At 44.2% G+C, this 288,358-nt stretch overlaps 2 protein-coding genes across 2 annotated transcripts; one reads left to right on the top strand and one right to left on the bottom strand.

Annotated features, from left to right (window-relative positions):
- Window positions 1-91,477: 91,477 nt before the first annotated feature.
- PIGA (phosphatidylinositol glycan anchor biosynthesis class A) lies at window positions 91,478-246,496 on the bottom strand. Its single transcript, XM_078657703.1, has 6 exons — window positions 246,373-246,496; window positions 219,546-220,318; window positions 170,009-170,141; window positions 140,757-140,889; window positions 134,785-134,991; window positions 91,478-94,284 (listed from the first exon to the last, which is right to left on the bottom strand). The coding sequence occupies exons 2-6, from the start codon at window positions 220,252-220,254 to the stop codon at window positions 94,033-94,035; spliced, it is 1,434 nt and encodes a 477-aa protein (XP_078513829.1). The 5' UTR covers window positions 220,255-220,318; window positions 246,373-246,496; the 3' UTR covers window positions 91,478-94,032.
- A 27-nt stretch (window positions 246,497-246,523) lies between these two features.
- LOC144772979 (uncharacterized) lies at window positions 246,524-258,028 on the top strand. Its single transcript, XM_078657702.1, has 3 exons — window positions 246,524-246,641; window positions 253,067-253,268; window positions 253,754-258,028. Exons 2-3 carry the CDS (start codon window positions 253,079-253,081, stop codon window positions 254,062-254,064), a joined length of 501 nt encoding a protein of 166 aa, XP_078513828.1. The 5' UTR covers window positions 246,524-246,641; window positions 253,067-253,078; the 3' UTR covers window positions 254,065-258,028.
- Window positions 258,029-288,358: the final 30,330 nt, after the last annotated feature.

Here is a 288,358-nt window from a genome sequence, read left to right as displayed (position 1 = left end):
TAAGGAGTGGTGTTTAACAGTGCTGAAGGTTACTGATGAATTGAGCATTACCAAGGGACGTGTCATAACTAAATAGTTTTTTTTGCACTGCATTGCTTGTGAAAACCTGACATGTAGGCTTGTTGAAGAGAATAGCCATCAATGCAGTTTTTTTAGTTTTATCACCACTGCTTTTTCCAGATCCTCACTGAGAAACAGCGGATGGACAATGGGATAGTCAATAAGCTTGGTCAGGTCTATATTTTTGCTTTCGCTTTGCTCAACATTCACCTTGGGGGATCTTGTCACTAACGAGAATGACCACGTCTTCTATTACTTTGGAAAAAGCCATGTTGTCACTGCCTTCCCAAATTTCAACACACTTGCTCTCTCTAAATCTCTCAGAAGTGTATACGACAGAAGTGCTGCTGCCATCCAGAAGGTCTCCTTCCTAGGTGTGTTTTCTAGTAAGCAGGGACCTTTCGGGTGTCAGATGTACTAGATCGCAGCCAGCACATATGTTGGTAATATGTAAAACTATTAGCCAGGTCATATGATCTATTCTCAAAGACTGATTTATAGGCAAGTCACAGGGATTTAAGTTGTATGTGCTAAGGTATTGGTAATCAATTGAAAGGAGATGCTGCTGGAGAAATGTGGTCCCCCCAAAAAATCCGTTTTAAAGCTATTCTGGCTGTCATATTTTGGGTTTAAAGGAGGATGGGAATGTGCTATCGCAGGAAATGGTTTTGACAATCTCTTACTTGGCAGCAACACCACTGGGAGAGAATGCATTGATGAGCAAGTAATGCAGCGTATGTCTGTCCTGGGAGCTTGTATTGATGGATTGTAGGATGTTGACTAGATCATTGATGATGACGGTTTTGAAGGTGTACCACACCAGAACCTGGGCTGCTATGGGAATTCACAAGGACATATTATCAAGCCCATTATCGCCGTTTTAGCGGCAGTTTCCTGCCACTAAAGCGCCGTTCTTGATAATATGCTCCCCATACTTAAAAAAACATTATCAATACAAATCTCAGCTCATGACAATATGTAACACAGTCATGTAACATCAGTTGTCAAAAAAGCTGCCAGAGTGCTCAGACAAAAGCCAGAGGAACAAAAACATCGAAAAAAGTCTTTAGGAGTGGGCTCCTTAAGGGTCCCCCATGTCACTCGTGTTATCTGAGTTAAATATCAAATATATAGAAAACAATCATTACATAGGTAAAAAGCATAACAACCAATATACAAAAATCCCTTAAATATCCACCTAAAATTCATAAACATCACACAAGAACTGTAAACCTCTGCTTAATAGTGCGTTCAATATATATGACAGCAGAAAAGCAGATCTTGATCGTAGGCAAGGTTAACAGGTAGATGAAAGCAGCTCTGCAATAACGAATATTGGTCACCCTGAGGATGGGCAGAAAATAGCGTTTCCTCAGCAATTAATACAATTTACAGAATAACATAAAATGTAGGGTAGTTTGGGGTGATTGGTCGTCCCAAGGACACAAGGGAAGTTGTAAAAAATACAGGTCCTATGATGGAAAAGCAGCAAGAAAGTGCACTGTGCATAGCCTGAGTCTAGTCAATAAGAATTTATGATGCATATTTCCCACCCATACTAAGTATGGCACAGAACTAACAATCAGACAAATCCCCACTGAGGTCTGGACCGTTGGCATATCCACAGCGCTCCACATTCTATCCTTCAAGCATCCCTCTAGAAACGCATTCTTCAGGGTCCTAATAGATCTGGCAAGTCAATTGCTAGGAGAGGTAAACAAGTCCTCCGGTTCCATACTACGACAAGTATTCTGAATATACTTCAACCAGGGAATAGTCAAACAGTGGTCAAGTTTTAAGCAGTCCGCAAGCACAGCCCTGTTAAAGAAAGATATTACTTGTCCTATTTCGTGGAACTCATCATTACAATTTCACAACGAGCTGTAGGAACACCTAGAACTCACGATTGGAAGAATATGAACATTTTCATTTTCTTTTGTGTATTCACAAAAATTCAGATTGCCTGGGTTTTTATGAAGGTTTTTTTTCCAAGCATTTCTATGGTGTATTCCTGGGTTTTAGAGCATTTATACGGGAACATCAATTGGAGCATTCACATGCTTAGAATCTTGGGAGTTCGTGCACAGCACATTCAACTGTGTTGAATGTCGTAATTGCCTTATTTTGAAGGTACTTGAGCATTTCTTTGCTGTGGCACTCAGAGAGTCATTCCAAGGATTTCCAGCTTCACTGGTGACGTTTCACTTCTGGGATGTATGGGACTTTTACAAACTATTGTGAGCAAGCACACGTCCATTCGGAGGTCGTGGAACACATCGCTCCTCACGTATCTCATGTTCATGTTCACAAAACGTAGGATGTGCTGCCATCTTTGTTTTGCAGGAAGCCTACAGAAGAGCTTATCATTTGCTGATAAGCAGCAGTTAAACAGCAATTACCCCTTAGTTTTCTGTTTTTCTACGAGCTTCAGTGTCTGTGCCTGCAGGGAGCTACATTTGGGAACTGGTTGAAGTACAAGTTTTGTTGTTTATTTTGGAACGTTGAGCACAAGCTGGTTAAATGCTTATACATTGAATTTGAGGAAAAGTGAACTAGTCTCTCTAGAGTTAAGTGAGGACACTTGTCAAGGAATGTTATTCCTTCAGATTTTACCCCACAACGTTTCAGCATCCTATTTATGGGAGAAGAAAGGATGCTGAATTTCCTTTGTAATCTTCGCCATGGCTAGATAGAGTTTTTCTTTTTAACCACTGCAAGCTTTTTGGCTGGCAGGGGGAAGCCCATGCATGAAATGGGTGGAGTGGAAGGCTTACGTCCTAAACTACCTTGATACTAAAGATGATAATGAACAAATTGCTTCAGCTCAGAAAAAGAAAATATTTTTACATACAGTTGGGCCAGAGGGTTTGAAAGTTTATGAAGAAATGTCTAAAACATCAGGTAGTGGGGATGTAAATCTGTTTGAAGAAACGCTTAAGGATTTTGATAAGCATTTTGCACCTAAAGTATGTATAGGTATTATGAGATATATGTATTTTTAGAAGGAAGCGCGATAAGAATGAAAATGTGGACGAGTTTGAGGCTGCATTAAGAAAATTAGTCCGTGATTGTAAGTTTGATCATTTGCAGGAGCAGCTCATTAAGGATCAAGTATTTATGCATGCCAAAAATCCAGCAATACAGGGAAAGCTATGGATAAATGTAGATGCCGAGCATAAGGATATTTTAGTCAATGTATAGAAGGAAGAATTATCAAGTCGTAGCACCTGGGCATTAAAGCTGAATCACCTGAGGAGACTGTAACCAAGATTAGAGCCAAGCCATTAAACAGACCTAAGGAAGAGATCACGAAAGGTCAAGAGTATCCTAAAAATAAAGTGATTTTTAGGTTCTATCATTGTGATAGCAGTTCACATCTTGCGTCCAGTATTTCTGCCCAGCACTTAAACAAAAGTGTGCAGTATGTGGTGTAGTAGGTGAAGCAGGGTCTAGTTTTACCATATAGTGCCCCAGGCCCATTCTGTCCACATACAAAGCATAAGAGTCTCCAATGTCCCTGCCAGCCCATAGACAGGTTTGTGCTAAAATTGTCCAAACTGCCTTGAGTGTCCACAGAGGCACTGATGAACAAGTCTCCGAGCCCCTGTTCCATATGTCATCTAGAAGATCAATATGGGCTAAGAGTAGGGGTGGGGGCCAACTAGGACTTCCTGAAGCTTCTCAACTGATGTTTTGCTATCTTTGGAAACTAAAACAGCGATATGGCTTAAAATAAACAATAGCCTTTTTAAGGAGCTTCCGCTTTAGAGCTTCAGAGAAGTGACGGAAAATTGTTTTCTATAAAATGTTCAATTATTTGGTATGTTCTGCGGTCAAGCACCTGTTAAAGTTAGACTTTACGGTCAATGCTTCCTCATTAAAAGTGTACAAAAGGGTCACTTACCGGCAATTTGTTGATCACCGCACACAGTGGTTTCCACGATGACGTGCTCCCAGTTAACTGATTTATTTAGCATTCTTGATTGAGGTTATGATGCTTCATTGTACTTTCATATTCAATTTCTCTCACTCTCTCTTTTTCTTTTCATTGTCACGATTTTAAACTTACTAGAATGCATTTTTTTGCTCATGATCTGCGATGTGTCTTTGACACATGTTACCTGCTAGATTGCATGGTGTTATTTTCGATTCATGATGTGTCTTGGACATTTACTGTCTAATTGTTCGAATAAATAGTGTCACTCCTGAGTCAATTCCTGCATTTTCAGACGTTACCATGCTAATTTATGTGGCAAAAACCACACTCCAACATAGGGCATTATGCTAAAGTATATAGTAAAAAGAAGGGTAACAAAGTTAGGTGTGTGGCTGACGGGAGCTCTACTGATGAGGAAGGAAAAGTAAAAAGACTTACTATTTATAATTCCAATGAAAAAAAGGAAGCTTTTGAGTCCAAAGAGTTGTTCATTTTGAATGTTAATGAGAGAAACATAGGGGGAAGGAAAAAACTGCTATGTTTGATGATGATTGCAGGTGTGGAAGTATAATGAAGATATATGGAGGACAAAGCTTGTCAAGCTGTTAGGAGATATAATGCTACAAACAGATATTCACCAAGAAGGATTTCCAGGGAAAAAATAGGACATTGTTGGGTACAGCCCTTTGGTTTTCAGGTTTAAGAATAGAGAGTCTTGCAGGAAACTATACATTTCAAGGAAGAGTCCCTCAATTCTGGTTTGGAGAGATCAAGGAGAGCCAGACATTATTTTGAACCCTAATAATCCTGAACCTGTCATGATAATAAGTGAGGGTGAAACTATTGGTACAGAAGTGTTAAAGTATTTCCCAATAGTGTTCTGTGGCGCCAAAGGTAAACTAAGAACTTTGAGCATCGTATCATTTTGAAAAACAGATATATGTCCCAAGTTACACAAAGTGGACGCAGTGGAAAAGGAATTAGAAAAGTTAGTTTAAACTGACATAATTGAACCTATTGAGTTCTCAGAGAGAATGGTGAGAAGCACCGTTCCATCTAGGGCGCGCGCACCTCTCCTGAAGTCCGCGCGCACCACCTCGTGTGGAGCGCACACACAACCAGGACGTCGCGTGAGAGAGTCGCGTGAACATCAGGCACTTTTAAATGCAGTGGTGGCGGAGCGGTCGTGACGAGTGCAGATAAGGTGGCCAGGGGGGCTGGTGGGGCTTATGGTGAGGTGTCTATGTGGGAGCGCGGGCAGATTGTGGCCTTTTGTTTAAGTATTGCTGTTAATCAGAGCCCCTTCACGGGCTCAGATTAACAGCAATACTTAAACAAAAGGCCACAGTCTGCCCCGCGATTTACTAACAAAAGCGTAGTCAGTTTTAAAACACAGCGTGTGCTAAAGTACACGCTGTTTTTAGAAACTGTCTCTAAGCGTTTGTTAGTAAAGCGCGGGGCAGAATGTGGCCTTTTGTTTAAGTATTGCTGTTAATTGGAGCCCATGAAGGGGCTCTGATTAACAGCAATACTTAAACAAATGGCCACAATCCTCCCCGCACCGCAGTGGGAGTTGTGGCCTCTAATTGTGTCCGTGGCCGCTCGGCGAGGCTGCAGTTGTATGAATAAATGTTTTTGGCCCGCACTGCTGCTAATGGGGGACAGAGGCACAGAGCCTTCCTGGACCAATGCGGCCGAGACTCGCACCGGCAGTGCCCCCATCGTTACCCGGCTCGCTCAGCGTGGTATCAGCCGGGGCTTCCTTTCAGTTATACATTAGCCCCTCCGCCTCTGTAGTGAAGTCACGTCTCCTAGTTCCCCAAATCCCCGCGTGACTAACTCATCACAGCCAGGGGGGGCGCGCCCTCACCAAAATGGAAGCTCTTCATTTAGTGTGATTTCAGTGTTTACAGTGGTATTCATTTACCATTAAAACGTAGTATTCATTTAGTATGCATGAAGACTAAGTAGTATGCCCACAAGCCGAAATATGCTAATGAGGGAATACTAGTTCTACTCAACTACCCTTCAGATACATGATGAACACTTCAATTGATTGCTAAAAGAAGACTAGTAGTATTCTAGAAGAATAGTATTTGAAGCTTAGTAGTATTCTGTTAGTGTTTATTTGCAGCTCTTGTGCTATTTCAAGAGCAAAATGAAGGCTAGTCTCATTGATTGCGACCACTATTTGAAGACTGGTGGTATTCTTTGTGAGCAATATATGAATACTAACGGACCACTATTTGAAGACTAGTGGTATTCTTTGTGAGCAATATCTGAATACTAATGGACCACTATTTGAAGACTAGTGGTATTTTTTGTGAGCAATATCTGAATACTAACGGCAATGATTGTGAAGACTCAAGTAAGACTAGTAGAATTTAAAGTGAATGTTAATTGAACACTAGCCACATTCGCTCTGATTAATTTATAGTAATGCGATTGATTTGATTGCTTGCACAGGGCTTCTCTTAATGATGCCTTATGGGCCTTTCAGACTAAATTTTATTTGTTACATGTTTTCGGAGTGAATGATTATAATCTGCCTGTTACAAACTCAGTCATACATTCAGCAAACATTTTATGATGTGTACCTGGAACATGTGTTTGTTTTCACACTCCCCAGAAGGAACAATTGTGCAAAATTGAATTAGTCGCCAGATAAAAACTTAACTTTTCTAACTCCTCCTGTGTTGATTTTCACACCTGCTTGGGTCTGTACTCTGCCATTAGGCAGGAATTTTGTCTTTGTGGACACCCTTTCCAACGCCCGTTTTCCTCGGGTCTGTAGTCTGCCTTTAGGCAGTTTGTTTTTGCACACCAGGGGGGTCAATAATAGGCCGTTTTGTTATATGCTCCTGGGGAGTCTGTTATGTTGGAATTTTAGAATTCCAAGGGCCCACTTCTATTAGGCAGACTGCCCATTAATATTTTTCCTGCACCTGGGCTGTTGGGTCCTGGGCTGTAGCCCTATTTAAAACGCAGGCTCTGCTTGCCCAAAGTGTAGGCTGACACCCAGCCCCCCATATCTGACCTCCGAATTACCCACTTAACCTTTTGAAGGGTTTTTATGCCTGGTGTCATGGATTCCTATCAGGAGACTTACCAGACTTACCATTGATTACCCCATTAGAAGGTGAAGGGATATAACGTTGTCATAAGAATGTACTATATGAGGGGGTAATACACTAATAAGAGGCACATACCGTAAATAGCTGAGCTATCCCTCAAAGTGCACAGATGCACCAGCGTCATTTCAACCACACCTGCAAGTAAAGGTTTATCTCAGTTCCTCAGAAGGAAGGTTCGCTCGCAGTGAGCAGATGTAAAACGACTCGCCCGTCACCAAGGAAGGTTCCCCGATGCTGCCAGCCTGCCATGAAAGCATGCAAGAAAATGAAAGCGGACTTCTGATTGAGCGCTTTTGAAATGATTACACTTACTTCCCTTCATCATTGGAGGACGAGCCGGGCAACCTTAATCCTTAACCCGCCCCCCTGATACCGCTGATTGGAGGAATTCCTTTTGAATCTAACTCTATCTGTTCAATGTGTTGACAGCGTGTCCCGGGGCTCTTCAATGCTGCATTTGTGTGTGTGTGTTTGGCGTAAGAACGAGTCTGCCACCGGCTACCTACCCGTATATTTACATTGAAACTGACCATGTTATTTCATGAAAAATGTATATTGATATTACAAAATTAAATGGAGAATCGTAAATAATTAAACATATTGTGCTATTGCTTTGATTAATTCAAAAGATCACATCACATGACGATACATAAATGTCTAATTGTATTACCCAGCTGCCTTGCACTACCATAATATAATATATAAAATGTGGTTTATTCATAACAACAATGCTAACAAGTGCAAACTCAGTGTGTGCCTGGTGGAAGCGTGCACTGACGTCTGGTGGTGTGTGTGCCTGGTGCAAGCATGCACTGACGGCTGGTGGTGTGTGCGCCTGGTGGAAGCGTGCACTGACAGCTGGTGGTGTGTGTGCCTGGTGGCAGCGGGCACTGACGGCTAGTGGTGTGTGTGCCTGGTGGCAGCGGGCACTGACGGCTGGTGGTGTGTGTGCCTGGTGGCAGCGGGCACTGACGGCTGGTGGTGTGTGTGCGCCTGGTGGCAGCGGGCACTGACGGCTGGTGGTGTGTGTGCCTGGTGGAAGCGTGCACTGACGGCTGGTGGTGTGTGTGCCTGGTGGAAGCGTGCACTGACGGCTGGTGGTGTGTGTGCCTGATGGAAGCGTGCACTGACGGCTGGTGGTGTGTGTGCCTGGTGGAAGCGTGCACTGATGGCTGGTGGTGTGTGAGCCTGGTGGAAGCGTGCACTGGATACTGGTAGTGTGTGTGCCTGGTGGAAGTGTGCACTGATGGCTGGTTGTGTGTGTGCCTGGTGGAAGCGTGCACTGACGGCTGGCAGTGTGGGTGCCTGGTGGAAGCGTGCACTGACGGCTGGTGGTGTGTGTGCGCCTGGTGGCACCGAGGATTCATTTAGGGCTGGGATGTGGGCGCTATTTGCCCCCATGTCAACTGTTCCGCAATTCTGGTTAGTTTCATCGCGAATCTTTCAAAAGCACGAAACTCAGCTTTTGGAAATTTTTACAGTAAGCCTTTTGTCAATCGCTGTTCGTTTCCCATATCACTGCTTGAGTAGCTCATTTTAGGCCTAGTTTTTCCTTTGCATTCTGGGACTTGTAGTTCTAATTTTTATTGTGATAAACAAGACTACAGGCCCGAGAGTGTAAAACATATCTGGGGTGGATGACCTACTCGTGTTTGGACCTTGGAAATTTGAGAGCTCTGGGGTGAGGGTAGAGATGTGATGTGCTGGCATCGAGGGCAAGTCCTACCTTCAGCAAGAGTTTTATCAGATACAAAGAGATTGAATTTGCAAGTTCGTACCTCTGCTGGATTTCCTGTAATATAAAATAAAAATGTTTAATTTAGGCAGAGAAAAATGAGCACCTGCCCACATGGCAGCACACACAATCAAAATTTACAATGGCAAAATGCAACATGGATTTCAGGTTCTTAGCACTCAAGTGGAATGGTCTGCGGGTTAGGAGGAGCCTTTGTTGAAGGGGAAATGTCACTCAACCGCACTTCTCCCTTGAGGCTAAAGTACCCTCGTCAAGTCCAGGTTTTTCTTGTCTTCTGGTACTCATAGAACTTAATTTATAATGGAAAGAACAAAACATGCTGTCTTAGAGCAAGACAGCCGATGGATGGAGTGGGCTGACCCACTGCACTATCCTGTATACTCCTGTGGTGGGCAGAAGGAAAACATGAATGACACTTAAACAGGTCATGGAATGAAGATGGGTGACTGATAACCCCTTCATGTATGTGTACACTACTGACCATGATCTCAGCCATTTTTTATTCCTTGGCTCACATGAGGTTTGGTAACTAATAAAGTGCTACAAATCTCCTGTTTAGAATGAACAGTGATGCTTAGCAGTGGGACTGCAAACACAGAGATGCCAAGTTCCCAGGTTTATGCATGATGAGCTGCTCCAGTCTAGGTTTTTTATTTGAATTCTCCGACTTGTATTGCTGGTTTTCTAATGGAATAAACACGACTACAAGTACAGATAGAAACACACGGACCTAGGAAACGTCGCAGGGTTGAAAACAATATTTTCAAAAATCCTTTCATATGAAAAGAAAATGGTCTAAACCTACCTACTTTCTCTAAACTAACAAATCAGTTCTGCCTAAGGTCTCAGTGACACTGAAAATCTAATATTTGGAAGCTGTTGCACATGGTTTCCTTTTAAATGACAATAGTAAACAAGCTCAGTGGGTTGATCTAACCTGCTGTTGAGATGTTTGTGCAACCAGAAACCTCGGGTTAAGACTTAATTTGTCCTAGTCAGTTCTCTGAAGTTTTATTAAACAAGTACAACTGAATAGCGATTTTAGGAGTGGTCTGTAGTCCTTTGGAATCACAGGTCTGTAACCCAAAGCCCCATTTAAATACTAAATTAATATTAGGCCTCCATAGAGGCAGTTAAGGTATGGTTTTGCCAATATTATCAACAAGAATTGGCAAAGCCTTTGGGACCTATTGGCTTTGCCAATGTTATTTAGCGATGCTGTGCAGTTAAATTAAAGTGGCAAAAAAAAAAAAATCAAAGGTGCTATGATGCGGCTGCTACAGCTGTGTTTTTTTGAGGCACCTGCACTACGCATGCATGCGCCTACCAAATGCGCTTGTGCTTTTTTAACATTTCTATTTACTGCTCAAGTTGGATTGGTAATTGAACAAAAGCTAGTGCAAAAGCATTCTTTTTCAAAAAGTGGATGGGAGGAAGGAACAAGGAGAACAGGGGTGGAAGCAACACCAGGGCCGTTTCTAGGTGTTTCGCCGCCCTAGGCGAGAATTGAAAAATGCCGCCCGCTCACTTGCTCTCATTAGTTCCACCTTATTATACCCACTGCCCAAACCTGCCCCCTGTTTATGTACCTTTTGATCTTCACTTCTTTCTCTCCTCTTCTTCCTCCCGCTTTCTGCAAGTTTGGATATTTTCACGCATCTCTTACCGCAGGTAACTGGTTTAATTTAGTTCTCTTAAGTCCTGGCATTTCAAATTCTGCTGTTGTGTAAGAGCACAGACACCTTAGCTGGGTAGAGTTGTGCTATAAATGTGAAATAAGTGCCATTTCAGGCACAGCTGCCTCCCCCAGTCCTCAGACCAGGTTTTACTCACTTCATGTGCTCCTTGCTGGCACCTTTTATCATTCAAAGTCCCAGTTTTACTATTCATGACAATTTCAATTTTCACCTGGAAAACTCCCAGGAACCAGTAGCTACTAACCTTCTAGGCTCCAACAGGCTTCCCACATCTTTTTAAAGATGCCACAGACCGGCTGCACACACTCTCAAACCCATCGCTACCAAGCATAATTTGATTAATGTCGAAAGGCCTTTTCCTCCTGTATGGTCACATCACGCAGCTCTCCCTGTCTTTTAAAACCCTTATCACTCAAAATACATTTAAAAATACTATTCCCCTGTCTCTAACCCGCTCATGGGCTAAAATTAACCGAGATAGCTTTACTGGGGCGTCGGACCTAGGTATCTTGTTTTACTCTGTTATCGCTAAATGCAAAGGCATTTAATAATTGGATATCAAATACCCATGACATCATAGCGCCCAAAGACGTGGCCCTCTCTGTTCTCTTATTTACTGAAAAACTCAGAACCACCAAAAGAATCTTTTGGTGAATCTGAGTTTTTCAGTAAATAACGTTAATGTATTTTTATTTAATTTTAATTTTTTATTTTATTTAATGCTATTTTCTAAAGCGCAAACTTTACCTGAAGGTGTCAGAGCGCTTTACATAAGAACCAGTTGCAAAACATAAGGACTTAGGATTACATGCGTTACATAAAAGATACAAACAGAAAAATTTGCAAATGTACAAGATGTAAAGTCACACAAGGAAGAGATACAAACAGAAAGAAAAATTGCAAATGTACAAGTAGTAAAGTCACTCAAGGAAGAGATACAAATGGATATACTCTAAGAGTCACATAGGAAAGGTAGAGAGTACAAAGGTCTACTGCATATACTAGTGATTAGAGTTATCTCTATACACATATATAAACACATAGTAGATTTTCTCAGGTCAAGACCCCAAAAAATAAAACAGGAGACCAGAGTTCCATTAAGTGGGGTTGGAGGGGGCACGCAGTCACAGAACCAAGGGAGGGTGGGAGGTATACAAGGGTATGGGGAAAAAGCAAAACAGAAAAGGGAAGAAACATTTGAGGATCGTCAAGGGGAAACGAGGGAAAAGGGTAAAGGACGAGGGAATGACAAGATGGCGGGTCAGGGTCCAGAGAAGAGCGGCCGAGAAAAGCAACAAAATGGCGGCCAGGACAAAAGAAAAAGTAAAGAAGTCCATGAGAGTCCGTGGTGGGACAGGCCGCTCCGATGAAGAGTGTTCTCTGAGGGCCTGGGGTGGGTATGTTCCGGAAGGGGCTGTGTTGTGCAAAGCAATATAGGTCGGGACTGGAGGTACTGGTGTGCGTAGCTTAAGCCTGCTCTGGAGGTGCCCCCTTCTTCACAGTTACACGCAGCAGGCCCCTCTCTTTGCTGTCACGTTAGAGTGTTGCAAGGGTCCTCTGCTCTCTTCCTTGAGGCTACTTCACGTTGTCTCCCGCTCCGATACATACTGACTTTGCTTTCCTGCCTCAGTGCCATGACGGTCACTGTCTCAAAACCGTTTAGCTCTGCAGCACGCTCTACTCTGTGTTCTTCAGCACTCACAGGCACGCACACTGCTTTCGTCTCGTTGGTGCAGCACTCCCATTCCATTCCATGAGCCTCACTTTCCTGGCCCTTGGCTATCTCGTCAGGTCCCCTCTGTTACTCGGACCCCGCGGGAAGCATCTGCTGATGCGTTAATCGCATGCGGCAAAGATGCTGCTTGAAATGTTCCAACCATTGAAAAGTAAAGAGTGGTAGAAGGAAGAGTCATAGTGTGGGCCTAATATGTGCAAAATAGAAAGGCGGTCAATATATCAAATTGCAAAATTCAAGGCAAAGTAATGGGGAATAACTGAGTAGCTTGAACCTCCATCCTATTTTCTTCTTCCCGCCACCTCTCGTGCCCCTCCCCTTAAACCATGGCCTGCGCACTTGTGCCTGCACTGCGAACTTCTCTTTTGCAAGCTCAGCTTTTTATTTTATAGATCATGACATGCCACTTTCCCCACAGCTGCCTCACTAGCGATTGCTACTGAAACAACCTAAGTAAACGTCATTTTTCGCGGCCAAAACACTTTTCACATTGTGGGCCGAACCCAGTTCCAGGCAAAAAATCTGAGTGCATTTATGAGGCATAATCGCCGAGGACGGATTGGCCATTTATTTCAGCAGGTATTTTCCGGCAGGCGGGGTGGAGTCTGGGTCACGGGAGGCCAGTTTTTGAAGGTAGATGACCGGTGGAAATGACATAGGAAGAGAGAAAAAAAGACAGGAACAGAGCGAAAGACAGGAACAAAGTTAGAAAGACAGGAACAGAGAGAGAGAGAGCGAGAGAGAAAGGCAGGAACAGAGAGAGAAAGACTGGAACAGAGAGAGAGAGATAGGAACAGAGAGAGAGACATGAACAGAGAGAGAAAGGCAGGACAGAAACAAAGACGACCGGTGCATCTGTCCACAGCTCCCCGGGGATTATGGCAGCTGGCAAAAAGAGAAAGCGTGGAAAAGACACAGGAAGAGAGAAAAAGACAGGAACAGAGAGAGAAAAAGTCAGGAGCAGAGAGAAAAATACAGGAATAGAGAGAGAAAAATGCAGGAACAGAGAGAAAGACAGGACAGGAACAGAGAGAGCAGGACAGGAACAGAGAGAGAAAGACAGGAACACAGAGAGAAAGACAGGAACACAGAGAGAAAGACAGGAACACAGAGAGAAAGACAGGAACACAGAGAGAAAGACAGGAACACAGAGAGAAAGACAAATGGAAGTGTGTGCTTGCATTGGGAACATCGCATTCAAAGACATAGGGAATCCAATCCCAGGGCCTTATTTATGAAAAGTGACGCAACGCTGCGTGAAAACAGCGATGCGTCAATTTTCACTGCGCACTCCTTGCGACACCAATGATGCGCCATATTTAATGTATGCCGCTGTAGGAAGGTTGATCCCTGACTATGGTTGCCCCCAACTTTTTGCCTGGTGTTTTGCTGGTTTTCTGACTTAGTTGACCTGGGACCCTGCTATTCAGGGCCCCAGGCCTACTGCTCTCTCTGTAAAATGGATTCCATGTACCTTAGGTACATATCTAAATTGGATACTGAGTCACCTTATCAGTCCCTGTACAGTGTACCTTAGGTACCCAGGGCATAGGTGTACCCAGGGCCTACCAGGGGCTGCAGCATGTATTATGCCACCCCTGGCTGGCCATCCAAATCTGACACAACTGGCTGCTTGACAGCTGGGGCAAGGTGGTGTAATCACCCTTTGCTTTAGATATAGTATTCCTATATCTAACCCTAAAATGGACACACAGATCTCCTATCAGTCACTCCTATGGCAGGCCTTAACCATCCTGAAGGCAGAGTGCTTGGAATCGTGTGAGATGGTGCTCTGGCATGAGCTGAGCCTGTCTGCGGCTTTCGGGATCCATCCCTTAGCCGTTTCCATGATATCGCATACCATATACTCTTAAGTGCATTATAATCCTCGCGGTTATGTGCCAACTCTGGTATCGCTTTATCAAAACATGTCGAGTAAGGTGTCATACGAATTGGAATACTAACCCCTCGCCAATTCTGGCGACGGGGTTAGCATTCCACCCTTCTAGAGGGACACGACATGTATGTAACCCCTAACCCCGGTTAAAGTCAGACAGAGCCTTAGCATCCACAAAATGGATGCTGCCACCGAGACACAAGTCTGCCCTCCTGCTGCTGGGAGTCCTCCCAGAGCAGGAGATAAGGACAAAGGGTTTCCTGCCAGGGGCGGTGCCAGCACCGTCCCAGACAGGGTTTTGTGTATTGTAGGTAGGCAGGGCTTTAGAGGAAGGTGACTGCACGTGGCACCCCGGTGCTCACTGTGCATAGGCTGGCTGGAACCAGTTCCAGGGTAACTCCAGACCCTGTGCTGGGGAAAAGCCCGCCAAGGAAGTGGGTGTAACCACCCCCCTCCTAGTCCCACCCATAGGGCAGGACTTAGTCGCGTGCCAGCCCCTTTTTACAGGATAAAGGTAGAGACTGGCCCCCTTCCAAATCAGATCATCTTTGAATCCTGAAACTACTTTCCACGACAGGAACTCAAGACTTCTTCCTAAGATTTCTCCCTTGTGACTAAGGAGTAGTCACCCTGCATCCGCAGGCACCATCTACAGAACACTGCGGTCTGCTGCAAGTCCTTCCTCCGGAATCCGACTGTCCAGCTCGACGAGAACCGACTTCCCTGGCACCTCTGACCTCTACCTGCATCATCAGTCACGCTGAGATTCGTGGGTGTGACGAGACCTCGAGGGACCGGCCATCTTCAAGACTGCACGACTTCTGAACAACAAGCCCGCCGAGTGAATTCCTGGTGAGTGCTTTGGGGTCCGAGAAGCCCCCACCCTGAGCAGCTCCAGCACCGAAGAGCAGCCCCCCAGCATCTCCACGATCTGCGTGGGGCCCTTCTGCTTTTTGCTGCCCACCGCGTTGTTTGGCTACTAGCCCGCTGGCTTGTGGCCTTCCTGACGACGCCCGACGACATTTCTGCTGCTGGTCTGGTTGCTCCAGACTGGCCCTTGCTTCCCTCCATCGGAGAAGTACCCTGGACCCTCCTGGTCCACTCAAGACGCCATTTTAGGTCCACCGCGTGGGCCTTGCATTTGCCAAGACTTGTTGCCCAATCCTGGGTCCAGCGACGTCGACAGCAAGAACCTTCGTGGGACAGCTCGCACCTCCATCCTGGTCGCCGACAACGCCTCCTGGTCCGAGAGACTGCAGAGCCCAGCAGCGCCCACTCACCTGACTGCGGTGACTTCGCCCGGTGCCATCCTGGTGCCCACTTAATCACTGGCTAGTGATTCAAGAACTTGGTCCCCTCTGCTTTCAGGTTTTCTTCTTCCTTGATCCAGGCTTGGATCCATCGAACTTTTCTTCACTGGTCGCCTGCCAGCAACTTCTTCCTTCCAGGCTCCTGGTCCGGCAACGAGATCCCCGACGTCTTTTCAGACCTATGCAGCTGCAGCCCCTGGGCTAGGTAACTTCGGCACTTCGGTGTCCCAGCATAGCCTCACTATCCTAGGGTCAGGATCCACTGTCGTTTTCTTCCTACCAGGTCGGGTTCGCCCGTGAACACTAACTTTGCCTTTACTAGCCTCCATAGACTTTGTCCCGCATCCCGCGTGAGAGTGCACACTCTGCACCCGAGTCCCCTGGGCCTCCTAGTAGTAATCTAACGATTCCCTAGTCAAGTCCTAGCGATTCCAAAGCCTATTAGAACTGTTACTTACCTGCTAGTAATTCGCATTCCACTTTTAAAGTATATGGTTTTTCGTGCCCCTCGGGCATTTGTGTATAACATGCTAACTTAAGTATTTTCGTAAGAGTTTTGTTGTGTGCCTAGCACCCTGTCCTCATAAAGAGTACAGGGTTGTTGTGATTCTAATAAATACACTGTTTATTTTCATAACACTTGTGTGGTGTCCTTTCACTGGGTGTTCAAGGGGTAATGTGATGGTAAAACAGCTGGCTTAACACGCCCTCTAGAGTCTTAGCCTTAGACTGCTCGTATCCATGCTACTAGGATAGCTGGTCTATGAGGTTGACTTACAACCAATCATCAATAAGGGTTGTTTGGACTGATATATAGTGATCACTAGAATAGTGAGCACTGCACATCAGGCCAACTTCTCACATTGGTGAGCAGCGGTTGGGATTTGAGCTTGCTGTTGTTTTACCACACATGCCCTAAGAATATCTTGTGAAAGATCACATAAGTACTAAAGGTACATATAACTTAGCTTAGAATACTCTGAGTTCTACTGAACCAGCTGTTGTAGCTCCTAGGGCTTAGCACACCCTAAACTACAACTCTAGCAAGGGATCAGTAGGCAAACATATAGTGTAGGTAAGTGCACCACTTACACCTCACTAGAAAAGCATGTCTACCCAGGGAGATTCTACTGAGACTCCCCTGGTCAGTGTTGACCCTCCACAGGTCACTTCAAGATATGCAGCTCTCAGTTTCCAGGAGATGAGACAAATCTGTGTCTCCAGGAAACTGAAGCAGGGGTCTAACCCCACCATTCCATTTCTGATAGGTCTCTTAGAGACCTATGATGCCAGAAAGATTTCTCAGTTACATGAGAACATGCCAGCCTTAGAGGGAACCTCTGGTGATCCAGACCTCCCCAACACTGCTACAGCAGTTGAGGAGGAGGATCAAGAGGAACTCTCTGGGGATGAGGTAGACAAAGGTCTTGAGGTAGTCAGAAGGCTAACCAGGGCCAACTTAGACTTGCTTGGGCTAGGATCTGGGGGACCCCCAGTACTGACCCTAAGTAGGCCTAACCTTGGAGTTAGGAGAGATAGATCTCTTTCTAGGGACTCCATTAGATCTCTGCACTCTAATGCCTCTTCTCAGGGGAGAAGGAACTCTCCCCAGAGGAGATTGACTTCCCCTCAGAGAAGAGAGCATGAAGCAAGGATGAGACAAGCTAAACTGAGGATTGAAAGGGAAGAACTTGCCCTGGCCAAAGAGAAGCTTGCCTTTGCTAGAGAGCAGCAGATGTGTGGGTTAGCTCCCACTGGTGGCAGCAATCTCCCAAGAGATAGAGAGAAGGGTTTAGATACTAAACACCTGACTAAGATAGTGCCCCCCTTTAAGCAAGGGGATGACATCCAGAAATGGATGGCTGCTTTGGAGAGGGCCTGCACTGTGCAGTGCATTCCCCAAAGTCAGTGGGCAGCTATACTATGGCTCTCCTTTGATGGTAAAGGTAGAGATAAGCTCCTCACTACTAGAGTTGAGGAGGCTAACAATTACCAGGTCCTGAAAAATGCACTGGTTGATGGGTTTGGCTTAACCACTGAGCAGTACAGGTTGCTGTTCAGGGATACCCAGAAAACTCAGTCTCAGGACTGGTCTGACTTTGTTGATTGTGCCACTAAGGCTTTGGAAGGCTGGCTACTGGGTAGCAAGGTTACTGACTTCACAGGATTATATAATCTTATTATGAGAGAGCAAGTCTTAAATAATTGTCAGAACCAGTTATTACACCAGCACCTGGTAGACTCTGATCTGACCTCTCCACAAGAATTGGGTAAGAGGGCAGACAAATGGGTCAGAACCAGGATTAGGCCCAAGAACCAAGGTGGTGACCAGAAAAAGGAATCAACCAAGCCTCAAGAGAAGGGTGGGAATAAATCTCCAGATCAAACCACATCAGGGCCCCAAAAATCCTCTGAGGGGGGTGGGTCCCAGAATCCTTCCAACAACCAGAAGAAACCTTATTGTTATCCCTGTAAACAGGTGGGTCACTTAAAAACTGACAGCAGTTGCCCAAAGAATAACAATAAGGAAAACATACCCCCAAGTAACATTCCCAAACCTCCTGTTACTACTAGTAGTAATCCCCCAGGTGGTGGGAGTGCCCCCAAGAATTTGGGTGCATTTACTTTGGGAGTTCCTGGGGACTCTGGCCTAACCAGGTCCCCAAACTTAGATACTCTTGTCTGTGAGACTGGCATGGGGTTTGCCAACTTCACAACTTGTCCCAACACTTTGGGCAAGTACAGACAGGAGCCCCTCATCAATGGTATAAAAGTTGAGGCCTATAGAGACACAGGGGCTAGCATCACTATGGTGACTGAGAGTCTAGTCCCCTCAAGGCAACTTTTACCTGGTGCCACATACCAGGTGACCAATATTGATGGAGTACAGAGAGATCATCCCATGGCAGTAGTCAATCTCAGCTGGGGAGGTGTCACTGGCCACAAGAGAGTGGCAGTGTCACCAAACTTGCCTGTAGATTGCCTACTGGGGAATGATTTAGAGCTCTCAGCCTGGGCTGAAGTTGAGCAAGAAACCCATTCTAAAATGGTAAACACCCATGGTAAGGTTAGTGGGGCAGTGATAGCCACAGCCCCAGTCCAAGATGTCCTCCCTGAACAGGTCAGGAGGGTTGTGCCAGTCACAACCCAATCTCAGACAACTTCCTTCCCAGAACAGGTTGTCAAGGCTGTCAAGGTAACAGCCCACACCCAAACTGAGCCCCCTCCTGAAAAGGTTGGGAGAGTTGTGATGGCCACAGCTCAAACTCAGACAGATGATAGTGTTGTGAAGCCTGAAACTATGGATCACTCCACTCAGACAGAGAGTATTGAGGAGGAAGAGAAATCTCCCTCCCACCAGACTTTAGGAAAGGGTCAGCCTCCTCAGGGAACTGATCTGACCCCTTGTGAAGAAACTGCCACAGAGGTAGTCAGGCCTAGCCTGGCAGAACCCCTGATGCCAGTGGACCCTTCTAAGGTGGGACCCAGTCTGGAGCAGGTAACCTGCCCCTCTCTACCCTGCCTCAGTCAGCCCAGGGCTGTAGAGGTCAGGGAGGCCAGTGGTGGACCCCCAAGGGCCCCCTGTCCAAAAGAATTTCCCAATCAGCAGATTAAGGGCACTGAAGCTAGTAGTCCTAGCCAAGTGAAAATAAAACATACTCCTGAGGGACCCCCCTTAAAATTAGTTAGGGACCTCCCACAGATGGACACTGTGGGGCACAGCCAAACTTGGGACCTGAGGGCCCCAGACCTGACCTGTCCCTCCAGTAAGCCAAACAGAGGGACCCAATCTCCAGCTGTAGGTAGCCAGAGGTTGACCCTGAGAGCCCAAAACAACTCAGTCTTGGAAAGAAAGGCCTCTATGGTGGAAAATGATTGGAGGAAGTTGAGCCAAAAATTAGTGGAGCCTCACTTCAGTACTCCATTTCAGCACCAGCCTTTTTCTTTGACAAAACACACCACAGGTAGAGATTCCCTATGGTGGAGACCCTCAGACACCCTTAGGGTGAGGGATTGCTTAGTGGACCATGACATAGGGGGTAACCATGCCAGTGCTGGTACTTCCTTAAATGGCCACTTAGGCAATATAGGCTTACCTGGACAAGGATAGCCTTATCTCCTTTCGTTTGGGGGGGGGTTATGTAGGAAGGTTGATCCCTGACTATGGTTGCCCCCAACTTTTTGCCTGGTGTTTTGCTGGTTTTCTGACTTAGTTGACCTGGGACCCTGCTATTCAGGGCCCCAGGCCTACTGCTCTCTCTGTAAAATGGATTCCATGTACCTTAGGTACATATCTAAATTGGATACTGAGTCACCTTATCAGTCCCTGTACAGTGTACCTTAGGTACCCAGGGCATAGGTGTACCCAGGGCCTACCAGGGGCTGCAGCATGTATTATGCCACCCCTGGCTGGCCATCCAAATCTGACACAACTGGCTGCTTGACAGCTGGGGCAAGGTGGTGTAATCACCCTTTGCTTTAGATATAGTATTCCTATATCTAACCCTAAAATGGACACACAGATCTCCTATCAGTCACTCCTATGGCAGGCCTTAACCATCCTGAAGGCAGAGTGCTTGGAATCGTGTGAGATGGTGCTCTGGCATGAGCTGAGCCTGTCTGCGGCTTTCGGGATCCATCCCTTAGCCGTTTCCATGATATCGCATACCATATACTCTTAAGTGCATTATAATCCTCGCGGTTATGTGCCAACTCTGGTATCGCTTTATCAAAACATGTCGAGTAAGGTGTCATACGAATTGGAATACTAACCCCTCGCCAATTCTGGCGACGGGGTTAGCATTCCACCCTTCTAGAGGGACACGACATGTATGTAACCCCTAACCCCGGTTAAAGTCAGACAGAGCCTTAGCATCCACAAAATGGATGCTGCCACCGAGACACAAGTCTGCCCTCCTGCTGCTGGGAGTCCTCCCAGAGCAGGAGATAAGGACAAAGGGTTTCCTGCCAGGGGCGGTGCCAGCACCGTCCCAGACAGGGTTTTGTGTATTGTAGGTAGGCAGGGCTTTAGAGGAAGGTGACTGCACGTGGCACCCCGGTGCTCACTGTGCATAGGCTGGCTGGAACCAGTTCCAGGGTCACTCCAGACCCTGTGCTGGGGAAAAGCCCGCCAAGGAAGTGGGTGTAACCACCCCCCTCCTAGTCCCACCCATAGGGCAGGACTTAGTCGCGTGCCAGCCCCTTTTTACAGGATAAAGGTAGAGACTGGCCCCCTTCCAAATCAGATCATCTTTGAATCCTGAAACTACTTTCCACGACAGGAACTCAAGACTTCTTCCTAAGATTTCTCCCTTGTGACTAAGGAGTAGTCACCCTGCATCCGCAGGCACCATCTACAGAACACTGCGGTCTGCTGCAAGTCCTTCCTCCGGAATCCGACTGTCCAGCTCGACGAGAACCGGCTTCCCTGGCACCTCTGACCTCTACCTGCATCATCAGTCACGCTGAGATTCGTGGGTGTGACGAGACCTCGAGGGACCGGCCATCTTCAAGACTGCACGACTTCTGAACAACAAGCCCGCCGAGTGAATTCCTGGTGAGTGCTTTGGGGTCCGAGAAGCCCCCACCCTGAGCAGCTCCAGCACCGAAGAGCAGCCCCCCAGCATCTCCACGATCTGCGTGGGGCCCTTCTGCTTTTTGCTGCCCACCGCGTTGTTTGGCTACTAGCCCGCTGGCTTGTGGCCTTCCTGACGACGCCCGACGACATTTCTGCTGCTGGTCTGGTTGCTCCAGACTGGCCCTTGCTTCCCTCCATCGGAGAAGTACCCTGGACCCTCCTGGTCCACTCAAGACGCCATTTTAGGTCCACCGCGTGGGCCTTGCATTTGCCAAGACTTGTTGCCCAATCCTGGGTCCAGCGACGTCGACAGCAAGAACCTTCGTGGGACAGCTCGCACCTCCATCCTGGTCGCCGACAACGCCTCCTGGTCCGAGAGACTGCAGAGCCCAGCAGCGCCCACTCACCTGACTGCGGTGACTTCGCCCGGTGCCATCCTGGTGCCCACTTAATCACTGGCTAGTGATTCAAGAACTTGGTCCCCTCTGCTTTCAGGTTTTCTTCTTCCTTGATCCAGGCTTGGATCCATCGAACTTTTCTTCACTGGTCGCCTGCCAGCAACTTCTTCCTTCCAGGCTCCTGGTCCGGCAACGAGATCCCCGACGTCTTTTCAGACCTATGCAGCTGCAGCCCCTGGGCTAGGTAACTTCGGCACTTCGGTGTCCCAGCATAGCCTCACTATCCTAGGGTCAGGATCCACTGTCGTTTTCTTCCTACCAGGTCGGGTTCGCCCGTGAACACTAACTTTGCCTTTACTAGCCTCCATAGACTTTGTCCCGCATCCCGCGTGAGAGTGCACACTCTGCACCCGAGTCCCCTGGGCCTCCTAGTAGTAATCTAACGATTCCCTAGTCAAGTCCTAGCGATTCCAAAGCCTATTAGAACTGTTACTTACCTGCTAGTAATTCGCATTCCACTTTTAAAGTATATGGTTTTTCGTGCCCCTCGGGCATTTGTGTATAACATGCTAACTTAAGTATTTTCGTAAGAGTTTTGTTGTGTGCCTAGCACCCTGTCCTCATAAAGAGTACAGGGTTGTTGTGATTCTAATAAATACACTGTTTATTTTCATAACACTTGTGTGGTGTCCTTTCACTGGGTGTTCAAGGGGTAATGTGATGGTAAAACAGCTGGCTTAACACGCCCTCTAGAGTCTTAGCCTTAGACTGCTCGTATCCATGCTACTAGGATAGCTGGTCTATGAGGTTGACTTACAACCAATCATCAATAAGGGTTGTTTGGACTGATATATAGTGATCACTAGAATAGTGAGCACTGCACATCAGGCCAACTTCTCACAGCCGCATCATGTCGCAAGGAGTTACAGATACGTCAGTATTTCTGACGTATCTGTAAGCGCAAAAGTGACGCATTGCTGGAGTGTGTCACAAAAGTGACGCAACTCCAGCAATGCGTCATTTCACATGGGGAAAGCCCCATGTGAAAGGGCTTGCGTCAGTCTTACGCCTGCTGTGAGGCAGGCGCAAGATTTTGACGCAACAGCGTCCTAAAAGTGATGCAGTGAAATCTCATAGATTTCACTGCGTCACTATTACGAGGCTTTTTGCGGAGGAACGCCCCCTCTGCATACATTATACCCGACGCAGGTATAATGTGGAGCAGGGGTTTAAAAAGTGACGTATCTACCTAGATGCGTCACTTTTTAAATATGGCGCAACAAGGTGCATGTTTTACGCCGCCGATGCGTCACAAAAAGTGACGCATCAGCAGCGCAAAACTGACGCAAGGCCTCATAAATGAGGCCCCCAGTCTATGCCTGGCGCCCCCAGCTGAGAGCACTTTACCGTCCAGAGTGGAACATTGCACACTATCCATAATATCTCCCTGGTGGTATATGGGAATATTCATACAGTTAAAGTTAAAACCTTTATTTACTAGAGCCTAGATACGTAGAAGCGCACTGTGAAATTCTACATAAAAACAAATTATTTCCAATAATACAGAAAAGGCTGTACTGTCACGCTATAATGCTATATTCCATGGAAGAAAGCTTAATCTTTTATATGCCTGGAACGCTGCACCTACAGAAGCCTAATGCCACGTCACAGCAAAAACGTAAACACTATGAAATAGGCAGGTTACAAGCAATGTCTTTTCAGACTTTGTCTATACCCTTCCTCCCTAAAGCGCACAAAAGCAGTAATGTGTGATGAGGAACACACCGCCTCGATATTGTTGCGAGTGTGCGGAGAATGTTGATTTGTGCATTTTCTACCAGCCTCTGTAAATGTTCTGTCAAATGCTTGTTTAAATACTTGGATATGCAGCACATGCCAAATGTGATAAATAATGTCCATTATATGATCCATAGACGTACCCTGACAAAGGTTCATATTAAAATCACTGGGTAAAAGAATTTGGGTCACTGGTTAAACCAAACCTTTATCGCCCGTACAGTGGCATGTTTTTTGCCGCCCTCCCACTTTTGCCGCCCTAGGCGGCCGCCTAGTCTGGCCTAATGGTAGAAACGGCCCTGAGCAACACAGAGGGCGGGGTCGAAAGCAACACAGCGGACTGTGGGAGAAGTACCTAACATGGACGAAAGACTGCAAGGTGGAGTGCAGGGCAATAGCAGCACATGGGCAAGAGAGGATGCAATGTGAATCGGGGAGTAGCACACAGGCATAAAAGCAATGCAGGTGGAGAAGAACACAAGGGCAAACAACACAGGGTGTGGAGGAGAAGCACACTGACAAGAGCAACATGGAGCGGTGGAGGGGGAAGAGAAGCACATGAGACTGCTGGAAAACACATGCACTACTATGGAGTGCTTGCTTAACCATAAAGAAAACAAGCACTGAAAATGAAATAGGTCTCACCTTTGATTAAGTTAAAGCCATTTGCATTGGTAATGGTATTGTATAGCAAAGCAAATGGCTTTAACTTAATGAAAGGCGAGACCTATTGCATTTTTAATGCTGGTTTGTAAAGCACCTGGTGCCTTGCCTCTTAGTATTAGGTCTCTTTTTTCCTGCGCACTATTTCACACCCTTGGTTATGTCTTGAATATTACTTTTCCCCCATGACGAATGACGATGATTTCTTTATCTCAGGCATTTTTTCCCCATGGCCTCCGGCACAGTCCCGCATATCTTGACTAACTCTACACACCTTCAGGTGTCTTCTCTTTTAATTATGTCGCCTTATCCATGTGCACAACCCATTACTTATAGCACTTGTTTATCATGTTACAATCTTCATTCATGCCGAATTTTTACCACCCTTTTTTGTGTCAGCTAATATCCCTATGTCCTCTGGCACATCATGCCTTACTCCACCCAATTTCTATCACTACCATAGCCACGAGACGCCAGCCATTCTGTCTACAGTTGATCCGAGCAGATCGGTTCGTCAGCTTGACTATGTCATTTCACAGCAATGTGCAGTCACCGGTATCACACAGCAGGTTATATAACTCTGTGAGCATTGATGTTTCTATATAAACAATCCCACAGTAAACATGTTTATGGAGGAAAACATGAGTTGACCTGCCTGACGTGCTGGTCCTTTTACAGACTGAGCAGAGTTAACATACCAGGCACTGTAAGCGCGTTTGAAAGTCTGTCCTGTCGAGGTCTAGACCGGTTAAGTGTGTAATCTAGGAAGGAGATGTTTGTGTAATACTGTCCAGGAATGCGAAAATTATCTCTCTCAGCTCCCTTCCTCACAAGAAACCAAATATTCGAAATTAATGTAAAACAGGGTCTTTAAAATGCAATAAGACCGCGAGAACCAAAAGGTCAAAAGAAAACCTTTCCTGCCTGCTGCTTTCAGTTAGATGAAAACAGCTTGAAAAAAACAAAAAAGGCGTTTTTCACGGTTAAGATACTGCAACATGCACACTGTTTCATACATCAGCACCTCAATTTGGCAGTGAATTAAAGAATAAAATGGACGCTGGCCGGCCCAGCAGAGCTTACCTGTTGCATGCAAGTGATGAGGAGAGCAGAGGCGAAGAGTTGAGCCCAACGAGTCACTGGGAGATAGTGAGCTCTCGGAGGCAACGGAAGGGACTAAAAGCTCTCCTCTGTCTCCACTGAACCTACCTTTCCTCCTTAGCGTGCAGCACTCGCACACAGACACATACATTCAAATCCCATATCCTTCTTTTGCTTTTTGTAGCCAGCTTCACGCTGAGGCTTTTAACCCAGATTTCACGTTGCATTTTTGGTGCTTATACTTACGGTACATTTTGGCTAATGCTCAGGCAGACGCTCGCTTTATAGCGCTAAATGCCGAGTGGTGGGTGATTCATTTGACTAAAATGTTGTAAAACTTGTATAGAGAAACCCCACAGATTTCCGTTCGTTTGGAACTAGCGTGTAGTTGCTTTCCGGCTTTATGTCTATTTTGTGCGGTCATCCTAGCTGCTGCACCCTCAATCCGACCTCACTGAAAACTCCACGCATACCGCTCGGGGATGTCCCTTCAAGCACATTATTTTTTTCAGTGAATTTTGCGAACATGTTTCTGCGACTTAGGGTCTTGCAAGAAACTCGTCTCTACCACTGACTGTTACTGGCGCTGCACATGTGGAGAGCAAGGAAATCAAACTCAGTCTGCTCGCTATACTAGGGGGTGGGGGGGGGGAGGGGGTTAAAAATAAAAGAAAACGTACTTGCCGGTGACCAGGTCTGTGCCACCTCTGCTCCAAGAGCTAGGTTCCACGTTGGCGCTCTTAATTTCAATTGAAAATACTGCGCAGGCGCAGCAGAAGAAAGGAAACTTAACAGCCCAAGTCGGACTAAATGGAGCCCAAAAAGAGCCCAATTCAACTCTGCTCAGCAGAACAAGCCCACCGCCAATCAACAGAAGACCAAAAGAAGAAAGAGGAAAGCCTGAAAGAACTGGAGTGACACATAATGATAAAAACAGGTTACAAAAATGAATGAGCACATCTAGGAGAAACATTTATTTTCTGTTGTAAAGCAAACAGCTTTATATGTAGTTCAATTAATAACGTATTGCAGCATGAAAATAAATATATGAATGTAAAATATTTAAATTAAATTGTCTGAAAAACGCAGAAACAACTTTTAAACCTCAAACCATTTGCAGTAGTAATATCAAAAGGTGACTACGTTTCACAAGTTAGTTTACATTTTTTTAGCTCCTAATTAAAATTGAAGTGCATTTTGGGGGTTGTAGTTCTAATTCACTAAACCAATTATTAAGCTAACAGTCTTATCCATGTCACTGTCATAGCCGCCAAGGTTTTAAGATAGCTATTTGTGACATTCTCATAATTTTAGTGTGATTATGAGTGACATTCAACGATTATGAGTGACACTTTCGCACAAGCAAAATCAAGCAATGAAGACAAGGGTAACATATACATATCACAAATTACCCCTTTTCCAGCAACAAGAAACTCTAAGAAGACCTTAAAACTGCTGAAAAGTACCAGAAATAGAAGGGTGGTAACGTCGTAGAAGGGCGGTAACGTCACAGAAGGGCCTCATAGTGATAATATTGAAGAAAAAAAGAGCTTGTGAGGAAGTTTACCACAGCTGCATACCCCTGATGGCTGCACACTGACACTGCAGGGAGGGGCCTTGCAGCTGAGCAATAACTCTCACCCTCTTAGGCCAGCTCTTCTCTCTGAAGTTCTTTCAGGGCTGCTGGTGCCATGACAGCCAGCCTCTTTGCTGTGTTGTCTCTCTCCCAATTCAGGTTAGGGTTGCGGTCACAGCCCACCTCTTCTCCAGACAGGGACAAACGATGTGGCTGGAGGGCTTCACTGGTAAGGGTGAAATTCAAATCCCTCCGCCCCTGCTGGTCGATTAAGTCCAGATGGGCTGAAGGGGGCAGGTGCAGGTAGGGAAAACATCCTGCGCCAAGCCAGTGCCCCCAGCACAAACTCTCAGTACAGACCAACATAAATATTGTGCACGGCGGGCCTATGGGCAGGTGACATGGGGAAAATGCAAAGTATAGGTTTTGTATAATTTATTTATTTATTTATTTGAGTTTTATATAGCGCTTGCTACACCCGGAGGTATCAGAGCACTTTACATAAGGTTCCACAAAATTACATCTGTTACAAGTTACATCAGTTACTAGAAAAATATTTCAAGGGCGTAGAAGACAAAATAAATGGACCTTAGAAGGGTAAGGGGGTGGGGTAAAGGGGAAGGAGGGAGATAGGCTGGCGAGACGAAGGAGAGTCTGCCCAAAATCCGACTGGTTAGGTGACGGCCGAGGGGAAGACCACAGCCCATCTCCTCTATAGCGATCAGGTAGCTCCACCAGGCATCAGCCACACAGCTAGGTCTCAACGGGAAAACAATTAAAGAGCAGAGAGGAAGGATAAATGGATTGTAAAGGAGAAAGTGGGTGGAGTAAAGGGGTAGGAGGGAGAATACAACAGAGAGACGAAGTGAGGTCAGCCCAAAGTCCGGCTGGGTAGGTGACGGCCGAAGGGGTAGTCCACAGCCCATCTCCTCTTTAGCTATCTAGTAGCTCCACCGTGCATCAGCCAAAAAGCTAGGTCTCTACGGTCAGGGGCCTCCCTTATGGCTATTGTTTTTGTCCCCTGGCGACGATCTTCTGCAGGTGCCATTTTGTTGCACAACTTTGGGGTCAGGCGCGTTTCACAAAAAAGGCTCATGGAGAGTATTGATTTCAATTACCCTAAGAGTCTAAAGGAGGACAGTTCATTGATATTTAGCTTAATGTCAGTTCACCCTTGAGAGAGGATTGATCTGCCCTTATTGTCCCTTCTGGGCCCCAGTCTTGTGGTTGCTCCTTCCCTCCTGCATATTATTTACCTTTTACGCCGTCTCTGGCCCTCGCGTTGGTATTGATGCCTGTATTTGTGCTAGCTGCCGCCATTTTGAAGTCAGGCAGGCCGCTGGGGGCCTTTCTTACTCATTCAGGTACCGCTGGGGAGCCCCGGTCCTGTTGTCTCCAATGCCCCAAGTGCCGATGCTAGCTGTAGTGTTTGAAAAGGGAGTCTTAGGTAGTCTGACCAGTAGTTTCTCAATTCACCCCTTCAGTCCATTGTACAATAGTACTTGCGGCGCTCCTCACCTAAATCTGCTTCAAGCTGTGTGGTTTATTACTGCCTGTTGCTGTATGCATTGCATCGCTCCTATTAACTGCATCTTCACTTGTGATGCAACGCTGTGTGTCCCGCCTGCACGTATTCTCCACGAACCCCATAGCTTTTTGCTAACTCGCTCAGGCGCTGCTGGTCAGAGGCTCTTCCCTTTCCTTTGTGCCCCCTGCGCCAACTCCGTTCATGACAATGAGAAATCACTATTCTTGATGTGCAGTTAGTTTGGGTCGGATGCACGGTCTGCTTTCTCTTCGCACCTCTCTGTTCGTTCGCTTCAGCCTGCAGCCTTAGGTCACGTATGTGGCCGTAGCTCGCCCTCGTACCTGTTATGCACACAATCTCCTACGCCATCGGGGATCGAGCAATTTCGCCGGCAGGGTCCCTGCTTTGACTGCTCACTGTGGTTTAGCCTTCTTCGTCCCACCTCGCTGGCTGCCGTTATTCTCCTTCGTGCTATTCTGAGCCGTTCACCACTTACGGCCCCAGGGCCTTTTTTTCCAGCCGCCAAGATCCCGGGACGTGACCTCTCAGCTCTCCATGCGCCATCTTAGCATCTTCGTGTGCGGGGACATCACAGCTCATTTCTCCGCAATGCTAGATCGGAGATGGGCGATGTAGATCTTCAGTTTATCTGCCAGCATTTCGGCTGCAGAATCGTTGTTCTGGATGCAAATACAATTCGGCGGGGTACCGCTCGGGAAGCTCGAAAAAGGGTTCAGCACGGAGCATCAGCTCTGTGCTGCCAGGCTGAACTGTAGCATTAGAGGTACTGCTAGAACCACTCAGCAAATACTGGGAAAAGGTACTATCAACTACACTAACTGATAAACAATGGGAACAGAGCATTGGCTGCCCTAAGATAATATCCACAAATGCTGAAATCAAAGAAACTTAATTCAATTACCATCACCATACGTATCATGAGGATAAGGCAGTCTTTAATCGTCAATCAGTGCTCCCTAAGGTAATGGCCCAGATTGGAAACGTGGCTAAACTGAATTTTGTGCATAGTGCAGTGTGACTGCTGCGGATCACTCAGGTGTAACTTTTACTCTAAGGGGCTGAAATAAATTTGGAAGCCAAGGAGAAGATTAATACAGTGACACTTACTTTGTGTTAGCGAGCGCCTTGATGGTACGGGAGAGGACAGCCGCGACGACTCCCCCTGGCACTGTCCCTCCCGGTCTGGGGCAGGCAGCGCTGCGGTCCAGGACACTGACCACCTCATCCAGCATTGCTCTTCATCACATCTGCACTGGTACAGTGCAGGATGACCAGGCTGCTGAATACTGCACCACCACTCTCCTGCAGCCGCCACAGTCCAGATCAGTGTGCAGCATGATTGCGCCTAAGTGTGCAGGGCATGCTGCAGCGGGCGGTTACTCTCTCAAACTGCACAACCAAAGAACTTAAACTGGGGTCCTCTCGCACCACGGTCAGTCAGGCCTGCCTATTATTGACTAGGAGAGCAAAATCCACACTGAAGACTCATGAGGTGACGTAATTACTGAAATTTAAAATGCTGTGGCATTGGGTGAAAAATTGTAGCCACTGCTGCTAGCCAAGAGCTGAGCCATCCCCAATTCTGCCTCAAGCGGTGCGCAGAGCGCATTCTGTCAGCTAAAGCATTGCCTACTGGTGGAAGTGCAACAAAGCAGCACCCAAGAAGGCAGCTGAGATGCTATAAATGCCTGACAATGCATTTCAGTGCGGAGATGCGGAGCACCACACTGAAATGCGTTAGTCTAACACCTAATAAGTGGTACTTGGCAGTACTGCACTGTACGAAACTTGACATCCCAATACTGAGTTTAAGCCACTGCTGAGTTTTTGTCAAGTGTTCTGTGGCAGTGGTGCCTATGTGTCTGATATGAGCGCTCTGTATATTTCCCAGTTAGCTTCAATACATTTAACTACTACTGAGCCAAGATGGAGCTCAATCTGTCAGTGGTACTTGCCCTGTTTTAGCACGCCACAATCACATTGCCACCATTGCTCCCCCTTTTAGCTGTATTAATGAACTAGACTTTCCCTTATCGTGTTGTTTTTCCTTAGAAACCATGTTTGTCACCTGCTGTACACGAAAGGCTGAACAGCCAAAATTCTTTGAATAAACTACGCTAAAATATAAACGCTGTGAGCACTGTACAACGGTTATCAGAAGCTTAGAGCAGCCATACAAATAGGCCGACTGCACTGTTTGGATGGTCTACCTATAGCTCAACTAAACACACACACTGTACATATTACACCTTTCAGATCATGTATTTAATGCATAGAGATACACAGAAATACAGGAAATATTGTTTGGGTTACTATACATTATGCATACTTAAATACATTATACTCCAGTACCTAATCTACATGTAAATGCTTACAAATCATTTGAATATCATCAGAAACAATGCTATTTTATTGATGATAGTGAAGTCATCAGATACTCATTTTCAAATCATCCTCAAGTCATCAGAAATAGTCACACCTTGTGAAGTAACCAGATACTTTCAAATCTTCCTTGAGTCATCAGGAATATTCACATTTTGTGAAGTCATCAGATGCTCATTTTCAAGTCATCCTCCAATCATCATCTCCCAAGTTTCTAAACTTTGCTGATGACTTCGAGAGGTTGATGATGTCTGATGACATGAACATTACTGCTACAGTAGTTCGATGGTCATTCAATGATTCTAGGATGGCTTCTAAAGTAATCATGTTTGACATGGGAAATAAAACAATCAATGTCTCCATTTAAGTCACGTGCTCCCGCCTTTCACACAAATCGCAGCTCTAACTTCCTGCCTCTCCCTCCTTTCCAGTCCCCTCAAAAAAATACAGAACTAAATGAAAGAATGTTTTCTCCCTCCCCTCTCCATTGAGTAGAGCACCGGATCCACAACCTACTTGGCACAACAGCTCTATCCCCCTTGATCTCTGTCACACTGGCACTTACTTCCACTTCCTCCCCGATACAATGCAAGTAGATAAAAGAAACAGAAAAGGGACTGCACCAGGTGCACAGTGCAAGAATTAACTTGGCAGCCATCAAACATTTGCAAAGACAACCTGTCCCCAACATATACTTACAACCTCTCTGCCGATGTGCACACCATCTTTAGAAGCCTTTATTCTTGTTTGTTTGAGCCAACTATTGTAGAGGCAGGTGAGACACAGACCGCATTTTAATTTGTGTTGAGAGTAAAACATTTTAGTGGAGTTTTATATAGCGCAAACTTGGCCGAAAGACATCAGAGCGCGTTTTATGTGAGAACAAGATATTTTTCCCTTGAGAGTCAGTTGTTGCAAATTTTTATTTTTAGGAACAAGGATGGAAAGTGAACTAATAAGAGGATGTTGAACAGAGTTCAGGATTCAAAACACAAAGTTGTTTCAACACTTCACTTATTCTTTTACTATAACTGTCACAATATTATTGTGGAACTGTGTATTCCTTTACTATAACAGCCACATATATTAGGGTTTTTTAAGAGTACCTAAAATGATTAGAGAAAAAAACCCACAATCAGTTTGTAAACTTTATAACCACTTAGATGTTACATCTTTTTCAGAATAGCACTACATTTAAGGCTCTAATAATTTAAATTGATCCTAATAATAATGAAAATATATACACACACATGCATGTTTGTTTGTTGGTATTGTGATAGAATATTATTAACCTAGCCATACCATTCAGTTAAGCTTTCAAAGTTTGGACAAAAATGCTTTGCACATACATCTTTTTAATATGTTAGTAGTAAGCACATAATAGGTCATATTCATACAAATCTTCGCATAAAAAATCATTCAATTCTGCATGCAACACTTGAATAGAAGAATGTGATCAGTAGTCTGGTAATATTCATTACAGTCCTGTAGTATTCATATTCACTGATTTTTCTGCATTGTAAATGAAGACTATTTGATTAGCAAAAATAGTATGTGAGAAGTATTCTGTTAGTGTTCAAGAAGTATCACTCACATTCAGTAGTCTTCATACACTAGGCTTCACAAAAAGAATACTACTGAATACTAAAATTGACATAAAATAGTCTTCAAATGCTATAAAAAGACAGGTTAACCACTAAATGTAGTATTCCACTTCGGTAAGGGGGGTTCTGTGCATTCTGACTGACAGACTGACTCGTCTGATGGTGTAAATCTTCCAGAATTGAAAGCATGGCCCAAATGAGAGGCAGTGAGGTGATCACCCTATGAGGAATCTAGTGACTTGAGCCTATTAATCCAAAGGTATAGAGTCATGTAGCCTTGGGGATGAAAGATTCAGCTTTGCAGACTTTCCTTATGTAAATGTAAATGTAAATGTACAGGAATTTATATAGCGCAAATCACCAAGCGGTTTCTAAGCGCTTGCTTAGGGAACCCGTCCTGGTATTCCCCTGTGAGATAACCCCGGCAGGGTATCCGCAAGGTGAAAGCCAGGCATCCCGCCGCGAGGGGCCGTTGCGGAGATTAAGCAAGCTATTGCCCAGAGTCGCAGAGTGTGAACCCGTGAATCGAGTAGGCACCGGAGCGAGAATTGTCGAGTCCATGGACACTTTTTTTTTTTTTTTAGGACTCAAGACCCCGCCGAGCCGGGAATTGAACCCTGGTCCCGGGCTGACCTCTGCTTCCAGGTCTGCCTCCTCTAACCAGTGAGCCACACTTCTCCACTCTATGAGCTCTATGAGCAGTCAGCCTTTCATTAAACCACGCCCTTATGGCGGCATGTATTGAGGTCTACCCCGCCACACCTTCATAGGTGTCCACCCGATGTGTTCATTTGTGTGAGCAAGGGGTGCTTTGTGCAGGTTCCCCTAACCTCTAGAAAGAGGGAACTGTATGGGTAGTCTTGAAACCCATAAATGTTCGAGGGCTATCAGATTAGAGAACCGGTTTCTGAGATTTCTGGGTTCTGACTTAAAACGTGACAAAAACAGGCCTTATAATGGTGATTTAGACTGAAGTGAGATACCTGTGTAGAGTAGTGATTTAATGTTCTAGGACATCTTTGCACTCTTTTTGTTGGCCTGATACAATGAGCACTGGCAAAGCAAGCTGCTTTGGTTTGCATTTTGAGTCCAGACTAAAACATTAAAACTCGTTGCAGTGAAAAAAAATAAAACACAATTATGTTTTAATATGGTGCTTTTTATTACATAAATAATTTAGGTGTGGTATTATTCAGCATACTTTAGGGATATATAAAAGACCTTTGTGCATTTCAGGGCAATCACTCCATAGGAGGCTGAATGATACAGCAGACAGAATGCGGTGAGCGAGAATATTACTCTGGGTGGTGCCAAAGCCCTGTGTATGTATATTTTAAAACATTGTTTTTTATAGGTGTCGCAGGCCACTCCCACTGTGAAGTCTGCCAAAAATGCCATTTTCAATATTGTAAATCATTAAAAAAACATTTTTTAACTAAAATCAAAAATATGTTATTGGCTCCAGAAATAACACATTTCCATAGTAGTCCCTTACACTTAAGGAAGCAATTTTGTGGTGGGTGTGCTCCCTGTTAAACAGCTGAATGCAGTCACTCAGTGAAGTTAGCCAGTAGCTTAAGTGGGCTGACTAATTGGTCCCCGTTGTATTTCGCAGTGAGCAGAAAGAAACAAGTGAAAGACACAACAGCAGACCAATTGTTGAATAGGTTGACTGACAGCCTCTATAAGTATATCACGTGCATAATAATTTGTAAAACCTGGTGGTCTATTATACATAGGTTTATTATGCATACAATTTTAGTAAATTCAGACTTAAAAAGACGACGAGCCCAGCAAATCAGAATAAATGGACGGGCATGCAACATAGTAGTATGCGCCTGGGTAACACCAAAATGATCAGGCAGTGTTCCTCTCAGTAGAATGCCTATATTTTAGACTGTTTCTGACAAAACCTTGCTTGTTTTACTCCTATTTCATATGCCTGTTTTGTTATCTAGCCTTTGCGATGTCATGTTGAGCCTCGAGTGCAAGATTCCAGTGTACGAGATATGTTCGGGAGCAGATGTGTTTTCGCCATCCACATATTTCTGTGTGCATGCAAAATAGGCTGTGGGTGTCTCCCTTTCTTTGGGCATAGGTACTATTTGAATACATGTAAATCTGACCATTTATACTGCGAACATTCTGCACGACATGAGCGGCGAGTTTGCATTTTCTTTTGCATTACGAGTTAGAGGTACTCCTTGGAGCATAAAATTAAAACAAGTGGGGAAAGAGTGAAACAAAATAAATGCAATTACAATACAATACAATATAGTGCTATCCATTTGAAGGGCTTTGTGTCAGAAAGGACAGGGGGTGCAAAGGTTCAGGATAGGATAATCAAATCAGGTAATCTCAAGTTCTCAGAATGGCTGAAGACACAGCAACTGTCAATATAGGCGTGAACCACAGGCCTGGTAGTAAGTTTGCTTTGCGTTTATAGGGATTGCCGAAAATTAAAGAAGTCACTTTCATGGCATATGAAAAGATGGAGCAAGCTGCAGCTGAAGTAACTTTTAATCAGTTTCTCTCGCTCTCTCTTTCTCGCGCGCTCTCTCGCTCTTTCTCTCGTTCTTTCTCTCGCTCTTTCTCTCTTGCTCTCTCTTTCTCTCTCGCTCTCTCTTTCTTTCTCGCTCTCGCTTTCTTTCTCTCTCTCACTTTCTTTCACTCTCGCTCTCTCTTTCTTTCTCCCTAAACCTTTAGAACTTCACTATAAGTTTTATCGAGGGAGTGCGCATAGCAAAGTTTCTGAAACATTTACACGTGATGTAGCATCCAGACTCCAGCGGACTCATTATTCTCCTGACACCCCAGACCATCTATCATTGGTTGTCAACACAAATGTCACAGAACTCCTAATTGCACAAGCATGTGCCTCAGGTTGCACCAAGGTTTCAGATTGCTTTTGTGACATTTTCATAATTTTAATGTACTTATGGTTAGCATTCGATTGCTAAGGGTGACATTTTCTTGTGAACACAATCAAAGCAATGAAGATGTGGGACATATGTAAAAATCTCTGCAAGTAAAACAAGATTGAAGTTTATTCCTCTTGATGCAGATTTTTAAATTTAAGGCTGTGTTTTAAACAAAATTGTATTTACTGTTCAAAACACCCTTAAGTTACTACAATCAAAAGCTGTTACTCTTCCGCTCGGGTGGTCTGTCGCAGGTTTTCTGCCATTGCAATGAATGGAAATGCAGCTGTTTGGTAGTTAATAGGTCACTGTTCTATATTAGGATTTAAAGTTATAAACTGCAAGTAACAAAATGAGCTTTCTGACAGAAGCAGTAATGCACTGACCTAGTTACATTGCATGTGATTTTTGATCTGCATGGTTCACCAGCTTTTCATCAGGCATTTTAACCTCCTCGGCTACTTAATGATTCAACTTCTAGTAGACAAAACTTAGATCTCTCTGCAGCAGGTCCATCATTCTTCAGTTATCTTGACATATTTATGGTTGCCTGAAAATTGCTTGAGCGTAGTTATCATATTTTTTGCACGCCACTGCATCATCTTCAGGTGGGATCTTTTGACGGATTGTGTGCATCTCAGTCTTCCTGTGTATTACCTTTTTCACCCACCTCAACCATTTGCACAGTTTGTATTTTGTGTTACACCTTCTGTGATGCTGCTTTTCCCTGGGATTCAGATTTATAGACCAGTTTAAGATAATGGATGCTAATAATGGAACACATGGGCACACCCCTGTTTGTCCTAGGCTGGAATCCCAGGTAATTATTTGGTCATTTTTCCTATTGGGCCTCTTGACCGGTCCCATGCATAGTTTGTAATTCTTCGAGCGTTTGCTGACTTACTTGTCTTCAACTGTAGGTTTCCAGTCTGTAAGGTATTTTGATTTGAGTGGTCAGGTGCGAGTACCCACCCAGACAAGGTAATTCTGTTTATGTTCCTAGTTGGGTTGGGGGTTGCTGGGTAAATAGATTCACAATCTGCACCCCTTTTTCTTTTGCAGGTTCGTGAGACCGTACTACGAATACAATTGCACAGGCAGACGTGAGTACAGGCAGAACAAACAGGTAATTGTTTGGTAGAGTTAAACTAGTGCATCTTCTGTTGCAGGTTTCGCACCCAGAACCCCATACATTTAAACAGGCGTATGCAGTGCTTAATTTGTAAAAAATTAAGTGCAGGTGCTCAAATGTTTGGGGGAGGACACACCCACTTCCCTGCCCGCCCACTTCCTTTATTGACCCTACCCACTTCCTTTATTGGCTCCATCCACATCCACAAGTCTAACACATCAGAGCCACCACTTCACTTCTCGAGTTCCACAAGAAGCTGAAGACCTGGCTCTTCACATAAGCACCTCAGGGACGAAGAAACACAAAGCAAGACAGAAAGGTCAGATCAGGATGTACTTTTGTGCATATACCAGATATCCTTGCTCTCAATGCAGTCCCTTAACACTTTAAACACACTTTTACCCAGTGGTACCCTGCAGCACAAGGGAGATCTTTTATAAAATGAACATTTATCACATGAAAGGAGGAACCACCATTCACACAATACATTTTTAATACACTGTACTCAGCTGTTTAACACACAATCACAATGCAGAATCATGTTAACCCAGTGACTTACTTTACCACACAGACATTTGCCACACGTCAGTCTCTTTACCACACGTACAATACTGAATCCTTCCACTGGGAACTTTATCACACTGGCATTTGTCAGCTTTTCCCACATATGTGTCTTACCACAAGATCTTTACCAGAAGAATTAAGCACACAGTCCTTGGCCCTGTGGGACTTTGATCATACACACCATGTAACATTCCTAAAGCTTCTTTTAGATAGAAACAAGACCTCATATATTCAAAACAGGAAATGGTCACAGAGATTATTTACAATACTTTTAGTCAGCTGCTGTACTACAATATTGAAAACACACTTCACTATCCCTGAATGTTTGATGAAAACACATTTATAATTTGGAGAGTATACCTGTGCACTGTATGTGACGTGGCCAAGGAGGGCATGAAAGAGCTGAAACTGGATCAAACTCAAACCTGTTCTGAACAGTGTCCCACAAAATACCTTTGTCCCGGGGATAACAAAATCCTTATAATGTCCCTGTTCTATCCTCCCTAAAACTCAAGCCTTCTCCCATCATTTGTATAAGTATTAAGGGTGAGTGTCAAGTTCAATGCAGCAGGGAAGCTCAGTGTTTTGTCTGACACAAGTTTCTGTATCATTGACCCTGAAAAATAACATTGTGTGTGGTGGTTTCGTCATTAGCGATCCGATAAAATAGTGACATGACGGCAAAAGATTGTCTTTAAAAATAAGAAAGACTGGCAGTGCAGTTTCTGTTTGTTTGAACTGCCAAGTGTTAAGAGTAAAACAGTGCTATGTTTTGCGCTAGTGTTTCTCAGCATTATTTTTGACCTTATTGCATTAGCAACCGATTATGCCTGTGACTGAGTTATGCAATAAGGTAAAAAATAATGGTGAGAAACACCAGCGCAAAACATAGCACTGTTTTACTCTTAACACTTGGCAGTTCAAACAAACACAAATTGCACTGCCAGTTTTTCTTAGTTTTAAAGACAATCTTTTGCCGTCATGTCACCCACAATGTTATTATACAGGGTCAATGATGCAGAAACTTGAGAGACAATAGGGTTATCGCGCACTTTGAGGCTTACCACGAAACCCCAGGTATTTGCATCTCTGTGGGCCTAATCTTATAGCACTACCAACATGACGACTTCGTGCCCCTTCCCCGTTTGCATGTGTAACATAGACTCCCATTCAAACATGGCCCCGGACCACAGCCAATAAAATGCAGAGCCATCTGATTTCAGCAGTTTGTAATCCGATAGATGGAGTGGGAACTGTCTAGAGTAGACTAATCTTTCCTTGCCCAAACTACGTCTACAAGTAAGCAGCGGAAGTCCACGACTGCATTAAGCTGGCAGGAAGTCAATTGTATTAAAAATTAGCACTCAGAAAACAAACGGCTGACAATCCAGGTGCAGTACTTCCCATTCAACATTATCACCATAACGTAGTAAAATGAAAGCGGATAAAATTCAATCTTATGGTTGAATTATGTGCATATATAATATATCACTCACGTATCCAAATTTAGATGGGATCCGTCCTCTAGTAATAAACTGTCCTCACTTCTGGCGGCTGCTGCAAACAGGATTACTGACTCCTTCACCATCGGCTGCGTCAATAACTGAATTCGGCAGGGTGCAGCACAGCTGACAGCACGCTGCGGCCCGGGCCGGTGTCCATAGCTGCCAAGGTTTCAGATTGCTATGTGTGACATTTTTCATAATTTCTGTGCAATGAGTGATATTTCCACATATATGAGTGATACTTTTCTGCGAGCAAAATCAGGTAATGAAGATGAGGGAAACACATAATATCAAAATGTATGGAAATGTCACACATAGCAATCAGAAACCTTGGCAGCTATGCTGTCAGTGTCCAGATGCCTTACCGTTCTCGTCTCGTCCGTTTTCTGAGGCTTTGAGTGCCTGTCACTCACTCTCCATATAAACAAGCTCTGGGGTTAGGATATATATGACTAATACCCAGGGCTAGCTTAGTCAAGAATTTAAACATCGCCCTGTCGTCAGAGAAAACTCTGAAACTGACTGCACAATAGATAGCAGGCCCCGCGGGAGCTCGCGAAACAAGCATTGGCATAGCCAATAGTTCTCGCTTTTGGGACCTTATAAATATTTAGTCAAGGCAAGAGCTGCGTTTTAAATGTACGTTATTATGGCTTTTGTAAACAAAGATTTATTAGTAGAGCGGGAATTATTTTTTAAGAGAGATGTCGGCAAAGCAGTGACGCTAATAAATTAGCAACATGAAATAGTGTTTTTTTTAATTTACTTTCACCGGACAATACTGAACCGCGTTGTTTTACGTTAACACTAGCAATAACAATCAACTGCAACAAATGTGTATGTTTAATTGAGCCAAATGAAAATGTGTTTCAGGTATATGCTATCTTTCCGGCTAACGCCGCTAAATAACATTTAGTGGCAGGCACATACCATAGGCGCTTGAAAACAGAAACGTTGAGCATGCCGACAATTCAGTGAAAAAAGCCGCATACACGCCGCATTTCCTCAACAATGCCATTTTACTGTGTGATTTTTGAGAAATTCAGTGCGATTATTAAATGTATACAGTTACACCTTGAAATTTAAACATCTAATGATATTAAATTGTAGCTGAGTCTTTTTGAAGAGGAAGGGTATCATAGTATCCACCAATAAGGCTGTAGCACTTCACGGACTGCAAGGGTCAGATTTGTAAAAGTTTTATGCCGAGCGCTACAATTTGTTTCAAAACACACACAGAGTGATAACCGCCCCATAACGCTGGCAGGGATAAAGCTTTGAAGACAATGGCAGAATAACTCAAAAATCAAAATGAACTGTATATTTGCAGCCATGAGACGTGCTCTGTGGCGGGGGAGGGGCTGTTAACTGAGAGGGGGAGCAGGAAGTGAGTCTGCGAGTGGTGCGCGCGACAAAAGTGAAAGTGATCGCGAGCGATGTGCGGGGAGACGTGCTCTGTGGCGGGGGAGGGGCTGTTAACTGAGAGGGGGAGCAGGAAGTGAGTCTGCGAGTGGTGCGCGCGGTGAAAGTGATCGCGAGCAATGTGCGTGCATGAGAGGAAAGCCAGATGGTGCCTCTGCTCGGGGGAGGAGGGACGGAACTGAAGTGCTGGTGGGCAGAAAGGACGGCCGTGGGAGGCGGATTAGGGAGATGCGCGTGCTTGTGTGGTCACGTGACCCGCTTTTGTGGCCACGTGACCTCACATGCACTGTGAAGAAACGCCAGTGGTTTCACGAGTCGGATCAAGCACTTGAATTCGATCCTATCCATTCCTGCGGAATGGGACAGGCTCGACCTAAAAAGGCTGCAGAGCTGACTTTGAAATAAAGCCCGACCGACTTCTCAGACCGAGAGCCCTATGTAGACATACGCAGATGAGTGTTGTACACTGAGAGTTCCTAGGAACATGAATTAATATGACTTTATTTACAGCAGGAAATTCTCAAAAGAAAGTATAACAGGTTGGTGGGAGACTGGCCATTTTATCTCCTAGGCTTGTCACACACTCGCAATACATAGCCCACACACGAAACTGTAGAAGGCAAAATGCAGTGAATATGTTTCTCATAGTAGGTGTACGTATGTGACCGTGTGTGTGTGTGTGTGTGTGTTTGTTGGGCGTGTTTCATGCTTTCGGTGCGTCTGAAAATGTGACTGTGTTTGTTCGTTTTAACAGCGTGTGAGTAAAACTGTGTGTTTGGCAGCTTTCGTGTGTGTTTTTGGAGGTGTAGTTGTTATGAACGAGTGTGTAGTTGAGCGAAAGATTAATGGCAAACCTGTATTTGTATGATTTTCTCAGTGATAGTCCGTCAAAATTGTCCTGCCAGCAGCTGCAGTGGGACTCTGCGAGCGCCATGGATTGGTTTTGGGGCGCGCAAATTCAACCTCCTGCCTCCCACACTAGCACGCCACGCAGGATGTGACGTCCCCCGCGCGCGCCAGCGTGTAATACAGCCTGACTGGGCCCGGTGACGTCAGGCTGACAACGATCTTGCCCACTAGATGTTCCGAGTCGGAAAGAGCAATCTCTAACAGTAAACAATCTCCGCTGGAGCGGCTGATTTCACCAAGTGTGGCAGAGGGTCATCACATACCGGAGCATATGTCAATAGCCCCGGCCCTGTCAAATAAGTGCCGGTGCTAAGCACCGGAAAGCACCGGCACAAATTAAGCACTGGGCGTATGTGAGTTCAAGCAGAAGAGGTAATTGTTTGGTTGCGTTAAACTGTGATGCATCTTGAACATTGTAGTATCATATATACTTACCCATGTTTTCTTCTGTTGCAGGTTTCGCAGCCAGAACCCCATACATTTAAACAGGCGTACGTGAGTTCAAGCAGAAGAGGTAATTGTTTGGTTGAGTTAAACTGTGGTGCATCTTGTACATTGTAGTATAACAGATTGCATTCATGAGCTAGGCGTCAACGTAAGCCATGTTCCCTTATTTTTCAGGCTTTGTGGCACAGCAGGTTCAAACCGGCGGGTACGGAAATGTTCAAGCGCAATGCTGTAACTTTGGGAGAGTGCAGTGCTTCACCACAAAGGAAGAAATGTTGCCTTGTATTCAAGGAAGAGTGGATGAAGGAAATTGTGGAGGATGAGACACAGAAGTCACGAAGCAAGGTTTGCATGCAACTTGGGGAACTATTTCAATACAGTCCAGACGTGGGCTTGATTTGCAAAGCATGTGCCAAAGCCAAGATTGGTGGGGATTTTTCCACAGGGAAGAAATGGAGTGATGGCTGGAAACTGGACTACATGAGACGCCATCTACTTAGCAAAGTACACTAGTCTGCCATGGTGATATTGAGAAACAGAAGTGCTGCTGCCAGGTTTGGTTTTGGAGTGCGGGCAATGCGGACAGAAACTGCCACTGACAAAGCAAATAGAATGGAAGTAGTTGAATGCCAAAGATCTATGCCTGAGGAGATAAAGATTCTCATCAACAACGTGTTGCTGGCAGTCAAGATGAACACTTTAATGTTATCTGTACAAGACATCCATGACCACCTAGCTTTGTATGTGAAGATACCAGACAGCTGGAGGAGCAAGAACTATGCATTTGAGTTCCTTGAGGCCATCAATAGCATGATACACTGTGAAGCTATGACAGAACTTCGGCAAGCTTTGTATCATACCTTGATAATTGATGAGAGCATAGATATTTCTGTTACAAAAATCCTCATCATGTGCTTCAAGTTCCGACTTGTAACATCAACAGAGCACAAAACGCAGTTTAGGGGCATAGTGAAGCTGACTAGTTGTAATGCTGAGGCTATCACTACTGCCGTGAAAGAATTCTACACTGCCAATGAACTGGACTTCATGAAAATGGTCATGTTCACATCCGATGGTGCGTCTGTGATGCTGGGTAAGAATAATGGTGTTGCTACTCGCCTTAAACAGTCCATTCCTCATCTAGTTGAGCAGCATTGTGTCGCCCATCGAGAAGATTTGGGAGTTGATGATGCCTGGAAGAGGGTTCCAATGATTAAAGAGATGGAGACATTATTTAGGACTGTCTACACTGTATTCTCCAGATCGCCTGCAAGGAAGTCCAAGCTGGATGAAATTGCATCGGTCACTAAATGTGAAGTTGTCTCTTTTCGACCACTGAATGAAGTCCGGTGGCTTTCAAGGCATTTTGCTGTTGGTGCACTAATTCGTAATTATGAGACTGTTCTTAAGTACTTTGATTATGAGAAAGTTGAGGAGAATGATCCAATTGCTAAATATTGGTATAAAAAGCTATCAGACTCCAACTACCATATTTCCCTTGCAGTACTTAATGACATTCTGGGTCAATTTGCATCTGTGTGCAAACTATTCCAAAACAGTTCTTTGACTACTGTGGAAGCTGTACAGTATGTAAGAGCAAAGATTGGCCAAATTAAGCAACAGTATTTGGGGGACACTGTCTTTTGGAGCAGCAATGTAAGAGATGTGATGGTGTTGTACAAGGAAAGGCAAGAGTTTGACAGTGGGCCTATTTTGTCTTTTGTTTCCCTTCTTTGTGAGCACATGCAAAAAAGGTTCCCTGAAGATGAGCTGAAAGAATGGGCAATTTTTGAGATCCAGGCAATAGCAACACAATCACATTTTGATTTTAGAACTGAGAATATTCAAAGACTTGTTGAAAAGTATCAAAATGGCTTGGCCCAGGGTGATGGTGAAACACCAGAAGTTGTTGTTCGACAGTACAGAGACTATAAATATGTGGTGGCAGAACATGTAAAGGGCGGGCTATTTACCACCTTGAATTTCACTGTACGCAATGCTGCTCAGTATAGTGTGGTGTCTCAGCTTGTTGATGTCTGCGCAACATTTCAATCATCCAGTGCAGACTGTGACCAAGGATTCAGCCTCATGAATACTATCAAGAGTAAATTGAGAAATAGACTAGAGCAGAAGCATTTGGATATGCTGATGAGGACAAAGGCCTACCTCCTGAATGGGAAAGTTGACCTAGACCGAGTTTATCAGCACAGGAAAAATGGCAAGGATCGTCGTGAGAAGCAACCCTGTTGCCCATCTAGTGATGCCACTTAACGTGTCTGAACACCCCTCTCCCTTCTTGTGTATATGTGATATTGTATAGGCTCGCAACATTTCCCCACCAAATGAAGTGTGCTCCAGTTAAGAATATTTATTAAAATCTTATGATGGTACCACCATTGAAGTCTTGTGCTTTTCTAAACTTGAAGAGTACTTGCAAGTGTAACCAATTCATGTCATGGCGTGCTTATCCAATTTGCACACTACACTTAAGACCCTTATTGTGGCGTTGTTTGTGTGAAAATGCACAATCTTTTCACTTTTTAAAGTAAACGTTATGAGTGCCATTTGGCGCTGCAGACACACGCGGTTTGGTTCCTGGCACACATAGCCATGGTTGCAGCGCACAGAGACCCTCCACTGCTGCACACAGAGGAAAGAAATGAGAGGGGACATTGGTGAGAAGTTGTGGTTGTGTGTGGTGTGTAAACTCAGACAGGTCTCTTAAAACTTTGAGACCGAACATGTGTGAACCTATAATTCAAAAAACCCTGGCACACAGTGGCTAGTGACATCATGGGCCCCATTGGTTATCCGGCTAAGTACATTATTGCACTTATTGATGTGTTTTCCAGGGAGCCTATAGTCAAAGTGGTAGAAAAGGTAGGTTATGAGGAAGTACTTACCTTTCTTGACAGAGTCTTTGTGGATTAAGGGTTACCTGTGCAGATAATTAGCGATAATGAGGTACAGTTTGTATCTAAAGTGGCTAAAGAATATTTAAGTAAAATTGGTGTCAAGTATGAGACCAGGGGCCATATGTAGGTAATCCTTTTTTACTGATTCTAAAATACCGAATTTTACTGATTTGGTATTTTAGAATCGGTAAATGGGATGTAGATGATAATTCGGTAATTTTTACTGAATCTGTAAGATTCGGTATATTAGAATCGGTATTTACCAATTCGGTAATTCCCATTTATTCCTATGGGCCTGGAGGCCCATAGGAATGAATGGGAAACCATTCACTATTACCGATTTGGTAAATACCGAATCAGTAAGAGGGTGCACATATTCAAGGGTGGCAGGGTGTCACATTGACACCCTGTTGCACCCCTGAATCTTGCATGTGTGCATATGTGGCACACATACATGGCCTAAGGGCATGTATGTCTGCCACATGGCACTTTTGAAAAAGCACTAATTTGCTTTTTAACAGGTTTTCGATATTTACCACCAACTTGTAGTTGGTGGTAAATAACGAATCCTTAACTCAGAGATGCACTCACTTGAGTGCTCCCTACATTACGGATTCGGTAATTTACCAAATCGGTATTTTAAGAATTCGGTAATTTACAGATTCCTTAAATTACCGATACGGTAAATTACCGAATCCTTCAATCCTGCCACCTACATCTCAAATGCCAAATACCGGTCAGTAGCGGCCGAAATTCTGTAATTTCGGCCGTTACCGACCGGTATTGGGCCTCCTACATATGGCCCCAGATATTTGTACAATCCTAGTGGGAATGGCATGATCAAGAGGTTCAACATCGTACTTAAGAATGCCATTCAGCTTACTACCAAGAATGGAGGTTATTGGGGGATGCAGATTTTTAAGACCCTGTGGACGCATAGGCCCTCTAACCATGAAGCATTGGAAGCTTCTCCTTTTAAAGCTGTGAGGGGGAAGAGGAGTCAGGACTAAATGTAATCCTGAATGGTTAAGTCAGGCTAAATATTCCACCACATTGGTGGAGAAAGTAAGAGAAAACATTGTGGCTAAACGTAGTAAGTACTAACCGATGCTCGATCTCAAGAGAGGATCTGTAAATGGTGGCATTATAGAGGCTTATGTTGGTCAAAGTCAAGAACCTTGGAAAGTTGAAAAAGGTGAAAGTCATTTTTCTGATCCTTTGCAAGTTACCAAGGGTTTGAGGAATGCAGTGTTATTAATTGACGGTAAAGTATGGAACCTCAGGAGGATTTCAGTTTTAAATAGTTATTGCAATTCCTGGATTACTGCCAGTAGCAGTGGTAGGGCAAGATTTGAGTTGGATGAGGAATTAGTTCAAGAAAACAAAACTGATTCTGAGTTAAGTTATAGGAATGATTACTGAGTGGAGGATGTGCACTTGGAGGAAGAAGGCGTTACTGAGGAGGAAGTACAGAGAAGTGGAGAAGTTGTAGAATCTACTCAGGGAAGTGAAGAGGCCGTCAACACCACAGTGGTTGGTGAAGTCTCCGATAATGGCAAATCATGCATCTGGGCTTACATGCTGTACTAGAGAGTTTTTTTGGCCAGCCAGGTTGAATCTTCAGACTGCTCTTTTATGGCCCATGAAAAGATGTGAGTCACAGAGAACACCTTAAAACTGCCTCAGTTTCTGTTCACAATTAAGAACAGCATTCTAGGGCACCCCCTCAGCAGACCTCCTCATCCACATCCAACACCATTTGAAAGGCTATGTAGGATTGGACCAGCTGACAGCTGACTAGTGCTCGGATGATAATCTGTGGGCCAGGCTACTGTACGACTCAAAGACTGCAGCGCAAGAATTTGGCGCACAATAAACAGCTTAGAAAACCTGAGCGTACAACGAGTTAACTCACATCTAACGGAAGAAGCCTGGGCAACTCACCTCCTGCTACATTTTAATTCAGAAGAGGACGGTCTTCGGACTGGGAAGCAAAGCCCTAGCTACATCCATAAGGCAACTCCCCCCAACCAAACCATCCTAGTAGCAAATGATGTTCTTTCATTTACAACCCATCAGATCAAGAACAGGATTGCTAAAGGAAAGCAGGAGGACGGGACCCTTCCGATCCTATTAAAAAAAGACCTGGATTATTGGGAGACCGCACTACTACCGCTGTTTGAAATCATAGGAGGAGATATACCTGACTCCTGGATGGGTCTATTATATCCATAATATACAAGAAGGGAGACCAGAACAAAGCAAATAGCTACAGGCTTCTAGCATTAATCGACATTGAGGTCAAACACTATGCTGGCCTCCTCCTGGATGACCTTACAGGTTGGGCAAATGAAAAAGTGATTCTCCCCATCCACCAGATGGGCTTCTGCAAGGGCATGGGAACCGCAACGAACGTACTCGCCCTGTCGCTATTAATAGGCGGCGCCAAAGCAGCAAAACTCCCTCTCTTTTTGTGTTTTATTGACAACTCATCAGCTTTCAATAAGATTGACAGAAACAAACTCTGGGCCGAACTTGAGAAAATGAAAATACTATCTGCTCTTTTAAACCAGGTAACACTCTTACACACTAACACGTTGGTGCAAGTAAAGCTAGGAGACGGCAATTTCCTGACCAGAAAAATTCCAACAACAAAGGGGCTGAAACAGGTGCGTGTGTTGGCCCCAATGCTCTTCAATTTATATATTGCGGATCTATTGATGGAACTGAACAGCGATAAATCACATGGCTGTACGCAGACGACCTTGTGTTGATCAGCCGAACCCCTATCAGTCTCCAACACCTGCTAGTCACAACTCTGCTACCAACGGTCTATCAATCTGTACAAATCGAAGGTCTTGCAACTAAATCCAAAAAAGATAACATACAGTTACCGCTGGCACTTGGCAGGTACATCAATAGAAGCAGTTGAAGAATACAAGTACTTGGGGGGGTGATAATAGACAATAAAGGCACATCATTTAAAACACAAAAAGAAGCCATCAAGACAAGAGGCAACTTAATTGCAGTAGCTTTAAAATCCATCAAAAAACAAACTTCCAGCCCAAGCCTTACCCCTCCACTGCAGGTCTTACAAGCACAGCTCATTCCAGCTATTACTTATGGGAGCCAGTGCCTGAGGGAAAGAGACGCAGACATTATGGACAGTACAGTATCAAGATCTGGAAGAATGATATTCAATCTACCCAATTATGTCTCTTATTTCCAAATCAGGCTGGAATTTGGCCTACAAACCCAAAAGATTGCTTGCAAAGGAGCCAAATGCTAGCACAGGATTAAAAAAATCCGAACCAGGAACATTGAACACCCACTTATGGAATGAAATATACTTAAAGAAGAAATGTGCCGCCATGGGCTATTTGACACAATCAATAAATCATCTAGGCCTTGAGGATCTCTGGGTGGCCTCAAGGACTCATACCAGCTTCAAACAACTTGTAAACAAGACAGTGAAAGGCTGTCTATGGTGGAAGACCAGGCAAAGCTCAGAGGAAGGGCCCATGGACGGTTTGTCCTTCAGAGCTCCGCCAGGCCCGCCCCACAATCTTATCTATGTGCAGGATTCAATAGGAGAACAAAAGAAAACTACCTTCACTTCTGAATGGGCATTTTACCAACCCTGCCGCACCTTCCTCCTTGGAAACGTCCACTGACACAGACTAACTGCTGATTATGTGGGAAAGTGGAAGAGAGTGTCTTACACCTACTGTGCATCTGCATGTAACTGCAAGTTAAATGCTGACTGCCACTGAAATCTATCTTTAAAAACAAGGGGATAAGATCTTGCAGACAAGCAGTGAAGGCATGCCTCAGAGACGAAGATGCACAGCCCTTGTGTTGCTTTGTACGATTAATGGAGGCGGCAGGAGAAAAGACTCAGAGTACAAGCGACCAGCAATCACTGTAACCAAAAGAACCTTACAGCGTCACTGCTCAGTGAATATAAATAAGCATTTAGGCTAGCTCCATCCCCCTCAAACCCCACCAGCAAGCCACATACCTCTCTCTCCACTCCCCTATGCACAGCCACTTTAAAACGAGGAACCCCCCTCCCCGTCACTTGGGACCTCTAAGCCTCATGCCTCATCTGACAGCTAGTTATGTAAAGTAGATGTTTTAGCCTTAGAAAGTTTGTGCCATTTCCTATTCATGCCTCAGTACCTTTCTTTGCAATTTGTAAGCATTAGCGGATTGATTTTTCCAACTTAATGTATTTGGTCGTTATGATCCAATTCTAAATAGTTTAATAAACATTGCACATTAAAAATAATGTTAATATGCAGGAGCTATGCTATATTTTACTACTCAGGGGCCGATTCTGATTCCGGTCGGAAGGGCTCTGAACGATGTTCTGAGGCCTTCCGACCGCATCGGAATGTGCAGGCCGTATTCCTTTCCGACCGAGCCATTCCGATGGGCTCTGTCTGAATAGAATCCAATTCGGATTTCCGGATGGTTTACGACAGGCTTGGAGAGTCCGTCTGCCGTCCGGAAATCCTTCAGTACTCCCCCGGTCGCCTCTTTACGACAGAGGGAGCACGATGGCAGTTCTTTCACTGCCTTTTCGTTTCGGTGTTTCCGGCACAAAAAGGCAGTCGGAAATTGTCTTTGGGGGGCCCCCAGCAGGGCCCCATGGGTGCGAGGCCGCCAAATGGTGGCACCTATAGTGCCCCTCTGTTGATCCCTGCACCATGTGGCAGGCACATTGGGGTGCTGGCCACAGGGTGCAGGGATGAACTGCAGCCCTGCTTTACACAATGCAGGCATGCATTCCGCTCGGAATGCATGCTTCCATTGTGAAGCATACAAATGCGACTGAACAGGGTTCGATCGCATCGTACTTGCAGGGCCGTAACTGGCGAAAGCAGATCGGTCGTTTACGGCTCCTAACCGAAGTCGGACGGACCTGAGTCCGTCCGACATTGGAATTGGCCCCTAAATAGGCAGCCACAAGTGCAGTTACCTTGCAGACAACAGGGTCATGATTTGAATAGTGCTGTAGGTGCAGTAACACTGGGCTCAAAATGTGTCTGAACTCCTCTAAACACATTATTTTACTACATTTGACTACTAAACAGGTAGTCACAATTGCAGTTAAAAGAGACTTGATTTGACTGGTGCAGTTCCACTGGGGCCAAAAGCTCTAGAGACTGGACTAAACCCAGATGATTGCTAACATTTAAAACTAAACAGGCAGTCGAAAGTGTAGTTTCCTTGCAGTCACAGGGTCATGATTTCAATTGTGCAGCAGGTGTAGTGACACAGTGCACAGAAGTTGTCAGAACTCCTCTAAACACCTAATATTGCTTTATTTTACTACTAAATAGGCAGTCACAATTGTAGTTACGTTGCAGTTGAAAGGGGCTTAATTTAAATGGTGCAGCAGGTGCAGTGGCACCACGATCACATCATGTCATGACTCCTCAAAACACATAATATTGCTATATTTGACTACTCAACAGACAGTCACAATCTAGGTCTCCTGTGAGTCAGCCTTCGAGTGTTGCTTGTTTTGACCCCTTGATCCAAGCTTTGCGTATTTTTAGCTCTGACTCTTTGCCCGCTAATGAGCTCATTTCCAACCCAGGTAATATCGTGTCTACTGTTTCACCTGGTAGCCCTCTGCTTTCTTTGTCAGAGTCTATAATTCCAAGTCATGCTCAAACACTTATTGATCCTACTTAATTGCATATTATTTCGTGGAATGTAGCTGGACTTAGATTCGAAATATCCCTCCCAGATTTAAATGATTAATTGGATAACATGGCTAAGAACTGGTCTGAGCAGGCGTTAGTTTTTGGAGATATTCGCGCTTAGCGCAAATATTTCAAGCGCTACGCCTGCCTTGTTAATAGGCGATAGCCCACTTTGCATGTCATTAGCGATAAACATCGCTGACATGCAAAGCGGGCCCCAAACCGCTCGCTACCGCCTAAAAGCTGTCATTAACATCAGTTAGCGACAGCTTGCTAATAGGGCGATAGAATTATCGCCGCTAAATCGGCGATAATTGCCTATCGCCCCCCTTGGTAATATGCCCCTATGTTTCTACCAGATAAGGTGTTACTGAAGTTAAGTAACTTGTCCATTAAAACTCACAAGACTTTAAAGTTGTACGTTGACCTATACAATTCTTTTTTTAAAGGAAACATTCTAGCAAAGCCTAAGCATAGAACGGAAAATAACGGGCTGAACATTATGTAAATTCATTATTATATTAAAAGCAAGAATTGATTCAAATGGGATCTCTGAACAGGCATTTTGTTGGAACGAAGGGTAATGTAGAAAAGGCAACTGGAAGCAGTTGGAAGAGGGAAGGGTGGAGGAATTTTCATATTCATCCAGTGAAAATGTTTATGGGGGAAATATAGTATTTCTTCTTCCCTGCTGAAGTTTGCTGATGATAAAGGACCAATCTATAGAAAATATTTTAATAAAGGAAGAGGATGTAGCCTAACAGCTAGGGAGGTCGACCTCCAATCTGAGGAACCGGGTTTGTGTCTCTGCAACGACGCTCAACATCCTGTGATCCGGGGAAAATCACTTAATCTCCCTGTGCCTAACAAAAATGAATGTGCCCTTATGTGTTGCAACTGGTGGTCATGTAAAGCGCTCTGATATCCGATACCCTCGGGTCATGTTTGCGCTATATAAACTGATCGAAACAAAGTGTACAACCGCCTGTTCTGGAATATTATTGCAAAGGGAAATTCTGAAAATGCAAAACACTCCGTTATCATATCCAGCCAGATGTATGGATTGAGCACTTTTCCACTCTATATACCAGAAACAAGGATACTTGTTACATAGACAACCTTAGAGTTGACCAGAACATTTCTAATATCCTCGCCGTCACGCATATTACTGGCATACTACTGGCACTGCATTGGCTTTCAGCCTGGATGAGACATTGTCAGCAATTAATAGACTTAAGGTAGGAAAAGCCCCTGGCCCTGCCCGATACCAGGTGACTTCTACAAATCAGAACCGATGATATGGGCTCCGTACATAAATCTCTTGCCAAATTGTATATCTGCTGGTGGGCATATAAGGACAACCTGGAGGGGTGTCGAGATAATTACAGTACATAAAAAGAGATGCATTTCTATCCCCTCCAATTATAGACCCATCAGCTTGATTGACAATTTGCAAAAGATCTTTGCAAGACAAGTCCTGGATAAACTCCAGAACTGGATAGACTAAAATGTAATATTGTCCCCATATCAAGCTGGCTGTCGCTCCAAAGTAAGTACATACAACCAGGCCTTCATATTTACCTTATTACCATTGAAATACGTTGCTAGTAAGTACATGCTAAAAAACCAAAAACTTTATGTAGCATTTGTCGATCTGAGAGCCGCGTTAGACTTAGTACTGCGTGAATTGTTATGGACAACCATGCTTGACCTAGGAGCCCCAACTGATCTGGTAATTTTGATATCCAGACGTCGTGAGGACAACTATGCCCAGGTCAGATGTAGATAAAGCGGTGAATTGACTGATAGGATACCCATACAGCGGGGGTGCGCCAGGGGTGCATGCTCATTCCCACACTATTTTCATTGTTTATCAATGATGTGGGTAGGAGACTACTGGACTGCAGGAACGACTCTCCTGTTACAAACGGCACGGAAGTCCCAATCTTGCTTTTTGCAGGTGACTCTTTACTCATTTCCACAACACCTATGGGCCTGCAAATCTTAGTGGATAAGTTTTTAGATTCCTGCAGGGACAGGAGTTTGGAGCTTAACGTTCCAAAACGAAATTTATGGTGTTCGGGAAAGTGAAGGGAAATCACTTGAGTTTAGGATTGCATGTGAACCCCTTGAGAGGCTGAACATTTTTGACTACCTTGGAATAAGATTAAGTGACTCACTTGGCTGGGAACAGCAATTAGACAAGAGTTATCTTGCTTTATGCCACAGGCCAAAATCAATACTGAGATATCACAGGCAGTCACACATTTGAGCACTGACCCCAGCATTAGAAGTCTATCATGCTAAAGCCCAGAGTGGTGCTTTGTATCGAGCAGAGATATGGGCCTTACAAACAGAAAAAAAATTACGACTTGCGAAAATACCGTTGTAAAATCGCTTATTTGGAGACAAATCACTACTCCATTGATCCTACTGTTCTTTGATCTAGGGGTGAAAGAATAGGAGATATGGCCCCAATGAAACCATTAATGTATTGGCTATGTATCTGGACAACACCCCAGCTCTCTGATTATTGTAATTCCCCGAGGGAGGTTCTGCTGATCAGTGGTACAAAAAAAATTACTGTGGTTCAAACATATTGCAAGCTGGTGCAAATCACTGGGCATGTGAGAACTATGGGAATACCTAGAGAGGGCAACTAGAGGGGATCTACTGATTCTGAAATCCAGGCACTGGGTGGTTGTGTGAGAGCGCTATGCTACCAGAACAGTAAATGGTAATTTAACAACAGAATTTTTAAGTGTCAAACCATGCCCCAGATTCATACTCTTTTTGGATCAAATCACACCCCCACTTGCTAAAAGTCTATATGTTAGATTCGGGTATCGCAACCTGCTCCTAAGGTTTCCCAACAATCAGGTTGCTGGGTTATTACCAGAACGATGCCCTGCCTGTGCTAGATAGAGTACAAGAGATAGAAGAACACATACTTTTTTTGCATTCAACCAACTGATTCGCAGGAGGTGGATACGGCTGATCTGTTTAAACCTTGGTGCCGGCAATATCAGGTTGGCTACAGAATCATAAAAACAGATACATCCGGGCCAGTAGTTTTTGCAGTTAGTCACTTTTTACTCTCATTCTAGATTTATCGACAGAAGCTTTTATCCGAGGCTGCAATGCCTGTAATTATCAAAATGAGTTCTTGTGTTTTAGAAATGTTGGCTACTGGAATAAATGGACTGCGTATCGTATATAAGATTTCATGTCAACATTTTGAAGCAGTGTTGTTTTTACCTGCAAGGCTATTAACTGCAAGCTAGCCTGTTTTAACGCTTTTATCCTGTTTTTTATCATATATTTTATATATAACTCAAGAACCCTATTTGTTTTAGATTGCAAATGTTGGATCTTTGGTATACTTTGAAGGTTCAAAGCAAAATAACCGAATACAAGTTTTTTATGATGATGTTCCTTTTTTGTCCCAAGCAGAAGCAGATGCCCCATCTTTGGCTGGTTTCAAAACTCTGATTCTTTTATTCGCGGATGACACCCTGGTGATCTCCAAGACTCCATCAGGTCTCCAGAAAATTCTGACCTGTTTTAGTGAGTTCTGTGATGATCGGGCTTGGACATCACTAATCTTAAAACCAAGGTGATGTTCGTTAACCAGCATACATCTTTTAAGGGTAGCTTACTTGCAGTGGGAGTTCCCCTAGAGAAGGTTGATTCTTTTGCATACCTGGCGGTCCCGTTTGCAGAAGGCATGTCCTTGCATCTCCATAACAACAAGGCAACTACCAAGCTTAAACAGATTTCAGGTGTAATACTTATGTAGTTTTCTAAATCAAACACTAAACCTATCTTTCCTGCACTTAAGATCTACGAGGCCAAGGGCCTGGGTTCAGCCCTATATGGGGCTGAACAGTGGGGACTTTCAAAACATGATGATCTCACAGGAACAGAGAATACATTCCTTAGGAATCTCGCATCTTTTCCAGTAAGCAACCCATTATACCCATTGTTTAGAGACCTGGGTGTCACTGAGGTCTCGGGCAAAATCTGCTTGCTGTCCTTGTTGTATTGGAGACGCGTGTGGACCACTCTTGAATGTGTCCACTATGCAGAAAGCCTAAAGGATGTTAAGGAAGGCGGACCAATTCAATAAAATCTCATGGCTTACAAACATGAAATCAGCATTGTCCTCACTGGAGCTCCACGACTTGTGGGATCATCCAACTTCATCTGCTTTTCTTTCGAAGGCTGTGCTGATAAATAATTATCACTTCATAAAAACAGATTTCATAGGAGAGATTTAGCAGACAGATTAACAATCACAATGTAAAAACACCCCTGGGATTCAGTGCCTGTTCCACTCATAGGAAATAATATTTTGAGTTCAGAATAGGCACTTTACCCCTTGGAGCGCTTACATCAGGATGGGATGGAAATGGAGGCACTTCCTGGCCCATATGTGACTCCCTAAGAGAAAGTGTCTCCCATGTTTTGTTTGCGTGCGCAGGTTACTCACACCCTCGGCAACCTTGGCTTGCACCTATATGCAGGTTAATAGTTGTACATCGTCATCAGAAAGCCCTTTGTATTTTAAGATCAGATTTGCACCCAGTAGTGGCTATTTCCATCGCTAAATTCCTGGGTGCCACGTGGGTGCTCCGTAGTAAAGCCATTTGCTGTCCTTCCACATGATTCTTTTTATGTGTATTGTATTTGGTATGCACCTTTTGGTTTTAACGGTACTCCCAAGCAAAACCAAAGGGGATGATGGACGGAGGGTTGAACATTGCAAGCACTCACCCCCAGTCAACTGATATGGGTTTAATCCATCATCATTCTTTAGCTCACTCCGCCACCCACATGGCCATATGCAAATCAGTCTGAGCTTGTGCCTCATCGGAACAGTCCAGCCCGAACTTCCAAGCCATGTCTTCCCTGGACCGCAAACAAGCATCCTGGGACCGGGTTCTGGCTAATCAGCCGTCATCAGCCAGGCTAGCTTGAATCCAGTGGCAAAGTGAGCAAGGGACCCATGTCTGGGCATACCCTGCCAACTTAGGGCAAACAAAGCAAAATCAAAGGGGATGATGGACAGAGTGTTGAACATTGTAAGCAATCAACCCCAGTCAACTGGTCTGGGTTTAATCCATCATCATTCTTGGAAGTTCTGGCTGTACTGTTCCCATGAGGCACAGGGTCAGACTGATTTGCATATGGCCATGTCTGAACCGGGGAGGCGGAGTGAGCTAAAGAATGATGATGGATTAAACCCAGATCAGTTGACTGGGGGTGAGTGCTTGCAATGTTCAACACTCCGTCCATCATCCCCTTTGGTTTTGTTAATGGTACCCCCCCCATCTGAACTGATGACAAACTGTGTATATATTATTATTTATAAACAATCCATAAATTAACATATTTCTTTAAAAAAAATATCTGTAATAACATATGACTTATCTTATTCGATCTGAGGTGTGGCGCCGCGGCCAGGGCGACTGACTCCGGAATCTGAGGATCACGGTTCGATTCCCGGCGGCGGCGGCAGATCAGCCCAGCACCATGTGACTCTGGGCAATAGCTTGCTTAATCTTCCCGTCGGCCCCCAGCGCCTAGAGACCCTAAAGGGTGATTGTTCACGCTTTACAAATGTGGATTACATAAATGTGGATTAATTATGATTGATTTGAATTATTGCTAATTTGTACTACTAAATAAGACAGTCACAACTGCATTTATCTAGCAGGCAATAGCGTCATGATTTGAATGGTGGTGCAGGTGCAGTAGCACCGGGGAACATCGTTTAAAACGCAGTATTTACACCGCAGTACCTTTACAACGGTGCCATTACAACGCAAGTCATTACTACGACTTGCGCTGGATGACGCTGTTGTATAAGGAATATTGTAATTTTATATTCCAACACCTTCCCTACTGTTACGTGGGCTGGTGTTAGAATATAAAATTATAATAATCCACAATCCACGCACACCAACGCAAGTCGTTGTAACGACTTGCGTTGTAAAGGCAGCGTTGTAAAGTACCGCGATCTAAAAGATCGCGTTGTACTAACGTACATCCAGTAGCACCAGGACCAAAAGCTCTAGACACCCCAGTAAACACCTAGGGGCAGATTTATGAAGGCCTTGCGCCGCCGGTGCGTCACTTTTTCCCATGTTAAAAATGACGCACCGGCGGCGCAAGGCCTTCATAAATCTGCCCCCTAGTATTGCTATATTTTACTACTAAACAGGCAGTCACAAGTGTAGTTACCTTGCAGACAACAGTGTCATGATTTGAATGGTGCAGCAGGTGCAGTGGCATCGAGCTAAAAGTTGTCAGAACTCCTCTAAACACCCAATATTGCTACATTTTACTACTATACAGGCAGACACAATTGCAGTTATCTGGCACTTAAAAGGAGCTTGATTTAAATGGTGCAGCAGGTGTAGAGCGTCTTTCACTCCCCATTTAAAACCGGACGGAAGTAATGCTATCTCGAGATTGGAGGAGATAACGCAGGTGTCCCGTTGTCTGTCGGTAAGGAGAGGGAGAGGGCTGTACGTAATGGAGGAAATACGATAGTTTGAGAAGCAACTAGCATGACAAACCTTCGATCGAAAATACCTCTACTATAAGCCCGCATAAGGTGTTTTTAATATGTAGAAACTGTGTTTTACTGTTGCTTCTCTCTTTAGAGAAAGTATCCGACACCAAAGAAAGGGCGACTCACAAACAGGGGTTCAGCTCAGAACGAGAGATTTTTCCTCGATTTTATACATAAAAAGACCTGCTGGCTGGTATGAGAATCCTGGGCTCTGCACGGGTAAATACGAATACAAATAAATGCTTTCTGTGTAATTACTGTGTTACATGAGTAGTAGTGTCATGGGTAAGTCTGCCAGGAAGACTTATACACATCTCTTGTGTGTTTTTATTGACAGTCTCAGTGTTGGTGTGTTCAACAAACTTTGCAGTGGTAAAATACTATAGCCCTGAAGAAATTGCCTACAAAGTCGCGAAAGGCAATGAAACATGTCGGCTTGGTTTAATTGGTATGCATGTCAAGCTACCAACCCTGCTTTTTAATTGGATAGGTGGCACGAAAATAAAGAATAAAGTAGTAGTAATCGTGCACGCCTTTACATTTTTACTCTCACTTCCTGTCTTTTGTTTTCACTGCACTTATATTTTGTTTTTGAACACATTCACCTTTGGCTTGATGACCGCCGATGATGAGAACAGGGCATACTTGGTGAGTACCTATCAGGTATCTCGATGGTGGTTCGCCCGTGAGGGGTCATCTTGCCTGTGCACATTTTTCTTTGCAGCAGTATTCACTACTGTGGGGTGTTTTCTTGACTGTCGTAATTGGGTTTTGAGCGTTTTTTAAGAGGCAATACATGTTGTACTCTCTACCCTATTGCAACTAAATGAAGGGGAGAATTTTGTAAAATTGCAATAAGAGTCACACGTCGTAGTTAATGTACAATTGCCTTGTGAGGACCCGCTCATTGTTGTATATATGGTAGTGGTATCAGGACCAAAAGCTCTAGAGACCCCACTAAATGTAGAATATTGCTATATTTTACTACTAGACAGGTAGTCACAAGTGCAGTTATCTAGCAGGCACTAGAACCATTTCAATGGTGCTGCAGGTGCAGTGGCATCGGGCTAAAAGTTGTCAGAACTCCTCCAAAAACCAAATATTGCTATATTTAACGACTAAGTCCGCAGTCACAAGTGCACTTACCTTGCAGGCACTAGGGTCGTGATTTCAATGGTACAGTGACACTGGGTTCCGAAGCTCTAGAAACCCTCTAAACACCAACTATTGCAATAGTGTACTACTAAACAGGCAGTCTGGAGTGCAGTTACCTTACAAGCAATAGGTTCATGGTTTGAATGGTGCAGTGGCACCAGGGACAAAAGTTGTTATAGCTCCTCTAATCACCAAATATTGCTACATTCCAGTACTAAACAAGCAGTCTCCAATGCAGTTATTCCGAAGGCAGTAGGGGCATGATTTGAATGGTGCAGCAGGTGCAGTGGCACTGGTCCCAAAAGTTGTCAAACTCCTCTCAACACATACTATTGCTGTTGGACTTGGCCCTGCTTGCAGGGTCATCCCAAACTTTTTCGCCTTTCCCCCCTACCCATTTTGCTGTATGTGCGTGATTGAATGCTGTGCAATGGTGTGCAGAGGTTCATTTTAACCAGTGAAGGAAATGTCACTTTTAAAATGGACGCCATTGCTGTGTGCTTTGTGCCGCCTGCCTAAGGTGGGTTGGCGGTCTAGTGTTTGAAGTGACAAGGTGCTCTACACCTTCCCCACAGTGACAGTTGAGACTGGAACTGCCAGGGATCTTCTAGATTAGCTTCTGGCTCTTTCTGGTAGGTGGGGTGAGGGGTGTATATGAAGGGGGGCTCTGCCTCCATGTGCTCAGACTGAACGTGGACTTGATTGAGAGGGGACATTCTGCCAGGAGGTACCGCCGCAAGGGCCTGTGTGCTGGCCCCTGAGACCATCTGTACCCCTCTGCGGTCCACAAGGCCAGTGAGAGCCTTTGCTGGAGTGAAGACTGCTATGTCAGGAGGAGTGCCACTTTATGGGAGATGACTGCTTCTAGGAGCTGCTGTCATGTTCTGATGAGTGCCCACTGTCTGCTTATCTTGCCCAGCCTGGCCTGCTCTGCTGCCCTAGCGCCTCTTGAGCGTTATACTTTGCCTGTATTCCCAGGAGGTGAGGAGTGCAGGCACTACTTCCTTGTGTGGGACTCTGGATCCTCGCCTGGGAGGCACTACTTTCCTGATTGCCAGAGGAGGAGCTGGCTGACGACTGCAGTGCGGTGCTGTCATAGCGCTATATCTCCATCCCCAAAGAGAGGAGGAGCGTGGATCCTGCAGCTGACGCCTGGTGAGGGAGTCCCCCTGCATGTTCCCCTAGCACCTCGTGAGCGCTATATTTCCTGCTGCCTAACGCCTTATGAGGGCTGCAGCGCTATCCAAGCCCCTAAGAACTTTCCTGCCGCCTAACGCCTCGTGAGCGCTATCTTCTAGTTGCCTGCACTCCAAGGAGGTGAGGAGCGTGGGCGCTACTCCCTCAGGTTGGACCCTGGGACTGTGAGCCATTTACGCCTCATGAGCGCTGCCTCCTGCCCCTGCCCAGGAGAAGAAGGTTTGTGGGTCCTGCAGCGCTGTGCTGCCAGAGTGCTATATTCGCGTTTACTGTGCTCTGCTTGCTGTCTAGTGCCTCGTGAAGTGCTACAACTGTTTTCCAGCCCCCAGGACTTTTAGTCCTGCATCCCACGGACAGCGCTCCATTTATTTTCCACAACTGCCCCGCTAGACAGTGGGCAGTTGCAACGTTGTGGGCAACAGTACTTTGTGGGCTACATCACTTTGGAGTTCAGAGTCCCAGAGGGTACTCCAACGTTACTGGAACTGGCTGTACTCCGCACAGCTGCCCCGCAGGACAGTGGGCAGCTGCCACGGTTGGGCATTCCTACGCATTAGAGTCTCCGGATTGGGGGCTCCAGTTTGTGCATTGTTGGGGTCATGTGGTGTGGCCTGCTGATTTCTTCTTGCTAATGCTTTCATGCCCAGGTGAATTTACAGAAGGTGCCCTACCAACGTTCTGGGAAGAGCCTTTGTACAAGTATAATCTAGTTTAGGCTGATGAGGTTGTCATGCCTACAGTTATGCCTGCAGTATTGTTTATGCAATGGGACTTTTGCTAATAAGATGCCTACCAGCTCAAGTGATTAGGCCCTATGCTGATGGTATGAAGTAACACCAATGGTAATGTGATTAGCCCTAAGGTGTTGCCCATGCTTTATCCCAATGTTTTCATGCTGTGATTTATGGTCGCATGTTTTATGCCCCAGGCTCAGGATGTGTGCCTAATGTTATGTAGGAGCTGTTTTATACTTCATGCCTACTGCATTCATGCTAATGATATGGCATCTATGCCTCAGATTCATGCCTGCTGAGGCCTAATACTAGTGTGCTGATACCTGATAATGTGACTTATGCTGAGCTACTATGAGTAGGCCTCATGTGATGCGGAAGAGATTTATATGTTACGCCTAATGGATTCAGGCCAACCAGATGCCACAGGCTAATGTGTTTATATGCATAAAGTTATTGTTGAGGCCCTAATGTGCCTAATGTGCTAGGCCCCATGCATATGTTTAGGCCTACTCTCATTGATACTGTGCCTAATGTTTTTCATTCCAGGCCTACTGCTAATGCGATCTATGGTTAATGCATTTCTGCCTTGTGATGCCTAAGGCATATTAGTATACCTAACAACAAGATTATTAAGTCCTAGGGTTATGCTGATATACCCATGAGATTGCAGTTATGCCTCAGGTTTGGGCCTAGCTTTTTTTATGCTTACTCTGTTTTATGCAAACGTTATTGATGCCACTGAGGTGCGGACTGAATGCCTACTATGTTTTACCCTTCATCCTCATGTGCCGATTGAAATGCCTCAGGTGTTATGTTCATGCTGATAATGCTTTTCTTTCCCAAAGGCCTGCACTGTGGGTTTTATGCATACTGGGCCTAGGACTTGTGCATCATGCATTTATGCTCATGACGATGTCTCATGTGATGCTTTATGTTTATGCTTAAGGCTAGTTGCACTGTGGCGAAGTGCCTGATCTTGCCAGGAGGTACTGGCTGCTTTACGTTTATTACTGAGACTTACATTCATTCTAAATGTGATGGTGATGGTGATGGTTCTGGCAGCGGCCCGATTGGCCCTGCCTTGTAAATAGTCCGCCTGTGAACTGCTCCCCGGTGCCAGGTTTAGTACCTGAGATTACATTCTACAACGTGTTGTCTTAATACCAAAAAGTTATTTTCACATCACCTGGTGTTAAGTTTCTTTTGTAGTGGGTCCGGTGTGTCGCCTGTGGGTGTGCTGCGCAGATGCTTTACACAATGCCCTGGAGTTTAGCCTACCTGCTCCGCACCACGCTACCCCGTTTCTAACAATTGCTATTACATCAATTAATTCTATTATTTCCCTCTTTCTTGTTTCAAAAATGTTGCTATTACTTACCTGCACTATACCATTAGTAACAGCACAATATATTGCCTTTTTGTACAGAAACAAGTCATAACACTTTAACAGACTTTGTGTAACTTATATTGTACAATTTACAACAAAAATAGCTTATTATTAATAACGTAGGTGAAACCTAATGCATTTGCTAATGCTCCTTCTTGTTTTGATTGCTCACAGACTGTCTGACAAGCTCAGGAGAAATCTACTTAAATGGGTCGACCTAAGGCAATCATTCTTTTACAATAGGCATCAAGAGACTCAATGGCTGTTCCGCTGAGCTATTTGTTTTTGTTTTCTCCCAAATCATACACATTAAGAGCACTGACAAGTGTGTCCAATGTTCCTGTCCCTAGATGAAGGATGTGCATTTTAAACCTGCGTCTTTACGCGATTTTGTGTTTATTCTAAGTCAGAACTTGGACCGCTAAACATATTTTTTTTTGTCTGGCATAGGAACCTTTGGTTATTTCAAAGCAGTGCGCAGTCAACGCTCCTTCTGGGCATGTGTGAGCGTTGCACAAGGTACTTTCTTTTTGTGTTACAGGAATTTAGAACTTTTCTAGTTAGTGCATTTTCAGTCTTAGGGGAAAGAAAAAACAAAAGTCCATATGTTCCCATTAAATGCGGTCACAGTGGTGTGTATGGGTGATGGTGCCAAATATCAAGCCTAGTTTTGGCACCATAAGGTCCAAGCTTCATTGTGACGTGGAGCTAGCAGGAATAAATGTTGAACTTCGTGAAACTGAGACTGTATTATGAACGTGTTCTACTTCAGTGCCCAGACTCAGAACAGCTCCATGCATCTGCTTTTGCTGAAGCACACAGTAGGAAAGAAAGCAGTAATTGCCTCTTCTGATTTCTGAACGTTACTTTGTACAGCTCATACCCCAATTCAAGAATTTAAGTTATTAGATGCAATATAAGAAAGGCAGTTTCAGCAAAACAGGCTCATGCACCTTTTATAAGCCTGCAATAGGGCTCTAAATATATTGCTGATATGGCTCCCCTAATCCTTCTGGAAGAGGGTCTGTGTCTCCTACGCACATGCTTTTCAGACCATCAAGATATCAACCTAAGAACAGGAGTGTTGGGTGACCTGTCGTAGAGGAGGACATCCATTCAGGAAGCAATCCCTTCATCAGTGATCTTTTTGCCACAATCCTGATACAAGAGCATTCAGAAAGCAAAGCTCGGTTTTTTCTTACTAAAAGCAGATGCAGGGGTGCAGATTATCTCGTCTAAGACTTTGCTCTAAATTCAGGAGCAAACCTGCTGGTGACTACATACCAGTATGCAGTGAACAAGTGATCCAAAGCCATTTAAGAGGTGGAAGAGGTGTGGCGCCGCGGCCAGGGCGACTGACGCTGGAATCTGGGGATCAGGGTTCGATCCCCGGCTCCGGCGGCAGGTTAGCCCAGCACCATGTGACTCTGGGCAATAGCTTGCTTAATCTTCCCGACGGCCCCCAGCGCCTAGAGACCCTTACGGGTGATTGTGCGCTTTACAAATGTGGACTTTACTTTGACTTTATTTGAGGAGAGCAATGCTCCTAAAATGGAAGAAATAGGTTTTGGGGTCCAGGAACATTGTGGGTAGTCAGAAAGACATACAAAGGGGACTTCCAATACTTCAGTAGGTAATAGTGGCAGAATCTATCAGGGAAAAACTCTTAGACATAGCGCCTGCAGTTGTATTGCTTTGACACTGAAGGGCACTAAAGCCAAAAAGCTAAATCAAAATCTGGTGCTTTCCAGTTTCTTCTGAAATGAAAGGTTTACCCAGTGGTATTTTATTTGGTATAACAGTTTTTATTCGAAAACCAGACACTCGACTAACAATACTGTCATACAAAGCACATAAAAGTTATTGGGGCATATTCTCAAGAAGGTATCGCTGAGTTAACGGAACTTTATTGCAGCCAAAGTCACGATGAAGTTATCACCCCATTCACAAGCTGGTGCTAACAGCCCATAGCACCAGTTTATCCGCAATAGCAGTCGCAAAAACATCGCCACAGACGACCCCGGCAACTATCGCTAATGAGAGGCAGAGTAGGCATTCCTGTGCAAAAAGCAGCAACAACACCACTCCGCAACATTCTCAACGAACAGCCAGATCGGCGATAAGAACATAAAACATGCGATAAGGCGCGTTAGCTGCAGGAAAGTAACACCTGCTCTGACCTAGTGCAAAGTCGGACGACAGCCTGCACCACAAAAGGGAGCCCAGCCCCGAGCCACACCTGAAGAACACCAGATGCCATGGAGCCACTGATCATGCGGGCCAGACATCCGAGGCCCACAACACCCACTGCCACCACCCCCAGGACCACCCACCCCGGGCCCACCCCACCACCACTGGACCAAGACACTGCACATCAACGGCCCGCAAACATGGAAAAAAGCACCCACCTGATGTCGCACAATTGCAGCAATCAACACACATGTGAGTACAGAAATCCTGAGTTATTCATGCACCATTGAAAGACCAAATAAAATGTCACATACTAATTCGTCTCCATGAGGAAAATTGAATTTTGCCTTGTTATATGTGCTTACGTGTTCCCCATCCTATGTTATATGTGCATGATCGATATGCATATATCCTCCTATGATCGATTAAAGACGCAATTATAGTTGTGTCCAACCCTAGTATGCCAGTCTCCAGTTCTCGTGAAAGCAACGAGTATTAGGCCTATGTTGCCACGTTTTACAGTGTGCACGTTAAATTCATTGAATTGTCCCCGTTTTCTAGGCCTCAAAGGGCCCGGACACCAGATTCAAGCTCCAGTCTCCTGAACCCACTCCGAGGAGCGATGCAGCCCCCACCTGCATCCCTGACCTTTCACTTACTTCCTGCCGCGCAGTGCGGTGCCCGGCCTGGCTCTGCCTGCCTGTCTGCCAAGAGTATGTTATGCTTCTAGTTATCAGTCCAGCTTTCCTTCTTCGCATTCCTAAGCTACTGAACCGCATAAACAATTTCAGCTATAGTCTAGTCTTTCTGTCTCCATGTAAGAGAAATACTGAATTAATATCCATAGAAGATTCATAGCACACGCAATACATGTAGAATATATGCATGCACCAGCCTTAGTGTCAAGTAGCCTTTGCTCTGATAACTTTTCGATTCTATCAACATGTACTCCAAACACCAGATACCAGATATGCTATAGGTACATGTCGTCCTGACATCGCAGACTTTAGTCTCCTCTTCTAGTGCAGAAGTCATAGCCCCCAGTTCTCCCCGGTAACACGTCATTGCCCGTTTGCGCGCACCACTAGGTTAAAGGTCCCAGCTGCTCAGGTAGCCCCCTCCATGTTTCCGCCCATTCATGACACTTCTGTGACGTTCTCATCACATGTCTACGTGCACGCCCTGTGCACGCCTTCTTTTCACGCCCATGTGTTCTTATCTTACGCTTGTCACTAGTTACGCCTACTGTATGTAATGTAATTGAAATGTCTTACTATATATATGTTGAATTGTGATGAAAACGGGTGCAGCTGCCTCTCCATTTTATTTCAGGCTGTCCCGATCCAGTCCCTTCCATTTTGCCTGAATAAAGCCCTTTTGACTCGGATACATCGGATCCTGCCTCTTATTTATTGAGATATCTGTTATTGTTAATGTATTCAAAAATAGTACAGGTAATTAATTATTTATTTACCACATAATGGCGCCCGAATAGGGACGAGCCCCTTCCCCACGCGCTGGAGATGTAACGCAGGCCCCCTGACCCTCTGCAGCCATGACGGAACATACCGTGCACGTGCAGATATTTCTGCTTCAAGTCTCCCTCAGGCCCACGGAGGAGACGGAGACTGCGGTCCGGCATCCAGACGAAGCGGTGTGGAATGCGGTTCGTCCCGACCAGAGCCCAAGCCGAGAGAACAAGGTCCGAGGTATCCGGAGGCCCACCTGTTTCTGAAGTCCGAAGTTCGTAGTCCGACGTCGTAGCAGTCCAGTCCAGCCCGAGGCCTTCCAGTTTCTGCTTCCCGGTGAGTACCGTTGCGGGGGAAGTATCTAGACAGGATCATTAGTTTGTTCCTGGTCCGTTGGGTTTGGGTACGCAGATCCAGTCCGAAGTATTCACCTAGGTGGATACGGTATGACGTGTCTCTTTATGGGACCGGTATGTTCTGTACTGTTCTAGCAGTGCATCCAGTAATTCTAGTAAGTCCGTTTTCGAGAAATTCATATGTATGTGTATTAGGTAGTATTCTGTTCGAACTGTTATTTATGTATCTCTATGTCGTGGTATGAGTGATTTGTTTGCCATTTCATTACTGTGACTATTGTGTATTGTGTTCGCAAGTAAAATTCTGAAATGCCTCTGTTCTCGAAATTACGTCAGATAAAGACCAGAAAAGGGTTACTCGAAGAAGCAGTCCCTGTCCCTCCTAGGGACAGTCCCGGACATTTTATGTATCACAAGCATGGCTTAGATGCCATATTATATCTAGACTTATGGGCGGACTATACTAAAGATCTGGAAGAGAAATATAGATGGCCTGTATCAGGTACATGGGATGCCGAGTGCATCATGCGAGTAGAAGAAGCATTATGGAAAAAGAAAGCTAGACAGTCCCAGAAAGATGCCATCGAGTTATGGCGCAAAGAATCTCATAGAAGAACCGAAAAAGAATTCAGAAAAGCAGAATTAAGTAGGGAATCCTCAGAGAAAGCCCAAGAAAGGGAATTAATAGAAGAAGGTGAACGAGTTAGAGCAGAACAGTCAGACAGACAGAGAAATGCCCTTATTAAAGGTATGTATCCTCTTCTTGCCGAGGGCTTGCCAAAAGCAACCCCGGAAGCACCCTGTAATTTACCGCCACCATTGGTCCCGATTAAGCTACGTCATAAACCGACCGCAGCTGACATTTTTCTTTCGTCCTACTTGGACGACACAGTCCCAGAATATGCAAATCCTATTCCGCCTGCTCACCCACAGCCTCCCGTTAATAATGAAATTCCTGTTCCTCCAGCCACTGGTCCAGGGGGCCAAGTTAATGTGACAGTACCCCCAGACCAGCCCACAGTAAATGTACCCGCCTTGCCAGTTACTTTACCAGCACGTACAGTATTAACTGACGATTCTAGTCCAGGAGCAGTGGGGGGAAGTGCTCCTGACACCCCGCCTCAAGCAAGACGACTGACGCTGCATGATGTAGCGTTACAGCGTACGCCAAAAGTGGCTACATACACAGATCTCAAGCGACTTCTTACTGACTGTATATATGATCCAGTCCCAGGCGAAGATCACATGATCTTATATTCAGTACGTTTAAGACAGGTTGCCAGCTTCTTGAGCACCCTGCCCGACATGAAGGAACACCTAAACAGAATATATCGTTTTATCCGTACAGGAGAGAATCCAGGAAGTATTCACGAAGCTATGTCACAGAGGAAAGCCGAGATTCAACTTATGATTTTAAAGTTCTTGATTAATTGTTTAATAAGAGAGCAAGATTACCCAGATAAAGATCAAGACGAGATGAAAGCCCTGACCAGGTGGAGTGACAATATAGCCGAGGGAAAACACAAGACACAAGGTAGTGTAGAGAGTATGTACAAGAAAATTTGTAAGGAAATAATACGTATACACCAGAAGGAGGAAGAAAAACGAGCAACCGAGAAAGAGAATGACTCTTCTAGTGAAGAGGTAGACAGCGAGAATCCCTCCAGAATAGCGTATGTAGGTAGAACTAGACTTTCCGACCGACATTCACGCCTAGATTACAAGAAAGTTTTTCCTCCTCCAGCACCAGAACAGTGTTCTCTTGAGCAAGTATTCCAGGCCACCGATCAAATTCTGAAATCACGAATAGGTTATAGCGAGCTTAGTACCATGCATGAACAAGAACTAGCCCGATCAGCAGTCCGATGGACTAGTGATTCGACCACGTTTCCAGATGAAATAGTGGCCCAAACGTTTCTGAAACTGCCCCCAGCCGAGCAACGTCTGGGGGGTATGTATATGATCCAGCACCTCATTACACTGTATGAGGAACAGCATTCTGATCCAGGTCCTCTACATGATGTATTAAACGAGTTACTCCAAAACAGATGGAAAGGTCTAGGTACCGATTTAATTAGCGTCATATTAGAACAGCGCCACAAGTACAGAACGTTTCTGAATCCACATTTTGTTCCCGTCCCACCCCCAGAAAGAAAATCATTCTACATAGATAGACAGAATCCGTTACGAGAAGTACATCCAGTTAAGGGAGAGGGGGGTGCTCTAGAACGAGTATTTGTTTACACCCCTATCACTAAAATAGAACTATTGGAAATGAAAAAGTTAATACCCTGTCACGATAAAGATCCAGCAGGGTTCCACCGTGAATTAAAGGACATGCTCCGTATGGGAGAACACACGTATCCTGATATCATTAAAATGTTAAAGGTCCTGTTGCCTGCGGGCATATATGAAAAACTCAAAGAAAAAGAATGGGAGGTGGGAGAGAAAAAGATAGATTGGACAGCATTAGAAACTGAAGATAATACACGAGTACCAGGTACCGGTCTTGGGGATAAAGCTAAAGCTTTGCCCGAATTGTTAATACAAGTTTTGCCAAGATTACTAGCCACGAAAAAGGAAGATTGGGATGCCATCTCAGCCTGTAAACAGAAACAAGACGAAGATACTAGTGATTTTTATTCTAGATTTGAGAAATGTTTTATTATTAATAGTGGTCTGAAAACAAGTAGTGAATCGTATCCCCATCTTTTTGTTACCAAACTAGTCGAAAATTCAAGTCCACAAGTTAAGAATCGAGTACTGAAAGTCGAAAGTACCTGGCAAGCTAATACTCCGTCACAGATGCTCCAGATGCTACAGTACCACCAGAACAGAATTAGGGAAGAGCAGGAACACGAAAGGAGACGTATGAAAGACACGAAAATGAAAGTACTAGTTGCACAGTCTGTTCCGCAAGACAGTCAGAAGAGGGGTCCGAATCCAGCCAGTCATCCTGCAGCTCCCGTTAAAGGGACATGCAATTACTGTAAACAGCCAGGTCATTATATAAACGAATGTGCAGTTCTGAAACACAACATAGCTACTGGTAAAACGAAAGAGAGACCACGTCCGCCTAGACAAGAACAAGTTTCACAGAATTCCCAGTCACCACAGAATGCACAACAGACAGTTACAGTACCGCAGCCTATAGCTGCCACACAACACGTTACCCAGCAAATGTACCAGTATGCACAGTCAGAGTATCCAGACTATCAGCCATATTCATGAAACAGCCTAGAGAGGGAGGTAGGCTTGCCTCTCATCGAGATTCCTGTAGATCAAGAGGGTCCCTATGTACACAGTCAAGTATTAGGGAAAGACAGAAAGTTTCTGATTGATACAGGGGCAAGTAGGACTACCATCAGTCATGACGAGGTTCCAGGGGCTCCACTCTCAGGCTCTAGAAATGTTTCCCTTGGATTTTCAGGAAAGCCTATTGTTAATGAAATATCGAAACCAGTTACTCTAGAAGTTGGTCCATTGTCCCGAACTACAGATTTGTTACTCACGAAATCTTGACCAGAAAATTTATTGGGCATTAAAACTCTGAAAGAATTAGGCGCTGTAATATGTTGTTCCCCAGAAGGGGTACGACTGTTCCTGAGAGATTTTAAAGGTCATTATGTATTACGTGATTTTGATCCAAGATTATTGAATGTACCACAGCATTTATGGGCGCAAGGTCCAACTGATGTAGGTTGTATGCACATCACACCCCATCGTGTCACTCTAAAGAAAGGTGTTGTATTACCGCGAATCCGACAGTACAAATTGCCACCTGAGGCTGTAGCAGCCTTATCCAAAATTATTGACGAACTTATTGTTCAAGGAGTAGTTGTCGAAACTGACTCCAATGTATGTAATTCTCCTATCATTCCGATTCTGAAACGTACTGATCCAAATGCACCTCCAGTTTATCGATTAGTGATTGACCTTCGAGAACTTAATAAATGTATCATACCTCAGTACCCAGTGGTTCCAGATATTTCTTCCCTATTGACAGCTATTGATTCCGAAGCTACGTTCTTCACTGTTATCGATCTCAAGAACGCATTCTTTAGTGTCCCCATTCATCCAGATAGCCAGTTCCTTTTCGGATTCTGTTTAAATGGAAGAAGCTATAAATTCACACGAGCTCCTCAAGGTTTCACAGAAAGCCCTAGCATTTACAGTCAGGCACTTAAAAGACAACTAGACAATATTCGCATGCCAACTGACACTGCTCTGCTCCAGTATGTCGATGATCTACTGATCACAGCCCGTTCTGAACGTGACTGCGAACGTGCGTCACTTACAGTCTTGTATTTCCTGGCCGAGATGGGGCACAAGGTGTCCCCTTCCAAATTGCAATTCTGTGTCCAGCAAGTGGTCTACCTTGGACACTTACTGTCCAAGAGGGGTAGGCAGTTAACACCTGACCGTATCCAGTTAATAGCACATCTTCCACAGCCCAAGACACAGAAGGAGGTACGAGCTTTTATCGGCCTCACTTCTTACTGCAGACAATGGATTCCTCAGTATGCATTTCTAGCCAAGCCACTGATACAGTTAATGACACAGGAGGCAGCCGTATCAACTGTCCTCCCTTGGACCCAAGAACATACACTTGTTTTCAATGAGTTAAAGAAAGCTTTATGCCAAGCACCTGTTCTAGCAACCCCGAACTACAGTAAGCCTTTTACACTTTTTGTCACTGAACATGATGGTACTGCATTATCTGTTCTCACACAAGATCAAGCAGGACAATACAAGCCCTGTGCTTATTTTTCTAGCACATTAGATCCGGTGGCCCAGGCTCTGCCTGCGTGCCTCAAGTCAGTTGCAGCCACAGCTCTAGCTATCAGACAAAGTGATTCCATAGTGTTGGGACACTCCCTGACAGTACAAGTTCCACATTCCGTGGAAGTTCTTTTAAACCGAACACAGACTCAGCACTTGACAATTGCACGTTTAACAGGTTATGAACTGACACTGTTTCAGCCACACATAGAAATCAGACGCTGCAACATTTTAAATCCAGCTACACTGTTACCGTCAGTTACTTCAAATCCTGTCACACATGACTGTGTGGAAGTTGTTAACACCATGACAAAGCCAAGACAAGACTTGACAGACATTGCATTACCTGATCCCGACCTGACACTTTACGTGGATGGTTCATGTATGAGAACAAGTACAGGAGAACTAGTAGCCGCGTATGCAGTGACTACTGAAACCGAAGTTATAGAAACACATCGTATTGACACCCTGTCTGCTCAAGCAGCAGAGCTTGTCGCTCTGACCCAAGCCTGCATACGTGCCAAGAACCTGAAGGTAAATATATACACAGATTCACGTTATGCATTCGGAGTCGTACACGACTTTGGAGTGCTCTGGCAAGAAAGAGGTTTTATGACTTCTCATGGAACCAAGATTCAGCATGGTCCCCTCATTCAAGCTCTGTTAGATGCAATACATTTACCGACAGCTATCGCCATCATGAAGTGCAAGGCACATACGAAAGTCACTGACATCATTTCCCAGGGTAATGATCTAGCAGATCGAACGGCCAAGCTTACAGCTCAGACTCCAGACATTCCAGTTAACCCGACACAGACAGACATTCCAGATCAGACTACTTGTATGACAGTTAAGGACCCTACACAAGACGTACTAGATATACAGTTACATGCTACTCCCGATGAAATCAAGAAATGGTATGAACAAGGAGGGGTCCAGACAGATCAAGGATGGTTGACGAAGGGAAAAGCCACATGGTTTCTCCCCGACTCTATGGTTCAAGTCATTATTAATACCGCACATAGTCCAGCACACTTAGGAGAAAAAGCCATGTTAGACAGCATCCAGAACCTCTGGTTCAACAAGCATTTACGAGCAGCAGCCAAGCAGAAAGTACGTACCTGCATGATCTGTTGTCAGTTCAATCCAGGTAAAGGTGTCCCGGTGGAACAAGGTGGATTCCATCCTCCTGACCACCCTTTTGAAGTCCTCCAGATGGATTATATTCAGATGGAGCGATGTCGAGGTTTCAAGTATGTTCTCGTAGTTGTATGCGCTTTGTCCAGGTGGACAGAAGCATATCCAGTTCCAGATTACACAGCTGCGACCACTGCCAGGCAGTTGGTTCGTGAGTATTTTCCCCGCTATGGATTACCTAGGGTCGTGTATTCAGATAACGGCCAGCCATTCTCATCCGAGCTCATGAAACAAGTATCCCTTCTGTTAGGTTACCAGTGGAAGTTCCATTGTGTACGACATCCTGAAGCAGCTGGTCTCGTAGAGAGACATAACCAGACCTGAAAATTGCCAAAGTATGTGCAGAGAAAGGTGTAGATTGGATGGTAGCACTGCCAGTCGCCCTTTTCTATATGAGAATGGTTGCTCATTCCCGTTCAGGTCTATCTCCGTATGAGGTAGTGTTCGGTCGTCCCCCAAATATGTGGGGTACACCTAGACCACGTACAATTACAGATGTGTACAATTACAGATGTTGACAGTAATATGCTGACAGATTACCTAGCCTCCTTGATGTCTGCACTACAATCTTTTCGTTCACAGGTTGCCGCTGCTTTTCCAGACAACACCGAAGTGAAACCGCACGAGGTCATACCAGGGGACCTGGTACTTGTGAGGAATTTTGATCGTTCAAGTCCGCTGGAGCCCCGCTGGAAGGAGCCCCGCCTTGTTCTGCTTACAACCAGGACTGCAGTGAAGATGGAGGGCAGAAAAGGATGGCTGCACTCCAGCCATGTCAAAAGATTCCATGGACTCAAACCAAAGACTTTTCCTAAAGACTGCCCCGTTCTCAAGGACTGCCCAGAGACTGAATCTAAACTTCCCCTGTTAGAGAAAACTCCGCAGCAGGAGTATAAAGAGAAATTAAGGTCTAGTAAGTCAGCCAGTTTAATTGTCTAAGTCCCTCTCGGGTGAAACGGTTAGACAGGTTCCTGACATGTATGAGATAGACCCACACAGTGAGAGAGTTAGTCAAAACTCTAAGAGAATACGTTATCAAAAGAATTTTCGAAGTTGATGTATTATTACTTTACTTTTCATGATATTTCTAAGTCTTATGGTTACTTGCATAAGTTATGCCTTACATTTATGTTTTCCTATTTCACATGTACATATGTTTTCTAATGTTACAGTAGAGCACACATTTAGTGACCTGCCTCCTCACGAGTTATCCTACCGTCTTGCTATGCGTAATAATACTTTTATCCGAATACTACACTATTCACACCAGACCAGCAATGCCACTAATTGTTGGGTGTGTGGTCGACTCCCCCCTTTCCAGACACCGAAGGGAGTTCTGCCACTCTTTCCCTATCCGTTTTCACACAATGGTTCGTGTGGAGCATGGTCCACGTTAACGTCATCCTCAAATGATATGTCCCTTCTGAATAGAACATGTTTCCCAGACAAGGAAGGACTTTCCCATAGAACAGGATTAGATCTAGAAAATGAAGTATATGATCTAGGTAATTATTCCTCGAATTTCATGGTTTTGAATGTTCAGTCCGAGACTACTCCAGATTTGCCTGCTATTTCAGTTCTACCAGTCAGAGGCGAATTATGTGTCAGAAAGAATGGTTCCGCACATGTAGGACATAGTGATTGTACTACTGTGGTCAAGTATAGTGACAGTGGGAAATCTATTTTCAAAGCCTCACGTCATTCTTATTTTGTTTGTGGTCAGACCGCATATGTTCGTCTGCCCCTCGATTGGGATGGAACATGTTATATTGCCTTCCTACTGCCACCAGTTTTCCTAGCCCCATCCGATTATCACAGAAACACACATCTAGTACACGTTAGACATAGAAGGGAGACTGAGTCCCCAATTGTCGATCAAACTGAAACTGCCCTAGAACAGTATCAAGACTTCAATAAAGGTTTCTTTTTCTTCATAGGCCCTGTCCAGAATAGTAAGTTAATACGTAGGCTAACCAGAACCCTTGAAGCAGTAGTGAATGAGACTACTTCCGCTCTGGGTAACTTAACTGAAGAGCAATCTGCTATGAGATTTGTCGTGCTCCAAAATCGTCTCGTTCTTGACGTCATACTGGCCGATAGAGGAGGAGCTTGTAGAGTCATCGGATCTAGTTGCTGCATTTTCATTCCTAATAACGCGCCGTCTGTTTATTCAGCTATAACCAGACTTCATAAAATTGCCCATCAGTTGCACCAGAATCCAGGCACCTGGACATGGTCCGGTTGGCTCTGGAGTATTATATCTGCCTGGGGATGGAAAGTATTGTCATTCCTAGGTATAGCAGTAATGATCATATTCAGTTGCTGCCTCTGTTTACAATGTGGCCCTGCGATTTGCGGCTTGTGTGCTACCTCTTGTATTCCCAGTCCTAAGTCCCGCTCCAAGACAATTCGAGACGAGCAAATGATGCTATATGAACAGATAGATGGTATCATGAATATTGATGTTTCCTGATGGAAACGTAGGGCACAAGGAGGGAATGAGGAAAATTGAATTTTGCCTTGTTATATGTGCCTACGTGTTCCCCATCCTATGTTATATGTGCATGATCGATATGCATATATCCCCCTATGATCGATTAAAGACGCAATTATAGTTGTGTCCAACCCTAGTATGCCAGTCTCCAGTTCTCGTGAAAGCAACGAGTATTAGGCCTATGTTGCCACGTTTTACAGTGTGCACGTTAAATTCATTGAATTGTCCCCGTTTTCTAGGCCTCAAAGGGCCCGGACACCAGATTCAAGCTCCAGTCTCCTGAACCCACTCCGAGGAGCGATGCAGCCCCCACCTGCATCCCTGACCTTTCACTTACTTCCTGCCGCGCAGTGCGGTGCCCGGCCTGGCTCTGCCTGCCTGTCTGCCAAGAGTATGTTATGCTTCTAGTTATCAGTCCAGCTTTCCTTCTTCGCATTCCTAAGCTACTGAACCGCATAAACAATTTCAGCTATAGTCTAGTCTTTCTGTCTCCATGTAAGAGAAATACTGAATTAATATCCATAGAAGATTCATAGCACACGCAATACATGTAGAATATATGCATGCACCAGCCTTAGTGTCAAGTAGCCTTTGCTCTGATAACTTTTCGATTCTATCAACATGTACTCCAAACACCAGATATGCTATAGGTACATGTCGTCCTGACATCGCAGACTCTAGTCTCCTCTTCTAGTGCAGAAGTCATAGCCCCCAGTTCTCCCCGGTAACACGTCATTGCCCGTTTGCGCGCACCACTAGGTTAAAGGTCCCAGCTGCTCAGGTAGCCCCCTCCATGTTTCCGCCCATTCATGACACTTCTGTGACGTTCTCATCACATGTCTACGTGCACGCCCTGTGCACGCCTTCTTTTCACGCCCATGTGTTCTTATCTTACGCTGGTCACTAGTTACGCCTACTGTATGGAATGTAATTGAAATGTCTTACTATATATATGTTGAATTGTGATGAAAACGGGTGCAGCTGCCTCTCCATTTTATTTCAGGCTGTCCCGATCCAGTCCCTTCCCTTTTGCCTGAATAAAGCCCTTTTGACTCGGATACATCGGATCCTGCCTCTTATTTATTGAGCTATCTGTTATTGTTAATGTATTCAAAAATAGTACCGGTAATTAATTATTTATTTACCACATCCAAACAACTATTGTGAAGAGCCATGGCGGGGCATCCCTGGACAATCTGTGAGTCACAGCCTGCAAGACAATATCCAAGATAAGAAGGTGTGTCAGGCACACATCAAAGGACAGGGAGAGAGAACGAAAGAGAGAGACTGAACAAGGAGCTCAATGCCAATCGGGCCCATGGCTCATACAAACATGGCAACAGCTGCGTGTGTCTCGAAATTCGTGCACCCCAAATCACAGGCCTGGCATCAAAGTCAGCGTGAAGGCCACATCACATCACAGAAATGCAAGCAGTTTTCAGACTAGAATTAGGAATTAAAGCTTATTTGTCCCTACACACAAGGAGAAAGGCCAACCACCCCTCCGACCTGGGTCCTGAATGCGGCACCCTGCGTGAGATACCAAACCATTATGTCAAGAAATTTTTCCCTTTGGGCACGTTAGGTTAAAAGACATCAACTTATCTAGAACAGAAATTTAAACAGCAAATATTCAAGTATCAAACCTAAGAGCAAAGCATGAACTACAAAATCATGAGAGATCGGTCAATTCGAATAGCACAGTTTATTCATACATAAAATAAGTTTAAAAACAATTTAAAATACATATGACTTGGGAACACAGAAAATATATCAGGGGAAAAAAATCAAGTACATAGATACATCTAATCAAATTCCTAAACCTGTAAAAGGGAGGTACACATAATTCCTAAATCAAATATAAGTAATATTATTCCCTTAGTTTCTAGTTTCTACGCGTTTCGACGGACAGTTAATATATCGCCGTCTTCATCAGGAAATATTGACTGTCTTCCCAAGATATCTTGTGTCACGGTCTAATCATCAAAGTAGGGAACTTGTGCCTCCTATCTTTTAAGTGGAATAAAATTCTCACTTTAGACTGATTACACGAAAAACTGCTTGGCAGATCTTGGTTGCTTCTTTTACGAACCACTCCAACCTAAAACGGGTTGTTGTTAGGTATTGTATTGTAAGGGGTGCTTATAGAGCGCACTGACACCCATTAAAAGTCCCTAGTACACGCGGTATAGTACTTGGATCACAGCTTTGATGCGGGCGTCCATATAATTTGACGTATTTGTAAATACAACAGATATTTAGTGTGCGTATATATAGGGATAAGTACGTTGACGTATTCCGGGCCTTTTTCAATCTGATTCTTCCTTACACGGCCTCTTACATCGTATCGCTGTTAGCGTCCCGCGAGTCAATCAGCACGTCTCCTCATGGAAAGGTACCAAACCAGCCTCCGACGACTCCCACACCACGGACAGCGCTAATGAAAAACCAACGAGCCCACACACACTTGTCCCTGCAGGACCTACACCTGCAAGGGATGCCCTTGACACATTGGTCAAAAACTACTCACACGTCCAAACGTTGCACACACATACGACTCATTGCCCTGAGCTGCGGCATATCGTCCACAGAACTGCCGCCGATCTGAGGAGTGCCGGTGCTACGAGACCAACAAACGCAATTGCAGGCATTCCCGGGCACATGCACAACCACTGTCAAGTGGAACTGTATCGTGCACGAATGCTGCATCTGTTGGGATCTGTGCCAATGGCAGTGTTGCGAATCAGATACCATCTGAGTTTCCATCTTGCCTACGCCACCTGCGACCAGCCCTGGTTCCACTGTGGATCATGCATATTCGAGTGCCCCATGGAGGTCTGCCTATCCAACACACCGGTAGCTGAATTGGATTAAAACCTGACAGAGCGTTCCCTGTTGGCCCACGAACAGGAGTATCACCGGGATAGCCGTGCATGGGATGCACTGATCTTTGGCGTATGTGCTGGCAGTTGTGCATGGGAGATTGCACAACTCCTTGTGTGCAGTGGCCACATCGAGGCGCTACCCAATTGGGCTGTGTTGCGGATTGGGGAACTAGCATGGACTGAGCACATCTGCCCGGACCAGTTAATGGATTGGGTCACTCTGGTGTTCCTTGAACCCGACGACGACGTACTATTGGAACACATTGCCCATGAAGCTGTGCTGGCATTCATGGACGAGTAACTAAGTTCCTGCAGCCACATCGGATTGTCACTAACAGCACAGATCCCAACACTTTGTTGCATCATGGGGAATGCTCACATTACCCACCACAACAGTGGACATGTCTGCCTTCGTCTGGGCTCAGAATGGATGTGCGTGGAACAACGCGTGTGTACAGACACCTGCGCAAGGTGAGGCACTTCCATGGTCGGAGCAGCACAGCGTCGTTTGGCAACGTTCCCAAATCGGACATACTGCTGAGGGGTGGGGGGGGTGGGTGGGGAGTACACACATGGCAATGTAGCACAACACTGTCAGCAGAGGCGACAGTCGGCGCAGTCCGGTGGCACAGCACTGTGCAGACCCCATGGGCTGTATGTCGTGTCCCCTCACACGGGCAATGGGCAGACGCCAAACATTATCACGTCCAGCAAGGCAAGGTGGGCGGAGACCGCTGCCATTCGTAATGATTTTGTGTACATTTTTGCACCGCCATGTCTTGCACCTCGACATGTTCCCATGCTGCGTGTAAGTGTCTCAAGCATGTCCCTGCATGTTGTGGCCCTTGCCATGTCTGTACTGACACACACATGCCAATAAAGTCTATGCAACTTTACTACTGTCCAGCTGTGATGAGTGTTGATTAGATGTACGAATTGTGCCACCATGAGCATCGTCCCTACACAGGGAGGGACTGAGTGACGTATGCACAATGGGGGTGGGTCCCTTTTGACTGCTCCACCTCTGTGAGCCAAACACACACACACACAACAGAATATATGGACGTGTGCCTACGTTGGGGGTTTGCAAGATTGTCGTTAATGTGCAACGAGGCCACAGCTAGTACTCACCTTCACAGACATCCAACTGGCCATGTGGCTCAGGGTTCAGTATGCGCATTGATGTCATTTACAAGGGTGTACCTTCTTGTGCAATCATTGTCTATACATACATACTTTCACACTTGAGTGAACATAGTCATGACACATCTGTGGGATTTCGAATGTTTTATTCACATTCTAGTGAATTCCGGAGCTGGAGCTGTACATGGCCATGCCAAGCCCACATTACATGGGAGCCCAGGGGTGGGCCAACCGGAGTCCTCTGGGGATTGGAAAGTGATTTGGGAGAGGGAGAGTGAGAGTGAAGTCCCCTGCAGGATTGCTGTGTTATTGTCAACCAGTGAAGATATGCCAGTCCATATCGGGGTCCAGGTGTATGTCGCAGAGTGTTCTGGGGGTCAGTGGAAGGTACTGTCCCAGGGCATGGTGCATAGGGCAGAACCAGGCAGGGACAGGTCATATGACGGTGATAGATGCTACTACCTCCTTCCTCACATAGTAATTACCATCCACATCTTAGTCCTCTGACACTTCCTCGGTGTCCGGTGAGGTAATAGCTGCATCACTGTGTGCCTCTGACAAATCAGGGGTTGGAGAGGTGTGTGTCGCAGTTCCCACTGCAGTCATCTGGGACTGGCTCAGTAGCAGCAATGGCAGGATGATGAACTGCAAGGCATGGAAGATCCCAGCTACATTTCGCTGGTGTTCAGCCGTGGCAGCTATACTTTCAGCCTGCATCTGCTCCATGGTCTTGTTTGTCCTGCGCATTAGTGCCAACTCTGTGCGGTCATCGCTGGTGCCTGTCTGACTAGGCAGTTCTTGTATCCGAGAGATGGCCCCAGCGATGTCAGCCAAGGATTGTCATGGTGCAGACAGTGTGTTTCTGTTAGGGACTGTAAGTGTCCCTGATGGGACTCAGACACCCACGTATGGCATCAACTTTGGCTACCAAGCTCGAAACCCACCCAACTCCATCTGGCATCTAACACACAGCTTTGAAATTCCATGTGTTGTTCATGGGGGTCTTGGGAGCCAACCGTGGTGGTGTCTCTTTCCTGTTGTGTGGTCTGTGCAGGTGGTGGGGTCACCTTGAGGCATCTGGGCTGCCCTGCTCCTGGGGGTGGGGTGCGGAGGCTGTCCATTAGCCGTTGGAGGGTGTCTGAACAGATGTGCAGGTTGTCCTCTTCATCATCACTGATGGGATTTGTGGTCTGCTCTGCAGTAAGTGTTGTTTGTCCCCCTGCAATGTTAAGGGGAGATGCATAAGAACTATAGTTACTTACCTGTAAACTGTGGTTCTCCAGTATTGGTGTCTTTCATGAAATGCCAGAAACCGGTCCCCGGTAGCTTGTCTCCTTTCTGGTGAAGAATTGGCTTGGTAGTTTGGTCTGCCCTGTTCCCATGATGTACTGGGCCAGGGACAGACTAATTTGCATATAGCCAGGTTCTGAGCTGGGATGGGGCAGTGAGATAAATAACGGTGATGGATCAAGCCCTGATCTTTGGACTGGGTAAGAGTGGTCTGCTTAATTCAGACACTCTGTTCATCACCACCCCCTTTTCTGAATCGTTTTTTTGGCCACTATAGGTGTGGCAGGGTATACTCAGACATGAGTCCCTTTCTCACTGCTCCATCAGGATTCAAGCAAGCCGGGCCGAAGAGGCTGAAATGCCAGAAACCGGTCCCCGGTAGCTTGTCTCCTTTCTGGTGAAGAATTGGCTTGGTAGTTTGGTCTGCCCTGTTCCCATGATGTACTGGGCCAGGGACAGACTAATTTGCATATAGCCAGGTTCTGAGCTGGGATGGGGCAGTGAGATAAATAACGGTGATGGATCAAGCCCTGATCTTTGGACTGGGTAAGAGTGGTCTGCTTAATTCAGACACTCTGTTCATCACCACCCCCTTTTCTGAATCGTTTTTGGCCACTATAGGTGTGGCAGGGTATACTCAGACATGAGTCCCTTTCTCACTGCTCCATCAGGATTCAAGCAAGCCGGGCCGAAGAGGCTGAAATGCCAGAAACCGGTCCCCGGTAGCTTGTCTCCTTTCTGGTGAAGAATTGGCTTGGTAGTTTGGTCTGCCCTGTTCCCATGATGTACTGGGCCAGGGACAGACTAATTTGCATATAGCCAGGTTCTGAGCTGGGATGGGGCAGTGAGATAAATAACGGTGATGGATCAAGCCCTGATCTTTGGACTGGGTAAGAGTGGTCTGCTTAATTCAGACACTCTGTTCATCACCACCCCCTTTTCTGAATCGTTTTTGGCCACTATAGGTGTGGCAGGGTATACTCAGACATGAGTCCCTTTCTCACTGCTCCATCAGGATTCAAGCAAGCCGGGCCGAAGAGGCTGAAATGCCAGAAACCGGTCCCCGGTAGCTTGTCTCCTTTCTGGTGAAGAATTGGCTTGGTAGTTTGGTCTGCCCTGTTCCCATGATGTACTGGGCCAGGGACAGACTAATTTGCATATAGCCAGGTTCTGAGCTGGGATGGGGCAGTGAGATAAATAACGGTGATGGATCAAGCCCTGATCTTTGGACTGGGTAAGAGTGGTCTGCTTAATTCAGACACTCTGTTCATCACCACCCCCTTTTCTGAATCAGTAGCAGCAATGGCAGGATGATGAACTGCAAGGCATGGAAGATCCCAGCTACATTTCTCTGGTGTTCAGCCGTGGCAGCTATACTTTCAGCCTGCATCTGCTCCATGGTCTTGTTTGTCCTGCGCATTAGTGCCAACTCTGTGCGGTCATCGCTGGTGCCTGTCTGACTAGGCAGTTCTTGTATCCGAGAGATGGCCCCAGCGAGGTCAGCCAAGGATTGTCATGGTGCAGACAGTGTGTTTCTGTTAGGGACTGTAAGTGTCCCTGATGGGACTCAGACACCCACGTATGGCATCAACTTTGGCTACCAAGCTCGAAACCCACCCAACTCCATCTGGCATCTAACACACAGCTTTGAAATTCCATGTGTTGTTCATGGGGGTCTTGGGAGCCAACCGTGGTGGTGTCTCTTTCCTGTTGTGTGGTCTGTGCAGGTGGTGGGGTCACCTTGAGGCATCTGGGCTGCCCTGCTCCTGGGGGTGGGGTGCGGAGGCTGTCCATTAGCGGTTGGAGGGTGTCTGAACAGATGTGCAGGTTGTCCTCTTCATCATCACTGATGGGATTTGTGGTCTGCTCTGCAGTAAGTGTTGTTTGTCCCCCTGCAATGTTAAGGGGAGATGCATAAGAACTATAGTTACTTACCTGTAAACTGTGGTTCTCCAGTATTGGTGTCTTTCATAGATTCACATGCTTGAATATCCCCCGTCGTCGAAGTGGGAGTCCCACGGTACATAAAAATAGCAGTCATATATGCATGTATACATGAAAATTATAACAAATAAAAATATACATACATATAGTGCAATAAATTGTAAATTCTAAAAGTACCATAGAACATAATAGGCCCATTGAAAAGCCTAAGGGAGAACTCACTTTAGTAGCATATCAGTGTCATTATGTGTTGGATCACATTCCAGCCAATCAGGCTGTAGCCTCCTCTAGAACCTTCTCCTCAGAAGCCCAAGTCCTCAGATTTTCGTAGCACCGAGTAAGTAAAAGTGCCTGAGGAGAAGAGAGCCTCTGAGGGGAGGATGGGAGGGTCGCATGTGAATCTATGAAAGACACCAATACTGGAGAACCACAGTTTACAGGTAAGTAACTATAGTTCTTCTCCAGTATTAGGGGTGTCTTTCATAGATTCACATGCTTGAATAGAGTAGAAAGCAGTAAATCATCACATGAGTCATAAAGGTAATACATCAAGCAAAGAAGGTAAATATATATGGCAATATGCACTAAATACCAAAACATTATTAGGAAAAAACCTTTATGACTGGAGGCGGGTAGCAACAGAGGCTCACCTTTATTGGAAAAGATTCCGCAGCACCGCTTGACCCACTGCCGCATCCGCGGCGTCTGTTGATTGCAGGCAGTAGTGCTTAGTAAAAGTATGGCTGCTCGACCAAGTTGCAGCTCTGCAGATCTGTCGTAAGGGTACCCCCGCAAAAAGGGCAGCCGAAGTAGACACTGCTCTAGTTGAATGAGCTCGAACTGGAGCAGGAAGGGGCTTTCCAGCCCGTTGGTGGCAGAAGGATATGGTAGAGGATATCCACCTGGTTATAGTCTGCTTGGTAACAGGTTGTCCTTTGCAAGTTGGACCATATGCCACAAACAATTGATCTGACTTTCTGATAGGTGCAGTTCGTTGAATGTAGAATTTGAGACAACATTTCACATCTAATGAATGCAATGACCGCTCAGCTGGAGTTTGCGGAGCAGGAAAGAAAGTTTTCAGTATTACAGGTTCGCTGAGATGAAAGTCACCGGGAACCTTTGGGATGAACTTAGGATTAGTTCGTAATGTCACAGCCTCGTTGGAGAATTGCAGGAAAGGAGGCTGTATGGTAAACGCCTGGATGTCACTGACACGTCTTGAGGACGTTAAGGCGAGTAAGAGAGCAACTTTCCACGTGAGAAATTTAAGATTTGCAGAGTGAATAGGCTCAAATGATGGTAGAAGTAGTTGAGACAAGACCAAATTCAAGCGCCAAGCAGGCGGAGGGCGACGGATAGGTGGAAACATCCTAAAAAGGCCCTTGTAAAATTGCTTAATGATCCTTGAAGAACATAGAGATGTGGACCCATCATGGCGGAAACGGGAAATCGCCGCCAGAAACACTTTAAGAGTTGAGTGTGACAGTCCTGATTTTGCCAGGGATAAAAAGAAAGGTAAAATCTGTTCAGGTTTTGCAGTCATTGGGTCCAGATCCTTAGTGCGGCACCAGACACAGAAACGCTTCCACTTTAATTGGTACGTTTTTATGGTGGAGGGTGCGCGAGCCCGCGCTAACACCTCCCTGCAGTCCCTGTCAATATTTAAACGTGAAAATTCATTGTACTCAGGTTCCAGGCATGGAGTTGAAGATATGCCGGATCCGGGTGACAGATTAGTCCCTGCTGCATCGTGAGGAGGTGCGGTAGATGACGAAGTGGTAACGGGTCGGACTGCGAGAAGAGGAGCAGGTCCGTGAACCATGGACGTCTCGGCCATTTGGGTGCGATCAGGATGATGCGACAAGGTTGGAACCTCATCCTGTGTAACAGGCGAGGGATCAGAGGAAGTGGAGGGAAAGCATAGATGAAGTCGTTCGACCAATCGATCGAAAATGCATTCCCGCTCGACTCTCTGTGGGGATGCCGACTTGCAAAGCGTTGGCATTTCCTGTTGACAGCAGTCGCGAAAAGATCCATCTGTGGCCGGCCCCACCGCCGGAAGATGAACTCGACCGTCGGTTGGTGGAGTTCCCACTCGTGATTGTCCGACGATGCTCGGCTGAGTGAATCTGCCAGAACATTGGCCACACCTGGCACGTGAATGGCTGTGAGATGAATTTGACGTTGAATCGCCCAATCCCATATTTCTTGTGCCAGTTGAGAAAGTAGAAGAGACCTCGTGCCGCCCTGCTTGTTGAGGTAGTGCATGCTGGTGGTGTTGTCCGTCCTTACCAGCAAAGTGTGTCCCTGCACTAACCTCTGGAAAGATTTTAGGGCTAAGAAAATCGCCAAGAGTTCCAGACGATTGATGTGCCAAGTTCGTTGGATTGCTGTCCACTTCCCTTTCACAGACATGCCGTCGATATGCGCTCCCCAGCTTTCGAGAGACGCGTCTGTTGTAAGCGTCAGAGTTGGAGGTTCGTCGTGGAATGATCGGCCCGCAGATATGTGCGGAGGGTGAGCCCACCACTCCAGCGCTTTCTGGATGCGAGGTGTTAAAAGGACCTTGTCCTCGAATGACCCCGACACCTGTCTCCACTGCCTGTCCAGTTCCTCCTGTAGAGCCCTCATGTGCAATCTGCAATTTGGGATAAGTTGGATGCACGAGGAAGCCATGCCAAGGAATGATTTGAACATTCGGACAGAAACGTACAGTTTTGATTGGAGGAAGCGCACCATCTTTGCCATGCGGTCCTGTCTTTCCTGGGACACGAACACCTTTCCCTGTCGAGAATCTAGCAAGGCTCCGAGAAAATCTCTCCTTTGCGATGGTTGAAAGTGTGACTTCTGGCAATTGATTGAAAGCCCCAAGGCGTGGAAGAGGGAGACGCAGACTTGAGTGTGCTGCTCCGTCAGGTGAAAAGTTCTTGCCTTGATGAGGCAGTCGTCCAGGTATGGGTAAAATTGGATACCTTGGAGACGCAGGAAGGCAGCTACCGGGGCCAAGATCTTGGTAAAGACCCTCGGTGCTGATCGGAGGCCGAATGGTAGGACTTTGAATTGGAAGTGTAGCTGGCCGACTGTGAACCGTAGATACTTCCTGTGTCTGGGGTGAATTGGCACATGGAAATAAGCGTCTTGAAGGTCGATTGTTGAATAGAACTCGTTTGGAATGAGAAAATTCAGAATTTGGAGCAGAGTTAACATCTGAAAAGTTTTTGAAATGATAAATTTGTTTAGGGCTCGCAAATCTAAAATTGGTCGCCATTCCCCCGACTTCTTCTTGACTAAGAAAAAGCGGGAATAAAACCCCTTGCCGCGTTGACCTTGCGGCACGATTTCGATGGCTCCTTTTTTGATCATCAATTTCACCTGGGCCAGAAGTTCTTTGAAATGAGGAGGTGGGGGCCCCGAAGGTGGATGAGAGGGTGGAAATTTTGTGAATTCCAGGGTATGTCCTTTGGATATAACGTCCAGGACCCATTGGTCGGAGGTGATTTCGGACCATTTGTAAAAGTACTTCGAGATGCGACCTCCAAGATTTACGGTCGGCAAAAGGAAGGGTCTGAGGCAGTCACTGCTTTTTGTTGCTTGAGCCACCTCTATAAGTGGATTTCCTCTGGTATGGTCTGGAGGTGGATTGACGATTTTGGGGTTGATAGGAACCCCTCTGTCTGTTATCGTTGTAGGTGTTGTAAGAACGATATTGACTTGATCCACGAAAAGTAGAGGAACCTCCGCCTCTACCTCGTGCACCCCGAAAGGGTCGTTTCTTGTACTGTAGGGTAGCCAAGGACTTCGCAGTGTCTGTGTCCTTTTTGATCGCCTCAAGGGCATCATCAACATGTTTGCCAAATAATAATTCTCCGTCATACGGCAAGTCTAGGACTCTTGCTTGTACCTCTGGACGGAAGGTGGTAGATCTCAGCCAGCCGTGACGCTTCAAGACTGCAGCCCCAGCCAATTGTCGAAACCCCGTTGAGGAAATATCGAGTGCACAATCAATGATTTCGGATGAAATCAACTCCCCCTCTTGGATAATTGCCTGTGCTTCTGCACGGATTGCATCAGGTAGCTGAGGGATCAATGCAGCAACCTCGGACCACATCTGGCGGTCATAACGGCCCAGAATAGCCAGAGTGTTTGCCGCCCTCACCGTAGTAGCCGCCATAGTTGTGAATTTCTTTCCTATCGAATCCAACTTGCGGCCTTCCTGATCAGGAGGAGACATGAGTGGCGTAGCAGGATTGCGCGATCTTTTTTGCGCAGCCTGTGTAATTACCGAATCTGCCTTTGGCTGAGACACCAAGCAGGCCGGGGAGGACGCCGGAGCCTTGTATTTCCTGTCCAATCTGGGCAAAACTGCAGGTACAGAATTTGGACGTTCCATCAATTTAAGGCCCTCCTTCCAAATATAATCCACGATAGGTATAGTGTGGAATTGCCTTTGAGACAGGTCCTTAAAGTCATACAAAAAGCATTCACTTTCATGCTGTTGTTGTTCGACCTTGAGATGAAAACGTTTGGTAGCACGGATCATCAAATTGTGGAAATGTGCAATGTCCACTGGGGGCGAATGTAGAGGTGAGGTGGGCGGAGTGGAAGGTGTTTGAGCCCTGTAATTGTCCCACTCAGTCATATCGACGCCATTGTCGTCGTCATCAGTATTGTGAGGATCCGGATCCTCGTCGCCAGTGTCAGGACGAACACCACCCGGTGACGCGGGTGAAGCTGGTGCAGGTGCCTGAGGAAGTTGAGGTTGAGGCTGCGGAGGAGGCAGTGGTGCTGGAGAAGCAGGTGTAGAAGAAGGAAACCTGCGGTTATAATCATCCAGCATGTGTTGAAGGTTCATAACCAAAGATAGAGGTATCTGTGTAGTCGGTTCTGAAGGCATCGGTTCTGACGCATCAACCGGAAACAATTCAGTCCCATCTTCGACATTGTCCACCACATCACCCTCATCACTATATTCCTGGCACTTAATGTGTAAATCCGAAGGGCTGGTAGCCTGTTTAAAAAATTCTTCCACCTCTGAATCGTTTCCGGATTCCTCCTCACCAGACTGGAACAATTGGTCTGGAAGATGAGTGCCGCTCCGCACAGGACTTAGTTGGATGAGTGGTACTGTCCGCAAAGAAGAAGCAGTAACCACTGTATAGACGGCAGCTGTTTTCGGTAAAGGTCGACGCGACGTCAACGAGCCCGTTGGCGTAACTGTGGCAGTGTCAGGCAGAACCTGAGGCGGCTGCGTCGTCAACACAGAGGCAATCGGCGTAGAAATGGATGGTTTTTTCTTCGTCGACGAGGATTTCTTGTCCGTCGACGAAGCCGTCGACGGAGCCGTCGACGAGAGCGGAGTTTGTCCGTCGACGAGATTGGAGCCTCTGTCGTCGACGACGACGTAGACGTCGACGGGATGACAGCCGTCGTCGAGGCCGTCGACGATGGAATGCTGGTCGTCAAAGGCGCCGTCGACGAGGTAACCGTCGGCGGGCCCGTCGACGAGGTGCTGGTAGAAGGCTTGATCTTCGTCGACGGTGTACGCGTCGACGAAGGAAGCGTCGATGACTTAGTCGTCGACGGTCTCTCTTTGACGGTCGTCGACGAGATCTTCACAACCGAAGAGATGGGTCTCATCTTCGTGGTCGTCGCCGACGAGGTGGTCGTCGTCGACGTAGCGCTGGTCGACATTGTGCAGGTCGTCGTCGACGTAGAGATGGCAGACACAGATTTCGTCGACGCTGAAGACGTCGACGGGTGCGTCGACGAGCCCGTCGACGAGCCAAAACCAGATTTTTTACTGGAAGGCAAGGTTTTGGGCGCAGACGTCAGAGAACCAGGTCCCGTAGACGTGCCCTGAAGCAAATCCTGTGGGGAGACAATCCTAGAGGACTCCAACAGTCTACTCTTCTTAAGAAAAGGAGAAGGAACCTCAGTCTCCGACCCACGCTTCTGAGAAGATCTTGAAAAATCAGAAGATAAACTGCCTACCTCAGAAAGTGCAGTGTCCGAAGTCTTCAACCTCTGTAGCCACAGAAGGAGACGGGCCTCTCTGTCCCTCAGAGTCTTGGGAGGGAAAGTACGACAGTACGTACAGTTTTTGACCTCATGGTCTGGGTAGAGACAGTAAATGCATTTACTGTGTGGATCCTCGTGGAAAAGGCGTAATTTACCACAAGAAGGGCAGGCTTTAAACAAAGATTTCTTGTTTGAAGACATTTCCTGAAGAAAGAGAACAGTAAAGTTGAAGAAAACTGAGCAGAGCTCAGGGAGACTCCCTTCACACGACGTGCGGTAGAAAATCTGAGGACTTGGGCTTCTGAGGAGAAGGTTCTAGAGGAGGCTACAGCCTGATTGGCTGGAATGTGATCCAACACATAATGACACTGATATGCTACTAAAGTGAGTTCTCCCTTAGGCTTTTCAATGGGCCTATTATGTTCTGTGGTACTTTTAGAATTTACAATTTATTGCACTATATGTATGTATATTTGTATTTGTTATATTTTTCATGTATACATGCATATATGACTGCTATTTTTATGTACCGTGGGACTCCCACTTCGACGACGGGGGATATTCAAGCATGTGAATCTATGAAAGACACCCCTAATACTGGAGAACAAAGGTTCCCATGTATGTTGCCGCTTTGCAGATGTTTACATGCAGACTGCATGACAATGCACATTGTGAATGTTTTGGTGGAGCTGGATATTTGATGGCAGACAGTGGGTTTTCCGAGTACATGACGGATGTGTGGTAGTACCCGTACATTGTCATCACACAGTGTCAGGCAATGCCAGATGTGAGTGGCCAGTTACTATGCACAAGCGGAACCTGTTGTGTCCTCTGTCCTGTGGTGTAGGTGTTGCACTTTGTCCCACATTGCCGTCATTGGTGATGTTCTGTGGTTGCTATGTGTGTGTGCTGCATTGTGGGGGAGTCGACCCTGCAGCTCTGATTTCGTGGACCCTGCCCCTTTAAGGTGGTGAGCCTTTGAATTGTGTGCTTTTCGTGGGCTGGGATGTTTGCGACTTGGGCCATTTGTGCTCTTGCACAGATTTTGTGGCCTTGTGCATTGTTTGTCTGCTGGGGGTATTGGACGGCATGGGTTGGAGGTACACATGGATGTGTCAGAGTGGGACCTGCTCCTTTACGGATGTGATCCACACTGGGCCACCTCCATGTCGATTCGTGCACCATGTAATTTATTGAGGCTACTGCCATGCTATCGGTCATGCAGTGTCACTTGCTCAGTCAGTGTGGCTCACACAGCCGCTGCTTTTCTGGTTTCATCACATGTGCATGGATTGCTAGTGTCATTGGTTCTTCGGAGGGCACATGGTGGACGGGGGCCTACTTGGTGTTTGTATGTGTGCTGCAGTGTGCCAAGGGTATAATGGACATGTTCCACTGTCATTGTCTGTGTGCTCCACATGATTGTGCATGGTTGCCATTGTACCAATCTCCCCCCCGTCCCTCGTCGTTACTCAACCTGTTGCTGTTGGGTCAGGTCATATCGTGCTGTGTCCCGGCCCCCGACTCCTGCCACCGTCTCCACACTGGTGACTGTGGCCACCATTTCCTCCAGCTCCTCCTGTGGCGCAGGACTCCCACCTCCAGTCGCCGTTGCGGCCTTCCTGTTGGCGGCGAGTTTCTGTTTGGTCTGCCTTTGCACGTCATGCCAGCACCCATTGACCTCCTCGCCACTCCGACTGCATTGACGTTGGTCTGCCATATTTCGTTTGTGTTGCCAGTGCCGCAGTGGAGGTGATGAACAGTTGTTGGTAGTGTCCTATCACGTCCGTGACGATGATCCGGTCTTCCTTCTCCTTGCCCTTCCCCGAACACGGGTTCCATGCTGGTCTTCCCTGGGGTTTGTGGGGTTGGCTTGTCCTCTTCATCCATGGTGCTACGCAGTTTGAATTGGTTTTGGTGTGGTTTTTTGTTTTGGGTTTTATAGTGCATTTTCCCGCATGACGCGTGGGTATTGCAGGGCTGTCGCTGGTTTTCGCTGATTTTGGTATCACGCTTTGGGGCATAGCAACTTCTTTGGAGTTCGTGTTCCGCATTTTTTGATAGTCACATTGAATTTTGCACAGTAATTTGGCGCGTTATCATGCTACTATCGCATGGTGCCGCCGGGTTGGGAATTGGAAGTTAAGACAGTGTTATTTTCTCGCGATATTATGCGATATGCACAGTTGCGTTACGCTAAATTTGCGAAGGTTATCACACGTTCTTGAGAATAAGCCCGTAGTATATTTTACTATTCTTAACTCCACATCTATACATCTGGACAAAATGTATATTGTAAAAAAGAAATGATATGTATATTATTTGGTGCTCTAATGATCAGCTACACCAACAAGCACTTGAGATTGATGCAGGACGATATTTTGTCACTCAATATTGTGACTCACATTTTTTACCTCAAACTCTCCTTCATGTTTACATAACCATCAAGAACAAATTCTTACACCAACGCCAACAGTGTTGAGATTTTCCTTTACTACATCTCCTCCTCAAAATTATCTGGGTCATTTAGGTTACCATCTTTTCGGATATCAACTTAGTACAGATTCCATTAATCTGCAACGTGCTACACGTTTTAAATAGTAGAGAATTTCTTCACGTGATCAACTACTTTGGGCTTCTGCTTGACCTGATTGAAACAAAATATATGCAGAGCAGAGGCTATGTTGGTCTTAAGGAAGTAAGACGCTTGAAGTATCCTGAGAGACACAAGTTATCATCAGGAACATTTATATTTGTCCTTCTTTGCTATAAGAAGTTGGTTGTGCATTTGATACAGAGCCTCCATGTGTATAAGTATTCTCCTGTATAATTTGTTAGATATATTGTTTTTCTAATTATGAAGCATCTTATTACATCAGCGCCCTGATGAAGGACGGTACAAGGGATTTCCGAAACGCACGTCAGCGTAATTGCGTTGTTTGATCTGTTAATGGTGTCTTTTAAAGTTGTAATGTTTTGTCAATATTGTTAGTCTTTATTAAATTGTGAGTTTTGAGTAAATGTTCTTTTTTCTTTTATGTTTGTGGATTGCTCTATGTGGAGACATGTACCATAACTAAGCAACATGCTCCCCCTTTCGTGACTGGTGCTCCTTATTCTGAGACAAATTTTTACGCAAAATAATGTAAATGAAATATATGTGATGTATACTATATCTATATCAGAGAAAATTGAAAAGATATATGTTAAAAAAAACTTTAAAGAAAATCTGTAACCCTCCTCTGTGGGACACTTTCATTAATTAATGGAGGATGTGATTATTGAATAAGGGGTTTAGTATTGCATATTTGGTTGTTTCTCCCTGGTTTTTACCCCTTAATTTTTTGCTTAACAGGGACCCTCTTCTATATATTTTGTAGGACAGGGTCGTCACCACACCCAGGAGTGCTAGTCACAGGTCTTATTCAGGTGAAGACTGAGGTCACATGCTCCCTCTGTCCCTCTCTTCCTCTCTCTCTGTTAGGGTTTTTGGGCTCTCGTTGTGACAATTAAGGGCCAGGAAAGGGGAAGTGCGCAATGAAATTAAGTGTAACTGTGCAGAGTCAGTCCTGGTTGTTTCGTGCCAGCTAATTCCCTTTTTCTGGTACCATCACTGGTAATTTTACTGTACAGAGTATGCATATCACGGAGTAAAAAACATTTTTTGAATCAGGCCAGGCACCAGGCTCAAAACAAATGGAGGTACAACAAACCTCCACGGGCCACACAAACAAAAATAATGAAAGAAAAGAGTTGTGACCTTCGTGGAGTACTGCCGATCACACGTTAGTTGCGTTCACAGCCCCGGTTTTCCTTTATGTCCCACCCGACTCTTTTTATTTTAGCCCGGACCTTCCTTTCCAACTCCCCCCCCCCCCCCCCCCCCCCCTTCCCGGACACGTCCCGCAGATGCCGCAATTCTCCTGAGTGCCGGCGGGGTGTTTACACCTCCGGAGTCGACCACTACTCTTCACTCCAGTCCTCTGGAGTTTCGTCCTCACTCGCTGCCCTCAACTCTGTTGCGGAAGAACATGTCAACACACCAGGAAATATTCTCACTAAGTCTTTTACCTCATTTTTATCCTGACATGCATTTAATAACTAGATTTCACATGCCCACCTACTTACAACTCAAAAACTCTACTGCAACATCTTTAACAGTCTACAAAAAAACACTGGCAAAGCCAATAAGTCTGGCTTGTAATTTAATTTCCTCCTGTGCAGCTCTTGGCTTCGGCCAATGCTTACTTCGACGAGGGCAGCAATGATCAAGCATTGCAAACAAAAGATTCATAAATAGCTGTCTGTAAATGCCCTGGGAGGCCATTGTAGAATGTGTTTCATATTTTGCAATTCTTTATTGTTCCAAGATGGCTAGTGTGTTTAGAAGTAATAGGCAAGCCATAGTGAAAGGGTAAAGGATGATAAAGTATGCAAAAACTATTTAAAGATGGACACCCTTTTGTGTGCACACAGCAGTCTTTAAATGATTTCTGACATACTTAACCACTGGTTAATTATTTCAAGGCGGTAGACGGCCATCTTGGGGGTAGTGAACTAATAATAAAGTATGAGAAAAACCATCCTAAGCTGATCACACTAGCACCAATGACTGTGCAAGACACAGTGTGCTTTAAAGAGTAGCAAGCTACTTAGTAATGGTGCGCTATAAAAAGAAAAACAAATAAAAACAATGCCAATAAGTAAGTAAACAAATGGCAAGATTGGCAACGAGCGCTGGCACTGAAGTATAGTATTTTTGGAGTCACGTGCAAACGAGCATGAGCAAAATGCCATCACTCATAGTTTGGAAAGCAAAGGACTGCAGTGGGCTGACAAATTGCCCTATCCTGTTTGCTGTGGTTGATGGAAGCAAAATGGGAATGGTAATTTAACAGACCAATCATAAGAACACATATGATATCAATAATACTGCGATAGACAACAAAAGGTTACTCCACTTTAATGGGAATAAGTAATATTATTGTGCATATTGGTTGTTCATATTGGGAATAAAATCAGCGAGTTACAGTTCTTCCAAACCAATGAATAACGGATGTGTTTAGACTATGTAATATGAAGGCAACAAATTACGATTAATAAGGATTCCGATTACTTATAAGCATTAATGCAATCATTATCATATATTCTCTGTAAATAATTCAAAACACACAGCTTCGTACTATGAAAACTTGTTTACGATACACATGAACTGCACAAACATTATGGTACCAGAACATCACAAACTAAATATTGTCTGGCAAAAATATTGTGTTCTAAATATGGTTTACAAAATTGGCACCCCAGTGGAGTGAATTGAAAATGGATACGCAATGAAGTGACTTTTTGTAGTTCTTACTTGCCAGACAATATTTTTGTTCTCGATATTCTGAAATACAACCGCAAAAACATCAAATCACAGTGACAGGATATTGTCAGCATGGACTGTTCTGGTCTCACACTTTACATTTTTGGCTCTGCGACTTGCAACACTTTTCTCAGAAGCTCTGGAATGACTTTTCAGTGCAATTTCAACATCAAGTAAGCGGGTTAAAAGCAATACATGGCACACATTCACTCAAAATATCAAGGCCGTCCATTTTGGACTTCATAAAAGGGACACGTAGCAAGTGCAAAGACCGTTTAAATGACGAGATCCATGTGTTCTATCTGGCATAAAGCAGAGGGAGAAGTATTCAGTGCTTCTAAGAGCAAACTAGAAGGGTCTGAGGTCATCTGTCAAAAGTGAAAATCCAGCACATTTCAGAAACATTAAGAGGATAGGTGGGGTAAGAAAAGTCTAAAGTCATATTTCCTTAAAACAGATGATACCCAAGTCACGAATACTAGTGTGTTTTAGTATCGTTTCTGCATATCATGGGGCTTTTCTGTAGAATTCTTGCAGCTTTGTAAACACGGGAAGGAGCAAACAGATTGCAGCCAATGTTAGGGAGAAAAAAGTGAAATCTAAGAATAAATATGACTAACTACGTGGCAGCGGAAATAGGCCACCAACCTCATCTAGTCCTCCATTTTCAGAGCGAAAATCCTGCTTGCTCTCAGGCTTTACCCAACATTTCGCACTGCACTGTGAGAGTGACCGGCTGATAAACATTATATAATATCAAAATAAATATATGTAAACGTTATTTATATTTCAGTGTAAAACATATCTATTATAATCGTACACATTACAAATAAAACCATCTATATGGAGACTAATGTATTTTTCCACATACTATCATTTACTGGGAAGCTTAACCTTAGGCGAAATAGGCAGCACACATGCGCAGTCCGCTGTTAATATGGAGTCACAATAAGATTCAAGCGAGGCAGAGCATTTACGGGTATTAAATATGACAAAAAAACAGGTGACATTACTGCAGGATTGCATTGGTTTCTCTGTGGAAAAACTTCCTATTAAAAACTTTGAAGCAGCGGAGCAGAAAGCTCAAACCTGAAGGCCTCTTGAGAGAGAAAAAAGAAAATGCACAATTCGCTCTAACTGCTTAAACGAGGTGCAACAAGATGTGTCATTACTCCACCTTTCTGGGTAACCGAAGGTCCATGGTGACATCATAGAAGTTAAGGAGGTGTCATTGAAGCAAACATGGCTGTGAGCTGCACCCAGGGCTGGGCTAGGGGACATAAAAATCGGGAGACAGTTTTGAAGATCCGTACCCTCGACTTTAGTTGTAGATCCTGTTAGGCTGTATTTTTTCAAACTTTGCTTGTGCTAGGTACTCCACTTCACACTATTCTCCCAAACACCCTTTTAGGATGTTGTACTCACTCAGTCATTGCCTGCCACAAAAAAGGGTGGCTTTTGATCCACGGTCCTATTGCCATCAGTAATGCAGTAGTGCTGGGACCCAAGTGTGCACGGGGCGCACTATATGCCAATTAAACAAACCAAATGTACGGTCGTACATAAACACTATAGTGGTTCTTCGTCCATGCTCTATACATCCTCCTTTAGTTGCATTTACTTACTCAAACTTTGACAAGGATTACAAAACACAAAAGAATAATGTTTTTACAAAATATTCTACACCAAAATGAGTGGGAGACCCACTGACGCATAGTTGGCTTAAAATACAGTATGCACCTGATGTATAAAAGAACACATTTTTTCAAGGGACAGCAACACAAAAAAAATAATTTAAAAATCTATTAAGATTTAAAACGTAGGCAGCTCATTCTTCCACATTCCCCTAGGACTGTTCATGGCAGCTTTCAAATTAAAAAAGTTGCATAGGTTTTACAGTTTTCCTAAAGCTACCATATCACAATCCTAATTTGAGGTAGAATGTCCAAGTACTCACACTCATTAGAGGCTTTCAGCATTTTGCTGCAACACCCTGGTAAGTAATGTACCAAAATATTATGCACATGCTCCTACGAAAATCATTATTCTAAGTTACAATGTATGGTGTAAACAACAGAAGTAGATGACGTGAGTTGTGAAGGTCTTGAGTTCCACAGTAAACAATTTAAATATTTCAAGGCCGGTCTTTTTTTCTACTTCTTTCACTAGAATACTGTTGAGCCCATGGTCCTTTGGGGCCTGTGGCGTCCACAGCTCGATCAATGTTGGAATCTGGAGTGATCCAGTTCAGAAATACAAGAAAAACAAAGCTAAGCACGGTGAAAAGAGCAAATATGTAGCCAGTGACTGAACCACAGTGAGTGATATATCTGTTCAGTCTTTCATTCATGGGTAATACCACTTCTCCAGAGACACGATCATAGACCTATGGGAGAAAAAAATAGACAGGTTATAAACGGAACACCTAGCAAGAGGTCACACAAACTATATTTATTGGGTCAGAAAAAAAAACACTAGGATCAAAGAAAAAAAAGCACAATACCCATCGACCTGAAAAACGAAAATATGAATTGTGTGACTTAGACTTAACAAAAAAAATAAACATTATAAATGGATGCTGTACAAATAGAACATCGAACGTTGTGTATACACTTCTTGAGGGTGTCACCGGCCAGGATGAGGTCGAAGATAAAGTAAAGACATCTTCAAATTATTTGTAAATTACTGTAACACCTAAACTTATGTATTCACAACACCGATCAGCCAAAGGGTATTCACTGAGTAGGATGGCCAAAGTCAATGTTTAACCCAGTAGAAGACAAAGGGATAAGCAATAAACAACAAAATTAAAACCGTTGAGAAATTAAAAAAAGATATGTCTAAACAATATAAATGACAAACATTAGGACTACATTAATAAGCCACTAAAACATAACAAGGGCATCAAGAAATCAACATCTCTCTATACCAATAAAGGCAATCTTAACCCACCGAAAAAGAAACTAAGATAGTGAACGTGGAGCATAATTATTTTCCACGAGCTGTTTGACGTCTATTGCAAGTGGAGAGGTTAAGGCAGAAACAAAGAATATTGCAACAGTATTTTAATCAAATAAGATTCAGAAATGGGCCCGATCAATGGGCGGGGGGGGGGGGGAGGAAGGAGGTGAGAGGGAGAAGGGGAAGTGGCAATGCTCTGTCCCAGGAGTGGCTCCTAAGGAACAGAGGAGCGTTGCCTGCCTGCTGCAAATGCAGCAGGCAAACACAAATAAATAAATGGCATTTCAATACCATTTTATTAATTTACCAACGCACTGGCTCGAGGGGTCAACAGCGCGAGGGTGGGGGCAGGGCTGAATCCTGCATAGGCAGGATGTCAGTACTGATCTACAGTGCACGTTGGATTGGCTGGCCGTCTTGCAATGGCCAGCCCAACATGTGCACTGTAGACCCAGTAATTCAAAGGCTGTGAAGCAGCTTGGGGATTGCTGCAACAGACCTGTCTCAAAATGAGATCAAGGTGAGCCTGCTCCCACCAATCCTGGAGCTGCTTTCACAGCATGAAAGCAGCTCCAGAATTGGTCGGAGTGCCATTCCACAAGCAGGAAGGAAGTCCTTCCTTTTACTGCTGGTGGAACGGAGAAGTGCCATAGTAGTCGTGCTCCAGCTCTTCATTTATTATGAGTCCAGGCCCTTGGCGCCGCTCCATTTTTTAAGCTAGCCGCCACTACTGTGTTCCAACAATACTCCACGAGCTGAAAATTCCTTTGGATCTGTAAGAGATTAAGCTGGTTTTATTCAGACACTCTTCTGTAATCCTGTCAAGGAGATTATAACAAGAATGGATTGGGGGACAGGCACCAGTGACATTTTTCTGTTTATTGTCAAACAAAGACTATCGTCTAAAATGTTCTACCTACTTCATTAAAGCATCAGGGCACACTACTCTGGAAATTCTGGAGGAGGAACAGCCATACCGATTGTCTAATCAATACACCATGCTAGAACCTAGTGGGGCAGCAATCCTTTTGGTTTCCTTGAACTAGAACTGGACCACCTACTCAGTATTTTGATGTTTCTGAAGTGGTTCCCTTAGCTTCCTACTGATCAAGAAAATTACAATTTCCAATCTACTTCGAAGATAAATAGCCTACATTACACCATGCTTTATAAACTTGGCTCCAAAGACTCGTGATGTCACCTTCATGCCAGTGATAACCTCCCTGAAAGCAGTACCTGGTCCTTCTAAATATTCTGGGAGAGGCTGGGTTTACTTTGTCTCTGAAGAAGACATTGTAATAACAATGTTGGATAGCTAAATACATGCAGCGGTAAAGCCAATAGCATGGCCTTTATGAGAGCTATTGGATTCGCCATTTTGTAGTACAGTGTGGCTGCCATGAAGCATGCCTAATTTATTTTTCAGAAATGCAATATATAGTTTTTTTTGTTTGTTAAAAGTGCTATTAGATAGGAAGGTAAAAAAAAGTGCCAGGAAGATACCAGCATTGTCCACATTACAACTCTTATATTTCTAAGCAGGTAAGTGTGGGGGCAACACAGACACTGGGCTGGGAACCAAGAGGTAACACAGACAATAGGAGGGTGAAGGAGTGAGAGATGGGAGGGAAGAAGCAACACAAAGAAACATGATGGGAAGAAAACTTTATAAAAAAAAAACAAAAAAAAAAAACAACACAGATAGTACCTCAATTACAGACCATAATCAAGATGTAATTATTTGTACATGGTCCATGCTTGAGAGGAAAGAGAAGGAAGAGGAACCGGCTTGCGCAGTACAATTAAGACACAACAATCGGTCCACACAGATCATTCGGATACGTTAACTCAATTAACACATCCTACGGCACCACAGCTTTGCCTTCACCCCAAACAACAAAAGTAAGCAGAATGTAGAGCCCACAGAGGAAAGAATGTGAACATTTACAACGTACAAAAATAGTACAATTAAATGACTTTTAAAAAAAAACTATTTAGAATATGTAATATACAAACAATTATTACACGATGTGCAACAGAGCGCTCAGAAAGAGTGCCTGTGCATAAGGTCATTAAAAAAACAAAAAAAAAGTACACATGACATGTTTAACCAAAGAGCGCTTCCTCTGCCTACCTTAAGTGGCTAGGCAATCGAGATGTCCAGCCACCCCAGCCAGGCAGCCAACAAACACCTTTCAACCCCTTTGTCACTTTCTGCTAGAACTCCAATTCAGTTCATGCTCTTGCTAGAGCTCCAATTCTGGAGAAACGAAGGGTAATGCTACAGAAGCAACCTCCAGCAGAGTGATGCACTGCCACTCAAAGTAAACACACAGGAAGGTGCATACTTGGGTTCAAATGCACCCTCAAACGTTCTTGATAACTCGCGTGCGAGGACAGTGCCAGCATAATGCAGTACTGGTGTCTTCACCAGTTGCTGCCTCTCATCATCTCATTCTGAGGGGCAATATGTGAACAGAAGGATGGGAAGGGCTTCCAAGGTAGGAAGTGGTAGACTTGAGGACTAGCTATAGAAGCCCTCATGAAACCTTGAAAAGGGGGGGGGGGGGGGGGGACACATCCACTCCCAGGTGAGGTCTGTTTTACAACTTGCAAGTTGATTAATTCTGCAGGTTGGTCTGAGAGAGAGGTACATCACTGAGGTCAGTATTATGAAGATCGCTGAAGCTTTGTACAAACAGCAGCTAACTGCAAATAATGGAGGTCCTAAGAGGCCCCCAGAGGACTGGGGCTCACCCGCACTGCCGGGCATCCGGCTATGCCCCTGAATAACAGACCAATGGATGAAGGCTGGCTGGCTGGCTGAGGACCCCTACAAGTATTTACAATTATATTATTAGCAAAATCAAAACGTTTTCATTAACAGAAGACCTAAAACCTGTGTCCAAACATCACAACTGGAAGATGAATTGCTAGTCAACTGCCAAAAGCTTTGCCATCTGGGATGAAATAGTCAGCTTCTAAAACAAGGCTGGATTTTTTTCTCTATGCTTCTCACCTGCCATTTTTCAGTTCAAAATACACTTTAAGGAAGTTTAGAGGTTGCCCTCTTTGCAGCGTGAGTTTAAGGTTGGTTTGCTTTTAAAATCAGTGCAACTTTTAGATTTTTTAAAAATAAACTTTAATAGTATTTGCATAAAATTAACAAGAAATGGATAAGCAACAACTTCAATGATCACAATATTATACCAACTATGGAATAGAGGAGATTAGGCTAGTTCTCATCAGAACATATTTCAAATGATAGGAAAGGTGATCGGTAAGTATAGAGTTCATGTTCATTGCTGGAGTCATGAAAAAGTATACTGTAACCGTTTGCGTCAGGGACAGATAGACTGCGATTTTTTATAAACAGGGCATTGATTGAGATCGCCTCTTATTGGGTGAACTGTATTATTAGGGGGGAGGGTAGTGGGGGGAAACCTCAATCAAAATTGATTTTGCTGGGCTGGAGAAGTAGGGGCTGAGGGAAGGCGGCTAGGCGCAGGAAGAAATTGCTTAGTTGAGAGACTAACAACATAGTTGGTGAGGGGTGGAGTGCCCACCTAACAATGGAGGGGATTTTGGGGCAGAAGGGAGCTGCATGACAAAGCCATTTGAATGAGAGGAACTACGGAGGCAATAGGTCAGCCTTGGAGGACATTTTGAGGACAGTACCTTAGTTCCCCGCTATGGAGCACCTAAGTAGGCCTCTGGATTTCTCCCTATGTAGGGCTCTGCTCTTGGCCTTTGCCCATTTAATGATGGTGGCCACTGCCTTCCAGTCTTGAGGAACTGGCTTTGCAGTGACGAAAGAAGCCACTTCTAGTACTGTGGCCAGTAATCTAACAATTAAGGGAATGCCCATAAAATGTGCTGGAAGTCTCCAATGTAGGCAGAGCAGCCAAAGTAAATGGCATTTGCTATTAGAAAGTGCTTAATAATGGCTGCTGCAGAGAGGTAGTTTTGATGCAGAATGTAATACAGAATGAGTCGGAATTACGGGAGATCAAGTGTGGGTATGCTAGGGTGTTTGACCATTCCTTCAAGCAGACAACCATTCTGCCCACCATTTGTCGGGCAGAGGTGAATGTGCAGTACAGGTGTGGGAGAGGGGGGCTTGTAAAACAAAGTGATGTGCCCACTTCCTCGACCTATGGTAAAAAAAAAAGACTGAATACATGCGTGGGGTTCTGGTCAAGTGTCCGAAATGGACCGGCAGTTGCGAAGTGTACATTAGACAGAGCAAAGTAATAGAAACAGACATGTGTGGAGTGCTCCTTCAGCCAGTTGAATGGGACGAGAGCAGAGAGAAAATCAAGCTCATTGTTATAGGCCCGAGGCACCTGGCCTCCACCACGGAGGCATAAATGGGCAAGGGTGACCCTAGTCAAGCTCACTGAAGAATTTACTAAGGAGAGTTGTGGCCAAATTGGCAAAATATTATTATATTAGACAAGGTAGGACCACCATCTTGGAGAGGGTGATGCGCCCCCCAGGGGCTAGTGAGAGTTCTCCAGAAAGCTATTTGGGACAAATTACCAACAATTAAGTCCCAGTCTGAGAGGTAAATCCCAGGACCTAGGTAGCGGAAAATAGTTCTGTACCATTGGAGAGGTCTACACACAAGTCTACATGTACCCAATGCCTGTAAATTAAATACTACTAGTGGACTGTAGCACTCTTTGTACCATCCACTGAAGTAGCCCTTTGAATCATGTCTCAGGCCTGTGACCACAGCTTGTAGTGCAGTTTAAAACTGCCATTTCGACCTGGCAAAATAAACCTTATGCCATGCCTAAGCTTTTACTTTCACTACTTGTAGGGTGCATTGTATTTTAAAAAGTGGGGCATATGTGTTTACGTTTTAGAAGTTCTGGCAGTGAAAAATAAAGTCGTTTTTCACTGTTTAAGCCTTATGGAGACAGAGGCCTTAAACTTTAAGGCCTCTGTCTCCCATAGCCTAACACTGGGTAGCTGTTGCACCTAATAAGTGCCAAATTCAAATTGTTAGCACGTCCAGAAATTATGTTTCCACTCAAATGAATTGTAATTTAAAATCCTCTTTAGAGATAAAGTCAGATTTTGAGTTAAAGTTTTGAAAATGCCACTTTTGGATAGTAGGCATTTTTCTTCTCAAACCAACTGCGCCTTCCTGGTAGTGTCCTGGGGCACAGGACTGTGAATGGCTCTGCTGTTGCGGGCTAGGCATTGCTTCCAGACGGTCAGAAAAATGGAGCTTAGCTGTGAATGGAAAGGGTCTTCCTGAAAGGATGGGTGTGGATGAGCCGTATCCAGCCCAGATTAAACTTCAAAGGCTGCTGCCTGCAGCACACAAAAAGCAACCAGACACTAGGCCTGCCCTTGCCATCCTAGATAGTTTGGAGCCAGTGGAAGAATTGAGAAGAACTAGTTATGGGGGTAGGTCAGGGAGTTTCCTAACACAAAGGCAGGCACCAGGTATAAAAATGGGACCTTCAGAACCTACCTTCACAACAATCCTGGACTTGTGGAAGATTCATAAGGAATGATTGCCCAGCTGCCATAAGGACTGCTTTGCTGTCTGATGGAAGAGGAGGAATTGACCTGCTTGCCTTGATCACATGCTACTAAGAGTGACACAAAGGGTCAGTTGGTTGACCTCCTGTGTGAGATACAGAACACAACAAGGTTCCAGAGGTTTCCCTGCAACTGCCCAGCACCTACTGGACATGCCCGAGTCCTGCTGTTAGCCTTTACTGGAGTCCAGTTCCATTTCCCCAAGAGGTGCTCCAGAGGTCCTCAACCCTTTGCTGGCATTAGTGAGAATTTCAAGAAAAAGGTGAAAATCCAGAAGTTTGGGGTCCTCACAACCACAAAGTGATGCATTCATGCCTACGGCAACCGCCAACGCGAAGCTACAGCAGGACCTGCTGTTTGTTCCAACAGTGCCTGTCTACGATGACTGGCAATGCGAAACCTGCACTTTAAGCCAACAGTGACCATCTGCAATGATCAACCAATGCGAAGCTCCAGCGACGACGCGCTCGCTGCGATACAGCAACAACCGACCAGGACACTCAACGTGCTCCTCATGCCAACAAACTCCTTATCGCGACCCCTGCCAACGCAGACGGCACCCTTTGTGCCAAACTTGAGAAGTTAACTCTTCAGCTAGACTAACCGGGTCCCTGGATAAGACTAGCGCACAATCGCGGCTGGCCTGCACTTTTGACTTTCCTGCGGTCAAGCATGATTAGATAGCCACAAGTAGCCGCAATACTTAAAAATGTTAAAAATGAATATCTTTGTTTTACTGATTGGATTTTTGCCGTTTTGGTGCAATTTACTTATTAAAATGTAAATTTGGTTTGGAATTTTTCTTGTGTTGTGTTTTTACTTTATTACAGTTTGTGTGCTTCATAAATAGTTTTAACATGTTGCCTGTAAATGAAGCCGGACAGCTTTCATGCCAAGCTACCAGAGGATGAAGCACAGGTTAATTTAGTGACCTTTGTAGTTCACCCGGACACAGACTGCGTTTATTTAATTGAGTGAGGCTTCCACCCCTCTAAACTAATAAACCAAGAAAAGAATTGATGGAAGGGGTTCACCCCATGTCAGGCATGTTGTAAAGGGACTATGGTCTAATATGGATCAGCCCAGGTAGTCTGATAAAGAGAATCCAGAGCAGCGTCAAGCATAGGATTCTGTCAAGGTGCAACAAAGGTAGTGTGGGAGAGATTAATAAGACTAAAGTCCAACTACAGGTTTGTGTTGATGCCAGATATCTACTGAAGGCTGGTGTTGGAGTCAATATATGACAACATACCACCATCGGGGCATGAAACAGAGGTGGATGTGAACAGCGAAGAGATGTGTCTAGCATGGCATTAAAGAAAGATGGGTCCATTTGCCCAAGAATTCTGATAGCCTACCCAGGAATGCAGGTTGATCAGGGTTTAGAGCATAAATGCAGCATGGGACGAGTGGGATCCCATCTAGTGTGCCCTCAAACAAAATATATCTGCCCTCACGGCCAAGGAGTGTGGATTCCATTTTAATAGACAACCACCCCCCTGTCTTCGCTCTGATCCAAATTAGGGCCCCTCTCGCTAACAGCAGTGTAGCTAGTAGCAAATATCTGGCTACAACAGTGCTTTTGTAGTCTGGAGCCCTCTGAAGCTGCTAAGTGAGTTTCCTATAGGAATGCTACAAGGGCTACCCTGAATACTCGAAATGAGTAAGTCTTTTGACCTCTGCTAGCAGAATTCATCCTCCACATATTTCATGATTTTGACGAGTAGGAGTTAGCTTGTAGTGAGTCCATGTAAAGCAGGTAGGGAAGTAGATTCCAAGTAGGAGTGGGTGGCTGATAAATTATGCCTCAAGATCAGCAAACTGTGTGGTGCAGACAGAATTATGAAAAACATGAATACAAAACATTTGTAATTGACCAAAGGGGGTTTGAACTAGGGGAGGGAGGTAGAACTAAACTGGGCAGAAGGAAAATGGCTAGCCGCCCAAACTGGGTAACAGAGATTATAAATCTCAGTAGATGGTGAGTAGCACTGCCCATCAATGAAAAGGGGGTAGATAAGAGGCCCACTCAGAAGAGAAGGAGTTTGCAGTCAGGGTAGACCCCATTGGGAAGGGAGAGCAAAGTGTGGTGGACCCATTCCCTATGCGACATCCCGGGCCATGGTTTGTATGTCACACTCCACTATTCACTTTTGGTCACTGTGTAGAAGACCGACATAGCAATGCCATCCATTTTGGCATTGAGAGAAGAATGTGTTGTAATGGTAGGTTCTAGGTGTATCCAATTTGTGCAGCCCTGTCTGCTAGAAGGGCCTCCTCTGAAACAGGGATAGGTTTCTCTTGAAGAATGGCCACAGAACGGGTAGGTCTTGGTCTGTCCAGGTTGATCGGGGAGCTTGTGAAGGCCAGTATAAAATCCAGGCCAGAGGGTGGAATCCACCATGGCACGTGTATGGAGGATCTGTGGGTTGAGTAGGGTCCTTCAGAGACCACACTGGATTCCTGTATGATGCAGACTTGCTTGCTAACTCCAGTCGGCTCCCGCAATTTTGGGGTGGGGTAATGAAGACCTGGCTCGTGACAGGAGTTGTCCAAGCCTACTGAACTGAGTGAAGGCCGGACTAGGTAGTAGGGTAACCAAGCTGTGGAGGAGCAGTAGACAGGTGCCAAATAAACCAGTCTGTGAATTTAGGGACCCTGAAATGCTGCCAGATGATGACAACACCAGTCCAAGGTCAGGAGTCTGTTACACCGGCTAGGGATTGGCCATCACGGAAGGCTCTGGATTAACCGAGGATGTTCCAAGGTAAAGGCCCGTATAAAATAGGGCTGCCAGCTTGAGAGCAGGCCCTTGCTGAGAGATCTGAAGCAAGCAGGGGGGGGCATCAGGGGCTCTCCGCATGTTTTTTGGGTCACTACTACATGAGATGGTCCTACAGGGCCAGTCTATGCAGGGGTGCTGGTTTTTAGGAAGGAAGGTGGTCTGATGTCCTCCACTAACAAGGTCTGACAGGGTGCTAAGGATAAATTTCGGGTGCAGTGGGTGAAGAGTGGTCTAAGCTGCCACCGCCTCTCGGACCATACTGAGCGTAACAGCCCCCCCCTCACTCACTGTAGTTGATGTCAGCTCTCTGTGTGGACCGAGCGGGCGTGTGTCAAACATGCTGAAATGCGCAGGGCCCTGCTGAAGAAGCAGGCCCCAGTGCAAATAGGGTTCTCAGCCACCCCAGCGAGGAAGATGCACGACTCTCCATGTAGATGTCCCCGGTGGAGCTGCCCCAGCCAGAGGATGTTGCCTCCTGATCTCAGGCCCTCACACAGGCCTGTCACGATAACCAGGCCATTCGGGTAGGCTATATTGAAGAGTTTCGGGTCCTTGTTTCTAGGTCCAGCTCCAGGTTACCCAACTAGCCAGATGGCTTCCTGCTGCGAGAAAGCTCCTGCTCTGGCAGGACCGAGCTGGTCTCAGCAAGGAAAGGGCAGATCTGTGGTTCAGGGCCAGGAGCGATGCAGGATTACGTCCACCATCTTGGACTTGTTGACCACACCACTCACAATGGCCATTTTTGATGTGCATGAATGTTACGAAAAATATACATCTTGTAAAGTGTTCCTGGCTCCTGCGCATAGACAAAGCTACCCACTATATCAGTAAAGAGCCTAAGATGGAGAAGTGTTACTAAAAGAACAGATTACTATTGCCTAACACAGGAAAAATGTCCCATGATCAAAGGAAAAATGTCTCCGAAAGCACTGGAGAGCATTAGCCATGGCAGACAAGACAATCTTCTGTCATGCACTGAGATCTCCAGGAAAATTGAGACTTTGATGGCTTAGCGTGGTTAGATACATGCATTAATGCCAAGAGCCGCTAGGAGCTTCCTGTGAGTAAAGTAATGTATTTTGATCCTCTTCCCCGTGATGTAGGCAGAAGCAATGGCATATTTCCATATGAACTACTCGCAATTCTTAGCCTTGATGCATAAGAATAGATCAGCAGACATTTAATACTTTCACTGTACCAGAGTAAAAAAAAAAAGATATATATATTAGTAAGGCTCTTTAAATACATGTACCCCATTGGTCCCTTTATGCACCCATACAATGTTTAAGTTTTGTTGGCACATTCAGTACTATGTATTGGTGCAAACCCTGCATAGATATTGCAATTCAGTAGCAAGACATAGCGAAATAATTGGAGATATTCAAATTTTTTCAGCAAATTTGCTCAATATTTTGTTACACTTCTATAATGGACAAACTGATACTGGAATGCTAACTGAGGCATTGTTACCCTGAAATGTGTGTTTTTCCAAGCTGCATAAACCATTTTGTAATAGTTGCACACATTGCTAAATTGCAGCAGAATGACTGTTTATGTGCACTGTTTATTTGATAACAAAAATAAACAAGCATTAGTGGAGGAGCTTCGCGCGCAGCCGAGATGGCCGCGTGAGCACAGAGCTCCCGAGACCCTCGCCACCTCCCGCATCTATCCTGAATTTTATCCTGATCACGACGACTGGTTATTGAAGACGCAACCCAGCTGATATAATAGCTGCTTTCAGAAATCGATTTGGACTCCGGGAACCGCAACTACGATACTTTGAACTTTTGTGGCCTGCTCCGTGGCACTACCCAGGGCTCGAGTCACTGTGGTGCCCAGGTAGTAGTTGAACAACAACGGCCTACGGGGTCCTGCTCACAACCTCGGAGTTAACTTTCGGTTTCGTTTTTGGTTCCTCGGCCTCCTCCTGTCTCAAGACCGCTCTGGCAGCCTGGAATGCAGCCTGACCCCGCAACTTCACTGTATGCCAGCTGCTGAGTGTTTCTGGTCGTGGGATATCCGGCTGGTACTCGCTTTTGGAGATCCCGGTGGGTGAATCGAGAGAAGTCATTTTTACCAGGTCTCAAAGGCCCCTTCGGGGCGCAACACCCAATATGGCGGGCAAACCCGATAGCGAGAAACGAAAGACCAAGACCATTCACCGGGGGGGGGGCACTATTCAATCGAATATCATGGATTGCTATACCCATCCTAAGGGGTCCCCAGGTGGTGCGAGTAGGTCTCTGGAAAAGGCGGGTGACGGCTCAGCAGCGGCGGATGATTTGACCCTGCATGATGTCATGGGCGCCATTGCTAGTATGAAGACCTCTATTGGCCAACAATATGAGGCTCTGGCCCTAAAGCTTGATACTGTGGCAATTGACGTCAATTTGATCAGGGCGGACTTATCAAAGACTAACGAAAAGGTCAAATCCTTGGATTTGAAGACCTCCAGCCTTACGACTGATGTGTCCGATTTACAGACGGAGGTTCGCAACCTACGTTCCTCTAATGATCTCTTTGCTCGCCGGCTGGAGGGTTTTGAAAGTCGGGCCAGACGCAATAACGTGCGTATTATTGGGGTCCCTGAAAAATCGGAAGAACCAGCCGCAAATCTCCTTGTGGAGGACCTCATCCTAAATCATTTCGCCCCCAAAGGCCTGAGCAACTTCTTTGCGGTGGAATGTGCGCACAGAGTGCCGGGTGGGAAGCCGAAGCTGGGCGCCCCTCCGCGTCCTATTATCGCCAGAATTTTTAACTTCAGAGATAGAGACGGTATCCTGCAGGCATCACGGGTGGGCGGCCCCACGAAGTTTGAAAACACTACGGTGAGCTTCTACCCGGATTTCACCCAGTTCGATCAGAAACAAAGGATGGGGTTTCAAGGGGGTGAAGCGACGACTGAGAGACATGGGTATGAAATACGCGATGCTTTTTCCAACTCGGCTGCGTGTAGAATACGAGGATCGGACGTTTTTCTTTGACCGCCCTGAGAGAGTGAGTGACTGGCTTGATACGTTGCCTACGCAGCGTGATCGCTCGAAACATTCTGAAGGAGCTGAAGGTGGGCTGTTGGAACAAGAATGAGCAGTGGTTTCTGGTTTCCGGACATTGTGCATAACTGGCAGCTGTGGTTCGATGACTTTTACACTTGCGTTACTTATGGTGGATACCCAGAGGTGGCGGGGGGAGTGGGACTCTTTCCTCCTCCTGGGTTTCTTTATGTAGACTAGTTTAATGTTAGGGCGACAGGCACACTGCAAGTTGGGGTGGCTTTTGAGTCTAACGCAGGGGTGCAGGGTGGGGTGTTTCGGGTATTTGTTGGGGGATGGGGGGGGGTTTGGGTGTGTTTCATTTTATTTCAAGGCAACGCATTGTTTTACTTCTGGACCTGGGTGTTGTGGTCGCTATGGGGTGGATTCTGCATTTATTTCCGGGATGGGGGGTAGGGGGTTAAAGTTATTGTGTTGGAATGTTAACGGGTTGGGGGACAGGATAAAACATGGGGTAGTGTTGCAGCTACTGAGACGCCTCTCCCCTGATGTAGTGTTACTGCAAGAGACACATCTGATCGGAAACACATGCCATGCTATGAATCGGCGAGGTTATCGTCTTGTTGCACACTCTGGATTCACTACGGGTTCTAGGGGGGTGGGTATCCTAGTTAGGAGCTCCCTCCCCCTGGAGGTAGACGACAATCCTTGACGACAGGGGGCGCTATGCTGCTCTCACTGGTAGATGGGAGGGGAAGACTGTCTCATTGCTTTCCGCATATGTTCCACCTGGTCTGCAGACTACGACCTTTGCTGATTTGGGGAGAGTAGTTCTGGGGCTTCCGGAAGGCATTCTGGTGTTGGGTGGAGATTTCAATTCTGTCGTCTCCGGTAGGGAGGACCGCTACCCCCAGGGACCTTACGAGATCACAGTCTTGGTTGGGTGGCTTTCTGGAGACGCTGGGATTGGTAGATTGTTGGAGGATGCTGCATCCGGGACAGGCGCAATACACCTTCCACTATGGTGCTCACGGTAGTCTCTCTAGACTTGACTATGTCTTGATGCCAGCAGCGCTGGTCTCTTCGGTTAGGGAAGTTAGACACCTGGCTAGGGGTATTTCAGATCACTTCCCACTATGGCTTTTGATGGACACGAAGATGGGGGCCGAGGGTTGAGTGGCCCCGATCAATCCTTGGTATCTCCGTAACCCCAAAACCCGGGCAAAGTTGGTTAAGTCTCTGGATCACTATTTTGCTGAGAATGAGGGGTCTGTGTCCTCTTCTGTTTCGCTGTGGGAGGCTTTCAAGACGGTTATCCGTGGGCAGGCGCTATCGTTAATTGCTGGCGCCAAGAAAAGCAAAAATGAGGCGGTGGTCCACCTCGAGACCGAAATAGCGGAGCTGGAAGGGGATTTGGAGTTGGGTATCACTCATGACAAGATTCATGTCCTCAGTCTCAAACAACTTGAATATAGGGAGTTGGTAACGGACGCTGCTAGAGTTATGAGTAGAGAGCAGCAGGGACGTCTATATGATGTGGGAGACAAGGCTGGGACACTGATTGCTTGGTTAGACAGAAAGGAGAGGGCGAGTCGTGTGGTCACTGTGGTTGATAGAGTGGATGGAGTGCGAGTGACTGATCCTGTTGAGATTGTGGAGTGTTTTGCGGAACATTTTCGAACTGTGTATTCCCCATTGTCCGATAGACCAGAGGAAGACTCACATCTGCTGTTACGAGACATTGCGTTGCCTTGCCTATCGGATTCAGATCGGTATCTGCTGGACGCAGCACTTTCCGTTGACGAGGTGGCAACTGCTATTCGTTCCGTACATTCGGGAAAAGCTATGGGCCCTAATGGTCTAGCTTTACAAGCTGCGTCCTGACAAAATGACGCCGTATCTTCGCTCTATGTTCCTGGAATCGCGAGACAATGGCTCCCTCCCCCGTGAACAGCGACTTGCGACCATTGTGGTGATTCATAAGGAAGGGAAGCCGCGGGACCGCTGCGCATCTTATAGCCCAAGATCCTCGCAAAATTGCTGCCAAACCGCTTGATAAAGGTGATCAGTGACCTGATCCATCCGGATCAGTCCGGTTTCATTCCACATCGTAATACAGCATTGAACTTGAGGCACTTGCATGGCGTTCTTGCGAGAGCAGCGTCACTGCGTGAACCGGCCATCTTGGCTTCCTTGGATGCTACGATGGCCTTTGATACATTGGAATGGCCGTATCTCTGGGCTGCTCTTGCAAAGTTCGATTTTGGTCCTGGTTTCATTGGCTGGGTGAAACTTTTGTATGAGGAACCATTGGCTCAGATTGTGGTTAATGGTCGGGTTTCTAAGTCCTTTGTTCTTGGGAGGGGCACGCGGCAGGGGTGTCTGTTGTCCCCACTTCTTTTTGCCCTCGCCTTGGAACCCCTGGCTGCTTGGCTGCGGTGGAAGCCATCGATGAGGGGTATTCAGTGGACCCCAGACTTTGAGGATCGAATATCACTCTATGCAGACGACATCTTGTTGTATCTCACGTCGCCTCGAAAGTCGTTGATTGTATTGTTTGATGTGCTGAACTCGTTCGGGAGGAACTCCGGCCTTGTGATTAATTGGACCAAGTCCTGTGTCTACGTACTCTCGGGTGACACTCCCTCTTTGCCGCGCGGTTGCCCCGTACAAGTGACGCAGGTGGGATTTAAGTATTTGGGGGTCTTTATTACATTAGACCCCGTGGTCCGTTATAATCGCAATCTGCTTCCTCCGCTCCAACGGTTAAAATCTGACGTTGTGGCCTGGCGCAGACTGCCATTGTCCCCCCTCGGGCGTGCAGCTCTTTTCAAAATGATGTCTTTGCCGCGGTTTTTATACGCGCTTCAGAACACATTTGATGTCATTCCGGCTAGATATTTCCGGGAGGAGGAGGGTTTGCAGAGACGGTTGATATGGGGCGGGCGTTCGCGTATCGCCCTCGCCAAGTTGACGCTTCCCTGGTATGATGGCGGTATTGCACTTCCGGATATCAGGCGATACTATTGGGCCTCCCAGCTGGGAGCGATTAATCATGGAATGTACGGTCCTGCGTTAAATCCTGCGTTTGCGATGGATAAGTGGCTGCTACCAGGTGGAGATTATAACAGGGCGCTTTATTCCAAATATTCTGGAAGGAAACTTTCGGGACCCACTAGGATAGCGGTGCGAGTGTGGCAATGTGCGAATGCGGCAATGGGATGGAGGGATCGACTGACCCGGGCGACTCCGCTCTATGCGTCTGAAAGACTGGGCAGCCTGTGGAAGACGAAAGGTTTTGAGAAGTGGGACATGATCGGTATTTGCAGGGTGAGTGACATCTGGGCCAAAGGTAGGATTAAGACCTTTGAGGAGTTGAAGGTAGAATATGAGCTGAGGGACAAGGAGTTCTTCCGTTATGTACAGATCCGCCACGCGTTGAGTTCGGCTTTTCCTGCAGGTATTGTTATCCCGGAATCAGACCCACTCGAAGATCAGGTACTTGACGGATATGTTCCCGACAGCACTATTTCTTTGATATATAAGAAATTGATTAACGATCGAGTTGACCTGTTGGTGCAACTTAGAGAGGTCTGGACCAGTGACGGTCTAGAGTTGGATGACGAGGACTGGCAGTCGGCGATATCCTCACCAAAGGAGGTCACGATTCCGGCCCGTCTCCGACTCGTACAGCTTAAGATCCTGCATCGGATTTATGTGACCGGCCCTCGCCTGATTTGTATGAGTTATTTTGTTGATGGGTTGTGTAAGCGTGGATGCGGTTTAACTGGTACTTTCCTTCACATCATTTGGGAATGTCCGGAAGTGGTAGCGTTCTGGAGTCGAGTGCATGCTGTGATGGAGGAGGTCACGGGTGTTGCGCTGTTGCCTGAAGCAAGGCATTGTTTGCTGAATGTTTGGGAACAGACTGATTATGATGTGGCCCAGACTCAGTGGGCGACCCTTGGGAATATGGTCGCCAAGAGAGATATCGTGCAGTTGTGGGGTTCCCAGAGACCGCCCACGGTCTTGGCATTGAAGGAGAACATGGACTGGTGTATGTTTAGAGAGAAGACGGTGTATGTGGCGCGCGGCAGACCTAAAAAGTGGGGTAAAATCTGGGGCCAATGGAACTCCTACCGGGGTGATATATGTACATCTCCCCTCGCGGATACTCCGGATGTTCCTCTTTCCCCCTGACCAGACATTCCTAGTGTTGTTTAAGCCTCAATGTTTTATGACTCGGATTGTCACCCTGCCCCCCTTACACTGATGATTTGTATCAAATTGTAATGCACTTTCCTTCCTCTTTGAACGCATATCCAGCTGTATTCTATTGCCTTGTTTGTTTATGTTTTATTGATAATAAAAAGAAGTATAAAAAAACAAGCATTGGCATAGCCAAATAGGTATCGCCTTTGGGAACTTATAAGTGTTTAGCTATGCAGCATAATATTATGGGTAATGTGCCATCAGGGATTAAAGAGCTATACGATTACAGCACAATGGGTCATGCAGTCTGATACAGGAATACATGCTTGCCTCAGGAAATATCTATAGACACATTCCAAGGCTTTTTAATGGTCAGACAGAAAGACAAATCCCTCCATGCATGTGAACAGCACACTATAAAATTATGTGTGTGACTACAAAGTATAATGAAGTAATATATTATAAAATCATGTACCTTCCCTCTTCTGCGCCACGTTGGATCTTTGAAGCAACAGAAAGGCAGTAAAAGTGCTGCCCAAGCTCCAACATGATGCACACAGAAGAGTTATTATATTGTTAGCTTATCATGGGCCAAGAAGCAGCTTTATGGCATCTGCCGTTCATGGTTAAATCGGTAACACAAACAAAATCCAGCTTTGAAGATGGCGCGCTGTGTATGACCCGAGAATTGCAACCATGTTTATAATATATTGTTGAGTGAACGAAGCTAAAAACAATGCTCCCCTTTCAGAAAATATGCATATAATGTAACCACAGTAGGCAGAAGGCGAAGTAAATTAGAAAAGCAGTAAATATTTAACTTACCCCAAAACAAAATTTGAAAATAAGCAAAGTTTTACCTATGCGAAGCTTCAACATATCGAATACCAGTATCTATTTATTCACCCAAAAAACAGACATCAGAAAAAAAAGACTTTCTGTCTAGCCAAGCCACTGTTGTATGGCGTGCGTGGAAAGACTTGACACAAAGACGTATTTCAACTGTGAAGAAGGTGCTTTATATTATTTAAGAGGAAGCATAAATTAGTGTAAAGGATGTTAGGGGAACAAAGAGAAAAAAACGATGCAGTCTCCTAAGTAAATCCCGCAGGTACTGAAAGCAAGTTGAAGTTAAAGTTATTATATATTTATAACGTCAATGCACATTATAGCGATTTATATTTATTTCAAATGTAATTGGGGCTTATGGAGCAAAGTTATTATGTGACCAGTTGAGAATTTTTGCTGTCCACGTACTTTTAAACGTTGTAGAGTTGCTTAATAAACAAAAAAAAATTGTTATGGTTTCCAAAAATATTGCGTTTAATACATTGGTGAATATTTTGGTTCTGTACTTTATGCATTTAAAGTTATTTGCGGTAATATATATTATTTGTAACTGCAGCCACACAACGAGTGGAGAGAGGACAAATAACAACACTGAGTAACAGATAAACTAAGGTACTGGGAGAGGCTTTCCAAAAAGGAAATCAACAAGTGGTGGGAATTGATAACATTACAGAAATATGTGGAGGTTAAAAGAATTCCAAGGGGCTTATGCCTAATGCTAATGCCAAGCCACAAGTGGGGAACTACTACAAGAATGGGGAGAACATTTATTGGAATCATCCATGGGCTTCATTTTAATTCTAATAAAGCATTTAGAAAAAACCTTGAAAGAAATTCGCAGGTAATTAAAAGATCAAGAAGAAGAAATTGACAAAATGAAACTAACAGAAGACATGCAGAAACTCAAAATAAGCATCCTAAAAAACTTGGAAAAACATGAAGACCGAGTGAAGCAACGCAAACAAAACAAATTTCAACAAGACAAAATTGATTTTGAAGAGGGCATGATTTTTACCATTGGAAGGGAATATGAAGCACGCAAAGGAAAAGCCCAATTAGAAACATCAAATAAAGAATTTTCAAGCTATGATTCACTCATGAGCATGGATGCCAGTGAAAATGAAGGTACCCCACAAGTGACATCGGAAATTAGAAAAAAGACCAACTTTTTAAGTGAGATGAGAATGGCATTAGAACAACAAAGCAAAAACAACCATGCTCAAAGAGGGGGTGGCAGAGGCCTTGGAAGAGGAACAAGAGGAAGACCAGAAGAGGGCAGAGAGGCAAGAGAAGAACCACAACTGGACACATGGACCAAAGAGCGCCCGAGACAACCCAGGAAACAGAAATAGAAGCTTCAAAACCTCAAGAACTGAATATCATCAACCTCTCTGACAAAATTTTAACTGAAACCGATAGTGAAGTACTTAAAAATGGCTTAAACTTCTGTCCTACCTCCCACAGAAACATTGCCTAAACCAGTATTGACTTGTACAAATATACAAGAAAGATCAAACTGGCAAAAATATATGCAGAGAAAACATCGATAAAATATAAAGCGAGATCAACACCATCAAGTAGTACGCTTTTAGCTGAAGATGTACAAAGTTTGGAAACCTTAATGACAATGGGGGCAGTTACGTCATCACAAGAAGAAGCAGCATTGACAGTATTACAAGAGGTCATTCCGGCCAATGGGGCAGGGGAAAGTAGATTCAAATCCAAATCAAAATACAACCCAACCTTATCACCAGGAAATAAGATAGATTTGTTTCATGAAGTTTATAATAGAGGAACTTTATAAGATCAGAAACATAAACTCGAAAGACAATCTATCGAAACAGCAAAGAGGAGCCTTAAACAAATTGCAACAAGACCAATCAATTGAAGTAAAAACCGCGGACAAGGGTGGCAAACATCATCATCCTTGACAAAAGAGATTATGTCGTGGAAGCAAGGAGACAGCTGACAGATTTGGAGTGTTATAACGAACTACAAACGGACCCCACCAAAGAACTTCAAGAATATTTAGTCCTGAAATTACAAAATTGGCTTGAAACTGGTTTAATAGATGAGGAAGAACAAACATACCTGAGTCGCAGTCATCCAACCTTAGCAACATACTATTGTCTGCCCAAGATTCATAAAAACAAAGAAGATCCCCCGGGGAGACCAATAGTGTCTGCAAATAATTCCTTACTTGAACCAATTTCCAACTATATTGATCACTTCCTAGCACCACTTGTCAAGGATCTCAGCTCTTACCTCAGAGACACTACAGATCTCTTACAAAAATTGGAGGGTACAACATGGCAGTCCACTTTTAAACTCATCATCATGGATGTGATTCGTTATACACGAATATTGAACATTCCATTGGGACAGAGGCATGCAAATACTTTTTGGGGAAGAGAAATAGCAAATATCAACACAACAACATGCTAAATGAAATGATCTCCCTATGCCTCAATAATAACACCTTTTTATTTAATAAACAACTATACAAACAAATAAAAGGATGTGCCATGGGTTTTTCATTTTCCCCCGATTATGCAAATTTAACCATGGGATGGTTAGTACAAAAAGTGGCATGGGCACCAGAAAATGATGAGTTCCTCGAAAAAATTATTCTATGGCTGCGGTTCATAGACGACCTCCTAATCATCTGGGATGGCACAGAACAAGAATTTTAAAGCTATTTTGTCAAATTAAACAACGATGTGTCAAAATTACAATTCACATATGAAATCAGCAGGACACAGGTGACATTCCTGGATACAAACATCTACGTGAAAAATAATTCCCTACAAACAACATTGCATCGCAAAAAAACATCCACAAATGCGATACTACATGGAGAAAGCTTCCATAATTAATCGTTAAAATGGAGCATTCCATGTGGGGAATTCTTAAGACTACGGAGGAATTGCTTGGATGAAACAGAGTTCGCCAAACATAGCAAAGAAACGAGTATGAGATTCCAGAAACGAAAATACCCCAAGGTGTGTAATAGACAAATACTTACACAGAGCCTCAAACCAACAAAGAGGAGAACTACTCAAGAACAAAGAAAAATCAAAAGAATCAGATGAACCAACGACAATAAGGCTGATAACAATGTACAGTGCAGAAAATAAAAGTCTGTCAAGAATAATAAAAAAACATTGGGGCATCTTACAATTGGATCTAACATTTAAAGAAATAATTGGCGACCACCCTAATATCACATACCGCCGAGCCAGAAACATAGGGGAGAAAATAGTCCACAATCATTTCCAACAAGTCCCAGCCATCACATGGCTGCAAAGAGAAGGCTTCTGGCCGTGCAAACACTGTAAGGTGTGCAAAATCGCAAAGCACAACAAAGAGATCGACAACAGAGAGGGTGTCAAATGGAAAATCACACAACATCTGACATGCAAAAGTAATTTTGTAATTTACATGATTGAATGCCCATGCAAAATGCGATATATAGGAAGCACAATCTTCAAGGTAAAGAAGAGAATTCTCGAACATATTAGGGCTACAATCCACAAGGACTGCACAAATGCCGTAGCAAAACACATGGAAACATACCATGATGGCAAGTGGGAAACACTACAATACTGGGCCCTAGAACAAATACCATTGACAGAGAGAGGTGGAGACCGTAAGAGAGTTCCGAGACAAAAAGAATCAAAGCACATACTCTCATTCAGGACCTTAGACCCGAGGGGTCTTAATCAAAATGAAGAACTTTATGTACATCTCTAAATAAACACTCATGAAGACAAGCACTTTCTCATCACCTAAAGAAAAACTCACTAGAGAGTAAAACTATTGTGGAGAGAAAATGCGAGAAAAAGAGCTGCAAGTCAAACCATTACCAGAAATGGGTTAAAATAATCAAGAACCATAAGAAAGCTCACCAAAGAGCAAGAAAATAAAAGGATTACTGAGGACAAAAATGCATAGACTGCCACTTAAAAATAAAATAATGGACAAATGTTTTTAAATCACAGAGAAACGGACACTTAATAATCACTTTGAAACTTTGAGTAATACGTTTTGTAAGAATAATTAACTACACTAACCACAATGCACTGCAAAACAAACAGGAAGTTACTAAGTGCTCATTGAAATGAAAGATGCCTTTTCTTTGTGTTAAACACCCCGTGATCATGCCTTATGTGAAGGCGAAACGCGTTGGGCATGGCGAGACCTTGACAATAAAGCTGCCGTAATTCCTGCTTACAAGTGAGCGCGTTTCATAATTTTTTGCCGCGAGGCAGATTCCAAGACTTCGTTTGTTACCGGCGTGGCCCTGCCGGTTGAAACGCACCACCTCATCAAACAGCACCGGGGTCTGAATCCTGGGCTACATTGTGGCAAAAATATATATTTCCTCCTCTTTGGCTCACATAACGTTGAACCCATGGCGCTTCTAATACCGGTGCATACTTCTCGGCAGAGTCACGCCATAAATTATTACCACACAATCCTTTTCAGGGGAAAGATGAAGTCGCACTCACAAAAGGTGATTTGCCAAGCATTTATTTACCAAATTTCTCCAGGTTGAAATGCCAACCGACGCGTTACGTTCGCGCAGAGATATACATATACACATGCATTTGGTAAATTACAGTCTATGCCTAGACACAAACTTTATCACCCCTGCCTCGTCACAGCAGGCCTACCTCCATCCTTTAGCGCCTCTACACAGTAAAGTGCTTTCAAAAGAGCCAAAAGCCTTTGGGTCATTAACAGCTTCACAACAACTTACAGATACAGTCCTGCATGTTGAGACAGACTGTTTTTTGTGAGAGATATGAAGCGCCTCATAAGTGCTGTCAAACAGGGTCAAACGAAAAATATAAACAACTGTCTAAGGATTGACAATGGTGCTTGAGATGGGCCGATAATGTGGGGCAGGCTTGATAGGTGTTAGCTACTTGGTGTGGAAAGAAGTACGTTTGAAAGAGCAGTAATGTGAAGAAGACAGTTCACTTAATTTGATAAGCCGGAAAGGCTGGTGCCAAGTTCCACACTTGCGATGGAATTGGTGCTTGTGCATAGCAGAGAATACTAGCAAACTGTTTAAATAAATAACATATACACATTTTGCTACATAGTTGTAAAGTTCCTCACTTGTGTAAAATTGAATGAGCAATTTATGAACCGAGTTTACTTTTAGTGTGCTCTTCCCGTGCTAACACCCCTCCCCCAAAAAATCAGATACATGGCCCTACGCTGAACCCGGGGAACTTAGTTAAATGTACAAAGTGCTCTTCACGTGGGAAAGTCCCTAAAGTAAATGTAGAGACATACTGATATTCAAATTGAAAAGACGGTATGGTTTGTACAAATATCGTTAGGCCAGCGATGTAATCAGTTGTTATGTTTTTTTTTAGATGCAGTTTGGGAATTGTACTTTAAAAGTGAAGCCCCTTTGTTCCCTCAGTGCTAAACAAACCCCGATTTTTTCTGCTGCTGAATAAACACACAGCACACAGGGGAGTAGAGATAACAAGCAATGGCATAGCCAATAGGTCCCGCCTTTGGGACCTTATAACTGTTTCGCCATGCAACAGTTAATGTTGTTGCACCAAGGATATTATCCTGGATAACTAAACACTTATAAGGCCCCAAAGGCGAGACCTATTGGCTATGCCAATGCTTGTTGGTATTGGTCGTTGCAGGTGGTGGGCACTGGAAGTCATTTTTTGAGACGTTGACAATTTTTTTATCATCAGACTTTTCTCAGAAAAAGTCTGAGAAAAACAAAAAAGACACCTAGAGGAAAGGAAATATTGGACATTGTGACACTGGGAGAAAGATGGAATGGAAAGTAACCCGAGTGAGATAAAAGAGACCGGAAGTGCAAGGTGGTGGAAGACAGAAGCATGAGGTGGAATCAAGACAAGGCAGCCTTACAACAGCCACGTCATAAAATGGTGTCGTAAGAAGGCCGTACAAAAATGTGGCCCCCTGCACTAATTTTTAATTTTTTTTTTTTACAAATTAAGCACTCTCGACATGTCACCAGTGCCTTTCTGTAGTGTGATCTTCCCACAACACAAACATCTGCCCTCCAAGTTCAGCAGTTGATTTTGGAAGGAACAGTTAAATACTAACAGTAATGGAATTAGACTTTGCCAAAGATGACGTAAATTGTTTACATCCTAGAAAAAGTGTAATGAAAAAGCTGAGGGCCAATGTGAGCAATTAATAAGTGCTAGTTAAATCCTAAAAAAAGGGGCTTGTTTTATGTTAAGAGCAAACGAGTCATAGATCAGACGGCTCTTTGTCGCTTCTATGCAGCCAATCGCTGGTGAAGGTAGATTGGTACTCTGTCCACACCCTTGGGACTGAGAGACAGATGCCAACAGACATAAAATATGTTCGGCAGCCGTTGAAGCGTCTCCAGGCAGCTCTCGGGTTCAACCCAGAGGCAAGAAGCGCTGCATGTTCATGGAAGAACCCGCCGCTGGGACCACTCACAAGGCTCTCTTGCACATAGCTGCCAACTGGCCCAATGTCAAAAGACACCTTCCTCCTGTACTGGATTATTTAGCCAACAGTACTTTGCATGCTGGGATGTGCAAGTCCATATAATGGGAGAAATCTGGTAAGAATGCAAAACGGTGGTGCAGCAAAGACTGAACGTGTTCACGAGAATTGAGGCGAGGACTGCAGCTACGTTTATCTTCTGCTGGGAGCCCCTTAAACGCTAATGCATTCACTACGCCTTTGCCTCTGCTTGGGCCAATGCCACGCCCCTGCCACTGGTTTCCACTCCAATTGAGCAGTCAACACCAGGCGGTGAAGCACAAAAGAATGCGAGCTCGGGCCACGGCTAGTCCGGCGCACAAGAAGCGCGAGGCCCGGGGGCGCATTAAGGTGTCCTTTATTATTATTCAGAGCTGCGTAAAAATGTGTTCCATAAACAAGGAGGCGGAGGGAGTGCCGAACCTTGCAAGGGAAGAATGCGTGCTGGAGCAATCTGGGGAGGCGAGCTCCCTTTCTGGACCACAAAAGTGGGCTAGAAAAGGAGTCTATCTCCAGGCACAGCAAGCCCTCCGCAAGTAAACAGAGAACACAGTGAGGGCGCGCCGACCATAAGCACTATCCGAGTGAGCCGCAGGAGAGCGAGGGCGCATTCAGTAGGCAGCACCCACCTTTACCCTGGGGTGGTAGAAGCTTTCAGGGAGAGCAACCTACCACAATAGCACTGTGTTTGACGTTATATTCTTCAAACAAATCGGTAGTCTCTCGCCTAAATCAGGAGTAATGTCCCGTATATGCTGAGACCAGAGAGACACAGTCCAGTCCAGAAAAACCCCACAGACAACGGAAGACCGATAGGAAAGAGATAAATATACAGGGAGACAGAGAGCATATGGCACGAAACAGACCTGAAACCAAACAGCGACAGCCCAAAAGCAAGGCCGGTGAGAGACCCGAAAAAGATCAGTGAGTGAGACATAACAGACCAGTGAGAGAGCATAGAAAAATATGTTGCCAGAGAGTGACAGCAGAGTGTGAGCAGAGAGACAGGTGCCACGCACAAGGTATGAGTGACAGGAGGAAGAGACCGATGGCGATAAAGGCTAGAGTCAGATCTGAGGGGAAACCAAGAGAGGCTCTCTCGAATGGCATACCAGCGTGAGTGGAGAGAAAGTTAAACCAGAGAAAGAGACCCGGGAAAGGAAGGAACTGGACAGAGAGCAAAAAGAAACCCCAAATATTTCCTTAAGAAGGCTAATCTGTAGCTTATCACAGAGAAAAGGATCACTGAGGTTGAAAGATTGCGCCAATTACCTGGAGGCATTTGTGATTAAAAACGAGCGGCGCACGCAGTTGCAGAGGAGCGGGTGACAACACTGCAGGAGAGTGAGGGAGGTGGAGGAGGGTAAGCTGTTTTCAAGCACTCGTGTTTGCGGGAGCCAGGTGCGGCACATGCGGCCATGCTAATTGAAAACAGATGGTCGGCGCGCCGCTGTTTGCTCCCGCAAGGTGGATGCCACCACAAGCATGAGTGTGCTTGAAAAGGAGCGGACCGATTTCTAAAGGTCATCTCCTAGAGCAGCGCATGGTGCTGCCTTGGCAAGACCTAAAAAGGGGGAGGTGGTGTAGAGGCCTCGGAGCATGTAGGTACGGGCTAAAAGAAAGGGAGGGTGGGCACAGGGAGAGGGGAGGAAACATACAAGGGAAGCCTAAACTTTCCTGTGGTTGGTTAATTAAATTGTTTAAAAACCACAGAATGCATTATCTATTATTACCAACAAGTAGCATACTGCACAAAGAATTCACACCTGCAGTCAGGCGTTTCTGTTGTAACAGTGCCCGACAGTGACAATGTACTGTTACAAAACTGTGACAAAAAAGAAAAAACCAGAGGAGGTCGGAGGGTGGTGGGAGGCCGGAGGCAGCGACGGTGAAAGCAACCAGGGAAACGTTCCGTTTGTGTGGGCGGCTGGTGGAAGCGCAGACGGTTAGGCAGCCATATCGCAAGAGGAAGCAGCAGCTAGAGGGTTAACAGAGTAAAAAAAAAAAGAATATCCCAAGGAATGAGGTACTAACAACGTTTTTTATTCACCAATTACAAAAAATCAATCTCTTTGGAAAGCGCAGTTCTTTTGTTCCTAGCATGCTGAACAATAAGTGTTTTGTCTTTTATAATTCAAATTCCGATACTTGCTTCTGTTTGCTTGGCCATCATTTAGCTGCGTCACAAGTTTAGATTGAATATACAGACTTAATTTCTGAGCTAACTCTTCACTTAACATGAAAAAGTCTGGCAGGGTAGATCTTGCATTGAGAGCTCAGCCTCTCTCACTCGCTTCCACTAGCGCCGCCGGTTCCTAATATAATGGTTGCCTCAGCAAGTTTGAGAGTAAACTTGTGCTGTGGAGTGAGACCTCACTAGAGGCAGCTGTAAAGACTTATTGATGCATGAGCTTCAATGCCTTCTCCATTGCACCTAGAACACGCATATACTTTTATGCAGTCTTTTGTGAAGTACAAGCAAGCTCGGTTTCTGGCCCTCACAGAGTTTGGTGCCTCCACGAACCAATACACTAATGGGGGGAGGGGTGTGGTGCTCCTGGAGGGGCAGGGACACGCTGGGAGCTAAGCAGGTTGGAGAAGAAAGACAGCGTCTCTCGCTCACCTCTAGATGCTGGAGAGGCCAGGACTTCTCTGGCGGAATGTCTATATTTGAACTGCTCGGAGCAAACAGTTTATTACAGGCAGGCATGGAGGAATCTCTTAAACTGGTGGACCTCAAACTGAAACAAATCCATAATTTCCGCCCACTAGTACTGTGTCCCGCCTAATTGTTAACTTCCCTTCATGCGGACGCCCGAACCACAGCCCTTGGTGCATCACGGGCGGGAGAAGAACCGTACAGGCAAGCACAGCTGCAGCGCTTTAAACATTTTTTTTTTAACAAACAACCAGCAGACCTCCTTTCAGGCAGCAAGAGAGGAAGCAACAGAGAGCATGTATATTCCGATGGTGCTATGCGCCCGAGCTTCTGCCCTTGGTGCATCACGGGCGAGAGAAGAACTATGTGTACAAGCGCAGCCGCACCGCTTTAAACAAGAAGACCGTGAGTGGTGCGCGTGCATTGCAAAGAATGTAAGGAATGCAGCTGCCACCCTGCACGCCGCTGCTCGCTCTCGCAAGCAAAATGCTGTGGGAGTGAACATTTGCAGCCTCCCATTTCAGATTGACACAGCCAACAGCAAACCTAATGCGTCGGGTGAGTCAGACCCCCACAGAAAAGTTTAGAGTGATTACATGAAGCCTCCCATAGAGCAGCGTTTGCGCACTGCGCTAGGCTCGACCTAAAAAGCAGTACTATATGAAAAATATGAAAAAGGAAAAGTAACTCACCTGTAATCCTAGTTCTCTTCCAGAGGAGTACTCATCAAAGTCATAAGCACTGAATAGTCCCGCCCACATGTGGGGAACCAGGAGCACTTTAAAAAGTATACATATATGTATAACAAAAATATGTACCATATCTCACATGTATGTCTGCAGCCTAAAGACGGCTAACAATGGCCGGCTTTCATTGAATTTTCATGTTAAACAGATATCAATTACAAAGAAATTAGTCACTATTAAAAAAAGTGATCATAGGAAATATTTCATAAACTTTTTTTTTTGTTTAAGGAAAAAGAAATAGAATATGAGACATTGTTAGCTGATAGGCTGCAATGGAAAGCATAGTAGAGTAAACTGCAACTATGCCTTCAAGAACTTCCTGTATCCCATCATCTTCCCATATGACAGGCCATGTCATTTTTAGGGAAATAAGGAATACTGGGAGAAGGCGTGGGATGCAATTCTCAGACTTTCGCGCAGCTTAGCGTGACAGCCCGCAGCCGGGTACACCAATGAATGTTGGCGGACCGGAGAGTGCAGATGACACATAGTACAGGAAACGTAGGGTAGGGTTCAGCACAGCGTCCCCACCACTCTACACAGGCTCATGAATGTCTTCTCTGTCTTCCCTCCCATGTATATACTTAGCCCCCACATAACAAAAGGTTACACCATCTGAACCATAACTATTACAAATTGAATGGAATGGGAGACTGGGTTACACAATGCACAGACGAAAAAGTATGCTGGGTCAGGCGTGCGGGGGTGGGGGGCGTTGAAGTGGCACACAGGGAAATGTATAATTCTAATGTAAATGTTCTAGGTGTAGGGTACAACGTTCCATGTTAGGTCTGTTGTTATGTAAGCAATATGTAAGTTACCACAGTATGCTATGATGCAAGACCGGTAATTGGCACAAGCAGACTATCACAAATGTAACGGTCTAAAGTGTCAAATGACAATCAGTGATCTATCTCTGTAAAGCTAGGATCTGAACAATATTAATGATATTGATCAAAAAGACATTGCACTGTCAACTATAATTTGTTGAAAAACAATAAGGAATCCTGGGTGAAGCAATTGTTGAGAGCTGTAACAGTTCTTGTCCGTGGAGGTGGGAGGGTTACTTATGACTTTAATGAGGATTTCCTTGGAAGAGAACTTGGATTACAGGCGAGTAGCATTTCCTTCCCTTCCAGGGTATCCTGACCTTCAAACCGACCTCCAAACTTGTACAGGAAATCCTGTCTGCACAGCAATCTCTTGTGTGATCGCTCTGTTAGGTGAAGCAGGTATGTGAACCATCACTAATAAGGGCAATTCCGGTGCAATCATTATCATTCTGGTTTTAGAACGCTAACATTTGGCCAAAACTGTTGAAATGAGGGAAGTTGATAGAAATGCATAAATACAATTCTTCGCTCGCCTCTTCATCCCTTGTTGGTAATATCTGGAGGCATAGTCTTGGCATTTTTTGTATGTCGACAAACAATAAAGTTTGAGGATATCAACATTTTGGGAAATTTCTTCTTCAACTCCATTTAGAATCCAGCCATGGTTTTCTTGGAAGATTCGACTGAGTGTGTCAGCTTCCATGTTTTGAGCACCTGGGAGATGGACAGCTGTAATTGTCAAAGTTCCTTCCAATAAGCCATTTCCATAGGACTTGCGGCTCTAGGTACATAGGGCTCAAATGTGTTCCTCCCTTCTTGTTCAGGTAGCACATTGATGTTGTATTGTGCACCAGGGTCGGATTGGGATCACAGTTTGGCCCGGCACTGACGAAAAAAGTGGCCCACATTCATGAGGCGTGGCCCATATTTAAGGGGTGTGGCCCACATTCAAGGGGCGTGCCCATTCATGAAAAACCATTTGCAGAGACAAGGAATGAAAGTGGGAGGACACTGTTCTTGCGCAGGACACAGGGCCAAGTTGACAATGGCCTACATGCTGAGCAACTAAAAAAAACAGCAAGGCCCCTTTCTGTCACAAAATTATTCGAGCCCTCCAGCGCAGGAGCCCTTGAAAAGCAGGAAAGCCCCTGCTATTACTAACCCACTTAGCCCTCCCCAGACCTTCAGCTCAGGAGCACATGAATAGAGGTAAGGCCCCTACAATTAGTAAATTAATCAGCCCTCCAGGCCTCAGGGCAATGTCCTGTCAGGGTAGCACAAACCACAGCTGCTGTGTCATCCAAGGTAGCCAGGAGGAGGAGGCTGAGCTGAAGATGGTGAGTTCCAAACATCACCTGGCCCCCACAGCGAGACCCATTCTTCCTCGCTCACTATGCCCTGAATGTGAAGGGCTGTGGGCGAGGTGTTAAGACTAACACTGTTTCTGGGCTGCGTGGGCCCCAGGGGGACCGAGGTGAAAATGGCTCATAGACTGAGCAACACCTGGCCCCCAGGGATGCCGATGCTTGCAAACAATCACCCCTCCCCAGCCCAGCCTCAGCGTGATTGCTTGGCATGGCAGGGGGGTCAAGGAGAGGCCACAGCTGATAATCGCTGTAGGGCCGGACAGAGAGGCTGCTTTCATTTCTCTGTCGCTGTCTCAGTGCCCTCTGTGGGCCGTTTTTTTTCCTCTCCTTTCCTAGTCCACTCTCTGTGGACTGGGAAAGGGGAGAAAAAACCGGCCCACAGAGGGCACTGAGACACCGGCCCTTCGGCCAATGCCCGAATGCCCGCCTTGCCAATCCGCCCCGGTTGTCCACCTGAATAAGCAGAGAAGTTTTTTTGATTGCCAGAAGAAAATATTTTAAAGCTAGATGAACTGCTCTCAACTCAAGTAGAGGAATGTGGTAGGCCTTCTCTTTGTGTGACCATAGTTCCTGGTCCCGTAAAATGGCCCATGTGTGCTCCCCATCCTTGTAGGGATGAATCTGTGACTAGAGTCTGAGCTGGGAGCTCCTGAGGGAACGAGAATCCTTTCATTACATTTTTCGATTTGGTCCACTACAGGAGTGATTGGATGGCTGATTGTGATAGAGTCCATTTTTTCTCACAACTGTTCAATAACTGGATCCACTGGTCCTCCAATAATTGCAGTACATGTCTCATTTGAAGGAAGGATATTTCACAATCTGTGAAGGCATTTTTAAACAGAAAAAAATTATAATTTTCAGTCAGAAAAGGGTGTCAAACTCCCCTAAATGACAAGCGATGCAGAGTGAAAACTATAAATATAAGGTTTGTAAAGAATTTTACCAAAAAGATAGAGCTTGGTGCCCAGAGATCCTGTTTCAGGAGCCAGAAAAATGAATTGACCCAACTGATACCTGTGAGGCATAATGAGATACAGGGAATACTGAGAGGTTCTTAAAGGCACAGTGCCAGTTTTCTCTACTATGCTTTGTATTGCAGCCTATTAGTCAACATGTCTCATATTCTCTTTCTTTTTCATTTTTTGAAAAAAGGTTTGTGAAAGCTTTTCTCTGGTCACTTTTCTATGACTAATGAGAATCCCTTGGAAGAGCACTATATAATTTCGAATTCTGTACGACTCAATGCACCTATATTGGAAAGTCAGACCTCTATTGTTTTTCTGATTGTTGGTAGAATACGCTCAACATGACATTAGACAGATTTTTTGCAATTTTTCAAATTCCAAAATATAGCAATTCCCGCCCGTCTCCATCATGGAGAAACTTCCCTGCATTGGGCATCCCTGCCAAAGCAGAATGCCCAACGTTGTTCTGCTTGATCTCCTGAGCGTGGGGATAACAAACAACTACGTTTTATATGGGTTTAGGGTCCCCAAAAGCAAAGAAAACTGATGCAGTGTGTTTTGGAAATTACCTGCAAGCAAAACTTCGGCTATGCCTACCCTTTTAAATAAAAAAAATAGCAGTAGTATTGCCGTCAAGCTATATGCTAACACACCATCACAAACATATGTTGTTATCCCTTATACATCCTGATGTTTCTTTTGCTGGGTGCCAGACCGTCCTCACATTGATTGGCTGGAAGGCTGATCACAATGAATGGGACCTTGGTCTTATTTTTTAGCAATTTTCTTTTCCTAAACATGGTAATTGCTTCTAGTCTTCATCACGAACAAGGTTAGACCCCCAGGTGTGGTCCTCCGGGTGTCCTTAGAGTGGGGTACCAGGCAAGTGTGGGTTTTCTATAAGTTTGGCCTTCCCACAGGCAATAAAATAGGTGTAGTACATTTGGAGAATTTAGAAAACAACTGAAAGAAAAATATCAATTTAGGCTACCTGTCTTTTGGTCGTAGGTATCACTCCTGGGATGCTGGGAAACCTACCACAAGCATATTTTTTCAACATCTACACATCATAAGGTTATTCTCTCCAGGAAAATGGCACTGCTTCTCACCTTGAACACTTCACAAACAGAATGTAAACAAGCATTTGCAATGCAATAGGTCTCGCATTATTTAAGTTTGAGCTATTATTATTGTAAATGGCAATGTTTTTTGCTTTATGCTATAGTTTTCTTATGTACATAAAAAGCTACATATAAAGTATTTGTTGTTAAAATTATTTATGCAGTATTTAAATTTGTTTGCATAAAAGATTACAAGAATATCTTAGCAAAAAAGTTAAACTTTTTAATGGTAATTGACTAAATGTCCATTTGTACATTTTAATTTCAAATAGGTAAGTGTAAACATCACAAATATATTGTGCAAACAGTGCAAAATATTTTAGCCCTAAATATTTTTGTTTTACGAGGTAGTTTGTAAGAAAATGATTGTAAAAGGCAAACACTGTAATTAAAATGTAACATATAACAGTACAGTTATGGCTAGTAAACATACATTAGTAGTATAGTATAATTGTAAACAAGATGTAAATAAGACTACAGAAATTAGCATGAATTATCACTTTAACATCAACTTTACAAACATTTTGAAAACACGATCACAGCTGGTAATCATGCATTGGCTTGTTATTACAAGCATTTCATTTTAATAAATATTTCTGATTCCCAAAAACAAATATGACAGTCTCTCAAAATAATGGCTTTTCAGTTTTAGTTGTATTTTTGATCTCCATGTCATCAAGTACTCATGAATATTACTGCCCCATGGACAGAGTCTGGCTTTACATGTCTACATATCAACATCCAATTCCATGAACACCCATCGCATGCCAGGGATGACCATCACCGCTGGTGAAGAGAAGCACAATTGGGTCAAGAATGCCCACAATACGTTGTGGTCCCATTATACCAGGGATGGGCTCAATAATGCCAAAGATGCCAACATCATGCCAAGCATTGCTAGACTAAAAGTGGGAATAATTCTAACAGGGACACCACCAATAAATTAAGAAGGAACACCATTACGCTAAGGCAAGCATTACCGCCTTCGGGTAAAGTCCGCGCTATATAAAAATGCATAAATACATGAATAAAGAAATACCGCCTTCGGGTAAAGTCCGCGCTATATAAAAATGCATAAATACATAAAAAAATAAATACCGCCTTCGGGTAAAGTCTGCGCTATATAAAAATGCATAATTAAATAAATAAATACATACCGCAAAACATCCTCGTTACTCTGCCGGCCTGCGACCAGGAAGTCAGGCAGGCCGGCGCGACACCCGGAAACAGGAAGTAGGAGGGCGGGAGCCTACCCCGCCTCCCACGGAAGAGCCGCGATTGGAGCCGTGTTGGGAGCAGGGAGCACCGGAGCAGGCAGGAGCCTACCCTGCGCCCCGGTGCCGAAGGAGGGAAGAAGAGTCCTGCTGCCGGGCCTTGCAGCTGAGGAGAGGAAGCCGGTGAGTGCGTTGCTGAGCGGCGGGCGGGCGGAGGGAGAGGAGCATGTAGGCGCGGGGGGGAGGCGGCCTGTGTATGTGTGTGTATGTGTGTGCGTGCGTGTGTGTATGTGTCTTGGAGTGCGTGTGTGTGACTGTGAGGGAGGGGGTGTGTGTGTGAGCGAGTGTCTGTCTGCGACGTGTGTGTGTGTGTGTGTGTGTGTCTGTGTGTGTGCATGCATGCATGCGCGGTAGGCTGGGAGGGCGGCGCATGCGCAGTAGGCTGGGAGGGCGGCGCAGGACGGAACGTGCGCGTTCGCGCAGCCAAATCCGACTGCTAAAAATCGTGCCAGTTTTGTGTCCCTCATTCCCCGGCATCAGACAGCTATAGAGTCTCTGTCCCTGTTCCAGGGCGAGACCTAAAAATGACATGCCATAACTATCAAGACCTCATTTCTTCAGCTCTCACTGGAGTAGGTGGCAGATTAACAAATCCAACGTTCATATCTAAAGTACTTTAAGGCTCCAGTCTCAATGAAGGGGTGGTCCTCCATTTATTCATCTTTAATCCTGCCTCTCCTACTTAGAGAGAATTGCATTCTCATGCCTGGAGAGAATTGCATTAGGAAAACGGCCAGATTTTCGTGACCCTTTAACAGCCTGTGTGGTGTGGGCCAATTTCCAGGCAGGGCCAACCAAGATGACTTTCTGACTTCATAGAGTTCTGGCAAAAAAAAAATAACTGGATCTCTAAGAGGAAGGAATGGCACATTAGTCCAGGAGCTTTACCCAACCGCAGCCTTTTATGAAAGAGTGACTGCATGACATCTCCTGGGCTGCAACCTGTAAGAACAGACACACATTTACCAAGCACTACTGCCTGTACACAAATGCAGCAGTAGACTCTTCGTACAAGCAGTTCTGCACAACAAATACGGTTCGTTTATGGTAAAATTAAATTCGGGGAGTCTACAAAAACTGTATCCCTAATGGCTTATTTATGGCAGTAGGAAAACATTGGTCGTCATTTTCTGCTATGATCCACGGAGTGGGAAAAAGGTATGAACTACCATGCTAACTTCTGTGTCTCAAAAAAAAAAAAAAAAAACAGACCCCCGAATAGCCACTACAACTTTTAGGCAATCTAAAAATCCTACTTCATTATTGATCCTTACCCCCCAGATGAAAAGGGACATCAGCTAGGTGAACTAGGGAAGACAAGAAGAACAGAAGGAGCATAGTTTGTTAAGGCTGCACAATGTGCGACAATATCTCACCTTTCAGGCTGAGGAATAGCGACTGGATGAAAAGGCAAACTCGGTGAAGGAACAATAGGTTTCAACCAGGGTAACTGATATGGAGATCTCAGTTTTAAGCTTCTGTCAGTTAGTCAACGCTGCTTTCATGACTCGACTTGGATCGCTTAGTAGCACTCTGTTCCTTTCTGAAGAACAGGCACAAGCCCTTCACATGCACTATAATAGGTTCATGTTGTCTGATGTGTTACAGAATATTAGATTAACACAAAATGGGGATGTTATTTAGCCTTTTTGTAAATCTAAAGAGGTTATCCTCTTTGGGGCTCAAGAGGTAGGCCAACTTGCCTCTTTGATATCTGTATTACCAGCAGCAAACAGTACAATAAACTGTGCACAATCAGGTATTCATCAGTACATATTACACCCCAAGCAGCCAAATGCATGTCCAGGTTCTACAGGAAGGAATCCAGCCATTCTAGTCTTAATAAACTACTACATGCACAACTCTGCCTTCATTCCTACCCCAACGCTTTCCACTCTAGTAGGGGCAGGATGTATAACTATTTGAAGAACTTCAGGCAACCGTGGAAAAAGAAATGCTTCAGATAGTCCTCAAATAGATGTAGAAATGGTTGCAAAGGCCCAAATAGGAAAAGAGTTCTAATAAATCTATTCTGTTGTAAAGAAAAGGTCAACGTGATGGAGGCCAATGTTGTACATTTGAAAAGTACTTTGGAATCATCTGTAAAGCCGTGACTGGAGCCAATGCCACTCACTATTCACCAAGAAGCATTCTCCTGATGTGGAAATGAGGAACGATGAGCCTGTTCCACTTCCTTTACTTCTATAGAATGTTAACTTTAGCATGTGAATCTCTGGTAGGTCCAGGGCTGCAGAACGAAAAGTATCTTACCTGTAACAACAATTATCCAAACCTTGGCGTCTTTCATAGATTCACATGCAACTCTTCCTTATACTATTTTCTTGGATTCTTCACATTGGTTTCATTCCTTTCACTCTTGTGCTTTCAAAATCTGAGGCATGGTAGCCTTTTAGAGGAGGAGGGTTTGGAGAGAGTGGAAGAGGTTAGAAGATTTCATAACAATGAGTATATTTGCCTAGAGTGTGGGCCAACATATTGGGTGGATGTGCTAAAAGTAATATAGCAGTGTTGTATATATTGCTGATATTTGTGGTCGACTGGAAATTTCAAGAATGATGAATGAGAACATTAATCATTGCGTTGCCTTACTGAGGTGTATATATATATATATATATACATATATTCTCTGAAAGGTTGTACACAGGATACCACCTGGAAAGGAAGGCCCCTTGAAAGTTTCTGTGGCATTGCCTAATGCAACTATGCCAGCTAGTTACAGTCACCTCATCCTCCAGTGATCCCTTGGACTCCTTATTACTAAAGGCCCAACTCTTGCTGGATGTGTTGCATTCAATTTATGCTGTGTGGAATTAGAGAAAAACAGAAAGAAATGAGTCAAGAAGTGATCAGCACTGCCTGACTGGAATTGAAGAGAGGGCAGCTATTTGACACTCAATCCAGTAATGGGAACTGCTTTCCTTGGGAAGTGTTCAGGCATGCTCAGAGGTAGGTTACGGCTACGGCAGAGAGGATTTTGCCTCATTCAGATGGAGTCCCAAGCAGCGAAAGAGTGTAAGGCAGGAATTTGGAATCTTCTTCCTCACTGTTGACCCTTTTATGAGCAAGCTGTCTAAATATATGGAAGCACACGACGGCCTTTCTTTGGAAGATGTCACCACTAGCACCAGACGGTTGGTAAAGTCTTTCAGGCCCCCTTGAGGCCCAGTGGAAGGGTTTTGAATTGGTACTGCTGCCCAGCCAAAGAAAATCTCAGATATGACCTGTGGTTCTGATGGCTATAGATGTGAAATTAAGCATCCTGAAGGTCCAAAGACATCAGGAATTCTCCTTCTTGGAGTAAGGAGAGGGCATCTTGCAGCATGACCATTTTGAAGGACTGCATAATTAGGACCTTGTTCAAATCCCGAAGATCTAAGATGGGTTCTCAAGCCTCCTGCCATTTACTTGACCAGGAAGACCTGGAGTAAAAGCTCCAGATTGTCTAGATTTTCAATACCTAATTTATTAAATCCTTGAGAAGGAGGTTGAGAAATAAGTGCTGAATGAACGATCTGGAGCTTAGGGTTGTTCTCAAATTCCAAGATAAAATCAGAATTTTCCCCCATACTGCATGGAAAGGGGTGTTGGCTGGTATTGCAGGTGTGAGGTCCGCATGTGCATATCCTTCTTTTATGTGTGTGTAAAGTTCCTATTTGGTTTTTTTGTCCGCATTGCTGTAGTTTTGTTTGAGCCCTTGAGGATAGATCGTCTAAATGACACCTAGCCTCATACGGATTGCTCTTGTAACACCCTTGTGGCAGCTCTGGCTCATATTCCAGAATGCAATGGACTACATTATTTCGGACTGTATGCAGTCTGGGACTACTCAGATTGAAGTAAATTCTTAAACATCCTCTTCTTCTTCCACTGTATTTAAAACGCGAGTACATAGATTGTCAGTCACTTTGACTGAAGAAGAGTGTAGGGCAAAGCTAAGGGGCACTCCCAGCAACGGCATGCTGATAATATCTCCAAAATAGAAACTAATTATTGCGAATAGTGTCAAAGATAGTAGAGATTCCAGTGGTGGAATTATTATTAACAAGTTGAGTATTTAGGCAACTACTTGATAATGTGGAGTAGAAGCCCATCTATGGAGAAGTGGCCAGAGACAGTCAGCAAAGAGGTAGACAATGAAGACAAGGAGTCAGACAACAAGGTACACGTTGATGACACATTCAGTGATGAGACTGTTGAAGACAGAGTTGTGTCAAAGATGGCTTGTCAGCTGAAAAACTTTACAAACTACTTTCTAAGAAGGTTGTGGCAGGAATGGTGTCAGAACATCTGCCAAAGACAATTTTCTTACCATTTACATAGTGGATGATGGTAGGCATAGGTAGCTGCATCAAGAGGTAAAATACTTTTTTTAAAGAGAGATTAATTTTACTGGTGCTTTCTTGGTTAAGCACGAGACATCTCAAGTGTTTCTTTTTCTGCTCCATTTTAGCTGAAGATGCTGGAGGGACCCTTCTCGCAGAATCCTCCCCTGAGGTATGGAGGGAGCATGCCAGTATTTCGCTTTCCTCTTGAAGAAATAAAGCCAGGTGCTCGTCTTTGTTACACAGAGTTTCGGAAAAGAAGAAGTTTCAATTTTTACATATGAATGGTCAATGCTTAAGATCAATGAAACAAAGGCACTTAAGGTGAAGGTAATCTACAAACAGTTTCCTAAAGCCAACTATCTGAGCAGACTTTATAGGAAGATTTATTTGCCTTATGGGGAGAGGCTGGCCTTCTGGACAGTGTCTCAACTGGCCCAGAAGTAAAAAATATCCCACAAACTCACTCACTTTGATTTGGCAGATGGAGCTGCCCAGGGATGGAAGGAGACTAAAAACTAGTAATCCTAAAGTTCTGAGTTAAGTGAGTAGATGGAACAGAGCTCAGTACTGGGACTTCCGCACACTCAACATGCTGTAGAAAATCAGAGACATCTGGGCCTGTCAGTGCAATCACCTCCTTGGATTGAAGTGCTTTTAAATTAGGTGAATGCACTGCTAAACAAACATGGTTCTTGGGCCTATGGCCCTTTGAACAATGTTTTTTGCTGTTTTACACTACCAGAGAGTGTCCGCCTGACGGCAGGGAATAATGCAAGCATGTCAATCTATTAAACATTCAATGTTGGAGAATCTGATGAAGATCTATTATAAATAAGAACAGCTTTTCTGAAAATGATTAGATGTTTGTATAAATATTTTTTTGCTTGCGAACGTTTAAGCTGAAAATGGCTACGCATAAGCAAAGATCTACAAAAACTTCATTTATATGATGTGAGCATGAAAATCTAATATTTTGTGGCCTCTGGGGGAAGTGGAGTTTAGAGCACTTCTATCTCACTAGCTGAACTTTGTACCAACTTAATAAAATGGATACTGGCTGTATGGCTGAGTGAACAGAATGCTTGCTGTTGACATTTTAAGGTTTCTGAATGTCATGAGTTTCAATTCTAGAAAGGCAGATTCAACCTTCCATCCTTCCAAGATGGGTACATTGTGTGCCATATATCGGGTAATGGTAATATCTGTTGTTAACAGCATGTAGAAACAGTGGAAGTGCAGTAAGTAGCATTATATAATAATTATATAATAAACTCTATTTATTGTTTTTTATAACAACAGCAATAGTAGTAAAAAGAATATCATCAGAACAGGCTAATAATTATACTGCAAGAAATTGCACTGCATGAAAGTATCCTTTAACACTCTTCTGCTAAATAGTTTTCTGGTAATTTGCGGTCCTGGGGTGGGGGAAATAATTGAACCATGTGCATCTATTCATGATCCAAGGTTGGAAAAGGGATACTTAAAAAAAATCTATTACCTCCTCAAGCCATTTTGTGGGTGACTGTGATCTGACTTTCTTACGGACACCAGAATGTTGTACCCTGTTTATTTCAAACAGGTAAAGCCTCCTCTAACAAAACACACGGTCTTCAGTTTTGAGCTCTACATGACCCTTCAAGTTTGCAAAGATGGGGCCAAAAAGGAAGAGCATAGGTAGAGGGCCATATTTATTCAAAAGCACACAGTCAAAATGGAATGTTTCCAAACTTAACTCAGGATAATGCCCTGGATGAAAGTTTGGAAGCTTCTCCCTGTCAAGCCTGGGTCAGGTTTTTGTCAGCCATAATATATCTCCTACAGTTTTCCTGAATGCCGCAACGTTTGTTTAAGTGTGGGCTCCAGGCCACAAGATAAATATTTGTCTAATTTATTGAATAACTACAGACATTGCATCCTTAAAGTAGAGCACATCTAGCAAGAGGAGTCAGTAAGTACTATTTTGACAATGGCTCCCCTCGAAGGTTGACACCTTCTCACCAGTGGGCAATCTTGCACTTTTAAAGTCACCTGAGCTTCCAACCATCTAACGAAAAACTCCAGTTGATAGGGCAAATTTGCATAATTGGAGTGATAGGACATTAGGCCCTCAATCAGAATCTCTTGCTGTTGAGGTCAGTTTGATGTTAGGCTACATTGATAGGAATCATAATGTTGTTTCCACTTCGCGGTCTAATCAAGTCGCTGGGCTCTCTCTGAGGTTGAGATCGTCTCACCAGTGAATCGCTTGACGTATGGTTACCTTTTGTTGATGTTCAATCACAGCTGTAGATCTGACATTGAGCTCTCATCATGAAAGATAGTCTCTCTTGTGAGCGGTAGTCACTTACCATGATCATCTCCTCTACATTCAGCTTTACTCAACCAGCGCATTAGGTGAGCAAAAATGAACAAGTTCTAAGGGATCTTAACACTGGCATGAGAGGTGGTCCAGGAAGCACTCTGGTCCCAGTAGATCCCCCAAAACCCGATTATACAAATGTCTTCAACCAGTATAGCACAAGAAATTGTTATTATTGAAATTAACACAAAGATGAATACATCAACAAAGAAGCAGTAACAAATGTTACCCTCTGCAAGGCAATCATGGCTATACAAGTGGTCACTTTTGAACCAGAAGTATCCACCTGCTTGTTAGGAAAGGACTATGAATGAAGCAAAACAAGTCACAAAAACAAAGTTGTAGGCTGAAGAGATACAATGTTCTAAAGATTTGCTAGCTGTGATGATTAAATTGACTGGGGAAAACAGCAGGTACCTTCTTTCAAAGATAAGGATAGGCCTTAGACAGTAGGGAAAATGTTCTACAATTTGCAGACAGTGAGTATTCTTGTCTACCTTTCCACTGCCTACTGTATTATGAGTGGGTAAGAGAATTAGAAACCACAGAGCTGGAATCATTATAACAGCTCATGCTTGCAACAAAAGGTTTCTTCGTTTCAAAGAGTTGACTAACTACTGTGCTCTCGTCAATCAGGATCTAACATTTGCTGGGATAATCAGCTGAACTGCAAGGGCAATCATGGTCTTTGGAAAATGTCTGGTCAAGGATGTCACTGATTTATTGGTATAGCTGTTGTTATGTTCACATGGTGAGTATTTGGAGTTTGCTGGACAAGTAAGGAAGACAAAATACCAAAGGATTTCTCTTCCCTGTCATGCAAAGCAGCTTCAATTTCCCTTACTGTCTCTTCTGTGGAGCATCAGAGAAGATAGCTGCAATACTATATTGGGTATTACTGTGGGTGGATGGGCACATGCGATCAGGACAATGCCATCACTCACAGGCAATGGCCAAAATGGCTGACAAACTGTCCAATGCTGTGGAGGGTGGAAGCAAAATGTGAATAACAGATACACAGACCAATGGATGGGCAATTCTGACCCAAAACCACTGTATATGTGTTTGCATTTTAAATCATTAATGTTTTTGAATATATAACGCTAACAAGAGAGTTCTAGACTTCACTAAAAAACACTAAAGAGCTGTACAGAATGTAGGGGAAGGGGGCACAGAGGTAGCCTGCTAGTTTCTTATTCACACAGATTTAGAAAGCAAGTTGTCATTCTTTCAACTAAGTGGCATTGTGTCAATTTATTGCCAAAAGAAAAAGGGAAAAACATTAATGTATGGTGAATAATTAAACTTGGGTACACTTACCTTTTCTGTTCTCGCTGCCACATTTCTCCAGGTATATAAACTCTTCACATTGTTGTGAATTGATTCAGGGCTTGGCAATCTTCCTGTCCTCAGATTGTCAATTGCCTTTTCTAATCCATCACACAAAGATTTTACTGATGGATCACACAGGATAACTAGACTTTCAGGTAGCACCTCTGGAATCCCGCCTACTCTTGTACTCACAACCTGTTGAAGAAGCAATTTGATTTGCTTTAAATATGTCCAAATAATTAAAACTATATTCTAACATAAACAATGAAATAGCAAGCTCCAATGACTGTATTATGGTTCTAAATACAAAAGCACAAGTAACACAATGTTTCATTTCTGAAGCATTATATTTTTATGTGCCCAACTACAAGCCTTTCTGCATTGGTTGAAAGACAAATGGATGTCTTTTGGAGTTACCACAGGTAGAAGAGAGAACCCGCATTCTTTCTTGCAACCCAAATGACCATCTTCTTGAAGCTCTGGCTATTAATCAATATTTACCTCTGACGCTCAGAACATTTAACAAGTTGCACAGATTAAACTGAAAACTTGACTCAAGCTCAGCTTGTTGCAACTTAGGACAGGTGGTATATTTTTCTGAAATTAAACTAGAAACACACTACTTCAGTAAATGCGAGGAAAAGATATATTGCACCACTCAAGCTTATATGTATACAACTATACAGCTACTTAGCTCTTTTCAGTAAAGTGCAATACAATCTCACAATATGATGTAAAACAATTTAAAGACTTACCATCTGTCATTAGTGATCTGTATTGCTTGATGTTCACAGATCTCAACTTTTTGAAACTTGAGAAGTGTATTTGTAGAATTCTTTAATGCTTTCATTCCTCTGTCCATCTCTATTTAACATGGAAAAGGAAATTGTACCAACAAATGGCAAGTCACTAAGAGGCTGTTGAAATATAGGCAAGTATCCGCCAGGTCGACATAAGCCCTAGCATGTAGCACTGTGAACCAACCAGCATTTCTGCCTCACGGTTATCTCTGGAGAAGAAAGTGCATCCACCAATGTGACAGATACAGTTTCATCACTAATTAATACCAGGGGGGGGACCATCAAGATTTGTTGGCCTACTCTACATTCACTTTAGATTTTCAGGAGCTGTAGCGGGGTTGTTGTTGAAAGGCCCTAGAAAATATAAGACTGACACACAGGGAACATAGGAGTAATAGGAGGCTGGCTGAGATGTGTGGCATACACCACCAGGTTCTTTCTGGTCAAACATCTTACTTTCTGAGTTTAGTCCTTTAAGTCTCAAACTACCACAGCAGTAAACTTTTAAAGCTCCCCCAGGAGGGAGGGTTGGGGGGGGGGTAAGGGGGGGGGGGCACTTGGAGAGTAATAGGATGTCAGGATGATGCCAAATAGCTTGGTCCAGTTTAGGATCAGTTGCCACATGTCAGCTGCAGAAAAAGGACTCCTGTAGCTCTCTAGTGTCCCTGTAACATTATAACACTTGGCATCTGCTTCTTTGTCCTGGGTACAACAGGGAAAGCAGATCCAATTTTCTAAGCTTTTAGTGGTTCATAAGACTCATGTTCTGTCCTCTTGTGATCTTCCACAGATCCAGGAGTTTTCCAAGAGGTGAGACTTTGAAGTCAAGCAGGAACTAGGGGGGAGGAATGATTTCTGGGCAGTCACTGAGTAATTGGGTAAAAGTTCCCACTGACAACCTTACCCACTTTAGGCATTTTCAAGATGGCCAAAGTCTATGGCCCCACCACTATACTTGGGCTCTGAGGACTTGGTGTGTTCTTGGGGTATTTTATGATAATTCTACTGCCCTTCCATCCAAATCTAAAACTAAAATCCAGTTTGGGGCAGTCGCTGTACCATGAATAAAATCAGAGACAGAAGAAGTCTGGTAGAACAAAGCACAGTTTTCCAGCAAAAGTATGGATACACAAATGTGTTTTGGCCTCCTGTTTCCCATCCTTTCAAATGCACTACTAGGGTCCCCAGCAGCCCTGCCAAGAAGATTTAACACTCGAGCAGAATTTGACACTGTAGTGTCAACTACTCCTTAATCCATTTCCAGATCTCCATACTCACTGAGGGGAATGGAAGTGAGTGCCCGGTGACTTATAGGAAGGGACGGATTTGGTCTAAATCACCAAAGGATAAAACAAAGTCTATCTTTATAAGCAACATATCTTATGATCCAGAGGAATCGGTAGACTTGAACTATCAAAAGTATTGCAATCACATCATAAATACCCTGGATAGATTTGCCCCTCTGAAAAAATAAAGAATAAGAGGAAACCATCAGCTCCCTGGATAAATGAGGAGCTGAAATCCCTACGCAATGTATGCCGACAGGCAGAAAAGAAATGGCGTAGATGCTATTCAGAGCCAAAAAACTGCTGAAAGTGGAACAGGCAAAATATAAAGAAGCTATTGCCAAAGCTAAGGCACTCTTCTATGCCACTACTATTCTTCAGTCCCCTAACAGTACCAAAACCCTTTTTAATATCATAAGGGATCTCTCACACCCCACCTGTATGAGTAATAAGGTGTTTGCAACTCAAGAACTATGTGATGAGATTGCTATCTATTTTGAGGAAAAGATTGCTAAAATTGTGGGGGGGCTGAAGGAGGAAAGGGCTAGCTGCAAAGATGCAGTGGCACAGATAGAAGAAGAGGAACCTCTACCAATACTGTCATCATTGGAAAAATTCACCCCTCTTACAGAGGAGCTCTTTTTTAGTCTGGCCCATAATGTGTCATCAGGGTCGCCTTTAGACCCCCTTCCGCATAGGATCTGGAAGGAATATGGGCCAGAGCTGTTTCCCTGGATGCATCAGATCTGTCGCCAATCCCTTGAGGAAGGTATAGTGCCGGAAGCATGGAAGCAGGCAGTGGTCACCCCCCTGCTTAAAAAGCCTGCGCTGGACCCTACTATTCCGGCTCACTTCAGGCCCATATCCCTCTTGCCCTACCCGATAAAAATCGTGGAAAAGGTGGTCAGTAGGTCCCTGTCAGGATATCTGGAAGACAACTGCCTATTGGACAGGGACCAATTTGGCTTCCGCCCAGGCCACGGAACAGAAACTGCATTGGCAACCATGCTGGACACCCTTCGAATGCGAGCCGACAATGGCAACTCCTCAGTCTTGGTGCTGTTGGACATGTCGGCCGCATTCAACACGGTTTGCCATGCAGTTCTGCTAAGTAGGCTGGAAAAACTGGGCGTGAAGGGCAAGGCCCTGAGATGGATACAATCCTACCTGACAGGCAGTCAACAGGTGGTGACCCTAGCACCCTTTTCATCTCCCAAGTCTCTGGGCCGTCATGGAGTACCTCAGGGCTCCTCGATCAGCCCTATTCTTCTAAATCTCTATCTGCAGCCTCTGATCCCCATGATTAAATCCTATGGAATAGATCTGATAAATTACGCCAACGACACCCAACTGGTGGTCTCCTTAGAAGGAAGACAGGCGGTTACCATGGAGACCTTTCAGAACTGCATGAGCAGGGTCTCCAGGTGGCTGAAAATAAACTCCCTCCAATTTAACGAGGGGAAGACGGAGGTAGTCTACTGCTCGTCAGCTAAACTGAGTCAGCAACCCTCCTACGAGATCAGGCTTGCGCCGGGAGCTGATCCTTGCATCCCAGTTAAGACCGTGCGCAATCTAGGGGTACTGTTTGATGCGGATCTCCAAATGACCTCTCAGACCAATAAAACCATCAGTGTCTGCTTTGGACTGCTGAAAGCGCTCAGACAGATTTTGCCCCTTCTGCCTGATGAGTCTAGACCGCTAGTGGTTAGGAGTGTGATCCTGGCCAGACTGGACTACTGTAACTCTCTATATTTAGGGCCCCCCTTATACATCTTACAGGGGCTCCAGAGGGTCCAGTCTATAGAGGCCAAGCTGGCACTTAAAAGACCTCGCAGTTCCTCCACTACGTTGGCGCTCAGAGACCTACACTGGCTGCCAATCGGGAGTAGAGTCGCTTTTAAGTCCCTATGTATTGTGTACAGAGCCCTGCACAACACGGGACCTATTCCTTTACAGGAAAGGCTCACCTGGTATAAGCCCACCAGGTCCCTGCGCTCCTCTAGCCTGGGTTTGGCAGTAACTACCAGGATCAGGAGATCCAGGATGGGAGGCAGAGCCTTCTGCACTTCTGCATCTAGGCTGTGGAACGAGCTTCCCCAGAACGTCAGGCAAATTGACACCCTGTTGGGATTCAGAAAGAGCCCGAAAACATGGCTGTTCGCCAAAGTCTAATCCCCTTGATTCCATCTAATAGTTCCGGCGGCTGTTTTATATGACATGACAGCTAGTGTATTGTTGTTCCATCTGACTACTTTCCTGTTTGGGCGCCAGGATACCCGTAGGGTGACAGTTGCGCGTTATAAATAATAAATACAATACAATACAAAAAGAGGTCCACTCTGATTATTGCATGCCTGGCTGTGGGGGCAAACGAAGAGTCCTTCCCAGATGTCACTTAACAGATGTCTCCGACAGATTGCTCTCTGAAGTTAATCCAGTTCACAGACACAGCGTAAATGACCATCCTGCCAGAGGAACAGAAACAATTCCCCAAACCCAAGGCCTTTTCCCTGCTCTGGCCACAGTTTTCATACCTCAACAAAGGACTATTTAGCTGCCAGCTGGAGCTCATGCAAAGGAGCCTCCGGAGGTTTTAGGCAGAGAAAAGGTAACTTTCAAAAAGTAATAGTAAAATGTGTTCTTTCGATTAAAATGTATTGTGAATAACGATTAAAAGGGGCTTTGAATTATATTTCTAGTAATTTCTTCACCAACATTAGCAATATTAAATGAAATAATGCAACCCACTGTTTTCCTATGGAACAGCCTGCCTTGATACAGTGAAAAAAGCTTGTGGGCCTTTTACAATATAGGGGCCTGTTTTCCTTTTTTTTAATTTTTTTTTTTTTTACAGGTTATACTTTTAAATATCATGCATAATAACTCAGCGGTACGCAAGGGTCATAGTAACCACATACATCCTCTGAGATAACCTTATGGTACTTTCCTCAAGTCTAGGATACCACCCGAATAAAGGTGGCATATCCTAAGGCTTTTTAAGCATTGAACTAGATCCAAGTGTTTTATTCAGAGAAAAGTATTTCTAAGAACTCCCTCAGGTCAGTCCCGACCCTGAGGTTGAGTCCTCCCTGGCAGTATCATATTAACAGGGTGGAACGAGGTAGCAAATGATGAAGCATGTCACATTAAGCAAGCAAGCAAGCCTACCTTGTCCAATTCTTGGAATTGGCCATTTCTCTGTAGGGATATTAGCAGTAGATACATTGGCTCAAACTAGGGCTTGGGGAGAATGCCCTAAGCATGCTAAGAGGGTGTCATGCCAATTTTAATGTTGGAGTGTTACTAAGAGGCAAGCATGAGGCTGGTGTATTGCCTCTTTCCCTCTCTTTGGTGTTATATGGTTGTTGAACCAAACAAAAACTGTGCAGTTCTGCTATCTTTATCTTAGCAAGATGCCATCTTCCTCTCTCAGGCTGCTCATATTTGCAAAATGCTGTATAGGAATTGGTTCCCTGATTCACATCAGAAAAGGGGCATGGTGTGGCGAAGGCAAGGGTAGGCCTTCCTGCGTTGTTATTTACATGTGCATTTCAGTGTGTAACCAAAGGACAAAAAATAGTAAAGATATAAATTCTGTGACATTTGTAAGCCATAGTTTCAGAACAAAGATATTTGTAAAAATATCCTGTTTAAAATCCTTGCCAACCTATTTACTGAGTTAATTTTCAAACTTTTTGTTTCAGAAAACCCTTGATCCGGTAATAGGAAACTATTTAGAAGGCCACGTTCCAGTCTAGCCACAGCTAGGTACTTATAGTAGTTTGCAATGCAATTTATATACCATTATGGCATATCATAGGGAGGCCACATAAGTAGAAATGATTGCTTGATCAATCTCAAATAAGCAACTCACCTGTAAACCACAGCTGGCTGCTTCCACAATAGCCATACAGAAGGCTTCAGTTAGAGAGGTATTCAGAAAAATGTGTCCCTGAACCAAGACATTCGGAACATCTTTATGTTCCAAGGCACCCAGCAGCCGAACCCTACAAAGTTAAAAAAGAAGATAGTTTAAAGATATGCATATTAAAATATTGCTTTAAGTCAAAAGCCGTTGAAAATATAGTATTCGAAATGTAGTGCAATACCGCTCACCTCCAGAAAATGGAGGTTATGCTCAGTTTTTTTTTTCCTGCAACAAGATAGGACTCATTTTACTGAGCACAGAAGGAGCATATGAGGGGCAGTTGTACCGTACTACGGAGAACAGGGTTACCTATTAGAAGATTTCCTACAGATTGGTCCTTTATCATCCTCAAACTTCAGCAGGGAGGAAGAAATACTCAATTTACTGCTAAAACATTTTCACTGGATGAATATGAAAATTCATCCACCCTGCACTCTTCCAACTGCTTCCAGTTGCCTTTTCCACGTTATCCTTGGTTCCAACGTGTCTGTTCACAGAGATCCCATTAGACTCAAATCTTGTTTTTAATATAATTAAGACTCCCCGTTTTCCGTTTTTACAGGTTTTTACAGATACATAGACAGAAAACAACGTGTTTTCTGCCAACATTTATTTTTAAAAGCGGATTGTATTTGTTTTTAACATGCTTTAATCGTTGTAATGTATTTATATTGTAAATACGGGACAATTTGGTGCAGATAAACTTGAGGCACAAACGTTCCTCTGTAGATTTCTATTGTTGATGCAATGTCGGAGACTTCAAATGGTAGTAACTTTACTTGTCCGGTGTGTGATCAAGCGCTTTGTGAAGCGAGAAACGTGTCACGGAGGGTTTATGCTGTAAATAAACCTCTTATTCTTGCAGACCCCGATTTGTTCCTGTTTATTATGCCTGCCTGAGTGCTCGGAAGGAACGCCGTTTTACGATATATATATATATATACACACACACATATCAATCTTGCTATAACCTATGAATTTATTAAGCTGAGAATTTGTATCCGTGTGATATTAACATTGGATGTGGTTATTACTTACCTCTGTTCTCCGGTGTGCCATATAAACGTAGTAGTATTTCTTCTATGTCGAATTTAATCACATGGTGTGCACTAGCATTTTAAAAATCCAGGCATTGTGGGTAAACATTTGACTGTGATCAAGGGCATCCGCCCGAAATGCGTCAGTTCGCTTTGCTGCTAAGTTTGCCTCAATAAAATCTTTCTTGCCTTATATTGGATTCGTTTTGGTCGTCTGTTCCGTTCTTGGGAACTGGAGTTGCAGTCTGGCTACTTTGTGCATCTATTCCGCGGAAGGTGGTTGCTTCCGCCACAAATCCACTCCCTGAAAGCAGTCCGACGTCGTCAACCAACGTGTGTTTTCTCTGTTCAGCAGAATTTGACGACGGTCCCTGCCTGCCTGCATTGAACACACCCACCTTCGAATTGAGTTTGCCGAGAACACCGAACGCCAAAAAGGCTCTCCGTGTGAAAATTAAAGGAAACGGGACAGTCGGGCAGTTATCGGCGCGGCAAGCTGCACTGGGGTGAGTGTTCCGAAGTGCATACAAGGCGGTGGGGAGGATACAGGCATTTGCGTGAGGGTGAACAACGGCATTGAAACCCCTCCGTATTAAATAACACACATAACGTGAAATTAAGCAAACTGGACAGCAGCGATCATGACGGAAGAAACAGTTAAAGGGCGAGAGGCGGCCTCATTAGAATGGTTTTCTAATTTGCCCAAAATTTCTCAGAAGGGAGCTGCAGCTGCAGCTGGAACATCAGGGGTACACAAACCAATCCCCCTTCTGATGAAGTGCAAATTAAGACTCTGATGAAACGCCTCGAGAAGACCATGAAAAGTGAGGTAACCAAATGGTGGGAGCATAAGTCTCTAACAATGTATATAGTGGAGGGACGCATTCCACGGGGGCTGCGAATTTTACTGGCCCTGAGTTACGACAAACCTCACCCAGAAATGTTGAAAGAGTGGGGGCACAGCAATTTGGATGCCTCCCGTAACTTAGTACAAATATTAATTAAATATGCGGAGATTGATCGCATGCAGTTGCTGAAAGACATGGAGGAAATCAATGGGGAGCTGCTCAAATTTGAACCAAATGACCTCATAATTACAATGAGAAAGGAGATCCAAGAAAGGGTCAACAAGCATGAGGAAAAAATTAAAGCTCGTAAAGCGTGGAAATATGCACGCGACAAGGACGATTAGGAGCATGGCAAAATCTATACGTTCGCCGCAAATTTGAGAATGCAAAACGCCTCAAAATGAATCAGAAGTCAGCCCCAGCAAAAGCAGCAGCAGGGGTAGCAGTGACAGGAAGCGACCCACGCAGTGTAACTAAGCTCCAGGCACCAGTGAATCAAATTCAATTTCCAGCAGCAACAGCAGTGTGTATTCGGATGATGACTTATTAGTAGGGGGTGAAGGTGAAGAACCTCCAATGGTATTGGACTTAGGCGAAGAGGTTGATTTTTTAGTAAGTGCTCGATTACAGACCTTGCGCCCACGAAATCAACAACAAAATCAGCAGAAAAAAGGGCCAGAATCAACCACCGCCGAAAAGAGCGCCGCCAAAAATACAAATACAAACACAAACAACAACAACAAAAAGAAAAAGTTTTGGCGCAACAACAAGAAGTAAATGACAAAACTATTGTCAATCTTTCATCTGCGACATTAACAACAGCAGAAAAACAATTGCTCAGTCTTGGCCTTACCTACTGCCCCCTAACGGATTTCAACTACACGGCAACAAGAATTGATGTGTTCCATTACATCCGGAAACTTAAGCTGTGCAATTTTTTCAATGTTAAAAAGGGTTTAAGTAACGCAGAATCCGAAACAGTGGAACCCACCATACCAGCCCTTCAAGCACGTGACATCAGAGGCTTGTTAACCTTATATCAACTGGGTGAGGGCAACAATGATACAAATATCGAAACGTCCACGCAGGAGGAACTAAGGGAGGCTGAAATTCAACAAATCGGAGCAGGATCAAGTCCTTTCAAACCGACATCTAGCTTCATGCCCACCATGCCAAGGGATGCCATAGACTCATTTCATGATGTGGTGACTGCTGACCGTAAGAAATTATATCACCAGGTGAAACATCGCAGGAGAACCAAGCAAGATCAAGAGAAACGATACTGGGCTCTGGTAACTAAGTTGAAAAATGATCATCAGAAAGTGGTATGCAGCTCTGACAAAGGAGGTAATATTGTGATCTGGCCTCAAATACAGTATATTGCCAAGGCAACCAGGCAACTTTCAGATGCTGCATGCTACGTCAAAACGTGTTTGAAACCATATGACTTGGCAAGAGAGAAACTAAGAAAACTCCTCTTCCAATATAGGAGGGGGGGTTTGATCTCCACCCAAGAATTCAAATTTCTGCACATTGAGCTGCCAGTCATGCCACGGTTTTATCTCATACCCAAAGTCCACAAAGGAGTATCACCAGTCCCAGGACGGCCAATTATATCGGCCATTAATAGCGTTGGGGAACACCTTGCTCAATATACAGACTATTTCCTGCAACCCCTGGTTACTAGTCTGCCCACATACATCAAGGACACCGGACATTTCTTGGACAAAATTAAAAACACCACATGGACTGAGAACTCATTGCTGATAACGTTAGACATCAAGGCTCTATACACGAGCATAGAACATCCCACGGGACTTAAGGCTCTAGAATACTTTTTGAGCACTAGACCGGCAGAGTGTTACAATCATAATAAGATGCTGGTAGAGTTAGTGTCGTGGAGCCTGTACCATAACTACTTCACGTTTGGTAGGGATGTCTATCTGCAGAAGAGGGGTGTAGCCATGGGGGCCTGCTTTTCCCCTAGCTATGCGTGCTTGCACGTAGGCTATTGGGAGAAGCAGGTCCTCATGGGTGACCACCATGATATTGTCTCAGAACATGTGCAAATGTGGGCACGATTCATTGATGATGTGTTTTTAATTTGGAGGGGGGATGAAGCCAGTGCCGTGAACTTTGTTGAAAAACTCAACATCAATGATTATAATTTAAAGTTTACTCACCACATTAGTAAGAACTCAGTAGACTTTTTGGATGTCAGGGAATATACAAGGTCTGGCAATTTGGCAACCACGCTTTATAGAAAGGACACTGCGGGTAATTCCACCTTGCACGCGAGCAGTGCTCACCCGCGACACACAATTGACAATATCCCCTATGGGGTATTGCTCCGTTTAAAAAGAATTTGCAGCAGTGTAGAGGAATTGGAGAAATGTACAGCAGAAGCCCTTAACAGATTTAAAGCTAGAGGGTATAATGATCAAACTCTCAAAAGGGCAGTTAGCAAAATGAAGCAAATATCCAGGGATTCCCTGTTAGAGCAAACTAGCGAGACCACTAGGAACAGGGAAGAACCTGAGAACTCGGCTATCAGGTTTATAACATCGTTCAGCTGCCAGGATAGGAAGATTAGGTCCATTCTGACAAAAAGTTGGCCTATTCTCCAAACTGATGGTGTTTTGGCAGCTGAACTACCTGATAATCCCAAAATCACGTTTAGGAGGGGACCCTCCTTACGTAGTCATGTCTCCAATTCATTTCCCGAACTACTAAAGAAAAAATCCTGGTTTCCACCACGACTTGGGTTCTTTAAGTGCTCAAGTTGTCGGGCGTGCAAATTTGGTGTTAACACCAGCACCTACATGACCCCATTCAGTCCGGTGCCGTTGCAGATCAAGGGCAATTACAGTTGCAGGACAGAATATGCTGTTTATGTCCTGGCGTGCACATGCGGCCTGAGGTACGTTGGGAGTACTCGGCTTGCAGTGCACGCCAGGATATTACAGCATCTTCGGGCAATTGTAAATAATGACAACGCGTATCCAGTGGCGAGGCACTTCAGGAGTGTGCATAACAACAACTTGGAGTGTCTCAGCTACTTTGTGTTGACGTCTGTCCATCAACCGCGTAAGGGAGGGGACAGAGACAAGATGCTGCGTCAACTGGAGTCCAAGATGATACTTGAACTGGATACCAAGGTGCCGAATGGGCTCAACACCACAGAAGATTTGTATCACTTTCTATAGGGTTGACTAATTATGATAAGTAAAAACTTGTACCCTAGCCCTCAACTATTTAATGGAAACACCATCAACCTAAGAGGCCGCTCTTACATTGTAATATCCTTTCATATTGCCCAAAGGTTATTTCCTTTGCTGTTCATTTTAAATTTTTCGTCATTTACCTTTAAATTTCTCTGATCTGTAGAGAATGTAGATATGGATTGATAAACCAGTCTACAATATTAGTTTTGCACTCGTTATCATAGGTGTTCGGGGCACAAATAGGTTAAAAGTAGATATTTACTAGACGTAGGCGCGATATCTGAGAACAGAGGGGTTGCCATCAATAGTAGATGTCCCCAAAGCATTATTACTAGCAGAAGGGGTTGCCATCAATTTTAGATGTCCACGCAGGATTGTAAATAGTGTTTATGGTCTTAACAGTACAGTATTTATTAGCATTTTTTGCACAGAGTGTTAAGTTTACATTGCGTAGGATTGCACATCGTTAAAGGACAGTTTTTACAATAACAATTCATTTTGTATTTAAAATGTTTTTAAGTATTTATATTATACTTTTAAACTAAATTGTCTTTTTGCACTGAGTGTTATGTTTACATACTGCGATGATTTGCACAAGATGTGTATCGATAGTATTATACTGTTTTGACCGTGTTGAAGCATTTATGCAGAAACAATCTTGCTATAACCTATGAATTTATTTAGCTGAGAATTTGTATCTGTGTGATATTAACATTGGATGTGGTTATTGCTTACCTCTGTTCTCCGGTGTGCCATATAAACGTAGTAGTATATCTTCTATGTCGAATTTAATCACATGGTGTGCACTAGCATTTTAAAAATCCAGGCATTGTGGGTAAACATTTGACTGTGCCCGAAACGCGTCAGTTCGCTTTGCTGCGAAGTTTGCCTTAATAAAATCTTTCTTGCCTTATATTGGATTTGTTTTGGTCGTCTGTTCCGTTCTTGTGAACTGGAGTTGCAGTCTGGCTACTTTGTGCACATATATATTTATTAACTTCACAAAAAAGCATACACGCCTGCTCACATGAGGAAACAAATTTCAAGCACTACGAAGACCATGATGCTGCGGGAGCAGCCACGCCCACTGAGGCAGGAACTTCGTTAATAATGAGTGCTTACAGAAGGCGTTTTTTGCTCAGTTGTTGAAGTCAGCCCCAAGATGAAGGGCGGGAGCCCGAAACGCGTCGGCGTTTGACTTTGAAGAAAAACTTTGTGCTGCTGGCGGTGCATCGACTTTGCTACAGTCCTCAATAAATCAGCAGAAATATTCACCTGTGTGGGCCTCATCATTGGAGGTAACTTTGTGTGTGGAATTTTGAGCGGCTTGCCTGGCCGCGATGAGTGCCCCGCCGCTGGAGCGGACCCTGGCGAAACTGACTGAGTTGTCGCCATACTGGGACATGGTGCTGCGTTGAAGGCTGACAATCCTAACAAAGCTGTTGTCATCGTACTAAAAGCCACCCACTTGGATGTTTTATTAACTTTACAAAAAAGCATACACGCCTGCTCACATGAGGAAACAAATTTCAAGCACTACGAAGACCATGATGCTGCGGGAGCAGCCACGCCCACTGAGGCAGGAACTTCGTTAATAATGAGTGCTTACAGAAGGCTTTTTTTGCTCAGTTGTTGAAGTCAGCCCCAAGATGAAGGGCGGGAGCCCGAAACGCGTCGGCGTTTGACTTTGAAGAAAAACTTTGTGCTGCTGGCGGTGCATCGACTTTGCTACAGTCCTCAATAAATCAGCAGAAATATTCACCTGTGTGGGCCTCATCATTGGAGGTAACTCTTTGTGTGTGGAATATATATATATATATATATATATATATATATATATATATATATATATATATATATATATTCTCTCTCTCTCTCTCTCTCTCTCTCTCTCTCTCTCTCTCTCTCTCTCTCTCTCTCTCTCTGCTCTCTCTGCTCTCTCTGCTCTCTTAGCTAAGAAACAGGAATAGACCACAAACGCGCTGCATGGGTTCTTAAGAGTGCTTTATTCCACCATCTTCAGTCAGCATGACGCGTTTCGGCTGCATCTCCACAGCCTTGATCACATATATGCCTGTCTAAGACATGTCCACAGAACATCGCCAACCAGATAGATCCGTAAAATCTAGTTATGTACAAAACTATACCCGAGCCAGGCTTCTCTCCCCGGGGCAGCGGCTGCGTGTGCAAACGACTACCGTCGTGAGAGGTGTCACCGCAATAACTTTACCGCTACTCGTCGATTGGAGAGGAGAACGGTATCTGCCCTTGGACTGTTTTAGGGCATATTATACAGTTTGTTGGCATTGTGGCAGAAGTAACTTCCCACTTAGGGAAGGGGCGTTTTGGCAAAGGGGATCAGTGACTATACTACAACATCTGCAGTTTAACTCGATCATAATTATATTATGTCAGAAGAGGAATCATTACGAAGGGCGGCTGCTCTGGCTCTTTTTTCCAGGAAACCTGGTGGTACGTCTAATGCTGATAACACCAAAGCAATAGAACCTAAAAATCAGCCAATTGAATTAAAAATCAAAAAATTGGAAAAACTCAAACGAGCTGAAATTGGTAAATGGTGGGAAGCAATTTCCCTCCAAAACTATGTTGATCAATCCATGATACCTCGTGGTTTGCGAATCTTTATTACCCCGACATATGAGGCACCTAATCCATTGATGTTAAAGGCTTGGTCTGAACATTCGGCTGCAAGCTCAAAGGGAATGTTGGAGATTCTAATCCAATATGCCTGGATTGACAGAGAGAGTCTTCTGAAAGAAATTGGGGATATAATCATAGACTTAACAGCTCTCATGGACGAAGAAACCTTGAAAAAAACATTAGACGCCATGAAAGAAAGACTCACAAAACATGAAGAAGAGATCAAACTACGAAAACAACGCAAAATGAATCGCGACTATGCTGATTACGACTGTGGGCGAATACTTACCTTCAGCCGGAAATATGACCATCTATACAAAAAAGATGATGCCTCCAGAAGTTCTGGAAACGCTAGTGGAGCCTTAGAAGAACATCCTTCGATCAGTGACACTGAATCCGATGTAACGATGGGAAGTGTGTCTAGTGAAGAAGTTGTACGCCGAAAGAATTTTTTAGACGAGTTTCGGGTGATGAAGGAGAATCGTCACAAAGAAAAACACAACCAGATGGAATACTCATCTCCCAAACCGAGAGGACGTGGACGCGGAAGGGGCAGAGGCCGAGGAAGAGGAGAAACCGGAAGAAAAGACTCAGACAACGGTGGGAACACCGACAAAACAAAGGGCGCAGTGGGAACCAGAAAGACACGCTCCAACAAGAACTACTAATGGATGCACAAACGGTAAACAAAACTGTGGTTAATCTATCTAATAGATCCTTGTCTGACATTGATAAAAAGACACTCTGTCTAGGCCTTTCTTTCTGCCCCACGACTAGACTAAATTTTATTGACACCCGAATAGAGGTCTTTAAATTTGTACGAAAATTAAAACTAAGAAAATGGCATAAACTTAAAAGATTGGGCCAATCCAATACCAATGGTAACAGGGTTAACATTGTCTCTTCCAACTTAATCATTGGAGATGCTGATACTTTAGCAGTTATGTCTGATTTAAATGAGACCCATGACATTTCCAGTGAGGACCAATCCATCCCTATTACCCAATGCCTTGATGACATGAATCTCACACAAGATGCACATGCAAAATGCAATTTCAGAGTAAAATCGACTTTTATGCCTGCACTCCCACACAACTGCATAGACACCTTTCATGATTGCATTGTGCAAGGGCTGGTAAGCCTAAGGAAACAAAATAAATCCAAACGTAAGAGGGGGTTTAGAAATAATCTAACTTTTTCTCAAAGAAAGGCACTTAAGGCACTCTATGATGACACCAATATAGTGATACGTCCTGCCGACAAAGGTGGAAACATTGTTGTCTTGGATCGAGAGAACTACATTAATGAGGCAATTAAACAACTCAGTGATACTAAGTTTTACACCCCAGTCAAAATTGATGCCTACAATGTAAGTATTACTGATATTTGGGAAAAGCTGGAAACATGGAAAGACAAGGGGCTCCTTGTCTGGGAAGAATATCGCTATCTGAAAAAGGACTTCCCAAAACTACCCATCTTATACTTACTACCTAAACTCCACAAAAATGCCACTGATCCACCAGGACGCCCTATAGTGTCCTCCATCGGCAGCATCAGTGAAAACATTTCTAAATATGTGGACCATTTCCTTCGAGACTTTGTTATCCAATTACCCAGCTATATAAAAGATACGAAAGATTTTCTTTGTCAGATCGAAAATGTAGTATGGGAACCTGAATTCATGTTTATTGTGTTAGATGTCCAATCTTTGTACACCATCATTAACCACCAACATGGTATTGAAGCTTGTGAACATTTTCTAAAAAATAGACCTCTACGTTATCGTGAACACTCGAAAATGATAATGGAGATGATGTTTTTCTGCCTGACAAATAACATTTTTTCCTTTGACGGCGCCCTCTACAGGCAAATCAGTGGTACTGCCATGGGTTCTTGCTTTGCTCCCAGTCTAGCGAATCTATTTATGGGTTACTGGGAGCAGGAAATCCATGACAGTGCCACTCTGAGGGAAGACTTTGAGAAGGTCGTCGTGTGGCTACGCTACATCGACGACCTTTTTATTGTCTGGAAAGGCACCAAAGTTGAAGCACAAGACTTCATCACTAAACTGAACTGCAACAGCTATAATATCTATCTATCGGGCAACATTAGCAACAGCCAAACTGAATTTTTAGATGTCAAATTAGAGATCAAAGAACAAAAAATTTGCACCTCATTGTATCGCAAGGCCACAGCAGGGAACAGTGTTTTGCACGCTCTAAGTAGCCACCCTGAGGCTCTTAAATGGAGCATCCCCTACGGAGAACTTCTGAGGGCAAAACGAAATTGTAACACCGATGATTCTTATCTAAGGGAGCAGGAAACCATCATGACCAGGTTCAAAAGTAGAGGTTACCCCAGTTGGGTTCTCAAAAAAGCCAAGGAAAGAGCAGAGAGAATAGAAAGATCAGAGACACTGGGAAACAATCGAGTGTCTGACACCACTGAAAATGATGAATCGACCAGACTCATCTTGACTTTCAGTTCTGAATCTCAACAAGTTAAAAAACTTCTTGCAAAAAACTGGGAGATTCTCAAAACCGATTCTGTTTTAGGTAACACTATCCCAGATCGACCTATGATTACTTACAAGAGAGGTAGGAACATACGTGATCTAGTGGTCAGAAATGACATCACCCAATATACTAAGAAAGACACTGAACATGGTCTAGTAGGTTTCTATCCCTGTGGCCACTGTAAAGCCTGCAAACATAGCAAATACAGAGGATCTGTGGAATACAACAACATTACCAAAAATTTGACCTCTTTTCTTACTTGCAGTACCACTTTTGTTATATATGCCATTGAATGCTCCTGCAAACTTTGGTATATTGGCAGCACTAGTTGTGCTGCTAAAAAAAGAATCCTGGAACATCTAAGGGCCATCACCAACAAAGACCCCAAATACCCTGTTGCACGTCATTTCGAACAACAACACTTTTCCAATATTGCTGATTTAAATTTCTTCATATTGGAGCAGGTCCCCAGGCATCCGAGAGGGGGTGACAGGTTATTAAATCTGAGGCAACGTGAGTCCAAACTCATAATTGAATTTCAAACCAGATTCCCGGGAGGCCTCAATATTGATGAGGAACTAGCAATTCATTTAAGAGAATAATCCATGTTATTGACTAGTATTTGAGATCTGCAATAATCATTCTCTAACTGTACATATCCTTTTCTGACATTGTATTTTCAAGTGTTGCATTTTTTTCTTATAATTATTTTTCAATTTGTGTGAATTATAACTCAAGTTTTTAATTTCAATCTTATTCTGGTGTTTTCCGCAGGAGGAAAGGAGGGGGCCCATCACTGGATTTCACCTGCACGGGCGTACCCAACCTTTGCACTCCAGGAATCACTGCTCGTGGTTGTATCACACTTTGAGACACCAACTTATAAGGTCAGACCTTCCCAATTTTGAAACTTTCCTAAGTATGACAGCCCACGGCTGACATGGCACTCTTGACTCAACCGGGCAGTAGCAGGCTTGTTACTGGCTTCTCACTATGAGAATAATCGATGGTATTTTCTCTTGATTTGGCACCCTCTAGTTATATGACATTTGCAGCATTAGGAATTTCACTTGTTGCTTTGAGAGGTTTTTTTCTCCCCTTTCCAGATCTAGGGTTGACAGAACGTTCCACATCTACATCATACTCATATGTATTGATTTAATATACCTCTCACTTTATAATTGAACTACGATATCCCTGCTCTTGCACTATGCAAACATGTGTGTTCTCCTTTATGCTGCATGCACAACTGTGCTAAATTTTTCATGTCATAGATTGGTTTAATAATACCGTCGGAGAAATTGTCGTATATTTATATAGACAAAATACGCCGCACCGGGCGACTGATTATATGCATTGATGCATAATATTGTTATCATGTACAACACATGTCATATTTTGTTTTACAATATTTTTACCATGAAGCTCGATAACAGTTATTATTTAATTGTTTGAATTTGTCAAAACATTAAATTTGTCATGCATTGTATTCTATTGTTGGGCCAACCGGGGACAGACTAGTGCCTTGGGCTCCAAATAACTAGTCGTGCATTCCAACCGTTCTAACATGTCAGCCAGAAATATTCATATTTATGTTACTTACATGTTGAAAATATTGGTTAACCATTTTGCCCCATGAGAATCATTCATGAATTGTTATTTACTAGGGAGGCCCGTTTGTGACATTCAACAAATACAGGCGACTATTTGTGTTTTATATTTTTCGCAGTGAAGTACTATGCATTGTACACCATTCCAATATGTCTGCCATGTATTCTCTTGTAGTCCGACCTTCATGTTTACCATTGGGTTGTAGCATGGAAACTTTATTTAATAGTTGGTGTTCCTGTGTGAAGGTACACGTGAACAAGCCTTTTTGGTGAAACGCGTTGTGTATTAAACTGCTTTCCTGATACTTTGGATCCCCTGTTGCCTTTTTGCCTGAGAGCGCAAGACATTCATTTTTTGAATTTACTTTGGATATATATATATATATATATATATATTATACACACACACACACATACATATACACACACACACATATACCCCCCACACACACAAAGATGCATATATACACATTCATAGATAATAGAATGAAATATAAATATATCAACAAAAGAAAGAAAGCATCACCAGTTCGACGCTCATAAGCATAAGTACTATGAGGCAGAGCAATTAGAAACATATTACAAAGAAATAGAGAGGGGGAATCATACCCCCTCAACAAAAGAAAAACCAGCGACGCAAGAAGAAGTTGGGCTAGGCGATTAGAAGCCTGAAAAGGGGACTGGTAAAGCCACAACAAAACATCAGGAAAGGGAACCTTGCCATAAAGCAAACAAAGGTGATCTGGACCTACAACAGGCCAAGGTGAGTAAAAGCCCATTAATGGAAGGCCAAGACTGTCAAAATGGTGGGGGCTATCTGCCAACGCAGGAACCAATGAAAAAGTCGAATAAACATAGTCCCAAAGGGAAACTAAGCAACATAAAGCATAAGTTCCACAATCGTGAACAAACTATGATAAAGCCAATCGGAGGGAGGCGCAAATGAAATAAACACAATATATATTCATAGGAGGATCAGCAATTCCACAAAAAGCAGGAACAAAAGGGCAACACCTGTAAATTCTGAGTGAAAGGAAAAATAAGTGCCAGGACAGAGTCCTGTGCATGATATGCCAAACAAAGCATGTCTAAAAATTGACAAAACTGCAGGAAAAAGATTCGAGAAAATCATTTAATGAAGAAAGGGACTAAAAGGGACACACATGGCAATAACAGAATCCTGAAGACAAGGCTATATGAAATTGTACAGCACAATCGAACTTAACAGTCTTTAAAAGAACCCCAAAAACGGCCCATTAGTAGAATACCTAGAATCCATATGCAGATGTATAAAGCCATCAACCTACAGAAGGAGCATTGTGAAAAAAGAGAAATATAAAACATCTTGATGCCTTAAAACAAGAGGAAGCAAATTAAATAGGATGCATTTATGCAACAATAATACTCAGCACCTGACAGAAAGAGTCAGAGGAAAGGCACAAGGCTGGTTGTGAAAAGAAAGAGAGAATTGAAACTCGCATGCACAGCCAAGCAGACAGAGAGCGGAATAGACGACAACAAAGAAGATCAGTAGGATGAACCTGCACCTCATGTATTCAGAAATGCACTCTGCTAATGAAAGGTGAGAAGGGTTGTCAAAAGAATATGGGGACACAAACAAAAAAGATGTCCCAAGGGAAAACCTTGGTCAGGTCCAGGACATGGATTACCAAGTGGAGACCATGAAAGATGTTCTACTGCTCCTGTGGAAACTCCTTTAACATAAAGGGAGCTCCCTGAGAAAAACCAGGAAGCCTTACGATGCTTCAGTAGAGGCATCCCAGCAAAATGTACACAACCTTCCTCAAAAGCAAAACAAGCCACAGGATCTCCTAAGGGTTTAGCAAACTTAGTATGAAGAACAATATGCCTACCACAAATGCCCCTAAAGAGCAGGTAACACCGGTAATTGATCTTTGATCAAGAAAGAAATACCACAGAAAAAAGATCTCTTGGGGAAGAAACCCTTCAGCAGCGGGAACAGAAAAACCTATTCAATAGGTAGTCGGCCAACCAGAGTCACAACTGGTCGTCGACAGTGTAATTTAAAAAAAGAACAAAACCTTCAGCAGCAGGAACACCACTCCAGGTGATGTGTTATACAAAGCAGACCACATAGGGTACTCCAAAAAGTGTACAAAGAGCAGATGTGAATCAGTGAAACCCCCTAGAAAACATGCTGAGTGTAAACAACCCAGCTATAGAACAACAATGTAGGTTAAGAGAAGGGAAAACAACTAAGGGTCTGCATCATACAGACTGTCTTGAAACCGGCACAAATCAGCGCCTGCATGGGAAACATATAAATGGAAGCCATCAAAAAGTAGGTCTATTAAAGTGGATTGGACTGCCTCTGAAAAACTCCTGAAACTAAGCCAAGCCCGCCGGCGCAACACCACAAAAGTAGCCATGGACCGGCCAACTAAATCAGAGGTATCCATTCCACACTGAATAATCTAGCAGCCTGCTGCCCATCCGAGATCAACTGAGCTGGATTATCCTGATTAGCATCCAGGGGGAGAAGGCAACATTTGTGCCAATGAATCTCAAAACCAAAAAGTACAATTAATGGACGGAATGCAGAACAATGTCATACATTCACCCCAGTACAGAGATCTGGGCTTAAATCCATAATTCTTTTGCTCCCCTTGCCATTCCAGTTTGCACCCAGCAACAGGCAAATTAGACTTGACCCTGCGCCCAATGGGAACAGTTCAGGGAGGACCTGGCTTTTGTAGTTCGGGGTAGACTGTTCCTATAAGGAACAAGAGTCAAGACTGATTTGCATATGGCTGGGTCCAAACTGGGGTGGTGTGAGCAAAAGAATGATGGATTAATCCCAGATCCTTGTGACTGGGGGTGAATGTTTGCATTGTCCAGCATTCCACCCATCAATGGTTTATTTTGAAATTGTCACCCTAAGTGGGGTCCCGTGCTCACTGCACCACTAGATTCAAGCTAGCCCGGCTGATGAGGGGCGATGCCTTGAAACCGGTCTCAGGATGCTTGTTTCCAATCCAGGGAGGAACTGGTTTGGCAGTTCGGGCTTGACTGTTCCCATAAGGAACAGGGTCAAGACTGATTTGCATATGGCTGTGTCCAAACTGGGGTGGTGTGGTGAGCAAAAGAATAATAGATTAAACCCAGAGCACCCACTGACCCTTGCCCGCCAAATATCTTCCACAGGGCCGCCATTGCACCTAAACTAAGACAATCAACTGCTCTCTCAATACAGCCACATTCCCAGACGCCTGGAAACGCGCCAAAGTCAAACCCCTTTTCAAGAAACCCTCCGCAGACCCGACAGACCTAAATAACTACAGGCCCATCTTTCTTCTCCCCTTCAAGCCAAAGTCATCGGGAAAGTCATCAAAACCCAGCTAGCACACTTCATAGAAGCCAACAACATCCTCGATTCCTCTCAATCCGGATTCCGCAGCAACCACAACAACAAGACTACTCCCATAGCTGCCACTGACGATATCCACACCCTCCCTGACTAAGGCAACACTGCTGCCCTCATTCTCCTAAACTTCTCAGCAGCCTTCAACACCATCTCCCACTGCACACTAGCCTCCAGCCGCCAGGCTCCATGACACCGGCATCCGGGAACCGCCCTAGACTGAATTCGATCTTTTCTCTAAGGCAGAAAACAAAGAATAAGACTCCCGCCCTTCCTCTACAAACCTACAGAGATCAGATGCGGAGTACCGCAAGGATACTCCCTTAGCCCCAGCCTTGTCAACGTCTACATGGCCTCCTTTGCAACTATTGTCTAAAAACAGTCACTCAATATAGTCTTATATGCTGACGACACCCAGCTCATCCTCTCCCTTACCAAAGAACCCGACATTCTCAGTCACAGTTTCCAAGAAGGGATGAAGGACGTCGCATCCTGGATGAGAACAGCTGTCTAAAGCTCAACTCGGAGAAAATAGAAGTCCTCATCCTCAGATCCACCCCCTCTGCATGAGACAACACCTGGTGGCCCCCCGCCCTCGTAAACCCACCCACCCCTATGGACCAAGCTCGCAACCTCGGCATCATACTCAACTCTTTACTCACCATGAACTGCCAGATTAACAACCTGTCCTCCACATGCTTCAACACCCTCCGCAAGACCTTCTAATGGATTTCCCCCCAACTCGAGGAGGACCGTCACCCATGAACTCATCACCAGCACACTGGATTACAGCAATGCACTCTACACTGGAATCAACAAAACACTCCTCTGCAAACTCCAGACCATCCATAAGACCGCAGCCAGACTCTTTCTTGACATCCCATGACATGACTACATCACCCAACACCTCCGCAAGCTCCACTGTCTCCCAGTCGAAAAAAGAATAACCTTCAAACAGCTCACACAAGCCTACATAGCCTTCCATAACACCGGACCCCAATACCTCAACTAAACAATCTCCTTCCACACCCCCAAGAGAAACCTCTGCTCTGCTGACCTAGCCCCAACCACGGTCCATCGCATCCACAGGGCCAGAGCGAGTAGCAGATCCTTCTCACGGCCAAGACCTGGAACAAACTCCCTCCCCCCTCATCAGACAAAGCCCGACACTGCACCTATTCAGAAAGGATCTCAAGAGCTGGCTCTTCGGATGACCTCGACGCTGCTCAAACTGCCCCTGCCCCCGCCCCGTGCCTTGAGAACCTCATAAGTGAGTAGCACGCTCCCATTAAATTCCTGATTGATTGATTACACGTGAAGTACTAGATGTCCTAATTCTGAGGTAAGACTTCCAAAATTTCATTGACAGGGTCACTGAGGCGGAGGGCAGGACTGAGGAGCTGGAGGATTCTGTAAGATAGCTGACGATCAAGGTCCATCAGTTCTCAGTCTTGGAACACATGTTGCGTGATAGACTGGAAGAAGCAGAGAGCAGGTGCCCCCACAACATCATCTGCAAGTTGGGCTTCCCAGAGGGTGGGGAAGGGGGTTTGAAGACCTTTATTCAGGGCAGTATCTTTACTGATCGCTGCGATCCTGGTTCCCAGTTGAGGAGCTTTCATCCTGATGTGTAATCAAAAGAGCTCACAGGGCCCTGTCTGCGTGTCCACCATTATGGGAAATCATGATCTTTCCCGGCTACACTAAGCTAGTTCAACAACAACTTCTGTCATTCCAAGAGGTAAAGCAAAAGCTGTGGGCAATTCACCTGGAATACTGTCTGTTTTTTCCAACTAAGTTAACAGTCATCTGGCAATCCAATACCACTTTTATTTTTGAGACACTAGGGCAGCTTAGGATTGGGCGGCTGAACGAAAGACAATTAATTGACCTAGTTCTCTAGGTCCCCAGAGGACCACTGCATATGATCCACCATGATTGAAACAGAAAGACCAGCTGAGACAAAGCCGGCGAGAAGAGGCTCAGGGTTAGGCACATAGATCTATCCTGCAGACACACTGATGTTCAGCAGATACTCTCTAGAAATCGTATGAATGATCCTGGTGGTCCTATATTAAGAGGCCTCACTGCTTTTGCTGCTTTCTCAATTGTGTTGTCTTGGTTTACTTCATGCACTAGGCCTCATGTTACTGCGACAATTCAACGGAGTGTTTTTCATGGGAGGCCTGGAAGACACTGGTTACGACGTGATGGGGAGGCCTGGGGTGTGAGGGACATTCCCACCAGTGTGCGCAAATCAGTTATGCCAGGCTCAGAGCTGCAGTACCACACCACCTCTATTGTATATTTCCTCCTTTTATGTTTATTGCTTATGGGGGGTTGCAGCTACACGAGCCCAGGGGGGAGACCACACCCCATCTGCAATTCTCTTATTCGAGTAGGTCAACAGATACTTCTAATTTTGGAGGCATAGGCAGGGCCACTGGAATTGTGCAATTCTGCAATCACAGCAGTTTTCACAGTTATAATTTGCAGCATTTGCCACATGATCCATCATCTGCACTATAATCTGCATATTTTGAGAAAAAAATTGTTTATAGCTCAAACGGCTCAAATGTTTCCAAAGATGCAGCGGCACATGATGCTGCGTGGTGGAAGGCCATTTGCAAAGCTGGAATGTTCAACTTTCTGTTAATTAGGGCTAAATTTGGGTGTTAAATTGGTACTTGTGGGGTGCAACCAATGCCCATACAGTGTTACCAAGTTTAAAAATGACAAATAAATAAAGTAATACTATTGCAAAAATGCTGCATTTTGCCGCATAATTTTTTTTTTCTTGCTGCACAACTTAATCAACCCTGCCGCAAAACTTGGCCCTCTCCTGACGCATATTTTCAGTGGCCCTGGGTATAGGTTGGGGGTTTAGTGGACATTCTTAGTTGATTTTTGTCTTACTGTTTTTTCCCCATATACTCCTGGAAGGTGCTTTAACTGCATCACTGCAAGACACACACAGAACATTTGCTCACACATAACACATAAATGATAATTTCTAATGCAGGGGTTTATGCTCCCACTCACTTTTATGTTGTTTCCTGGAATGTCAACGGTCTTTTAGATAAGCCTAAATGATGCTGGGTGGAGACTCGCCTGTATTTACGGTTAGTGCGTACATTGTTCCACGGTTGTCTCCCTCCTTACTTTAGTGACTCGTGGCCTGCTCTTGCAGCACCCAGATGGACGATTGAAGGTAGGTGGGGACTTTACATGGGTTGTGGAATGGGCACTGTACAAAATCTTGGCTGTGTGGGGGGGTTTTGTTAGGCTGAATGCCTCCATGAAATGTGCTATGTGACACATGGCATAGTGTCCACCAGTATGACAGGGGCTACACCATTTACTCTGGACACCATAACTTCTATTTCAGGGTGGAATACATTCTGCTCCCCGAATCAGACACGAAATTCATGAAATATGTGGAGATGCTGGCTCGAGGTCTTTCAAATCATTCTCTGCTTAAGTTAAGTAATCATTGGGGTGGCAGTTAGCAGCTGTCAGCCTGGTTGATCCTGAATTTAAGGCATACATACTTACTGAAAAAGGGATACTTCTAACAGAACCCCAGCTCGGAGATGCTTTCAAGGCACATCTCTCTGACAGGAGCATCAACCATTTGGCAGGTTGGAACAAACAGCAAACAGCTTACAATCCATGCTCTCAAAGCTTGAATGCCAGTGTCAACTGACCCCATACAGAGTTTTTCAATGTAGAATCGCCCATTGTAGAGTCAGAATCCGTCTGCTGCTGCTGGGCGAGTAAAGATCACTGGTTTGTCCACTCAGAGCCAGTTCTACCAATGTGGTAATAAAGCATCCAAATGATTGCGCTGTCTATGTGGGCATATGGAGTTCCTCAGGCATATAGCCAGTTGGTGGTGGGGAAGCAGGACATAGCTGCATTTGCTACCCATTACTCCTCTCTCTCTCTCTGTGAAAGCTCACATTTCGAGCCATTGGCATTGGGCAAATTTATTTGAGACCTGCCACTTCCCTCCCTTTTAAGGTGCTTACTTGGAGGGGAGCATCACAGAAGAAGAGTTGGTGGAGGCCCTTTTCCAGCTTCAGGAAGGGAAATCAACTGATCCTAACAGACACCCTTGTAGAGTTCTTCAGTTGCATGGCCTTACACTTGATCCCCGTGATAACGGCAAGGCTTGAAAACGAGATTCTGCCATATGATCTTTGGAGTGCGGATACGGTGACTATTTCTAAACCGGTCCCCACCCCCTAAACAGCACTGCCCACTGAGCCCCTTGTGTCCTGGCTTTGTTTCGATGTTTTAATTTGGGGACCTGAGTGGACAAGGTAGATTTGTCTATGCAGAGGGTCTTTTAATATTCTTACGAGACCCCAGATCTAGGGTCCTTCAAATAGTTTGTATTTCTTGAAAATGTTCCAGCCTATTAATATGTCTAAATCTGTGGTATTTACCATAAGAGCAGAGGCAGAGGATCTGGGCTTCGATGACCTTATCGAATGATGGTTTTAAGTACCTCGGAGAGCATAGGACAGTTGATGAAAAAGAGCTTGGGTCCCCTCCTCCTTTCCCTTACAGGTCAAGCTGCCATTTTTAAAGTTAGGTAATTGTGCGACTTCTATGGAGAATTACCAGTTTAAGATCCCTTTTCAAAAGTATTATGACGGTAATCTGGAGCTTCCTCTGGGACAACAAGGTGCCCAGAATAGCTATGAGTAAATGTTATAATCCACTATTTGACAGAGGCCTCAGCTCTGCAGACGTTCAGTCGTTTATTAGAATGGAACACCTTTCAGAAATAGATTCCGGTCTCCACTCCCCTCAATCAGTTCCTGCATTCACAACAGAGAGATAGGCAATTGGGAATGTGCATTTTTTCCAATACCTTGAAAGGGATCATATCTTGCCAATTTTTCTATAAGCAACAATGCAAGTGTTGGCGCTCTGGTGGGCAGACACATAGAGGCTTGGAGGTGGTATAAAAGACTCACTGAGGCTACTCCAGTTTGTGTTAGAATCGTGCTTCGAGATACTGCAGCCCTCAAGGGTTTCCGAGGCAGTTACTTGAAAGAAGTATCAATGCTGGGGGTTGTAATGAAAGGGATCCAGCTGGTCTCATTCACTCAACTACAGACCTCCTTCCAGCTACACAGTTGACAATTTTTCTGTAACCTCCAATTAACCATGCTCTACACCCACATATTAAACAGTTGACTGAACTCCCCAAAGTTAACCGCTTAGAAACTAGACTATTAATGAGTGAGATATCATGCAAGCAAATATTCCAGATTTATCATACTACTGTAAACAACTCACCCAACACTTGATTTATTTCCAGCAGCATGGGAAAATAAACTTGGGGGTTTATCAGAAGAGGATTGGCGACATCCTACAATGGTCCCTAGAGTGATAGCCATCGCCATGCAATTTATGCCATTACAACTGCAATACTACAAAATTTGGCGCTTGGGGAATATTTCCTACCCTGAATGTGCTATAAATCAAGAGTGGGGGGAGAAAGAAGAAGCAATGATCCATTCAGCTTCCTTAGTAATATTTCAAAATCAATCGGGAATAGATCACTTGTACCTGCTACCAGGGTTCAGGTGGTTCTACCCGTCATTGCTTAAAAAACCTTCATTCACATAGGCAGGTTGGTAGGCAGTGTACCTTGGTTTTCTGCCTTAGTCAGATACGTGAAAGCTTCATCATTGGGTTTCTTTTATGCTTCCTCCACCTGGAGGAACCACTGGTTATTACAGTAGTGATCAGAAATCAAAATTACGAAGTGAGGGTGCTCGTGTGGAGCGAGTTAAAAAAGGAGTCCACATGCCACCTAAACTAAGCCTTTATTCAGTTTGGGGCATGGGAAAATTAAAAACAGTGTTGTGCATAGTTGGACGTGTAATGAATCCGCTACACTCGTCAGTCCTAAAAGATGGTTGACATGTTTCAGGCACTTTAGGTGCCCATGGGGGGGTTTGGGGGGCCTTCGTCAGGACCTGTAAGTGATGATGATGGAAATTATCCAAATCCAAAATTTTTGAATTGAAGGTCAGAAGTACCTTCAAAGTCTTACTCAGGGCTTCATCGGGAATCGGAGGCGTGAAGAGTTACGAGTTCTGCCGCTTTCCACAGCTTGTGCTAACACAGCCTTCCGGGGTGACTATTCAGTGTGTAACTGAAGTTGTGAAATTTAAATAAAATTATATTAATGAAAAAACAATTCCCCCCATTCCATCAAACAAGTAAAATCATCTCTTAGGTTATATGAATATTCTGCCCTCTTCAACCCAGGATTTGCCCAAGTTACCTACCTTTTTAAAAATGCTAAGAAAGAGTGTAATATCCACATGAAAACGTAAGCCTTTTCCAAAGTCATGTCTAGGGTTATAAATGCACCTGCTTGTCATCTTATCAACCCAGATGCTGACTACTTAATAACAGTAGATGCTAGTAGTGTAGAAATTGGTGTTTGCTCACTCGAGCTGTGAATGCTGAAGATATTACCATTGGTTTTGCTTTGAGAGGTCTTAGGAATTCAGAACTGCCTTATAGAACAACAGAGAGGGAAGCACGGTTTTGCTTTTGGGCTACATAATATTTAATACCATATTTGTAGAGGAGGACACCTGTACAAATAAACCATTGGTATTTGTGCTTGATGAAAAGGACATGGGGAAAGCAAGCTCACGAGTATAGGCACTACTGCCACACCTTCATGTGTTTAATTTCAATATTCATCATATTTCTAGTGGAAAGGATTTCCGAGCCAATGCTCTTTCCAGGTTTTCTGTAATCAGTAAGGCTCAAGAAACTGTTGAGAAATACCATGAGTATGTGATTGGGGTTGTTAATACTTTACTTAAAATTGAAAAATCAATTTCAGTGAAACAGAGGCAGTTTGCAGCAGCTGATTAAGATCTTTATTTGGTTAGGAAACATATCATGTGTGGCTGGCATATATGTTGAAACCATGGTATTTGGCTCAGGACAAGTGTAGAACGTGAAGTTATAACAAGAGGAAAACAATTTGTTCCTCCTAATGGTGTTAGATGGAAATTGGCTGAGGTAGCACCTTGTGGACATTCTAGACTCCCACCTACAAACCTATTGACATTGTACTATTGTTGGCCAAGGTTACAAAAAATGACAAAATCAAAAATGTTTGGCTCATGTAGCATTTTTTTGCCAGCTGATGGTTTGTAATACACCATCAATCTTCACTGATGTCCCCTTATAAGAAAATACTCATTGCTTCATGGGGCCGCACAATGGGACAGGAAAATATAAACAGATTTATAGGGTCAGATTCACAAACTGTACTTGTAGTATGTTTTTTAGTACTACAAAATAAACTACAAAATGTATGTTTTGCCTATACTTATGTGTGTGGACTTCTCTCCCACGACTGCGGAGTCTCCGCACATGTAAAGTATACATTTTAGTACTAAATGTGGGTGGGACACAGGGGAGTAGGTGGGGAGAGGGGCAGACTTACTGTGAAAGGGGCTAGGATTAGGGAGAGGTCTAAGTGGTTTAGAGAAGGTCAGGGAGAGATTTAGGATGGGACATCACCTATCCACACAAGAGTAAGCCAATTGCATTAGTCGGGGTGGCGACCTGTAACTTACACTTATAAAGTTTACACTTCAGCTTTGTGAATACCAAAAGTAGTAAGCTAACTACAAACTGTAAATGTGAGAAATTGGGTTATTAGTAGAGTGGGCGCCCACTTGCCAGCACTAGACAACAGCACCAATATAAGCATGTAAAGGGGCCTCTCATGCAAAAGACTGAGCTAGATATGCAGACCCTGTTCTGCTGCTGTGATACTTGAATGCTACTTTAACAACCACATTTGGAGTATGAACTACTGAGCTACAAAATACTCTTCATGATAAGAGACCCAATGAACTGCAACCGTGTCTATGCCTATACTTGGGTAGAAGTCCCAGACGCACTAGAGAAACTTCTACAACAGGAAGAGGGCACCAGAGAGGGTGTAAGCGCTTACTTAGGAATTGCAGTTAGAATCACAATCAACAAAGATAAGCACTAGGCTTGAAAAAAAGCATTATTTTGTCTGTTGTTCGAGTGAGAACTTTTGCCACATACTACTTTCCTGAGAAGTGTTTAACTGCTAACCACCACCTCCCTCAGAGTCCTGAGCAGGAAGTGTGTACTTGGCCCAATTTGTAAAGCCGCAGTAGGATGGACCTTAGGACACCTGTGGCAACACCACAATCTGAGCCCAATAGGCTCGGTCTGCCATTTGAGTGGTCTTTATACTGCGACAGGTTTGGATGATGTTATTCAATTTTCCACACAAGCTGGGAACCACTGTCTAAGGTTTCAGAAACGACTTGGGGTAATGATCATTCAGATGTCACATTCAAACTTTTCCTAAGGCACAGCATTTGTGCAAGGTGATGGGTCTCACAGCAGGTGGCAGTAGAGTTGGCTCCAAGCAGGAGTATCCAAAATAAGGGCATAATGATGTGCGAGATTTCAGTACCAGGCTGCCATCATTCTTCCAGAAGCAAAAATCAGTGACAGACAAAAGGGCAGACCCTGCCTATAAACATTCTCAAATTGAACAATATGAACTAACCCAACCTCTCATTTCCGGATCACTACCCACCTATACAGCTTTGTAGCCTTCTTATCTGACCTACCCATTCTCCCAGGCCAGGTTCCCAACAAGCAAGTAAAAGAAAAGACTGACAACCTTCAGTTCTTCAAAGTTCCTAACATTCAAATGAAATGTAGTGGGTGAGAGACTCTTGCCATCAAAACAACAGTGAGAAGTTTGATGAATGGCATATTGTTTTGAGGAAGAGTAAGTAGGTTTAAGATTTTGTATTAGGAAGGTCCATTGCTCAGATCCTCCCATTCATTCCAAGACTCTGGTTACACTCCTTGAGTACGATCAGCAATCAGAGTAATATCTTGAACAAAAGAAGAACCAAACAGCAAATATGGACAAACTGTCACCTCACAAAGTTCCCTGGCTGCGGATAAGAGTTTAGCAGCTTCTTTGAATCTAGTCTCATTAAATGTTAAGGGGCTTAATCACCCAGTCAAACAAAAAAAGATTTTAGATTATCTTGCCAAGTCAAAAGGGGATATAATTCTCATCCAGGAGACCAGACTATCCCAGGAAGATGCAGAATTCTTTAAACAATCTTGGACATCCCACACACTATGTTCCCCTGCTACTCACAAAAAAAGAAGGGTGATCACCCTTATCGCCAAAAAGTCAAATCTAGCCCTGATATCTCATTCTACAGACGAGGAAGGTAGGCTAAGCATCGTTCAAAGAGATGAAGACCATATACACGTGGCAAACATCTATGGGCCAAACGCTGATCTCCCTGATTTTTGGGAATATGTCTCGAAAGAAGTGGAGGGAATACCCCAAGACGAGCTTCTGGTGGTGGGCGGAGACTTTAATCTCCCACTTGATCCCGTACTGGACAGGCAATCTAAGTGTACTTACCAACCCTCACGCTCTCATGGAGCGATGTCGCGTTTATGCTCTAAATTCCACCTACATGACTCGTGGCGCTTACAACACCCAGATGGTCGTGACTACACCTTCTACTCCCCACCACACAATTCCTACTCGAGGATAGACTATTTATTGATCTCGAACCCCTTCACACACCTTATCGACGAAACAGGTATAGCTCCGATCTTGGTGTCAGACCACTCCTGTATACACATGAAACTAGCAGGGTCACACACACTTATCCCTCCTAAGAGGTGGCGTCTCAATGAAGAGATTTTGCAGGTCCCTGAGAACAGGAAAATTATAGAACTCGCAATTCAAGAATATTTCGAGATAAACTCCCACCCTGATGCAGATAACGCAATGGTTTGGGACGCCTTTAAGGACACGATAAGAGGCACACTAATAGGAATTAGAGCTCGTATGAACAAGAAACTGAACTCTGAACTGGACTCCCAAGAAAAAGAAATTAGGCAACTAGAGTCTTACCACACCACTAACTTAAATGACAAGACGGTTCTTGACCGCCTGACAAACCTGAAATACAAATATAATGTCATCCTAAGCAAAAGGGCGGGAGTATGGATTAATAAATTTAAGGCGCTGAAAATCTGTGAAGGTAACAAAGCGGGGAAACTACTAGCGTCCTATCTTAAGCACAAAAGGAAACAATTTCACATCACCTCTATCAAAGACCAGACCAACAATACCTTTACCAAACAGAAGGATATCCTTCGCACCTTCCAGTCATTCTATGAGGACCTTTATAAGAACAAAACACAATTCAACCAAGAGGCATGCTTTAACTATTTAAAATCAATACACCTACCCAGCATATCCGAGGCGGAAAAGATGAAACTAGGGGATCCATTCACTCTTAAAGAAATCTCGAACGCGGTCAGGTCACTAAAAAATAATAAAGCTCCAGGACCTGATGGTTTTACAGCTGATTTTTATAAGACTTTCGAACATCAACTCAATTCCTCACTCCTCAAGCTGTTCCAGTCCTTCTCTCAAAAAACCAAAATCACCCCTTCAATGAGCGAGGCGACAATAATAGTGATACCAAAAGACGGGAAGGACCCAATGTTGACGAAAAACTATAGGCCGATTTCTCTCATAAACTTAGATTGCAAGATTTACACGAAGACACTAGCCTGTAGACTAAACTCCATCTTACCAACTCTAATCAGTAGCTCCCAAGTAGGATTCTTAAAACACAGACTATCGAGTGACAACACAAGGCTCTTATGTCACGTATTCGAGAAATCAAAAATCTCTGACGCCCCCGCTGTAGCTATTACCCTGGATGCAGAGAAGGCGTTCGATAGGGTCTTGTGGCCATTTCTGCGCCAGTGTATGCAAATATTTAACTTGGGAGATCCATACATAAACATGGTAATGGCGCTTTATGCCTGTCCTTCCGCTAGAATCGCCATAAATAGCTCACTATCAGAACCATTTCAACTAGAGCAGGGGACCACGCAGGGTTACCCCTTATCACCCGCCCTCTTCCTGCTAGCTTTAGAGCCACTCATTCGCGACATACAGCAAAACATCAACATCAGTGGGATTACGTTTGGTGATAGGAGAATAAAATTAGCTGCTTATGCGGACGATATTTTGGTGGTTACTGAACAGCCAGAAATCTCTATAGCTGCACTAATGGACTCTATCGTATCCTACTCCGCACACTCGGGATATAAACTAAATCGCGATAAGTCAGAGGTTAAACCTCTTAACATATTCACTAACAAAGAGATGCTGGGAGAATCGGGACTCGTCTGGCAAAATAGTTATATAAAATACTTAGATGTAGAATTCGGCAGCTCCATCATTGAGACCCTCCAGCACAATGAAGACCTTACTCTTGAAAAAATTAAAAAGCAATTGGACGGTTGGTCGCCCCGTTTCATCACTTGGTGGGGTAGGGTCGAGACCATCAAGATGATGATTACACCATTGGTAAACTATTTGATCACCATGCTCCCTCTGCTGCTGTCGCAAGATTTCCACCTCAAAGTGGACAAGGCCCTTACTAACTTTCTCTGGAAAGGGAAAAAAGCTCGTATCAGCCTTCAGAAACTTAGGCTAGATAAAACCATAGGCGGTGTCAACCTTCCGGACTTCAAGAGATATCAAGTAGCCTTCTTAGCTAAACAAGGGTCCTATTGGCTGTCCCCTCCCGCAGACTACTCGCCTGTGTGGTTAGATATAGAATCAGCTGTTCTGGGAGACATCCATCCCATCTCCATCCTATCGATGAAGGCGAGTCAAATCCCCTGCTCAAAATCCATATTTATTAACACCAAGCTAGCTCTATTTAAAATCGACAAACTGTTAGACACAACTATAAGAAGATCTAGATGGGAGTCGATATGGAAGAACCCTAGCATTACATATAAAGGCAAGCAGCTATACAACCTCTCTTGGATTAAAAATGGCATCCTCTTCCCCCACCAACTCTACGATGGTGCATACTCCTTGCCCTTTTCAGGACTCCAGGCGAAATTCGGGATTAATGATTCAGATTTTTATTTATTTCTAAATATTAAATCTGCCATTACAAGAGCGGGCTTGTGCCACACACCACCAGCAATCCTCACATTTTTCTCCAGCCTAAATAGACTAGGCCACCAAGTTTCTCGGCTGTACAAAATACTGAGTCCACAATCCTCCAGATTAAATGAAAAAACTACACAATTCTGGTCCTCGCTGGCCTCATTTCACATCAGTGAGCCGGAATGGGCCGCGACTTGGAAATCCTGTATGAGCCACAAAATAAGCCCTACACTATCACAAACCAAATACTGGCTTATGCATAGGGTCTTCTGGCCGCCCGCCCATCTCTATCCTCACAAAATTAGCCCCGACACTTTCTGTTGCAACTGCAAACACGCTGAAGGTGATTTGGACCACCTTATCCTCCAATGTGACTGCGTCTCATCTTATTGGGACAAAGTATTCATGTTCATCCACAATCTGTTCAACATTACACCTCCCAAGGAACTCCCTTATCTTGTGTTTGGCACTGTTAAAGAAACACAACTCTCTGAACCAGACAGAGCCCTACTAGACCTCCTACTTATGGCGGCGGTTAAGGTCGTACTAAATAACTGGAAAGACACCAAAAAAGCGAGCTATGCCTGTTGGCTTAACTGGGTGATTAACCTCCGAGGGGCAGACAACATCACGCTCCAGACCACACCATGGCGACCCCCACGAAGGAAAATGTGGAACACACTTGATATCTATTTTGACACTCATAAACCTCCATGAATAGTCACCTCTATTGACCACCCGTAACCCTTGATGTCCTTCTAAATCGACCAGGACATACACAACCGGGTAACACTGGACTGGTCGGAACTGTTGATCCCATGGTGGCACACCTCCCTCACCATCTTCTTCTCTTCTTTCCCCTTCCTCCTGACCTCTTCTTATATAGGCCTATTCTTTCTCACTCTTCCTCCTCCTCTTGGCCTCCATCTCAATGAGGCCTCTTGAATTTGTTGAGATACAAGCAAAATGTCTGGTCACATCTGTATGTAACATTATCCTTCTGGATTATCCGTGCTAATACTTGATCTATCGTATCCGACAATATGTCACTATCCCTGCTCAGATGTACCCTCATCAGCACATGTAATGTTTCTCAGGATTTTAATTGTTGTACTGAAATTTTCAATAAAATTTCTTGAAATGGACAAAGTTCCCTGGAAACAATACTTTGAACCATTTATTGCACATTCCGACTCCAAAGTTTGAGGGTGCTTAGACCAGTTAGTAGCATATCAAATAATTAGTCACTCTATACGGAGTATTCCTTGAGCTCATTGCTATGGCACTTTCTGTATTATACTGAAGTACATGAACAGCCTTTAATACGTGCAAGCACAATGAGGTTGAGCATTCAGCTTAAACCAAGATGTAAAATGTGTACTGCCTAGATGTAGGCGCGGTTCTTTTTCTTAACTTGTGTTGTATATACTTTGAAATACAGAAACCTCATACCTTTGAGGAAGTATAAAGTGTGAGCAATTTACAAAAAAAACCCACTACAAATGGACAATGTTCAACGTACTTTGTTTTTTTAAAATTACATCACGAGTTTCTTGATTTTTTCCTCACCTAATTTGGAGGATTGGAAACATGGCTGCCAACCTCAACAAACAGTACAAGCTACACCGGGGTGTGTCTAAACTAGGCTGTTTAAATGTGTCTTAATAAACATGGTTATCTACTAAAGTCATGTTGAAGTAGATAGCACACGCGGCAAACCAAATTGTCTATTTGCATTATGTTATCAACCTCTGTAAATAAACTATGCTGCATTTGTACAGACATTTAAATGAAGTAATTTTTAAACCACAGAATGAGTCACTTACCTGTCATGAAGTTGATACCTTTCTCGCACCTCCTCCAAAACAATTCGCTTTGGCCCTTCTCCTCCTATTAAGAAATTCAAATCTGGATATTTGTGACACAGCACTGGAATTATGCCACTCAGTAAATCTATTCCTGAGAGCACAAAGGAAGAAGGGAAAATGGTTACTTAAAAAGACCAGTTTCAGAACGTTGGCTGAAAGGTTTACAACTAATATGATCTGGTGAGAAAAATACTATTACTATGTACACATCAAATGAGATCAGCACACACATAACTAGGTCATACTTCATGAAATATGAATATGGCCATGGTAAAAAACAATTCGGATTACATTCAAGTTTTCATTCTTACAGGCGACCTAAAAAAACTACACATGATCAGTTTTGATAAGCAGAAAATTAAATGTTAAAAAGTGCATCACTACATTTCTATTGATAAGGCAATATGCAAAGTTTAAAATTCAAAAAGTCTTTAACAAATTCGTAAACAGCAAAGAAGAAGTGATGTTTTGCACGTTTTACGACCCAAACATTTACCTGTAAGGAGTGTTACAAATAAAATAGGAACTGTGGATTCTGAAACGGTTTTAAAACTCTGACAACCACTCATCGTAGATGTCCTCCCTTGTATGGGGAAGATTTGAAAAATTCATAGTCTTTACAAAAATCTACAAGAAATTAAGGAAGCGGTAGATTTCCATGAGCACTCCATATGGAACATAAGGACTCATGCATAGTTTCTAACAGAATGAAAATAGAAATCAGAAATTGTAGTGTAAATACATACGTTTCAGATTGTTTTTTTACCCTAATAGGGTAAATATGTTGCACTCTGGAGAAACTCTGGCCACTAAATCCATGTAAAACAAGTACATGTTCCTTCTCTTTCTCACCCAGTAAGCACTCTTGCACTTGCTTTTGTAGACGTTCTCTGTGCGCAAACATGCTGATGTAGAAAAGTCAGCAGAGTAGATTGATTTCTCCCCAGGGTTTAGTGAACACATATTTTGTCGGGGACCAGACAGTACACTCTTAGTGTGACTGAGGGCCGCACTGATGCCGTAATGGGCTGGTGGACAGAAACAAATATGCATGTGGGGCTTTGAGACATGGATGGCACTTTTGCATCATCCTCCAAGTTACAGCCGCACTCACTTCATAAAATGTAGTCCTTGAGACTTACCATAATGTCCATTGCCACCACAGTGGTGGAGTGACGAGTAGCTGGTAACAATTGAAAAATAAGATGTGGGCTTTGACCTGGAAAAAGGAAAGGGGGGGGGCGCTCGGCCCCCACGCACACATGGCTGGGCCCGGCCCCCGTCACCCGATCTGATTGGTCAGCGCGTCCCGCCATTGACCCGGAAGCAGTTTTTCGCTTCCGGGTCAAGGGGGCGGGACCGCTGGCATAAGGGGGGTGTAAGAGCCTGGGGAGCGCGGGAAGCGGCCTCTTTGTGCCCGCGCTCCTCGCCCCGCTGTGGGGCTCTTAATTTTCTTTTTTGTATTTTCCAGGTTGAGCCGGTCCTGTTCGCTGGAGGGATATCGCGAATCAGAGCGGCGTCTATTGGCGGGCCCCCTTCGAGCGGAGGAGTAGGATTGGCGATCGGAATCGCAGCGGATTTCCCCGTCTAAGCGGCGCGAGGGACTGCGGGCACAGAAGAGCAGGCTGCATATTGTGAATTTATTGGTTCGAGAGGCTTAAAAGGTACGTTGCGGTCTTGTCGGTGCTGCGGCTAGCGGTCTGGCCCGACAGAACAGCTTGGGAGCCGCGAGCAGTTTCTCGAGTGCTCGGAAGGGACGACGGTGCGAAGCAGGGGTCGGCCCGGGCAGCAAGGGTATGTGAGACCGGTGCTGGGCCTTTTGATAACATTGATCGTTTCTTTGTATTTTAGGCGATAAATTCGCTATAAAACGTTTTTACCTTTAGAGGTTAAGATTGATGGAAAGTGAGGTTTGAGGCGAAATATAATTCTGGGTTAAGCATTTAAACTCACAGTGCTTAGCACATGTAGGGTGTGTTGTATCAGTAATTCAAGCTAGCGGTAGCAAAGTGAGTGTGCTTTATACACAACTGTTTAGAGGGTGTGATTCTGGGCACTAAAATTACTTATACTTTTACATTGACTGCTGTGCATGATAATTTAAGGTGTTCTCTATCAGTTACTCTGTATGCTGATCCAAGTAATAAAGGCATTGTACTTAATCTCACTGTACCAGAGAGAAGTGAACCAGGTTTTTCTTTTTGCAACAGCTTGGTTTTACATTAGCATACCTTCTGATTCAGGCCAAGTTTTGCATTATATTAATTTTACAACAGCTTGTTTTTGCATTCACATACTGCTTGCTGTATCCCAGTGGCAGCCATTTTGATCAAGGGGTCAGTGGTGAGCTGAGTTAACATTGAAAGCATTAACTAAGCTTGTACACAGTTTGGGATGGAAAATTCCCCATTTGTGAATAGCCTCAATTTGCCTTTAACAATTTTTCTCATTATAGGAGCTAAGGACAAGGATGGCTGCGGACCGGGTAGCTGTGGAGCTCACAGTGGACGGCGGATCCTGAGGACACGGGCAGGCCTGCATTTCACTGCTTCTGGCGGGCCGCTGGGCTAGAGTTCGTTCGCCCAAACACTCTAGGCTAGCTGGGTTGTGCGGTCACAGTTGCGTGGTGCTTACGGCCAGCCTGTGAGCCTCCGACTGGGACAGGTACAGGGCACATTGTGCCAATTAACGCATTGTGCAGGGTAGGTTTAAGAGCAGTATGTCTGCCAGACGGGGTGCAGGGGGTTCGAACGTGGAGTTAATGTTTCAGACAATGATGCGCAGAATGTCAGCAATGGACAAGCGATTGGGGAAAGTGGACAAATTGGGTAAGACTGTGGCTGAATTGGGGGCGAGGATGGATGCCCAGGCAGGCCCGACAGTAAGGTCTAAGCGGACCATAGTGCCCCCCAAACCAAGGGGGGATTTTGAAACACCACCCAAACGTGCCAGAACTAGGAAAGTTGGTGGTCGCCCCCCCAGGTCCGGTGGGGGGTTCCCGAGTCCAACACCGAATGTAGCGCCTGTTTCACCTAGCTCACCAACTCCTGCCCCGCAGCCTCCAGCGAGAGTCCCAGCCCCCGCTCCACAACCTCCAGTAAGCGTGCCAATAGCGCCAATTATGCCACCCATTGACCCGGTCCCCGTTGGTATCCCGCCGCCAGTAGCGCCAGTCATTGACCCAGTGCCGGCCATTGTCCCGCCGGTCATTCCAGCAAATCCGGGTCAGGTCCCACCAGAACTGGCGGCACAGATAGCGGCTGTGCTCCCTTGGTTGGGGATCGGGGGAATGTTACCTCCCTCGGCAGATCCCTCGGCTGAGGCCCAGAGAATGGTTGCTCAAATCTTGGTTGCTAGGGGCGAAAATAGCACGCCGGGTGCACCAATTTCTCCCCAAACAGGTCCAGCAAGCAATGGGGGCGCAGTCAAGACCGTGGAACCAACACAACCCACCGAAAGTGGTAAGGAGGTTGCCCTGCCGGTACTGGGCGAGGGCGCAATTCCCTCTAGGAGTGAGAGTTTGGCGCAGCATGTACCTCAGAGTGTCAAGGAGTTAATTTGGGAGGACAAATATATTAATATTTTCTCATTGTTGATTGACAACAGGGAGTGGGAATATGCGAAATCGCAGAAAGAAACGATGTTGCCTAGTGAATGGCGATCTCAGTTGCACAAATTTAGGGTGGAGGAGACGCTCATTAACTGGATCAGGGCCTTCTCTGTTTATAGTGCAGTTATTGGTGAACGTTTCCCTGGTAAGCAAGCTGAGATGGCCTGCTATCAGAGTAGGATTACAATGTTTAACGAGAATCATGGGGGGACTCATGGAAGGAATATGACATAGCTTTCAGGAAATCGAGGGAGTTTAACTGATCCTTAGCCTGGGATAAAGTTGATTCTATTTCCTGGCATTCCCAGTTTGAGAAGGGGCAGTCTGCAGGTACTAGCGCTACCTGGAACAAAGGTTATTCCCCTAAGCCCCAGCAGCCCTTTCAGCAGCCCTTTCGGCCAGCGCAAGGCGGGAAATGGCCAATAAGACCAGAGGTAGTACGGGTGGAAAAAGGAGTATGCTGGGATTTCAATAGGCGAACTTGCAACAGGGCACCGGGCACTTGCAAATTCAGGCACGCGTGTAACTTATGCGGTCACCCTTCCCACCCAGAGGCGACATGCCGATCAAAGGGCAATGCTTCCGGTAACAGAGGGAGGAGGAAACCAGAGTAGCAGAGTACACCCCCTTATTGCGCATTCACCTATTTTGTTGGCAGCTATGATCCCTTGGCTCAATAGATACCCTAACCACACTTCCGCAAGGATGCTTCAAGAGGGTTTCACACATGGTTTCCGGATTCCAGCTGGGGGTTATACGGGGACACCACAGTGTAAGAACCAGTTGTCAGTTCAGAACAACCCCGGGGTAGTAGCAAACAAGATGGAGAAGGAACTGCGCCTAGGTAGGGTGGCGGGGCCTTTCCCTAACATCCCTGTACAGAATTTTGTTTGTTCACCTTTAGGAATGGTCCCAAAGAAGGAAAAGGGAGAGTATAGGCTCATATACAATTTGTCTGCACCGAAGGGCTTGTCCTTGAATGATGCAATTGATGAGTCTATTTGTAGTGTGAAATACGCGTCTTTTGACCAGGCAGTCGAAATGTTGAGAGTCTTGGGTCTTGGGGCACTGATGGCGAAGTCAGATATTGAGTCAGCCTTTAGACTACTCCCAGTGCACCCAGCAGATCAACATTTGCTGGGGTTTTCATACGAAGGCAAGTTCTACATGGACATGTGCATGCCCATGGGTTGCTCTATTTTGTGTGCTTACTTTGAAACATTCAGCTCTTTCCTTGAGTGGGTTCTGAGACAATCTACGGGTCACCAGTATGTCATGCATTACTTAGATGATTTTCTTTTCCTGGGTCCGGCGGGCTCGCAGGAGTGCGCGTGGGCATTGCAGGAATTTTGCGTGCTCATGCGTGCTTTTGGGGTCCCGCTTGCGCAGGGAAAAACAGTAGGGCCATTGACATGTCTGGAATTCTTGGGAATTGAATTGGATTCCTTGGAAGGCTGTTTCAGGTTACCCAAAGAAAAAAAAAAAAAGAGAAATTCAGGGCAACCCTTGAATTAGGTTTGCGGAAGAAGAAGGTCACTTTGCAGCAGTAGCAGCAGACAGTTGGACAGCTAAACTTTGCCTTGAGAGTCATCCCCATGGCACGCCCATTTTCCCGTTCAATTGCGCAAGCCATGAAGGGCTTGCGGGAAAAGCATCATCGCACATGACTGTCAGCCGAGGTTCGCCAGGACATGCTGATATGGATTGCAATTCTGGAAAATTTAAATGGCAGAGTACTGTGGGGTGCCCCCACGCTGACCTCGGCAGAGTTAGGACTATGGACTGACGCTGCAGGCAGTGTGGGGTTTGGCGCCATTCTTGGCAACAAGTGGGTGGCTCAAAGATGGCCCGGATGGTGGGAAGAGAGTGGGCTGACTGCAAACATTGGTTTCCTGGAACTGTTCCCAGTATGGGTGGCGTTGAATGTATGGCCCGAACAATTGGCCAATCGCTCAGTTGTTTTCTGGTCAGATAACATGACCGTGGTGGAATGCATCAATCAACAGGCAGCACGTTGTCAGTTCATACTGCGCCTGTTAAAGGAGATTGTGCCGAGTTGCATGAAACTGAATGTACATTTCAGGGCCACACATGTTCCAGGGGTCATGAATAACGCAGCGGACGCCCTTTCTCGCTTTAAGATGCAGGTATTCAGGGAACACCTACCAGCTGCAGAGGCATCCCCAGCTCACTTCCCATCTAATCTTTGGCAGATTGGTGCCCCCAACTACACGACCTCGTGGCAGCCAGCCTAGCTCCCAGGACCAGGACAGCTTACGAAGGGGCGTTCAGGTCTTACTGTACCTTTCTGGGACAGGATTGGGAGAGCAAGTGGGATCAGGAGGCTAGTTTTAATGGGTACATGAACACTTTACACAAGGAGGGGCGCACAGCGGCGACAGCTAGCAGGCATAAGACAGCGGTTTCCTTTTTCGCGTGCGCAAAGGGAGCCAGGGACCCTACGAACAGTTTCTTAACACAAAAAGCGTTGAAGGGATGGCGGCGCTTACAGGCACCCACCGCCGATGGCAGAAGGCCGATAGGATTGGAGCGGTTGGCAGTGGTGCTCCTCGCCCTGCCAGACACGTGCAGCTCTTCGGTGGAAGTGAGATTATTCAAAGCTGCTTTTTCCCTGGCTTTCTACGGGGCTTTCCGGGTAGGCGAATTAGTGGCGGCCAACAAACTAGATAGGGAAGGTGGCCTTCAGCTGCGTGATGTCAGTATCCGGGATGACACGATGCGGGTTACCATTCGGAAATCCAAGACTGATCAGGAGGCTAAGGGGCAAAGTTTTGTTCTACATCGGGCACCCAATAACCCGTGCTGCCCGGTGTCACATGTAGAAGCGTTAATCAAACAACGGACAGGTGAACCAAGTGGTGCATTATTAATGCATGCTGATGGCACCCCTTTGACCAGGTTTCAGTTCCAAAGAGTCTTAGCCATGAGTATTGCCAAAGCAGGTTTAAACCCCAAAGAATTTGGGACACATTCTTTCCGGATAGGGGCAGCCACTGAGGCCACTGCACGGGGGTTGAATGTCAGTAGTGTGAAGAGGATTGGGAGATGGTCTTCCAATGCCTATAAACGGTATGTGCGGTTGCACATGTTGTAAGGGTCAGTCGCCACCCCCCTGACGCCCGCTTTGGTCTTGTTTATTTCTAGTTTCTCGGGCCTGTGACGCAGGACGGGAACTACCAAGGGACCATCGAAGCCAACCAACAACATCTCGGCAACGGCAGGAAGACAAACGAAGGACATATGTAGTATGGGTAGTAGATCATTATTATGTTAAACGTGCTAAACCAATTTTCCTTGCAGGAGCGGGTAGACGGCGGGCGGAGTGCAGGGGTTTCACTGTCTCCTTCCATGGCAGAGGGGGGCTTCGCCTCAGTCAGCTTAGGGGTTACATGTCAGATCTACTCGAAAGACACACCTCACCGCCCTCAGTGGTCATCTTGCACCTGGGGGGGAATGACTTGGTAGACTTGGGCAGAAGGGTCCTGTTGGAAGAAATCATCTCAGCGGCAGGGTGGCTGGCGAAACTGTTACCGGATTGCACTATAGTGTGGTCACACCGAGGCTGCAGTGGAGTGGGGGTGAATCAGTCAGGGCGTTGAATCACTCGGTAAAGAGGGTCAACAATAAACTAGACAAGCTATTTCGAACTTCTTTCTTACAGACCATACCTCATGGTTGCATCTGGGGAGAACAGTTCTATGTGCGGGATGGGGTCCATTTGACAGAGCCAGGGAATGCCCTATTCATAAGGAACATCTTAGCATGGGTTGAAGGTTTTGCGAGGAGGATATGTCCTTTTCAGTGTAGGCTTTTTTTTGGGGGGGGGGCAGCTAGTCGGTCAACTATGCTGGCCTGTGGCGGTAAGGTCATAATCGGTGAGCAGCAATTTAAGGTCCTTAGGGGGGGCGGCCCCATTCGCGAAAGGGGTCGCCCAGGGGGAGGGGCCACTGGTCTCTCCCAGAACTTCAGGGGCAGGATATCCGTCGCTTGGAAGGGTGCGGGGGAGGGAGTCACGCTTTCCTCAGGCTGGTAGCCACCCCTCACATACACTATGACGTCATCAAAGGGCGCGAGTGTAAGGGCCCTCCTGTTCTGGTTAAATGGAGTTCACGGAGCGCACGAGGGTAAACGGGCCCTTGTTGCGCATGCGCATCTCGGACGTGAGAGCGTAGCTGGGTAAAAGGATCTGACACCGGTTAGCGACCTTGCCGTAGGACGAGAAATGATTAGAATGCAATATTGATAGGAGGATGTTAGATACGGTTAGGAAACACGCTGTATTAGACATTTGTTAAGGTTAGCCCATCATACCTGTCCAAACTTGATGTAAATCTAATGTCTGAATTTTGCATTTAATAATTATGTAAATAATGTTATTTTATTCAATTTTAATTTTGTTTCATATTTTAATAAATACGGCCGGGGGGGTCACAAGACCCCCTGCCTTCCAAAGAATTCTGTGTTGGTTTGATAAGTTTTGATAACTGTATGTGCATGTTAAAGGGGGGGGGGGGGGGGGGGGTGGCCGGCAGTCCCAGACCATGAGGAAAGGGGGGGCCGCTCTGCCCCCACGTACACATGGCTGGGTCCGCCCCCCCCCCCCCCGTCACCCGATCTGATTGGTCCGCGCGTCCCGCCATTGACCCGGAAGCAGTTTTTCGCTTCCGGGTCAAGGGGGCAGGACCGCTGGCAATGGGGGGGTTTAAGAGCATGGGGAGCACGGGAAGCGGCCTCTTTGTGCCCGTGCTCCCCAGGCTCGCTCCTCGCCCCGCTGTGGGGCTTTTAATTTTCCCCACCCTCCATCCCCTTGTAGCAGAAATCTGGTGAGGACATTGGTAGGTATCCTGTTTAACGCTATGCAACGTCGTAAGAATAGATGTTTTTCTTCCTTAGGCCTTTTTTCCCCGGTTACAGGCAATGTTAATACGAATATGCTTTATCGGTTGTGTTATCGCTGCTGCATTATCTATTTTTCCTTAGGCCTTTTTTCCCTATTAGATGAACAATGTTGTATTTATTATATGGGTCAGGCGGTAAGGTCATTAATCGGTGAGCAGCAATTTAAGGTCCTTAGGGGGGGGCGGCCCCATTCACGAAAGGGGTCGCCCAGGGGCAGGGGCCACTGGTCTCTCCCAGAACTTCAGGGGCAGGATATCCATCGCTTGGAAGGGTGCGGGGGAGGGAGTCACGCTTCCCTCAGGCTGGTAGCCACCCCTCACATACACTATGACGTCATCAAAGGGCGCGAGTGTAAGGGCCCTACTGTTATGGTTAAATGAAGTTCACGGAGCGCACGAGGGTAAACGGGCCCTTGTTGCGCATGCGCATCTCGGACGTGAGAGCGTAGCTGGGTAAAAGGATCTGACACCGGTTAGCGACCTTGCCGTAGGACCAGAAATTATTAGAATGCAAAATTGATATGAGGATGTTAGATTCGGTTAGGAAACACGCTGTATTAGAAATTTGTTAAGGTTAGCCCATCATACCTGTCTAAACTTGATGTAAATCTAATGTCTGAATTTTGCATTTAATAATTATGTAAATAATGTTATTTTATTCAATTTTAATTTTGTTTCATATTTTAATAAATACGGCCGGGGGGTCACAAGACCCCCTGCCTTCCAAAGAATTCTGTGTTGGTTTGATACGTTTTGATAACTGTATGTGCATGTTAAAGGAGGGGGGGTGGCCGGCAGTCCCAGACCATGATGTTTTGAGTTGAATACTCACTGCTGACAAATAGGTGGTCAGAAGGTCAAAATATTGAATTCCAACAAGCCACAGTCAGCCTTCCATTCTCCTGTGGTCAGTAAATCTATTACCATTAAATGGGTAACATATGTTGTTTACAGAGCTTAGAAATGGTATTTCATGTTATAAAAAAACCTAATTATTAATATGTTGTTTAAGTTTCCAATCTATGGTGCTACATCATGATGAGGATACGATTAAGTGGAATTATTCAACCCAACACGTATTAATTGTACTAACTAGTTACATTTATATTTTCTTTTTTACGGACAGAAAACTGATCAATCTAGCTTAACTGCAACCCCTTGAATGACAACTGAGGTACAACTAATGTAAAGGTTTTAGGGGAGTCCTCCGCCTTCCCTGTAGTTGAACCCATTCGTTTTTTTTAGCATTTCTGAAGGAAAAAGGATTCTTAAAGCAGTGCTGAGTAGGACACCTGAGATGCTGCGCTTTTTTAATAAAATGTATTTTGAAATTAAGGCCTTTTTCTTAAAGGGCAACCTCTGTGCAGCTGTTGTTCATGGTGTGAGGTACGTTGTGGTAGAGCCCCTCGAGATAATCTTGCATTGTCCTGCCAGCAGCCCCCTGGTAAACTGCAGCAAGGGCTATTATTTAACATAGGACGCCATGAACAGGCCGCCATACAGGAGTGGCTTACAGGCTGTAAATTGAACATCCTAAATTTCGTGGATTTGCTTTCCAGAGTAAAAATAAATTGCTTATTTGAAGCTGAACAAGCCCTAAGTGCCCTGAAACTGAAGAAATCGTCTGGCCCCGACTAGGTACCAGTGGTTTTCATAGTACTGATTCTGTATTTTGGTCCAGCTTTGTTCTGAAAATTCCCAATGCAATATGTAAGTCTAGTTGTATACCATGGCCTTGGGTCAGAGATGAAACAATCACCATATAGGCGGAGAAGCAACCGGCGAGAGAGGAGGAGGGTACAGGTGGGGGTGAAGCAACTTGGAAGGTGGAGAGCAGAAGCAAGAGAACAATGTGGAATGGGATTGAGAGAAGTACAATGGCGAGAGAGCAAAACAGTGTGTGGAAGGGAGAGGGTGCACCGAAGCACAGTAGTGAGACAATTGAACACACCTGCACTCTTGTGGAGTGCTTAAGTACAAAAAACCCACACAGTAGGTCCCTAAAAGTAAACAGTGTAAGGACAAAAATGTATTGCCAATGCTTCGGGGGGTGGGGGGGAGGGGGAGGACAGACATGATGAGCAAAGCAAGCCACTGAATAATAAACAAGCAATTGAGAGTGACATGAAAACGAATTATTGGTAAGTGGTGGGTGCTAAGCCCCAGTAGGTTATTGGTAAGCCCACAATATGTTTCACAGTCACCAGTGCATGAACGGTCTAGTAAGGTGTTAACTTACATCTAGGGAATTTACCCCAATATTGTTCTTGGATTGCCTAGGAAAAATCTTTAGGAGACTTGTCTTGCATAGGGTTCAGGAGTGGACTGAGTAACAAAGAGTCTTAATTAAGGCTCAGGCAAGGCTATGGGGGAAGTCGACTAAACATTTGCCTGAAAGCTATTATGATGAAGATGTGTATCTTGAAAACAGCCTATCTATTTAACATTTTGTGAAATAAAAATAACTTTGATGTGGTAAATAGACCTTAACATCATGAAGGCAAAGGTGTTTGACCCAAGCATGATGGAGCTGGTCTGCATATTACATCTGGGTCTGGTACCCTTCTTCTGATATGGCTTGCACTGAAATCTTATAAGGGGCTTCAGTATTACAAAGGGCGTTTTCACGGCTGTACTCCATCTCCCTTTATGTTTTAATAGGGTTATCAATGGCCTTGATGCTGTTTTAATGGCAATTCTAGGTTGTATTCCTAAATTGTGAACTGGCCATATACCTATATTACTTTATCTCGCTGATGCAGTTGTATGCGTGGAGACAGAAAATGTACATGTGGTTCTTTTTACGGGGTCGGAAATGTTCCTCACTGAATGTAAACTTATTAGCATGCAGAAATCAATGTTGCTGGCTGTAAGCCCCAAGAAGAAGTTGAAAAAGTTTATTTTTTTCAATGGAATTTTTCTGCCCAAATCACATAGTTGGACTACCTGGGATTCTGATTTACAGCATCAGGCAAGCAGGACAAATAACTGAAAATAAAAATATCTAAAAATATTCTGAAAACAACAGTGTCTGGATTGCAGTTGTTAAACCATAAACTTTCCAACTATGCTTTCTCAGCCGCCTTGACAGTCTGTAATGGTAGGCACCTAAGTAGTTCCCTATAGGCAACAGAGAGCGTTGGTGAAAATGTCAAGTGAATAGTATGTCCCCTATTGAAAATGTTATTTTAAAGCACTACTGTCACTTACTCACTAAGCCTTGTTTCTTCATGCGAGCTGGAGATTGTGTTTCTCAATGTGTTCAGCTTAAATCTCTACCTTTATTAATATTGCTCAGGACTAACCCCAATGTATTGTTTTCAGATACCATGTAAGAGATCTTCTTTCTAGGGAGAGCATCATATTGCTACCTAGATTAAACCCATAAAGCATTGGTAATATAACTTGGAAATTCCTGATATGTGGCTCTAGCCAGACACACTAAAGATAAAAGAAGGACTTAAAGTTAAGTCCAGGTTCCATGAATGGATTGGGAACTGTACCCTGAAGCTCATATTATGGACAACTAGAGGTAATGTCTGTCTTGACAATAGAAATGCAAGCTGTCATTTTGGAAGAATGCACCCCACCTACACTGGATCAGTTTATGCCAGAGTGAGATTAGGAGTATTGTCAGTTTAAAATGCGATAAGAAAACTAAGTCATTTATTATATCTCAAGCTGGCGTTTGCTAAGGAGGATGTGATTGAACTGAATACGCATCTTTTTACCATTCAGCTCCTTATTTGAATAAGCTAGATATAAAAGGCAGTTATCGCAGTATCTGGCTTTTAAAGCAAGATATACAAGGTAGGCCCTACTTGCTGTGCTATTGAACGTTTTTTTCTTACTGTTCCTCTGAAATATCAAAGTGTTTAACATCACCAAGGCAGACACAGTTGAAATTTCAAAAGTTGTAAGGATTAGATGCAGAATTTATATTTTTTAAACCAATAATTAATACATTTGGATTGGTTTCCTGCAGTTATGGGGTTTTTAATCTGAAATACCCAAATATAGTGGACTAGGATTTGCCTTTGTAAAAATCACTTAATTCTGAACATGTTATTAGGGATATAAATGTTGCTGACACAACTTCAGTTTTGTCATTCAAATTAGAACTTAAGTGCACAAAATGTTATGCCTGACCCTTTATGTCCCGGAATAAATCAAGGGTGTTTATGGCAGCAAATTTCAGCACTTTATGGCGGTAAATGTAATATTAAATCAATAGGACTGTAGGGGGAGAGAGGTAAGGCCGCCCCCACTCAAACAACTGTAAACAAAATATGCCTTACCTACTTAACAATACACCTCAGCTATATGACCAACATAGGGGATCTGATATGCCATCTAGATCCTTCAAGTGTGTTAGATAACACTAATCTCATGGGTCAAAGATGTAAATTTAAGAAAGACAAACAGACACAGGTCCCCAAAAAACCACAAAAAATGTGTGAAAGAAAAGAGTGCCTCACGGTCGAAACTCCCGAGGGGGTTCCTGGTTAACAATTACCAGTGTACCCACTTCTCATCATCGGTCACTCTCTCTGTGTATAGTGTGTACGAAAAAGGCCAAGTTAAACCAAGTGTATAAATAATAACAGTGGTTTGTAAAGGAAAAAACCAATACCAATGTGCACTCTTGTAATTCGTGTACCAATGCACCTAGAACCCCAAAGAAAAATAAACCAACGTGTTAGGTTCAAAAAATTAAAAACTGTGTGGTAAGGGTTGCTTGCTCTCTATCTTTATTCTGGTCCCCTCTCACTACCAATGGTACAGCGAGAGAGGAGTGGGAGTAACCTTAAAAAACGTCAGATACGGGTGGCCTTGCATGGGGCCCTTATGACCGAGTACCTCAAGGAGGGTGCTTCCCCTCCGAGTTTGATAGTACGTCTAGAACCTAAGATTTTTCTTGAGGACAAGCAATTCCACGTTGACTGGAGTTTTATAGCAAATAAATGCACGAGGGATTGGCTCATCCTGATTATCAACACTGCGAAACGATTGAGCGAGGCCCTTTTAAAGGAGATCCTGGATCTGGAGGATAGTTTGAAGAACAACTCTGTACTCACAGATGCCAAAGAACAGTTAGCACAGATTCAGGGGGATCTGTTAGAGTATAAAACTTACATGGTCAATCAGAATATCAAGGGCCTCAAGAAAAACCTAGAACGTTACACACACACACGTGGGCTTTTCCCTACACTGAGGATGAATACTATGATAAACCGATGATTCAACCACGTAGTCATAACTTTCAGAGGCGGGGACAACATTTTCAGAGAGGGGGCCAAAGAGATAACAGACGCACACCCAATAACTGGCGTTTTGATAATACCAGTAGTGAGGAGGAGGAGGCACAGGATTGCTACACTGCATCCACGAGCAACAGGGTGAATTTTGCTCCAGAGAATCGATCGGATGAGGACCTGGGGGTCCTATTGAGAGCTTTTTTATGGCAACCCCCGAGAGGCGCCCGTGGGGGCGGCGGACAGGTACTAAGGGGTTAAGGCAGGGGCAGAGGGCAATCAACATGGCAGACGCACTCGCACCACATCACACGGAGCAGAGGCAGATCATTCCAGAACCAGGGGCTATGAGTGGTCCTCAAGCACTTGATGACATAGTTGTTAATTGGTCATCACACGAACTGACACCGAACGTGGGGTATTAAACAAAGGGTTGGGCTTTGTCCCCACACCCAAACAGGACACCTTCCTATGCAGGACTGAGATATCTGAAATGATGCGAAAGATCAAATTGCACAAATTTTTTGCCTACAAAGAGAAATCTCCCTTGTCGCTTTTTGATACCAACCTACACCGCCCCTCAACTTTCTGTCCCCCCTAACTCTCTTCTGGGCCCTGAAGTTGCAGTATTCGAACAACGTATTTTACAAGAGATAGAGGCCCTGGAATTGAATCAAGAGCGCCAGCAGGGGCAGAATAGGAGCAGGGATGACTGGTTGGCGGTGAGGTGTTTACAACAAAATACCGCCATTACAATCAAGCCAGTCGATAAAGGCGGGGCGGTCGTTGTGCTCAACACCGAGGATTGTGAAGCAGAAATATTAAAACCGTTAGGGGTCCGTACGAATTACCATCCTCTTATGCGTGATCCCACGTCTGAACTCCTTGATACGATCAAACATATGGTGGCAGATGCTGTGGCTAAAAAGTGGATTACCCCGAAAGAGGCAGATTTTATCATCAACACTAAACCTCGGGTACCAGCATTTTACATACTGCCCAAAATCCATAAACCCCAACGCCGGCCTCCAGGCCGCCCCATTGTTTCGGGGATCCAATCTGTTTTAGAACCCCTATCTCAGTTCACCGATTTTTTTCTTAGAGAAGCTGTGGTTACACAAAAATCCTATGTACAGGATACCACTGACATATTGAACATCTTAAACAACATTGATTTTGATCCAGAGACTCAAATACTGGTTACTATAGACATCGAGTCGTTGTATACCAGCATCCCCCAGGATGCCACGCTGGTGGCAGCAGCGAGGGCCCTGGGGGCTATGGAATGGTTCTACGACACGCCGCAAACATTTGTTTTACAATGCATAGAGCTGGCACTCACCAACATTTTTTTTTAATACTGGGGCCAGCTATATTTGCAGACATCGGGGACCTCGATGGGGGCTACATTTGCCCCCAGTCTGGCCTGTATATATGTAGGCCAGTTCGAGGAAAATGTGGTATATCATTCCTCCAATCCATACTTGGCAAACATCGCACTGTGGAAAAGATATATCGACGACGTCCTCTGTATCTGGACAGGTACAGAGGACCTACTCCAGATGTTTTTACAGTGGCTCAATCAAGCTGACACCAGTCTTCGGTTTACCTGGACTATCAGCAATAGGTCAGCGGTGTACCTTGACGTGGATATTTCTGCGATGGATTGCAAACGGACTACCAGCGCTCATCACAAGAGCACGGATAGAAATTCACTCCTCCACTACAAATCTTTTCATCCTAGAGCACTCAGGGATAACCTTCCTGTAGGGCAGTTCGTGAGATATCGGCACAACTGCTCCACCACTGAAACCTTCATGGATCAATCGGAGGAGCTTGTTACTAAACTGAAGAATCAAGAATACCCAGTGAAGTTATAATAAATGTCAAAGAGAAACAGATTTGTCTTCCAGTAGTCACCACTTTTGACCCTTTGTCCACTAGAATGAGACAAATTATCAGAAAGCACTGGTCCATCTTGGACACACCGACGAGCAAAATGCCGGCCCCTAGGTTCGCCTTTAAAAGGGCATCCAATTTACGGGATGAATTGGTCCACACTCGATGTCCCTCGGTAGTCCAGCTGAGTACCATTCCCAATGGACACTACCCATGCGGAGGGTGCTCTCTGTGTAGCTATACCTCGGCGACGAAAAGTGTTGTTTTGCATGGTGGGGAAACCTGGTTTCTAAACCGCTTCAGTAACTGTTACACATCACACGTCATTTACAGACTGACTTGCAGCTGTGGGCTACATTACATTGGTCTCACTTACCGGAAAATAAAAATTTGTATACAAGAACATCTAAGTACGATAAGAGCCAAGAAACTCACTACCCGTCTAGTACAACATTTTATTGAGAAGGGACATGACCAAAAAGATCTTACATGGACAGTCCTAGAAAAGGTAGTTGGAGACACACACAATTTAGAATTAATTCTAGCAAGAAAAGAGGCATAGTGGATTTTTTCGAAAAGGCAGACCGGGAGGGGCTGAATGAAAATATCGAATGGAACAAAGTGGCTAGGAGGTAATTCTAGTATCTCCAGTAATCCACTGCTTCAGGGTACTTGTTGCTTTCGGGCCTGTCATATTAGTTTGTAGTACAGGGTGCTAGCTCGATCCATCCCCTTTTTCTAAGAAAAAAAAAAAAAAGAATTCTGAGCCCGCTCTTGTCTCACACTATTGTCAATCAGTTGACCCTTACTGCCCGAATATTCTTTGTGACAATTTATGGGTGAACCTTCCAGGTGTAAATGAGCAGGCATTGAATACTTAATATCTTCACAATAACATGCCTGGTGTTTGAGGACAAACATAACTTTTGTCACACTGATCACAGAAATAAGGGATATATGACAATCCCCTTCATTAACTACATGTCTCTTAGACGTCATGTGGTGTTTCATGTTCCTTTTCTACATCTTGCTACCTAATTGTAATTATTTCAAAGACGGCGAGGTGTTTCTTTGGCAGATTACAATACCCCTTTCCAAGATGGCCGACGCAGTTGCTTTTGACGTATATCGTCATGCAACGTGATGGGCGTGTCGGGGAACTGCGGCTACTTCCGCGTTCAGACGGGAACCCGGCTGTGAGACCGTTAGAAGCGCCGGGGGGACGCGGCACGAGTAAGGTTTTATGTGGACGTAGAAATGTTTGCTCCCGTGTTGTATGAATGTCGTTATCGATGGGCACTTGGCAGCGACAGGTGTGACTAGACAATTCTGGCAGCATGACAGTGTGCAGCACAGGGGGGGTTCGAATATCCGGGTTTGCAACCCCGATGTATTTACACTCAAAAAACAGGTCGGATGTATGACGAGATAGAGGATTAATGCCCACCGTTTGAGTGCATGAACATTTTGGCAAACGCTGGTGGGAGGAGTGACGGCGAGTTTTGAAGAGAGTAATATCACAGTATGTGGTAGAAGGCAAACCCGCCAGGGTTAGCAGGAGGTCCCTCATGAGAAATGTTGATTGGAGCGCTTAATTGACATCTATATCTTTGCCGGACACGCGACATCTTTCTTTTATATATTAACTTCCCCAGGGGGCTTGAGATACACTGAGCCACTGGCGGACACATTATCACGTGACACGGGGTCCCCTGTATGATTGCAGGTACGCTCTGATTTGGCAACCATAAGGTAATTCTCTGTTCCGCATGTCCATGTATGTTCTGTGTGTTTTGTGTGAGTGACCGCAAATGCAGACCCTCGGCTGAGGGCTCTTATGATTTCACCTTTGTGTTCTGTTTTAAACTTTGACGCAGGTCCGACTTAAATATAAGTGTGAAGACAAAGAATTGAGAACCCCAGATTGCCCTGATGAAATTACTGATAGTTGAGCAATGAAACATGTCGGCACTATCTGAAGATGGATGGTATATGAGTACCTAATTTTAATCTGGGAGGCTTGCAGCACCAGAATAAAGATAGAGAGCTAGCAACCCTTACCATACAGTATTCAATTTTTTTAACCTAACACGTTGGTTTATTTTTCTTTGGGGTTCTAGGTGCATTGGTACACGAATTACAAGAGTGCACATTGGTATTGGTTTTTTCCTTTACAAACCACTGTTATTATTTATACACTTGGTTTTACTTGGCCTTTTTCTTACACACTATACACAGAGAGAGTGACCGATGATGAGAAGTGGGTACACTGGTAATTGTTAACCAGGAACCCCCTCGGGAGTTTCGACCGTGAGGCACTCTCTCTTCTTTCATACATTTTTGGTGGTTTTTTGGGGACCTGTGTCTGTTTGTCTTTTTTAAATTTACATCTTTGACCCAAGAGATTAGTGTTATCTAACACACTTGAAGGATCTAGATGACATATCAGATCCCCTAGGTTGGTCATATAGCTGACATGTATTGTTAAGTAGGTAAGGCATATTTTGTTTACAGGTAAATGTAACATGTCAGGATTTTATGAAGCAAATCCAACAGCTGAATTGTCAACACCAACGATGCCTGAGCATCATCTTATCCTAAGTCTTGTAACTAATGCTTCACTGCTTTGGAATGGCATTCTATCATTGGACCACGAAATTCTTTGCAATTTCGTGCACAATGGAGGTGCAAACGTTTACTAGAGTGGGTACTGGAACATATTAAAACAATTTTGTACATGATCAGTTAAGAACCAAAGCATCTTTGGCAGCACTCTATATTACCCAGGACTCAATAAGTTGACTTTTCATATTATTTTAGGAATCAAACAGATCCCACTGTGGAAAGGCAGATCTCACCGATCTGAAAAAGTCAGGTAAATTAGTTCCTGATACTTTAGACCTCAAGGGCATGTGAAAATAACTAGAAAATGTTGATGAATCTTAGCCAAAGCACAAGTTCCTGAGTTCTATTTTGTTGTTGTTGTTGCAACAGATGAAACATTCGTGAATGCCCATTTAGAGAGAACACAGTAGAGGTAATGTTTTCATCCACTAACAAGACAACCTATTTGTAGGCAGGAAAATCACTCAAGAGACAATGGTTGACTGTTGGAGAAGGCTGTTCCGTGAAATTGCTACATTCAATTTAAAAAGTGTTTGTTTATGGAGTTAAGCGAGAACTGACAGAAGTAAAACCAAGATAAGAAAGCTTTCTTCAGTGATGTCTATTAAAGTACTAATTCAAAACTCACTAAAGCAGGAAAAGGAGCATTTGGGATCGTCGGGTTTACAACAGAATCATCTGCAGTTCTTGCATGATTTTAAAAGTTCTTAGCAAGGGAATTACCATATAAAACAACGGGCCTTCCTAACTCTAAAAATACTCTCGCATTACATCACAGAACCCATGCTTTAGTCTTAAATGATATAATTCCACTCACTGCTAAGTGGCAGAATAAGGCTGTAACTCCAGTTAAACAAAATGGCTGATTAAAGCAACCACAGAAGCTCAGTTCCTTTTTTAAGCATAACAGTGTCTTTTAAGTCTTTTATAGCGACTTGCAAAAACATCAATTTTTGGTGCTTTTGTGGATAGATCGATGCCTCCGAGCCACCAGTTTCTCTGTGACACTATACAGAACAGCAAAGTCCTGGTTAGAGCACTTTCAGGGATTATAGTGAGTATTTGAGGTTAAAATTCCATCATGCCTTAAGGGCTTTTGCCAAACTAGTTAAGTTTCATTGTTCCAGATGCTTGCCGTTTATGTCCCTCACTTTAGTTCAATTTTCATTGAAGTAATACCATTAACCAGGCTTCTCCAAAGAGTAGCTCGTGAGAAAGTACTAGCTCTACAGCTGCTTGTAAGTAGTTCTCCTGTGTGCAGCCCACTCTACTAAATTAAAAGTGTTTGCTCCGACGAATTAATATATGTATAACCAAATTTTAAAGTCTGTGTTCATGATGAAAAAGGTGTGTATTTTCGGATCTTGTATGCTGATGAGTGGAGAAAAATGGTTGATTTTCCAAAACATATTTAAAACATTTGAATGATGAATCTCTAGGCATTGGGAGTCTTATTACTCATATTATTACCTTGGTGCATGCCAGAGGTGTTGCAGATCCGGCAGTTACGTACTACCCACGTAGAGGCATTCTACATGGACAAAGCCTTTGTGACAAAAATAAATGGGGATTCTTAAACTCTGCCGCTCCCCCGGAGGTCATAAAAATGAAGAACAGAGGCCTAATGCGAATTGGGCTAATTGAAAAGAGACTAAAAGGTAATATATATATATATATATATATATATATATATATATATATATATATATATATATATATATATTAGCGAGTGTTTATAAGAATAAGAGTTTAAATTAATACGAATAATATGCACGCTTCATAATGTTTAGACCTCTTCAAGCCACGTAACAACATGGAGATTACACTAGAACTGAAAGAATAAAGGAAGTCATTACAAGGAGATTATATGCTGAGCATTTGTGTGGTGAGTGGATAAAGACCAATATTTGTAATACGTTCACTTTTAGGGAAAAAAAGCCGAGAGTAGCAGAATATTGAATGTGGGATGTACTTTATTAAAAGGTTTAATAACGGTTATGAAAACTATTTGGACTTAAAGAAAAGACTGAGTGTTAAGAAAGCTGATGAGGCATAATTTACATGGGACCAGAAAGCATGGTAAGGTTGAAGGGGAAAGTAAATATTCCTGTTTTAAAGTGCTTAAATATAGCACACTTATGAGCAATTAAATGTACCTATATACGCTCATTTCAAATTAAATTGGTATCTCATGGTGGGGTCACTTAAGTGCAGAGTGCAACACTGACCATGAATTAAATTAGACCCCTGAATGATGCAATATTTGAGAAGCCTGCCTAATTAAGAAGTGTGCCAAACCGTATTTAAAATAAAGAGCGATATGGGAGGAAATAGGTTATGGTGAATTCATTCACATAGTAAAATGGGTGCTATGTAGTGACATACATCTAGTGGAATGAAGAACATCCCCAAATGATATTCCATATGTAGAGCTGTTGATGTCATCTCAAATACATAATTTTAAAATAAGTATTTGAGTAATGAAGTACAAAGAATACAGTAAAATGAAGAATTCTAATGTAGGAAATAATGAGTGGCTCTGAACTGCACACTCAGAACTGTGTTTACAGTTTTTCTGTATCTTAACAGTGCAATCATTTTTTACTCATTATAGATGGCCGGAAGAACGTGGACTGAACCATGGTACCCGCAGAAACACTGCAATAAACATTCCTGTTAATTATATTCTTGATTGTTTTTTATCATATTTTTTAAAATAGTGTATTATTATTGTGATGTTTTTATGAAATGTAATTTGGGGGTATCTCAAAATACAAACCGTTGTGAGAAAACCATGCTAAAAATTAGATGCAAGATAATGTTAAATATTGAGATTCATGCCTGAACAAAGTAATTTTTTTTTTAAGTGTTTGATAAATGAGATAATATTTTGAAGTAAACACAGGTGTGCAAGTGTAGTACTTGTGTATACTACTGACATTTCCCTCAGAATTAAAGGTACATAGGGAATACCTGCTGATCTCAAGATACTGCTTGAAGGGGAGAACTTTTTGGTGATGTGATCACTATTACACCACTAATAATATTAGTAAATGGGGATTATTTATTGAGCATAAGTAGCTCTTATTACATTAAACGTTAAAGACCACTGACCTTAATATAAAACTGAAACTTATTTCAACTGGGGGGGGGGGGGGTCTCTAATGGCTCAAATTGGTCTGCCCTTGGAAAAGCAGAAAGCTTCAATGTGCTTAAAAAGACCGAGGTGAGGCCATAAGTGTAGACAAAAAGTGCAGATATGTGTTTAGCACACAAGTGCTCAATGCCTCTTTCTGTAATTTGAATATTTGCAATGTATACAGTAACTAAGTAATCATGCACCCTTCCCAGAAGTATAACACAGATAACAGCAGAGGTTGCAGCGCGGGGTGGGGTACACTTCAGGGGCCCAGAATTCTGCTTATGGCCCATTTACATTTGGGGGACATGGGAGCCTTAGGACCCCCCCCCCCCCCCCATTTTATTTTGCGTTATGCAATTCGCCCTTTCCTTAAGTTTATCTAAATGTATAGATCTCTCCTATAGGAATTTTTAAATGCTGTCTTTTTAGTTAGTGCTCTATATTCTCACGTTAGGTTCCTATGATATACACGGTTTTCATCGAAATTAAAGGAAACTATAATCAAAGCTGATATCAGCACTAAACACTGAAAGACTACTTTCTAAAGGTAATCTGTCGCAAAATAAACAAGAAATTATATGTCATTTGCTGTAAGAAAGTGGTCTCTGAAGTCAGGGAAAAGAAAACAATAAATAAAATGTAAAAAAAAAAAAAGTACTAAGGGCACCTCAAAGGATTCCACTCATAGTGCACAATGCTGCTGAATGATCAAACTTTAGTCTACAGGACACATGATAATACCAATACATTCAGTCAAATAACTGATTTCTGTAGAAATTCCAAAGGCTGGCACAGCAGTAGGTGAAAGGTAACGTTATTGGGCCTCGCAACCTGGCAACATGCAGCTAGCAATGCAAACAGTTTCCCAGTTTTCTAAATGGCCACAAATCAAGAACATTGAAGACAAAGGCGAATGATACAGGCAAATACAGATGCACATACATGCAGAACACAAGACACATAGACAGTGTCCAGACAGGAGATAGAATGGACAGTGGGTAGATGGGGACAACATGATAAATACAATCACAACACGAAAGAACACATCTGTTAGAAATGCTACTTTTTTGGATAGCAAATTTTGGAATAATACTTTCTGCTATAAAAATACTCTGAAATAACAAAAGAGGCATTTTGGAAACAAATTCTTCCTACTTTCGAAAACACATTGAAATTACAAAGCCAAATGTAATAGCTACACCTACAAAACGTTTTTGTAAAGAAAATACATGGACATTTAAAGAGATGAGAAGTGACTGTCAAATATCATTCAAATGACCAGGTCTTCCGATACCCCTACTACTATTCTTATATTTAACTTTCATCCTGGTCAAACTGATTAGGGCCGACTGATCTTTGATCTCGCAACAACCTTCGAAATTCACAAAATATGTCTTGTTCATTGACAGACACTTCTGGCCTTGATGAAGTATTATCAGACACCCTTGGAAAATACTGGAGAAGTCGATCCAGATCCATAGCGTCCTCAGCAACAAGTCCTGTGGATGGCAAACTTCCTTTGAATAATGTCACTCTACATGAACTTCACCACTAACCATCTAACAACACCACAATTTAGATCTTTTAAGAACTTTTTGAGGACGCATACATTTTGAACTGCCTTTAGCTCTGAAAACATGATACTTAGTTCTAACAGTGTGAATGATCTTGATCTTCAAGAATCTGTCACTGTATCTATTGTCATGCCAGTTTTTCATTCGGTCTGGTTTTCCTAAAACATCCCTTTAAGCTTGTTCATGCATATATTGGTCAAGGTCTTGGTTCTTGTCATTTGCAAACCATATCAGGTTCATATCTGAAAAAGGAATTCTATTTCTGAGTAATGCAAACGGTGAGTACCCTATCAAAGAATGTAGTGTCAAATGATAATTCCAATTTTTTTCTCTAATACATTTTCCGACATTCTATTTACATGAACATTCCATTTGTACCCCTTTAAAATTAAGCATTCTTATCTTTTCTACCAAACCATCCGACTTGGGAAACTATAGTGGAGTATATTTGTGATCAACGTTGCGTTTCAACATAAGATTTAGCATTTTGAGCAAAACAGATCGTACACTTCTGTCAAAAATAATGGTTTTCTGAAAGTCCTTCCTACTGAAACACTCTCAGTATTGGATACAATCACAAACGCCTATTCAACCCTTTTTGAGAAATAGTCTACCATAACGCTTATATGAATTCAATCACTTTTCAAGTGATGAAATGGACCTATTCCAATAGGTTCCCATACATTGTCAGGGTACCGAACTGGTTGAAAATGTAGGACATCAGTTTACAAAGACTTATCAGAGTTGAACAAATCAAACAATTATTAAAAGAATTGCTTACGGTACCAATTAACTCTTACTTGGAACCAAAATCTAATTCTGATAAGCTTTTTGGTAGTTGGCTCACCAAAGTTTTCCTATTGCGTCACTCGAAAAATATTGGATCGAACAAATATGTCACCTCTCATAACAAAATCTCACTTGATACATAATTCCTCTTTCACTTTCCCAAAAACCTGTAATCCATGCAAGAGAGGACCTTCTCTGGGCCCTTTGCTAACTATTAATTTGTTTACAGGTAGAAGTATAGTGTCCTATAACATGGCACTTCATCATTCATCCTCTGAAATTTTAATCTGATCAGACTCCAATATGTCAGAAACGTTTGCCATTATGCATTGCTCCTGGAAATTTATATTTTCACCAAAACAATCACTAAGCAATCTAGAAAGGAAGTCTGCTCGAGCATCATCTTTACGTGAAATTGAACATCAAAGTTGAATTCCTACAGCTGATCCAAAAGGTGAATTAGCCTGAAAAGTGTGATACCAGCTCGCTTGACAATAATGAAAGGATTGGTTTGTGTCCTTTTCTAAGTATAAAACATTTTGACGAAACAAAATGTTTTAAAGTGTTCAACCACCCTCATGCATCTCAGTGCATCTCTTTCAATATTGGAGTAACATTCCACAGTAACTGAAAATGTAATCTTGATGCCCAAGCAAGCCTAGGTTCAACGTTTTTATCTAACCTAGACCTTTGAGACAGAACAGCCCCAGTCAAATACTACTGGCATCAGTGAAAATACAGTGTGTAAAGTAACATACCCAGGCAGATAAACATATAAACTGGCACAAATCAATAGATAAACAAAGTCAAATTTGAATGGCAACAGACTAGATTAGCATAAAAAGATATATTTTAATAAATTTTGATAAAAAGTGTCATGAATTGGACCATTGACATATTGATAAAAATTAATAAAACAGATGATATTAATACATTGTGATACACAGTAAGATAAATAGGAAGATGGTTTCCTGTCTACGCGTTTCGACACGTTGGAGGGGTCTTCTTCAGGACAATACCATCATAATACTGTATGGAGATCTTCCTGGTGGATTAGAGCCGCGTATTTTTTAGTATCTGTGTGCACGTAAATTATTGAGGTCACGTATAACATTGGGTAAGTTTCTATCCAGAGCAGGCCGTCGGTGATCTATATCAGTTTTATATCCGTTGTTGTAATTTTGCGTGAAGCCGTTGGTAGAGCCGTTGATATAATTTTGAGTGAAGCCGTTAGTGGTTTGTAAAGTTGCAGTACATTCGGTATCTGTTTAAATGCTTTTTGTACGTCGGGCTGGTGTCACGTGATACGTCGCCCGTGTGATTTACACAATTAGGAATTGCTGGCTATCTATTTTGATAAAAATTACGGGCGGGCCGGATGTTTTAAGGCACGTCGGTAATGATGATAAAAACGGTAACAGATCTCCGGCTATCTGTGTATATTAGGATGATGGCGTGCAGCGTTGTGCTGTCTCTCGTCCCAGCTTCGAATGGAAAAGGAGTGTTATCCATATCAGGGGGTCCTTGTTATTTCTCATATCAGTGAAAATACAAACATCTTCCTCCAAGAAAGGAGTGCGTGATGGGGCATTCAGGATCAAAGTTTTGATCTTGCTAAAATCCTTAGTCAATTCATCAGACCAAATTCATTTTCTGTTTTTCTTTAACAATCTACGCACAGCAATAGTATGTGAAGAAAAAGCATCAACAAATCTAGAACAGTATTCACAAAGGCCCGAGAAGGACAACAACTGCTCATTTGAATAGGGACTTCATGATAGCTTTGGGCACCCCTTATCTAGGTCTTACCTCTTTGCTTGAGATTGAATGTAAAAGATACTCAAGATCTTCTTATAAGAATTTGCATTTCTCTTTTAGTAAATGCATACCTTTCCCCCCAAAGTATAGATACCACCTTATTAAGGAATACATTATGTTATTTAATGGAAGACGTCAAGATAATAATATCACCTAAAAATGCTGCAACCCTTTCCGTATTTAATTCGTAATTAGGGAATCCATCAACCTTTGGACTACAGAAGCGGCTGAAGCTAGACCAAAAGACATACATAAATAACAAAATGCTAAAAATGGGATGAAACAGGTCGTAAGATGTTTGCAATTATTAGTAAATTCGATCTAGTGATAAACTGCACTACGGTCGGAGTGGTCAAACAGTAGCATCTAATTTTGGAAAAAATAGCCTGAACTTTAGGAAAAAGATAGCAATCTATCAAGATTTGCTTGTTCAAATATCACAAATCCACACAATCTAAAATCTGCTTTCTTTTTAAACAAATCTATGTGAGATACCCACTATGATGACTCAACTGGTTGTGAAACCCCTCCCTCAGAAATAACTCGGAAAGCGCCTTGCACACAGTCATAGGTATATTTCTCATTTTGTGTTTAACACATGACATTTTCAATCAGCTTGATTTCATGTGAAAACCCCTTAACTGTACCTAATTTAATAATACAAATATTTCCAAATGGATTTAAAATACAAGAATTCACCGATAAATACATAATAAGTACATCATTTTTTTTAGGTTTTAAAACATTACTTTTATTGGCATTTATAATCATACAATTTTTGCATTCACATGAAGCAATTCAAGATGTATTAGCTATTAACCCAGTGCCTCATGGGAATAGTCCAGACTGATGCTTGATTCCGGTCCAGGGAAGACATGGCTTGGCAGTTCGGGCTGGACTGTTCGAATGAGGCACAGGGTCAAGACTGATTTGCATATGGTCATGTCTGAACTGGGGTGGCTTGGTGAGCAAAATAACGATGGATTAAACCCAGATCTGTGACTGGGGGTGAATGTTTCCCGTTGTGCAACATTCCGTCCATCATCTTCTGTGTTTTGCTGTTCACCCTATGTGGGAAGGGTATGCCCAGACGTGGGTCCCGTGCTCACTAAGCCACTGGAGTCAAGCTATCCTGGCTGAAGACGGCTGATAGCCAGAAACTGAGGTACTGGGTTTTCTTAAGAACCGGTAAAGAACCGGTAACGCAGCGGTGCCAGGGGACACACCCGGAGACCTCGAGTTCTTCCTGATTCAGACCTACAGAAACTCAGAGTCTTCTAGGTGAAGTCAAAGATCGATTTTATTGGTTGCAACCAAGGTAACAAGTGTCCTAGAAGTACAACACACGGGAAGTATATTCTCAGGAGACTGCTTCCATTTACAAAGTCAGGCTTCTCTCTTTATACAGAATATTCGGCTTCAGGCAAACATTCTTCGAATTTGCAATATATCATTTACAGGTTTTGGTTACAAAAGAAAAGCAGAGTCATGATGACATGTACATATTTTACGTCGTGCTGCCCATAAGAAATCATTCGCAAGGCCCAACATTTCATCAGATATCGCTGGACCCCCAATAAAAACGGGCACCTCCCCATCATAAAGTAAGTGAAGCAAAGGAGCAGAGAAAGATGTGAGCGAGATACGGCAGGTGTGCGCGCTGGAATGGTTTTATGGCTTGTTGAGCCCTGATGATATCTTGTTCGGCCACTGGGAGGGGACTGAACTAACGAGTTTGGCTTGGGGCAATGGTTCTAACTTGTATAGGTCAAAGAAAAGTCAATTAAGGAGTATGTGTCCTTGTGGAATCGAATTCAGCTGGATTAAGGCCTATGTAAAGGGCAACACATAAATGGAAGCCAAGGGTTCAGAACGCAAATGACGATTTCGAGGCGAAATCGTCACCCAAATGTGCTGAAAATACATGTACATGTTGTGCTCGTCATTCTCGGCCTTTTGATACCAAATTCGTAAAACTTCGATGAAGTTTTAATTGTCGAGTTCAGAACGATTATATGAATTCAGAATTTTCAGAACCACAAACCCTCCTTTTGCCCTTACATAGGCAATTAATCTATCCTCATGTTAGTCTGAGTCCAGATCTATATTCCTAAAGTCATTGAGATGTTGCTGTAACATCATTCTAGTACTTAGTTCATCTCTTGACACAGGCTTCCTTACACATGATGTAGCACAGAGGCCACATATTGCAGGAGCACACTGTATGCACAGACAGAACAGGAAAAGAATGGCTAAGACCATCCCAATGACCATTAGAATTTTCCATCCCCAGGCAGATATCAGTTCCCAGAACCATCCCATTAACGACCAATCTCCTTTATCCACATGAATAGATTCGTAAATCTTATGTAGTTCGGAGATGGCCTGGTACACCGTTGGAGCGTTATCTGGGATGAAAATGCAGCAGCTAGATTGGATCAATCTGCATACCCCACCTCGGTCTGCGAGTATAACATCTAAAGCGACCCGGTTCTGAAGGGTCATAAGTCGATCCGACTGGAGCTCAGCAGTCAGGTTACTAAGGGCACCAGCAGTTTCGGTCACGGTGGACTCAACTACCCTTGTCAATTGCCTTACGTTCCTACTGTTAGCCATGGATCCCCAGAACGGCAGAAAACCCTTTGCAAAGTCCCCAAATTCTTGACCTGCAGTGTCTTCTTTACTCAAAACACCTCTAACTATCCTTGTCCGGTGGTAGTCTGCCGCTGCTGTGTAGGTGGGAGGCAACAGGAATGAAACAAAACATGAGCCCGAGAAGTCAGGGGGCAACCATGTATAGGCTCTATCATGGCAGATGAAATAGGTACCCTTAGCTGCTAAAAATGCAGAGGAAGTCTGAGACCCAAAAACATACGTTTTTGTACAGACACTTTTCCCTAACTGTGCTCCGGGATTCTTGCCAATACCTTGCAGACACAGGTTACCCTGATGGGGTACAATCCAGATCGGGGAAGACCTTTTTGCTTGCAGTTTCTCACTTAAGGTAGCTCCATATCCGGTCACGTTCCAACCTACATATGCCAGTATCTCATCATCCGAAGTATCTTCATAAGAAATTACTTCCTTGATCATGTCGACTATACCTTTTACTAGGGCGCTAGTCTTGAGGTTGTCTTTTACAGAACGTAGGGGTTGGACTTCTCGTGCATATATGAACATTGTTCTGTATGCCCACACAGAGCCATTATGACTGAAAGGCAGAACTAGATAAGGGATACCTTTATCCGTAGTGTGAGGCATAAGGCCACAAACCCAACAGTTAGTTGTGTTCATTACCAGTTGGTGTTGGTGTAAAAGCTGAACAAAGGAGTTATTAATGAACTCTAACCGTCTATTGGACTCATGGTCAGGAAGGGGGTGAAAAGAATGAGAGGAAACAGTAGGGGGAGGTGATGCAGTGGGTGCAAATGTTACACGAAAAGAAAATAAAGCGTAACTTATTAAAAATGTCATCATACTCAATAACACAAAAATGCACAATATTATAAAACTTTTCTTTGTCATTACGGTGCACATTTGGTTCTTAACATTCGTTCGTTTGGCAGGTCTCTCCACATCGGGAAACTCCATCCTCTCTAGAGTGCTGCCCGCGGTGGTAGGTTGATTCTGCTAAAGGATGCTTCTGTCAATCCAGGGCAACTCCCTTAGACCAACCAGAACTACCGACCTAACGTCGTTAGCTTCACCCAAAAGACTTTTTGGGCAACCGCGGCCCTAGCAGCGGAACCCGGATGGCGGTTCGAAAAACAAAAATGAGCAAGTTTCTTAGATGTGAGAGCTGCGCTTTTCAAAAATAGTACTTTTATTTGTCCATAGGTTTTTGGTCTCAAATTGCAAAAAAAAGATAATTTCATTAGTTCGTTTTTCTCGGTCTCAGGTCGTACCGTTGTTTCCCAGGTATTGTCTGGTCCGGAAACAACAAGTCAGGTTCTGCAGTGTTCAATAGCTTGGACGGTGGCACAGCCTTGTGCGAAATGTTCTCACTTTCTGGTTCAGAGTCAGTTCTTTTTACGTGCAAATCTTTAAAAGGGGCGGTATGTGACAATGTGTCAGGTTCCGGATCAGTGACACCCTTCTGGACCCACTGGTCATGGGGCGGAGGAAATGTTATTTTTTTACAATGGATCCCGTGGACCCAGTTGGCCTTCCCCTCCACCCGGACTGCAGATCTTGTAGAGAGAAGGACGAGGTGAGGCCCGGTCCACCTGGGCTGGTCGTTCTTTGTTCTTTGAAAGTTTTTGACGAGGACCCAGGAACCAGGATCAATGGAGTGACCGGGAGTCTCAGAGACCTGAGGCAGGGTGTTGTGAACCTGTTGATGCAAAACACGCAATTTAGCCATCAATTCATACAAATAATCGAGCAAAACAGGGTGCTCCAACTCACTGAATTTTCTGGGTCTAGGCACTCCCCATATATTGGCTGGCCGGCCAAAAACTATTTCATATGGACTAAGTTTCACTCGTGAGTGCACAGTCATTCTGGTGGACAGGAGTGCTAAGGGTAGAGCATCCGGCCATTTAAGACCTGTGCTCGCTTGGACTTTGGCCAGCTTGAGTTTTAAAGTGCCATTGTAGCATTCTACTAATCCAGCTGATTGGGGGTGATTTGCAGCGTGGAACTTCTGCCTGATACCTAATCCCTCACATACATTCTTCATCACACGGCCTATAAATTCACTCCCGTTGTCAGACCAGATCATTCTAGGAATTCCGAATCTCGGGAAGTACTCTTTTGCAAGGGCTTTCGCTGTGGACAAGGCAGTATTGTCTTTTAGGGGATATGCTTCTACCCATCTTGAGAAGGCACAAACAACAACTAGCACGTATTTTAAATTGTTGCACCTCTCCATGTGGATGAAATCTAGCTGCAAAACCTTGAACGGATACGTAGGAGGTGCAAAGTGACCAGCTGGAGTTGGGGTTCCCCTACCAGGATTGTGTTTCAAACATACCATGCAATTCTTGACAACATTCTCTGCACACTTGGGAATCCCTGAATTCTTCCATACTGGAGCCAACAACTCGCAAATCCCTTTCACGCTGATATGAGCCATTCCATGAGCCATTGTAACTACTGCAAGTACGTACGCATCGGGTAACAACCATCTCTGGTGTTCAGACAATTCAACCCAACAACCATTTGCATCCATCCTACCCGTACTTTCTTTCCACACGCTCAACTCTTTTTCTGTAGCCTCAGCTTGGATGGATTTCACACTTTCCATCGTGTCTTCACACAATCCAACATCACCAGTCCATCTTGCAGGACCTGCAACATACATTCGGCTCATCACATTCTTTGCCGTTGCCTTCGCGATTTCATCAGCAAATGCATTTCCACGACCAACATCATCGGTCACCTTCTTGTGAGCACAACACTTCACAATCGCCATTCGTAGAGGCAAGGTCAGTGATTCAAGAAGCTCATTCACCAACTGACCATGCTGAATCTTAGCTCCATGCGAAGTCAGGAATCCACGTTCTCTCCACAATCGTCCAAAACTATGAGCCACTCCAAATGCATACTGGCTGTCGGTATAGACAGTCACTTTCATTCCTTTAGACAACACACATGCTCTCGTGAGCGCAATTAATTCTGCTGCTTGAGCTGAATTATGTGGGACACGTGCAGCCTCAACAATTGTATGCAAAGTCGTGACAGCATATGCTGCAGTTGTGTCACCACTTGGGAGCTTGAAGCATGAACCATCCACCCATAAGGTACCATCACATTCAGCAAGAGGAATGTCTGATAAATCTATTCTCCCTTTGGTTTCCTCCTCTGTTCTGAGAAAATAATCGTGCTGTTCTGAAACATCTGATTCATCTGTAATTGGCAACAATGTAGCTAGGTTTAAGGTGCTGCACCTTTTTATGTGCACATGACTCGCTAGTAATGTCAGTTCGTAACTGGACAGAAGAGCACTGGTTAAGTGCTGTGTCTTTGTTCTATTTAACAACGGGTCTACTGCATGTGGGACCATTACGACCAGTGTATTATTCATTACTAGACCAGCAGACTGTCGAATAGAGACAGCTGCTGCTGCTGTGGCTCTTAAACAACTTGGCAATGCTTTAGCTACCAGATCCAAAGTCGAGGAAAAGTAGGCACATGGACGCTGCCTACCTCCAAACAACTGAGTCAACACAGACAATGCACAGCCCTCTTTCTCGTGGACATACAATGTGAAAGGCTTACTGTAGTCGGGAGTACCTAACACAGGAGCTGAACATAATGCTGTGCGTAATTCGAGAAAACTTTCCTGACACTCTTCAGACCAAGGAATAGGATTGGGCGTACCTTTACACGTCAATGCCACTAAAGGTTTGGCTAATAACGAAAAATTTGGAATCCACTGTCTACAGTACGATGTAATGCCCAAGAAAGCACGCACTTCTCTCTGTGTTCTTGGCACACTCAATTTAGCTATTGCCTGGATTCTTTCTGGGGTCAGTTTCCTTCCCTCCTTCGATAAGAGATGACCTAAGTAGGTCACTTCTTGTCGGCAATATTGTAGTTTGGAAAGTGACACCTTATGATGCAAATCACACAGATGGCGTAACAATGACGTTGTTGCTGTCTTACAAATTTCCTCAGTATCTGCAGCAATGAGCAAATCGTCAACATACTGTACAAGAGTAGCACTTTTAGGCAAAACAATCGTATCAAGCTGTGTTTTCAGAGCTTGACTGTATATTGATGGACTTTCACAGTAGCCCTGAGGTGCGCGTTTAAAGCGGAAACTGCGACCTCCTAAACTGAAGGAAAAAATATCCCTGCTCTCCTCAGCAATTGGGATGCTGAAGAAAGCATTCTTCAGATCAATCACCGAAAACCAAGAAGCAGAAGCTGGAATCATAGTCAATAACGTGGTAATGTCGGGGACAACTGGGAATTGTGGCACAACTATTTTATTGACTTCCCTAAGATCAATCACGAATCTGTACACAGGTGGCTGAGAAGGGTCAGTTTGTTTTAAAACAGGCAGAACAGGACTATTGCAAACGTTGCCTCGTGTTTCTTCAATCACATCCTTTTCAATCAATTCATAAACGATCGCTAGCAACGCTTTTTCACCTTCACTAGAAATTCGGTATTGGGGAATTCGTGGCATTTTCACGTTGGCTTTCAATGTGACAACATATGGAGGTATTTCTAAAAGACCCACATCATTAGGACCAGTGGCCCAAAGGATATCTGGAAGAAACGAGAATTCTGCTGGAAGTTTATCTCTTGACAGGTACATGGGAGAAACCACTTTCTTACCTAAAGTAAGTTGTACTCCTGAAGGAGAACAGTACAAAGTTGCATATAATCGTTTTAGCAAATCCAATCCTAGCAAGTTTTCAGCACAACCTGTTGTCAGAATGAGGGGTGCTTCTAGTTCGCAAGGACCAACAGAAAGAGACAAAGGGTCAGAAATCGGATTTCTAACTGGGGCGCCAGAAGAACCTACGGAAACGTTCATTTCGCCAGATAAAGGTGCGCCAGGGAGTTTGGAGTGCATAATAGAACTCTTCATTGCACCAGTATCCAAAAGAAAAGGTTCTGACACACCTGATGTAATCACCTCAACGTATGGTCCACTCTGATCTACTGGAACTGAAACAACTCCCTCTCTTTGTCTATGGCTGTCCTAGCAATCATTAGTTTCCCAATTCTCACTTTCTGTATAGTAATCATCAACATAGTACTGAGCTGTTCTGTCAGATGTGTTGTTCTGCTGATCGAACCTATTCATAGAATGTTGTGGTGGTAGTGGACGTGCGTTTTGGGGAACGTTTCCACGTCCTCTACCTCTAAAGGTTTGTTGAACGCCTCGACCTCTTGTGTTTGAACCACCATTTGCACGCTGTAACAGAATTGGACAATTATTCTTAAAATGACCTTCTGCCTTGCAATATAAACACTGATTGGGGCCTACAGCGACACGTGGCTGAGTATACTCGACTCTTTGCGAGTCCCTCTGATACTGTTGAGGGTGCTGAACGTTATTCTGATTACCACTACCACGTGGCGGATATGCTTGTTGTAACAAGACCTTCGTTTTCAACTCCTTAGTTTTCTTTTCTGCTCCGTCTTTCTCATCTTTGTCCCTATTTTCATAGTACTGTGCTGTAGCTAATATCTGCGCTGAAGACGAAACTGCCCAAGAACTTTCTGAATCCTTTAACTTTTTACACAACTCTGGAAGCAGATTGTGCACGAATTTATCGACGAACAATCTCTGACCACCTTCGGTAGTTATATCCTGACCACTGTGATCGACAAATGTTTCTTCAAACCTGGTGAAGAAATCTGAGACAGTTTCTTCTTTCTTCTGCTTACATGCAGACAACTTGTCCCAATTTACACGTATTGCAGGCATTATCGTTTTCATGTAATCTACTATTTTACCGGGGAGTTCTGCTATTAAAGGCTCGGGCTTGGCACCACCAACTTGTCGGGCATCTGTGGCAACAATATTAGCCCATGAGTCACCTAATTCTTGATCGTGATCTGTATGGCGAATTTTACTCCATAAAGGCTGTGGAACAACATTCCCAAATAACATATCGATATCGGCTAGAATCATGATACATGAACCAGCAGTTTGTGACAACTCCTTATAATACCCTGCAGGATTTTTACGCGGATCAGGTAATGTCTGTTTGAGTGCTAAAACTTCTGCTCGCTTCCATGGGACATGTACCCAAACACGCTGGAAATGTGGCAGAATAGGGGGGTCGACAGTTGTGTCGCCCTCTCTCCATTGTGGGGGAACTTCTCTCATAGGGTATTGTCGCGCCTTTTTCCTACTAGATGCACTAGGCTCAGATTGTGACCCAGAACTATTCCCCTTACACCGATAGGATAACAATATTTCAATCGCTTTCTTGACATCAGGACCTACAATCATACCCTCTCCAAACTTAAACCGTACATGAGACAATTCCTGCGGGATGCATTCTAAATCATTGTCTTCCAAATCTTCACAAAGGAAAACACACATTTGTTCAAAAACATATCTCTGTGTCGGTGCTTCCCATTGATGGAAGACCTCCATGACATAATCTATATCGTATCTCCCAGTGTCCATCACCCATTTACGTGCTAAACGATTTAATGAGTCTCTCTCTTGATAGTCAGGCAGTCGACTTCGCAACTGTCTGCGTTCCATGTTAGGGGTCGTAGTAGGCGACCCAAGAAGGGGCGAGAAAAGGTTAGTGACAGTGCTAGCCATTTTCTGCCGAATGGAAGGTGAAACTGAAGGAAGAACGGGTGGAAAAACAGGGTGAGACAAGGCAGGGGCAGAAGCAATAGCAGAGGGGTCATTAGGATAAACAGAAGGTGCACTAGGCGAAGTGGTAGAAAGCATAGGTAAAACAGTGGTAATTGGTGTGCTTTGAGAAGGCTGCACAAAAGGAGCAGAAGCCAGCTGAAGAGTAGCTGGTGGGTGCTGTGGAGAAATAGGAGGCAATGCAATTATAGGTTGCGCAACTAAAGGTTGCGGCGGTGCCGTAGCATTTTGTGCATAGGGGGGTGGTGAACTTAATAAATGCGACATTAATGGATCTTTTTCACGTTCTTTTGCTGCATCTTGCTTAGGAGTCGGCAAGACTGGATAACATTTGTCTATTACCATTTTACGTTGCCTATGCAACTGTTCACTCATCTGCTCTTCTTCATTGTCTTTATACTGCATAGCTGCTTGCATTACTGAAAGTTTCTCTTCTCTCTTATTTTTCTTAGCTAATTTAATTTCTTTCTGTTTGGCCTCCTTACGCCATAGGCGGAAAGAGTCAAACATTGCCGGCCGGGCTTTCTTTTTGAACAGTTTAACTTCAAGGTTATCTAAGATTTCGGTATCAAAGCTACCATATTGGGGCCATTTTAAAACACCATCTTTTCTGGTGTATTTTATCCACACTTCATTTTATGTGATGGGGCCTACCCCATGTTTCACATATAACTCGTAAGTTGGAGTTCCAACTGGAGGAACCGGACATGAGTCCTCCAATCGGGAGTCCCTATTATTACCACCAAGACAAAACAAATTCCCAAGTCTAAGACTAGGCATCTTCGCTCTCTATTCCAGTTCCAAACTTCGAAGGATTATCGATTACGATAGTTCTTGTGACTACACAAGTCCCTCGGTTTTGGTGCTTGCAAGTACCAACAAAACTATCCCAAAGGATACCAAAAACTAAGACCAACTAAGGACTGGGAGACGCTCCACTTATACTTAACTGAAATATCGTTGACGTCACCAGAAGACTCGTCTTAGTGTTTCGCTATACCAAACTTCAAGGGTCCAAATCAGGGCGATAGCCAAGGCAGCAGTCCTTGTAGCCGCCGGGAAGCGGGGAACCTCGCAGCAAAGACCTTCGGACCACGTCGACATGCAGGGGTCGTTGAAGTGGTTGGCCGTCCTCCGGAATTTTCACACGAAGCTCCTCACGAACCTCTGGCTGACTGGTACCACTGGAATCGCCCCAAACGTTGGGCGCCAACTGAGGTACTGGGTTTTCTTAAGAACCGGTAAAGAACCGGTAACCCAGCGGTGCCAGGGGACACACCCGGAGACCTCGAGTTCTTCCTGATTCAGACCTACAGAAACTCAGAGTCTTCTAGGTGAAGTCAAAGATCGATTTTATTGGCTGCAACCAAGGTAACAAGTGTCCTAGAAGTACAACACACGGGAAGTATATTCTCAGGAGACTGCTTCCATTTACAAAGTCAGGCTTCTCTCTTTATACAGAATATTCGGCTTCAGGCAAACATTCTTCGAATTTGCAATATATCATTTACAGGTTTTGGTTACAAAAGAAAAGCAGAGTCATGATGACATGTACATATTTTACGTCGTGCTGCCCATAACAAATCATTCGCAAGGCCCAACATTTCATCAGATATCGCTGGACCCCCAATAAAAACGGGCACCTCCCCATCATAAAGTAAGTGAAGCAAAGGAGCAGAGAAAGATGTGAGCGAGATACGGCAGGTGTGCGCGCTGGAATGGTTTTATGGCTTGTTGAGCCCTGATGATATCTTGTTCGGCCACTGGGAGGGGACTGACCTAACGAGTTTGGCTTGGGGCAATGGTTCTAACTTGTATAGGTCAAAGAAAAGTCAATTAAGGAGTATGTGTCCTTGTGGAATCGAATTCAGCTGGATTAAGGCCTATGTAAAGGGCAACACATAAATGGAAGCCAAGGGTTCAGAACGCAAATGACGATTTCTAGGCGAAATCGTCACCCAAATGCGCTGAAAATACATGTACATGTTGTGCTCGTCATTCTCGGTCTTTTGATAACAAATTCGTAAAACTTCGATGAAGTTTTAATTGTCGAGTTCAGAACGGTTATATGAATTCAGAATTTTCAGAACCACAAAACCAGTCCTAGGATGCTTGATTCCGGTCCAGGGAAGACATGGCTTGGCAGTTTGGGCTGGACTGTTCCCATGAGGCACAGGGTCAAGACTGATTTGCATATGGCCATGTCTGAACTGGGGTGGCTTGGTGAGCAAAATAACGATGGATTAAACCCAGATCTGTGACTGGGGGTGAATGTTTCCCATTGTGCAACATTCCTTCCATCATCTTGTGTGTTTTGCTGGAAACCAGATGATAACATTCCAGTACACAAAGAGGTAAGAAGTTTTTATCTGGTGAAAAACAAGGTCTCTCAGCTAAAATGCAACAGAGCTGTCATAGTGTTCACGTCACTTAGCGCAGTAGTAGCAAAAATAGCAATAAAACAGACTCCACCCAAGCCAAATAGCAATAAAGCCAAAACAAGTCTGTCGGCTTACCCGAGTGGTCCAGTTAGCATCAAATAGATCTTCTAAATTACCACTGACTGACCTGGATGGAAGGCCAGAGTTGGTGATAATGAAGGATTAATTTGGCTGTGGTCTCTCAGCATGTGGCAATGATTGCAGAGACTGAACACAGGAAAATGTCTTGTGCAGGAAGGAGTCGGTGAAATGAATAAGAGAAGCAGATGGGGGCCCAGAAAGAAAACCTTGCTGATATGTAGAAATTCCAAAGGCCAGCACAGCAGTAGATTGAAAGGTAACTGGATTGAGCATGCAGCTAGGCAACATGCAGTCCAGTCAGCAATAGTTTCCCAGCTTTCTAAATGGCCACGGAATCAAGAATGCACAATAAAGACAAACGCAGAAGACATAGGGAACTACAGATACACAAGACACAAAGCGTGACCAGAAGGGACATAGAACAGGTAGTCGTAATGACATAATGAATAAAAACAGAACATGAAAGAAGAACACAACAATTTCCCAAACTGCAAACACGTGGCACTTTAAGCTACACGCACCACAATGTACACCAATATGTCCATCCATATTATCACTCATTCGGATTCTGCTAGTATATCACAACTCTGACACTAAAAGAAGTTATCGTTTTAATCGAGATTACAACTTGTGCAAAACTAAAACCACCGATAAGTTTTATCGTGCATATATTTTTCCAAGTAAAATAAATCTGCATACTTTTGAGGGGGTAAAAACTTCATACTCTTGAGTTCTACATCTTCGGAGAGGAGAAAATGACAGTATTTATACCCCATTTTGAGTTGCGGAACTAGTAATTATACAGTAATGATGCACCCTGGAAAACGTAATGCTGCAGTGTCAGCCGATTGCTTAGCCCGCGTTGTCAAATAATGCTCCCAAAGGTATTACTTAAAAAAAGATTTCAGAGACCATCTAGAAACTGGAGAATCTACTGCTGAAAATGAAAGCAACTTTTGAAATTGAGGACTTTGCACTCTGTGTTTTCGTCTCCTAAGCTTGCTCCTCACACACAACCAGTGCTAATGCTTCTAAAGGTAGATTTTGTAACATGAGTAGTAAAGATAAGTATATGTACTGAGATTCACCAGGCCCACATTTCTCGACTGCTTAGCCATTCTGACGGGACAGGAATTTCCCCATTGTGTACCACACCCTGCGTACTTGGCACAAGGTTACAAAATAATTTTGTTGTTCTTACAATAAAGCAAAGCATTACCATTTAAGTTGACTGACTGGTTTCTTTCCAACCACTAAACCACAAACTGGAACTGATTGGTTCCTCGCCTTTTAAAGCTTCCTTGCAGTCTTGTGTTTGATTTGTTAGACTCAAGGCATTGTCCGAGTCACAATAATAACGTAGCAACAGTAAAAAAAATTATAAAATAAAAGGAATACCTATAAACCTGTTGAACAAGGCAGGTTTAACATGATGCTATCCTTTCATCAAATGCTAGGAGGTTGGCTTAAAAAAAAAATATGACGCTGGCTTAAAGAACAAGCATTTGCAATGCAATACGCCTCGCATTACCGAATGTTTGAGATATTGGTGTTGCAAATTATAACATAGTGTAGAGTGGTGCAGAGTGGAGAGGTGCATATAGTTTACAATGGTATGGAGTAATGTGGCATAAAGTGCAGGTCATAGATTGTTTCAGAGTAGAGTGAAGTAGCATAGAGTGAAGTGGTGCAGGGTAGAATGCAGTGGCATAGAGTGCAGTGGTGCAGAGTAGATTAGAGTAGCGTAGAGGGGATTGGCATAGAATGCACTGGTGCAGAATGTAGTGGTACAGATTAGAGTGCAGTGTTGCAGAGTGGAGTGGCATAGAATGGAGTGGTGCACAGTAAAGTGGAAAGGCCTAGAATGGAATGATGTAGCATGCATTTGCTTGGAGTGAGTACAGTGGAATGGAGGGCATTGGCATAGAGTAGAGTGATGCAGATTAGAGTGGTGCAGAGTCGAGTGCAGGGGCTTGGAGTGGTGTAGAGTGGAAAGTACAAATCGAACCCTAGTGAAAGGATAGGGTTACTGGAGGTACAAACTCTAGCTGGACACTCTAAAACAAATAAAGTCAGCAACCAAGCATGTGTGACTTACAAACAACAAAGCCATTGGTAAACAATGGACCAAATGCATTCCCAGTGAAGCTTTCTGAATGTCCCCAAGAAGTCTTTGGCAAACCAGACAGCTGCGCTATTTGGTAAGTTACGAACTAAAAATGGGGGCTATAGTAGTGTTGTGTAGGCACAAAAGCTTTAGCTTGCAAAACACTCTGAAACTAATTGGCTGGCCATTGCAAAGGTACAGTAAGAACTAAATAGCATCCAGTTCTCTCAAACACCAAACTGTGCCATAAGCAAATCCTGGTGATCAATGTGTGGGTCTATAAGACCTAGACTTTGGCCTCACCTCTCTTGAACTCCTCCAGCACTGTATCGAGCTTGGTGACTTTAAATACAAAGTGCAGTGGGTGGTTGTAGAACCTGGTGATGGTGCTGAGGGACGTTCAGTCATCGGGTTCACCGTTCCAAGGTCCTCGACAGAGGATGTCCACAATTTTAGAGCTCTTATACTCATAGACAGGGATGCAAGTATATGCAAGATCAGTGACATGGTGCTGAGGTCACGCAGGGCACTCAGCATGAAGCAGTCCTGCCCCGGCATCACGATGCCCTTCACAGTCATATTCCTCAGAGCATCTTTGCTGAACTCCTCCTTCACAAACTTGTTGTAAGACTCACCATTGCGCATCATGTCCACCACTTTATCTGACAGCAGGCATGGACTGGTATCGTGACGGAAGGCCAGATTCATCAGTGGGAAGCTTGCAGAGTATGTCATGAATAATTGTATACAGAAATGATCTTTAGGTCAGAGATATCACCTGTTCCATATGGACATAATTTGTTTCAGGTATGTTCTCCAATCCTTGCAGTCACCGTCACAGTTTAGCACTATCTCAGGTAGGACTGCAGATATTCGCTACTAACTGTCTGCTATGGAACGTAGTTGCCCCAAGTCTCCTCAGCTCTCTGTGACAGCTTGGTCGAGCAGTCAAGGCCTTGCTCAAAGGGGGTGGTGCGTAGGTTGACCCCAGATACAGTGCAGCAAAGTTATTAAAGTTGTTTTTTTAATCACCACATATATTAATATGTGTGCATTAGAACACTACTCAGGTTCTTTACACACAGCATAATAGTGTTTGAAACCATTAACGGACCATGACTGCCATCCTATTTATAATGAAATTGAGAAAATGGAGAATCGCAGGTTTTGGCTCAAAAGAGTAACTCTTAAAATGCTATTCGGGGAGGGTCACTAGCCTATCGAGATCCCTTGGAATTTTGTGAACAGATGCAACCTTTAGGGAAAGACAAGATCCTGGCACAGTGAAATCAAGCGTCTCAATGTTGGTGGTAAAAGAGCCATGAGAATTTGAAACATTGTTTTGTTCAGAGGTTGGATTTGTATGCACCTTGAAACTGGGATATGCGGAGACCTGAAGTTCCAAGCAGCATAGCGTCACCAGCTGCATGTCCAGAAATGACAGGATTTGGTGCTAAATGGGAGCAGACCAGGTGTCTAACCGCCAGGGAAAAAAATTCACACAACTGGGCAACCGAATTGAAGGCAAAATAAATAGCTGGTATTTGAGGCCAATATAAAAATCAGATAAAACACTCTTTTAACCATTGTTATTACGGAGGATAAAGGAACAATTTTAGGTGGATGGGAACACTGCACACAGGCTTTGTGTAGTCACTAAAAATGAAGGGCAATAAGCGAGCTACTCGCCAAAAAGCACTTCTATGCCTCGTCAGGGGTAGTAAGCGCTATATAAATGCAATTATAAAAGTGGTTGCCCGATTGCCCTATGCTATTGTGGGTGAAAACAATGATAATTTAAAAAAAACAATGGAGGAGCCCTGGGACCAAAAGCCCCTCTATATATGCAATATTAGATCGTATAATAAAGTGCCTCATAGGCCAGACCTAAAAATGGAGGGAATGGTACTGCTGCCTTACTTACTTGCAGATTGTGTGTGTTGGTCAGAGGAAATAACCTTTTTGTATCCTACAGTTTTAGAGCTTGGGAATTGGTGGAAGTCTCTCATTGTTGCAGCGCCTGAAAACACACGAATGTGACTGCTTATGTGGTGATGAAAAGGTGACAAGCAGGGGTGTAGCGAAAGCTGTTAAGTATTACACTAAAAACAATAAATAGAAAGAAACTTGAGATTTGTGTGCGTTAAGGAGGATAAGGGCGTTGCATTGAATCACACATCTAACAGACACTGCATAATTCAACAGAATGCAGTTTTCTTCGTTTTGGGACGCATGTCATATGTAAAACGACTCACTTCACAGATCGTGTAAATAACTCAAGTCGGCTTTCGCAGGTTCGTGCCCGTGGTGAAAGTGCCAGACTCCACACTACAAAGTGTGCAGGAGGCCTCCTTCAGCAAACTCCAAGCATGCTTCACTGGTAAAGTGTGGCTGTGGCCTCCGTGCACCGCCATGGTGCGAACTTTGTGCAGGGTGCTGGGGGGACACGTTGTGTAAAGGAGATTGGTGTGCCCTTTGCACGGACTTTGCATGCAACAATTTGCACAAAAGTGCTGACTGAGTCCTTTGTTAAAAGTGCTGGATGTGGTGGTGCTGTCTTTGTGCAACATGTTGGAGGCGACCTTTGTGCAGGGTGCTGCTTGAACACTTTGTGCAGGGTGCTGATTGAGCTATTTGAGTAAGGTGCTGAGTGAGCCCATTGGTTTGCGGTTCGAGACCCAGTTTTCGTGCCTGCTGCCACTTTTGAAAATCAAGCATGGATTACAGCGCTGCATTAAAGAAATTAATATTTTTAGAAATAGTTTGACCAGCTGCGCAAAATGAAAGAAAGGTGTGCGGCCACAATTTTTGTAGATGAAGCGCTGCATGAGAAAACAATATAATATAAAAAAATAAACCCTTGGCTGCCTTTCCAAAAGCAAAATGAAACCAGAGGAAAATCAATTAAGAACAAGGGGCGCGCATGTCACGCCTGTGTGGGCACAATCATAGATCCTCCCACAGCCTATTGGTGTCTATTACGCGCTTGGTGCGCGTAATAGACACCAATAGGCCATGGGAGGAGCTATGCGCGTGCTTCGGGCCAATTGCGTGCAGTCTTTTAAAATAAGATGCACGCAAAGGCCAATGGGGAGCTGGAAAGGTAACGCACATGCAAGAGTGTGTGCGATTCCTAAGTCAGCTCACATTCCCCCTTTTTACCTACTAAAGCTCACGCGACTTGCGTGAGCACCCCTACGCAGAAAAAAACACACCACTAATGGCACTGTGCCAAGAAAAGACAAATCTGCCACAAGTAAATGATAGCGAATTTCAACATTTAAGGCATTCTGACCTCTTTGAATTTGTATTTGAAACATTTCTAAATAAACAATGCCTATCACTAACAAATATCTGATACGGCACCCAGAAGAGACACATTTCTCCTTACAATTTTCATACATTCCATCATTTGGAAACAGGTAAGAGGGAGATAGTTAAAAATGAATACGTTAAAAATGAATAAATCCAAATAAAAAAATAAATAAATCATGGCAATATTTTCCCAACTGACGAACACTGAAACAGAGGCAATTTTTGCAGGGGACAGAAAGAATAAAGATTTTTTTTTTAGGCTGTGTACAATCCTTCTGATTCCCACACAATAAAAACGATTGATTCTAAAAAATCAGGAGTCAACCTTCTGATTCGTGTCTTTTGGCATGTGAGTATTCGCCATTCTTACTTATGCCTACTAACTCATCCAATGGGGGAGCTGAAAAGGTAACGCACATGCACGAGTGTGTGCGATTCCTAGGTCAGCTCACATTCCCCTTTTTTACCTACTAAAGCTCACGCGACTTGCGTGATCACCCCTACGCAGTGCACCGCAGGTCTCGAGACCTAAAAAAAAAAAAACACACACACACAAAAAGAAAAAAAACACACCACTAATGGCACTGTGCCAAGAAAAGACAAATCTGCCACAAGTAAATGATAGCGAATTTCAACATTTAAGACATTCTGACCTCTTTGAATTTGTATTTGAAACATTTCTAAATAAACAATGCCACTCACTAACAAATATCTGATACGGCACCCAGAAGAGACACATTTCTCATTACAATTTTCATAAATTCCGTCATTTGGAAACAGGTAAGAGGGAGATCGTTAAAAATGAATAAATCCAAATAAATCAAAAAATAAATAAATCATGGCAATATTTTCCCAACTGACTAACACTGAAACAGAGGCAATTTTTGCAGGGGACACAAAGAATAAAGATTTTTTTTTAGGCTGTGTACAATCCTTCTGATTCCCACACAATAAAAACGATTGATTCTAAAAAATCAGGAGTCAACATTCTGATTCGTGTCTTTTGGCATATGAGTATTCGCCATTCTTACTTATGCCTACTACCTCATCTGGTCTATAGGCCATCAAGCAGAACACTCTGGCCATCTCTGTCCAGGGCTTTTCTTTCAATCAGACTCCAGGTGTAACCCATCTCTTTGCAGTCAGCCTCGTGGCCAGGAGTTTCTTGGCTTTCCTCTTTTTCTTTTCCTGAGAGAGTTCCAGGTGAAGGCCTGCCTAGTGGTGTTTGATGCTGGCTTGCAGAGGGTGTGACCTATCCAGCGACAGCCTCTTTTCATGTTTTCTTCACGAGCAGGCAGTTGGAAAGCCCTGCCAAAGGTTGTTGTTGCTGATGGTGTCTGGCCAGCAGATTTGGAGTATTTTCCTCAGGCAGGTGTTGATAAAGGTCTAGACTTTGTTAGGTGTGGTCACCGTTGTCCTCCAATTTTCTGCTCGATACAGAAGTACAGATTTTACAGTTGTGTTAAAAAGCCTGATCTTGGTTTGCATTGTTAGGCCCTTGGAGCCCAGATCTTTAGCTAAATGAAGGCAGCCCTTGCATTGCTGATTCTTGCATTGCCATTATCTGTGCTGTCCTGCTGGGCTATGATAGTGCCCAGGTAGTGAAGGCCTCGCCTCTTCCCGTGCATCCCCTGAAAGAGGGACTACAGTTGTGCTAGCCGTATCAGCATTCAGAATCTTGGTTTTCCCTCCGTGAATGTTGAGACCAAGTAGTGCTGATGTGACTGTCAATTTGTCGGTCTTATCTTGCATTTGCAGATGGGTCAGAGAGAGTAGGGTCAGGTCGTCTGCAAAGTCTAGGTTGTATTGCTGCATCCAAGGTGTCCACAGGATCTCATTTTTCTCCTTGCTGTCATGATCCAGTCTATGGCCAGCAGGACGAGAAAAAGGCGAGAGCAAACAACCCTCGAAGGTTTCGGCGAGTTGTCCTCCTTGAAATATCTCGCAGGTCAATCCCTCGTAAAAGTTCCTGACGATTCAGAGGAGTTTATTTGGCAAACCATAGTGGCGGAGGAGTTTCCAAAGGGTATCTATGTCCATGCTGTTGAATGACTTCTTATAGTTGATGTAGTTGACAGAGAGAGGAGAGTTCTATTCCATCGACTGCTAAATGATGATGCACAGAATTACAATATGGTCTGTGCAGGATCTATCTTTGCGGAAGCCAGCTTGCTGGTCTCACAACTGAGCGTTAATTTATGTTATGTTAGTTAACATTGATAATGCACACAGATACTCAAAGAGTGTCCCGGTGTGACCTTGAGAGATGGAAAGAGCCGGATTAAACCAACAGAAAAGTTTTCAGATTTTTCTTGAATTGAAGAGGGTCTTGAATGCTACGAAGGGTAAGAGTCAGCGCATACAATGCTAACGCGGCATTTACCGCAAGGGAGCCGCCCCCCCCCGTCCTTTGCAAGCGGAAGCGAGGGACACGCGCCAGCAGTTGAACTGAAGAGAGCAGTAGTCTTGGGAGAGTGTAAAAGGAAAAACGTTTTTGAAGACAGGTTGGTCTGAGGTCATAAAGGGCACGATGAGCAAGTACTTATGATTTAAACTTGACTCGTTCAGTTGCGGGCAACCAATGAAGAGCACGAAGATGTTGTCTCACACTACAGCTTGTTCCTTCATTTTGTTCAGAACGACTCTGTTGAACACTCTGCCTGGGGTTGATAGTTATCACGCTGTAGTATGTGCAGTTACTCAGGTCACCTTTCTTGGGGATCCAGATCAGCTATACCTTCTTCCAGTCCGATGGCACCCTTTCCTCTTCCCAGATCCTTCAAAACATGGGATAGAACATTCTGCTGAGGTTTCAATGTCTGCCGTCGGTGCCTCTGCAGGAATTATGTCAGGTCATGCTGCCTTCACATTTCTCAGATGTTTGATGGCTTACCGTATTTCTTCCTTAGTTGGTCCACTGCAGTAGACTGTCAATTCCTTATCAATTGGCTGTATTTCTGGTGGAGACTGTAGCACAGGCTGGTTCAGCAGGTCTTCAAAGTGCTCCAACTATCTTCGTTGTTGGCCTTTGTTACCCATGATGGATTCCCAGCTTTGTCGTTTACAGTTTTACCTGGCTTGCTGAGTCTACCACAGAGTGTCCTTGTTATGTCGCAAAGTTCTTTCAAGTTTCCATGGAATGTTGCTTTCTCAGATTCTGTGGCAAGACAATCGATGAATCTTCGCATGTCTGCTCTTAAGCTTCTCTTTGCTTCCTTGTTGGTTTGGGCATATTCGCCTCGACGGTTCACTTTTTCTTCTTTTGTTTGGATGGTGTTGACTGCAGCTTTCTTTTCCTTTCTAGCTTGCATTTTGCACAGCGTTTTGATGGATCTTTATGCTAGTGTTTCTTGGGAACCAGTACCTCCAGGCAGGTTCATGTAACTGTTTCTTTGATCTTCACCCACTAGATTTCTACAGGTTTTTGCCATCCTCTACTTCTTGCAAGACTTGAAACGTGTTACTGAGTGTTGTGTTATGTCACTGGCATTGGTTTGTCGGCTTCATCCAGGTTTTCTTCAGCTTTAGCTTGGTTATGACAGGGTGATGGGCTGATGCTACGTCTGCTGATCTCATCACTCTCACATCCTGCAGGGGCCAACGGACCTTCTTGGCAATGCAGACATGGTTGATCTGATTCTCAGTTAAATGGTCTATTGACACCATGGTGCCTTGTGCATCCTTTGTGTAGGAATGCACTACAACCTATCACCAGACTGTTCAGGGCACAGAGATCTGACAGCCATTCACCATTCTCGTTCAGGTCCCCAAGGTCATAGTAGCCCATGACTTCCTCGTACCCAGTGTTGTTGCTTCCAATCTGGCATTGAGGTCAATTTGCAAAAATAACATTGATTTTTATATAATTTCAGCCCAAGAACTTCATTCTAAGGTAAGTACTTTATAAGATATTAATTTGCAAAGTTCGCAAAATAACACACTTGTGCGCAATTATGCACCATATCCGTCTATTGGAGAAACTAGGAAAATGCATATAAAATCGTACAGTGGGATCTCGAGGTTCACCTTCTGGATTTAGGTAAGTAGCAAGGCCATGTCCAGTGTTACACTAGCGGTTTGTCGGGAGCCTCCCTGATTCGGCCAGAGCAGGATGCGGAGGTAGTTAGTGGCAGGCGCTACAGAGAAGGGGGCCACCAGAAAACACACTACACAAGGGGACCTAAAGGTAAGTCAGAGAGGTCCCACTCGAGGGAGCCGGTCGCAGGGACCACAGGAGCAAAGCTGGTTCATCAGTACCCAGGCTACGCAGGCTGGATGCAGAGCAATTAGGTCAGCCGGGCGGTGTGCGTCAAGATGTCTTCGCGGTCAGAGGCAGGCAGGTTGCAGGGACCATTCCAGGACAGCTCGGCCACTCACATAGTGGGTTTCAGGGGTCTCGGCGTCCCTCGATGGATGCTTGCTTCCTGGGCAGCTGGAGTCCGGATTGGACTCTTTATCTCAGTGTAGGTTGCAGGGGGTCCGGTACCCACAGAATTGTTGCGGCATGGTGTCTGGGGTCTCCAAACTCGATGAGGGAAAAATATCTGACCCTCCAGAGCTGATGCACCTCTTTTTGCTTGGATGCTGCACCTTTGATGCTTTCCACCCTGGAAATGTATTCCAGCCTGGAGGAGATGTGAAGTGCCTCCGCCCAGAGCAGGCATTGTTCCTAGCCTCTGAGAACACTGGCTCTCACCCCATGAGGTAGAAACATGTCTGGTGGTGGCAGACTGACTAAGGCTAGTCAGAGACCACACCAGTGCTTGATAGGTTTTCAGGGGGTCCTCTGTGTGCATTTATTAATAAACCATACACTGGCATCAGTGTGTATTTATTAAGGGGAGATGTTTGGTACCAAACATCCCTGGGTACAGTGAAGCCATCATGGTGCTGGTGGACTTATTGGCGGGTGTCCAGCCCATGTACTCTCTATGACTTCCTTGTGCACTTTCAATATCCAAGAATGGACTGGGATATTGTAGGGTCATATCTGCTAATGCAGTTATGTCCACACATGGGATAAAGTGCATACTGCCTGTAAGGCCTGCAGTAGGGGTGAGTTACCTATACCTCATTCAATGCCTGTGGGCATGGCACACAGGGATGTGTGCCATTTCAGCTCTTCAGTTTTCTCTGCACCAACACACTCAGCCTGCAATGGCAGTTTACATGGTCTTTTTGAGGGGTACACCTAGGGTGGCACAACAAAGTGGACCCTCTTCAGTCCCAATGTCCTAAGCGCCAGAGGTACCATTTACTAGGGACTTATAGAGGTTGCTGAAGTTGTGCAAATTGGAGTACAGTTTTATGGAAAGAACACTGATACTGGGATCCTGGTTAGCAGGGACCTTTTACAACCAGGTCAAAGTAGCGTCAAAACTCATGCAAAAGGTGGTGAAGTACTGCAACAAGAACCCAGTTTCTCACAGGGGTACCTAGCCCCACGCATAACTCCTCCGGCTTTCGCAGCTGAGCCTGCAACCGGCCATTGCAGAGTTAGTATTTGCTATTAATTGCAACCAAATACATATATGTACACCCCAATAAAAACATGGGAGAACAAGCCTCATCTACAATACTTGTTCCTTGAAGATCTATGACCATTTTCAAAATTCATAAGTAACTAAAAATTTGCAAAATAAACCATGTCCACTTTAAAATACGAACACACAAACTTCAATACAATCCATGATAGATAGAACTTAAAGAAACGTGTATGATGTAAAACATGAACAAATATTTTACAAACAAAACCTAGGGGAAAACAAATCTAGCATACCTATAAATATGTCACAATATAAACAAACATATTTAACTCTTCAAAAGCCATGTGACAGACGACACTTGTTCCATCCAGGCATGCAAACCACAGAATATAAACTTGCATGAGAACACCCTTTGAATGAGACAGTATCAAGTTGCTGCAAAGGTTTACAGAAAATAAAATAGGTCAAGTTAGAAAACAACCAATGAATAACTTATGGCTCAAATTACAAGGAATATTGTACACTTAGACTGAGGATCGGTGTGCAAAAGTAGCACTTCACAAATTCGAAATACCTTTTTGTGCAATTCTACGTTTGTTGGACCGTGGAAATACAATTGATATGGCAGAATTGCTGCATTTGGAAGTGTATACTTAGCTATGACATTCTGGCTTAATGGGGTGGGTGAGAATTCAACACTGGGTTAATATATATAAACTCTTAAATATGTACAAATTCACATAAATCTTACAGGTAGTTTCACACCCTAGAAATGTTGACTGGATAAGTAACATTAAAACCTATAGTTTATAACTTATGACTCATGGGCTTTGGCCTAAACTGTTTTTGCTGTATTGCTCACTTATGTATGTTTTTTTACCTACCACTGCTTTCACAGAATGGAAACAAATATCTAGAGTCTGCAACCACTTGCTCGTGAGCTACTGTAGCTCTCCAGCTACCTCGGAGTAGCTCACCTGAGTGCAGCGCAGCTTATTAAATTGTAGCTCTCAAAGTGTTTCATTGAACATAAGTAGCTCTCAGTACAGAAAAGGTTGGAGACCCTTGGATAATGTATATACATGCTCACATAAATTGAATAGTACATTTAATTGAAAGCAGATGCTTACCTTTTCTGTAAACGAGCCTGCTCGCAACGACAATGGTTGTGTTGGCATTCCTCTTTTGTGGATCTGGAGTGAATTCTGTTGGATCTACTGCATTGGGAATCACCGAAACAATCTCGGGGTTCAGTGCTGCCCTTAGCACAGTGTTTTCTTTGCTGGTATAGGACACACAGACTATGTGACTTGTATCGCAGAGGGACACGGTGAGAAGTTTGTTGGTGAGCACAGAACTGACATCGGCAAATCCAAAGAGCGAATGATCTGTGAACACCGTCCGGAGCCCCATGGTCTTGGAATGGAAGAGGGCATCGTGGGCCATGGCTGAAAAGGAGCTGTGCGAATGGACTATTTCAACTCTCTCCCGCACAAATATGTACCTGAGCAGAGGCAGACTGTGGAACAGTGTTGTTGCTGTGGACTGATTATACATAACCTTCAACGGCAAATAATACACTTTGAGGCCATTGGTGAGGTAACGGATTCCTTTTCTGTCCCCGTATGCGTGAGTCACAATAATAACTTTGTGTCCCCGCTCGATGAGGCATTGTGACAACTGATAGATATGACTTTCCACACCTCCCATGTTCGGATAAAAAAAATCTGAGACCATGCATATGCTATGTGCATTAGCACCTGGACAACGTCCACAGTCAACACCATTTGAGTGGGTACTAAGAGGTGCCCTTGGTTGATCGCACGTCCGGTAAGACATAGTGAAGCCAGATTTCCTGAATAGTGCTGTTCTGTTTTCAATAGGGTTCCAGGATTTGTGCTACCTGAAGGAAGGTGAAAAGAAAGTGAGAATTGTAAGAGGAAACACAGGATTTCAAGAAACCCCACACATTTTCTGATACTTCATTTAACAGTGGAATAAGAAATCGTAAGGCATATGGCATTGTATTCTACTTAGCTACTGGACATGCCAAAATGGTCTGTAAGCTCAAACTCGAGGAAGTAGGTAGAATGTGTCACTCACAATGGAAGTAACAGTATGACAGCAAGACCGTAACTCAACTGTAAACGTTTATGCATCACCTTGAAAAACCAGTTACAAAAGAAGCCTGGTTGGGGAAAATACCAAGGTTAAATTGTATTGATTGTATTGTAATTGCATTCACATAGCTCTTACTACTCCGACGAGGCGTTGAAGGTTTTTTTCAGCGAGTAGCACCCACTCCGGAACCCATAAAGGATTAGTGGTGAATTATTATAGTGAAAATATGAAAGTAATTTGAGTGGTGGATATACTAGTCAGTTTTGTGGATTGAGAATGATAGTGGAGGGATAGAAGAGGGAAAAACGTTTGCATTTATACAGCAATTGCTTTCCCTGATGGTGGGGGGTTGAAGTGGATTTTTGGGGAAGGGTTTCCGGCGAGTAGCATGCTACTAAATCAGAAGGAGTACAATATAAAACAGGGAAAAACAAGTGAAGCCAGGGCTCAAAACAGAGAGGAATCACTTAAGTGGTAATACGAAAAAGAAAGTCCCAGAAAATAAATAAAAAGTAAAATAGTGTTGAGACGGTGGAGAGGAACAGTGTGTGGGAGTCAAAGGGATGAGAGCTGAAAGATGAACGACAGACTAGGAAAAGAGTGGTTGGGTGGGAGAGGAATTAGGATATAACAAAGTACAATGAATAACTGAAATCAATTCCAAAATTTCCATCCATCACTTTTGTGCTGTGTAGGTGAGTCTATCTAAGTGGGAAGAGTAAGCCCAGTCACAGGTCACTAGTTTAATGTGCCATATGACTTGCGATGCACCTAACCGATGAGGCCTAACAAAGCCCAAACATGACTATGCTGCATTTCAGAGGAGACCTGGGAGCAGTCGGATTGGGCTACCCATTTGCAGGCAGGACCAAGTCTAAAACAATTGAGTGGAATGCGTATTGAGTAATAATCAATTGTTGATATAAAAATCAGCATTTTCCGTCCCCCATTATTTGCTATTTCAGGGAAACAAAAGAGGTAATCATAACAAAGGCTTTAACCAGCAAGTTAGTGGCTAACAAATTAACGAAAAATAGAAGCGACAGGAAACAAGAAGAGGGTGCTAGTTGCATGTTGAGAGTACGTTTATTTTATTTTGCACATATTTTGAGTAGATTATACAGTGCAGAAATTTGTTTTTCTTAAATTACCCTCACTATGCCAGAACTAGGCCTCATCTTCATTATGGATTTCCTGAAAGAGATCCTGTGCTTTGTTTCCCTCTCTTTCCATGTGTGTTCAAAATAACAATTGAATAGGCTATCTGCTCTATGTAACACAATCACATATACAGTGAAACTCAACTTTCCTTTGGGCTGCTACATTGAAGGACCATGTCGAGTCCTACTTTTACGTGAGAAAATGTCAAGTCAAGTCAAGTCAAAACCACTTTATTCGATTAATTAAAATCATAAAAGTATACTAAACATTAATAAAACTATCTAAAACATGTTTAAAAGATCAATTAATACGATTTCGGTCAAAATGACAGTTAAAACCCGTTAAAAAATAAAAATAATTACACAATTTCATTTCCATTCAAGCCCAACAATCCATTATTTGAATACATGATACAGAATAGTTAGCTTCCAGCGTTAAGAGTCCAATCTAGATCTCCTGATTCTTATAGATGCAGCCAGAAAACTGGCGATACAGTACATAATTACGGGGGTTTCCATCATTTGCCGAAATAGCAATGCGGGCTTATACTGCGAAAATCTCATCTCTTTCAGCATTGGTTTTACAAACCGATTCCGGGGTTCGGAATACCAGGGGCAAAAAAACAAAAAGTGCGCTGTGTCCTGAACGGACTGATCATCACATTTACATGGAGTAGATTCCTCAAGCCTACACCAACCTTTCACATCCCAGAGAACCATATGGATTTGATTGAAACAGAATTTTGTTAGTAACCATCTATGGAAAAAATTTGTCACCACTGACAGATAAGGAGCCAACTCAGGAGATGTGGTTACCATTACATGTGCTCTCACTGAGGGTTTACCTAGCTCATCCGCTTCACGCTCGGCAACACAGAGCCTAGTGAAGTTAATCTTCACCCATTCTAGATCTGCTTTACACAGAGATTCTGGTCTAGCAAAAATCTCAGGGCGTCCTAGCTTCACAGCCAAGGTCTCTACATAGGACAACCACTGAATATCCTCCTGTGATCTAATTTGAGACAATCCTTAATGATCTTATGATTAAGACTAAGGTTAGAATTTAGCCAGAGCTTAATCCATAACAGGATCGGTGCTAGTTTTAACATGTCTGTGATATATTCCAGTCCTAGCTCAAGGTGTAGGGAGTAAGTCGCTGTTGACTGGGGTAGGCCCAGCAATGACCGCAAAAATTTGTTTTCCTCCATTTGGATGCGGTCAGGTTTTACAAACCCCCAGATTGCAGCCCCATATCTTGCAATGGAGACTGTTTTGGCTTTGTAAATAGCCAGGATCACCTCTGTGGGTTTCCCCCCTAGTCTTTTAGCGAACCCCAAAACTGCGGAAGCAGAACTTCTCACCGCATTTGCCTGGATGTTAGCTGTGGTATCCAAGTACCCCTATGATCAAATACTACCCCCAAGTAGGTGAAAACCCTTAAGCTAGAGATAACCTCACTGCCACAGAAAAAGATTTTATCTTTAATTTTAGAGCAACCCACTGACATTGTATGGGATTTACCACTGTTTATCACCAAATCTAGACTAGACATAAAAGTTCCAAAGGAATCAAGCAGCTTCTGTAGGGCAATCGGGGTCCTGGCTATCAGCACCGCGTCGTCGGCATAGAGGAGCACCGGAATTGGTGTACCCCCCATGCACGGAATATCCTGAGTGACAGCTGTTAGGTTAGTCTGCAATGAATTCACGTATAACGTGAATAACATGGGGGCCAAAATACAGCCTTGACGCACCCCTCTGCAGGACCTAAAGCTCGCTGTACATTTCCCCTCTGTTGTCATCCTAATGGAGGCATTTAGATCTTTATGCAACTCCGCCAGGAAATGCACCAATGAGCAGTCAAGGCCTATTTTCAAGAGCATAGTCCACAGCCTTGATCTATTAACTAGATCAAAGGCTGTGGATAGGTCCATGAAGCCTAGGAATATGGATCCTTTTTTGCCCTCGTGTACTTGGATATTATGAGGTGAAGATTGAGGCATTGGTCCTCCGTGCTCCTCCCCGCTCTAAAACCGTATTGTACATCTGTCAGAATATTATTCCATTGGCCCAAGATGTTATTCTAGCCAGGACAACCTTAAGATTTTAATAGAGGAGTCCAACAATGATATAGGCCTATAGCATCTTGGGTCTCCCCTCTGGCCTTTTTTAAACACGGGGATTATAGTAGCTCTGGACCAAGATTTAGGAAATCCCACAGTGACTGAGGCATTAAAACCGTTAGTTAAAATATCAGCCCAGTACAAAGAGTTTGCCTTAAACATATCAGAGGGAACCCCATCAGGGCCCGGGGCCTTTCGACCCGCGGTACCCTCGATTGCTTTAATGACTTCAACTGTATCAAATCTAAGTGGTGCCAAGGGGAGTTCGGACGCAGGGACCTCAAAAGATTCCTGCTCCATGTTGCTACCGTATATTTTTTCAAAATGGCTAAGCCAGTCTTCCTCAGGGATATTAAGTTCCAACACCGCGTTTTGGTCGCGGGAGAACAGTGGGGTATTAATAATTGACCAAAACTTGGCACTATTTTTTAGGGTAGCTTTGTCCATGAGCTCGGCCCAAGCTTCACACTTTAATTCATTTTTACGTGCTTGGATAGCCCTGGAATAATCCTTTCTGAGCTGCCCCACTAAGACTTTATCCCTCGGGCGAGCATTATGTGCTTTTTTAAGGAGGTTATGGGCTTTACTGCAGTTATTGTCAAACCAGCCCATTACCGGTCTATTTTTATCTCCCTGGACTTTAGCTGTTAAATTCAAAGCCACTGTCCGACAGACACCCTCAAAAGAAGTTAAAAACCTCCTCGCTCTTAGAGAGAGGGTTAACACAGATATTTAAATCTTCTACAGCCATTAACGTTATGTTAAGGAAAAAATCATCTGGAACTACCTGTCGCCATTTGATCCTCCTCCCCTGATCTTTCGCTTTAACTGGTAATACAACCTGTGGAGTAGCAGATGAATTTAAGAGTGAAAAACCATTAGCTAACTCCATCCCCACGGGGTTGTGATCACTTGATGACATGGGTAATGCATTATATGAAATCACATATTTAAGAAGGCCTAATGATAGAAAAATGTAATCAATTATTGATTCACAATCCCTTCCAGTATATGTGGCTACACGTGAACTTTTATCATAAAATTCTGCCTCATACAGATCATTACTAGCCAGTAGGTTTTCAAGAACCTCCCCCTTCTGGCTATGTTCAAAATGCGGGGGGGAAATACTGTCAGGACCATCTGAGTCGGTTAGGTCACAATTTGAACACAAATGTACATTAAAATCACCCAACAAAATAAAATGACAATAAGTGGTTTGCTTTTCCTTGTAGACAGTTAAAAAAATCGGTTAGCCACACTAAATGCTCATTAGCAGGGTAGCCATGTGGTGAGTTATAACAGTTTGCAAAGAGTATTTTGCTACCATCAACCAAAGTTACCTCTATAACAAGGAAATTATGCATGGCGCAATCAACCTTTATAATTTTATCCTTTACATTCACCGAGACCAACATCAGAAGACCCCCTCTATTCCTTCCCGCTGGAGAGGGCAGAGCAGGTACGAAAAATGAAGTAAAGCCATCCAACCAAAAATCGCATTCCATATCCCAAGTCTCCTGCATAGCGACAATGTCATATAGCTTTACAAAATTTAACCAGTTTGGGTCTCCTCTCTTGGACCGTAGTCCGGCAATATTCCAACTTAACAGCCTAACCTTATCCCCCTTATCAGGGGTACCCGTTACCGGTTTATATCCAACATTAGCAGAAGAAGGTACAGGAGCCATAGGGGCAGGGTCTACTATAGCTTCATCAACCATACCTTCTCCGGCCCCCGTCAATCGCACAGCTCAAGTCCTGAGAGTGCGTCAAACCTATTATGTGTTGCGATGTGAGGACCAAATCTGAAGAAATTCTCCCTCCCTAGTCCCTGACTTGGACAAGTGGACCGTGGTCCAGACGATATAAAGGGACTCGATCCTAGGCTAAGGGTGGGGGCTCCTGAGAGATGATTGTAAAAATATCCCAATGGACGCACACAAATGCTGTTGTCATCGTTAGTCATCGAAGCTGCCCTTAGCAGGACTGTGGCCACGTGTTGAGGGTATTTAAAGTTTACTATCACGCAATCACCACTACAGGTTTTGCGTGTGGGACCAATCCAATTTACCCTCCTTGTTGTGATAATTTCACCTGCATATTTTGCAGGAAAACCACAATTAGAGCTCAACCAGGATACAACTTTATTTTTGAGGGAATGATGTGACTCCTCAGGTGACTCAACCGAGAGCGAGTTTTGAGGCGGGACATTTGCCAATACAATTACGTAGGGGGCACACTCCGGGGGGAAGATTAATAAAATTACTTCTCCTACTTGGGGCGGCAATCGGATTGGTAACAGGCCCTGGCTTTGGGTGTACTACTGACCTAACAGGTGGAAATGGGGGTGGGACAGAAGGACCGGGGGATTCTAGATCAACTCTGGTAGACTGTTGTGAGGCATGCGTTTTTTTAGCCACCTTGGCTACCTCCTTCCCACCACTCTCAAGGGGATCTATTCTAGTTGAGGGGAGTGGGGGTTAAACTTATCTATATGGGCTAGCTGTTTCTCTAACAAACCTCCTAGTCTTTTTACCTCAGCGGTAACAATATCCAGTTTGCACACTAGAGGTTGGAGAGATTCCGCTAGTTTTGATTTGAATTTGGCTTCCAAGGTACGAATTAACAAGCCAAACTGATCTGGGCTCAGAATTATATTTGTCTCGTTCTTACCCTCCAAAGTCGCAGTTGATTCAGGGGAGGTATGGTTATCTGACAGATGGGTATCTACCCTTCTTTTATAAGTGTGCCTTCCCCCCCTTTTGGTTTGCTGCTTCCTGCAGGTTCTAACAGGTCTAGTGTGTATGTGGGTAGGTACCACCTCCTCCTCCGAATCCGAGGGAGACTTGTCAGGAACTTCTATATCTGGAGCCCGCTGAATCAATGCTTCTACTGCATTGGCTACCTCGGGTCCGATATCGGTGACAATGTCAGTCTCAGCAAGAACCTCCGGGGGGAAAGACCCTCCATGAATTGATCCTGATCTGAAAGATTACCTCTACCCAGGGAAGCCCTTCTGTCATTATTGATCTGGTTTACCATTTTTACTAAAAAGTTGTCAATGGATCCCGCCCCCACAATAGCCTTGTCCTTCTTTGACCCCGGCATTAATACTAGTATACTGTAATGAGAGCTAACCTATGCGCAGTCTAAGTCAATGGACTAAACACCCAATGTTAATGGCGCAGCAGTTACAATTAGTCATTCAGCACTTCCAGTCACTTTACCGGGGAAATGGAGGTCAGTGGATATTTTGCACAGGGTCTCTGGCCCTGCCCTGCCTCCTCCTGCCCCTGACGGCCACAGATGGCTCGCCCTTTGCCCGGGCGCTCCCACGGGCGCGACTCGCGGGGCGAGAGGGCGCGAGATGTTAAATATCGCCTCCTGGCGCTCTGCACCCGTCACAGGTGCGCTGCCGTCCCCGAGGCTTCTGAGGGATGTAGTGCCGTTCCCCTCACGGCTGCCCGATAGCGTGGAAGCAACCCGCAACCGGGTCGAGGTTCAGGGAGTCTCCCAGTGCTCCCTCTCTGCCAGAATCACCGCCGTTTCCCTCACGGCTGCCCGATGGCTAGGTGAGTCTTTGCATGCGGCCCCCACAGCACTCGCTGCCGCGGGATGTTAAATATCGCCTCCTGGCGCTCTGCACCCGTCACAGGTGCGCCGCCGTCCCAGAGGCTTCTGGGGGATGTAGTGCCGTTCCCCTCACGGCTGCCCGATGGCGTAGAAGCAACCCGCAACCGGGTCGAGGTTCAGGGAGTCTCCCAGTGCTCCCTCTCTGCCAGAATCACCGCCGTTTCCCTCACGGCTGCCCGATGGCTAGGTGAGTCTTTGCATGCGGCCCATGCAAACTCAACTTTCCTTTGGGCTGCTACATTGAAGGACCATGTCGAGTCCTACTTTTACGTGAGAAAATGTCATTCTTTTAACAGTTTGCCATTGTATTTTCATGTAACAAACTTTGTACTGTCGCATCCGCATCTCCGATGTCAAAGGTGAATTCAATATTTTGTTTATTTAGAGAGAACGGTGTTAAGTAATGTTGATTAATCTGTAAATTGATTATTTGGTGTGAGTAGATGTTGCTTAATTTATGCTGATTATATGGTCTTTGCTATTCATTTTATTATAAAAACTGCTATTTTTGGAGGTGAGCTCTTCCGCTGCTTGCCTCGATTCTTAGAGCTAAATCTCTGCTTGTTTGTCTCGAATTCTTGACTTAGAATTATTTTATGATTTTTCCACCATTGCAATGTATTTATTTGAGTTATTAAAGTTCCAGGTGTGAATGAGTTTCAATTCAGATTAGTTTGTTTATTTTTTTGTGCACTGGAAAAAAATGCACTGATCAGGATAAGGTAGCCGCTGGTCGGAAACCTGCCTGGGTGGGAATCTTAGTGCCGCTAAGGTACTGTTCCTTTAACTATTGAGATCGGTTTCCTTACCTTCCTTATCCAAGTTAAGCAGACAAGAGTTGTATTTAATTACTTATTCTTCATTTGCAGGTGCAGAGAGTTGCATTATGTGGTGCCGTGCTCCTTCCTATTTTGGAGGCGAGCCATGCCACTGCTTGCCCCAATTCTCAGAGACTAAACCCCTGCCCGCTTGTCTCACATTTTTGGCTTAGTATTATTTTAAGATTTTTCTCTGAGGCTGATCTTATGTCAGACCTCCTGCTGCATTTGATGGCGCATTCCCCATTACAATCCAATTACATAGAGATTAATATTTTTCCCCCTTCTGTAATGCCTTATTAAATATTAATACACTGTAATGAGTTTATTAATTTGTGGCAGACCCGGAGTCCATATTTCAGGTTTCCTTATTCCTCCTCATGTTTAATTTCTTTTGGGTATTTGGAGTGGGCCGTGTTGCCTCATGTTCTATTTGTGATCAACACTGACCCCAAACTTGCATCAACGCTTTATCTAGTATCTTATCTAGATAATAAAAATAGCGTTCTTCATTGCCGCAGGAGAAATACTGTAACAGGCAAGAGGAGATGTTTGTGAGTTTAAGTCAAGGCAGAATCAACCATATGAAAAGTACAGCTTATTTACTAAAATACTGAATTAAATGGATATTAAAAGTAATAATGACAAACCTCTTTTTTGAAAACTGGGCAATTTTTTTATTTTATTTTTTAGAGTTTTATATAGCGCAAACTAGACCCAAAGATATAAGGTATCAGATCGCTTTACATGAGCGCAGTTTCGTTACAGATACACACATTCATTCGGTCTTGCCTAGCGTTGCCGCGCATGTGCTGCTCGCTCTGCGAGATCGATTGTCGTCGAGTTGATTTCGGAAGTGGAGTGGAAGCTCAGCCCATCCTTTCTATTGGCTAGCGTCATCCTTTTTGATAAACGCTGGCCTCAGATTCAAAGTGAGGTTTTTTGGTGACCCCCCCGGTCTCCTTTAGGCTCAGCCCACCCAGACTGGATCTTTAGCTTGCGGCGTGATGCCGTCTCCTTCAATTACTCTATGAGCACTTTATTCCTCACTCGCACAATGGCGACAGTTTGTAATTACTGTGTGCGGCCATGGCACCGAGCATAACTTATCTACACGGGCGCCGACTGGGGCCTTTTGACAGTCCCCCCCATGCTTCTTAACCCATACCCTTTCCTCTTAGAAAACTATTACGCTGTTCACTTTCTGTGGTTGTTAAAAGAAAAGGGCAATCCTGAATTTACTATTCACTGGTATTTATAACTTCCCATTAAGCGCCTGCAGCTGCCGAGCCTGCACCCAGCAGCAGGGCTGGGTCAGATTCCTGTGTACACTGTGCTATAAGAGGGCCACTGGGGGATCGAAGGAGGGGCCCTCCGCTTACGTCATGGCTTAAACGTAGGCATTACATGCTTTCCGTTTACGCAGGTCTGATGTCGTGCATGTTCGAGCCAGAAAGCGCTGTATTGCGCATGCCTGCTAATAGGAAGAGAAGGATTGGGCATGCGCGACTTGCTGCTCTGTGTAACTTGTACTGAAGGCGCCAGCGACAGATGCTGTGCCACTTGTGTCAGTCCTCGCCATGGGTGAACCTGTTAGCATTACTACAGCCTCCAGCACCGTCACCGAGATCACCTGGGGCAGCAGCCTACTGGTAGAATACTGTTGTTTCTTTGATCACATTTTCTTCCATTGGGGTCTGTATTATTATTTAACAAATCACATTTTTTCAACCACCAGCCGATAGATTTTCTTTTGCTTAAAGGAACACCCCTTCCACCTTCCAAACAGCATCGAGCGGTGATCGGGATATCCTTTATTTATTTATGTCATAATGCGCCCGTATTCCTGCTTGTGTTTACAGTCTACAAGTGAATATACGGTGTCTGCTGATGCACGTGCTCTCAAGCCCAGACTCTCTTGCTCCTGCAATGCTGAAGCAGCACAGGAGCTTGTTTTTGTGAGCTCACATGGGCTTCCCACTCATGGTCAGGTGACTGTACTGAATGGGCCACTCTTGTGGTCGAGTACCCCATGATGACCATCAACTATCACCATCTTAGACTTTCTTTTGCGTGCTATTTTATTCTAGCCTTAACTAGTGAGAATAGTTATGAAGTAGGGCAGTATCCCTTTTCATATGAGCTCTTACTATTGACGTTGACACAGCTTCATGTCAATCTTGTTCTTTGACTTTATCTTGCTTCACGGCAGTGCTTGCTATTGGCTTTGACATTGGTCTCATGTCATCTTGCATATTAAGTTTGCTCTGCTTTAAGCTTCTTTAGGTGCATGACAGCGCTTGCATAACTGACTCCATTTACTCGACTGTCGCCATTTTCTGAGCTTCACAGGTGGGGAGCGCATGTTTTGCTCCTCACTTGTTTTTCGCACCTCGCAGACCAGAGTGAACTGGATATGATCGATGGAATGTAGAAACTCTGCCTCAAAGCCAAAATACAGGGGCTTGGCCAGCCACTGTCTTGACCTTGACGCGGACTGGTACGAGCCAGCCTGGTTTTCTCCGATGAGAAGGGGCGAGGCTTTCTAGATGCTTCGTTTTACGTTTGAAACAGTATTAAAGTGAGGGGCCTCCGTGGGCCAGACGGAAGTTCACCACAAAATAGACGTATTGCTGTGGATCCGTGGGAGCTTTGTGTCCTGACTGAACTCTTGCCTGGCTGCAGTAACGGACTCCCCTCAGCTTGGTTGGCAAGATGTTGTGAAAGAATCAGTCGGTGAGATGTTCCTAACCAACTCTTTGCTATTTTCTTTCGACTCTTGCTATTCTTTGCTATTTTTTTCCCCATGGTTTTCTATTCCTTTTATTCAATATTACATATATAATTACATTTTATTTTGACAGTTTCTTTCAGTTATCCATTTGTTACTTGGGAGTCTGCCATGACTAATTCATTCAGCCTGCCTTTGTTGAAGTAGTATATTAATAAATGTATATGTGTTATATTACATACGTTTGGATTGGTAATATTATCTCGCCTTGGGGGAGTGCTGAGTTTTGCCTCGGCTTAAGGGAGTATTGTGATTAGAATCGGTCCTTTTTGTGAAAAGCATATTCAAAACAGTGACTCTGCACTGCAGCGGGCACCTCGGGTCTGTGCGCTCAGACACATCAGAACCTGTCTTCCTCACAGCAGGATCTGAGCGAGGCAAAGAAATCAAGGCATCGACGAAGCACTGTTGGCTCCACAGCAGCTGGAACAGGTCCAGCAGAACCCATCTGGAAGGTGCACAAACGGAAAAATACGGAGGTATCTGCATTCCTTTTCAACGTCTGTCAGAAGCTCCAGTCGCAGGAGCTGCTCCAGAATTTAAATGGTTCAGTTCCACTCTCTTGTTCCCCCACTGGCAGAGCGACTGTATCATTTCTGCTGTTATTAATGGATCAAGCCATCTAGGGCTTGAAGAGCAATGTCATGCTTCAAGTTGTTTGTGTTCAGTTTTTCAACGTGTGGCTGCCGAGTAATAAATATATGTGTTGAAGTGCTCTCAAAATCCATGAAGGATGCATTATATTGCGTACGGGCTGTAGTCTGGGTGTCTGATAGGACAAAGTGAAGAGACGTATCGTTCATGTTTAGAGCTTTATTAATTCTTTCTGAGAAAATGCATAGTTTGTTATGTAGCCTGCCTTTCAGAGGATGTTTATTTATTTAATTTATTTTTTATTTTGAGTGTTTTGTATAGCGCGAACAAGACCCTTGCGGGTATCAGAGTGCTTTACAGGGCAAATACAGGTGGTAGACATAAGCATAAAAATACTGCGAGTTAGATAAATAAAGAAATGGTAGCTAGTATAGAAAAGCACATATATACATGGATGTAAAAATAGTTCAAGCGAATTTGGCCAAAAGGATGCATCTGGGCATTTTCAGTAGTCGACGTAGCCTGTGTTTTCCCAGGAATATTGTTTAGTAGAACTCTTTGTCCCTGTTAGCAGCTCTCATCAGATAGCTGCTTATTCACATGCCTTGCAGGCAATTTATTTTCCACTGCGAACTCTTGTGCTACTATAGCTATTTGTTTAACTTCCACTCTTTAGTGTCTTCTTGAGCATTTCTGTCTTTGAGACTTTCACACAGTGAATGCCAGTGTCCTACTCGTGACATTTTTTTGTGGACATGAACTCTTTTTACAATACATACTATTCCCTAGTACGCATTCTTGCTATGCCACCCACAGGTTGTGTTTGTTTGCATGTGATTCTCATGGTGGTTCCTGCAATGCTTCTTGTGTAGAAGAGCATCTCATGCAGTGGCAATTCCCATCATACAAATGTTATGGGAAAATAAGTATTTTCCAATTAGTCCACCACTTTGTATGGGTACTTATCTTACTCATTTGATGCAACAATGATCACTGTCTATTCTAAGCCATTGTACCCATCCATTTCTATTGTATGGCAATAGGACAAATATACAACATTGCATTTGAGTAACTGAATAAAGGGAACGTTATTCACCTCCAGGTTCAAAGCGGCATCAAAGACAAGTTGCTCTTAATGTCACTTAGAACCCCTCTTTGAAAATTATCACTTACTCACAGGTATCTATCAACAAATCTGTAAGCTCTTTCCACGTAAAATTCTAAATTCTAGAAACGCACTGGTCTCTAATATTAAGCACTACATTGTAGAACCTGGAATGTCAGATTGAGAGGTTTTTGTAACCTTGTTTTGATGGAGCGAGTTTCAGAAATGTATTCATTTCAGCTTGTGAAGTTACACTTCCATAATGATTAATAATATTAATAACGATGTGTGTTGTGTGTTTATTAATTCAACCTAGATTAAAGTTGCACACACGAAATACATGGGCATAACATTATGTGCTTTATGTTTCACCAAGTACGTTTTTGAAAATTAATTAACTAACCTTGTTTGTTTGTCTATTTGTCTTATTAATTGTGGCTATTTATTTAATTGCATGTGCCTATTTTATGTATGCTTTTGTCTACGTGGTGTGTCTTTTATTCTATACAGGTATGCGGAAAATCCTACTGGACTAAGTGAAAAATGGTAGATATAAATGCTGCTTTATTTGTTTGCTTCTGCTGGGTAATATAGACTAAAGGGGTTAATTATTAGCAGTGATGGGTGGGTAACAGAACGAATTTCATTTCTTGCATTAATTATTCTTTTATGTTTGTTTATATACTAGTTAACGTGAAAGCGTTTTTGAGGCCTAGTGCATTCGTGATTGAGAAAAATTCTGCTCGGAGAAAAGCAAGAGTCCAAATGTGGTCGAATCCCCTGCCAAAATCATTGTCACAATGAAAAGTGAAACGTGATGAGCTGACTGTTCTTTAGTCAAGAAAGGCCAAGGCCAGGAACCGGCAGAGGAGTAGGACAAGCTGAGGAAGCTATGGACTATAATGTTGCAAAATGGAGGAAGCCTCGCAATTCGAAAAGCAAAGGACAATGGACTCTAAGAAAGAGACGGAACTAAGGTTCAGAAGACGTAATGACAGGTTGGCATGTCACTTGACAGCCAATCGGACTCCGACTTGAGCAGAAAAGTATAAGTTTTCATAGATTAGTTTAGCGTAGAAAGGTATAAAAACTCTTCCCCCGGGAAAGAGGCTGCTGCTTCTTGCTGACCTTTAGATGGGAGTGTCGTGCTGACGGACTTCTCTTGGAGCACGTAAGAGACTTTTTAGGCCCTAAAGATTTTATCCTTTATTCTTTTATATAGCAAGAATAGTCAGGAACTTAGAATTTTAATGATGCCAAACCGTTATTTTTTATTTGAATTTTGCTTTTAAAACTTACTTAACACTGTCATTACTATTTTGCAAATTTATTAATAAAAACGCTTTAATAAAAGATCCTAATGCGCTTTTCAAATATTAGTTAATAAAACATACTTTGAAATTCAAGCTGGCCTTGTTATTTCATGAGTTTAGGTTACCAATAGCAGATTTTATCGCCACAGTGGCTTAATTAATCATAGGGTTTGTTAAGGTGTGATGAATTCGTTTTACTGCAGTTGTATATAAATGTATATATTTTGTGAATAGGTTAATTAGGTCACATGATTTAGTTGGTCATTGTTAGACCTGTCTGGATTTTTTGCGTAGTCCCTCCTCATTATTATTTATTTTGTCCCCTTTTTGCCCCTCATCCCCTTACTAATTTTTGTGTCTACTATTTTTATAGGTGTTGGTCAAGGGGATAGGTGTTCTTTTTCCCCCCATAATCTTTTACCTCAGGCCCAGAGGCCTGTTCTGACAGGGAAAGTTGGAACCACAAAATGGTGGCTACCAACTGCCCTAACTGCCAAGTCCAGAACTTACTCATAGACCAGCATAGGGCATTCCAGAACCTTCTGGTCCATTCTGGACCACTGAGGGGCAGCCTATAAAAGGCGGAATGCGGGGCAGCCATTTTGTCTACCTGTGGAAGTCAGCTGGAGGACAGGCTATCTTGAGAGGTGGGGAGAGACTAGTGAAGGGGTTGATCTCCTGGACTGGGAAGCGACCTAATAAATCCACTTCTCTACCCTTCCTTTGGGATCCTTGTCTTGTCCCCGCTGTGAAGGATTAAGGGAGACCCTGGGCGCCTGACCAACCCCTAATTTAAGAAGAGTGGGGTGGCAAAGGAGAAGGAGACTGCAGTGCTGCGTACGCAGTCCTCTGCCCAGAGGAGAAGCTCTTTTTGAGCAGTGTTTAGTAGAGGTAGGGGTAGATCCTGTGATTCCCCCCCCTTCCCAGTAGCAGTGACCAACTGTATCCTGCCCCTGGCTGCCGTGACTTTTCTTGCTGGCAGAGCCTTTCTTCCCCCCTTCCTCCTAAATCCATCACTTACTGGCTGAGCAGAGACTTGCTGCGAGGAGGAGCCCTCCTTTGAAGGGGCGGAAGCAGGATAAGGCTGAGTAAAGTGACCCCCAAGCCTGTTCTGGTAGGATAGCGCTAGATCAGCGCTGAGGTTGCTGGAACTGCGTGGAGAGGTAGCGAGGCCGTCGCTGGACGCAGGCGCCGTCCTGTGAGGAATTCCCTGGTCCCAGGGTGTGAGAAGAGTGAGGGCGTAGTGTTCATGCCAGGCGCCAGCGCGCTCATTCCCCACTGAACTGGGGACTGCCTTGTAGGAGGGGGCCGAGGATTGAGCAGGCCCGGTGCGGAGTCGCTTTACCCCCGCGCATGCGCGGAAGAGGCCGTGTGTGGAAGTCGACGACGTCCGCGTCTGAGGAGAGCCGAGAAGAGGAGGCGGCTTGGACGAGCGCCGAGGGACAGATCCTTGACGGTGAGGAGCAGCCCTGTTGCGAGGCTGCATCACCGTGTCAGCGCCTTGGTTCTGCCTCTGGGAAGGTCTCCGCTCCTCTGTGAGGGGGCGGGGAGGCCGAGTAGGAGAGGAGAAGCGTCTTGAGGCCCAGAGGGTGAGCGGAGGATCCGCCTGCTGGCCACCCTCGCAAGTAAGCCGGGAGGAGTGAGGGGTGGCGAGGGAGAGCTGGTTAGGCCTCCTGATCGTCTGGTTTCCTTCCCTCACTAGTTGAAACTGAGAGGGAGTAGGAGGGTGGAGAGCCTGGAGGACGAGGGACTTAACTGTTGAAAAACTAACTATCTCACGAAGCCTGGTGATCTGAGGGGTGCAAAGAATATAAAGGTCCCAGTCAACCTCTAGCTTTTGACAATCAATAACAGCTGGCCCCCTCTGATGGAATAAAAGCTCTGAGGAGCAAAAGCAAAGTATTATACATATTTAACTGGCCTAAGAAAAGATAGAGGTTACCTGCCAGTTAATGTTATAGTGCCTGTTTAAATGTAATGAACCATAGGAATTAGTTGATAACTTGCATAGTAATTTAAAAGTATTATTGCTATTGCTGAGACCAGTTGTAGAGTATAGGTCATATATAGGAACTATGCCTAATTAAATGCTAGAAACACTAGCAATGTAAAGTTGATGATTTAAATTAGCACCTTGGCAGAGACTAGATTAATTTTCTGATTAATAAGTATTGTGCTTTCATCTCCAAAAGGAAATCAGCATAAGATGTCAATTTAGTAACTATGAAAGACTAGAATATTTACAAGTTGAATGTATTGAGTTGTAATTCTCTTTCCACAGACAAACAAGTGTTATAATTTCTCCTGAACTAAGTGTAAATTTTCCTGTGTGAATACTGAGAGTTAAACCAGAGAGAATCTTATTTTATAAAACAGCTCATATTTTCCTAACAAGTTGGTGTAGTGTTGTTTTTGTGTGCTATTGCGTGGATTTACTTTTGGGTGGTCTGCAACCTTCACTCTGTGCCTCTAGAAATTGCATGTCATGTTAGGTTATGGGCTTATGAATAAAATTTTGGTGAGTATTGTGAAGTTGGGTAGCGTTACTTATGACATATTTCCTATAGGCCGCTGGATCAGTTTTTGATGTGAATAAAAGCTAGTTAGGGATAAAATGACTACCACACTGAACTGGACGTTTTCAATTATTTGCTCTACAAATGACATCAATTGAATTATAGCACTTCTTTGACACCGTCTCGCACAGGATTCTTTTGCAGCGCCTGGAGGAAGCTGGCGTCGTTGGTCCTGCGCTTCAGTGGTTCCGCTCTTTTCTTGCTGATCGATCTTTTTGCGTGGCCGTCCCGCCCCACCAGTCAAAATCTTACCCTCTGGATCTTGGGGTTCCTCAGGGATCTTCGCTGAGCCCCACGTTGTTCAATCTTTACGTGAGGCCGCTGGCGGATGTCGTCAAGCAGTGGGGTATGACCATGGTGTCATACGCTGACGACACTCAGCTGGCGGTCACTCTCAGCGGGGATTCTCGCGTGGATGCCCCAAGATTCCAGAATGGACTTCGGGCGGTTGCCAGCTGGATGAATTCTAACTGTCTCCAGTTGAACGCAAAAAAAACGGAAATCATGACCATCGGCAAGCAAGCGGAGTTCTGGGGTGATATGTGGTGGCCCTCAGAGCTTGGTCCCACCCCGACTCCGGTCTCTGAGATAAAAAATCTCGGGGTGTGGTTAGATCCGGCCCTTAGCTTTGTCTGCCACACAAAGAGAACTGCTGCATGCTGTTTCGGTATCCTGCGTGGCTTAAGACCTGTGTTAAAATTCTTTGACGCCTCGACCAGGCAGCTCGTGGTGCAGGCGACGGTGATTTCTCGGCTTGACTATGCCAGCACCCTCTTGCTAGGGATAAACCAGGCCGAAATCACTCGCCTACAACGTGTGCAGAACGCGGCTGCTAGAGCAGTGGTGGGCCTACCCAGGTTCTGTTCCGCTGCCAACACTCTGCGCTCTCTCCATTGGCTGCCGATTAAGCAGAGGATCCAATTCAAAGTGCTCTGTCTGGCATACAAGATCCTCAAGGGCTCCCCCGCCCAGATTCTCTTGAATCTCCTGTCTCCTTATGTTCCGGCCCGCCCTCTACGTTCGTCGGACCTTGAACTTGCAGTAGTACCTCGGTTCAAGCTTAGCCATGTTGGCGGCCGCTCATTTCGAGTACGTGCTGCGGCCCTGTGGAATTCCCTTCCTTCAAAGATTCGTGCCCTGGATGATCTTTTTTCATTTCGTAGGGCCGTCAAGACCTTCCTATTTCCTTAAATCGCTGTACCCTTAGTTTCCCATTTTTTAGCTGTGTTATGTTGTTACCTTGTCGGGCGCCAGGACGCTCCTTCGCTGGAGCAGCTGTGCGCGTAATAAATGCACATAACATAACATAACTTCTGGGAAAGAAGTTTCTTAATTCAATGCATTGACTTCTCTGGCTTATCTTAATCTAGAGCTTATTTTTGTTACCATGCTTGCTAATAGTGCTTTATTGAAGATTTGAAAACATCTCAATGTAAAGGCTTGTCCAAGTTGTTTTATGTGGTGAAAAGTGAGATATTTTGCAGAAACATAAATCAGAACTAGGTCAAATTTGGAATTGCAAGAAGGTTTTGCGCTACCCTAGAACAGTATACTTTACTATGAGTACAAAGTGCGCGCTTATGCACCGCTTGCATGTTTTCAAAACATATCAATAAAAGGCATTGTCATTTACAATGCCATTAGCTCAAACTTGCGCAAAAGCGAGATCGATTGCATTACAAATGCTTGTTTTTGTTAGGCACTGGGGTATAAAGTAATTTGCACAGGATGTTGAGAGTCGTTGCCGAGACTCGAACACGGTTCCCCAGCTTCGAGCTCGACCGCTCTAGCCATAAGGCCACATCCTCTCCCATTTGATGTAAATGTATATGTATAGCCACCCCACACAAGTTAATTAAAAGACACGTTTTGCTTTAATAGTCTTCTCTCAGATCAGGCAACGACTGAGCCCACTGAAATACTGTGGCGCTGCTCTTACCTGGACTGATCACACCCAAAGAGCAGTGTAGATAGCAGCAGGGACTGAGTGCTGGCAAGACTGTTATTCTTTCGGGGGAAAGAATTTAAGACAATGTTGGGGAGCGCTTTCTGTAAGAACCTTAAACAAAGTGCTGGGGAAGCAACAGTGTGATACTTAAATAAAAACATTTAGACAACATTTTAAAAAAAACACACCACACAAGGAGTAGATAGAGTTGACCACTCTACTGTACTGCCTGCCCATTCATGGAGACTACAACAGATAATGGTGAGCTTTCAAAAACATTAAATAAACCACCTGAACATGCATTGCCCAGGCGTCCTGCAATTGGCCCAAAAGGTCACCAAAATAAACGCACGCTGAAATAAGGTGCAATGTTCTTCCAATTTTCTTGTCCCGTGCGCAGACTTGAGAGCGCTGTCCATCAATCTCTGTGAAATACGTATACAAAACAACTCATCTGCTGTTTTACTGCCAAACCCAAAACAGAAATGCAGCCAGGCCCAAACATAATTTTGATGAATTGCCGAGTGGGGTGTCACGAGTAAGCAAAACAGTGCAGTCAGTGCGCTAATGCAATGACGGTACTGGGTCAAACAGGATTACTTTAGAAGCCATCCCAGAGTCATTGGATGATCATCCAACTACCTTAGAAGTCATTTACACGTCATCAGACATCATCAAGCTCTTGAAGTCATCAGCAAGCTGCAGAAGCTCAGCCTGATGATTTGAGGATGACTTGAAAATGAGTATCTGATGACTCTAGTAGGCGTCATTATTTGTGAAGATTTAAGGAGGACTTGAAAATTAGTATCTGCTGACTTCAGAAGGTGTCATCATTCCTGATGATCTGAGGATGACTTGTAAATGACTCTCCGATAACTTTAAAAGATGACATTGTTCCTGAAGACTTTGGGGTGATTTGAAAATAAGCATCTGAATACTTCAAAGGTACTATTGTGTTTTCAATAAGATGTTTTTGCGTCTGGAGATTTTAACAGGAATTGTTTGTCTATTTAAAGAGGACGTCCACCACTTTGGTTTCAGTTTTCCAGAAAAATGCAAACTGTTGGATGATTGCACAATGAATTGCAGATAAACGTCTGACCTCCTGCAGCTGGGAGCCCCAAAACCCAAACACACCCTGAACCCCCAAATTAACCCTTGCACCCCAAACACACCCTGAACCCCAATATTAACCCTTGCACCCCAAAACCCAAACACACCCTGAACCCCAATATTAACCCTGGCGCCCCAAAACCCAAACACACCCTAAACCCTAAAATTAACCCTGACACCCCCAAACCCAAAAACACCCTGAACCCCCAAATTAACCCTTGCACCCCAAACACACCCTAAACCCTAAAATTAACCCTTGCACCCCAAACCCAAACACACCCTAAACCCTAAAATTAACCCTGGCACCCCAAAACCCAAACACACCCTGAACCCCCAAATTAACCCTTTGTTATGTTGTTATATTCTCTTGTACCTTTAAGAGCTCGTGATTGCTCTGCAGAATGTATGAGGTCAGATTGGAATGTGGACTGACGGGGGTTGAAGGGTGGACAGTTATGCTGGAGTGTATCCTGGAACTGAGCTACCTCCTGGCACTCACCTGTATTATTTAGCTTATTTAAATAAAGCTATCAACTATTCCTGCCTGCGTCCCATCATTACAATTGGCGACGATGGATAAATGAAGGAACCCGTTTATATAAGAAGAAAATCAATTCGGTGAATTGAGTGAATTCCGACTAAGAGATAAACAGTTTTAAATGTGGACACCTTCAAAGACTACATCTCCGGTGGAAGGAATCACTGTGGACGCGCCGGTGCATGTGGAGAAGGTAGCGTTAAAAAAATAATAATAATTATTATTTTAAACTTACTAATCTTCTCTAGTGGGCCGATCGCATGATTTCCGTTGAGGAATCTTCTGAGCAGCATTTTTCAAACGAGAAGCGAGATCCAACACGGGCCACGCGCAGCTGTAGCGCAAGAAGCGGAAGCTACATGGAAGCACCGGATGACGTCAAAAATTAGAGGAAAGAACCTACACGAGACCACGTTGCGTGACCTTACGTGGAGGACATTTTGAATTGCATTTCCTGTTCCACCGGAGCAACGCGAGTGAAGAAAAGATTTCTGTGAGCTGATCTGAACAGAACAACACACTGAAGGGAGATTAACGGTGACTTTATAAAAAAAAAAATTCTCCTTGATATTTTCTCCTTTTGTCTACTTTACTCGTGTGGAATCTGTGGTATGTTGGGCGCAAAGGGAAATTATTTTTAAGGCAGAACAGTAATTTTTTTTATATACAGGTGAGGGAGTCGGGCAGGAGCATTTAGACTTTCTGCTATTCCTCTAGGTGTGTTATATCGAAAGTGGAAGTTTTTTTGTAATGGACCAAGGTGATACAAGTGAAGCCAGTGGAAGTACAAGCATAATAATGGCTCAACAGAATTTTACAATTAATGCCCCTGAACCTTTTTGGGCAACTGGCACAAAGCCGATCGAGTGGAAAGAGTATTTCATAAACTATTTTGAAGCGATCGATGAGGGAAAAAAAATGAAACCGGAGCAAAAGAAAAGGATCTTGTTACATTCACTGGGCCCCATTGGTTTAAAAACCCACTCACGAATGAGCAAGACTCGAACTTGGATGTTTTTGAAAATTGCATTAAGGATATGGATAGGTATTTCGCACCCAAGGTATGCATGGGTGTAACGAGACATAAATTGTTCCAAAGGAAGCAAACGAAGCAGGAGACTGTTGATGAATGGGTGGACGACCTGAAGAGACTGGCTATTGATTGCAATTTCAGGGACTTGCATGATGAACTAATAAGGGACCAACTGGTTATGCATAATAATAACACAACATTACAAGATAGGTTATGGGTGAACGGCGATGCACCTTTGGATGATGTATTGGCCATTATGAGAAAAGCAGAAATGTCGGGCAGATGTTCATCGGTGGTAAAGGAAGCAGAAGAAGATAAGAGCGCAGGTGCAGTTTGTAAAATACAGACAACCTACAAACCACAGAGTAAATTTCAACCAAGCTTACAGGGAAGGGGTTTGAATCAACCATCTAGATTTCAGAAATTTGATGTGAGAAGGGAGGAACGTAGATGCTATCGCTGTGATAGCAAGGAACACTTAGCATTCAGCAAGAATTGTCCTGCTTTAAGAAAGAAATATTCAATATGTGGATTATTAGGTCATTTTAGTAAAATGTGTCGAAGAAGAAGCAATGTTAAATACATATGGGATGAGGAAGAAATTGAACAGATTGAGGATGAAAGTGAATGTGTGAAAAATGTGAGGGGCAATTATGTGATTAATATTTCGGAAGAGTCGTTACAAGACAAACCCTTATGTAATATCTCCTTGGGAGGTGTGGTTGTGGAGGTATATGCGGACTCTGGGTCTCCCTACACTATTGTCAATGAGGATGTATGGAAGAAGAATTTTGTGGAAAAAATTGGAGGACAGTTGTATGGGTCAGATATTAGTCCCATTGGATTTACAGGCAAAAGGATTGAAATGCTAGGTTACAGATGGCTAACATTTTTGTTTAAAGGGAGGAACACAAGAGGGAAATTGTATATATCTAAAGTAGGACCGTCAGTATTGGGATGGTTTGACCAGAAAAATTTGAACATCATCCTAGACCCCAATAGTGAGGAGAAAGTGTTGGTGGTGGATGAGCAGAGTAAATTGAGTGATGTTCTATGCAAAGAATTCCCAAGAGTGTTTGGTGATGTATTGGGGAAGTTACAAGGTTTTGAGCATAAAATACAATTTAAGACTAGCGCGGTGCCTAAAGTTCACAAGGTAAGACCCATTCCGATGTTAATCAGAGAGGAAGTAAGAAAAGAGCTGCAAGGTCTGTTAGCAAAGGGGATCATAGAAGAAGTGGAGGCGTCTGAATGGATTAGTCCCATTGTGGTTGCACGTAAGCCCAATGGCAAAATCCGGCTGTGCATCGATCTACGCCACCTTAATAATAACATTGTTGTGGAAAAATTTCCATTACCGAAAATTAATGAAATGGTTTACTTGCTTGATGGTGCTTCATGGTTCTCAACCATAGACCTTTCAGCTGCGTACCACCAGGTGGTGTTGGAACCGGAGTCAAGGAATCTTACGGCATTCATCACGCCGTTTGGTTGCTATCAGTTCAAACGGATGCCTTTCGGACTGGCATCAGCTGCCGCTGTCTTCCAGCGACTGATGTACAGATTGTTAGGGGACATGGAGATGATCTCGTTTTTCCAGGATGATATTTTAGTTGCTGCTAAGGACCAGGAAGAACATGATACTAAGTTAAGACAGGTTTTAAAAGTGTTGGAGAAGGCTGGGCTTACGGTTGAGTTGTCAAAATGTAAATTTAGTCAGAGGAACGTATCTTATTTAGGTCACATCATTAGTGAGGAAGGAGTTAGGCCCAAGCCAGAATTGATTGAGAATATCGTGAATTCTGGAGCACGTTGTACCAAAGAAGAGGTAAGAGCTTTCCTTGGGATGGCGGAGTATTGTGCGAAATTTGTGAGCAATTTTGCTTCTAAGACTTTTAATATAAGGAATTTACTGAAAAAGAATGTAAAGTTTGACTGGACGAAGGATTGCCAAGACGAATTTGTTAGGATCAAAGATGACCTACAACATGTTAATGCCTTCGCTAGTTTTGACCCCAATGCTGAATGTTTTTTAACAACTGACGCCAGTGATAAGGGTCTGGGGGCTGTGTTAGCACAGGTGGACGGACAAGGGAAAGAGAAGATAATTTTATTCGCTTCCAGAGCACTGTCACCTGCTGAGGTAAGGTACCCTATCATCGAGAGGGAGGCGTTAGCGTGTGCATGGGCGTTGGAGCATTTCAGAGCTTTTGTTTGGGGCAAACCTGTGGTCATTCGCTAGGATCATCGACCATTGGTGAAAATTCTGTCATCTGAGGGGATCTCTGGAGCTTCAGCTAGAATGGCCAGGTTATCCATGCGCATGAGGGAGTACATATACAAGATGATTTACTTACCAGGCAGGGACAATCTAATTGCAGATTGTTTGTCTAGGTTGCCTTCTCCACTTGAAGAGTGTGCAGATGACCCTTGGGGCGCTTTTAATGTGGCTCTGGTGCATGATTCGGGAGCTCCTGCCATTAGCAATGAAGAATGGTTAGTGGAGCAGGAGAAGGATAGGGAACTCAAGAAGGTTCTAGATTATATCTGTAAGGGGTGGCCTAGGAAATGTTTCAGAGAAGATGGATTAAAAGCCTTTTGGGAGGTAAGAATGGAATTATCTCTCGAGAAAAACGTACTTTTTAGGGGCGATAGGGTCATCCCCCCTGTGTCGTTGAGACAAAAGATTCTGGAGTTATGCCATGAAGGACATTTTGGAATTGGTAGGAACAAAGTGATAGTTAAAAACATGTTTTGGTGGCCAGGGATTGATAAGGATACGGAGAAATTTGTAAGGAATTGTAAAGTTTGTTCTTCCGCTGACAAGACTCTCAGAACTCTTAAACCAAGCATGAGTGAGGGATTGATTCCTAGTCTTCCTTGGGATACTATCGCTGTGGACATTATTGGACCTTTGGGTGCCATGAGTGAATTTGGTTTGGTTGCTATAGACTTGTTTACTAAGTGGCCTATTGTGAGGTTTGTTGATAAGGCGGACACTGCTTCTGTTTTGAAATTTCTAGATAAGATTTTTATCATGGAAGGTCTGCCAAGTTGTATTCTCACTGACAATGGCGTTCAGTTTTTGTCACATATGGCTGAGGAGTATTTTCGGAAATGTGGTGTCAAGCATAAAACTTGTGCTTTATACAATCCTAGTGGTAACGGCACTGTCGAGAGATTTAATAGAGTGATCAAGGGGGTGATTCAGGCTGCTGTTAACAAGGGATTAGATTGGAAAGTTCAGGTGCAGAAGGCAGTGTGGTCTTATAGAACTACGTCACAGACTGGTGTTGGTCTCTCCCCATTTATCATGATGAGAGGTAGGTTGCCTAGAAGCAAGGTTAACCCCGGGTGGTTGGTGGAAGGGAAAGTGTCTCAGTGGTGTGCTTCTAAAGTTAAGAAGGACATGGAACTTCTCCACGCTAAGAGCAAGGAGTATTATGATGCTCATCATGGTACGAAAGACATACATATTGCTGAAGGAGACTGGGTGCGTGTGAGGAAGCCAGGGAAAGCACCGAAGGGGGAGAGTTGTTTTGATCCACCAAAACAGGTTAAGGAGGTGTTGAGAAATGCTGTAAGACTAAGTGATGGGAGAGTCTGGAACATGAAAAGTATTGCTATTAATCCTGAACAAAGCAATATGGAGGGTGCTGAGATGAGTGGTGAACGGAATAATTATGATTGGATTGAAGATCACTTTGAGAATAGTTGTTTGCAATCCCAACTTGCGGATGTGGGAAACAACAGTAAGAATGTCTTAGTAGACTCTTCTGTTGTTGGTTCGTCCGTTGGTGAGAAGGGGGGAGGGGTTGCAGGTAGCGGTATTATTTCTGAGTCTGACGCTAACAGTGGCGTGGGTGGTTCCGCTACTGTGGGAAGAGAGCTTGGGAAAAGAACTTGTGTATTACCTTCATGGTTTAAGGACTATGTTACTTAATGTACTGTGGTTATCAGTTTAATTCTTTGGGTTTTTTTAGGTTTATTTATTTTTCCTTTCTGTTTATTTTCTTGCTTCTTTTGATTAAGGGGGGGATGTGTTATGTTGTTATATTCTCTTGTACCTTTAAGAGCTCGTGATTGCTCTGCAGAATGTATGAGGTCAGATTGGAATGTGGACTGACGGGGGTTGAAGGGTGGACAGTTATGCTGGAGTGTATCCTGGAACTGAGCTACCTCCTGGCACTCACCTGTATTATTTAGCTTATTTAAATAAAGCTATCAACTATTCCTGCCTGCGTCCCATCATTACACCCTTGCACCCCAAAACCCAAGCACACCCTGAACCCCAATAGTAACCCTTGCACCCCAAAACCCAAACACACCCTAAACCCTAAAATTAACCCTGGCACCCCAAAACCCAAACACACCCTAACCCCCCAAATTAACCCTTGCACCCCAAAGCCAAACACACCCTACACCCTAAAATTAACCCTGGCACCCCAAAACCCAAACACACCCTGAACACCCAAATTAACCCTTGCACGCCAAACCCAAACACACCCTAAACCCAAACATACCCTAAACCCTAACACTAACCCTGGCACCCCAAAACCCAAACAACCTGAACCCCCAAATTAACCCTTGCACCCCAAAACCCAAACACATCCTGAACCCCCAAATTAACCCTTGCACACCAAACACAAACACACCCTAAACCCTAAAATTAACCCTCGCACCACAAACCCAAACATGCTCTAAACCCTTAAATTACACCTGGCCCCCCAAAACACCAACCCACCCTCAACCCTAAAATGACCATGTACACCCTAAAATCCAAAAGCCCTACAAACCCCCAAACTTTTTATGAATACGGAATGCCGGGAGGCGCTGCTGTGATATGATGCTTTATGTACCCCCAGGCTGCACTTCCTTCATAGAGTATTTCCATAAACACATAGTTTAGTGGAATCCGATTGTTAGACTCTTTAAACAACTGCGGACAGAACTGCTCATGGCCCGAGGAATAGGTCTTGCAAAGGAAAACAAGCTTTGTCGTCATGGTGACTGCCGAATTCACTCCATCACAATACTAAAATATATTTTTAAAAAGCACAGCTGCCTCTAACACAATGCCAAAATCACCTACTGTAAACCATCAGTCTGCCGGCAGGCTGGGACTCGAACCGCAGATCCTCAATGGAGAGCAGCTCTCTCACCTTTTCATATACCGGAAGCCGGTGGATTCCTCTAGCAAAAGCCTACGCACATCCGGGAGCGCCGGAAGTGACGTCATTGTCCTGCGGCAAGAACGAAGACTGCCGTGAGTTCAATAGCCATGAAAGGGACAGGTGGCTTGGCATCGGTCTCTTTATTTTTCCAACTCCACTTCCTTCATCGATTCCAGCGTATACTCGGGTAAGTGCTGCAGCTGTTAAGAAAAGAGCAGCATCGATCCTCCGCTCTCGGACCCAGCTGCTCAATTTCCGTCCCAGACCAGCTTCCTCAATTTTCGGAAAGCACGAATTTTCATTAAGGGGGTACATTCAGACGCAGCTCCCTGCATGTGTGTGCTTCGTACGTGTTATAATTAATGCCTGCCTTGCAATGTGTGTGTATTATGTGTGTTTGATGTTTGTCTGTATTCAGCCTGCCTGCTTGTTTAATATGCACCTTTTGTGTTTGAGCATGTGTATTTTTGTGTATGTGTGACGTAGTGCGTGCTTGTGTAAGTTGTGGAAAATTGCAAAAAGCCTAAAAAATGTGTTTTACAGCAAGTTTTTCGCCGTAAGGAAAAATAAATTACTGCCCATATATTGTAGGTCCCATGTTGGTTCCAAGTGCACCTGCGTGTATTCAAGATTCTCGACCAAATGGAACAGTTTTCGATCTACTGAAAAGGTGTCAATCAAAGAAGACTAAACACATTTATTTATGTGAATATTGTATATTGTTGAGCATTATTTGTGTCCTTGCAACTTGTAGTGAGCTTTCATTACTAAATGAATGTGTGCTATATTGTTGAATCCTGGTCACGTTCCCCAAGCTATGTAGTGTGCACAGCAGCACATCTTCTAAAACACTGGCAGTTTTCATGGATGCGTTTCGAAGCATAAGGTTAAATGCTTCAAATAACTTAGCCGTTGTAATGCTGGTTCCTTATTTTGTTTGCTATTTGTGTAATTGAAAGGCCTGGTTGCCTGTGGCGATTGAGGTTTACGCCCTATTTAGGAAACGTAGTCAGACGCATTCCAACATCTTGCAATATCTACTTTCGCAAAACAGAATATCATTCTGGTTTAGTTCCATGTGCATGCAATGTTTTTAACTCGTTTGTATATATTATTGAGACTGGGCCAATTACGTATTCCCTGTTTGCGCTAATTTACCTTGACCGCTAAGATCTCTGTAAAAATGAAGCAGGTCTTGTTACATCTGCCACTATCGATCCCAGCCATATCCAGTTACAACCTGACCTACTGCTAAAGTACTGAGGCAGAGGGATCGAGCCCTGAGATAAATCGCATTTTTTTCTTTCTCTCTCTCTCTCGATTGAGATCTTATAAGAGGTTTCCCCATGCCCTCTTCTCGTTTGAACTGCGGGTACTGCATGTGTCAACGAGGTATGGGATCCCTTTATGTTAAATTGCATCTCTTACCAAACACCTCTGGCAAAACACTTATAAGGTCCCGGAGGGGAGACCTATTGGCTATACCAATGCTTTTGCTTTAAGTATTTGCCATTGTAATGCCTTTTGTTTAATTTATTAAGCCATTACATATTGCACAATTAACGTACAATACTACTAGCAAAGCTAATTTCTTTAGCTTAATAAAAGGTGAAACCTATTGCATTTTTAACGCTTGTCCTTTCATGTTGGGGGTGCCGGTGGGCAGAGGGTAGCAGACATCTGACTCTCTATGCATCTGTGGGGATAGGTAACTTGATTTCCCGTCACAAACCCCAGTGTGAAAGTTCACTTATTGATAGTTCTTCTATTTCTCTCATAATGCTTCTACTTTGCTATTACTATTTGTCCTGAGCAGCAAGACCTAAGCATACACTCTGGCTCTCCAAAAATAAAGTTGATTATTAGGTAATTTCCTCTATGTATGTATGTATGTATTTGTTTTTGTAGAGCGCACATATCACCATTCGGTCTCACAGCGCTGACAGAGGTTTAGGAGATACAGGAGAGAGGTATTACATCATTGCCTTGAATAGTAGAGTTTTGAGTTCTCTCCGGAAGATTTTGTGATTCTGGTTTGATCTTGAGGCCGTAGGCAGGGCGTTCCATGCCATAGGGCCAACCTTCGAGAAGCTCCTATCCATTTCTAACCGTTCGAACTCTTGGTATTTTTAGGAGATAATTGTTTGAGGAGCGCAATGTTCTTTCTGGGCAATATCCCTGAAGCTTGTTTTTTAGGTATTTAGGACCCTGTCCGTTTATTGATTTATGCACTAGGCAGCAGATGTTAAACCTTATGCGCTTTCGGACTGGGAGCCAGTGCAATTTCTTCAAACACGGGGCGGAAGGAGTGCGTGGGGGCAGGTCAAGAGTCAATCTGGCTGCTGCATTCTGGAGTGTCTGTAACTTAGTGTACCTTCATTCACATCAGCCAGAAGTGCATTGCCATAATCAAGGCGACTGGTGATTAGGCCTTGTATCAACGGTTTACGGTAGAGCAGGGGTAGCCATTTGAATATTTTCCTTAGGCTTCTCATGAGACCTATGCAGGTGTGAACTACTTTGTCTATGTGGGGAGCCATGGTCAACTTGTCGTCTAGAGTAATGCCCAGATTGCGAACGGTACTTATCGGAGATGGGCAGGGTCCAAGTTCCTGTGGCCACCACTCATGCGACCAAATGGATTTGGCAGCACCGAAGAGCATTATTTCGGACTTGCCCGCATTTAGCATCAAGAAGTTATTGGTCATCCATGCCTTTATCTCTAACATGCAGTTTCTGAATCTAGCTTTTGTCTCAGATGGCTCACGGTCAAGGGTTATGAGGATTTGAGTGTCGTCGGCGTACGACAGTGTGTCGAAGCCGAAATCCCTAATTAATTTAGCCAAGGGTGATACATAAGCATTAAATAGAGTTGGGCTTAGAATAGAGCCCTGGGGCACTCCCTTATCGTTGTCCATTTCCCCTGACAAAAAAGATCCTGCCTTGACCCTAGAGCATCGCCCTGCGAGATAGCGTTGGATCCAACCTAGGGCTAGGCCTTCGACACCCATCCCCGCTAGTCGTTTTAGTAGGACCTTGTGGGATATGGTGTCGAAGGCCGCCGAGAGGTCTATCAGAATGAGGATGGCTGAGTGTTTGGAGTCCAATGCTAGCCGGACGTTGTCAACCACCTCTATGAGTGCGGTCTCAGTGCTGTGAGAAGCTCTGAACCCCGACTGCGAAGGATCCAAGAGCGTATATTCTTCCAGATATTTAACTAACTTTGTGTTGATGATAATTGATTCCATCACTTTGCCAAAAAGTGGTAACAAAGATATGGGGCGGTAATTTATGGGTTGCTTAGGGTCTGCGTTGTTTTTCTTCAAGATTGGCCTCACAGTGGCTTCTTTCCAGAGTTTAGGGAAAGTGGCACGTGTTAGAGAAGCATTATATATGGATGTTAGTGTAGGAACCAGGGCGGGAGTTAATTTTGCTAAAATCTGGGCAGACGCAGGGTCTTTAGGAGATCCGGATTTAGCTTTTCTTAATTTATCAGCTACCTCATCCTCCGAGATTGTTCCGAAGTCAGATAGGTTCTGTTTTACGAGGTTCATGGTAGATGGGTCTACGTGGCATACTTCATTTGTTAGGCCAGATTCTGTGGGGAATTAATCATGGATTATGTCTATTTTGTCTTTGAAAAAAGTAGCTAATTTATCAGCCCATTCTTGGGACTCCTGTGCGATCTTTTGGCAGGCAAGGGGGTTTGAGAATTCTTTTACAATAGAGTAGAGTTCTTTCTGAGAACTTCCTGCTGCTTTGATTTTTTCCCCAAAATAGTTTTTTTTTGCAGTGGCTATACTGCTCATGTATTCTTTATGTGCTATTTTGTATTGCAGTTTGTCAGTGGTGTTTCTCGATTTGCGCCATTGTCGTTCAATTTTCCTTGTAGCTAGTTTAATAGCTTTCAATTCATCAGTGAACCAAGGCGATATCGTTTTCGGGCAGTTTATTTGGCGTTTGGGGGCTATAAGATCCAGGGTCTTAGTAATAGCGTAGTCAAAATCTAGTGCCGATTTATTCAGCTCTATGTCCTCACTTACTCTAGGGGGTACAAAGGCTTTAGAAAACGCTTCTAAGTTGATCTTTTTCCATGGGCGGCTCATCCTTTTTTCTTTAAGATGCTTAGGAGCAGACTCACTGGTTATTATTGTGAATTTAATTATTACATGGTCAGACCATAAGACAGGAATTAGTTCATTTATATGCGTTTCTTGGGAGTTGGTACATACAATGTCTAGCGTGTGGCCTGCTTTATGTGTGGAATCGGTTTCAAGCAGTCTTAGGTCAAGGGACTCAATACTATGCATTAGTTCCTTTGTGTAAGGGTCCTCGTGTTTTTCCATGTGGTGGTTAACATCACCTAGCAACAGAACATTTTTACACGCTAATATATGGGGTGCTAAAATGCTAACTAACTGGGTGGCAAAATTGGCTTTGGTTTCAGGGGGTCGGTAAATCAAAGCTCCTTTCCATGACTCCTTCCTTTTATTATAGGCAAGAGAGAAGATTAAATACTCTCCCCATGAGTCTAAATGTGTGTCGATAATGGTGATTTCAATTTCCTTTTTGTAAATTATCGCAGTCCCTCCCCCTCGTTTCTCGGTTCTGTCTAGCCTGGCTATTTTGTAATCCGAAGGCAAATCTGCCGCTATGTCCGGACCCGATGTTTCCAATAGCCATGATTCGGTTATAAAGAAGAGATCCGTGGCTTCTTGATCAAGTATGTCCCAGATTTCTAGTGCGTGTTTATGGAGCGACCGCACGTTCCCTTATAAGCAAGTTAACTGTTTCCGAGTTAGTGGAGGGGTAGGTTTAGTTGAAAGCTCAGTGTTTGCTAGTTTAGTCGGGTTGAGGGACTGAAGCTCTGTGCGAGTATAAGTGATCATTTTAAAAGTTATAATAGTTTTTACCTGATTGCTGATAGTAAGCCGCCAGAGCGTAATATAAACAGTGGCCTGTCGTCGGACAGGCGCAGACAGGCAGGGCTTGACTTTGGCGCCACTTAGGCGCGCTGCCTGCGCGTCGCTGCGCGAGTCCGCTCTGTACACTCCGCTATATGCAGGAGTGGGCGGGACCGGCTTCCGGGGGGGTCTAGAGTGCTAACCGGTGTGGGCTACCGGAAGCGCTGTTGTGGGAGGAAGGACCCCACCGTGCTACCGGCACAGGCCGTGACGGAGCGGGAGTCCGACAGGTAATCAGGACACCAATTCAGATTCAACACAATATATTTCAATACATGTGAAAAATGCAATAAAGAATGCCTTATTTAAACACGGCGCTGCACAGTTAAAAATCAAGATACAAGCTGGCTCTAAGATCAGGCAGTCTCGTTCTTTGTTAAAATTCAAAAGTGCTAAGGTGCTCACGTGCAAAATGCGGCTTGTAAGTTTTCAGTTTGTCAAGTTCATACAGATTTTTAAAATTCATAAAGTGTTAAAAATGAACGAAGCAAGAGCTGCCTTTCAATCACGCAATCTCTTAGTAATCTGTCTGGGCGAGTCCGCTCTGTACACTCCGCTATATGCAGGAGTGGCCGGGACCGGCTTCCGGGGGGGTCTAAAGTGCTAACCGGTGTGGGCTACCGGAAGCGCTGTTGTGGGAGGAAGGACCCCACCGTGCTACCGGCACAGGCCGTGACGGATCGGGAGTCCGACGGGTAATCAGGACACCAATTCAGATTCAACACAATATATTTCAATACATGTGAAAAATGCAATAAAGAATGCCTTATTTAAACACGGCGCTGCACAGTTAAAAATCAAGATACAAGCCGGCTCTAAGATCAGGCAGTCTCGTTCTTTGTTAAAATTCAAAGGTGCTCACGTGCAAAATGCGGCTTGTAAGTTTTCAGTTTGTCAAGTTCATACAGATTTTTAAAATTCATAAAGTGTTAAAAATGAGCGAAGCAAGAGCTGCCTTTCAATCACGCAATCTCTTAGTAATCTGTCTGGGCGAGTCCGCTCTGTACACTCCGCTATATGCAGGAGTGGGCGGGACCGACTTCCGGGGGGGGGTCTAGAGTGCTAACCGGTGTGGGCTACCGGAAGCGCTGTTGTGGAAGGAAGGACCCCACCGTGCTACCGGCACAGGCCGTGACGGATCGGGAGTCCGACAGGTAATCAGGACACCAATTCAGATTCAACACAATATATTTCAATACATGTGAAATATGCAATAAAGAATGCCTTATTTAAACACGGCGCTTCACAGTTAAAAATCAAGATACAAGCTGACTCTAAGATCAGGCAGTCTTGTTCTTTGTTAAAATTCAAAAGTGCTAAGGTGCTCACGTGCAAAATGCGGCTTGTAAGTTTTCAGTTTGTCAAGTTCATACAGATTTTTAAAATTCATAAAGTGTTAAAAATGAGCGAAGCAAGAGCTGCCTTTCAATCACGCAATCTCTTAGTAATCTGTCAATGGCCTTCAGTGCATGCCCAAACACTTCTTTGTAGTCCAAAATCTAGGCATATTAGATGGAAATTGCACCAGGTCAGTGTACTTTTTGGGGTGCTTTTCTCCAATTAAATCTGTTAATCAGTTTGATATGCTTTGTATTTTACCTCTGAAACTTAAACCACACACAAACTAATTCCTGATTTTTATATCTAGCAGGACATAATCATGGCTTCATTCAACGTCCTGTTTTTCACTTGCGATCATTCTGTGTGTGTTCGAAAAAATGGTGACTTCCTGCTTTTGGACAATCCCGGGGAAGTTCTTTGTAAATGGCTGGTCGAAAATGTAGATGAAGCTGGTCGGCCAATCACCGAAGAGAGAGATTTTAAAGCTATGATTCGGTTCCAATCATCTGGTAAGCACAATAAGTAAACCTTTATAATAAGTTTGCAACTGCAGGATAACGGTACAAATTACCAACCTGTTTCAGTAAAAACCTACATTTGTGATTAATTAATCCAATAATGGACAGTAAAAATAAACATGCATGTCCCCACATATGCCTTGGATTGCTCTCCAGAGACAAATGTAACACATATGAAAAGGACTGAAATGTTTAGCTTGTGGCACTACTATAAGGCAGCCATTTCTGGATAAACTATTTTATTTAGGCAACTTTTTTCAGGAGATTCAAGTTCAGGCTTACAATGTGTACTGTCTATCAAGGAAAACCTGCTTACTTGGTTATGGATAGATTGTACATTTGTCCTTTATGATCAATACCTCTTTATTTATATATCATGGCTAGAGCGTGAAGATATATTGCAAGTGGTCAATGTGTTCTTTTCTGTTTTGAAGTTTATATGTAAATATATATTTTTTTTCTCTTGCTTTTTTTAGTGAAGAAACGGTGTCTAATGATTCAGGATATTTTTCAAGAGCTAATTGCAAGCTATTCTGGCACGACAGAGGGTCTAAAACAGGTGTTACTTCAAAGGGCACTGGAGAAAAAGCAGATGTTAATGGACTGTGGCAATCGGGGAAGCGCTGGTAGACTTAAGAGGGTGTTACGCGAACTACAAGAGGAAGAAATTGCAGAGAAAAGATGCAAGGACAAGAAAGCCAAGCAGAGTGGACTGGATTATATAAGAGTTGGTAACAAAGCTCATGCTGAAAGCACAACTTTTCAGCCTGGTGATGCAAGTTCTTAATTCTCATTCTTTGTGTGATTTTAAAAACACTGTTTGCTTGCCTGCTCCAAACGAAGGATTCCTCTTGGCTATTTCCAGACCCCCTAAACAGCCGATTCAGCGCTGCAGCGGGCGAGGCTAGCCTAGATTACAATTGCCGCCTCTCTCGCGTTGCTCAGGCCACGCCCACTTAGGCCACGCCCCTTCCCAACCTCCCTTTCACTTACATATAGGATGTGTCCATACCGGAAGCGCAGCGGGCGCGCTGACTGCGCGCCTAAGGCAAGCCCGTCTGCGCCCGTCCGCGGCTGGACGGGGCCCGGGCCACGTCACTCTGCCCAAATTACCACCTTTACTCCCAGGGACCTGATTGCACTGCACTCGCTTCGGTCACTGGACACTACCAGTTCTACAAGCCTGCAACAACTTGGTATTTATCAAATTCGCAGTACCTTTCCTGAGTTACAATCCCTCCCGTCCCTCCTCACCCTTGAACCCTCAGCCCTTTTCCCTCCTCCTAATTCCCCACCGGCTCAGGCACCCGCTAATATGGAATTAGCAATCATTTATCTTAATACTCGATCACTCGTCAATCACCAACTTGACATCTTCCACCTTCTGGACTCAGACCGACCTGACGCTCTTCTCCTAACCGAGACTTGGCTGAATGAGGACTCCTCCCCCGACATCCTAGCAGCCATCCCTCTGGGGTATTATATACTTCACGCCAATAGGCCTGCTGGCAAACCAGGAGGCGGCGTAGCCGCCATTATTAAACTCTCCCTCAGGTTTACTTCTCTCACTCTACTCGCCATCCCTCAGGTGGACTGCCTGGCAATTAGATTCGAATCCTCTGTGTCCCCCCTTACCTGCGTCCTGGTATACCGTCCCCCCCAATCCATGCCTAATTTCCATTCTAACTTTGGTGACTTGCTTTCTCAGCTCACTATTAATAACTCTAAACTCCTGGTCCTGGGAGATTTCAACTACTGTCCGTCAGATGCCCTTGAAAGCCCCCAATCCTTGGCTTTTACTGACTTACTAACTGGGCTTAATGGTATCCAACACGTTCATTTACCCACTCACTCCAAGGGCCATATCCTAGACCAGGTGTGGACCTATAATCTCGAACTCAAGTCACTTACGATCTCACCTTGCCACTGGTCAGATCGCCATTTAATTTCGTTTCTCCTTCTGGTCCCTCCCCCACCCCCTCGCAGCCGAGGCCCTAGCCTCCTGGCTCGTAACTGGAACAAAGCAGACCTTGACTTATTCGTCACCTCTTTAACATCCTCAGCCCTGGCCAGTTCTGGCCTCATTGACTCCCAAGAAGCTGCTCTTGTCGAATGGCTAGAACACGCCAGTGACAAGGTTGCCCCCCTTAAGCTAATTAGGACTAAGCGCCCCCACGACGCACATCGTTGGTTTTCCGACAGCCTTAAAACCTTAAAACTTGGCCTCCGCCAGGCTGAGCGCCGTTGGCGCAGAAGCTATGATCCCTTAGAGAAACCACACTTTCTAAAACTACTGGGAGAATACAAACGAGCAATATCAGCCGCCAAAACCGCCTACTTTTCCACAAAAATCCTCATTTCTGCGCAAAAATCTAAAGATATTTTCGCCATCGTGGAAGAGCTCTCACATCCGGACAGGGTGACCATTAAACCTCTTCCGTCTCAAGCACTCTGTGACTCCCTCAACCGTTTTTTTATAGAAAAAATTACCAAAATCAAAAATAGCATTTCCTCCACACCCCCGCTATTCCCCTCACTGAGGCTGCACCCTCCATTAATCCTCATCTTCTGACTCCGCTCCCCTCCATATCAGAAGATGTCTTCATCGCCTTGCTTAACAAAGTTTCCTCTGGCTCCCCCACAGATTGCTGCCCCCCCTCCCCCGTGATTCTCCGGGCTGCCTTTTCAGCTTGCCCCACCCTCCCACTGGCCCTCCTGAACAACTCCCTTCTGCTCGGTGAGGTTCCCAGTCAGTTTAAGAACGCGGAGGTAGTACCTATCCTGAAGAAACCCAACGCCGACCCCACGGTTATGGGCAACTTCCGTCCCATCTCTCTTCTTCCCTACCTAAGCAAAGTACTTGAGTCATATGTCACCGGCATCCTCAGTTCTTTTATTGAGAAATTCAACTTCTTGGACCCTCAGCAGGCTGGGTTTAGGCCCGCCCATTCAACTGAGGCGGTCATTCTCTCTGTAATGGAGGAACTCCGTAGAGGCGCCGACTCTAACACCAGCCAAGCCTTAATCCTCTTGGATCTGTCGGCAGCCTTTGACACGGTCGACCACTCCATCTTGGTCGACCGTGTCAAGGAGGCTGGTATCGGGGGGCGGCCCTGGATTGGGTTTGTTCCTTCCTGACGAACCGCCACCAATCTGTTCGACTCTCCCAATTCTCAGCGGACAGGATGAAACTCACCTGCGGAGTGCCACAGGGCTCGTCTTTGTCTCCTCTTCTTTTTAATTTATACCTTACCCCCCTGATCCGCTCCCTCCGGGGAAGGAATGTCACTGCATTTAATTATGCAGATGACATTCAGCTCATTTTCAATCTTGACTCGCAGGAAGCGGCCCAGGACTTCCAGTCTACCCTCTGTCACATCAGCGACTGGATGGGCGCTCACCATCTCAAGCTTAACCCCGACAAGACGGAGCTCGTTCTTGTCGGAGGCCCAGCCAATCCCTGGAACTCTACTTTCTGGCCCCTTTCCCCTGCCCCCCCCCCCCTAGTCCCGCTGACAAAGTAAAAAGCTTGGGGGTCTACATCTCACGTGATCTTTCTATGAATCATCCGGTCAGTGCCACAGTGTCCTCCTGCTTCCACCAGCTCAGAAAAATTCGAAAAATAGCTCATCTCCTGACCACTGAAGCTCTCACCCTGGCGCTGCTGGCATTAGTCATCTCTCGGATTGACTATGCCAACGCCTTGTATGCAGGCATTCCGCAATATCAAATACAGAGACTTCAGCTAATACAGAATCAAGCTGCCCGCCTGATCTATCATCAACCAAAACATCATCACGTCCGTCCCCTCCTCAAAGCCCTTCATTGGCTCCCTGTGTCGGAGCGCTGTAAGTTTAAACTTGGCTGCCTAACCCATAAATCCCTGGCTGGCATCGGCACCTCTTTCATTTCGTCTCTTCTGCACCCGTACGTCCCTTCCAGACACCTCCGATCTTCCCACCTCGCTCTCCTCCAGACGCCTAGGTTTAGGCGCAAAAAGCACGGAGGCCTTAGATTCTCCTTCCTGGCCCCCTCACTCTGGAACTCTCTACCGTTGGATCTCAGACTCTCCTCCTCCTACCCCCATTTTAGGTCTCTCCTAAAAACGCACCTTTTCCGCTGTGTCTATATATAAGGTCCCTCTTCTCTCTCCTCTGCCTCCCCATGAATTAGTGAACAGCGCCAAGAAACCGTCCGGTGAATGCCGCCCTCTACAAATTCTTTTTACATTACAAGTTTGCGGATGAATTTGCAGAAACTTGAAAACCTGGCCCTTTTAGCAGGGATGGCTAGTGTCCTTCATCAAAAATCCACAACTAAAAATGACGCATCAGACCGTGAAAATGAACTTGTCTTGGAGTCCACGCTTAAATCCAAATATCAAGGACAAAAACATGCCTCCCTTTCACCACGTCATCCTAGAGTAATCAACACTCATTCTGAAAATATAATGGGGTCATTCTGATGTAATCAATAGCCACCCTGAAGCTGTCATAGGATCATCCAGGAATAATCCACACTCATCCAGAATTTGTCATGGGATCATTCCAGAGTAATCCACTTCCATCCTGGAGCGGTTATAGGATCATCCTGGAATAATTGACAGTCATCCCTAAATTAGCTAGAACCCATCCTGGAGTAATTCTCCCTCATCCTGAAGTTGTCAATTAGTATTCGTGGAGTTGTAAAAGGTAATCGCTCCCTGCCAGTAGAAGTCATCAGAACACCATCCTACTGTAGTTTTTGTGATGAGTCTAGGTTCGTCATCTCATTTAAATTTTTTGTCCTACAGGCATACTTCAGGATGGCTTGGGATGACTTCCCCAGATAATTGCAGGAATAGCCTGACTGTAATCATCAGATGAGTCCAGGATGATCTTCCTTTTTGACATGGGTAGTCTAGAGTCTAGACTATACTTTTTTTTGTTAGACGTAGTTAAGCTCCCAACTTTGCAACAGTTGGTAATGAGACCTTGAAACTATAATGCTGCTCTCCCATTGAAAATAATTGAGCCAGACACGTTGCTCTGGCAATCAAAATGGCTTGTGAATTAAAGGCAGAAAATTAAGTTTAGAATTAATGCACTTAGCGGGGTCTCACGGTTGGAAACTGCATGATTGATAGTGGTGAGACGCAATTCGCTCCTTTCTTGGCCAGGTTGAAGGCAAAAGTCACTGAACTGAAGTTACTGAACACCTCCTCAAATTAAGCAGTGGCAAAGAGACAAGCACGGTCAGCTGACAGTCTGTGCCTAGGTCATTTACTGCTTTCCTGGGTCTGGGCCACAGCTATACATTACCCACCTTGTCAGAAAGGCAATTGTGTGGCCCAAACTCTGGGGTTACAAAATGCAAACTGCATCTCTGTTGTGATAACAAAATTAAATACAGCTTCGTAGTACCAGGCGGCTGAGAAGGTAACAACGCGCGTGATGCATAGCACCAAGAGCAAACCCTCCCTCAGAATATTGTATGTTCGAATTTAGAGCGCATACTTACATTATTCAACGCGGAACTGCAAGTCCCACATTGCAATGTGTGCTGAGCAAGTGCCAAGGCTTGTCTAAAGTAAACGCCCGGGTCGTAGAGAGGCTTGAGTGAAACCAAAAAAGGACACGGACTTCCTCCCAGAGGGTAACGCGCGGACCCCAGCATCCATCCTGCCCTATCAGCTGGTTTGCAGAGCTCCGCAGCTTCATCAATGCTCATCCCGGAAACAACATTGCCCCAAAGCAGAAGCTCTCTCCATGTTTGTTAAAAAAGAATCACTTCCTCCCGGATATGAACGAGCCATCAAGAGGAGGCGCGTCCGTAGTCATGGAAATCATGGCAACTAAGGATCAAACACAAACGAAGGACTAGAAATCAGATACGCTTTTTCGGTCGAGCCTGCACTGTACTTTGATGACTCTGGAGTATTGTCGCATGGCTTTTCTGCTTGCCCCCTAACTAATCTTACTTGCAGCGAGCGCTCTTTTTTTTGTTAATTTATTTCGGGGCAGGAACACACCAGGGCTCGTGCTTTGCTGTTGGTTGCTGTCCCGGTTTGCAGGCTCGGGTTGACGCACTTCGAAATTCTGTATCTGCTCTCCACATGTCGGCTCATGTGCGAACTCTACACTACTGGGCTCCTCTTGTTAAAATGTGGATTTCAACTTTGTTTAATTTTATTTGAGAGTCCACGACCTTTTATTTGATCACACGGCAGCGCCTCACCGCCAAATGTTTTATGTTTCAGCATGGCGTCCGTGACTAACTTTCATTTTATGTACATGATGCACGCTTTGAGACCGTGTTTTTCAGATGTTTATTTACACGTTTATTGTTTTCCCCATCAACCAATGTTTAAAACCCTGAGGCCCGTCATTAAGGCACGTATAACTTTCAAATTTTCAACTCATTTCAGTATTTTTGTTCAATTTAAAGTTGAATATGAGCGCCCTCTCCTGACCATTGATCAAAACAATCTTCTGTAATAATGCAACGTACTCGCGTAGTTTTATCAACAAGTGTATTTATTCCCGGAGCGCCTGGGCTGTGCATCCACTAGCGGTCGGCGCCAGCAAACAAGCATGGCCGCCTCCCGCTTCCTGTCCTGCCCCTTCCTGTTCCTGCCTGGAACAACTAGAACGCTACTACATATCTCCCCCCTTTATGCACAACAACAAAATTACAAAAGTCTTACTTCCAGTCCATTTCATAGTCTTTGAATCTCTCCGGTACCTTGACTCTTCTTCCTACTCGGGTCTCCACTCTCTCTTCCTTTCTCTCTCCTCCTGTCTTCTTGTGTTCCATCCATTCTCTCGTACCTTCTTCTCCATCCTTTGCTCTCTTCTCACTTCCCTCTCCATTCCTGCTTCTTTCTCCTGTCACCCTTCTCCTTTCTCTTTCCTCTCCTTCTGTTTGTCCTTCTGCACTCTCGACGTTCTCTCCTTGTCTTTCACCTTCTTCACCAACATTCTCTCCTCGTCCTTCTCCACCTTCACTTACTCCTTCTTCGAAAACCTGCTCAGCTCCTTCTTCCATCTCATCCTCCCATTTCAGTATCTTGCTGCACCTTGCCATTCTGTCCATAGACCATATCTTTCCGTCGCTCAGCAGGGCTGACCGGGCATAGGGTTCCACTACTTTGAGGGGAGGTGAAAACTTACTTTCCCCCGTTCTCTTCATGATGGCTAGCTTCACCCTCACCCAATCCCCTTTGTCCAGTTCTGTACTTTGAGTGTTACGTCTTTTGTTGTAATGAGCAGTGTAGACGTCTTGCGCTCTCTCTAAATTCTTTCTGACCACCGCCGGTGACCACTTGCTCTGTATCACCAATTTCCTCCATGCTGCATTGTCTTTGGTGAAGGCGTCTCTACCTCTTAGGATCTTGAAAGGGCTGTATCCTGTGCTCCCTGGTGTGATGCGATACGCCCAAATCATTCTTTCTAGCTCCTTTTCCCAGTCCAAACCATCTTCAATGGCAGCCTGTATGGTGCCCATTATCACTCGATTAAAGCGCTCCACCTGGCCGTTCCCCGCCGGGTGGTAGATCGGGGTGTGCTTAACTTCGATGCCGTTTCTGTTGGTGAAAGCTGTCCACTTTTCAGAAGTGAATTGGGGACCATTGTCGCAGGTGATGATCTTTGGGATGCCTTCACTGACAAATGTGGCTCGTAAGAACCGTATTACCGCCTCGGTGTCCACTCGTTCCAAGACTTGTAGTTCAGGCCACTTGGAATATTTATCAATTGCAACCACCACGTACTTCTGAGTACCCTCCTTGTCGAGGACTGGCCCCATTATATCCACTGACAACATTTCCCATGGGCCATCCGGGATCGGAAATCTTCCCAAAGGCGGTCTCATCATGCTCTGGGACTTGTCTGACCTTGCACAAGACTCGCATGTGTGCACGTGCCGTTCTACTTGCACATCAATGGCAGGCCACCAGTATGCTTGTCTGGCCAAAGCTTTCGTCTTCGTGATACCTTGGTGACCTTCATGCAGCAAGGACATCAAACGCTCCAAAATGTTCCGGGGCGGTACTACCTTGTCACCCCGGAGTAGGGACACCGGGTTCTCTGCCAGCGACAGCTCCTCTCTGACCTCCCAGTATCTCTTCAGTTCCTCCTTCAAGTGTCTCTTTTCTGGCCATCCATGGACCACGTACCCTTTCACGGCCTCTATGTCGGTGTCTTCCTTGTAGGCCTCTTCCCAGTCTTGGGCGCTTATCACTTCCTCAGTGTCTTGGATGGTGGCTACCACGTAACCTTCCCATTCTTGCCTCTCTTCGCTCCTTGCCTCGTCCATGGCTGCCGCCCTACTCAGAAAGTCGGCCACTTTGTTCTGTGGCCCCGGAATGTGCTCAACTTCATAGACAAAGTCCAATAGCCGAAGGGTCATCTTGGCGATTCTCGGAGTGGCATGATCATGTCCGCTTGATGTCAGGACACGAACTAAGGGCTTGTGATCGGTCCTCACCAGGAACTTGGCTCCCCACAAGTATTGCCGAAATTTCTCTACCGCCCAGACTACTGCTAGCATTTTTTTCTCCACCACGCTGAACTTCTCTTCATTGGGCGCCAACGAGCGTGAGGCGAAGCTGACCGTTGACATCTCTCCAGACTCCGCTCTCTGCATCAGTACCGCTCCTAGGCCGCGATCGCTGGCGTCCGTGGTGAGAATTGATTCTGCTTTTGGGTCGAATCCCTTGAGGGGAATGGCTGTGCCCATTTCTTGCTTGAGCTCATCGAACTCCCTTTGCTCTTCCTTTCCCCACTGGAATCTGTTCCTTTCCTTGAGCAGTTGGGTAGTCTTGAAACCTAGAATATTATATATTTTTTGGTATCATGATCGATGTATGTATTTCAAACATTAATACTAGCTCAGCTTCGGCTGATGAGATTATTAGAAATCCCCTCTTCTTCCTTTTTCCTGAATAGATATAGCAACTGCTCAAATATAAATATATATAAGCTTTGTATCTTGTTCAATGAATATTATATATTATAGTATGTAGGGAGGTCTTGAATTATGTATACTTTTTGCCAAACAATGAAACGGTTTGTAATGTGTATATAACTATGTTGTTTTTATAAATAATTAAATGTTTATATGTCTTTCTTATGTTGATTTAATTATGTATTTCAGATATATAGGTGTGGCTCCTGATGAAGGCGTTGGTTCAAACGCCGAAACACGCGTCGAGTTATTAATGATTGCCACTCTCTTTCTTTGTGGTTGTAATAATTTACATTTACCTTGATAAAATATTGAATGTAATTTTTGTTCTATATGGTTATTTTGATTTTTATGACTTATTTTTAGTATTGTACTATCTTGTGCATTTGAAAAAATTATTTTATATAAATGGTGTACATTTGTAATATGTTTTTATAAAGAATAATATTAAAAAGTTTTAAAAAAAATGTTTTTAATCTTTATGTAGTTTTGTTGTTTGGTATTGGTTTCTCCCTGGGTTGTTTTTACTTATGCGTTTTTATACACACTGTGTACTTCCATAGTAAACATTGCCACACTCGATTGATAAATTAATGGTCTTTAAAGCCCAAAGCAGACACCACATACTCTCTTACTAGAGTGTAGCCAACCGGGATGACATAATCGAGACGCGGCTTGTCTCGCGTAGTTTCGCGAGAGGGGAAGGGGGGGAAAAGGTGAACTACAGTGTGACGTCACTCGCTTGGCGCGTGTATTTCGATAAACATATCAAACCAAACTGAAGTCAAGCCAGATATATTACTTTTAATATCGCGAGAAAGGTAGAGTAACCCCTGATATCATGGTCTCCAAGTTGGTAGTTCAATACCGAATAATAATATACATGTCTTTGAGTTTGTATGGGATTTAAAGAGATCTCAGAAGAATCAAAAAGGGGTCCCAAATGGCATGTTCAACATAAAGTGATTGCATGATGCCCAATTCAGTCTTATTCAAGGCCAAGTCCCCATTCGTGGATGGTCAAGTGGGGCATGCTGGAAGAAGAATAGCCTTCTTCTATCATTACATCAACAGAATTACATGGGTAGTTCGCAAAATCCGAGGAACATAAATATTCCACAAGTGATGTACTCATTATAAATTGTACCACGGGATGTCATCATTAAGCCCATGCCTGTCTGTGCGTAATTTGAAAACCCATTTCTGTTCTTTGTGAAACAGGAATTTTGATATATCACTTATATGTGAGGGAATGAACGGTTTCTCAAGAACAGTCCACGTGAAATCTGTTTCGCTATGGTTGTGTTGTATGAAATGTTTGGTCAGTTTGAAACATCTTTTTTGCCCCGAAACGTGCTCTTGTGTTCTTGCATCCTCACTCGCACCTTCCTGGTGGTCATGCCTATGTACCGTACATTGCATGGGCATGTTAGTTGGTAAATCAAGTTGGTGCTGTTACAATTGGTGAAGTGCTTCAGCTGCCACGAGCGATTAGTGCCTATGTCTATGCTCGTTGCCTTCGAAGTTTGAGGACAAACAGAGCATACACCACATGGATAATGGCCCATTACGGGGGGTAAATCCCACAGGGTACCCACCTCTCTTTTAGGTGTCTCTTTCGGGCAGGTATGTAGTAGACGATCCCTTAGATTGCTGGACCTCTTAACCACTTGGCTGCTAAGGGGTGTGCGAGTAGGTCCATTGACTTTCCATTGAAATCAATGGAAACTCCATGACGAGTTACCCTTGTCATTAGCACTGAAGGGGTTAAAGGCAAATAATGGGAACTCTATCTTGTCATTGCTGCTATTTAGTATGCGCCAATGTCACCTGATAATTTTCTGGATACAATTAGATTTAGTATTGTAAGTACTAACCAGTGTGAGGCGATCCAATGGGGCCTTCTCAACTCTTGGCTCAAGAAGTGCCTCCCGATGGTTATTGGCAGCACGTTTCCAGGACCGCTTAATAAGTCTCCTAGGGTAATGTCTGGTGGCTAACTGTTTGGATAACTCATCTGCGTGATACGCAAAAGTTTCTGGAGTGGAGCAATTCCGTCGAACTCGGAGGAATTGCCCAAAGGGCAGATTGTCACGCAGGAATTTAGAGTGCTGACTCTCATATAGTAGTAGCGAGTTTCTTGCCATCGGCTTTCTGTATAATTCGCTTTCAAGACCAGTCTCCGTAGTGTAGATGGAGAGGTCCAGAAAGGAAACCTTTTCTTTGCTGGTTTCTATGGTGAAACGCAAGAAGCTATTTTGATTGTTTAGCCATTGGTGGAAGTGGACAATTGAGTCGTTGCCACCTCTCCACACCAATAGAACATAATCTATATAGCGTTTCCACCATAGTATAGATGAAAAGAACGGGTTAGTTGGATTCAACACTGTTGTCTGTTCGAACATATGGACATACAGGTTAGCTAGGGAAGGGGCAAAAATACTGCCCATGCTGGTCCCAGAGACTTGATGGTATACCGTATCTTCATACATAAAAAAAGTTCTCTTTCATGGCTATAGTGGCTAGAGCCATAATTAAGGGTACAGGAGTGATGGAATCAAGTTCTGTATCACCCAGGATGGACCTGATGGTCTCTAAATTCTCATCCTGGGGAATAGAAGTGTACAATGACTCAACATCAAGGGAGACTAGATAGTCTGTCTTTCGATTAAAAGGAATATCCGGAATCACCCTCAGGACATCAGTGGTGTCCTTCAGGTAAGTAGGCATGGTGTGCACTAAGGGTCTGAGAAAGTGGTCTACGAAAGCCGAAAGGGGCTCTAAAACTGAGCCCTGGCCAGATATAATTGGCCTCCCCGGTGGTGCTCTCTGGGGCTTGTGTACCTTAGGTAGGGTGTAGAAATAGGGCATGATGGGATGCTGTGCCTGCAGGAATTGTGACTCCAAAGGAGTTATCCAACCCCCTGTTAGGGCCTCTTCAACTAAGGCCTTGATCTCGTTCATCAGTCTCGGGGTGGGATCTGTAGTAAGTGGCCGATATGCATTAGTGTTGTTCAACTGTCGAAGGCATTCAGTCCTGTAAGTCTCCACATCTTGCATTACAATAGAACCCCCCTTGTCAGCAGGCCCAATGACTACTGAAGCATCTTGAGTTAGTATTTTCAATGCTTGTCGCTCCACTCCTGACAAGTTATTATAGCCAGTTTTGGGAGAGGTCCAAATTTTGTCAATGTCATCTTTGACCGCCTGCTCAAAAGTGGGTACTTGAGGTGGTATAGCGTGTGTGGGAGGTAGAAAAGTGGATTTTGTCCTTAGACCAGTGTTAACTTCTTTCTCTATGTCAAACTCCTCATTGCTTCTATTCTTGAAGAAGTAATGTAACCTCAGTTTACGAAAAAACGGGGCTAATTCTATTTGGGGTAAAAATGGATCACCATCATCTGTCGTCACAAAACCTAAGCCCTTGTTAAGAACCACTTCTTCACTGGTGGACAAAGTTCTTTTACTCCGATTGACCACCAAACTCGTCTCAGGTCTTAAGCTTACTCTTGAGCACTCTGTCTCGTGTGGCTCCGGGTTCCGGCATGAGGACCTGTCGTGTCTTCCCACTGGACCTGTGGCGGTCCTTGCGTTTGTCTTTTTTTGCCCCGAGATCGTCAGGGGCCAAACGGTAAAAAAGGCTGGTTATTATATTGTGGATAACCAGGAAAAGGACCCATAGGTGGCTGAAACGGGTGCTGAAAATTACCTGGATGTCCCCAGGGTGCTGGAGGCCACCATGGTTGCCCTGACATATTGTATTGTCCTCTATAGTTCTGATATCTGCCGGCTCTACCTCGGCTTCCTCCTGCATTCGGAGGTGGATTAGTAGCGTCTGGATCACTGCCTGAATCAGAGCTGGATCCCGAATAGTTGGATCCATACATCCGCCCACTTTTACTGAAGTCGGGAGCTTTGTAGGTGTCACTTGTATACGGATATACACGCTCTAATTTAAACTTGGCCAGGTTTTTTTTGAATTTTTCTACCTTGGTCTGAAGTATAGAGTCAAGCAAGTCCTTATTGGTTTTATCCGACTCGTCTTTCTGTTTTTTAAAGACAGCAGGGGTTACCGTCGCCCTGATATGTCCTTCAAGGACTTGTATCTCCACCAAAATACCGTCTGCCACCTGCTTGGCTGTGCTGATGATTAGTATCAGCCAATCGCGGGTGCAGCGCCACGCAATCATTGACCAGTCTTTAAGAAAAGATTTGTCATTAAGAAAGAGTCGAGGAGCATTAGTCACTATAAGCCCCGGAGGGGCACAGCTTGCCCTCATGTACTCTGCCATGGTGATCCCATGTGTCTGTGTGCGAGAGTGAGCTTTTTTAAGTGTCAGGACTTTATTCCAATCATCAATCGCATTTATTGTAGGTGCTGGGAGTATATCAAGAATACTAGGCATATTATCTAGAATGGATTGATAAACTGAGTCGTCGTAGGCTAGGCCACTGCGTTCGGCCATATTTGCAAGCTAATAGGGAGTGTGAAGGGAGTAAAGACAAACCAGGGACCAGTGTGATACACGTAAGTCTGAAAAACAATTCCAACCAAAAAATGATGAAAGACCACTTATCCTAATGTGGTCGCAAGATGAAGCCCGCAGCTGGAGGCTGCTCAAATACGCAAATAACAAAACGATGATGGAGGGCTAAAGGGATATTTAAAGACCAGCCTAAGTTGTATCCCCTGAAAGAACAGCATATACAACAAACATAGGGGTCTAGTCTAGAAACCCTGTTGGGATCTCTTTCAAACTACCTTAACGTCTAATTAAGTCCATTAAGATAAAAAGTGACTACCATATTTGACTAACAGAACAGATCACCAAAACATGGGCCACCTGTGATTGTCGATCAACCTCATTGAGGATTCACATAAATGACTTGTATAGATCAATATTCTCATCTGGTAATCCTGCCAGGGTATTGTGTCTCTTGATCATTGAGACATCCAGCATACCCCCATGGTTTGCTTGGGGTAATGACCCACAATCACTTTACTGAACCATATGATGTTGATCTGATGGGAAAGTGCAGTGCAAAAAATATAATAAGTGTGGTGATTAAAATAGGATAGGGAACTTATCACAAGACCCTTTATTAAACATAAGCCCCTTCCAATTTTAAAAGCAAGAACAGTGCAAAAAAGTTATCGCAGTTTAAACAAATAGCTGCGAGAGGGCCAACATGTTTCAGCCTATCATGGAAAAGGACCATAGGCTTTCGTCAGGGCCTCTGTTCTATATAGATGCTACTGCCTAATTGTGGTTAAATGTGTGAAAAAATTAAAAGAGTTATAGAAAACACACAAGTGAATTAACAACAGTAAAGGATATAATTCTCCTTCATCTGTCTGAATTCCTCCTTGGCACCTGGTGTATTGTCAAAGTCTGTAAAGAACAAACACAAACGTGGACCCAATTGAGCTAACATGGTCTGTTAGATACTGAAGACTATTCAAAATTTGAAGATATTTAAGTACTCACCCAGTGTGCCCGGGGAAAGGACCTCACCTCTTCCTGGACCTGGCTCAGGAACTGTGAGACGCCGCCCTGCAAGGACAAAACAACCCCGCACTTATCAAGGGCAGAGAGAGCTTACTATAACCTGCTCTGTCCTATAGTTGTGCCTAGGGTTCAGAGATGTCTTGCACGCAGAGCAAAACCCACTAGTATCAACCTATCCCAAAGTGAGGACTCCACCTCACATCCACACCCATGTCTACTGCTTGCAACAATAGGTTTCATTCAATCCATTGAATCTCATGTTGGACAGCAAAAACTTATCCCATAATTTTGTCTGAACAAATTAGATCTGCCTGTGTTCAGTGAGATTATAAATCAATTATCTACTCCAAAATCGTAGGCAGAGCGAAATCAGAGAACGAAAATAAAGTATAGCCCAACTGGACTTTGTGCCTACCTGTCCGTCGTTGTCTCGGTCTGTGACTGAGTCAGGGGGAGGCACTGGGCCGTTGTAAGGAGCTTCAATTTAACTGGTTGTGGCGACCTGGCAACAGCCAATCGGCGTACGATGCCACCAGCACAACAGCCTCCCGATCGACAATCGAGGCCAGCTTCTATTCTACAACATAGTCGTTATATCTTTGTTTTTGAGCCCAGACAAACAAAAAACTCAATCTATAGCTAAGGTGCAGTCACCCGGGCTTAACTTTACCACACCACCGCTTGGCTCGCATAGTCTCGCGAGAGGAGGAAGTTAAACTACAGTGTGATGTCACTCACCCGATGTGTGTAGTTTGGTGAGCATTACACACACTAGGTGTACTTCCAGGGCTGCAGTGCAAGTCGGGGTGGTGTGTCGTGCACTTCACGAGCAGTGCCCACGGCTTCGCAGGTATTGCTCGCCAGCGTCGGTGTTGCAATTTCCCTCTCTGGCAGCTAAAACAGCATTTCCAGGTGCATGAAGACAGGGGAAACATAGACTTCAGAACAGTAGGCACACTCTACAACAAGCCCTTGGAGATCTCTTTCAAACAGGATACACAGCAAAGTTCAATCTTTATCCTCTCCTTGGCAGAAACAGGCTGTGCAGGCCAACCACCCAGAACACAGCACAGAGGCAGTACTTCTCCTTCAGCTTTCCCAGCTTTTCTCCTTGGCTGAGATTTTACTTGAGTCCAGAAGTAATCTAAAGATCCGGGGTCTGGGACCCAATATTTATACCACATTTTCCTTTTTTTTCTTGTGGCAGAGAGTCTCTTGGCTCCGTGCAAACCAGTTCTGTCCTCTCCGGTCCAGTCTCCTGGCAGGATGTGGAGACAGCATTGTGCACTGGAGACAGGACCCATTCAAGTGCTAAGAAATATCCTCCCACAACTCTAAATGAAGCCCAGGTCTATTCAACTCAGCCCCGAGTCAGCCAGGAAAGGCAGGACTCACCTCAACCCCCCTGTGGCTGTCTACGGTGAATGCACATCCCCAGCTTCTGTCACTCAAACCCGGTCAGCCAATACACAACCCAGTAGAGGCACATAGGAGGGTTAAGCAAGAAAATGCCTACTTTCGAAAAACGGCATTTTCAAACACATAATTAAAAAAAAACCTTTACTAAAAGATGTGTTATTAAACTCTGAGTTGAGAGAGCCTAAACTCCATTCCTCTATGCTGTCCCAATGGAAAGTTATACTTGTAAGATGTTACAAATAAACTCCCATGTTACCCTACGGGATAGATAGCCTTTCAGTAGTTAACCACGACGAAATGCTCAGTATTTCACTATCAGGACATGCCACACACATCAGTACATGTCCCACCTTTAACATACACTGCACCCTGCCCATGGGGATACCTTGGGCCTACCTGAGGGGCGTCTTACATGTAAGAAAAAGTAAGGTTAGGGCCTGGCAAGAGGGTGCACTTGCCAGGTTGACACGACACTGCAGTGGCAAGCCTGAGAACCCTTTGAAAGGCTACTTGTGTGGGTGGCCCAATCAGTGCTGCAGCCCTACTAGCAGCATTTGATTTGCAGGCCCTGGGCACACACAGTGCACTCTACTAGGGACTTACTATACATCAAATACGCTAATGATGGAAAGACCTATCCATAAATGCAATTTAAATAGGAAGTATTGCACTTTGGCAGTGAACACCAGTGGCAAAGTGCCCAAACCATCTAAACCAGCAAAAACAAAATCCAGCATACAGCACCAATACATGCGGCAGGGGAAAAAAGACTGGGAAAACCACGCCAAGGATGCAAGGTGTAACACCTATAAATTACAGAAAAAGTTTTAGTGTACGTATTGGCGCACTTGGGTTGCGCTCAATTCTTCTTCTCCCATTAATGTAACTCAGCCCATCACAATCTTACAGAGTAATCTACACAACACTATCACAAGCTTTTCTTTTACACACTGTGCAACCCTTTTTTTTATGTGGGTGGGGGGGGGGGTACATGCATTGTGTTTCGTACTTATAAACAATGGAAAAGGGGGACTTGAAGTCGATAATAGGTTAAAATACAAATGAACCAAAATAAAGTGAAATCTACCTTATACACAGATTTGGTTTGCCTCATAGGCATCAGGCGAAACTCTTTCAACAACCTGAAAGGGTTGTCACAGGTTCAACATTATACTTAGACATAAATGGCAAACTGCCCATTAAAATGGTTGTATAGAAGTGGTAAGCTTATTTTTTTATTAAACATTTTTGATTGATGTCTCGGTTGAAGATTAAAGATATTAGTTTGTGTAAACTGTGGCATGTATTTGTTAAGTAATAGTGACTGGTTCATGAGTGACATATATGTCTCTGTATTTGAGCGGTTGTTAAATAAACCCTTCTCATAGTGTTAAAGAAGTATGTGAATTGATGATTTGCTTGTTAATCATTTATTTAAAAAACGCTCTACATGTTTTTGTCAAAGTGGTGCGATTATTAAATAATCTTGCTTGTGCAGAAAACCTTATGCTCAAAGTAGTGGTTTTTCCATGTTGATTTTAAACAAAAATACAATTTGCATGTATATAGAGGAGCCCTCCTGGATGAGTTTATGTGAAAGGTGTGAAAGCGCAGGCTTAGCCTTTACCATAAGGTCAGGTTGGGTGAGCGCGAGTGCATGGATAATCAGACTCAAGGTAATCGCAGCCGCTGCGCGTGTCCTGAAAGACCGTGCAAGTGTTGTAACCTGTATTATAATTATCTGGTTACTCTATGTTACTTACTCCCTAATTGCTCAGCCAGTGTGAATGTTATGCATGGAATGTTGGTGTGAGTGTCTTGAATTGAATCTTTTAAGCACCACCAAAACGAGCTGATTCGAAGGATCACACAAGTTGTCAGACAAACCAATATTTTAACCCAATGAAGTAAAAGCAGGCTGGGGCTGTGAAGTGATGAGGATCACACACATTGTCTCAGTGCAGGAATACCCCGTCCTTTTAACCAATGAAGTACGTGCAGGCTGGGGCTGTCAGATATTAAAGGCACTGGTGGGGCTGGCACGCCTTGTACTTCAGACTGGAGGTTTCTTCTTAGTTTCTGTAGCTTTCCTTTGAAGATTTCTTGTTTCATTAGGATCTTTTAAAGACACGCATAGTTTTGTTTCAAGAATAGTCGCCAAAAATCTGTAGTGATCGGATCCGCGGCCAGGATGTAGTTTTATGGAGATTTATTAAGTTCAGTTACGGGTAGATGAGTTGTAGAGATGTAGCCCCACCAGGAGCAGTCTGCCTGCTGCTCAGCCCATACTGCAACTGACACACCCAAGCATCCAGGCACTCAAACATTCCATTCAAGACTCACACCAACATTCCGTAGCATCACATTCACACTTGCTGAGCAGCTAGGGAGAAAGTAACATAGAGTAACCAGATAATTATAATACAGGTTGCAACAGCAAGCTTAGCCATTGACATAAAGACAGGTACGTAAAAGTTAAGGAGGGGGCTGTACATGTCCTTTTGTATGGATCAGACGTACACACAGTGCGGAGGTTGGCACCCTTCCACAGAAGGGGTTTTCAGCTCATGTATGAATTCTTTCCAGCTGGGCTACACTTGTTCAAAATGTGGGTTTCAACTTTTATTTGAGAGGCTGCGTGCCTTTTTATTTTATCACACGGTGCCGCCTTATAGCTGCCCTGCTTTATGTTTCAGCATGGTGACTGTGACTTTTATGTACCCGGTGCATGCCTTCAGACTTTGTTTTTCAAAAGTTTATATAAATGTTATTATTTTATTTTTGAGGACGCTTCATCTTTCCCTCACACTCCGTTGCTCTTTGCCCCCCATAGCTTGTTTTCCACAGCAGCCATGATCCCTCGACGATTGATTGAGCAAGTCATTCTCTTATCTCCCGTCCCCCACCACTCCCTTTGAAAACATAAAACAAACAGCAAGAAGGGGAGGAATTTCCAGGGCCAGCTTGCACTTACTCTTTGTCTTTGGGGTTGCCAAACCAACCTTAGATACATTTTGTTCAGTCTTTTCATTTCCAGGTATTCTAGAGATGTTTCTCTGTACTTATTACCCAAGAGAGCATCGCTGCACATCTGTGACCATTTACCCCTCACCCTATTGCTGTTAAGTAGTAATGCAAACAGGGCGCATTGGCATTTACTGCTCTGGCCACAGATAAATACTCCTACACGTACCAGCGGTAAGATTGCTTCCTGCTGCCTCTTGTCTGTAGAGCTGGTGTCAGAGACACAAAATACCTTAAGTAGATGGTCCATCTTGTGACAAGTAACAAGCTCATTAACATCAACAACAATAAATGTGATCATTGGCAAGATGTGTGCATAAATGGGTTTGGGGTTAACAGTAAATTTTTAAGCACCCAGAATAATGTGCTGCATGGCTTAATACTTATAAGGTCCTAAAGGCAAGACCTATTGGCTATGCCAATACTTGTTCCCCCTGTGATGGGCCCTGACGTGACAAGGTCGCTGAGATTGGAGCTTCTGTTTGTATCATGGTTTCCGCTGGTGCAGCGACACAAGGAGTCTACAAGGAGTCTAGAGTACTAACGCGGGCCATGAAACCCTGATTATTGCCATATTTCTCAGTTTAAACGGGGTCCAGCTGAACCAGGTGTCCTGACTCGGACGGGAGGCTCCTAATAATTGGAGCAAAACATTGGTTTATTTTGGCTGTCTCCCACCTGAAATTGCCTCTGCTTCAATAAAGGTCAATGAGGGATATAAATTCTCCTGATTATGTTTTTTTAATCTCCCACTTTCCTCTTCCAAACAGTTGACACATATGTACGCAATTACGAGACGAGCATAGGAAAGAAATGACCGGGAAGCATAAATGGCAGCATTTTGAAATAGAAAAGATTTTGAAAAATAATTGGGAGACTGTATTTCAGACATTTGTTGAAGCAGAGGCAATTTCAGGCAAGAGCCTGCTAAAATAAAGCAGTTTTGAACTTAACATGTCAGGAGTTTCCCGCCTGATGGCATGTATGGTGGATGTGTTGTCCATTTTTGCTTGATAAGCAGGTTGTCTTGCCTGTTTAGCTCCTTGACCACTGTCTCAAACAATATGGACAACTTGATGATACCTTTGAAGCTGTCTGCCCCAACCCCTGTGCCCTGCTCCCATCGACCCGCTTCCCCCTCCAATAAAACAAAAATACACAAAGGTCGGTGGGGCTGCAGCCTATGTCCTGGGGTGTTGTCACCCCTCCGAATGGTTTCGGACGCTTGCAGCCCCCAAAGAGGAGCCGGAAATCTACACTTTTCAATGGTTTCCAACTCCTCTTGTCTTCCACTGTGTGACTTTGGCTCCTTACCAGGTGACTGTGTGAAGCGTACTGAAATCATGTGGCACACTGAGTTATATTTTCTACTCCGACAACAACACTGTATAGCATATCTGGTCTCAGTGAATAATTTTCTTTTGCACATAACGGGCCAGATGTATGACTGATTTTAGCATGCGCAAAGTGGTTAGCAACCCGTTTGCGCATGCTAAAAATGGTATGGCCGTGTATTAACACAAGTCGCAAATGAATTGCAACTCGCAAAAAAATGCTTAGAGACTTGCTATTTGGAAGGTGCACTCCATTCCAAGTAGCGACTCTCTAACCCATGTACTTATGTTTTGCGACCGCAATTGCAGTCGCAAAACACTGGCAATTACCACCTACTTCAAGTAGGTGGTAATGGATTCGCAAATGGGAAGGGGCCCCTTCCCCTTTGCAAATGAATACAAAACTATTTTTAAGGGCAGGCTGTGGTCCCAGGGACCACTGCCTGCCTTTAAAAAAAATATTTACGGAAACGTTTCATTTTTATTTTTTAAATGCATCACATTTTCCTTTAAGGGAAACGGGCTGGATTTTTAAAAAAAGAAGCTGTTTTATTGAAAAGCAGTCCGAGACATGGTGGTCTGCTGAGCCCAGCAGGCCACCATCCCTGGGAGCAATTCCTAATGGCATTGCAAAATGCGAGTGCCTCGTTAATATTAATGAGCCTCACATTTTGCTACCCCATTGGGAATAACAATCAGTGTCTCTGTTGTACATAGTAAATTGCGACTCGCAATTGAGTGCACATTGCGTCGCAATTTAGTATGGTTGTACATCTGGCCCAACATCCTTTAGCCTTACCTTTCACACTCTCTTTACAGCAGCAAGATTGTCATACAGTTCACTTTACAAAATCCTCTTAAATTGTAGTCAGAGAATGAACCTCCATGTTCAACGAATTTGCGCAATTTGCAGAAGACATAGCCCGACATTTGACTACTGACTTGGAAAGCACAGAAACGTGATATGATAAACGACATTGTAAGGAATCTTCGTTGCTCTTTCACCTTCTGAAATCCAGCACGTTTATGTCTGGGGCACAGCAACACCCCGCACCTCTAATTCCAGTACCTGTGCTTGTGAGACTGTTCTGTCCATATACCTCCACCCTACCTTGCCATATGCTTTGTTATCCTACTTGGAGAATCGTGTACTGAAATGGAAAGGAACATCACCATACTGCTTCCTTCTACCCTTATACAGAGAACAACATGCCACTGACAAGTTATTGCTAGCTTTGGCAAAACCCCCTACAAAAGTATGCCGGGTCCCAAGGACTGTTCGGCGAAAATACAGCGCCTCAAGAGTACAGTTCCATGCTACATTATGCATGCTACAGCTATGCACTGTTTACCTATTTTTCTTCTTGGATTTTTTTTAATCTTTGTTTTGCTTCCTTACTGCCTTCCTACTATGTAATGCAATTTATTTGTTTTTACATTGTGTATGTAGAGCGCTCTGATACCTACGGGTCAGTTAGTGCTATATCAAACTTTTAAAATCAAAAAAATAAATAACATAATTGCTGTTGTGGTGTGTTGCAAGGTGAAAGTATTAGCAGGTATAGCAGGCGTGCCTTACCATGTGATACTAGTACAATACACAAAGATGACACCTGGGTACTCTCTCAGTGCACTTTATCTCAGTCATGGTTCACCTTCCTTTTGGAACCAGTCTCCAGTCCTGGGCGAGTCATAGTCCAGCAGGTGCAGGGTGGCTGTCACAGGTGCAATCCTTTGCGCCTCTACTTTGTGCAGTCCTCTGTTGTGCCGACATGGGTCTCTTCTTCATATCACATTGAATTTAATGGTTCTGGTGTCTGGGGTGCTCCTTAAAACATTAGTTAAGGGGGAGTGAATGGGTGTGAGGGCTAGTAGCCAATGCGCATCTAGTCATTTGGCTAATCCGGCCCAGTAGTGGCAACATCCTGTGGGTGTACGTCACTAAAACTAGTCAGAACCTGCTTTTGAGACTGAATTTAAGATGGCCAGAGCTTCCTCGACTCTACACCTAAGCTGCAGCACTCTAAAGGTGTGGAGGTGTGTACCTTCATGCATTGCTAATTTCCCACCTGCCCCCAAAAATAGTGCCTTGGGTAGAGGAAGGCTTTGTTCTAAGGGAAAGGCAATTTCCTTTGTCCAGTGGTGCCAGTTCAGCCTTTGAGGCTCACCGCCGTACTGGTCTAATCACTAGCCATCCTGTTTGGGCAGAGGTGTCCCTTTCTGCTCACACAGGTCTTTGTTTCTGACTGGAGGGAGCATCACACACTGCCCAGCATGAGCTCAGATCTCTGTCTTGGTTGCAAATACTTGAGAAAGCCAGCCAAGGCAAGAGAACACTGATTAAACTAGGTGGGCACTGTCTAAAGTACCACCTGAGTACTTGCTACGTTAACCTCAACACCACCATCATGTAAGGGGTTAAAAAGCATGGTGTTTGACACCAAACTCGAAAGAAATCATCCAGGCCATCTTCATGGAGCTGTACACATAGGTAATGTCCCTATGCCAGACCATGCTATCTTATGGACCGCCAGTTTTAAATGCTACCACAGGGCTATATATGCCTGCACATATATTTCCCCACATATAATATACTGCACCCCGCCTCCAGGGATATAGGAGGCCTATTCTAGGGGTGACTGACATATATTACATGCAGTGATGGCACCCTGTCACACCAGGTGTGTGCAGGGTTGAACTCGAGCAGGTAAGCTGCTCATGCAGGGCTGTCATGGCAGCCCTGCAGACTTCGGTTTTACTCAGGTCACTCGGAGTGGCACATTAAGTGCTGCAGCCCTGGTACCCCTTTTGCATCCCTGCTCTGGGTACCACTGGTACCACATACTAGGGCCTTACAGGGGTGTAAAGGTACTTGCCAATTGGGTGTACCAATTCACATTTAACTTTTAAGGGAAAGAGTACTAGTGCTAGGCGGCGTGGTTAACAGGACCCACCACCCTTTCAGATTAATTAAAACAGCATCAAGCAGTTCAAATGGTGGCAAAAATTGGGTGGGGGCATCTGCAAGTAGCCTAGTTTGCAACATGGTGCCTTTATTCAATGAGAAGGCTCCATGTGTATCTGAAGTGCTGGAGGTGTTGTCACCCGCTTCTCTGAACAGTGAAGCCATGTTTGCTCCCTCTCTCGTGGGTGCTTGCGAGGTGCAGCACTGCTTCCTCTCATGCTCCATTCCTCCACAGGCCCATTCAGAAATTAACAGCAAAGCAGCATCTTTCAGGCCCATGTGTGAAAAGCTAGAGCACAAGTAGCACCACAGGTGGAGGAGGGAGGGGTGCAATTGACTGTGTAATGCACAGTTCAATCCTCATTACACCTTTCAATCGCAAAACAGCACTTTGCTTCGACTTCTTGTAGTGTTCTGTATGGTGACTAGCCAGTGGCACCAGGGACCAGAGCTCTTAGGGGCCCATTGAACCCTGATAATGGCTGTATTTGCTTCCCTAATACTAGTTGAATGGGTAATTTTCCTTGCTTTCACCAGGGTCCATGGCACTCCTGCTACGCTACTGTGTTGCTGATGTTTTTTTTTGTGTGGCCGATATGCATAGCGAGAGGACCAAAGGGCATATGAATGCCTTATATGAGCAACAGATGACACAATACAAGAACAGATTACTTTTTAAAAAGGACAAGAAGATTCATTGATTTGTCCCCAATCAGAGGATGTTGAGTCAACACCTGAATTTTAACTTGATAACCTTGAATTAACACCTTTTCTTTAATGCCAAATAAAAGCACTTCTTATGGACCATGAGTGGTGTTAATCCCCTTAGAGTTTTTTGCTCAACTCTGGACCTGCTCATTCAAATGAATTGTCTATCAAGTAAAATTTCAGAATTAAATGTAAAGCGCATTAGGCTTCACAATAAAGACTGACAAGTATTACGGTGAAAGCCATGAAGATTACTTAAAAGTTAAATGCATTACAAAAAGCAAAATAAGGAACATGCCAGTTATTTTTCTCATACCCACATATGAATATCAGAATAAAATGCAATAATGAAATAACAGCTTGAGTAAAAAAATCATATATCAGAGGTCAGACCGATCGAATGTCTACTTCTAAAGATCAGGGGACAGTGGAACAGAACCCCAAGGATGTGGCTTCTTTTCTAGGACATTATACAATATAATCATGTATTTGGTGTAGAGCTCTCATAATCTCATCCAATCACATTAAAGAAATATTGACACAGTTTAAAATCACATTTATCAGCACTATCCCCTAGATTCATATTATTCAGTTACCATCCCTGGTGTTCCTTAGGCACTTCAATAGTTAGCACAAATATGGCTCTGGTCCCAATTGGTGAGGCTTTGAAACTATTCACTTTGCTAACAGAGCATAAAAATACAGTTTGAGAATGAGACATCATGTTGTACATTAGTAAGTAAGTAATATAACACATACCAATCCAATGTGCCCACCAGGACCTGAGTTTATCCATACTATGAAAACAGTGGCCCCGTAGGACTATTCCTCTAGGCTAGGTATCCGGTGTCTCTCAATCCGCATTAACCCAATTAATCCATCCATTCAAAGGCTGTAATTAATACAAAATAGGGCATTCTTTCTGAACCAGTCATCATTTATATCTGTTTAGTATACACATTTTATCACCATGTCGGTACAAAACATAGGCTTTTTTCATAGTGACAAAAGTTGAGATAAAGCAGTGTGAAAGGTACAAAATGTGACTATATACAGATAAAAACAAAAGGTCCTTGTGATAATCCCTGATCGTTTCACCAATTTAGTTGCATCCTGCTACAATTGGCAGTCCAATATTCCATCAAGCTAGAAACTCTGGACCAAGAGATCTTAATGTAGACCTTTCGACCCTAAAGTTATTTGCAGAGTCTCATCAGGACAAGTTATCTCAAAAATGGATTGCCTACTAGAGAAAACCAAAAGGCCAGTTCAGAGATGATATGTTCTAGGTGGTGGTGGCAATATATACGTTTCATTAACTCACCAAGTTACTTCCTACAATGAGGTTCAGTGTATTACTCAAGACATCAACCATGAAGTGTTTCTACAAGGCAACACAGAAGTTAGACTAAATAAACGTATTAACTTAACAATGTCAGCTTAAACATGTATTGTGTTTAGGGCACAAGTGAACAGTATTGTCTAACCTCCAAACAGTGGAAAACAACTCCCTTGCTTTGCCGGGCCCAAAGACCTCTCCGTACCACTTGCACCCTCTCTCACCGGGAAATTTCCGACCTTCAAAATTCCTACCCTCCATACTCTTCGACCATGAACACGCCTCCCACCTTCTCAAACATCCCCGTCATATTGGGACTAGTCGTATTCCCCTCGCACCTGTCTCACCTAGACCCCCTCCTCATCTCACCTCCATCCATGTCCTCCCTTCTCCCAAACCCCTCACCTGCATGCTTGTTAACTGCCGCTCCGCTGCCCGCCATGCCATAGAAATCTCTGAAACCATCCTTAGCAAATCCATCGACATCGTGGTCCTTACAGAATCCTGGCTTAATGACCACTCTACAAGCATTTTAGACATACTCTTACCCCCGGGCTACTCCATCATTAGGAAAGATAGACCCATCCGAAAAGGCGGTGGTGTAGCTATCATCTTCAAAGACGAATTACAGCTCTCCCTTATCAATAACACCGAATATGCCTCCTTTGAATACCTTGTAGCTGAACTCAAAATACAGGGTTCCCCCCCCCATCCGCCTTCACAATATATATAATCCGCCCGGAAACCAATACCCATTCATTCACGAGCTGTCCAACCTTCTTACCTAATACTCAATTACCAATTCTAAAAACATCTTCCTGGGAGACTTTAACCTCCATTGGAATGATTCCAAAGATCCCTCAATCGCCCTCCTCTCTGACCTTCTCGAAATTAATGACCTCAAACAAATCTGTCAGTCACCAACCTATTCCAAAGGAGCCACCCTCTACGCTATCATCACCAGCAAGGATCTAGCCCTCCTATCTAACATCATTCCCATTGACTGGTCCGACCATCAGCTTATCCTGTTCTCCATAACTACCTCTGCCTCCCCCTCCTACCAAAACTATTAAACCCATGAAACAGATCAGAAATCTCAGTCAGATCCCCCCCAACTTACTTGAATCCAAACTTCATGCTCAACTTCTCGCTATCCCTCCCTCCCTTAACACTAATGAACTTACCGAACAATATAACAAAGCAGTCATCGATACCCTTGACCTTCTGGCCCCTCTCAAGCTCAAAAAACAAAGAAATATCCCCTCTAAATCATGGTTTAACGCAGAGCTTAATAATGAAAGACGCAGTCTCAGACTGACGGAAAGATTATGGAGACAGCACCCCTCCCCTTCTAACCTGGCCCGCCTCAGACTTGCTAGATTGTCCTACAAAAAACATATCTTTAGACAAAAAACGTCCTTCTTCAGGACTCAACTAGATCGAGCTCAGAACAGGCCAAGAGAACTATTCAACATTGTGCACAATCATACCGCTTCCGCTCCCCCTGTCCCGCTGGCCTCGACGACTAGATGTGAAGAAATAGCTCTCTTTTTCTCTGACAAAATTAAACTAATTGAGCAAACCTTCCTCTCTACTGCAATCCCTACCGCCAATCCGAACATCTCTCTTAATATCCCCCCTCCAACATAACTCCCTCCACACCCACTACTACCCACCATAACTCTGATCTCCCTCACCCCCCTTGCCCTCCAATTTCCTGGACTCCAATCATCTTAATTCTCTTCCTAAAAACAATGCCGCATGGCGTAACTTCCAACCTGTCACTGAAAGAGACGTCTTGAACATCATTACCAAACTCAAGCCTTCCTCCCACACCAAAGACCCTCTCCCCTCCAAACTTGTCCAAAACCTCAAACACATCATCACCCCTTCCTGGACCTCTATCATCAACAGCTCCCTTGCCACCGGCTGTGTCCCCACTTCATTGCAACTAGGCCAAATTACCCCCATTATAAAAAATCCCTTGGCAGACACAAACGACCTCAATAACCTTCGTCCCATCTCCAACCTTCCTCTTCTTTCTAAAGCCCTGGAAAAATGTGTCCTTCTCCAACTAGATAAACACATTGAACATTTTAATTTACTTGACCCCCTCCAATCTGGCTTTAGGAAAGGATGCAGCACTGAAACCGCCATGCTAAACATTGTTGACGACATCCACCACTCACTTGACGATGGCGAATCTAGCCTTCTGATCCTCCTTGATCTCTCTGCAGCGTTTGATACTGTTAACCACTCTGCTCTACTCAATGATCTTAGAGATCGATTCGGACTGAACGGTACAACACACAAATGGTTCGTCTCATACCTACAACACCGTTCTCAACAAATCAAAATTCAAAATTGCCTATCTAACCCTACCCCCATCTTCTTAGGAGTTCCGCAAGGATCCATCCTCTCTCCCTCTCTCTTTAACCTTTTCATGGAACCCCTCACACTCATTCTTAAACAAGCCGGGATCAACTACCATCTATACGCCGACGACACCCAAATCTATTATAAGATTAAAACTCATGCTGACATCCTTCACCTCAACAACACTCTCATCAAGATTCAAGCCTGGTTCCACATTAACCACCTCAAACTCAACCCTAAAAAAACTGAAATTATTCTTTTTCCCCAAAAAAATAACAAGCTCTCCATTCAGAACTGGATCTCTGACCTTAATGCCCTCAACTGCTCCTTATCTTTGTCCTCCTCAGTCAAATCACTAGGGATCTCCCTTGACAATCTCCTTACACTCAAGACACACATCAACAACTCTGCCAAAGGAGCCCTCTTCACTCTCCGCCACCTTAAGAAAATCAAGCCCTTCATTACTATCGATGATTTCAAACCAGCAGTACAATCCCTTGTCCTTTCTCGCATCGACTATGATAATGCTATTCTCACCGGAACTCCCAAGATCCACCTAGCACCTCTCAAATCTGTGCTTCACCTTGCAGCTAGACTTACCACTGACTGCAAGCGATTCGACCACATCTCCCCTGCCCTTAAAACCCTTAAATGGCTCCCCATTGAAGGTAGGTCCACTTACAAAACAGCCTGCATTACACATAAAATTCTCCATCAAAACACACCGACCTACCTCGCTAACAAACTCACTAAAGCCGGTTGCTCCCGTTCCCTGAGAAGTACTAACACCCTCCTTCTTATCCCCCCCCTTCTAAAAAAGAAAACAACCCAGTCACGTTCCTTTTCCGGCAACGCTCCTTGCATTTGGAATGCCCTTCCAACTGACCTTCGCTGCAACCCTTCCTACTCTAGCTTCAAAAAAGAACTCAAACTACATCTCCTCAATAAATACTGGGGACCCTAATCCCTGTCTGTTCTCTTCCACTGGCCACTCCTGTCCTACCCTAAATGCATCCGTCCTCTCTCTATCATCCTTACTCGCCCTTCCTTCTCGTCACTTCCCCTCCAACCCCCCCCCCCTACTTCTCCCCCTCCCTCTCTCTTCCTTACCAACCTAACTGATCACTAACCTCCCTATCCTGACTCTGCAATTTTCCGGCTCTTTTTTCAATTTGTGCCTTATCATATTTTTGATTATCACTTCGTCCACACTCTGATATGCTTACTTCCCATATTTATCATTTTGTAATCTGTTAGGCTTAGACTTATATGTTATATATATACATTGATGCTTTGTATATTCCCTGTCTTATTGACCCTCTTGTCTCAAAAATGTAAAGCGCTCTGATACCCCTGGGTCCAGCCAGTGCTATATAAAACCTCTAAAATAAATAAATAAATAAATACCTGAGTGCTCACTCCAAGAGTATCCATCAGATCAAAATGCATATTGACAAGTCACTTTTTGAGTGTAAATATTTTGCCATAGAACCAGTACCCTAAACCCGAACAGTGTGAATTAATCATCTAGCATATGGGCTCAATAGTGCTGTGGTATATAAATAAATAATACGGGACTATTTTTGAATTACATTAACAATAACAGATAGCTCAATAAATAAGAGGCAGGATCCGATGTGTCCGAGTCAGAAGGATTTATTCAGGCAAAAGGGAAGGGACTGGAACGGGACAGCCTGAAATAAAATGAAAAGGAAGGCAGCTGCACCATTTCATCGACAGTGCAGCATATATATAGTACAACATTACATTACATTACATACAGTAGGCGTAACTTGTGACAAGCGTAAGATAAGAACACATGGGCGGAAGAAGAAGGCGTGCACAGGGCGTGCACTGAGACATGTGATATGAAACGTCATAGAAGTGTCATGAGTGGGCGGAAACATGGAGGGGGCTACCTGAGAGCAGCTGGGACCTTTAACCTAGTGGTGCGCGCAAACGGGCAATGACGTGTTACCAGGGAGAATTGGGGGCTATGACTTCTGCACTAGAAGAGGAGACTAAAGTCTGCGGTGTCAGGACGACATGTACCTATAGCATATCTGGTATCTGGTGTTTGGAGTACATGTTGATAGAATCTAAAAGTTATCAGGGCAAAGGCTACTTGACACTAAGACTGGTGCATGCATTTATTCTACATGTATTGTGTGTGCTAGGAATCTTCTATGAATATTAATACAGTATTTCTCTGATATGGAGACAGAAAGACTAGACCATAGCTGAAACTGTTGATGCGGTTCAGTAGCTTAGGAATGTGAAGACGAGAGGCTGGACTGATAACTAGAAGCATAACATATTCTTGGCAGACAGGCAGGCAGAGCCAGGCCGGGCACCGCGCTGCGCGGCAGGAAGTAAGTGAAGGGTCAGGGATGCAGGTGGGGGCTGCATTGCTCCTCGGAGAGGGTTCAGGAGACTGGAGCTTGAATCTGGTGTCCGGGCCCTTTGAGGCCTAGAAACGGGGACAATGCGGTGAATTAACGTGCACACTGTGAAACGTGGCAACATAGGCCTAATACTCGTTGCTTTCACGAGAACTGGAAACTGGCATACTAACGTTGGACACAACTATAATTGCGTCTTTAATCGATCATAAGGGGATATACGCATATCGATCATGCACATATAACATAGGATGGGGAACACGTAGGCACATATAACAAGGCAAAATATAATTTTCCTCATTCCCTCCTTGTGCCCTACGTTTCCATCAGGAAACATCAATATTCATGATACCATCTATCTGTTCATATAGCATCATTTGCTCGTCTCGAATTGTCTTGGAACGGAATTTAGGACTAGGAATACAAGAGGTAGCACACATGCCGCAAATCGCAGGGCCACATTGTAAACAGAGGCAGCAACTGAATATGATCATTACTGCTATACCTAGGAATGACAATACTTTCCATCCCCAGGCAGATATTATACTCCAGAGCCAACCGGACCATGTCCAGGTGCCTGGATTCTGGTGTAACTGATGGGCAATTTTATGAAGTCTGGTTATAGCTGAATAAACAGACGGCGCGTTATTAGGAATGAAAATGCAGCAACTAGATCCGATGACTCTACATGCTCCTCCTCTATCGGCCAGTATGACGTCAAGAACGAGACGATTTTGGAGCACGACAAATCTAATGGCAGATTGCTCTTCGGTTAAATTACCTAGAGCGGAAGTAGTCTCATTCACTACTGCTTCAAGGGTTCTGGTTAGCCTACGTATTAACTTACTATTCTGGACAGGACCTATAAAGAAAAAGAAGCCTTTATTGAAGTCTTGATATTGTTCTAGAGCAGTTTCAGTTTGATCGACAATTGGGGACTCGGTCTCCCTTCTATGTCTAACGTGTACTAGATGTGTGTTTCTGTGATAATCGGATGGGGCTAGGAAAACTGGTGGCAGTAGGAAGGCAATGTAACAGGTTCCATCCCAATCGAGGGGCAGACGAACATATGCGGTCTGACCACAAACAAAATAAGAATGATGTGAGGCTTTGAAAATAGATTTCCCACTGTCACTATACTCGACCACAGTATGACAATCACTGTGTCCTAGATGTACTGAACCATTCTTTCTGACACATAATTCGCCTTTAACTGGTAAAACTGAAATAGCAGGCAAATCTGGAGAAGTATCGGACTGAACATTCAGAACCATGAAATTCGATGAATAATTACCTAAATCATATACTTCATTTTCTAGATCTAACCCTGTTCTATGGGAAAGACCTTCCTTGTCTGGGAAACATGTTCGATTCAGAAGGGACATATGAGTTAGGGATGACGTTAACGTGGACCATGCTCCTCACGAACCATTATGTGAAAAAGGATAAGGAAAGAGTGGCAGAACTCCCTTCGGTGTCTGGAAAGGGGGGAGTCGACCACACACCCAACAATTAGTGGCATTGCTGGTCTGGTGTGAATAGTGCAGCATTCGGATAAAAGTATTATTACGCATAGCAAGACGATAGGATAACTCGTGAGGAGGCAGGTCACTAAATGTGTGCTCTACTGTAACATTAGAAAACATATGTACATGTGAAATAGGAAAACATAAATGCAAAGCATAACTTATGCATGTAACCATAAGGCTTAAAAATAATAAAAAGAACAGAGTAGCTATACATCGACTGCAAAGATTCTTTCGATAGCGTATTCTCTTAGAGTTTTGACTAACTCTCTCACTGTGTGGGTCTGTCTTATACATGTCAGGAACCTGTCTAACCGTTTCACCCGAGAGGGACTTAGACAATTAAACTGGCTGACTTACTAGACCTCAACTTGGATTTATACTCCTGCTGCGGAGTTTTCTCTAACAGGGGAATTTTAGATTCAGTTTCTGGGCAGTCCTTGAGAACGGGGCAGTCTTTGAGAAAAGTTTTTGTTTTAAGTCCATGGAATTTCTTGACGTGGCTGGCGTGTAGCCACCCTTTTCGGTTTTCAATCTTCACTGCTGTCCGGGTGGTGAGGAGAACGAGGCGGGGCTCCTTCCAGCGGGGCTCCAACGGACTTGAACGATCAAAATTTCTCACGAGGACGAAGTCGCCTGGTATGACTTCGTGCGGTTTCACTTCGGTGTTGTCTGGAAATGCAGCGGCAACCTGTGAACGACAAGATTGTAGTGCAGACATCAAGGAGGCAAGGTAATCTGTCAGCATATTACTGTCAACATCGGTAATGGTACGGGGTCTAGGTGTACCCCACATGTTAGGGGGACGTCCAAACACTATCTCATAGGGAGATAGACCTGAACGGGAGTGAGCGACCATTCTCATATAAAAAAGGGCAACTGGCAGTGCTATTATCCAATCTACACCTTTCTCTGCACACACTTTGGCGATGCGGATTTTCAGGGTCTGGTTATGTCTCTCTACGAGACCGGCTGCTTCAGGATGGCGTACACAATGGAACTTCCACTGGTACCCTAACAGAAGGGAAACTTGTTTCATGAGCTCGGATGAGAATGGCTGGCCGTTATCTGAATACACGACCCTAGGTAATCCATAGCGGGGAAAATACTCACGAACCAACTGCCTGGCAGTGGTCGCAGCTGTGTAATCTGGAACTGGATATGCTTCTGTCCACCTGGACAAAGCGCATACAACTACGAGGACATACTTGAAACCTCGACATCGCTCCATCTGAATATAATCCATCTGGAGGACTTCAAAAGGGTGGTCAGGAGGATGGAATCCACCTTGTTCCACCGGGACACCTTTACCTGGATTGAACTGACAACAGATCATGCAGGTACGCACTTTCTGCTTGGCTGCTGCTCGTAAATGCTTGTTGAACCAAATGTTCTGGATACTGTCTAACATGGCTTTTTCTCCTAAGTGTGCTGGACTATGTGCGGTGTTAATAATGACTTGAACCATAGAGTCGGGGAGAAACCATGTGGCTTTTCCCTTCGTCAACCATCCTTGATCTGTCTGGACCCCTCCTTGTTCAGACCATTTCTTGATTTCATCGGGAGCAGCATGTGACTGTATATCTATTACATCTTGTGTTGGGTCCTTAACTGTCATACAAGTAGTCTGATCTGGAGTGAGTGTCTGTGTCGTGTTAACTGGAATATCTGGAGTCTGAGCTGTAAGCTTGGCTGTTCGATCTGCCAGGTCGTTACCCTGGGAAATGATGTCAGTGACTTTCGTATGTGCCTTGCACTTCATGATAGCGATAGCTGTCGGTAAATGTATTGCATCTAACAGAGCTTGAATGAGGGGGCCATGCTGAATCTTGGTTCCATGAGAAGTCATAAAACCTCTTTCTTGCCAGAGCACTCCAAAGTCGTGTACGACTCCGAATGCATATCGTGAATCTGTGTATATATTTACTTTCAGGTTCTTGGCTCGTATGCAGGCTTGGGTCAGAGCGACTAGCTCTGCTGCTTGAGCAGACAGGGTGTCAATACGATGTGTTTCTATAACTTCGGTTTCAGTAGTCACTGCATACGCGGCTACTAGTTCTCCTGTACTTGTTCTCATACATGAACCATCCACATAAAGTGTCAGGTCGGGATTAGGTAATGCAATGTCTGTCAAGTCTTGTCTTGGCTTTGTCATAGTGTTAACAACTTCCACACAGTCATGTGTGGCAGGATTTGAAGTAACTGACGGTAACAATGTAGCTGGATTTAAAATGTTGCAGCGTCTGATTTCTATGTGTGGCTGAAACAGCGTCAGTTCATAACCTGTTAAACGTGCAATTGTCAAGTGCTGAGTCTGGGTTCTGTTTAAAAGAACTTCCACGGAGTGTGGAACTTGTACTGTCAGGGAGTGTCCTAACACTATGGAATCACTTTGTCTGATAGCTAGAGCTGTGGCTGCAACTGAATTGAGGCACGCAGGCAGAGCCTGGGCCACTGGATCTAATGTGCTAGAAAAATAAGCACAGGGCTTGTATTGTCCTGCTTGATCTTGTGTAAGTACAGATAATGCAGTACCATCACGTTCAGTAACAAAAAGTGTGAAAGGCTTACTATAGTTCGGTGTTGCTAGAACAGGTGCATTACATAAAGCTTTCTTTAACTCATTAAAAACAAGTGTATGTTCCTGGGTCCAAGGGAGGACAGTCGATACGGCTGCCTCCTGTGTCGTTAACTGTATCAGTGGCTTGGCTAGAAATGCGTACTGGGGAATCCATTGTCTACAGTAAGAAGTGAGGCCGATAAAAGCTCGTACCTCCTTCTGAGTCTTGGGCTGTGGAAGACGTGCTATTAACTGGATACGGTCTGGTGTCAACTGCCTACCCCTCTTGGACAGTAAGTGTCCTAAGTATACCACTTGCTGGACACAGAATTGCAACTTGGAAGGGGACACCTTGTGCCCCATCTCGGCCAGGAAATACAGGACTGTAAGTGACGCACGTTCGCAGTCACGTTCAGAACGGGCTGTGATCAGTAGATCATCGACATACTGGAGCAGGGCAGTGTCAGTTGGCATGTGAATATTGTCTAGTTGTCTTTTAAGTGCTTGACTATAAATACTAGGGCTTTCTGTGAAACCTTGAGGAGCTCGTGTGAATTTATAGCTTCTTCCATTTAAACAGAAACCGAAAAGGAACTGGCTGTCTGGATGAATAGGGACACTAAAGAATGCGTTCTTGAGATCGATAACTGTAAAGAACGTGGCTTCAGAATCAATGGCTGTCAAGAGTGAGGAAATATCAGGGACCACTGGGTATTGGGGTATGATACATTTATTAAGTTCTCGAAGGTCAATCACTAATCGATAAACTGGAGGTGCATTTGGATCAGTACGTTTCAGGACTGGAATGATAGGAGAATTACATACATTGGAGTCAGTTTCTACAACTACTCCTTGAGCAATAAGCTCGTCAATAATTCTGGATAAGGCTGCTACAGCCTCAGGTGGCAATTTGTACTGTCGGATTCGTGGTAATACAACACCTTGCTTCAGAGTGACACGATGGGGTGTGAT

The sequence above is a fragment of the Lissotriton helveticus genome, chromosome 8 (genome assembly GCF_964261635.1).
Source record: "Lissotriton helveticus chromosome 8, aLisHel1.1, whole genome shotgun sequence".
Lineage (NCBI taxonomy): Eukaryota > Metazoa > Chordata > Amphibia > Caudata > Salamandridae > Lissotriton > Lissotriton helveticus.
This window is presented reverse-complemented; position numbering and strand designations above follow the sequence as displayed.

What these genes read in the sequence shown, in the direction of transcription:
- PIGA (XM_078657703.1), bottom strand. Translation starts at nt 220,254, where the DNA reads ATGTCTTACCGGACGTGCGATCAACCAAGGGCACCTCTTAGTACCCAC. An exon ending in AGGTATCAACTTCATGACAG is followed by an intron (nt 140,890 to 170,008) that starts GTAAGTGACTCA and finishes TTAACTTTGTAG; the next exon opens with GGTTCGGCTGCTGGGTGCCT. An exon ending in TGGCAGCGAGAACAGAAAAG is followed by an intron (nt 94,285 to 134,784) that starts GTAAGTGTACCC and finishes TTTCTCCCATAG; the next exon opens with GTCTATGATCGTGTCTCTGG.
- LOC144772979 (XM_078657702.1), top strand. Translation starts at nt 253,079, where the DNA reads ATGGCTTCATTCAACGTCCTGTTTTTCACTTGCGATCATTCTGTGTGT. An exon ending in GATTCGGTTCCAATCATCTG is followed by an intron (nt 253,269 to 253,753) that starts GTAAGCACAATA and finishes TGCTTTTTTTAG; the next exon opens with TGAAGAAACGGTGTCTAATG.